This window comes from Strongylocentrotus purpuratus, unplaced genomic scaffold (assembly GCF_000002235.5).
Source record: "Strongylocentrotus purpuratus isolate Spur 01 unplaced genomic scaffold, Spur_5.0 spur5_scaffold_19, whole genome shotgun sequence".
NCBI classification, from domain to species: domain Eukaryota; kingdom Metazoa; phylum Echinodermata; class Echinoidea; order Camarodonta; family Strongylocentrotidae; genus Strongylocentrotus; species Strongylocentrotus purpuratus.
The window spans coordinates 19,659,267-19,947,624 of NW_022145604.1; the positions used below are offsets into that span (position 1 = coordinate 19,659,267).

Below are 288,358 nucleotides of genomic sequence, written 5' to 3' on the forward strand. Positions count from 1 at the left end.
ATCTTTAAAAATTTTCTCGCTCGCTTCGCTCGCTCGTAAATGCATATTCAGACATCACACCCAACTGTAAAGTTTGATGCTTAAGCGATATCTTGTATGATGTATGAAGAGAAACAAATATTGAAATCATCCCTGATAATGTAATCACAATGTAGGGGTATATACCAATGTCTAAAAATTGTATATTTTCGCTTTGAGATTTCCCACTGTAGGTGCCCTTTTTTCCAGAAAGTGCCCTTTTTTGTTGGTGCCCCCCCCCCCCCACTTTGAAAGCCGCCCCTGTTCCTCGAAAACCAAGGGGAAATCGTCTCATCGTTTTCCAGACCAACACAATCGCAATAAAATATTCAAGCTATAGGTAGCAGCTCTGAAGGTGGAGAAATTTCTGGACAAAAAGTACAAGTACGACAGGAAAAACGATGTGATCTGCAGTGATTATTTTACAGTTTACAGCAGGGAAACATACGTACGCAATAGCGGTCGAATCCATGTGATGCGTCACAGAACGGGCCGTGCGCAAACACAATGGCGACGTACTGAAAATTATCAGAACCGCGAAAGACAAAGGATTCTGAAAAAGAGTTACGTCCTCCATTTTGTCAAATGTATGATGTTTTTATATTTTTCAGATAATGTTTTAAATGACCTACAAACTAAAATTAACATGTAGTTTGAGGTAATTCCCCTTTAAGTATTAACTAAAGAAAGCAAAATTGTCTCAAATTGTTTTCAACAAATAGTTTCCAATAAAGTTAGAATAAATGTTCTTACTTCTTTTCATGAAATGATTGTAAAATTGTGATTTCTTGATAGATATATATTCTATTCTTAGAACTGAATTAATCAATACAGATTTATCGATAAATTTCTGAGAAGATATAAACTTTTTATGAAAAGAGATTTTTTTTCAAGTCGTTCCAATTTTATAGGCAACATTGTTTATAGGCATAATGGCATAATGACGTTGCTTGTCGTAATATAAACTTCACCGTCTCACCGTTGTGATCGAGCAAGGCGAGTAAGTAACAGTTTTGTCACTTCATTACAGTGAAATTGTTAGTTCATCATGGTAATATGAATACAAATCAAAAACTGCTAAATGCAGCCCCCCCCCCCCCCCCACCCCAGTCCCCAACGTATCCCAATGTATCTTTCCACCTACAATGATTCCTGGATCACAGTTTTGTCCTGCCGTTGTACAGCACGTCGCAAAATATTTTGTGTGGATGTTTTAGCTTAAAATTAAAATAAAAAATAAGAACAAACAAACCAAATTTAAATAAAAAACAACAACAACACAATACAAAACAAATCAAAACATCAACAACAACAAATAACAAAAATAACTAATATGATAACAACAGCATCAATAGTCCCCAATTTTCCAAATTGATGACGAAGCATTAACATCTCTAAATGTTACATAAATACAAGTTTCGACGTGGGTGGGGGTTGTTAACCCTACCGTCCCCCTAAAGCGCCGCCCCTACCCTTGTCCTATTGCCCTCCAACTAAACCTCCTATTCGGATCTTCACTCCCAATAATTACCGCTGACAGGTCAGTCTTTTCGACTTCTTTCAATTCCGTTAGAAGTGCAGCTACACCATTAATGAGTTGTATGACGTAATCCATGTATGACGTAATGGCTTGTGGAATCAGCTCGTTTGCTGTAGGTATGTTTCACCCGATTGTTTCACGTATAATCTTCTCTTGCCATTTCTTTAAAAAGTTGTCTTGTAGTTTTAAAAAAAAAGATCGCAATCTTGGCGGAAAATACTTTATCACAAAATGAAACGAAAGTGTAATAGAGGTTTCATTCCCGGCCAATTTCGCAACTTTTAAATCTATTTGATTTAAAAGATGGTGATTTTTGTATTTTTTATGACGTTTCATATATATTGGTTCCGATAGCATCTCGTGACACTCAATCCAACATTAACAGAATTTCTTTGAAATCTCTACAATCATATCTTTTATCTATATTGAAAGATATAAGACGTTGCTAATATTTGTGAAAACATTTTGATCACAAGCTCGGGCGCAAAAAGGGGAAAGTATATCAAATTTATGAAATCTGGAAGGAGGTCAGCACCCCATCAGCTGATCAACAATAGCACATGAATGTCATGTTGTATGAATGTTTACGAATCGGAGATAGAACACTGCCGTTTTGAACCCATTTTTGTGTCAAGAAAATAGCCTTTTCTATCGGCTTAGTTTTACTAGCTTACAGTGGTTTAGTGGAATTTTATACAAAATTACATGAATACATGTTTATTGAAACACACGTTAGAAACAAGATTATAGGAATGTGATACCACAAACAATGAAGGTTGCTCGATTTAATGATATTCCGATAAAAACCTTCGCCAATCAAATGGCGACAAAATTAAAAATGATTTAAAAGAGAGAGAGAGAGAGAGAGAAAGAAAGAATGATAGAAAGAGATAAATTTGACCTCTTCCAGTTTTCGGTGTACTTGTTAGTGTGCATTTCATCCACAAAGTAACAAGTGAGAGCGGTGCCCCCATGCCTGGTCCTACGCCACGTCATTGACTCTACCTGATTGACTCAGTGGCCCAAGAGAAAAAAAAACACCTACAAAATAATGCGCCCGAAATGATTTGAGGACTCTATATTTATTTGATGAATTCCGGGCGGGTATATGGGAGCCGTGAGCCGTGATGGGCGTGGCAGCAGCCTTTGTCAAACAGAGCACACACGACAGTAGCAACAACAAACAACATTATTCAAGACTTTCACGAAAATAAAAAGTGCATGTCTAAGAAAGAAAAACAGAAATGTGTGCCTAAAAGATCACGAAAATCACTGCCTTGAATTAATACAATTAAATTCACCCTATAAATCTGGAGTTACACCGATGTGAGTGAATATATATGTTTTAGATTAGAGTAAAAAGCTATATAAATTTACTGCAGAATAACGTTGACGTTAGTGATAAGGGACAGTTGTGTATAGGCATAGGTGTAGAATATAGCCCTAAATGTAAAGATCTCCGTATGCAAATACTGTTGGATGATGGGTGTAATAGTATAATCTAGAATTAGTGAGATTTATTTGTTTGTCTGTGCTTGTAATCATGGAAACCGAAGTTAATCTGATGTTAATGACTTGATGTTTCTCAATCCCAAATAAGGCATACAACAAGAGGCGTACGACAAGAAAGTTCATCTCTCTTACTTCTCAAATTATTGAAAGACTGCACATAGCGTTCGCGGTTCGAGGCCCAGCCGCGGCACCGATGTCCGGTGACAAGGAATTGATCTTTATTTGGCACTCTCAATCCAGGTGTAGTAAATGGATACCTGGTAGGAAATAAAGTAGTCCCTTGATATCTTTCAGCCCCATAGGGCAGCTAGGTTAAGGCCAAGGAAACAGTAGTACCCTGGCTTAAACATCCTCTTGGGAGTGTTTGTAATTAATGTATCTCGTTTCTTTGTTTCAATCAATTTTATTTTATTATTTGGTCTCATTTACCCAGGGCAGGCAGCCTAATCAGTACCACTATTTTTCTTCCTGCGGGCCCTTGTTTCGATCCCAGCAAGTACTTATTTACTGCACCTGGGCCAAGAAGGACAAAACTATGAAGGCAAAACACCTTGTCCAAAGATGTGAGCACCAAGAAAAGATTGAAGCCGGGGTCTCTGTCACATAAGATACTAGAGCCATACCACAATGCTCATAAAGACATAACACAAGAATCTGACAGTTATTTCCTTTGATGATAAGAAATATTTGTTATTTCTTTGTGTCATTCTTGTAGATAACATCGCAATAAGCCTACATTTCTGTCATTTTATCATAAACAACGATGGTATTGTGCCATTAGGTGGTGTCTGTAGAACAATCACGTCTTTCTGATTATCTCATGAGAATGTACAGGTCGAGTACGTTGAATAAATATTAGGTTGATAAAATCAGAAGGGGAACTGGGGCACGCTCTAAGAGCTGCCAAAGGATCCCATTAAAGACATGGATCATTTTTCAATAGCATTTACAATATGCAATGTATAAGGTGATAATGGCAGAAATTCCACACAGTAATGAAAAGTATATTGATATATATACAGGTATATAGAAAGGTATGCTTTATAATCCCTTAAATATAACATGTATTGTATTGTATTTATAAAACTTCATTGATGTACATTAATAATCTGTTTATAAACATATAAATCATATAAATCAAAATGCAATGTAACAAATCAACATTCTGTTTGTCAAAAACCAAAGGAAAATTATATACAGCAGGAAAAAAAAACGAAATAGATTTGATAATGACGATTGCTTTTTGGTCTATTTATAAAATGATTATTTTTCGTAATAAGTATGGGTATGATAATAGACATTTGAATTTGATTTATTTATTTAAGAGAGAAATGACTAACAGAATAAAAATAAACGAACATTTGAAAGTACAAAATACGAAATTTCCTGCGAATTTGCTTAGTTATATTTGAACAAATAATTTGTGTATTACTGATGTTCCATTATTTTGCTAAATTGTAGGCAAAATTATGTTATTGTTTGAATATTGATTAAACACCTCTAAGAGGCAAAGAGAAAGAAAAAAAATCTGTTTGTAAAACCAAAGGAAAATTATATACAGCAAGAAAAAAAAGTTTTCTTTTTGTATTAACATGACACATAATACATAAAGTAAATAATAAAATGTACAATAATACATCCGAAGATTTAACTGTGTTCACATCTATGCAAAGACAAAATCGACATATAGCGAAGAAACAAACAGTCATTGAAGCCGACAAGTTACACGGGGAGAGGTCAAAATCGAAACATGTCGTAGAAATCTTAAAAGGTTGTGAGGTATTTCGTTTCCAGCCTGGTACGAGATATCTTACACATTGATGAAGAAATTGATTTTTGTTTAATATGTGCTGGATTTCATTCAAGATCTTTGAAACGTTTCAAGATTACGACGCTTACTAGCGACACAAATATATTACAGGAGTGACTTCAAACAGTGGTTACGTCACCGTATATATATATATATATATATATGTATATATAGAGAGGGAGAGATTTTGCTCATTGTGCCACATTGCACCTCATGACAATGCAGAATTTCGGGGATAGTTACAACGAGTTCGCAAAAACTATCGAAAAACGACCTCAGAACAATTACAGTACCCTTTTGTTTGCAAATTTCTTAGGAATCATTTTCGGGTGACGTAATGTGCCATGGCAACATGTAATGGGCATGACTATTGGAATAACCTTATATGAATGGAAAAGAAAAGATAAGAAAAGAAAAGGGAAACAAATAAGAAAAAATAGTTCTTTGGAGTTGAATCCACTGCAAATTGTAGTGGAATTCACTCCAAACTAGTAGATGAATGACTATTTTGAGATTGGATACCACGACTTTTCTTTTAAATATATATTTCCAATGCAAACGGAGTGATCCATAAAATTAATCCCCCAAAATGCTTTCCTCGTCTCCTATACATTTAAAAAGTAGAAATAATCATTTTCACACATCATACGTTTCGAATTTTGTTAACCAATCCTACCATTAGGTAGGATTTCTCTTATTTACCGATGGAGAAATCACAAGTCATAGACGTTCTCGAACTTATAATTATGGTGATGAAAGATGTCCTTAAATAATGTTTCTGTCTCGAAGCTTATTTCGACGAGGAAAGCAAATAGATGGAAGGTGGCGTCTCCTGGTATTTGGTAAATATTGTGATGGACACCTGCATTTATTCTGACGCACCTCATAGTATGTTGATCGCACCTGCATGTGACGAAAACACACCATTTCACAATTGCACTTTATTACTTTGTATGTGTTTTGGGGATAAGATGTGGTAAAACCTTCCTCAAATAATGAGTTTGATATAAACATTTTAAATGTTTGCTGTTGGAAATGAATGAATTGTAAATTCAACATTGGAGTGGCAATTGTACTTTCTACATTCCACAGACCAGTCATTTTGGTATTAATCTTATTCGTCCATGGAGGTTACATTTAACAAACATGATGTCATGATTCTTTGAAAAGCTTTCCAAGAATGAACAAATGCGTGATGTGCTTCATGTGCTGCTGACTTGACGACCAAACACACAACAATCATGCAGGAGCAATATGTGTGATGTTAGCTACATGAATGTTGAGACTATGTAAAAGAGGGGAAAGGAATTTTTTAAAGATCTCAATCAATAGTCACGTTGTGTCGATTTTATAAAAATTTTCGGCATCCACTTATTTTTCAAATCATTATTAGCAAACCAAGAATCTTGTTATGAATTAAATTGAAGTAAATTGAATTAATCAAAAACCATTGAAACAAACCGGCATCAGTATTTTGTTTTAACGACACATTTGATATAACTAAGTAGGCCTATGTAAAATTACTATTTAAATAACAGTATTCCATTTGTCGATGTAGCACATTATATGATATAACTCATTCCAGAAGTCTCCCCTGAATGGTATAATTTCTCTTTTAACATTATTGTTTGAAAACAAACTCTTGTTTAGAACTAAATTGAGAAGAACTGATTTACCAAACATCATGGACATTCAATATTTGGTTTTAACAACAAAGAAAAAGAAATTAAGATTTAAAAAATCAAAGATTTTCTTAAAACATAATTATGTAAAATTACCCATAAATAGCAATATTTCATTCGTCATTGTCGATATATTTATATATTGATATAATATAACTTAATTCTCCCCTTAATGAACTGTGATTTATTTCATATTTGCAATGAGAAGTATGACACATCCGTAATCTAAGTCCATTATGACCATGATTAATATAAACTTTTCATCTGCACTGCCCCAAAAAAGCAAAATTAGGGTATTCCATTGATAAAGCTTCAAATGTTTTTCTTGTTCATTTTTTGAAATTGGGACGTTGCAGTACGTCGCCGAGCTCTCCGTCAGGACAGCCAGTACATATTCTAAGATAAATTTTCGTTTTCTCAGAGGCGAAGGCGTAATCAGCTCATGCAGTGATGAACGCCATCGAAATGGGAAATATGTCTCTAAAGTGTTTACCTGCTATAAACTTCACACCTGTGTGTGGAAAATTGCACCAAATTGATTCCTATCAAACAAATTGAGGAGTTATTGACCCTTGACCGGTGTGTATTCAAAAACCAGACAGGAGACAAATTAGGTTTTGAGCCCCGCTCACACACGGCTTTGTAAACCACCTTATAACAACCTATGCAGCGAAATAAAACCATTAATAACGTATCAATGGCCCGGTTCAGAGTACCAAGATTTATCGCTTATACGACAAAGGTATAGCTTTATTATAAGTACTCCATTTTGTTACGCTAGTCTGAACGTCGTGTAACGAAAAGCCGATCAGAATCAGGGTTCATAATTGTGAACATCGTATCGTGCGAAAACTGGCTGATAATTAATCAGCTGTCATGTCAACTGACCTCTTTTTGTTTAATAGTTTACTATGTTTCTTTACACACTACTTCTTTCGCGTAACCACGTTCCCTACGATATAGGATGATGCATTTAGATATTGTTCGTACAAGTTTCCTGTAGTTTGAACAGACTATAATGTCAAACGGAGGTGAAAACAAAAAAGCTGCGCGAAACAGAAATCCTTACCCACACTCACTTTAAAGGTACTATGTCCCATTTTCAGGCCAAAAAATGAAAAGGTTAAATTCCAACGACATTTGAATGATAATACTAATTTAGAACTTCCCTAAAAAAAAGGGGGGCTTGAAAATGTCTATAAGTGGGAAAATAACGACTATTAGTTGTCGAATCGACTTAAGAGCTGTAGAACCAGTAAGTAATAGTCTGATTTTCAGACCATTGTACCGAATGGTCGTACGTTATGCTGCGCAAAGATGCAATCAGTTTAATTTTGGCCATTACAAGAACAAATGTTCACGAACCCTTTACAGCTCATTTTATGTATGGTATTACCAAAGAAGAAAAATGCCATGCAGTCACTCAATAATGTCTGACAGTGAAGTCTATCAAGAAAACGGGTTTCCTTGCATAATTTGAATATTAGGACACTGCTAACGTTGAAATTTCACAGATAGGACATACATGACATATTCATAATTCCTGCAAAGTTCTACAGAATTTGATGTTGGCTGCAAAAGGGACATAGTATCTTCAATGTGAGTAACAAGATACAGAAATGAGAAGCGCACTATACTTAGACCATATTATTTTGCCGCAGTAGGTTTTGAGACGGTTTACTGGGCTATGTGTGAACGATCTTATATGGGATCCTAATGCAGTTGAGCAACGCAGAAATCGAATCAAGCCAGCCCACATGTCAATCAAATCAAAAATAATCTTTAGAAGAGGTTATTGACCAGGAACTATTTAGAAGTACAGAACGCATCCCCTTTTTATGTCCATTACTTCTGGTTATGTAAGTTAGATGTTTTTTTTTCTTGTTATTATTGAATTTAGTTATTTAGCTGTTTTCGGTATTATTCAATGTTCTTCCTTGGGGTGGGGCGTGAGCATGGAGAAGTGGGGCAAATCATTTGGGGTCACACGAAAGATTTCTGTCATGCAACCAGTGAAGACTAAGGGTTACGGAACAAATAACTATGTACCAATCACTTTTGGCTCTAAAATATTTACAAGTACGTTTGGTTTGATATACAGAGCATCAACATGAATACATGACATTATTAATGGGCTCATTAAAATCAAATCACTAAACAATAAAGATTAAAAACATGATTCTTTGTTACCTTTATTAACTTTTTATACATTTCTTTAAAAGACAACGGGTTGCCTTATATTAATCATGTAGAACAAAACAAAATAAAAAGGCTAAATATAAGCCTAAGTTAATACAAATAAATGTCACAGTTCGGCCAACATTTCAGGTATTCAGAAATATTCCGCTAAAAAAATACCATAAGGAAGTTAAACATAATTAGTTTGTTGCTAAATGTTAGTCACGTGGGCCCTACGATTCAATGCTGAACCGCAGCAGCTTGAGAAAGATTGACAATATAATATATATATTCACTGCATAATTGTTATTAATAAGCTATATGGATAATGGGTACATGTAAAAAAAATTGGAAGCCTAAAATGAATCATTGAGCAATACCAGACAATGTTACATTGTCAACAGACGTGGAGCTGAGCCTTAATGTCAGGTATGCGAACATCCTCCGTCTGACGTCATGCTCAATGTTATATAGTGATTTTCGTATGGCTGAAAAAAGTTGCTGTTCACATTCTCTTGATGTAAGTTTACCTTCTTTATATTCATAATAGTTTGTTTAAGTTCAATTTTGAATTTATCTATTACTCATCCTTGTACTAATATATTGAAAATTGCTATCACAATGAAAAGTGGAGTCCGGATGGGATCAAAATTAATTTCACTGATCGGGAGTTCCTCTTCAAAAACTGAGAGGTTGCTTGATGATGGATGGATCTCGGTAGGAGGAAGGTGTAGGTATAACTTAGCATCTCTGCCGAATCCTTGAGATCATGTCATGTAAAAGAAAATGAGAAAAGGATATTGTCTTCTGGCAGCGGGTATGATCGGAGAAGAAGTATTATTGGCTATCTCAAGGCTATCTAGTTTCTTGCGTATTCAGTGAAGACATCAAACAGCTGGAATTTGATTGAGCTACTAGAAAAGGTGATTGAATGTTTGCTACGGGGAAAAGTCCAGCCCAGACTCTCGACAAAAATCTAAAGATGTCTTTTGTGTTCTTGGTACGGATGAGACTGATGAACCATGGGGACACACTGTGTGAGCCTTTAAGGCCTCATCATGCACCGTAACAAAATAATAGTCGAAATAACTCAATAAAATTGAGGAAAAGAATTGCCTTATTTTTATTAAGTAAATATTACCTACGGCATCTTAAGTAGAATTTACTTATTTTGCTGAATAAATTTTTACTCAGTTAACTCGAGTTACATTAACGTAAATAATTTAAGTATTGTAATCATTTTAGATAATTAAAAAAAAGCTATGATAGGATTACATATTGCACGATTTGGTACCCATCTAATCTAACAAGTAACATCCACTAATCATTCACTACTTCTATTTAAGATTTAACCGTATATATATATATATATATCTACCACCATCACAAACTATTACATACGCTTCAATTCGACACATATTGAAAGGCTCCAAATTTTATATATACTTGATCGTAGCATCTTAAAAGGAAATTGGTTGACAATTTCCTGAAATATCAAGTTTTTGATTTGTTTTGAACTGGGTAACAATTAAAAATTGTCGTCTTTGCTTAGCCATGTTAAATGAATTAGTAAATGTTTTTAAGTCCTTAAATTTTCATTCAACCACAAAAAAGAATTGTTTTATTTAAAAAAGAGTTTAATTTGGTCTTAATGAATATTCATAAATTATGTAAATATTTCTATTACGCACTGCATCGGTCCTTACTTTAAAAAGATAAGAATAATCAACATAAATTGTTTGAGTAATACATATAATTTCTGATTTTGAGTTAAAATTACTAAATTAATACAAGTTGAAATTACTTAAAGTTCTTATGTATTTGATTTTACTTAAATATTCCACGTATGTTCTACTAAATTGAAAGTTTGAGTTAGCAAGACATAAATTTAGTGCGTAAGTGGCAAAACTAATGTTTTCAAGTAAATTCTACATGGAAAAAATACGTAAAAATTACCAATGAACAAGTTATTTTTTACAGTGTGAGCGTGCTTTTTAATTACATTTTTGATATGCTCAACTTGCGTTGATTTAACCATGATAAGGCGGTTGATTCGAACTGGCTGTTTGTAGTAGGTATTATGATATACATAATGCCCCATTCGTAAAGGTAAACTTATCGATTTCCATTTTATCTCCACCTGAGATGACGAGAAAAATCCTCTCCTTTATTTTCCAATTCCATTATTTTTCTCTTTTTTTATGGTTGGGGGGGATTTCAAACATGATGATAAATATTTAATTCCTTATTCAGTACGCGAATATGTTGAGAGCCTTCTTGGAAGATATCCAGTGATTTACATTATCATCTGGGGTTATTCTTGATCATGGGCCTCTGTAAAAGTGCCGACTTGTAAATAAAGTACATTCTCTTCATCGATCGTTACACCAATGACCTCATGTGAATGTAGGCCAGTTCAGAGACTTGCACTTCTCCATCATTACTCAATCCAACGGTGTTTTAGAAATCTGAAATTGACAGGTTACTATCATGATTTGCCTGATTATCGAGAAATACTGTAATAGTGCTCACTTCAAATATCTCATTTCCTTTGTTTGTTTTCCCCTCTTTTGATGGGGGGGGGGGGACTTCACTTGTTTGATAACAGAAACATCATCATGCTCATGGAAATTTGGGTAATCACACTACAGTTTCCCATTGATGTAAACGGTAGGTGATGTGTTAATAGGTTGCCCAGCTCTTGAAAGAACTTGACAAAGATCGCAGCGCGTTGACATGAACGCTCCTGCTTTGGCTTTTGATAATGTTCCTTTGTTGTTGCAGTCTTTCATTTTCTAAATTATTTCTCAATAAATCTGTACATATGTCTATATATTTAAGTTTAAGAATTGAAAATACACAAACTTCTCATTTGATCGACGAATCGGAGAACTAACCTCAGTTGGTTGTACGACACATGTTCCTGTGACAATTGCTCCGCGGAAATTACCTTCATTCCTAACTTCAACCCTGGACACAGTATCCCTAACCCTGTGAGGGACTTAACCCAAACCCCAATCTTACCATAACCCTACACTTTTGACGAAAAGAAACCAGCAGCAAAGAAAGAAAAACAATAAAATAAAAATGAGTTTGAAAAAACAAATGTTCCAAATGTCAGATGACTTCCTCTACACTGTGTTTTGAGGTGTACCCTAGTTTGTCCTCTGACATCAGAATTTTGTCAGAAGTTACACCGCCTGACATACCAAACCAAAAGTTTCTTATAAAACAAGAATCGGAAGATGTAACTGTTGAAATCTAGGATCATTTCGTTCACAGAGTCTTTAAACAGATGTTGCTTGCAGCGTGATACAATTATCCCTGCAAACATCACCTGGGAAATAGTTCACTTCAAATCATCACGTGTTGCAGTGGAATGAAAGAAAAGATGAAATGTACTATCTAATAGGGGGATCCTTCTACGTGCCTGTTCGATGCCATGTTTTTAACAATACTCGTCAAAGATCACACGTTGAAATATTTTGACATTTATGACTCCCTCGCTGGCTCCGAGCGGAACCTCCATGTCATACTTCATCAGATGTGACATTTCTAAATGGATTCGAAGTTTTATCTCACATTTGTATCCTTATGGATATCAAAAGTCGATAGCATTGCATGACATACGGAGTTGATATCTTTTGTTTAGAGAAATGTTAGTAATATGTCGTTTTTCCAGAGGTTCGGTATTTTTCGAAGGTTCCGAAAGTTCATAATTCCGAAAATGAAAAAGGGTTCATCATTCTAAAAAGTAAAACAGTGTTTGAAATTACGAAAATCAAATATGATTGATTATTTCGAAGATTCGTAATTCCAAAAACGGTTGAAGGTGCATATTTGGAACCACGGAACTTCCGGAATTGCAAACCCAATTTCACTTTCGAAACTACAACTATGGACCTTAATTCCATTTGAAATGACAAACCTTTAGAAAATAAAGTTGTTGGATGTGACGCGATAAACAAATGTCCGAATAATATGAATTTGGTGTAAAAGATGCGCTAGACGAAAAAAAGGTCATGAAGCACGAGGATACCACCCCCCCCAACCATAATGATGATATAACATTTTATATTACCCATATATCCGTTCGAGGGGATTCTCAAGGCGGCTTCAAAGGAATGATCTTACCATGGGGGTTAGCCTAGTTCTCGAGGGTGCTGAAACCATTCAAGAATAAATTCCTACCAGGTACCCATTTACGATACCTGGCCCTGTCTTACAAAGAGGGTATATCAATCGCAACTATGTACATGACAGAAGGGAGACTGCAAACTTACGATTGATTGAAGGACTTGCGATTGATTGGAGGACTTGCGATTGATTTGTATCCATCGCAACTCTTTGTAAGACGACAGGGCCCTGGATAGATAGAATGCAAAGTAAAGACATCAGTGCCACGAACCATGTGATCCAAAGTCTGGATACGTATAACAATATAAATCATCTGGTGGATATTTCATAACAAACCAGATAGCAATCACTTTCGAAAAAATCAAGTAAAGGGCAAATTAAGCTCTTAAAACTTCTTGCTTTTAGCATTTCCAATAGAAACCCTGTTGGGATGACGTAATAAGTCAATGTACTGTTCCCTCATTTCAATGGTTGATGAACGGGCTATTGAAATTGCCTTGCGTTGATTTCCCTAACGTCTTGGCACTCAAGTTAACAAGGAATGGATGGGAGGGGGAACTATAAATACAATCATCACTAAATGGGATATATTTGCTCTTAAAGTACGTCCTTTGAGTTTGTACATTGAGGAACATCAGGGAAATTTCCGATCAAATACCAAAAGCTTCTTCTTTATGAAAAATGGGTATTAACCATTTGTGTAATTTGGGCTCCTGTAGCGCATTTCTATTCATAGTTGTTTGTCATATAAAGTATACCCTGTGCGACCTTTTCATAACCAGTGGAATATATCACCCCCTCTCACTCTCTTTCTACGATTAATTTTCCATCTCCTCCGCCCCCTTATGACCCCCCTCCTTAATCATTTATTTCCCAATTTGACGATGTTTTTTTCATTCCAAAGAGGTGAAGACTGTCTGACAAAGTCTCTTTCTGATTAGTAAAATCTCTTCGCCTCGTCCGAAAAGGCCCTTGTCTAATATCTTTCTCACTTCTTGAACATTTTCCCTTAACGATTTGACCTTTCCATTTAAGAGAGCCCTTTAAGAGAGATACACGTCATGGCATATTGCAATAGCACTTAAGATTTATGAGACCAAACTTCACGTATATGCATGTTATCGATCTTGAATTGAAGCCCGATCAATGCTTTCGTCTTTGGGCTTCTGATCAGAATATCAATTGGAAACCAGTGGGCGTAAAGGCCAGTCCGAGGGGGAAACTTGATCAAAATAGTCTATGAAAAATGAAGAATTATGTGAAGCAAACGAAGATGTGAAGAGAAGTAAAGAATGATAAATACCTTGACAACTTTGTTAGAACGAGAGAACCTGAAGTGTTTATTAAAAATAACATACATTGAGTCAGGTCACGGATTGCGTAATTATTGGTACAGGGGCGTTGCAAGAGGGTTAGGTACAATGTGTATAGGTTTGGGGTACCCTTCCCTCTAGCTCGGGCATTTTTTTTCGGGGAGGGGGTTATGAAGAAATATCCATCTTAAGTCAGGATTTATTTTTTAGAAAATATGTATAAACAAAACACCTGACAAAACTCAATAATAAGACAAAAGAAAGAAATCAAACAAACTAAAAAAAGGTAAAACTTTCGTGGAAATAAATACATCTGTGCAAAGTGTCAGGAACTGAAAGAATACTATACTTGCGCACTGGCCGGTCGCCATGGTCTTGTGGTTAAGGCATCGGCATTTCAATCCAGAGACCAGAGTTCGATTCCCTTTTAAATATTTCCAGGCATCCGGGAATATTCCTGGTGTTAAAAAAAGATCATAACTATCATTAAATACTAGTAGATAAGTTGTGCAGCTAAACGTAATAACTTTGAATCAACATCAAGAATATCGGTATTACTACAGGATAACAGATTTAATAGTAATTTCAGTACATCGTCAGATCTCATTTGCGTGAAAGTAAATTTATTCCAACACCGTGGATGATTCCGCCCATAGTGTTCATAAATATCATCGATTTTGTAAAACCCACACAATTACCCCCCCCCCCCCCTGCAAAAAAAAAAAAATCTTATTATAGTCAATGTCGGCATAGACGTCATCATTACTTTTACCTGTTCTAGTTACCTAGTCTAGATTTTTCCGCTCGTATCGAAAGTTATCCTTTTGGGGGGAGTGGACGCGACCTTTTGTAGATTTTCCGTAGGGTTTTCACAAAGTGTTGAGTAAATGGGACCAGACCAATAGGGGTTTATGTCACAAACATTACCATCGACATTTCGTGAATACGGGGCACGTTTTCACATAATGTTCGGTAACGCGACCACCCGACCCGATGATTCGAAGTAAGCCGATGCAGACACCACCACCAGGCACATATATCATGTCTCACTAAGCCACAGGCGCGTACGCAGGATTTTTTCAAGGGGGGGGTTTTAACATTTATAAATCGGTCCGAAAATTTCGCAACGACTCAGCCAGCCGCTGAATAAGCGGGGGGGGGGGGGGGGGGGGGGGGGGGGGGGGGGGGGGGGGGGGGGGGGTAAGAGGACACATTTTTTTTTTTTTTTTGGTCCAAAAAAATCGCAACGACTCAGCCGACCGCTGAATAAGCGGGGGGGGGGGGGGGGGGGGGGGGGGGGGGGGGGTAAGAGGACACTTTTTTTTTTTTTTTTGGTCTCGAAATTTGGAAATTTGACATTTTGCTCCGTTGGGGGGGGGGGGTAAGGTCACCTTTTTTAGGTCGGCCATGGGAATAATTTTTTTTTTTTTTTTTTTTTTTTAATAATTAAAAAAAAAAAAAAAAAAAAAAAAAAAAAAAATCCAAAAGGGGGGGGTTTTAGATTTTTTTAGGGGGGTTTACACACAAAAAATTTCTAAAGGGGGGGGTTTAACCCCCCAAACCCCCCCCCCCCCCCCCCCCCCCCCCCTGCGTACGCGCCTGCTAAGCCATATCTATCGATTCTAACAGCATCATCTTTTACCAAACTGTTAAACCATGTTTAAGATACAGAGTGTATCACGTCCAAGTTTGTTTAAGAGAAAGGTTATTTCGTCAGCTCTATTAAGTATACTGTGGACATCTCAATGTGCAATCTTAAGACCAACATGATTCCGAAGAATGCCTGCATACATTTTTATAATTACTATAATCAGGATTATAATCGATAGTAGTAGAATTTATTATCATAATATAATAAGGTAATATTGGTCACATGTGTTGCTGTAGGAAAGATGTGATTCTGTTAATGTTTTCAGATTCGGTATGGAATCGCAAAATGAAGTACTGGAGTTATACCATGCGCTTCAGAAGAGATTCATCAAAGCTTTCATGAGAGTAATTATCATTTCTATTCGGGTTTGTTCCGTTTTCATCAACAAAGTCATCATCTGATGTCACATATGTTGCGTGTTAGTGTGTTCAGATGAATTGTAATTTATCATAGCTGAGTGCATTGGTGACTAGTACCGCCTTAGGTCGGCACTCTCTTCCTGGCCGAGATTGTAATATTGAAACGTGGTTGGAATTTATGTCTATTACACATACTTTGATGACATTTGATCATGGTGTTGAATCTCTAACTAAATCTGCTGTGATTCATCTCACCGCAGTTGAAACGGCAAGAATATTCAAAAGTTGATGACTCCGAGGCATATTGGGGAGAGTACACTGGTGCCCAAGTGCCGTTCCTTACTCCTACGTCGAAGAGATGGCGCCCCCTTGTGGTGGGCTCTACGCTGAGATGGTTGAAACGTTTGGCGAAACGTCGAACTCCAGCTTCAAGTGCATGCCGTCTTGGCGGCTCGACAGACATAGATGTTGGCTTTATCAATGACTGCCCATCCATGTTTAGCCCGCATGGATTGCATCAAAGTATTGACTGCATCAACTTGCTTTAGACAGGATTTCTTTTGAATGATAGAGTTCCAGATGATCCGCTTTACTGACGGGCAAGACTTTGAGAGATACAAGCCATCGATTCCACCATCGCGACAAGTTCATGCTGCTCATGTGTATGTTATGGTTCCCAACATGAATGATTATTTCATTTCGTTTGAGATCATTGGGTAGGGGAGCAGAGGCTCCAAATATCTGCTCAACTTTAGCCCCCGGGAGCGTGTACAAACACATACATATTGTATTTCGAGTTTGAAAGTTTCTTGGGTTTTTTATTTTCCACAGCATCGAATCGCCCATTACAAGTACATCGGTCAGTTGGTTTGACGTTTGGACGATATTGACGTAGTTGAGATTGCATCAGGTATCGTCCTGTTGTTGTGACTGGCAGGTTTGGCATGTTAAGTGTTAAGTGTTTGTACTAATTCCTTTGTCTGAACGATAGAGGTTTTGATCGGGCCACTAGCATGTACATGTTCTGCGCGAGTGGAGTCCCCTTTGTGAGTCAGTTATAAATGACTTCAGCTTAAAGGTAATACAAAGTTTTGGTATGGGGTCATGAACTTGGTTCAAATGAACATATTGGAAGCATATGCGATCCTACAATATTCAGCGGTTGAAATGGAGTCTAAAGTTATAAAATTGTAAATGATAAACTCTTTATGTTGTATAGCTACCTCTCAGAGTCAAGATATTAATTAAGCTATAAAACAATGGTTCTTGACTAAAATCGACCGAATAGCTATTCCCGTTTGGAAATTATATATCAAAACTACATAGCCACAGCTTCCATTGTTCGGCCGTAGGCGCTATTTGACATTTATCAACATTTACCGGGAGCACCGGTAAATTTTTATATTCAATTTGTCTCGAAAGCAGAAGTATTTTAGGGGCTAAATTTTCTAGTGCTTATAAAACATCCACAGGGGCATCCAAATATTCAAAATTGTAAAGAATCACTATCCACCCAATTTTCAAAAATTTCCCAAAACTTTGTTTTACCTTTAAGTTCCAGAGCTAATAGATCTGTCTGGAATTGCTATATAACTTTCAAATAAAGGCTTGTATTAATCACTATCCGTGGGCGAGCCAACTGGATATAGTGTGCGCGCGCGCGCGCGCGTGTGTGTTTGTATGTGTATTCTGCTATGGTAAAACCCAACACTTCATAGTAAAAATGAAAATTGAGTTATTGGTATTACTTGAAAGAGTGAGGAATTACATTTTATATGATACCTCATTCAAGGGAATTGGTTGGAATTTGACGAAGTTATTGCTATTTGTTTGTGATTTTAATCACCAAAGTTTATTTCTTTATATCAGAGGGTTTTTTTCTTTGTATATTTCATTATAGCAAAACATGAGAATCATATGTTTACAAGATTCGATAAAATGAAAACAGATACAAAATACAAAATACAAAAAATATATATTAGAGTTTAAATTTGAGCAATCGGTTCCTTTCTCAAACCAAAAATAAACACATATTCACTCAATATTTACTTAGTACCACCCATTTGAAATATTCATGATTTTCTCTTTCTTCCGGTATCAAATGTGTCAGGGATCAGCACATATTAATCAGGAGGGGAAACTACAACCGATACTCTAAGAAAATGTAATACTTTTGAACTCATAATTTCAACTAATCTCGCGCGATAAGGGGTGCATTTAGAATTACGAGGGGGAAAAAGGATAAAATTATTTTAAAATCATATTTTGACTTCATTTATTCCCCCAAACAACTTTAAACACATTAATGTATCTGAAGATTAAAACATCTTTTGTTGTCCCTAAAGTCAAAATTCCGTGTACCTAAGCTCCGAAAACACAGTTCTATGGATTTACTTCTACTTATTCTTCTTCTTTTTTGTTTTCTTTCTCTTCATCAGTTTATTCTACTGCCTCCTAAATAAATATAGCAGTAGGACACCGCTGGCAGAAGAAAATATGAGCTATGGGAAAGTCTCGAAGAGATAGAAGGTATAGCTTGGAATGCACTCGCGAACGATAGAGAGAGAGAGAGGGGGGGGGGGGGAGAGGGGGATACGAATATAATAACCGGCTCCAGCTGGTGATCAGCTGATCGCTGCCCGGGGTCCCATTGAAGCAGAGAGAGAGAGAGAGAGAGAGAAGTTTCGCTCTATGATTCACTACCTGACATCGACGAGGGGTAGCACACACTCGCCAATGATACACGAATGGCATTGAATCGTTAAATTCACATTGAATTACAAAGTGATCTTGAATATAATTTCTTTATCTCTTTTCATGTATGTTCTTCTGTCAGCCGAGTGAGGAGCTCGTGTGGGACTTGTACACAGTTTGTGTGAGATGGGAGGTGCCGTGGTGGAAAGAAGGGGGAGTGTGCTAAGCTTTTGTTATGGGCTCATCTGCCTGTTGCTAAGGAGTCGTGGACCATGCGCACGCTTGTTCTGTCGATTGGTCGATACGTTCTCCTTGCCAAGCCTGGTCAGCCAATGGGCGTTGAGTACGGCCAGTGGCCCCGGCACTGACCTGGGCAAAAAGACAAGAAATCTTCGATCAGCTGTTCACTGCTACTCGGCGAAGCAGCCATTGATGCACACACACGCACACACACGCACACACGCGCACACACACGCACACTTACAAAGCTACGCACACCCCACCCTCTTTTTGATCTCCACGCCACCGGTAGGAATAAATACGCGGGGATTACACCCACAAGTTCACTCGGACCGGGTCACACATTGGAAGAGGAACACATCACAACCCCCTGCACTAAAACAAAAAATGGCCCAGCTCAATCATTACGTCTACTTGGCGCTAGTCATCGTCGAGTTCGTCTGCCTAACGATAGCGAGTCATCCCCCGTCATGGAGGCGACGCGCTGGCATCATCCCCATGTCCGCCCATCAACAGCCCGATGAAATCCTCGCCGAAAACACCTCATCAGACGTCCACGCTGATGACGGTAGCCCAGACCCCGATCTGACCAGCGCGTCAAACGGGAGCGAAGACGCAATGACCCCTCCACCGGAATTATCCACCTGTCCACCGTGCTGGTTACGGGAACAGCAGAAACAATTCCGCATTGAAAGTATCAAAAGACGCATCCTGGAGAAACTACAGATGACGCATGTTCCGAATATCACAGGACCTCCGCCCAAGAACCCAGCCATTAAAAACTTGCTACAAAATTATCCACAGTACCAGAACAATCCTTCGGTCCAGTCAGATTCACCACAGACCGAGTACATCGACCCTGCCCCAGCACAACTTGAAAGGATCCTCATATTTGCCAAAAGACGTGAGTAAATAATTTTGTTAACATTCACATTATTATTTGCCAAAGACGATGGTTTTACCATCCTTTCAACAGTTCAAACAGATAGTTACACCAATCATGCTTATTGGAAGGGAGTCTCGAGATTTATTAGTGTAACATTTAAGAATAAACTTCTTTTTCGAGTCTTAGCACCGGGATCTCAACGAACAAGTTGCTCACTATATGGCTTAATTTTTAATATATTATTGTCTGTAAATAAATCATATTAATGAGAATAATGATAATAAGAAGAACAATCATTAGAGCAAAACTGATAAAAGATGATGATAATAGGTCTAATACAAAACAGTACTATTGATTTTAAAAGCGCAAAGTAGACTAGGAAGTCTATGTATGTCCTTAACAAAACAAAAGAAAATGTCATGCTTACACATTGAAAATAGTGGAAGTAAGGGTGTTGATTAAAGAGGCATGGGTGAGGCGGAGGGGGTACCCCCAAAATAATTTTAACCTGAACTACCCCCTCGGAGCGTATTCTTTAATTAACATGTGCTTGCCCGAGGCACCATCATGATAAACTGATCGACGTCCCTGCGTTTAAAGTAGCATAGAAAACAACATGATTACAGTTTCCTCACGTTTAAGGTAACAGTGAATTTTTATATCGCTAGAAATTTAAAACCACAAATCATTTTGGTAACTTTCATATGTAACACATAAGAAGTGCTATTTGGATAAAATTTGTGAATAAGAGGAGGGGCAACTGTATACGCCTAGCATACTCAAATAGGTACGAGCGTGGGCAAGGATAAAGCTTGACGGAGCCATTGATTTTTTTTTCAAATATTACTTATTTGCATTTGAACATTCATATCATTGCAAATATTGAATAATTTTAATTATGAAATACTATTTCTTGGAAATTGCCGTATGATTTTCCATCAACATGATTACTGTCATTTAAAAGCAAATAGCCTTTTTTGGTTACATTTGCTCGTATATCTGAAAGTTTCGATCCGGGATCATGACCTTCTTGCATGAGACGCTTGCAATTTATGTGATGAATTCAGTGGAAAGTCACTATTTAAGATAAGAGTAGGGTGCGCACTGCGCACGTCGATTATTAGAAAGGAGATTGATGTGCACAAGGGTTCCCCTATGTATGGTCGAAATTTTGTTTTTAGGTACTCTATCATTTCAAATCAGAGGACCTCTTCTGAAAAGAAATATTGATTCATTTTGGTAAACCCGTGGACTAACCTATAGGAAACCCATGGGCAACCTGAAGCTTGCGTGAGCAATTTTCTTTCTACAAGCACCATGCCCACACGATCGAAAGTGTTCTAGGGCACCTATACATTGTTTAATGTTTATACCATAATGATTGTATAGTCAAGTAATTCAAAATATCAATTTTGGTTAGTTGTGTGCGTGCCTAAGAGGGTGTGTATGTGTGGGTGGGGGACCCAAGTGCTCCAGCACACTGTGCACTCACCGCTCTTGCTAGGTTGACAAAATCAGAGGAATATTTTAAACGGATGGGGGGGGGTCTAAATTATAAGGAAAGAGCTTGTCTGACGTTCATATAATAATCATTATGTTAGATTTGTGTAGCGCGTAATAATCATAATTCTCTACGCTCTTTATAATATGAAATTGGTTAACACAAACATTAGAGATAAGTACAACACTACTGCAAGAAGAGATAGATCTTCAGTGTTTTCTTAAACATGTTAAATATTCTTACCCTTTATTACTCCTAGATCTTACCAGGTATTCTACAAAACTATATGTTCCAAACTGATAGGGACTGACCTGGTAGTAGAGGGTGGGATAAAGTGCGAAGAAAAAAAATGAATGTCTTATTCTAGATAAACTACCCCTACAAAAATCTTCTTAATTTAAAGATACTATTTCCCTTACGCAGTCAATATCAAATTGTGTAGAACTTTGCAGAAATTATGAATATGTCATGTTTGTCCTATCTGTGAAATTTAAACATTAGCAGTGTCCTAGTATTCAAATTATGCAAGGAAATCCGTTTACCTTCTAGACTCTATTGAGTGACTGACTGACAATTTTTTTCTTTGGTAATAATATACATGAGCTGTAACAGGTAAATGAGCATTTGTCTACATCAATAACCCAATACTTGTATTGACCAAAATTAAACTGATTGAATCTTTGTGCAGCACAAAACGTACAACCATTTGGTTAAAGGGTCTGAAATCAGACTATTACTTATGTGATTGCAATCACTTAAGTCGATTCTACAACTAATGGTTATTTTCCCACTAAAAGCCATGTCAAGCCCTTTCGTTTTGAGGGAAGTTCTAAATTAGAATTGTCTTTCAAATGCCGTTGGAAATTAAACTTTTCTTTTGTTTGGCCTGCAAACGGGACAAAGTACCTTTAAAGTGACTCGGTAACATTGCCTCAGGTTCTGAAACAAAATCCTGGACTTAGCTCATGCTGCAATCATAATTATAAACCTTTAGGTCAGTCAGGAATCCTATGACTCTTACAAGCCGTTTGCCTGTCTGATTATCAAGATATTTATGATTGGAAATCGAAATTTCATTTTTCGTTTTCCTAATGGTTTATATAATACTATTGGGGAAATGAGTATGGTAAAACCGTTCACTCAAATATTTTTACTTTTTTGAGGCACTTCATGATCATTTTGAAGCGCATTTTTTTAGGGCATTAATATTACACCATATCACAGACACTGATAGCACATAGGACCATGCATCTCAGATTTAACATTGTTAAACGATGCCTTTAATGTGTCCACAAATTATCTTTCAAATGTTAACAATATGATTTGAAGTAAATGTCACAAAACTTATGTTAATCTGCAATTGTGAATTTTAGAGTTACAAATTTTTAAAATATATTATAATAGATCAAACGCTTTATACGTAGACCTACCCAGTATGTTATCAAGGGATAAAAGGTTAACCTTCTCAATAGAACATCACCGATAACCAATTAAACATTGGTTTCACTGAATGACTCATATACGTGGCAACGCAATACAAATAAATTCTGGCCTAAATTGAAGGTTATTATGCCTTTCCCTTTCCTAGGTATCTTCCCATTCTAAGCGGGGAAACATACTACATTTCTTTTAATGCTAAACATTCCAGTTTTAACAAAGGAATAACGATTTTATATAGAATGATAATTGTGATAATTTGGGGACATCTCAATGTGATGTGAGTTGGTCTAGCGGTACATTCATTTGGTCAGCTCTCTGTATTCGCCTACATACTGCTCAGGGGGATCTGGTTCGAAACTGAGTCCAACTTTCGAGTGGTGGGGGGTCAAAGGTCGGTCCCTAGACGTAACAAAAATCACATCTGATTGATGCACTTCTGAATACAAAATATATTAAACATAACAATTAACACACACACACACACACACACACGCGCGCGCGCGCGCGCGCGCACCGTGAGTAGTTAAGAGAGGGAAGGGTTTAGGTTAATTTAAAATGGCGATTGGAGTAATGTGACGGAAAGTGTTGATAGTCCAATTCACTGTTCGACTGAGAATGAGGGAGTAGGCGTACACATAATGTTATGACTATCTTAACTTCCCATGAACACAAGGGCCTCCCTTTGTGATGTCAATGCCGGTCTTACTCGAGAAATAAGATGCGAATTACCAAGGCCAGCGAAGGGTGCGGAAAGGTGTCCTACTATCTCTGCCCTTCCCCCTTTCTCTTTCATCTTCTCTGCTTTTCTTTAGTTTCTCTCTTGTTTTCGTATTTTCGCTTGGGTGGGGGGGGGCATGTGCCCATGTAACTATGCCACTGACGTGTTCTCAAATGAAGACACTATCATTTGTCTAACGGTGCAGGAAGTTTATACTTCACACGCTTCTGTAGCTTCAGGTGAACCGCGAGCGGGACCCATCTATTGGCTTGGCATGACTTTAATGGAACCAACTACCGTTGTGGATGAAGTATTTAATACATATTTAACTGTGACAATTTTCTGTCAGATCCATTTAGTTAGTGCACTAAAACAAAGAAATACAATAGACACAAATTTCTCTTTTCATACACTCGAGAAAATAATTTTTCTTTTAAGCAAGCTGTAAGTAATTTTTAATATATCTATAGTGAAGTACGCTGATCAACCAATTTCCATCACCCAAAAGAATAAGCGGAGATATTTCGAAAATGAGATGTATTCATGCCCTCTGATGTACAATATTCCTTACGAAAATGTACAAGAGATTCTTGGCATGATGTGATGCCTTCTAGCATGACATGGGCGCAATTATTTTCTCGAAAATGTGACGTACCATTTGAAGTTGTTCATGTATAATGCACCAAGCTTTAGTCGGAAAGACTTTTTAAATCATTAATGAAACCTTTACTTTTCAATAAGGAAAAATCATAGCTGGGAAAATATATATCAGGGGAACAAGTGTAACTTAAACGTTTTAAAATACTGAAATATAGCAGCTGACAAATCGATTTTATATATGAGAAACCTTCACCCCGTTTATGCAATTTGCGTTCTGGTAATTGTAGTACAACGGATAATAGCAGGTGAATAAAAGGCTTCATCACCACACACACCTGGGAAAGAAGCATCCCATCAATTTAAATACATTTACTGGATAAATGACTTCACATAAAAGACGTCATGTTATCAAGAAAATGATTTGGTGAATCTTGTTGATTTTGGGCAAGAATATGAATCTTTCAGAATAATTTAAGTTATTTTGGGGGGTTAGGTTTCTTTTTAACCATTGGTTGAATTATTTTAAGAATGCGTACATTCTTATATATTTTATTGAGTGGCACCTGTAAGAGTTTTAAAGCTGCAGAAGTAGAAAGTTTGAAAGGAAATTCGCTAATTAAACGTTGATAAGAATGTTAGTTGAAAGAAACATGAATGAAGGATTATTGTTTTATGGACAGAAACTTATTCTTCTCGAATCAGTCTTGCCTTTGTATTCTCCATTAGATTCAATCTCGACTAGAAGGCATGTTGTCATGAGGAAGAAATGGTCAGAGCGAATACATGAGCATTCGTGTTCCGCGGGTAAAGTTTTCCTTTAACTCTAAAAAGTTAATCGTAGCTTTAAGTACGATTAGATTAGTAAAAAATTAATAAGTACAAAAATTACATAAAGAGAAGATAGCATTGGGGAGAAGAGAAACGTGATTAAATTCTCAAAAGATATGGGTGGAATGCATTCCTTCCTTTCGCACAATATGTGCTTGATATGACAGAAAACTTGTCCTCCATGTTTTTGCATTAATTATCTGTAACCAGCGGGTAAATTGTTTAACGCGTGCCATGGGAATGATCTCCCGGTCTGGACTCAAGTGTTGCCAATATCGATCGAGACCTTCGCAAGAAGGTTTTCAAAAGCACCCCGTCTATTGAAAGCCATGTTTAAGGGTTGTTGTAAGATATGACGTCACCCGGCCGATTCATCAATAAACTGAATTCGATCGTGACAGAGAGAGAGAAAGAGAGAGAGAAGGTCTACCGCATCGTGCGGTATGTGGCACGCAAGATATGAAGGCAGGGAAGAACTGTGAGTCATAATTGGAGATTTTTGAATATCTAGGAATAGATATGCGTACGAGTGAGACAGATGAGTGTTAGATCCTTTCTTCGATTTTGTTTGTTTGTTTAAACACGTTACAACACAGTTGGTATTCCTTTTGATGACAGCCCAAATGTCGATAATTATATCATCAGCAATAAATGCTGGAACGTCACGATTACAGGAAACAGATTCTCGGTTTCACCTCGTCGCATCATTTTGTATATATTGGGCGTGTCAGATAACTCATTTACGTCTTAGAATAACATGCAACATCATTAGCAGGCCAAAGTATGAGACTAAAATTTGGGTTTTCAGTTGAAAGCGGTAAAAGTCTTATAAATGTTATATCTAACAAAAACTCATTATTTTCCAAATATCATATTTGGAGACGCGAATTTTTTTGTAACTTTAAGAAATTTGCCCATTATTACGAAGTACTAAGTCTTGTGCAAAAAAATATGTTACATATCTATTCATTAAAGGTACTATGTCCCATTTGCAGGCCAAAAAATGAAAAAGTTAAATTCCAACTGCATTTGAAAGATAATACTAATTTAGAACTTCCCTAAAAAAGGTGGGGCTTGAAAACGTCTTCAAGTGGGAAAATAACGACTATTAGTTGTCAAATCGACTTTAGGGCTATAGAGCCCAAAAGTAATAGTCTTGATTGTCAGACAATTGTACCGAATGGTCATAAGTTTTATGCTGCGCAAAGATTCAATCAGTTTAATCTTGGCCATCACAAGAAGTGGGTTATTGATGTAGACAAATATTCATGTACCCTTTACAACTCTTTTCATGTATGTTATTACCAAAGAAGAAAAAAGCCAGTCAGTCACTCAATAGTGTCTGACAGTGAACTCTAGCAAGTAAACGGGTTTCCTTGCATAATTTGAATATGAGGACACTGCTAACGTTTAAATTTCACAGATAGGACATATACATGACATATTCATAATTCCTGCAAAGTTCTACAGCATTTGAGGTTGGCTGCAAAAGGGACATACTACCTTTAAGAAGTTATAGCAACACAAAGTTCTTGACTTGAATTCAACATTTGAGAGTCAACTTTGTTAGTATGATCGGGTGTCAAATTTAGAAAGAAAGAACGGTTAAGTTGTTTACATAATTTCATCCTTTCTGCATAATGCGAACAGGACTGCATGTCTCTTACAATGGGCTGGATCAGATCATTACCCACCCTGAAATATTCTTTTTGACATTTGATTTTGATTAATCGGGGGAACAATCCTGAAATCTACTGCTTTCGGTATAGATACTAAATCTAATAGTCCTGAATCTATGACCTTGTCCCTCCTAATATGACAGGGCAGCTACTGTAAAGTGCAATCAGTCGAATTAATAACAATGTTACTTAGCCTCACAATAATAGCAACACCATTTATATGATTTCATCTTGATTATTTCCTACACGTTTGTGTGTCTCGATTATGAGAGTGAGACTGAATGGACGTGGGGACCCCGTATCGGTGCGGAGTGGAATAATAATTTGCCATTCAATTTTTACTCATTTTATTTTATTTTTTTAAAACTTGACATTCTTTATATCAAGTACCGTAATAAATCCTGTTTATTACCACTTAGACCCAATATGAACAGTTGATTCATAAAATAATATAGAATAATATTTTTTTTCTTCTAATCAAAATGTCGATTTGCTCTGTATGGTATCCAAGTGATTGCAAAAATACACTCTCACAAAATACAAATGATAACAGATTTTCTCTTGGCGTTTTCTGGGCACTTGACATCCTTGAACACGTGGATACTGAATTTTGTGTTCTAGCCAAGTGGCCGAGGCGCCGCGTTTCTCTTGCTTTGTCATGGCTGTTTACCAAATCTTGCCATTTGCTTTCAGAAACAAATAATCTGTTTATAACGGTACAAGTACAACAAAAGATCTGCCTAGAGTTTGAAAAGCGCATCCATTTTGTTGGGCTGGCTTGCGATCAAAAAGTACTTATTGATAACATCACGAAGTACGCCTTAGAGTTGCCCCTGTGTAAAGAGCCTACTTAACATGACAGTCAGACAATAGACATTGTCCTTCTCACACCTGCACAAGATTGACAAGTATTCTTCACGATCTGTCACTCTTGCTTCCTATTCGAGTCGTATTTATACGCTCCATGTCAATATAACAAACTAAATACTTTGGCCATCGAAAGATGTAACGAAAGGATTACTGACGCATGTTTTTCCCTTTAGCATCTTGCTACCAAGGTAGACTCTTGAAGAAACAGTTTTCTCCCTTTACCAGGGTTTTTTTTCATAAAGCTGTTCGTAAAGTTACGCATGACTTTACAAATGGCTTAAATATGAAAAGCCAAATGGGGTGCTCAAATATTTTTTAACAGCATGGACTAAAGTTGCACTGTGCAGATATATATTCTTATTATAATAAACATTTTAACGCAAAGTGTATTTTTTGCCATAATTTAATTGAGGTTATTGGCAATATAGTCACACTTTGTTAAAACATCAGGAAAAACTTCGGGCATCCTATCTGGCACTTCGTATTCAAGTCGTTCGTAAAGTAATGCGTAACTTTACGAACAGCTTTATGAAACACCCCCAGATCTGTTTTCATCTCTACTGTAAAGAATCATGCAGGTGTTTGTAACCAGTTTATTAGTGTGCTCAAACTAATAGCACACGATAGGCTACTTATTATAGGACGAACAAGATGTTTAAGTGATGTGCTAAATGTCAAAAAGAGAAGATAATAACAGATCATAGATGATTTTTGGTTTATACACAATAACATCTAAAAGTAAAGAGGATAACCATTTCTTTCTTCTTCTTTTTTTCCGAGGAGAGGACGAAGTTATTCTTAACGTTTTCGGCGTGCGAAAATTCTAATTACCTTTTCTTTTTAGACAACTAAACACAAATTGAAAATCATACGAGAATGAAGTTTGCTTGATTGAAAACAAGATATCCGCAACTGTTCGATAACTTGCTGCAACACCATCATCATTAAACTGCTAAAAAATAGTCGGGCAACACCGCTGTGACAACAAAGACCATACTCCTGTTTCTTTTCCCAATTTGTCCAAAAGTCATTGAATATATCCTCAGGTGGACAACATTGTCGAAGTATTGGACCTTTTAGAGGGGTGACGAAACGCCCTCCAGATTACTTTCACTGTTGGAATATCTCGGGTTTATGAGGCAATAGGAGGATACGACCCTTCTAGAGATGGATCGGCGCTCAGTTTGTCATTTCTTTTTTTATGTTACTAGCTTTCCTCGAATGATCATGACGCGTTATCTATTTCATTTATTCCACAGCGCTCCAGACGCATGGAACCGACGCCCCGTCCTGTTGCTACTTCAACGTTGCCGAGAAAATAGTGGGATACCACGTGTCAAGTGCCAAGCTTTACTTTTACGTGTCCCCCGCCAAAGTAGTCCAGAACACACTCCACCAAATGACAATCAAAATGATCACGGCTCGACTGCACCCTCCAGGACAGACCAAGCTTCGTCTAGTTGCAAACATCAAGGTGCAGCTAAGTTTAAGAGTCGGGGCGTGGAGGAGCGTTGACTTCACCAACGTTGTGCAAGGCTGGGCGGCCGAACCTGAGACCAACCTTGGCATCGTGCTGGAACTCGAAGACGATGCAGGCAATTCTGTGCTCATAACTGAGACTTCGACAGAAGAACCAAGAGTGAGTAATGCTCCATGTAATCGCTCTGACCATTCCTTCTTCCTGACATGCCTAATAGTCGAGATTGAATTTTTTTAATGGAGAATACAACGGCAAGACTGATTCGAGAAGAAAAAATATCTGTCCATTAAACAATAATCTTTCGTTCATGTGTCATTCAACTTACATTTGCATAAACGTTAGCGAATTTCCTTTCAAGCGTTCTAGTTCTGCAGCTTCAAAACTGTTATAGATGCCACTTAGTAAAATATATAAGAATGTAAACGGAAACCTCACTCTAGAAAAATATCTTAAAATTAGTCTGAGAGATTTAGTATATTCTTGCACATTAATGTACAAGATTCCCTATCAAAGTGTATGAAAGAGGCATTACGCAAGAATAATGCAGTTTCTCAGCAAGACATGGGCATCGCCATTTTCTTGATAATGGCCCGGTCACACATAGACGACGCACGGCCCGCGCATTGAAAATCGGAAAAAGTCGTGAGTCCGACTTTTGTCAGGATTTGGGAGAAGCTAGCGAGCTGACACCGAATGCATAGCGTGTTGCTAGCGCGCTACGCGTTTACAAGGCGTGTGCTCCGCGTATGTATGGCGTAGGTCTAGCGCGCTCCGCGCATGTCTGGCGTCCTTTTGGCATGTACATTCATGTGTCGAGCTTTGCGCACACTTTTGAGCATGCTCAAAAAATCCCGACGCACATAGCGAATGACGACGAATGCATAGCGTTGGTCCAGCGCGCTCGACGAACGAGTAACGAATGACGACACACACCTAACGCACCTGGCCAGCGCATTGCACATTTCCAATGCGCTGGCCGTGCGTCCCGTAAATCCAGTAAATGTACTTAAATTGATGGGATGCTTCTTTCCCAGACGTGTGTGGTGATGAAGCCTTTTATTCACCTGCTATTATTCGGTGTACTACAGTTACCAGAACGCAAATTGCATAAATGGGGTGAAGGTTTCTCATATATAAAATCGATTTGTCAACTGCTATATTTCAGTATTTTTAATGTTTTAGTTACAATTGTTCCCCTGTTATATATGTTTCACCAATATAATTTCTACCTTCTCAGCTATGAATTTCCCCAATTGAAATTTAAAGAAAGGTTTTGTTATTGAATTAAAAAGTCTTTCCAACTAAAGCTTGGTGCATGAAACTTGTACAAGTGCGCCTTGTTAGTCACATTTTCAAGAAAATGGCTGCGCCCATGTCATGCTAAAAGGCATCACATCATGCTAACAATATCTTTATTTTGTATATCTCTTCATTCTCTCGTACATTTTCTTAAGCAATATTAAATATCACAATCTGAGCGGTCTCATTTCCACATATGTTCTGAAAATTTGCAGCTGCAGTTACAACTTTAGCATTTTACTCTTACTATCGTCTATATCATTCTCTCGTTATATCAGAGGCCCTTTCTGCAACTGCGGCTAGACGATACCAGAAGAGTACGGATGAAACGTCAGAGTGAACAGATGTGTGCTGAGGATCGGCTAGAACGCGAGTGTTGTAAGTACCCCCTCGTTGTGGACTTTCAACAATTTGGGTGGGACTGGATCATCGCTCCCAGGACGTACGATGCCAACTACTGCTCAGGAAGTTGCCCTGACCACTATTTTTACCGCTACCCTCACACCCAGCTAATAAGTCAGATGGATCGCTTGGCGGTGGCAGGACCGTGTTGCTCACCAAGCAAAATGACCTCGGTAAGTCTTCTCATTTTCGACGAAGATGGTGACATCAGAAATGCAGAACTCCAGGACATGGCTGTTGAAAAATGCGACTGCGCCTAGAGGGGAAATCGCCTCGAACCAGTAAAACCTACTCATCATGCCCAAAGCCATCGTCCCGAGTCCAGACCAATTAAAGATGTTTACTTTCGTCTAAAAGACTTGTTACCAAACGTCGGGGGTTTCCAAGCTATGGACGATAATCAACTGAGCAAATGAGAATGAGGTATTAAGCGGTGATTTATGGAAAATATATTTAGTAAGCAAATGACGATATGTCTTGGTGTATTAACCGGTCACTTGAAGGTACTATGTCCCATTTGCAGCCAACATCAAAATTAGTAAAATTTTGCAGGAATTATGAATATGTCACATATGTCCTATCAGTGAAATTTAAAAGTTAGCAGTGTCCTGATATTCAAATTATGCAAGGAAACCCGTTTACTTTCTAGACTTCACTGTCAGACACTATTGAGTGACTGACTGACTTTTTTTTTCTTCTTTGGTAATAACATACATAAAATGAGCATTATTGATGTAGATCAATAACCCACTTCTTGTAATGGCCAAAATTAAACTGATTGAATCTTTGCGCAGCACAAAACGTACGACCATTCTGTACAAGGGTCTGAAAATCAGACTATTAATAACAGGATTGCAATCACTTAACTCGATTCGACAACTATTGGTTATTTTCCAACTAAAAGAATTTTCAAGCCCTTTCGTTTTGAGTGAAGTTCTAAATTAGTATTATCTTTTAAGTGCCGTTGGAATTTAGCCTTTTCATTTTGTTAGCATGCAAATGGGACATATTATAACCTTTAATGGAATCTATTTTTAAAAAAACCCTCACCTTTAGATCTTCCTTCCATCGCATAATGGACTGTGTGAAATAATGCAATCGTTATCTATAATACTCTAGTTTTGGTGCACATCAACTTTGCAATTGCTTTACGTACCCATGCACTGATGGTATTAAATGGCTACTTTTGACAAAGTATGGGCTGGTATAAAGAAAGAAAGATAAAACTATATACCACTCACTACGCCATATGTTACATCCAGTACGGAAAGTCATGACAAAATGCAGAAAGAGCGAGGCTACAAACATGCATGTATTCTTGAAGAATATACTTGAATCATAATGCTTTCAAAACAATGCTGTGTGAAAGAGACTTGTTTATCGATGTGTGTTTTATGGTCAATGATGTCTTACTTTCCAGGATTTCTGCAAGAAAAGACAATATATTAATATATACATATTTGCAGAAAGATAAACTTTAATATTGTAGTTCTCGTTCTGAACAGGGCGAGGTGAAACTATTTCATATTTACTTTTCTGAGTGAGACACTGATGAAACAAACATGTGATATCAATATTGACATAACCCATTGTAATGTTTCGTAATTGCGTACGTTATTGCAAAACAAGATTGCAGTCAAAGCATAAAGTGAATCACCCATTATATAGATTTCAGATTGAACATGATGAAAATTCCATTCATTATAAACGATTTAGGATCACAATAAGTGCGTTTTCATGGGGAATTTGAAGCCATTCGGGTGTTTTCCCAATAACATGTGTTGTCAATAATCAAGAGTGTACTTCTACGACCGACCGGTCTTGTGTAATGCACTGTGCCCTGAACTTACTGCAATAATACATTCTCACTATAATAACGATTCCCTCACCCTCGAGATATGAAGGCAAGCTGGAGTATTTTCAGGAGGGACCATGGGTTCCCTGCCTTAGAGACATGTGTACACATTAATTCGTAACTCAAACAAATCTTGAGTCAGCGAATAATGATGCAATACGCATGGACATTGACTACTGTGCGGCTTGAAGAAACTTGACAACAAAATGAGAACCAAAAATAAAATGAACGCAGCAAAATTAATTTTCTTCTGAATAATCATGTTAAATACAAATCCACTTACTTCACCACCTAAGAAAAAGAAATTTATCACTGGATTACGGTGGGAAATTGATGGGTGGTAACGATATTTGGATGGTGAGAAATAATAGATGTAGCGTTACTAATTATAAGACTCATGGAAACTCAAGCTGTTACGCAAAATAATTTGAAACTTTAATTTAGAACTAATATTAAATGATTTCTGTGAGGGTCATAATTAATATAGTTTCAACCTGGTCTTAACTGATCTTTGATTGTGATTTCGATTCACCAAAATCTTGGTCCCCCATGGTTCTTAAGAATTGTTTAAACATTTCAAAGTGTTGCATTAAAGCCGGGCTAATATTATTGTGTTAATAAGTGATATCACATGTTTTTCTATGTGGGCGCCTGAGAGTGCGTGTTTGTGCATGTGTGTACGTGTCAGCGGTATTTTCGTGTGTGTAAACGAGGTTTTACCCTTCGACAACATGGTTTTAAAAGCCCATGTCAATCTATTTCGATTCATTTTTGTTCTGTATTTCTCTATAAAAATTACGCTAAGGACTCAAGGTGTCTGGGAAAGAGAAGGCATAGTAAATGTGCAATGTTCTTTATCTTTTTGTAACGAAGGATTTAAACTTATGTAAATAAAATATGCCACCTTCGTTTGCCAATCCAGTGATCATGATTTTTAACATGTCGACGACTGTACTTATTTGGACATCTGTTTTCTGTATTCTACGTTTAGAAATAAGTTTTTGTATCAGCCTTGAAATTCATTTACCATAATCAGTAATTGAGAGATTTTCACCCGAGTATGTAGCCATATTTTAGCATATTAATTTGAGTTATAAAGATGGATGTCTATGTTTCGTACTTCGAAATTCATTTGTCCTAGAATGCTATACATAATAACGTATACATTCAGCATAAAGAAAATTAATACTACATTGTATTAAATATAAAATACAAAATCTACGGAGAAAATCAACAACCTCAATTCAAATGTAAGACGCCCAATGTAATGTATTTTAAGAACAAAAGGCCTTTATTTATGTAAGACGTTCAATGTAATGTATTTTAAGAACAAAAGGCCTTTATTTATGTCCTTTATTTATCTTCTTATATTTCACTAGTATCTAAGATTCAAATAGATTTTTTTTTAAATGTATACTGAAATGAGACCTATAACTAGTGAGACGATAGTTTAAAGAAAAGGTAATACAATCATACATATTCTGTAAGATACAGAAAAAATGTACTCAAACATAATTTTCATGTTATATCACTTCTAATATAACAATACATGTTTGGATATTGTTTTGGTGATTCATATTATCAAACGAAAAATAAATGATGTACATGTGTATTTTTTGTTTTGAACAAATTTTATTTCTTCTACATGCCTTTTTAAGAAAACATGAAACTGTTTTTCATATCATGCTGACTCAATGTGTGTGTGTGAACATAGCATTCCCTGCCTTATGTATTTTTGTGAAATGCCATTCGAAAAGTATGTATTCTAGTCATTTGTGCATTAGAGACCGTCCTTTTGAAGGATTTATTTGAATGTTTATAAATTAAAAATGTGTAATTTGTCTATAAGAATTGTGTTGGAGAACAATGCGTTTTAAGCCCATCGCAAACGAAACGATTTGATCTGAATATAAATGATTTGTGAAGAATTTGCATTAGCATTCTATATGTAAACCCAAATAAATTATCTAAAATCATAATGAACGAGATTCTGAGTAGTCATATGAAATAAATTAAAATTTCTGGTTTTGCAAGTCTTGTGATTGGAAACGGTAAATCGGCTCAGGATCGTAGAGACGTCAGACAAGTCGTGCGATTGTTTACGACGTGTAGCCAATTTGGTCTCAACTACGAATAGAAAGTTAACAGTGTACCCAAAATTTGATTTCAGAATTTCATATCATTATTCAGAACCTCAATCAGGAAAATTACATTTCTTTAAAATGTAATATCTAATGTAACTGTGAAATCTCCCCAAATCGAAACGCAGTCGGATCGCAGTGGAATCGTACATCGTGCGGCGGACTTAATTCATACGGCATTGTGCTTGTTATCTGCCAGTTATACAACGCTTCTTCCAACGAACTTTGACGATTGTATGTTTATGAATCAAATTATTTGATGGTATATTTCAATGTTATTCAGTCATGTGACTCTGTAAACACAGTACAAAAAATATATTTACGAAAATGCAAATGCAATTGCTTAATAAATCCAAAGAAATAATATGCATCTATATGTTTTATGTTTGTTTTTATATTATATGTGATCTGTTTATGGACATAGCTTGCAATTCACGGGTGCAAAACATTCATGATTTCTATTACTTTTCTTGACATCGGGTTTGTAATATCTCAAAATACAGAACGATTGCAAACATCTCATAGGAACCGTTTATATTTGCCCCAAAACATGGAAAATCATCAACACAACACAAGTAATAAATACAATATTTCCATCACAAATACTCAATCTATCTTTCTTATGTATAAGTTCCCTTTGATTTATGTTTTCCCAACATTTCCCTCATTTTTCTTTTCGTTATCATAAGTAGGATATATACTATGTGTACCGGAGATATGTTGCTACACGGCATGCGTACTTACAGTCTAGACCTTTTCTGTTAAATGCCTGCCATTTTCCAATGATTTTATCTTTTTGTACTTTCATTTTATTATATCCATTGCTTGTTATATGTATTTTGTATTCAATTTTTAATACTTAAAAACATGTAATAGGAAATAAAATCGAACTGAAAATATTAATCGATATATCATATAAATGTATATTCCAAACAGTTAAACCACACACCTATTTTAAATTACAATTTCTTAAAAATATAACCTTAAGTTGCGACACCAATAATAAGTATATTCTTTTGATAGTAATAACGTTTAAACCTGTACCTGAACAAGAGAATACGCCCTAAAACATCATATTCTTTTCCCAAGCTGTATCTTTGTTGGGTGTTTTTTTTTAAAGTGTTTTAGAATACAGAATATTTTCAAGGAATCTGTTTGATTCATTCACTTGGATACAAGAGAAAGAAACAAAGAAAAAGAAAGTAAAGGGGAAGAGGAGAAAAGGAAAAGAGAAGAGAAAAAGAGAAAAGAGAAGAAAAGAGAAGAGAAGAGAAGAGAAGAGAAGAAAAGAATAGAGAAGAAAAGAAAAGAAAAGAAAAGAAAAGAAAGGAAAAGAAAAGAAAAGAAAAGAAAAGAAAAGAAAAGAAAAGAAAAGAAAAGAAAAGAAAGGAAAAGAAAGGAAAAGAAAAGAAAGGAAAGGCCCTCTAGACATAGCAATACGGAATCCATGAAAATGCCATTATGCGTGGGATTAGTGTGTGAAAATACATCGATACAAGCAACAATATTGTTTGCCCAAGTGTTTTCAGAACTGATTACAATCGACAATATATCCATCTTCGTGATACCTGAACAGAAGAGGATTTGTAGTACCTAAAAACAAGGCATACGATAAGTTTTCAAAAACACATCAATCAATTACTGAACTTTTACCTGCCAAAACAATTCACGTATAGAGCTTCGACAGATACAAAAAGTCCTAATGAAAAAGTAAATGGGCAGGATGAGATTGAATCCCTGTTATTTTCTGTAGCTTATACGGAAGGACAAATACTTAGTGCACTAGGCAAAATAAAGGACTTGTTTACGAAATCGTAGCTCCCTGTCTTTTGTTACAAGAAACGGTTAGCTTGGGGCAGTTTTAAACGTGAATATGCATTCCCCCTTTTGGGTATCTTTTTTTTCTTCATATATTCAAACACTGTAACTGACTGATATTTATCAAACGTTACATCACCAAAAGATTTTAATATAGTCTGCAAAAATAAATTATATTACAATATTTAATTATTAAGGTAGTTTTCAGTTATGTTCATGTATTCAACACGAACTTGATGAGTCAATATGCAAACCTGATCAACGAATCAAAATTCCATCCGCAAAATTATGTCTCAAAGATTTACGCCCCCGCACAAAAAATTATACTTAATACTACTAGGAAGAAATGATGCAAACATTTTTAAAAGATTACCTTTCAAGTCCTGTAGACTGAGTAATAGGACAGCGCACGAGAAAAAAGAATCGGTTCCTGTGAAGCTTTTACAAACACATCTCATAGCTTAAAGTAAAACATTGGCTTCATACTTTTTTTCTCGAAACCTAATGCAACAAGCGCTTCTCAAGACGGATAAATGTCTTCGTTCATCCTTATCAATTTCATTTATTTTTAAGGCTATCATTCCAATACAAAAGGGAAATGTAAATGTATTACGATCTTGATATTTCGCAACTATCACACTTCGTAGGCTATACCAAAATATGATACCATAAAAAGGTTTATGAAAGTTTGTGTCGTAGGTATCAAACAGCGTAAATCCATCACTATTGAATGATGTGGTCTCGAGGACTTTTTTCTTCGCACTAGACCAACTAAATGTGTGCAAGAAATATAGCTTTCATAAATACATTTAGAAAGAATGGTACCATGATTACGACACATTGACTAACATAATCTATGTGATGTTAAGCAAACGCAGTCTTTTTCCACTTGCTTGTTGATCTTTTCTTTTTATCAGGAGATCTGTTTTCGAAACCCCGAACTTTTTGAGTGAAATCGTTTAATCGATTGTTCTGTTGGGAAATATAAAATGTTTAAAAAAAAGAGGGACCATCCTATTGAAGTACACTTGTATGGAAGGGTTTTCAATCCGACAGAGTTGGCTATTTATTGATGGCACGCTGAGGCTTATAATGTAATAGCATCGTCCCTTGGAGTTAATTGCCAAGCTTTGAAATGATGATCTTGTTACAACCAAACATGACAAACAACAGACAATGGACACAACCCCTCCTAACAAAGCAGGCTATTGATTGTGAAGGCAATCGTTTTAACAAGATAGCAAGGCAATATAATGATTTACAAATAGTATATGTAATCGACCGTGCCTATAGTACAGCCCCTGATCAGAATCAGGGAAGCCCTGGGAGAGACTGAAAGGCAGCGATGGAAAGCCAACATGGTTAGGACCAAAGAAATAGAAGAGCCTTCTAGAGCTTCTTCAGATTGAATGTAATGGACCGTGAAAAGAAGAATCCTTCGAAAGCGAAATAAATAGACATGTCAGGAGCTACAGGGAAAGAAAGAGAGAGAAAAACAAATATAGTGGAATGACAAAGAGATTAAGGAAAATAAAAGCTGAGATATTGATAGGTGCCTTTTTCATGATTTAGTGTTGCCGCAGGGTATGTTGAATTTTCCCCCCTGACGGTTTGCGGTAAACACCCATTGTTCAGACTCAAAAGCGACAGCTGATCGCGAAAAAGACCTAATTCATTTGTGTGCCATTTCAAATTGGTGTCACCCCTCACGAACGTGACGCGTCAGCCCATGTCATGTCGTACAAGGCTTTGAGACGAGTTTAAAGGGAGTACCCACGGTATTGCCCACAATTCTTAAAACTTGAAACAATTTATTCATTGACTAGCAACGGGCATTCTAGAGGGAGTATGATGGAAAGTTTTTAAAAAACACGTTGCCGAATTGGAAAATAACGATGCAATGAAACACCAGTCTGGGTTTTACTACAGAAAAACCAGACCTCTGTAAATATAAATGATTTTAGATTCTCATTTAAATGATGCACTTTACATTTCAATGTCATTAATAGATTAAAGTATTCTTCATAGCCATCGACACATTGCTTATGACGCCTTTTTAAAGGCCAAATACTCGATTGCTTATAAAACGTCACCATTAACATGATCGTCAGAGTAGCGTTTTTAAACATATTTTGAACTCGTACACACACACACACACACACACCTTATCATATGTGCGATACAGCACTTTCTCTACATGCTTTATTTGAAATAGTGTTACTTTTGTCCATATTATAAAGATATTATATTCAGAACAATCGTCTTCTCTCTTTCAACTTCGCTTTTCTACTGCTCATGAGAGGCCGAATCCTCGATTGTCTGAATGTCCCACTAAACTGATGAACACAGGAGCCCTTTTAACTAGAGATATTGAACACACACACACACACACACACACATATATTCTCTCTCTCTCTCTCTCTCTCTCACACACACCCACAGAAACACACACATTTAATTCATCGTTCAGATACAAAAGACAAATTGAAAAAACAGTGTTTACACAACCTTTTCTGCAGTTTATTTCATTAAATCCATCTCTGCTTATGTTACTGATTGGAAGACCTCCCTTGTACCCCTTCCAACAATGATGTCAAATAACACTAATAAATAGCAAATAAGGGCGTAGCGTGGGATCAGTCATCTCGTTGCCGGAAATCATCCCAATTTATCAATTTTGCGAGAAGTGAAGCGAGCGGGGGGAAAAGACACTTTGGTGTAGCATAAAATTTAATTTCGGTAACAAAAATACAATAAGGTTATAATGCCATATGCTGCCCGAATCATGTCGATATTCGGGCAGCGAGTTGCCCGGATATCTTTTTATTACAATGTAATATATGGGGATATTCATGAACCTCGCTGTCTGAACTATCCTGTTTCTGAATCCTGCGAGCGAGAGAAGCGAGCGAGGAATAATACACTTTACTATCTCTGAAATGTTACTCCTTCATAAAAATACCCGAAGTGAGATATATATTTGGGCACTTAGCGGTTTCTGATACTTTGTATCCATGAAGTTGACGTTATTTCAAAACATTCTCGCAGCACCCGGTTGAAAACTCTGTACTAGACTAGAGGACAACATTTGAGTTGTCATAATGTCTAGGCCGGGAGTGAAACGGACACACATTCATACTCTCTCTGTCTCTTTTCCCGAATGTCTTCTATCTTTTACTCTTATCTCCATTTCCTTTTTCTTCTCTGATGTACGCTACATCAAGGACACAGATAGGATCGCCCCCAAAGAAATTTTCGATAATCGTTCCATGCACCTTTTACAACAGTTCTCTCCACGTTACTAATTTACATAATACTACAATCTTTGAAGAGCGTTTTCGAGCAATCTATCTTCTTACATGTATATTTTGTCATTCTTTTTTCCTTTTCCTTAATCTCTCCCATCACTCTTATCTCTCCTTTTTTGACATTCGATTGGGGGGGGGGGGGCGTAGCTACGCCATTGAATCCCGACAATAATTATCTCTGTTATTCATATTCGGGGTTGTCTCTCCTTACGTTGCACTTTAGTAAAGTGATGGTGATACCAATGATCCTTAACGGCTGAAGTGGGACCCGTAAATGGACAGACAATACAATTTGACACATTAAATAAAGAGGGGTCATCCAAAAATACATCAAGAGATAACATTTGGCAGATGTTCATGTGTTATCACGATACAGGAATGTGGAAGGGCAGACAGCAGAGCACGTCTGAAGAAAATCAGACATTTCTTCCAGAGTAGAAAACGAAATAGGGAAAATATTTACAAGGCAAGCGAATCGTTTTAAGAGATTTTTCAAAGAACAGTACTATTTGGTCTCGAATGACTGTTTATAAGCTCTTTAGCACACAAGTAATATCAATTTTATGTTAAACAGTATGTCTAAATTTTACATAATACGCATTATATTTGGCATATGATGATAGATATTTATGATGAAAATTATAAAATATGGTATGTTGCAGAGTTGGTACCTTTAAAACTACGATGCTGCAGCCCCCTTAGCATTCTTAAAATTCCGATATTCGGGCATCAACCACCTCATCTTCATATTTGCGCCGCGAGGTGTCCGAATATTCAATTTATTCTGTTTCAACTACAAGAGAGTGTCAACATTGGGAAACTGGAGAGTTGATATTCGCGCAAAAAGTGTCATCCCTCTCGTGAAAATGTGCCAGTACGCCTATGATCGTCTCAATCCTTAAACTTCGTGGGAAACCAATAAGACCTCGTAACATCCGGGCAGCCAGCCGGCATCAAGTTGGAGGATCGTTCCCCGCATGTTTGCCTCCTTCTAACGTGAGCGTCTCGGGACGGTCTAACTCATTGGCCCTCGATGAAAGAACTTCGCCATACTCATCTTCAGAAATCAGCCGCTGGAATTGCGAATCGTAGTCGGAGAGTCGAACGAGGATAATGGCCACATAGCCCTCCGTGTTAGGCTACCGAATTGAATAATAAATTAAATTGTATTAATGATCACCATTTATGCTGAATTCAATACATGTTAATTCGAATTTGATTCTTCTGCAAATCCATGTAAAAACAAAGACAGTCTGTGAAACCTATTTCGAGTACATTTCCCATCCTATAATTGTAATTAGATATCCTTAAAGCTGATGACTAGTTTTGAATATTGTTTCCTTTAAGAAAACGTTAAGTTCTGATACACAGTTCTTATTCATAATTCAAAGAATATAGAATGAATTTCATACGTAAGAATCGTTCTTAAAAAGCCCTGATTTAAAAAATTGACTAAAATAGGATAGAATTTGGACCAAATTAGAGTACCGAAATGTGACGTGATATGGCGAAGTTGTCAAAACAATGGTGTGGTTATTACACCAGCCCCAAACACTGAATTTGCCCTGCTCAAGTCCGTTGCTTGAAATATTTCGCGGTGCACCTTATGTGCAGCCTCTGTGGTTATAGGGCCTGTAACCTGGACGACGAGCGAACGTGACGTTAGCACTTCGCTAATTTATACCGCATGTATATGTGGTCCCGAATACTTATATCTCTGTGCAAGGCCTTCAACTGTATGTAGCTTTTAATCAGATTGAGTCCATTCCTTTTATCAAGACTGAGTCCATTTGATCGTCCCAAAACAAAAAAGTGAAATCTTCTTCTCATGTCCCAAATAACCACCCCTTCAAATAACTTCCTGACATTTCTTTTGTCAGGCAATCGGTTTGCATTCAGTTTTATCTTTCATGAAAATGTCAAGAATTCACAATTATTCATAATGTAGCATATTATAACCTCTTGACAATTTCTTTCATAAGGCGATCGTATTGCACTCAACTTTATCTTTCATTTGAATTATCAAAGAAGTAGGTCAAAGCTCGCTGTTAGATGCTGCATGTAAGTATCGGCTTGCTGTTGTCGTAAAGAGAGGCAGATTGGGGAATCATCCCTTCCCAATAAATGACTCATCACATCAATATATCTCTCTATTATCCATTTACATTTGTATTACTTTAATCGATCGCTGTCTAACAAACTACAAGCATTGTCCAACCATCACTTCATCGCTTCTGGCGACAGTTCGTCTACTCATGTAAAGCTATAAGACTTGATATTCCGACAATCGTTCCTCTTACCGTCATAGAATGGCAGTAACGTGGTCTTTGTATTGTTTGTTTCTTTTTTCTCTTCTTCAATATGTTTTGTTGTTCTCATGTCCAAATCAAATCAAAACGCCATAAATTACTACTTTGAAAGTTGCCAAATGTTTAGAAACTCAATGTGTGGTATTCTCGCCAGAGATGCTAGTCATTAGTACTTCCACGATTCTACACACCATATGGAATATAGATACAAATTCGAATTAATAGTTTGGATAAACTTAAGAACTCATTTCCCAAATATGACTGATGACAATTGTAATAAAACATAATGAAGGACCTTAATGTAATCCTCATATCTAGAATAACGCAGTGAATACATTCAAACACTCGATTGGAGCTGTCAAATAAATAAGAAAAAACAACGAATTCGACCTACTTTCAGTCAGTATTATGCTCTTCTGATGTCTGATCAAGCAATATTCGGTTATCAATAAAATCATAATTCGAAATAGAAGTATAAACCTATATTATCACCTTTTGTGATTATTGCATATACTGTCATGAATACAGCCCACACAACGGCTACTAATACATTCGAAACGCCAAGTTATAGAACACCATCCATTCCAAACCAGTGTACTTTTACGCTCTCTGCCCATGTGATGAATGTGCAAAAGGACATTATTCACAAAAGCCATAAGATAAATGCATGTGTACTTGTTTTCGAGATTTGAAAACAGCTTGCATATATATATATATATATATATATATATATATATCTGATATATCGTGAAATAAATCGGATCTTCGCACGATCAAATGCTCAGTTAGACCGCTATGACAAAATAATAATAAATAAATAAATTGTAATGTCACCTTTGGATTGGTTGTCTATACGGCCTGAACTATGCAATTTTTCTCATTTAAATTGACGTGCAGAAGTGATGGTTTTTTTTCTTCTTCACTTTTTGTCAACCTGTTAGGATGCATACGACTCAAATTTGTTTAATTAAAAAAAAATATTAATTAACGATATCTAGAAATATCAGTATTAATATTGATTGGGGAAGGGGTAAAATTTGTCAAAAACATTAAAACAATTGCTTAATTAGGATCATACAATAAATATTCAAAGATTACATGCATGTTTTCAGGTTGTGCATAGGCTCATAACAACATTTGAACGGAAGCGAAATTCAGGGCCTTTTTTTTCCACGGCGAAAAAATAACAACTTTGAAGGAAATTTGAATGGACTTAATTATGGACCACAAAAGAGTGATAAAAACAAAACAAAGAAAAGAACAGGAACATATTTACGCAGCCCTGTTTAAATATAAGATAAAGCAAAACATATGCAATTTGGTGATTACGTACCTTTTCTACGAGTAATTGTGGATGCGAGAATAAAATTTCATTCACTTCCACCAGCTTGCCTTTGATGCAGGAGTAAATGGTGTAAGATTTTCCGCCACTGCAGTGGACCTTACACAGGATGGACTCACTCTGAAGGTTCTGTGCCCCCTGAGGAAAACAATTAGTCCGCAGATGGAAAAATTAGAAATTGAAAGCAAACATTAAAGAAAAAATGTTAAAAAGCAGAGAGGTAGGGGGGAAGAGGAGAAGAGTGAAAGAGAGAGAGAAGGAGAGAAGGAGGGACGGACGGAGAGAGAGAGAGAGAGAGAGAGGGGGGGAGGGAGAGAGAGAGCAGTGGGAGCAAACCATCAGTAATTCGCAACGCAAAATAACGAACTGTATAATTTGACGCAATTCCAAGTACATGTATGGGTTTGACCCTTCAATATATTGCATTTGTCTCGGTAGTTTTCGCTCTTTCTTAGAAAAAGTTATACTCTGGTACTTTATTTATCATGTTCAATCTAAATGGAAAAATGATATTGTTTGCGGTGCATCTATTTGATTTTAGGCTGAATCAATAATTACTCTCCATTGATAAGATTGTCAAAAGAATTCAAAATGTGAAAGAATCGGATAATTAAAGAACAACATCAATTAATCTCGATTATAAAATCATGTCAGATCATTTCATGTCAGATCGTTCTTGTATTCAAAACGTGTATGTGGTTTTAAATCTATTGTGACCGGATCGGGTTCATATTGCAAGGCATGGGTGACGTCATGTCAAATGACATCACGTTGAGCGACTTCAAGCACGTCATGGAATGAAATAGTAGAACACACATCCCTTTATAGAGAGCTTTCTTTTGTTCTTTTTGTACTTAAAAAGGTGAAATAGCTCCTTGCAGAAAGTTGGTCAGGGTAGAAACAGTATTATTAGAGCAATAAATACGATGTCTGCGAAAAATCGAAGAAATGAAAAGTAGTTATGAATGTTAAAAGGGATGAAATCGCTAGTACACTTGATAATATTAAGATCCCCCGTCGGCAATAACCAAATTTCCCATTTCATTAGTAAAAATAGAACAGAAAAAAGCCCATCGATGACGGGCAATTTAAAGGGCAAGTCCACCCTGATATTAGGTTGGTTGTAATAAGAACAACAAATGAGGAGTAGGTCACTGAAAGTTTTAGGAAAATCTGATCAGAAATAAGAAAGTAGTCATTTGTGATAAATCTAACACAAATTCATGCAAGGTCCCCTCCAATTTGCTCTGTAGTAATTAAAAATAAAACAAAACAACTATTAACAAATCTAAAAATAACCAAGGATATATATTTCCCCCTAAGAAAATTTTGAATTATACATTCAACCTAAATATAATGACTACAAATATGTTTCTATACAACCCTTGTATAAAAAAAATAAAAAAAACTTATATGCGATCAGTTACATGAAAACTTATGAAATTTTCTGTACAAATTGCAGAGGACCTCGCAAGATAGGTCAATGTTGCCAATTTGTGTTTCCCTAATGACAACTTCAAAATGTAATAACTTTGCTTTTTTTAATCGGATTTTGCTCAAAATTTCACGATTGTTTTTCTTCTCTTTTTCTGCTCTGACTCATACCAGATAATTATTAGTCTTCCCCTATAACATCATCGAGTCTAATGAAATCTACTTATCACTGACCGGGGAGGGGGCTCTTTTACTATACCCATAGCGTACTGAGAGAAATATTTGTGACACGCGCCCATCTCTCTCTCAATACGCTATAAGTTTTAAAGACCGTCAATACCACTGGACCAGAAGGGATTAGACCACACAGCGAGGTCACTGACAGGTAGCTATCTCATTAACTCAGCTCTCAACTAACATAAGAAAAAGAGGATCATGGGGGACCAACAGGCACTGATAGGGGAAGTTTTCTATATAGAGGGAGCAAGTAGCTACAGGTAGGACAGTGGGGCTTTAATAGCGTGCATGAGTCTGCTTTCCGGACAACAGTGCCCTCGGCCTACTATCCCTTTAAAGGGGGAGTCTACCATCATAATCATGTTGTTGTTGTTGATTACAATTTTTTGAAAGAATATTGTAAAAATGGGACATTATTTTTAAATGCATCCTTCGCACAGTCATTACATTGTTTGTTTTACACAACTCCGTTACAAAATAGATCTATTCCTTCATCAACGACCATCAAAGTGAAACTGGGAGAGAAGCTTAAAAGGTGAGATGTCAATTTGCGATTGATCGATTACAACTCTCAAATGTAATAACTTTTCGTTATTTTCATGACTTTTCCTCATATTATACTTTCACAGATTTTTACTGCTTTCGTTATTAACAGAGTGGACTTACTATTTAAGAAAATCAGGGAGCTATTCCACAGGATTGGAACGTTCAGAACACTTGTGTTTTTAAACGCGTTTTAAATTGCCCTTTTGTGTATGTGTGCGCGCGCGTGTGTGTGTGTGTGTTATTATTTGTTTGCCGAATTACTTGGTTTTGCATGGATCGTACTGTTGCTTATGCCTAGGTCACATATAAACCGGGCCCCGTACGATTTTCCCTACCCGGCGGCTTGCCGTGGATTTAGAGACCGTACGGGAACCGTCCGATTTTCATTTCTACGGCATGTGTGGTCACATATTCTGCGGCGCCCGGGAGGTGCCCTGAGAAAATTGGTCGAGTAAAATGCAAGGCGCCCGTAAGGGTGCCGGCAGGGTGCTGGCCTAATGCCGACCGGTAACCTTGCGGGCTCCGTCCGATGAGCAGGTGTACCGATGGCTCCCGGAAGGTGCCCTGTCGGGGGCCGGCCGGGGTCCTCAAGGCGCCCGACCGGGTGCCGTGCGGTGCACTGAACTACAGAGCGAGTCAGAAAAAATGTCCCACTTTTTAAAAGTTGTAATGTTTGAAGTATGAATATTTAATCATGGGTTTCATGATATATCTTGATAAAGTTTTCCTCCTTATACATTTAGGTACCATTTTCATTTGAATCTCTGCATACATCACTGAATAAAATATCCAAAAATGGACAATAAATACTAAATTGAAATTGAATTGAAATTGAATATCAGACAATCTTTACAAGACTGCCAGATCTCACTTGCGCCAAGTTACTGGGTGAGGAATAAAACAGTGCATTGAACAAACGCAGTCAGACACGCGCACACACACCCACACACCACCATACACAAAAAACACACACACACATACACACACACACATATGCAAAGGCACACGCACATAAATGAGCATTCCATTCCGACAAGGCCTACCCAAACTGTTACTTTTTGTCGGGAATTCTTGTTATCGTACGAAAAGTTGAGTGGCCGCTGTCCTCTTGGTGCGTATTGGCGGATGTTGTGCTTCATGATGATGATGATGATGATGATGTTAATGATGATGATGATGATGATGATCAAGATTAAGATGATGACAATGATGATGATGATGACATGATCATAGGCGCCGGAAGTGGGGGGGCAGGGGGGGCAGTTGCCCCCCCAGTCAAAAAAGTGGGGGGGCAAAACGCATTTTTGCCCCCCCAAAACGCCCCCCCCCCCCCCTCCAAAAAAAAAAAAAAAAAAAGCAGTAAAGGAATAAACATGGTTTGTATTTTTAACCCAAAAGAACATAACAATAATAAAAACCTGAATTAAAGCACATATACCATTCCATTCAAAGAAAAGGAAAGTTCACAGGCTGGAATTAAATTTTATAAACATTGCGCATGCTACCTATACGGTTTATAATAGCGATACGCGCATATCGTGGACATATTGTGCGAGAATGGGAAAACGTGTCTGTTTTTTTGGTTTTGTTATAGGGGTGAGAAGACATGAGCCCCTGAACGCTGGCGTACTGATGGGGGGGGGGGGTATATCTATACGATACCAGTGATTTACAAATGTTGCTGTTATGACATGATTTTCCGGTATTTTTTCTCCATTTTTTTTAAAGTCATACCTTTTTATGCGTTTGTTGGAAAATAAGAAATTCCCAAATTACAGTCGGGCGAAAAATACGCTTATTTAGAAGCCTTTATGTCATGGTCTGCAAAGTGGCTGGGCTCGAGCCCCTCCCCCCTCACTTTTTGAAAAAGTATGTTGGCTCAGTCGGTAAAGCGTCTGCCTGTCGAACCAAAGATCCCGGGTTCGACTCCCACCCAGGCGGATGACTGAAGCCTGCGTTGTGTGTTAACGTGCCCCTTCCCTTGTTCATAGATGCAGGTTATGTCAAGTGGAAAACACTTCGTCCCTCGGATAGGACGTTAAATGGAGGCCCCGTGTACAGGAGAGTCACCACCCTTGCACGTTAAGAACCCATTGCACTATTCGTATAAGAGTAGGGGGAAACCCCGGTGTAATGGTCCACCTGCATACCCCAACCAGGCCGAGTATACGGCATCTGCAAGAATCTTCAGTATTGAAGGAGGCAGATTATCTTGAAGAAGAAGAAGAAGAAGAGAAAAAGAAAGAAAGACGGAGAGAAAAAATAAGTGACCTGCCAATGTCACAAATAAGATATAAAAAATGCTCATCTGAACGTAATTAAATGCCTAAAACCCCAGAGCTTACGGGTGCTCCGCCCCCGGACCCCACCAAGGGCCCTAAGGCGGGCCCCTGGATGCTCATCTGACCGTAATTAAATACCTAAAACCCCTGAGCTTCCGGGGGCTCTGCCCCCTGGACCCCACCAAGGGCTCTAAGGGGGCCCCTGGATGCTCATCTGACCGTAATTAAATACCTAAAACCCCTGAGCTTCCGGGGGCTCTGCCCCCTGGACCCCACCAAGGGCCCTATAAGGCGGGCCCCTGGATGCTCATCTGACCATTATTAAATACCTAAAACCCCTGAGCTTCCGGGGGCCCTGCCCCCTGGACCCCACCAAGGGCCCTAGGGCGGCCCCTGGTTGCTCATCTGACCGTAGTTAAATATTAAAACCTCTGAGCTTCTGGGGGCTCCCCCCCCCCCCCCTCTGGAACACGTCAATGGCCTTAAAGAGGCCCCTGGATGCTCATCTAACCGTAATTAAATACCTAAAATCCCTGAGCTTCCGGGGCTCAGCCCCTTGACACCCTGCCGAGGCTGGACCCCACGCCAATTTACGCTCTACCTGATCGTTAATACTTCACTTTGAAAAACGTTCCGCGGGACCTGCATGTAACGTGTAAGACTGGTGGTGATGCAGATTTTTCGTCTGCCCCCCCCCCCCTTCCGAACGTTTTTTCTCATTACGTCACTGCCCTCGGAAGGTGAGCCCCCTGGAATGTTTGCCCCCCCAATCCCAAACTGCTTCCGGCGCGCCTGGACATGATGGTGGTAGTGAATGTGTACAAAAGGGAAAGATTTTTAGGGTTATGCCACTTAAACATTCAGCAATCTTGATAAAAATCAATGCTCAATCAGAAAAGGGCTAATTTTGAAACAATGGTCACCATGTGTGTTTCGTGTGCGTGTGTGTATGTGTGTGTGTGCGTGTGTGTGTATTTGTGTTTTTTGTCTGTCTGGATAATTGGATAATTGAAAAAAAATTGCTGTCTTTGTTCAAAACAATATTTTATTTCTCACCTAGCAACTTGGCGCAAGTGAGATCTGGCAGTCTAGTAAAGATTGTCTGATGTTCAGTCATGCATGCAGAGATTCAAATGAAAATGGTACTTAAATGCACTGGGAGGATAACTCTATCAAGACATATCATGAAACTCACGATTAAATATTCATACTTCAAACAATACAGCTTTTAAAAAGTGGCACATTTTTTCTGACTCACTCTGTAGGTGTCCTCTGGTATCCGCATCTCCTGTATTTAAAACTGCGTTGTACATTTCGAGATGCCGCCGTGAGGGACCCGCACGGGCAATATTCATTTTAAATGGCCCCCGGACGGCAGACGCCTATATTGTTGTGCATATCACCCGGGGCTCTTGAGGGGCCCGTGAGGGCGCCGTAGGGTACACGTACGGAACCCTTGAGCACCGCAAGGCGCCCGTAAAGATTTTTCATGAGAATTGACCCCCGAAATCGTGAGGGGCCCGTCCGGGCACCGTCCGGAGCCCGCACGGGACCCGTAAGATGCCCTACGGGCTCTTTACGGGCTTTCTACGGCCTAACGGTCAGATAAAAACGCCGGGAATATTGGGAGCAGCCAACTCAGCACCACGGTGCCCGTACGGCTTAAAAAACTGTCCCGGCGCCCGTAGGAACTTTACGGCAGCCGGCCGGACACCGGCCGAAAATTCCCAAAATGTCTGTTTTTACTCGCCGTACGGGCCCCGGAGTGTATATGTGAAAGCCCCATTACTAAAATAGCAGTGGAGTAAACTCTGTCTCCACCCAGCCTCTCTCCGCTTAGGCATTCTGAAAATTTATCTGAGGGTTCTAGCGATCGAAAGTACATATAATGTGGCCCAAGAGTTGGTCTCAGTTTTCCTATAGGATTTTTCACTAAACGAATATCGTGAATATGTTGGACCGTTGGTCTGCTGGAATGTTCCTGTTTAAGTCTTGAAACCTTATACATGAGCATTGTTGAATTATACACATGCTGTAGTTTAGGCAATAAACATGTATGCCTGCCCAATGTGTCAACACACTGACAGAGTAAGCTTTCACACATATGTTTTTTTACCATGTCCAGAAACGAATTCTGCAATGTGAATATATTAAAAAACATTTCAATTTCATTACAATTCGGCATAACATCTAATCCAAACATAGATTATGACATACAAAGCCCATTATGAGTGTCTTACTCAGTGGGGTATATATAAGGGGTGGCAGAGGGGTTACGTGCCCAGAACGACACTTAAAGGGCCGCAACAAACATAAGGAAAACAAGAAAGAGAAAGGAGAGGAAAGTGAGAACAAAATATTGATCTTAAGTTCATGAATGGATCATGGTTTGAGAAAGAAGTCAATAGAAAACTACATGTACTTAACCCTCATAATAATGTAGACGAAATGATGAAACAATCTGCTGTTCGACTACAACCAAGGATTATTAAAGTTCCAATATTGGGGCAGCGAGATTGAATTAAGTTGAAGTTACATTTTGGCCAAAATGAACATTGTTTATACATGTGTATATATACATTTTGATTTTGTTTTACTCGCTTCGCTCGCTTATGACATTCATAAACAAGACGCTTGATACTCAGCCACCAGGTCTACCCCCCCCCCCCCACATAATTGTTTTTATTTTTTGCACACTCACTTCACTCACTCGTGAAATATATAAACAGGATGGTTTGCATTCAGCCACCAGCCCTCAGCCCCCGCCCTTCCTCTCATATGAAGCTCATATTTTGAATACAGTTTATATAGCGACATGGAACCCGTAACATAGATCAAGAGCAAAACAAGTTTTGGTGATTGATACACTTTAATAAGCGAGTTCGTAAATAGCTCGGGACCGCATGACCCGAAAATATCCACAGATCTTTTACACGATGGATACTTCCCACGTGTGCATTTTATAATAATCACTGCCGAAGTGATGGAGGTGCTTCACGAATACCTTTTGTTTGCCTCTTGAGAAGAATACTTCCACCTGTGTATCAGATATATTGGTGCATAAATGAATACTGATTACATAACTTTCATGAGCACGATCCGAGTATTCGTCTCAATGGTTTTACAATTTGGGTACGAATGACCTTGATCTGCCCATGCGCAAATCATAATTACGAACTCGCTTATTCAAGTCCACTCAATTACAGGCGTGAACGGTGAAGGTACGTTCATATGCGCTCTCTCGAACTCTTGAGACAATGAGTATGCCCTTCACTACATACTTCAAGGACCATTTGAATAAACAATTGACGCATCGACATACATTAATTCATACGACCTAGTTACACTTCCAATAACAAGAGATGTATGAGTACAAACAGAATATCGCATGCTTAAAGAGAAGTTTGATTAAATATGTCATTAAAAAAGGTAATTTGTGAATTTTTTTTTTCTTCTCTATTCTTCTCATGTTATTGTTGAAGAATATCACAAACATAATCTCCTGAAAAGTATAGCTCGTTAAAATTAATGCACTCATATTCGAAATATGACAGGAAATAGCTGAAAGTGTTTCAACCAAACTGTCATGCCACCTGTTTGTGTAGTTCCATATACTGATTTCTAAGTTCAGTGTATGTGACTTTCCACAAGACTGACTTGGTAAATTTCTTATTGATGATTAAAAAACCTCACATTATACGTCAATGCTTACCAGCTTATGTAATCGACGTTTTCAAACCACTTCCACATAGTTTCTTTCACAATGTAATGGAATGACCAGAACTCAATGCTATGTTTAAAGAAGATTTGAGTACCCATGCAATTTAATGGTGAAAGAGAGTGTCTAGTAGTTATTCCGAATCGTGCCGTCAAAACGAACAATTAACACGTATCGAGTATTTTGGGATCATCAAAAGTCTAAACTTTGCTGAAAGCGACATAGGGTACGTGAGACTATTAACATGTGGCAGCAGCCTATCGCATTTGGGTCCAAAAGTGTGAATCATTTAATACTTGATATTATGGGAGTTCTTTAAAGCCCCACTGTACTACTTGTGGCTACTTGCTCCCTCTATATAGAAAACTTCCCAAATCAGTGCCTGTTGGTCCCCCATGATCCTCTTTTTCTTGTGTTAATTGAGAGCTGAGTTGATGAGATAGCCACCTGTCAGTGACCTCGCTGGGTGGTATAATCCCTTCTGGCCGAACTAGTACAGACGACCTTTAAGAGCAACCCTTTCCATGGAACAATGAATATGCTGAAAGCATTTGATTTTGTTCCTCATGAGCAAAGGACGAAAGGTAAATCTCAGGAATTACCTCCCATTATCAAGAGAAGTCAACCTTCTCTTAAAGATGAAGTTGTTCTGGATATGCATGCGATTGCATTGTAAAAGAAACTGTCTTTAAAGCGATTGAAAAAGGTTGATCACGTAGCACATAAGTATTGGTGTATAATGTGAGGTTTTGGAATCATCAAAATCATAACGAAAACTGGCCCAGTCTCACTGGGCCAGTCACAAGCACTCTACACGGAAATGTATATTATGGGACTACACAAACATGTGACATGAAAGTGCAGTCCACAACCTTTAGCTGCTACTTGTTACACATACAGGTTTATTTCGGATAAGAGGGCATTTGAAAAGCTATCCTTTTAAAGGACATTTTTGTATATGATATACTCTTTCACACTAACATAAACAAAGAGTTGAAAATCCCACAAACTATTTTTCAGCTTTTTCCAGAACTCAACCTTCTCTTTAAAGGGGCCGACTTCGAATGATAAGGGTCATCGTGTCCGCTAGGGTGGTCGCGTTACACGACCTTTCATGAACCGAAAGCGGAATATCACGCGACCTTTCGTAGATTTGCCGTGGGATCACAAAGTGTCGGTCAAATTAGACCGAACCATTTGTAGATGAGAGGGATTTATTTCACAAATATTACCCCCGAAATTTCGTGAATAAAGGGGGCATGTTTTCACAAAAGGTCGGGGTACGAGACAACCCGACCCGACCCGATGACCCGATGACCCGAAGATTCGAAGTAAGCCCTTGAACATTTACACTCTCTTGAATGACTCATTTAATAAACACGTGACAAGAGAGTCACTTTCACTCGCAATCACGTGATTTCTACACCACTTGATAAACACGTATTTCAATACAATTAATCAATGACAGAGTTGGTAGGATGAGAACTCAAGAGAAAGTTGTATGTCGGTTTCAATAAATATGTTCAGTTTATCCGATTCATAGTGGTCACTGAAGGTCTTCTTGGCTAAGACTTCGGTTAGCACATTCCAATAGATGTCCAAGATCTACTCTTCCTTTTATCTACCATTCTGTCGATTCAAGATAAATAGCAGCTGATGACGGCAATAATATCATTAGTCATTATTAGCAAACACCGTACATAACAAATAGTCCCCAAGTACACATCCTTCAATCTGTTATAATGCTTTACAGATGCATCAAACAAATGAGGACAATCAACAAGTTTTAGACATTTTTTATATTTTGTTGTTGATTACCTCTATAACATTACAATTGCATATCTAATGGATAAATCATCCGATAAGTTCTTTCTTTAAAAGAAATGTTGGATGGGATGGCGTGGGTGTGCTTGCGAGTGATAACACACATCAGTTGCAACCTCTGAATGATTAAAAGCATATATATATATTGTATCTCTAAAAGTCACAGTTTTCGTGAAAAAGTGAACATGATGAAAAATAAATAAAAAATGATGGGCACAAATTTATACATTGAAGACTGTGAAGGAGACAAATGCAATCATAACGGATTAATGGCGAGTCTGGTCGGTGAAATATATAGGGATGGGATAAATCAACAGATCCATACACTTTCCAAAATTCTAGATTTACAAGGTTATGATGATGATTAGCTGTCAAGAAATACGATAATGATTACAGTATCACGCCCAAAATAAATCATTTCAGATGCGCTATGGAAGGGTCTCATGCACAATAGAATGCTGCTTCGACATTTACGCTAGCTTCAATTACTCCGAGTATTACTTCGTCAAAGATAATTATACATGTAAGTTTAGGATTAGGGTTGCAATCGGGTTTCAGATTAGGTTTAGGGTTAGGGAAATAGATGTATTATTCGGTCCATGGTAGGACCAAACAAAATTCTTCGCATACTCAAGTAAAGGCTATAATTAATGACATTCACATATGAAGAGTTTCATTCCAAAAGGAGCTAAATCCACTTTGGGTACTTCTGAGTAAATCACCTTTTTTTATTTCTCCACTTTCCCTTCAGCCATGTACCTTCATGTTGTTATATATGTTAAAGGTGTCAACCTGGACCAATACTATATGATTTTGAAAAATCTAGAAGTTATTTCTGATTTGTCATTAATTTTTAGATTTTTATTTTTCGTGGATTTAGCTCCTTTTGGAATGAAACATGATATCGTACCTAAAATTTGTGAAATTTTAGAATATTTTCTCAATAAAGTCACTGAAATTTATTTAAATTTAGTAGCAAACCTTTCCTTTTAAATACTAACAGTGAAATCACATCTAAAAATACCTTTTGAAAAGAAAGTAAACAACATATCACAGTTTCATTCCAAAAGGAGCTAAATCCGTTTCATTCCAAAAGGAGCTAAATCCAAATTTTAATAATTTAGTAAAAATCACAAATAACTGGTAGATTTTTTTTTCTTATCATATAGTATTGGTCCAGGGCGACACCTTTAACATAAATAACAACATGAAGGTACATGGCTGAAGAAAAAGTGGAGAAACAAAAAAGTTGATTTACCCAAAGTGGATTTAGCTCCTTTTGGAATGAAACCAATTTGGATTTAGCTCCTTTTGGAATGAAACATGATATTGTAACTAAAAAATTTCATACTTCCTGGTGAAATTTTAGAATGTGATGTAGTGTATTTTGTTACCATGTAGGAAACCATTATTTTAAGACAAAAAACTCAGTTTTGATAAAATATGGATTTAGCTCCTTTTGGAATCAAGCTCTTCATATAACGACCTTTACCTTTTTGTTCTTGCCTATGACCTTGTTGTCCATTCTATTTGTATTAGCGGTCACTTGAAAATCGACCTTTTCAACTTTCATCTTGTCGCGAACTATAGGGTGCCCTCCAGCGACTGTTATCACGCATATTCTGAGTGAGAGAAGAAAAAACAAAGGGAAATCCTTCAGTCTCGTTCAGTGGTTCTTTGCAATCAAGAAGGGTGTCTTGGCCACTGTAATATTGCAGTTTTTAAGGGGGCAGATGGATTGTTAAAATACAACATTGCGGAAAGTCTAATGCGTATTATTTCACCGATTATCTTTTGCAAATAAAAACAAAATCAGAGCAGGTAGTTTTTATTTAATGAAAAAAAAAAATCGAAAATGATAGGAAATACTTTTGAAAGATCAACCCATCAAGGTACTTTCATCAGCCTTGTCCATCACATTTTGAAATGATTGTGAGAACGTTACATTGATGCATTACGTAATGCCAACATAATGTATTTGGGATGTACAAAAGGCAGGGTAGGCTATTTTGAAGGTGCCCTAGGTTGGTTTCTCGAAAGTATTTGTGATCGAGTATAAGACAACTTAATAAGAAAGTCATGAGTTTCTTGATATAGTGGCGGAATGATTTTTTTTCTTAATTCCAAATATTTAATCTGTTTATAAAAACAAAATATACCCTTTTTCGGGGGGGGGGGTGCTGATGTTCTCCTTAAATTTCATTCATTAACAAAATATATAAACAAATCGGCAAACGTATGCCTAATATGGAAGACCGTAGTCGAAATCCAATTCAATACACAACTTCAAAGTAAACAGTGAGAGCTCTCATAAAATTTACGAAAGGAAGCGTCTACATGAAATTCAAATAAGGCTTCCCGCGAACAAGATAATCAAATATAATTGAAAAAGGACATTTGCTTAAACGTCCGGAAAATGACGTCACTCCTACAGAGCACATTACACATCTCCCACGTGAGCAAGCATTCACTGATTAATGACGTCACGTTTATCCATTCATGATTTGCTTTCATTCGTCATTATTGACATTAAGCAGAAATAGACGGCTTACGAAGACCAGCAGCGCGTCGATGAGCGTATGATGTCATCGGCTTCCCGCCGTCTAGTCTAGCTTGTTGCTTGGGGAAACAGCATCAGTTGCTAAAGCAATTCGTCAGTCGCATGAAAAATGTCAGACTAGGGTTTAAAAGGGAAATCCAACCAAGTTGAATTGTGTGAAAACAGAGAAATCGAATACATTTAGTCTGAAGCCCGTGAAAGGATATAAGAAAATTATATAGCATTAGCCGCTTTTATATTATCTTACTAGATAAAAGTAGCCAGACAAACCACTTGCAGTTAATTAGAACCCCGGTCAGGTGATTCAATCAAGATTCTACAAATTACGGTGCACATTATCCATCAATCTCAATGAGGTTAGCATCCTACAGGGCATGTATCTAACACATGGGTGGAGAGAAGCAATGCAGATAAAATGCCAAGATCAAGTGCAGAGCCGGAGCTCGAACCAACGACCTGTGCAAACCTAGTCACCTTTGCAAGTTACCGCCTGTACGACACTTCTTCAAAGTTATAAATTCTTAAAATGTTACGATCAAATACAAAATAAGGAACTCCATGATTACGATTTGGCGTGAAACATATCTCTCTCTCTCTCTCTCTCTCTCTCTCACTCTCTCTCTCTCTCTCTCCTGTCATTAACCTGAAAAGTATCAAAGAATTAAAATCCCTCGTCTAGCCTAGGTTGTACATATAATTTATAAGGTAAACTGCCATTTTATACAAGAAAGGTAGGAGAATTCGTCATTCTGTTTGCTCTTACATGTAAGTCCTACCTATAAAATGGAATCGGTACATCTTCTTTACTGATAAGAAAAAAGAACTTTACCCCCCCCCCCCAACCAACCACAAACAAAAAGGAAAAAAAAATCTTCAAGATAAAAACTTGAAGAAGAAAAAAAAACTTGAAGAAAAAAAATAAGAAAAGAAAGTGGGAAAATAAGGGTGATAAAATATGCAAGTGAACGTAACAAGATTTTTGGAAGAATCTTTCTTTCTTTGATATGTAGCTTTCTTGGTGGGCGCCCCGCGAACTAATTATTCGAACTGATGGCTCAAAGCCTCAAAGGATTAAGGTGTCAGTCTCATTACCGCCGTGGCTTCGAAAATTTTGATTGGAATTGGTGACCTTCGTGATCGAATGTTCATAAAACGCCACGGTTTCCTCGAAAACGACTTCCGAGATCTTACATTAGTTTAAGAGATGAGTGACCAACGGGTGTACGTGATAGCGGTTTCGTTTAGGGATGTAATCATGGTAATTGCGAGTTCGGTGATAGAGTACATGCAGAGGATGTTAGACCGACATGATCATTTTGGGCGAGGGTCACACTAGTTACCCTACTTCTCACACCCCACTGGTGGTCGTAAACATGCTCTGCCAACTTTAGCTCAGTGCTATATATCGTTAAAGATGTAGGGTTTTGGGTTGCAATCGAGTTTTAGGTAATGTTTAGATTTTAGGGTTCAGGTAGGATTAGTGTAGAAATGACCCCGGAGCAATTTTGGCCGGAGCATGTATCCTAGAACCATCGCATTCCCTCTTTCCTTCTCTTTCTATTTCGTCATCTCCCTCCCCAGCTCTCCCTTTCGACCTTTCCTCTACTCTCAATCATGTTTCTCCTCCCCTCTCTCGTCTCCCTTCCCTCACTCTTATTCTCATTTCCCCTGTCTGCTTCCTTTTACCCTTCTCTATTTTCCCTTTCCCTTCTATTTCTTCAATCTTTTTCTAATATCTCCTAATCCACATTGTACTTTTCTTTTCTCTTCTTTCTTTCTATCCTGTTATAGACATATATTTCTAAAAGCATTTAGCACAGAGGCCTGTGCATTGCAAAAATGTTGTTCATTTCTGTACCTGTAAGATTCTATACAATTATCCTCCGGCAGTAGAGATGGGAACAAACTAATTTACCATAACACACAATATGCAAAAACAAACACTGCATGTCACGAAGGGCGCGTTCATGCTTGATTTTGAAGGCAGAATGAGCGATTTGTAACGCTCATCGTAAACGCTCATCGTAATCGCAGTTCCAAGGTGCACTGTTCATGCTCACTTCTCCAGGCAATTCTCCTTGGGTGGCCTTCAGCTGGATTCGCAAACCTGTGTGCGCATGCTACGTAGACCCACTAGAGGTCAGTGCGTTGACCCCATTTAAACGCGTTTACAAATTGTAAACGCATCTTTTTGTGAGTTTACGATCGGCGATCGTGATCGCCGTTTTTCGGTGATTCTACAAAAGTGAGCATGAACGCAAGCGTGTTTTAAACTAAACGCGTAACAGATGCCTGATTCTGGCCGTCAAAGGGCGCGTTCATGCTTGATTTTGACGGCCAGAATCAGGCATCTGTTAAGCATGAACGCAGCCTAAATCAAGCATGAACGCGCCCATTAAGAGGGTATGCTGGTGGAAGACAGAGGGCGCGTTCATGCTTGATTTTGACGGCCAGAATCAGGCATCTGTTACGCGTTTAGTTTAAAACACGGTTGCGTCTTAGCTCACTTTTGTAGAATCACCGAAAAACGGCGATCACGATCGCCGATCGTAAACTCACAAAAAGATGCGTTTACAATTTGTAAACGCGTTTAAATGGGGTCAACGCACTGACCTCTAGTGGGTCTACGTAAGAAGTAAGCATGAACACTACATCGTGGAACTGCGATCACGATGAGCGTTTACGATGAGCGTTTCAGATCGCTCATTCTGCCTTCAAAATTTAAGCATGAACGCAGCCAGAGACTCGTCACAGCAGAAATAAGAGATAAACCTACAACGATTAACACTGAAAGAGATACATAGGCATATGACAAAATAAATGAAAGAGATGAAATTGGCAACTTATAAAGATAAACACACAAATAAGGCGATTTTTTTTTATAATCGTGTTTTTGAGGCCGCCCGCTTTTTAAAAAAATGAAAAAACACCAAAAACATACTGCTAAAGTTACATTTTTCGGGAAAAATAAAATAGAATATAAAAACTGGCGGCCGCCTGGCGATAATCTTGAAAAAATAGCCCGGTCGGACGGACGTCTTAGAAAATGAGCTGAGCGGCCATTTTTTTTAAAAAGGGCCTCCTCCTATCATTTTTTCAAAAAGGAAGCACGCTAAACATGTTTTTTTTAAAATTATTTAGCCTATACAATTACTGCAAAGTCCTTGACTCTTTATGAGCACAAAAAAGTAACAAGTCGTTAGATTTGTTGTAAGTAAACTTTTCGTGTGAGAGATATATTGCAACGCGTGACATCACTCTACGAAAGCAATGTTTTTTGTATGGTGTGCCTTTTAAAATTTAAAAACATATAGTTACTTACTTGTTGGAATGTTGGAGAATGCAAAAGTCTTCAGCTGTTTTCCCATTCGTGTCTGTACAATAGAGGTATACAAGATCGTAAATGTAAACATGCAAAGTGAAATACACAAATGAACTACAAATAAACATCTCTCCTTCACTACAAATACATACCTTCCAGATGTTTTCTTTCATAAATTCATAATTATATTGTAACTGTTTTTCACCAAATTTGGTCCATCTGATAAGTTTGTCGGTTTGGCTTAGGTAAAACGCTGACTTGGGAGAATATAGCATCGAGCGATATTTCGTGTCACATTGTCGTTCACAGGTGCCATTTTCATTAATGACAATTTGCTTTAAATTGAATCAATACCACGCGGCTGTTGTTTTCGTGTTGTGACATTCACATGCAGGCTTTTATACAAAAACACGTATGCTATTTACAGGCGCGGATCCAGGATTTCTTAGGGGAGGGGGCCCAACTTTTTTTTTTTTTGCTCCCGAAAATTTGAAAATCGCGCCGGCCGAAAAGTCGCTCAGTGGGGGGGGGGGGGGGGGGGGGGGGGGGGGTACAGAGCACAATTTTTTTTTTTTGCTCCCGAAAATTTGAAAACGCGCCGGCCAAAAATTCGCTCCCCAAGTGGGGGGGGGGGGGGGGGGGGGGGGGTAATGAGCACATTTTTTTTTTTTTTTTGATCCTCAAAAAAAAATTTCAATTTGCACCCCCCCCCCCTTGAGCGCCAGGGGGGGGGGGGCCCAACCCCCAAAAAAGGTAAAAATCACGCCCGGGCCCCCCCCCCCCCCTGGATCCGCCACTGGCTATTTATGCATTACTGTATAACCGATATCTTGAATTTTGAAATGAATAGGATACAGAAATGCGACAAATATTGATCAAATTTAAAAAAAGTTTTCGACAAGGATGAAGGGTGAATATATTTTGTGAGTTTTTTTCCCCATCAAAATAGGATGTTGTCGACGGTAAAAAAAAAACGTTCCGTAAGTATCGCTCGGTGGCAATGAAACTAGAGTATCAAATACGCATATTTATTTATTGAAACAAATGTACAAGCACATCTGGCTCTTCATGCATCAACACTGAATACACTGATTTTCATCTGATATAACAAAGAATACAAATACATCCACACATGTACAATGGTAAATAAAAGTCATAACATCGACGACGATGAAAACAACAACAACAATACAAAAAATAATACAGTAATAATAATAATAATGTTAATTATTATAATTATAACAACATTAGTTCGATTGCCAGTGAATAAAAGAAGGCTGAATATTAATCACTCTAATTTCAACAAGCTCGCTCGAGCATTCAAGAACTTTCTTTCAACCAGAATACCAGATGACATTTAATTTACATCGGTCGAGAGTGGCACATGTATCACGAATACAAAAATGTTATTTTAATTTCAATTACATCTTACTAACTAGCCTACTCCTCTAGAAATCAAGATATTTACTTAATTCAATTCAGGTTGTGTTCCAAAATACCAATACATAGGCCTATTGTTAGACGATCGTATTTTAGAATCACCATTTGTAGAGTATAAGGGGATTAATATTATAGGATTTAATCAAAGAGAACAATATGGGCAAAAAACTTTCAATTCAGGAAATATATCATGATCCATTTCCACTCTCTATTTCATATTCAAGTCCTAGGTATGTCCTATACGTTACCAAATATTCATTAGTTGTATTATGGAATTGTGAATATAAAATGACATAGAAATATAATTTGATATTTGATTTTGCCTAAGTCAAGCTTTAGTAGGGCTATCAAATTGATAAAGAAAGTCATCAGTCTTATAGTTTGGGGTTGGTATCTAGTAACACATGGGACAAAGAGCTTTGACTCGGTCTCATATAAAAGTAAAGACTAAAAACAAAATATCACAAAAACTAGTTAATCAAACATGAAAACAAAATAATAAAAAATTGTCATCGTTAAAAGCAGACTTGTAATTGTTATATAAAAAACGTCTATAAGACTATATGAGATGAGAGAAAATCTCTATCTGAGTCACCTCTCTAGTCTCTAGGTCGGGCCATACTGTACACAAAATATATGATAGTAATGTATGGATTTAATTTCACAACGCCCATTTGCAACTCTTTAAAATGAAATAACCAGGAAATAACCAAAAATGAGACTTAGAGAGTGAATCAATTCTCACTAGATTGGAGAAGTGTTATAACTTAACACTGTCTCGCCCTAATGAAATTAACCAGACATGATTAGTATGGCTAATATCCATATGATTTGTCCAGGAATTTTTTCTGTCGTTTCAGCTACATGTATCTCACAACACATTTTTTTCAACCACTTCACAGCCCTCACTACACTTGTGAAATCATCTTGTGTCATTATCAACTTGGAAACCTGAAAGTCATGGCCGAATGATAGATGAAGAGTCCCTGAATCAGGTAAACTAGCTACTGTAATGTAAGTAAAGTAAAATTGGCCCTCATCGATTTCAAAATGTGTTCATTTTCAAGTAGATCTAGCGCAGAACACTCCAGCAAAGCATAGAGTCAATGCTAATGCGTATTGACCTCTAGTGCTGTATACTTGCTGAGAGGCAGCAATTGCACACAATGCACACATTTGCACACTAATGCACAAAATGAATACGTAGTTGCTGATCGGCAAGTTTGACAGTAGACATACGATTTGAATTTTCAAAGTATTTTTTTCAAACATCTGTAAGTTGAAAAGATTGTATTTTACTGCTATTTTATCGGTGTCATCATTGTCATTAAAGTACCGATTTTTGAGTGAAATCAGTTGAGTTGTGTACAGTGGTGTTTGAAATGTTGAGAATCAATTGAGGTCGTCTAAAAAAAAAAATTAATACACAGCCAGGATAATAATGCGGCTATGTGTGGTGCAGAGATGAATTCTTGACAAAGTCCCACAATCCCCACATGATTGTGTTTGGTCCATTGAGGGCAAAAGTATATGGGCTTTTTGCCACTGCATTAAACTTAATACAGCAGCCGCAACATAAATAACATACAGAACAACAAACAGGAGGCCTGTACTTCGAAAGAATAATATATATTAAATGACGAGAACAAAATAACAATGAGAAATTAATGATGATTAGAATCTAGATTCTAGTCTGGGTCTAAATTTAAGGGAAAAGGAAGACGGAAAAGGAAAAGAAGAAAAAAGGATGGAAATGAAAAGAAGGAGAGGAAGAGGAGGAGAAGAAGGAATAGGAAGAGAAGAATGAGAAGAAGGAGAACAAGAACTAGAAGAGGAGGAGGCGCAGGAGGAGGAGGAGGAGGAGGCGCAGGAGGAGCTGGGACTTAGGAGCATTATTACAAGTACAGCAATAGGTGGGGTAGACCGAAAGCTTCAGTCTCTATACCGTCGGTTGTTCCACTGAGACTACGTCTGGCTCCACTAGACCTCCGGTTATAGAGACTGAACGATCGCCTATGCCAGCCTATGTTGAAGATATCACGGCTAGATTTTAGCCGTTAGGCCCCTCCCACAAACATGAACAAACTTGCCACGGCCGTATTGTTATGCCCCAAAATCCCCCAAAATGTCATTTTACCTCGTGCATATCCAATTTTACATTAGGCCTAGGCTATAATACATCGGTTCCACTTACTAACTTGATTGAAATAATCCGTTTAATGGTCCCTTTTAAGGAAATTATGGGTCAAAATCGACATCCATGTTGAAAATCTTGCAAGCCGTGTTTAACTCTCGCTGCCGTCAATCTCATCCCTTCTAGTCTACGCCGAAGGCAAAAATGATTATGAAGGAAAAAACTGTGATAACGCCATTACGAACGTGTAGATGGCGCACAGTTCATGTTTGTGGGAGGGGCCTAACGGCTAAAATCTAGCCGTGATGGCATAGGCGATCGTTCTGTCTCTATAACCGGAGGTCTAGCTAGTGGAGCCAGACGTAGTCTCAGTGGAACAACCGACGGTATAGAGACTGAAGCTTTCGGTCTATAGGTGGGGCTACACTGACAGCATATATCATCGCCTCACATGTAGCCGATCGAATTTAGTGTGCTTAACAATAAATACCAGTAATCTATCACCAACAAATAATAACACAATGTAATATCTTACCGATCTGATATTTTGCAGTGAAATATCTTTCGAGAAAAGAGGGGAAAACCTCATGTTTGATGGTCTTGTCTTTTGTCACACTTTGCACCATGGAAGCTGCCATTTTGAATGACTTGTATTTGTCTGCAGAGGGCGACATCAGGCTTTTGATCGAGACAAGTTATTGATCATGCTCGAAATGTTAAATTATGTCCCTTTTTTCTTCTTTCTCGTCTTCGTTTATGATCTCAGGGTCTTCTTCTTCTTCTGCTGCCTCTAAATCTCATCCTCCTCATCACCTTCTTATTTTTCTTTTGTTTTCTTTCTTCTTCTCATTATTTCTTCTTGCTTTTGTTCTTCCTTTTCTTGTTGCTGTTAGTGTCCTCGTTGTTGTTCTTCTTGTTGTTCTTCTTCTTTTTCTTGTTCTCCTTCTCCTTCTTCCGAAACTTCTTCCTTCTCCCAAACTCCTCTTCTCTTCTTTTCTTTTTTTTTTCTTGTAGTTTTCCCTTGTATGATTTTAGTAATTTTTTCATCTGGTAAAATGAAGAAAAACAAAATGAGAGGGGGTTTTTTTACGTTAAATTTTTAAGCCGATGGGCATAGTGAAATTATCGAGACCAATAATTCTACCTTTATTTGTCTAATCATAAGTTTGTTTATCGGAAATTGAATATTTTGACAACAATTCTCGCACAGGTAAAATAACAAAGGGGTGAAAAACACAACTTAAAACTATTCTTTTATACTGGCTGCGGTGTGTAAGCGTTTTCAGACAAAATGAATCACTAACAGTTAAATATTATCAAAGGAAAATTTACATTTTAATTTTGAAAGGTATTATTTTGGAGGTATATTGTTGTTGTTTTCTTTGTTTTCTCACAGTTTTCTCACAGTCCTGCTTGTTTGTTTTTCGTTCAAAGTAACATAGTTTACAGACGAAAAGAGCTTCTTTGTTAGCCTGAGGCTAGGTATCCCAAAATATCCACAGAATATATTTTATACATACAAATTGAATAACAAAAACAAATCAGATGTCCTTCTTGTCTAAATATAAAAAGGTGGTATTCGTGTGTGAATGAAAGTATTTCCCCGATGTTACCTTTAACTAAAAAATGTGTGTACATTAATTTTGTTTTGATGGGATGATAAACTGGTGTCAGTTGTCTCTTCAATTGCAAAGTACAGCTGAAAGAATGGAGTTTCCCTCATTGTTAAGGTTAATGGAGATTCAAATACACTCAGCAAAACAGAAATTGGGCACTCATTATTGTTCAACGTTCATAAATCCGTCAATAAAAATAATATTCTACCAACATCAATTAAAATAAAGTTTTGCACTTTCACGCTTGGATGGCACATTCATTTAAACTGATATAGAAATTATTAAATTACAAATCTGAAAAAAAAACCTATTGACATAGAAACAATAATTATTATAGAAAAAAAAAATTGATCGAGAGAAAGAAAAAAAAAATCGAAACTGAACGAAAAAAAAAAAAATCTTATAGATCCTCGATCGCTTTGCACTTTCATATCCTGCAATCAATCAAACTTAAATAGTCTCAATGGTCGCGTGTTGTAATATTCACAATGATTTGTACAACAGACGATATATTTTATTCTCGTATCTAAAGGACAGAAGTTTCGTCGTTTCGCACCGCCGACTCCTTTCTGTTGGCTATTCATATTCTCACATCCTTTGCTTCCCATACATCACAATAGTAGAATCACGTGACCCCTTGGGTTGCGCTGGGTTAGGGGTTTAATCAAGCCCGAGGGCAACTTCACCGTCTCTTGGGACTTTAATGCCTTGTTTAGGCATAATGCCTAGAATGAATATTAAGGCTTTCTTATATCATTCATGGATACATGTACACGCATAGAGCAGGAAATTGAGGCATGATTTCTTGTCATGACAGGAGGGAGGTCAAAAGTATTTAAAAAAATGTGTTGATAGGACATACGACAAAATGAATTAAATTAACAGACATCCTACATCTTCAAAAAAGAAGAGTTTGCATTTGTTGTATACTGTTGCAGTTGCAGAAGTAGACAAAATAAAGCAACGACAAAAAAGTGGGGTTAATGAAATTAATCAAAACGACACCTCTTTATATATTTTTTAAAAAAATTGCGAGAGAACAGAAAGAGATTTGAAAATAGTATCCTAAATTTTCAATCTCGGTCAGGCAATTTTTGTCTGCATTTTGTCTTTCTTCATTATTGAACATTTCCCATAAAGGGTGTACCCTTATCCCTTGGTCCCAACCTAGGCTTTAGCCGATGCCATAGTTTGTCGTACGCCCCATTGAAAGTTTGTATATTCTAGCACTTTTAAACACAATGAATAATCAAATATGAAATACCAATCGATATCATACATTATGGAAGAGAATTGAACAGTATTCAAAGGACACTAAAATAATGTACAATATTATGTGTAATTATCATGCGAGTGAGCTTAGCGACCGCGAGGAACATTGTCCTGTTTTAAGACTCCCTTAATTTGTTATCAGTTGATGTTATTCCATGCCATACATAGGCTGATACAAAAATGGGTTTTTAATACAAAAGTGGATTAGGCCTACTTGTTATGCATTTTCAATTGTGCATCGGAAATTGAATAAAACGGATTCTACAACATTCAGTATGATTCATTAATCCAGAGAGCTCTCTATACTTAAAGTCTAAATCATAAATGTTCATCTTTTAAGAAAATTCTGGGCGAGGGAGACTACGTAGTCAAAAGGAAGTGTCCCTCCCCTCTCCTGATTTCTTAAACAAAATTATTTGGTTTTCAGAACCGGGGGTGGGGGAGGGGGTAAGAACAAATAGTTAAAATGCCGCAAGCCTTTCCATGCATGCTATTTATGTTCTGGGTGTCCGGGGTGATGGAGCTATTAACATTCGTTCTCTTATTTTTGTATTTATTTATTTATTTGTAGTTTTTCTTTTTGTACAGGGTAGGCTTATACCATTGACGGTTATCGATTTTGAAAAAGCTTGTTTTTTGCGAGAGGGGGACGTCCCCTTTGTAGCCTACTGGATCCGCCAAAAGGTTTGTATTTATTCTGCGAACAATATCGTGCCATATTGTCTTATCACAATTTAATATTGACCTTAGTTTAGAGAAAAACAACGGTCTGATTGAAAAGACTATAATATTCCAGCGATGTCTGAGGATATAATGAGCGGCAGGATGGAACGACGCGTCCCTGGAAATCATTTAATATTCATATCACGCAAAGGAAGAAGAAAAAAAATCGAAGAGCAGATAAGAGCGGAAAGATAAGGGTCACAAGTATGGCAAGCCAATACTCAAATGAAGCGAAACAACTCTGTTTATCGCCAAAAATGTAAGTAATATCGGAGCTAAACAGAGTTTTTCGAGAGTAACTGTGCTTATCGAGAGAAACTGTGCTTATCGAACGATACATTTAATTTCTCTAGGAAAAACTCTGTTTATCATCGAAAAAAACTTAGTTTGTCATTTTAATGCGCATTTTGCTTACCACGTACAGGAGCTCCTCTCTGTTTATGAGGGGAAAGGGGGAAAGAAACATAGGAATAAAGCAGACGGGCAGACAGTGTGATCGTCTTGGTATGGTTTCAACGGCGGGCTCGTGGGAGAGGCGCGGGGAAGTGCAGGGTGGAAACGAGAAGAACGCATTACTCTCCTGCTGCCTGCTCCAGCTTTACAAATGCATGTTTGCATTCAGTCCCTGTACATACAGAAAAGTAATTTAATTTCGAATGTCGCATTAAAGGCTTGATGTATTTAACGGCAATGAATGATTTATTTGGGAAAGACCACTGTAGCGAATAAACAGGCCTGTATTGTGAAATTGACATTTATGTTCTATACAAATTCAATATCCAAGAATGCATCCGAAAACGTACCAGTGCTGAAGGGCGTAATAAGCAAACATTGTAATATCGAATATGATGTTTTTTAGATATATTTTATAAACAATAATTTACATAAATATCCGTCTACAAATACCGTTCGGCTTTTCCAGTGACTTCCGCATCAGCATAATCACCATCACTATTACCAATATCATCATCATCATCATCATCATCATCATCATCCCAACAACAGTGTCATTTGAGTGGAAAAAAAGGAGATATTAAAAACGGACAAAATAATATAGAGAAAAGGTACAAATGTTTGTTTAGAATATATTCTATTCTCGATTAATGAGGGAAAAGATTACATGTATATGTTTTCTAGTTTCTAGAAAATGGGAATACAAGATAGACCAACTCGGATTGTTTTCTTGTTTTGCGTTTTTTTTTTTTTTTTTTTTTTGTTGCTTTCCTCTGTTTCATTTGTGTTCTTGATTTGCTTTCCTCTGTTTTATTTGTGTTTTTTGTTTGCTTTCTCCTGTTTTTGTTTTTGTTTAAGATTTGCTTTCTTTCATTTCGTTTTTGTCCTCCATTTGTGCTCCATCTTAAAAGAAATAGAAATACGCTCAATGTGTCACACCGCCACACCGCCATACCGACCCCAAAAGGGCCCTAACCGACCATAAACCGAAAAAATATGTGCACGCAGACGTCGGCAGGGTTCAGTTTGCTGTCAGCTTTAGATCGGTCTGTTATTGGAGTTGTCGGCCTGTAGACAGTTTATTGTCAGGTTCAAGAAATTCTTTGGCTATGATCTTTCAAGCATGCTCGAAAGATCCATCATAACGAAATTTGAAAAATGTTGATCGGTCTGTTGTCGGTCTTTTCGATGTTACTGCAGTAATAAATGTAGATACTTATATGTTTTTTAAATATCGTCTGGCATTTGTATTTCTCTATGATAAAGAACGATAACCATTCTGTAACGGAAACCATATTCTTTTTTTAAGATTATCACCACAAACTTTCATGATTTTATATCAGGTTTTGTATTTTTTGTTTATTTAGGTCTAACATCCCTGTTGGATGTAATCACGATATGGTTTAATTTCTGTATTCATCGTCTTTCTGTCGTGATACCTATTGATTCTCTGTTTTGCAATGCTACATGAAAAGAAACAGAAAAAATATTTATTTGTTTATCCTAGCCTACAACACAATCTGATTCTATCGAGGAAAATTGTACATCAATCGGTATCAGAAAATGACAAAATATTATAACACAAAATCAATGGTTAAAACGTTGCGTGTGTGTGGGTGTATTTTTAACATCAGAAATTCGCGTTTAAAAGAAGCCGAACAATAAGTTAAGAGTTATAGAAGTTATAAAAATGGACGGCATTTGCACAATTCTTTTGGACTGTCGATCACAAGGTCCGTGGTTCGAGTCCCGCCGCCACACTAATGTCATTTGGCAAGACATTGATCTACATTTGCCACACTCCACCCAGGTGAAGTAAATGGGTACCTTGTAGGAATTTATTCCTTGAAATACTAAAGCGCCGTATGGCAGCCGTGCCGTGCCAGGGTAATAATCGGGAGCGCCAGAAGGGTCAAATCTGACTGACATGAGCGCTATACAAGAACCCACTATTATTATTATTATTATTATTATTATTATATTCCATTATTCCTCTAAAATAAACAGTGAACTGGTATCATATTGAGGTTCAATATTTGAATGTTTTCATTTAGATAATACCAACACATAATGCTATTTGATTAATTATCTTCATAATTCTGGTCTATAATTCAACGTATTTGTTCAAATGGTCTTTTGGGCTGTAAGAATCCCGTCGTATTCCGAAGTTTGCAAAACGGTATTGTAAATGACCAACCTTGGTCCATCATAAAGCGAACGGCTTGTTAGACGAACATCTCAAAATGTAAATGTTGTAATTTGAATAATACGAATTCATTTTTTTAAGGATGGTTTGAATCAATTATAAATCTAGTAAATGTGATATTAATAGAAAGATTATTTAAAAATAAATTGTACATGTATTTTAGGTACAACTGAAGAAAGAAAATTGCTTATATAGAACAGTCCTGGTCATGGTAGTAGCAAAGAAACACAACTTTGTTTGGGTTGACCTTATCAAAATTAATTAGGGTACAATGAATCAAAACAAATGAGTACTACTTTTGTGTAAAAATAAGATAACGAAAATGTTAAAAACGATGATATACCAAAAACTGCTTGCTTGTCCTCGGTTTTCCCATTAATGGAATAAATGAGGGAAATTCAAACAATGATACTATTCAGGGTTGCAGAATTCTAAACATATTTTGCTTATTCTCGTTAATATGATACTAGACACAAATAGTTATGTACGGTTTCAGTATCAACAAAATAATTTAAAATGGTTATATCGAGTTGTAATCTGCGATAGGCGTTATACAAATCTAGATTCATTATCATCATATTAAAAATAAGACATATTGATCGTTGCCAATAACCCTAAAATTATGAAGAAGTTAATTTCATTCCGATCATGATAAAGAAGAGCAATGTCGATGTTTATCATAATCATAATTTGCACCACATGTTTGTCAAAAGTTACAAAGCACCTTTAGCCTCACAGAATTTTTTTTGATTTGGTTGTTTTTTTCCTTTTCAGCGTAACACAGTTATCATGACCCTATAATCATCAGATAATCAATCATCCAACTGAGTGTATTTACATAATATTCTTGATACCAGGACATACAAATAACTATGAACGACAATGACTTCGCCCAAGCTCCAGTGACAAACCAATTATATCTTAACTGTTCAATCCTTCTCCGCATGCACACCTACCTGCGTTGCTATAGTTACACGATGACGTCATATCGCAGGAGGTAGATATTTTCAGTTGGCGTCTCCATATGGCTACGTCACTGCGACGCTTACAACTGTTTTACAGGCTGTATAGTAGTACATTAATATAACGAATTATCTATGTCTGATCTCTGCATTTTAATTTCTTCACATGTTGAAAAAGATGTTTAAAAGATGAAACCAAAAGCAGAGATGAAGCATGATTCGTGTAGTGACAAATTAATGTACATTTCTCTTCTTTTAATGCAACTTATTGGTAGCAGATTTTTAAATGATTGAACGTAATCTTACTGCATGCAGTTGTAATGACATTGCATTTTGTTCGTCAGTCAGTTTACCCAAGATGTTTGCAACATGTTCTAAGCGCATTTCAAATACCATTGATTTTCACGAATTAAATTCATTAAATTCTACCTATGATATGTATTTTTAGCGAGTTATTCTTACTGATGTATCAATATCATTATAATCAACATTAATCTGTCCCTCTTGGAACTTAACGATTATCATTTCCGTATAAACTAAATCATAATCTAAGTCGAGTTTTAACTTTAAAAACTCAATTTTACGATCCTCATCGTGTAGCCCACTTTGTTTTTCTCTTTCTTACCCCTTTTATTTTGCTGAACGGAGGATCCCTGGTCTATCCGCGGGATAGGCATTATCATGATTGGTCGGTTTGTTTATTTTACCTGACTGCTAAGAAAGCATGTGCTAGGGGACCGACGGACTTTAAGTCCACTCCAAGTGACTTGGTAATGAGGATTAATGCTTTACAAAAGGGTACTAGCTCATCGAGTTGGTTACGAACCCGGACCCTCCATGTTACGAGACCACTGCTCTAACAATGAGCCATCAGGTCTTTGTGAGGATGAGTGGATCCGAGGAATGGGTGCATGCAGGGGCGTCTCCAAAGGGAGTGTGGGGGTGCGACACCCCCACCTGTTAGGATATTGTCGGTAAAATTGCGCTGCCGTCGGGAAAAAAGAGAAAAGGGGGAGGGGGAAAAGAGAGGGAAGGGAAAGAGAAGAAAAAAGTAAAATGAAAAGAAAGGAAATAAAGGGGGAAAAGGGAAGAAAGGAAAAGAAAGGAAAGAAAAGAGAATAAAGAAAGAGAAAAAAAAGAAAAAGAGGGAGGAGAGGAAAGAAAGAAAAGAAAGAAAATGAAAAAAATAAAGAAAAGGGTACAAAAGAAACGGGGGTGAAAGAGAGGAGAGAGGGGGAGGTAAGAGCCTGAGAGAGGAGTAGTGGAAGTAAAAGAGAGAAGGGAGTTGTTGGGTGGAGCTGTCTCGTCGAGGGAGTAAGAAAGACACGCATAAATATGTTGCTGTGTTGGGTCAGCTGTGTTGGTATTCTTGCTCGATCCTCGTGTACTATATCAATGCAGAAGTTTGAAGTCGGTGAGATGTATAATGTCGGTCGGCCGACAAGTTTTTTCCCTACAAACTGTGACTTTTTATTCGCTGTGACGATTTCGAGAGTGACTACAATTACGATACTTGTACTTTCTCGAAGTTTAACTTTCCTATAATATCAGCTAAAGAAATCAGAGGCTTACAATTCTCGGGAAAACTAACTTCAAACAAGGATTAAGAGTCAACAACGGTACAACGAATCGTCTTCCTTTCTCTAATATTTTGATGAAACGTCAAAGATTCCGCGCTTTGCGCAGGAAGGGGGGGGGGGGCAAGGGGGGCTCTATTCAGACAAAGATTAAGAGTCGAGTACGTTATAACGAGCCGTCTTCTTTCATTAATAATTTAATGAAACGTCTAAGCTCTAATGGGGAAACTGAATTCAGACAAGGATTAAGAGTCGAGAACGGTACAACAAATCGTCTTATTTTCCTAATAATTCATTGAAACGTCTAAACTTCCGCGCTTCGCGCGGGAGGCCTTTCACCCACCCCCTTTAAGTGATTCGCTTTCTCCCTACCACCCCTCCCTAGAATAAGATCCTAGCTACGCGCCTGCATTAAAATATATAGCTATGATGCTGACTAAGTTGACGAAGAAATCCGTATTTTATGTCGTCGAGGAAAATGACCATTAATTTTTGCGCATAATTATGCAAGTACTATAGATAGTTCATAGGAAAAACAGTTAAGCCTTCGGCCCCGGGTTTATAGAGTTAAAGTTGAAGATATTGGGACATTTAATTTTGTCGATAATTGGTGGCCTCTACTCCTCCCACTGAATAAGGTCTAGCGACGCCCCTGGGTGCGTGGCAACACCTTAATTGAAACGGTAAAAAATAGTTCCCTTTTCACAATCAGGGGGGGGGGTGGACTACTTGTTTTTAATAACCTTCTGCTTGCTTTGATTCATGCTTCTTCGGACCTTCGTTGTAAAGATGAAGAAATTTAGATCACAGCTGGCGAAAATTTACCCAAACAGGTATTATTTGAATGGTTGTTTTAAAAATGAACTATATCTCAACGTTATATTACCAATCAGGGGAACCTTGTCAGTAAACTTAATGGTAAAAGCATAGTAACGTACATTAATTTGATTTAATAAATTCATCCACTCATTCATCTTCATGCATTCATTCCTTCATTTCATTTATTTATTTGTTATTTCATTAATTCATTAATTCCATATTTCATTCATTCACCTATTCATTTGTTATTCTATGACATGATTACTTCCCTTTAAACAACATCATGTTACATTATGTAGGTGAGTACATTTCAGATGAAGAATACGTGTTTCATGATGCGAAGCGATTTTTGATTTTTAAACGGCGAGACAAGCTGAAAAGCAAACCTTGTATATTAAAATCACGTCCCTGAAATGAACGAAATGTTTTATTTGTAATTTGAAAATACAGTTGTAAAAGAATATCAGTTACGTTAATAGACAAGCTTTATATATATATATATATATATATATATATATATATATACATATATATATATATATACATATATATAAATATATATATATATATATATATATATATATATATATATATATATATATATATATATATACACTATCGTTCATAAAGGTGGAATATTTTTTTTAATTCCATATTAAAAAAAAAAAAAAAAATCCACCTTTATGAGCGACAGTGTATATATAAAGAACAAGTAGAAGAAGAAGAAGAAGAAGAAGAAGAAGAAGAAGAAGAAGAAGAAGAAGAAGAAGAAGAAGAAAAAGATCGTGATGAAATAAAAGGGATGAAATTATACCACTGTTTCATACTCATGATGATAGCATACCTCAGAAATTTGTTGGTTTTAAACCAACTATCGTTCGATGTTGATTAAAATGGAGTGTGAGAGAGGATATAATTCTTTCCTTCCGGCCATCTATTATTAACTGTGAAAGGACAATATATACAGACGTTTTGATTCATTTATTCATTTCGTAATTAGTGAAAAATGCGACATTCCATTACAGAACTTATACCAGTGAAAACAAACTTTCTAAAGAACAAATAATACTTTATTTCAATTTCAATTTCTATTTCAGAATTTTGTTTCGTTTGATTTGTGAACTATGATTCCATAACATAATTCTATAACATGTATTGCTTTCTTTTTAGCCTTTCTATTCACTCTCAATATGATTGTTTAAAAACAATATACCTTGATATGGGTTTTCTTTGTCTTTTAATATATATTCCCAATGATAACTTTGTTTTTATTTTGGAAAAAAATAAAAAATAAAAAAAATTAGATGTACAACTATTCCTCTGCATACTAATATTTTGTCATTCTAATTTGCTTTATTTTATAAAAACGGCTTTTAAATGGCTTCATTTTTTTTAGACTATTCGAAAGCACTGTTTATCGGGATCATAATAAAAATAATCTAAGAAAATCCAGGGGCCTTAGCATTTTTGAAACTCGATAAGCTATATAATCTCAGTATATCTCTTCAACTATTATACAAAATGCCATATTTATGTACATTACTATTTTGCATTGTCAATAGACCGATTAACTAACATATTAAAATTGTACGCAGACTTTTTAAACAAAGGTTACTCTTGACAAACTAAAGCTTGCCCGACATAACATGTCATCATGTATGCATACTGGATTTCAAGTAAGTTTTACCGGTCTATCCAAAGTTCAAAACATACCTTTGGTAAAACCATTCCTTAAAAAACCAGGTGCCTTGATTTTAAAAATTTCTATGTAAAATCACCTCCAAACATTAAGAACATTTAGACAATTTATGTACATAGTTGAATTGGCATTGTAACACAAAAATCATTATTATCGACTTAAAGGTATTACAAAGTTTAGGTATGGGGTCATGAATTTGGTTCAAAAGAACATATTGGAAGCATATGCGGATCCTACTAGATTCAATGATCGTTGTCGCGGTTGAAATCAAGTAAAAAGTTATGAAATTGTAAATAATAAACTATTTGTGTTGTATAGCTCCCTCTCAAGGTCAAGATATTGATTAAGCTATACAAAAATGTTTTCTTGACTAAAATCGAACGATTAGCTATAACGTTCGGAAATTATATATCACAACTACATATTCTGATATTTTCATGGTCGCAGCTACCATTGTATGGCTGTAGGCGTTATTTGAAATTTATCAAAATTTACCGGGAGCACCAGTACATTTTTAATATATTAAATTCTTCTCGAAAGCAGAAGTGTTTTAGGGGCTAAATTTCCTAGTGCTTATAATACATCCACAGGGACATCCAAATATATCAAAATTGTGAAGAATCATTATACACCCAATTTTCAAAATTTCCCGAAACTTTGTATTACCTTTAAAGTAAAACTTGATGTTTTTTAACTACTGTTCAATCGCATATCATGATGAATCTCTCTTAAAAGTAATCCAATTACTTTGATTTCTCTTAAAGCGCAATGATACTCTTAACTCTCGTACAGAGAACACTTCTATAGATACGTTCATTATACAACACCATCCCGATGAATCCTCTCGCATAGACCACACATTTCAGAGCTTTCTTATTTGCCATCATATTGTATTACTATTACCATGATTGTGTATCTAGTATATCCATGCTATTATAATACAACATGCCATATGTGCATAACGAATGAGAACCGCATATAGCCCGGATTTTGATTTCATTATATTATCGTTTGTAATACCAATAGAGCTTTGGCTATCTGCCAGCGGAATTGACAATATGATGCTATACCAATGATCATGTTATTCGATATTGTTTGCGGATCACTGACCTATGACTTCGACTATAATAGTCGACGGCTTGCAAAGATTCAATGAAGCAAAGAGGCTCGTGGTATATACACTGTTTCCCATAAGGGTTGAATATATTTTCTTACCGGTTTTCATGAAGTGATAGTGGGAATATGTTTTTTTCTTGATAAATAAAGTTTATAGGGCCATCTCGCCCTGGTGGTGGTTAAGCTGTATTGGATAAGAGATGGAATACAAGACGATGTTGAAGCATGATCTGCAACATTATCAATCGATCCTTCGATTATTCGGAATGGAGCATCTGGGCGACTCTTTTCGCATGTGTTTAGCAGTTGTCTATAGGCCACCATACTCTACAATTCAAAAAGTCTTATACATATTTCTTGACTAAAATCGGCCGATTTGCTATCCCCATTTGGAAATTGTATATCACAACTGCATATTCTGAGATTTTCATGGTCGCAGCTATCATTGTATGGCCGTAGGCGCTATTTGAAATTTATCAAAATCTGCCGGGAGCACCGGTAAATTTTGATATTCATTATATCTCGAAATCAGAAGTGTTTTACGGGCTAATTTTTTTAGTGCTTATAATACATCCGTAGGGGAAGACAAATATATCAAAATTGTAAGGAATCAATATCCAGCCAATTTTCAAAAATTACCAAAACTTTGTATAACCTTTAACAAAGATAATCTCAAAGAGATCTTGTTCAATCGATATGAAGATGGCTAAAAGGTTAAAGAGACGAGCAGAGTGTAAATGGAGACGCACATGTTCTGACATTGATCTCCAAATAATGTGACGATTGATGCTTGACATGAATTCTAGACATCACTCATCGACAAGCACAAGACCCCGGCCCCCCCCCCCCCCCACTCAGTGTTATTTAGGGTACGCATATGCTCGTACCCTCTTTTTGAAAGCACCCCCTATCTGAGGACTGCCAACATTTCCAAACCCCCCTTTCGCGGGCTTTTCACAGGCTTTTCCTGCCTTGGAGACCCCCCTAAATCAGGAAAAATGTTCAATGTACCCCCCAAAATTCGGAATATTTTCTCAGGAGTCCAAAGAGATGAGAGAAAAAAAGAAAAACACCCCCTTTTTAAAGAAATCTCAGGGTGGAAAGTCAAATACACCCCTTTTTTTACAATTCTCGGGCCGGACTTTGTCGCACGAAAAATACCCCTTTACCGGACATTTTGGCAACACGCATGCGGTCATTCCGACCTCTGAGTGGGGGGCCGGGCACAAGACAGTCTAATCCACGGCGACTGTTCCATTGCACAAGCAAGCTGCTTGGACATGACATGATGACTGAGATGCTCCTCTTCGATCCTCATAATCCAGACACGGTGGCACTTTATCAAATGACTTTGGGACGTTCTTCATGCGAACAATATTATTGAATGGTTTGACTGAAAATGTGTGTGTCTCCAACCATCTCCAGCACCAAGCACCATAGATCACGCCGCCCATAAGTCGTCTGTAAACCAAGTTAGGTCACTCTCTCCAAAATGTGCACCGGAATGGTTTCGATCGTACCTGCCTGCTTGGTAGGAGTCAGCGTATAATTGTCAGTGGATCCCAGTCTGAGAGGTTCAATCTGAAGTGCGGCATTCCCCTCAGACCTGTTCTCTATCTACACTTCCGATCTGTTCGATGTCCATGAGAAACATATTGCACTTGCCACTGCTACGCCGATGACACGCAGCTTTACTATTCATTTAAGCCTAATGATGGTGCAAGAGAAAGGAAAAAAAAAGATATTGTAGTGATTGAGTCTTGTCTCAGTGACATTCGATCTTGGATGGTATAGAATAGGTTGCTGATCAATGATGATAAGAAAGAGATCCTCATCATTGGCGCACGTCAGCAACTGCAAAAGATCCACACCCCCATATTAGAATCGGCAATGCTTATCTTCCCTGCATCTCATGTCAGTAAATAGGTTTGCATGTTTAATTCGAACATGCATGACCATGGATCGAATGTTCTGATGACATGAAAGGCAGCCTTCCTCCATCTACACAATATCCGTCGAATTCGCAAATATCTGTACGATCGGTCAATACTCACCTTTATCCATGCCGTCATCATCAGTCGCCTTGAGTACTGTATTGAGAAAGTACAGCGAATTAAAAACGCTGCCACCAGACTTGCCACAGGTTCACCCAGGTTCTGTCATATATTCTTCGTCAACTAAACTGGCTATACCCATCAGGTCCCGGATTCATTGCAAAATACTTCTTCTCACCTTCATCCACGGTCTCTCTCCTCCCTACCTATTTGAACTCATAATTATCAGGCTGCCATCCCGCTTCTCCCGTCGCTCCTCTCAAGGCATCACGCTGAACCATCCGCCTCCCAAGACGCTTCCTACACTATTATTACTTGGTGACAGAGCATTCACAAATGCTGCTCCCAAACTGAGGAATAACCTACCCAGATTTCTCAATACCTGCAAAAATATCCCAAACCTCAATTCTTCTGTTAAAGGTACTATGTCCCTTTTGCAGCCAACCTCAAATGCTGTAGAACTTTGCAGGAATTATGAATATGTCATGTATATGTCCTATCTGTGAAATTTAAACGTTAGTAGTGTCCTCATATTCAAATTATGCAAGGAAACCCGTTTACTTGCTAGACTTCACTGTCAGACACTATTGAGTGACTGACTGGCTTTTTTCTTCTTTGGTAATAACATACATGAAAAGAGTTGTAAAGGGTACATGAGCATTTGTCTACATCAAAAACCCACTTCTTGTGATGGCCAAGATTAAACTGATTGAATCTTTGCGCAGCATAAAACGTATGACCATTCGGTACAATTGTCTGAAAATCAAGACTATTACTTTTGGGCTCTATAGCCCTAAAGTCGATTTGACAACTAATAGTCGTTATTTTCCCACTTGAAGACGTTTTCAAGCCCCATCTCTTTTAGGGAAGTTCTAAATCAGTATTATCTTTCAAATGCAGTTGGAATTTAACTTTTTCATTTTTTTGGCCTGCAAATGGGACATAGTACCTTTAAAGGGAAATCCAACCCAAATAGAAATCTACTCTAAACGAATGCAGAAAAATCAGAGGAGCAGACTGATGAAAGTTTCAATTAAATCTGACTAAACATAAGAAAGTTATGCATTTTTTAAAGTTGTAATCACTATATGCATGGATTCTTCAAATTGGCTTAAGCGGTATTGGCAATGTGATGTAGTGCCGGACTACTTTCCCATCTGTATGACTAAAAATTATTAAAACAAATTAAAAAACAATGGCTCAGAAGGATATTTTATTTTGATAGGACCTGTATTAATATGCTATTTATAATATATTTTGGGTAGTGCCCCAAGGGAGAAGAAACTTACGGGGAAAAACTGAAATTTATGATATTTAATCCACGTCCTAAGTCACAATCCACTGACCAAACTACCAATTTGAGATTCGCATAGCCGTAGTGATCTGCTATTTCAAATATTCATCACTTCCTTGATATTGGTCCGATTCATTGTAAACTTTTGCCATTCTGTTTTCGTTTCTTTTCTACTTTCATACAAATCAACTTCTACAAGGGTTGGATAGCCCTTTGATAGCATAACTGTAAAGTGCAGTCGAACATAATATATGGCAATTGCTATTTGTTAAATTTAGGGATCCATTATCGTCATCGTCATCATCATCGTCGTCATCATAATCATCATCATCATCGTCACCATCATCATCATCTGCATTGTCAATATCACCATCATCACAATTTGTATTTTCAATTACCTATCCGTTTCTGCTTAATAAATGTGTTAATCTATTTCATGAGTTTTGTCTGGGGCTGTCGTAATCAAGCAATATGCTTATACAATCACAGTACATTTTACGCAAATAATTGTATAATGTTTTATAATGTTTGAGGGAAATTAGTATTTATGATCGTTTATCATTTCGTTTTTGAAAATAACAATTTATATATATATGTATTTGCTTATTTTTGATTCATTGTCAGAAAAATACTTATAAAAATAATTATAATAATATTAAATTTGTTTATATAGCGCTTAACACAAATGCCTCTTATTGTACTTTATATTATTATTGTTATAAAAAAACTGTGTACTTACATGAATGCAGAATAAAATAAAATAAAATCAAATTAAAGAGTGAGTTGTCAGTACTATCCAATTGTCTAATATTAGCATATGAATTGATATAATCATTAATGATATTGATTATAAAGTTGTGTAACTTTTATTCATCACTCTTTAACTGCATCCTAAATAAGCCAACACTGTTTAATATGTTTAAACACAGTGTTTGCTTTAATATTTAGGGACCAATTAAAGACTGATGAATAAAGGTTAATAAAAGCATGGAGCCCTTTCTAAAGTATGTGTACACAGGAGTGGACTGTTCGAACCATTCCACAAATCTATTAAGTGCTCCATAATTATAGAGTGAGCTATTAAGCTGTCAGCACTATTCAACTGTCATTGACTTTCATGAGTTGATATAATTCTTGATGATATTGATTATTAATTCTGTGTTACATTTAATCATCACTCTTTAATTGGTCCCTATATAAGCCGCCCCCTGTGTACAAGTTAATGGGAAGAGCTCCATATCTTTGTACTCAGGGGTGGCTACATCCACGAACAACAGTATATGGACTATTATCTTGCCCGCACTACCTGTTATTAATTTTAGACAATTGAACAAGAATTAGCCTATGATAGATTTTAAGGCCGTTTCAAGAATTATAGGTAACTGTCTGAAAGTGGCAGAGCAGTCTTGAATAGGAGAGGAATGCGGGTTAGTAGTGTAGTACACACTGTCTTGTGTATAACAAGAAAGATAATACTAATGATGATGATAGTATTTATTTCCATAGAAAAGCATATACAATGTAACAATATAACAATACAAAATAAGATAACAAGGAATCTTTCCTTCACATAGTGAATAGACATATTATAAAGACGTGAAAATCGTGGCCCAGGACGTTGACATTACTCAGGCAGGGCCTAACATGTAAACATATACATACAAACATATATACTTGTTCTAAGATCGTTAGCAGTCAGAAGTATCAGTTATAATATGAAAAATTAATTATGGGGTTCGTTCAATCTAAAAATATAATAATATTTATGTAATGTAGAACGTAATGGTAAAGTTTAGCGGAGAAGGAGGATGAAGTGGGAAAAGGGAGGAAGAGAGACATAGCGAAGGAGAGAGACGGAGAGAATGAATTTACAACAGATTTCTTGATTGCATCTCACGGAGAATAGGCTGTATCGTATTATACACACATTTGTTATAAAAGTTGACTTATCATTATTTAAAGAGTTACAATTGCTTATAATACAGATATTTCGAAATCAATCCGCGATTACATTAAATCGACGCATGCGCATACTCTTTTGGCTACATGAGTGATACAACCATTCAACAATATAATTTTAACTACTTTGCAAGCGATATCTGTCAGTGATACCAGGATCTTCCTGGTGATACCTAGACCGTATTGGCATACAGTCGCAGAAATACCGCATTATCAATTCCCATTTCATAAACACCTGGCAAACTTTGTTGAAGAAGATGAAAATTAAAATTCCACATTTACCTTCATGATTCATGGATTAGCAGTTAGAAAGGATGATCAAACAGAGGTCTATTTCGTAACGCATGCAAAAATAATCGAAATAATAGTTCTTGACAACCTGAAAACTTGGTCGAGGCTTGCCCGACATAGCAACAAGTAAAGCCTCGGTCACAAATGCCATTACGAACTGCTACGAATGCCGTACGAACGATTTTCAGACAATGGAAATTCGGGAAGACAATGGAAAAACAGGGAGATTAGTACGAAATTATCGTTCGTACGAACTTTTGTGACCGTAGCATAATATATGCAAACTGGATTCCAAGTATTGTAGTTCATTCGTTAAAACAGGATAATAAATGACTCGTTACTAGGTCCCCAGGAAAGAAAAATATCTATCAATTTCAATAGGTTAGTTAACTGGTCTATCGTCACATTACAGAATAAATCAATACCATTGAGTTGAGATTTATTCAGTCATACATGCCGGACTATAGGAGGCTTGACGGAAAATAAGTGAGCAGCAAGAGCCATCAGTTGATGTCTGGTAGTCCATGACTTTATTACGTTATGATGAACTCGTCCATACACTTGACGAAATGAAGCGTATTTTATCAATGTTCAAGCATTAGTGTATCATGTCTTTAAATTTCATTTAATTTGCCTATAATGATATTGGAAGCACATTCACGTACCTGTTTCGACCTTCATTAATTTTAATCATTGAGCTATCGGTGACAGGCATGCACAGTGAGTATACTGAAGGAGCTTAGAGACGATTCGAAATAAACCGAACGATCAAGAAATATCCCCCCCCCCCCCCCCTCTAAGTTGGTTTTAAAATCTCACTTCATGACTGACATGCCACGTTACTTTATTTCGACATGGTGCACATCACCTAGTCAGAATATGACGATTTAAAAGGGACGGTTGAATTGTTTACGACCGCATATGCCTTCAAAGTGAATGGTTATTGCTCTTATTCTTATTTATGACATATTAAGTACCTTTTTAGGACCTAAAATTGTTATGAAGGTAGTTTTAGACCCCAAAATGTGTGAAATTTAGATTAGTTATCGAATATATACCAATTTAGCTCCACTAAAGAAAGAAAAAAAAAACGATGACCGTTAATTTAATAATTTAATAATAATAACAATACACGGACCGGATGGCTGTGCGTATTATAACCAGCACGATAAAGTCAACATTGACATTGGCTGGAATAAAACGTATAATGCGCTATTTCGTTTTTTCAACGGCTGGTTCGAAGTTTTCGAATATTTTGTGGGTCCTCAAAAAATATTAGAAATGGTTATATTCATGGATATTTCAGCCGTCTTTGAACCGATTTTGATCTAACAATGATGATTTTGTCATTAAAATTGTATGCTCTTCAAATTTGACACTCATTTTTTCGTTATTTATATTTTTAAAAAATTGTCCAGCGCCTTCTATACGAAAACTCAACTATCCCTTTAAGCTATATGCCCTGAATTGGCTGACAGATTTTGAGATTTATTTCGTCAAGCCAAATGGTCGCTGCCTAAGTTATCCCCGAGCAGCTATCGAATCACGGAAAGAAGTATACCAAGTCGAGACTTCGGCATAGCTTATCATTAGCGGGAAATGCATATCTCTTAATAATAATACCACTGTAACTATGGACTCACTATGGACTCACTATGTCCATACCATCATTGGTAGTATAGGGACTTTTAGATTTGCACATCGACATAATGGACTTCACACGCATGTCATGCGGAAGACCGGTGTTCGATTCGATTTTTACAAAATTCAAAGACACACCACTTTCAGACCTGGGGGGTGTTTCATAAAGCTGTTCGTAAAGTTACGCATGACTTTGCGAACGACTTGAATATGAAGTGCCAGATAGGATGCACAAAGTTTTTCCTGATGTTTTCACAAAGTGTGACTATATTTCTAAATTATGGCAAAAAATATACTTTGCATTAAAAATGTTTGTTATAATAAGAATGTTAATCTACACAGTTCAACTTTCGTTGATGCAGTTGAAAAATTATTGAGCATCCCATTTGGCTTTTCATAATAATATATGAGTTGTTCGTAAAGTCATGCGTAACTTTACGAACGGCTTTATGAAACACCCCCCTGTTTATTAATTTTTAGACATAATTTTTAAAGAAAGGTTTCCCTTGGCAACTCTAAAGCTTGCCAGCCGCTTACCAAACATAACAACTTGTAATATATGCAAAGTGGATTCCATCTATGTAGAGATGTAGAGACCAAGGATCTGGGGAGAAATTTCAATATCAAATTGATGTAAAATAGTGAAGAGATCTATTAAAATATTTAAAGATTATCAATTCTCATATTTGTTATAATTTTAAAATTCGCTCGGAACATAACGTGTAAAGCCAAGTGAAAAGGGGAGTTGTCTCCCATATAATATATTTTTAGAACTTTGACATCATGCATTAATATCGGAGATTACCAAAGTATATCTCAGTTCAATTATTCCAATTCAATCATTTCAATTATTGTATTAAAAATAAATTCATCGCAGTCATTGGCTGAATTTGATATTTTACATTGTACAGCAATAAACATTGCATCATATAATAAAACAGTTGAAATAAATATTTATTCATGATACATAAATCATGAATAGAAAGAAAGTTTGTGAAGACCAAATTTTTTCCACATTAATCGTCTTTTGGGGGGTTATTTATTCTGAAATTCTACTGATTTGAATTTTGTGCGCGCGCGTGTATGTGTGTGTGTGTGTGTGTGTGTGTGTGTGTGACTTTGTTTCCGCAAAAAGCAAATGCAATGCATCTCATTTATTCATTCTCTCACTTTGATACTTTTGCGCTAGTCGACTTTTGCACTCTTGCAAACAATGCCTCCAGTTCATCCAAGCGTGAGCACAAACCACACAACAATGATACGAAACGATTTGGGAGATAACACTTTTTCAAAACATGTATCATAACCTTTCGTTCATAGCTGACTTTTAAAATAAATGACGATTCTCACACGGTATATAAACGTCGAGATTGGGCAGAATTCATGTGAAATTTACTGTAGATCACCTTGGAAATGTTGGTCTCTGTAGACTTGAACGAAAGTCTTTAAAACGTCTTTAGATCGGACTAAGGAGTTTTAGGAGCTGGAGTCCCAACTGGCAACAAATTTATTATTCCAAGCAGCTGCCATTTAGATATCCGAGCTTCAAAACCGCCAATATAATTGGAAAGCTTGAGTAGTAATTTTTTTCACAAAGAAATATCGTTAATATTTCACTTTGTATATGAACTAACAAGGGAAAATCGAACAGATGATAAAATATGAAAACAAAAGCCTAATTGTGTCAAGATATTTGCATACATTGTATGTGAAAAGTAGTAAAATATTACAATCCTAAAACCTGCAATTTGACACTTTTCCGATTACTTGCGGCCAGGGCCCTGGGAACGATTTTTTCACCGGGGCTGCTGACATAGATATATATTTCGAAATATTCGCAATGACTCAGCCAGCCGTTGAATAAGCGGGGGGGGGGGGGGGGGGGGGGGGGGGGGGGTAAGAGGACATATTTTTTGTTTGTGTTTCATAATTTGAAAATTTGGTCGATCGGTATGGGGGGGGGGTTAAGGTCTGTCATTTTGGGTCACCAATTACCACATTTTCTTTTTTTTCTTTTTTTGTTATTATATAAAAAAAAATGAAAAGAAAGAAAGAAAGAAACGTTATAATTTTGTACTTTCTAATCTTCATTTGTGGCTGTCGGCTGTGTGACAACTTTGTAAGCGAAGCATATAATGATATACAGTAAATATATCATACCAACAAAATGTGCAGGGGGTGCTGTGCCCCCCTCCCCCCCTTGGAAAAATTCCGGGGGTGCTGCAGCACCCCCAGCACCTCCGCTTCCCAGGGCCATGCTTGCGGCTCACGAAAATAAAAAGTGAATTTGTTCTTGTACAGTTCTTGATGATGTTATAAGTCAGTTTAGTGCCCACACATGCCCAGTCGAGTAATTCTGATTAATATTTCAGGAAATGTTGTTCCATTTCCTTTCGCTTAAAGGTAAGCACTGTGTACTGCTCGTATTATCAGACGAGTGGTAGCGAAAAGTAATTATCATTACAAAAACATATTTCCCTTTGAAAGTTCCCGTTAGTTTGCAGCTAGGCAGGAATCTTTTGTCTATACGTTTTAACAAGAAAGATCATTGTTAAGCAGATGCCTGGCATATTTTCTCCTGGCGGCATCGAATATGGTACAAAGGGAATGAGCTAGATATGACTCCATCTCTTAAAACTCCTTGATCAGACTGCGATCGTGTGACCTACAACATAAAAATCATCATCAGGCTTTTTGCTGAAACTGTATAGCTCAACCTATGAGCTCAACACTTTGCGCGAGTTCGGAACAAGCAAAATAGCACTTTCCCCTCTCTCCGTTTTTGTATTCCATGGTCGGGCTTTTCATCCAAAGTGATCATTGTACAGTCGCGGTGTGTTTGCACAATGCCGTCTATTACACAAACAAAGGCCGCGAAAACACCGATCGATTGAGCGAGGGCGAATATTACGTGCACGGGCGCAGCGCAACGACGACGAGCGTGACGGTCTGTATTTTTAATACGAATATATGAATGTGAATGGAACAAGCAACCTCATGTCCGTGGTACAAGAAACACAATCGAGAAGACTTTCAAGGAATCATATCAAGGCAGTCGAGTGCAAGGTTAACAGCCTCTTGCATTGCCCATAGAGATCATAATCGAATCACGTGCATATTATGTCAATTAATGTTCCCACATTTCAAAAGGTGACGGATAAAGATATTGATGCTGCCTTAGGTTGATTTTCGAAAGTATTTGCGAACGAAAACTTCCACAAGAGAATGGATTGTTTGTTGAATTAAGGGGGAACTAACCCCAAAGAATAAGTGTAGATATTCTGTAAAACGAAATCTTGCCTTTTGTGTACAATAAATCTTACGAACGTGTAAAAGAGATATATATGATGCCAAGATTTCTTGGCATGATGTATGCCTTTTTAGCATGACATGGGCGAAGCCATTTTCTTGAAAAAGTGATGTACCAGTTAGAGTTGTATTATGGCACCAAACTTTAATTGGAAAGACTTTTTAATTGAATAACACAACTTTTTACTTTTCAATGAGGGAAAATCGTAGCCGAGAAGGTAAAAATTACATTGGGTGAAAAACCAAAATATATATAGAATAGGGAAACAATAATATTGTAACTCATTTATTTAAAAATAGTAAAATATAGCGGTTGAAAAATCTATTTCATTTATGCAAAACCTTCACCCCAGAACAGCACCAACTTATTCATGCAATACTAAGGATAATAACAGATGAATGAAATGCTTCAACACCACAAACACCTGGGAAGGAAGCATCCAAAAATTTGAATTCATTTAGTTGATAAACGACTCCGCATAGTACGTCATGCAATCAAGAAAATGGCGATGCCCATGTCCTGCTGAAAAACTTTACTTTTTTCTTGCTTTATGCCTTTCTCATACACATTGGAAGGAAATCTTGTAGATTGATGAGCAAGAACGCATTAAATCTCTCAGAACGGCCAAAGTTACTGTGGACTTAGTTCTCCTTTAATGATTTAAATGCTGTGTTCCAGCCCTATTAATTCCAGGTCATATCATCTTTCGTTTATTAGTAAGCCATCTATAAAACATGCAATTTTCGACACAGTTTTGTATTTTTTTTAAGACAACGTTAATAATTTGATAGTCTATTTTTTCATTACGAATTTGTTTTTTAATGGAGTCGGGTATAAACAAGGAGGATGAAAATTATTTAAATATCTAGTTTTAATCAAAATAGATAATTCTTTTCCTTCAGGTTTGTACCCTTTTTCAGTTGCGCAGTGCCCCTTTTTTATAAAAATAAACAGCCTCTTGAATGTTGCCTCAATTTAAAAAATGAACACCTCCTCTTCGCTGTGAGTCCAGCTTATATCTAAATTTACTGCTGCACTGTCTTTTAACAAATATCAGTGCGATAAAAAAACTTATCCTATGTAATATGAAATCTGTATTCTCTATACTGATGCATTGATAATAAGGTGTATTTGAAGCATGACTTACGATTGTGTTATGGTTTGAAAACGGAAATATGAACCTTGAACCCGGGTCTTGAACTTTCTGGGGTGGACCACTGGTTTCATCTTCTGGTTGAGTCATTTCCTTTAGACAAGTGAATAAAACTCAATTTTTATTTAGCTAAGGTGCAATTGGCAATTCCAGTTGTCTGAAAATCGTCGATTAATTTGATAATTTTTTTTTTCTTCATATAAATTCAGTAAACCAACGTAATTTGAAATTTTCTCTTTGAAATAAAAATGTTAAATATTGAATATATTATGATGATCTCCGAATGTTCAGATATCCCATTATTATATATCGCAATAGTTATTCTTTCCTCATTAATGCTGTAATCAATAATTCATATCCAACTATTAATCCGTGTTGCAATCTATGGGTATTCATTATTATTATATGCTGCGATAAATAATTCTTTCCTCATTAATGATGTAATCAATAATGTTCATAATACAACCATTAATCCATGTTGCATTCAATGGGCATTCTCGTATTATTCTATGCTACGCCATGATGAACAGGACAAGAAAACTTCTATTTAAGTTTACAGTCATTCATGTTTTTTTTTACATCATTTAATACCCAAGATAGCTCAGTATTCGATAATTTCATTATATATATATGCATTTTGATGTTGCACTCAATCGATATTACATTCATAATCTATTTAACATTAACCGCCCTAGAAAAGGTGCTTTCATTTTACTGAGGTTGGTATTGCATCATCATTCTATGTTCGAGTGATTTTTATTTTCTTGATGGTTACTCATGCTGCAATCAAATCTTATGCCATCAATATTCAAAATTTTCAATCAGTCATTATCTCCCCACTATTCAAGGCTACAATCAAATAATATTCATTTATCTTTAATGCAATCAACCAATATTCCATCCATATTCCACGCGGTAATTGATAAAAATGAGTATATTTCAAGGTTCAATAAAATGATATCGAAGGTAGTCATTTTCACGATTGTTAAAATTTGACATTATGTATTTAAACCACAAGCATTGATCTATTAGTTTTGCAAGCAACTTCCCGTTTAATGCAAATATCAATATGAACACGTTGCCTCCATTATAAGATAATTGTTGAAAGATTGCTAATCATAATAGTATAGTCATCGACTTATAACTAGGAGAGTCGCTAACAGGGATGTAACAATTCTTCCTAAATGTCTTCCCGTCAGATTACATTGTTGTGGATTACTTTCGTTTATTTTCTGCGCAAAATGGTGCAGGGAGAAATGTCATTTTTTACTGTCGGGGAAATTTCGGATAATTAAGTCTGTAGATTTGAAAATTCGAAAGGCTTCACTGTTTTCACTTGCCCGGCAGATTACAGAGATTTTCATTTTAATATTTGGTGACAGTCACATTGGTCCTTTTCCCCCGAATCAAAGTGGTCTAGTTTTACAAGTCTCTGCACTTTTTTTTCAGATTAAAAAGAAAATATCAAGGTATTAACACTGCGAACCAACATAATAATAATAATAATGATAATAATCATGAGACAGTTTTTATTTACTCAAATCTGACGCTCATATAATTTTCTTGGCGACATTAATTATCATATGATTCATACAAACTTAAGTCATACCTATATTTATTTTGATTATAATGGTTGTGTTTAAAGATAATATTACAATACAGCAACGTGAGGATGAAAGGGCAATCGAGCAGTTAAAAAGTCAACATAATGGCGTGGCAATATTTGTTTACATAATTTTTTTCTAACATGCTTGTGTGCCAGTTGACGTATGCCTAACAGTATACCCAATATTTTAAACGTGGAAATAACAATCAACTCAATATCGTATTCGTAGCCTCCATACTTACAGCTCGAACAAAATAAAGAGTTTCGTGAACAGTATCGGGTAGTATCCAATGATGGCTATGTTTTGCTCTTTCTCATTTATTGCTCTTGTGTTGTAAAAAAACACACAAAAAGAAAAATAACCCTTTAAAAAGCATTTCACACCGTGTTTGTTTATCAGTTAACCTGATTAAACTTGTCTTTAGGTAACACATACATTTGAAAGATACCTTCGTCTTGATATACCTCTGTCCTACATTTCTAGTGCTTCAAAATTATTATTTTACCGAGATAATTCAGCCTACGGTTAAAGTTGTTGGGAGCTCCAAAAATTTGATGGCAAAATTTCACTTGAATTGTATAATGATGTGAAAGAGGATGTCATTAGTTTTAAGACAAACTTCTGCAAGGATTTTCAAAACAAATGTGTTTGAAGACGAATATTGATGAAAGAAATATAGATATATTATATATATATATATAGAGAGAGAGAGAGAAAATTGTTTGATACAATTGCATGCAAAAATTGTATCTTTGTTTTATTTATGCTTACTCTCAATCTAACAAATTAGTTAATTTTGAATAATATGTCACAATTTATACATGATATTAGTGTGAAATTGAAAACAGTATGAAACCAATAACTTAAAGTCAAATTACTTAGAGAAATTAACGTTGTGTGCATCGATAAGAGTGAATAGGTGCAGTTTGTCGTGTCAAGTGCGAAATAAAAGCGGAGTTTGATGATTTTCACAATAATACAGAGGGAAATTCACGATTAGATAGAACGACCCATTTATCAAATTGACTGACAAACAATGGGTAAAGAGACTTCAGGGGCGATGCTACTATCGTTTTCTTCAAAACTGGTTCAAATTTAACACGATTGCAACTACTTTCGTAAAATCAAATTAAGGTAATATCGATAGTCCGTCCATCACATTTATAATAATAATAATAATTACAGTGCTTATATAGCGCCTAACACTTACTTTGTCAGAAGTCTCTAAGCGCTCTACAATAATGCAGCATAATTACCCTGGCTTTAGCAGTGCAGCTGTTACGCGCGCTGCGTTTCAAGGAATAAATTCCTATCAGGTACCCATTTACTTCACCTGGGTGGAGTGTGGCAAATGTAGATCAATATCTTGCCAAAGAACATTAGTGCAGCGGCGGGACTCGAACCGCGGACCTTGTGATCGACAGTCCGGCGACGTATCCACTCGACCACAACACCTTTATAAACGCGCAAACATCACAATGACGTATTACATAATCCAAACCTGATTTCTACAGGATGTACAATATAGGGTATTAAAATTGCCCTTGTGCTGATCGTGTTATTTTTAAAAAATTATATGAAAGTTCAAATTTCTCTTATATTCATGTAAAGAACTGAAGAAAATAACACATTTTGAAGCTCTCCATTGCCACTCTATGATAAGCTTCAACAGTATTCATTAATTTAGAAAATACAAACCATGTAGGCCTATTTTAAAACTCAGAATTATCCCCCAAAATGTCTCATTTTATTTGTGTTTCCTTCTGATTATGGAAAGGAGTAAACAAAATGACTATACAAAGAAGCTTTTCTTTTTTATGTTTGATATTTCCCAACCTACTAAATATAAAAATATACATAATTCATTTCATAAATATATATTTTTGTTAAATACATTTTTTAAAGTCTGTATTAAATCTGATTAACTGAAAAAAAAACAGAATACGTTTGTTAAGTTCGGAATCAACAAATTAAAATGAGAAAAGGGTGCAAGTAACGCCTAAGGATCTTCGTATGCAATCACTGGCAATATACGCATATTAATGATGAATATGCCTTGCCGTTAAAATAAAAAATCTAAATCACCCTTTAAACATCGACGAGTCTATACAACTAATAACACTGTAATCAGAAGTAACTAGTAGTATTTGATTTTTATTACAACAAATAAGGGACCTTTCAATTTTTTTTTCTTCTTCTCTTTACCTCTTCAGAGGGACTTTATTATTACATTTCAAAATACAAAACAAGTAAAATGAAATATATGGATTATATACAAGATCAACATAATTTCTTAAAATGATCCTTATAACATTTCTATTACTTTCTTAACTTTTTCATTATCAAAGTATCTTAAATTATTTTGCTTTGTATTTCAAATAAGATTTCAATGATGAAATAAAATTATGTATTAACCTCTTTGGCTTGGTTGGTACTTCCCCAAGGTTTCGCTTAACGTAATCTTTGTATATTACCAGTTGTGCATAATTTATCAAGAAATTAAGTCAAATTAATTTTCTGTTATTATTTCATATCCAATCAATAACATTTTCATATGAATTTCAATTTCTATTTTAAAGATTAAATATATAATTCTTGAGATAATTTTCCAGAAAACTCATAACTTTTTGCAACGAAATATGAAATGCGTTTGTTTTTCACGACAAATTTCCCATTCGTTAGACTGTACGATTTTCCATGTAAAGAGATTATCTATGAATTAATCAAATAATCAAATATTTCAAATATATGAATAATTTATTGAACCGGCATGAGCAACTGATATGTGTTTCTAGCTATAACCTTGTACGTAAATTAGAGAAGATAAAGATAATTCATTAAGACGATGTTCTCATGATGTTTATGATTGTTTAATTTCAACAAAGGTTTAATGGCCTTAACATAAAACAAAACGTGACAAATAAATTATTGTAACACAACGAATATTGATAATCACTTTCAAAAATAATATCAATAGGCATTGTTTTCTTATCAGTCGTGCCAAAATATGAACTAAGATCCTGTTCTCATTTTAAAAGATAACTGACTAGAAAGAACTTCCTATTCCTATAATAATAAAACAATCGCTGTGAATGAGACTTTTAATGTTTCATCATTTTATTTCCAGTCCTTACATATCTGACTTCGAAATCATATACATAGAAACGAAACAAAATAAGAACAGGCCTATTTTGTTTACAATAATATCGGGGCAGGAACTAATACAAACGAAATACATCATCATGATATTAACTCGTTATACTAAATACACTATATTAAATAGGAAATATCATTGATATAATTGTGCACCTCTTCGTTTCACTTTCAGGTCATATACCATTTCAAGAGAGCGGTAATGAGTAATTTGCTATTTCATGTTTCCAATATGATGGGTTCAACCGAAAGTGGATGACGTTTGAAATCTATTCAAGATATTAATGAGATTATGGATTGATAAACTACTTATAAATATTTGTAGTTGATAAACATCGCAAAAGCTATTTATTGCTCAACAAGGTATAGGCCTATATTACGTGTCATTTTGATATCGTACTTATGAAACGTTAAATTTGCCTGTTATTTCAGTACTAAAAATGACAGTTTTTACATTCGGTTAAAATGTTATATGTTAATGCTATTCTCTTGACTGTGTAATTATCTATTTTTGTTGTTTTGAGTAAGTGGAGAAAATGAAAGAAAACGCATCAAGTTGTTCATTTAGTGAAAATAATATTGACGATCTGTTTGACTGATTAAATCCGGACGATGCAAAGGCCTATTAATGATATTTTGTTAGTACTTTTGTTTTAAATCTTAATTTTTGGTTGGCATGAAAAAAAAATGATGATTGCGAAAATTGTCATATGCATTTGATGAAATTGATCGTGACATTATTCTTGTCTATAACTATATAAAAATATTATATATAAACCATACTGTCTTAATCACCTTGAAAATAACAACCCCCTACCATTGCAGAAATTCTGACTGGAAATAAAAATGAGACGTCTCAGTAAATCGAGTTAAATCGAAACAGCGAATCGATTTCAGTAGAACCAGAAAGACAACCTTCAATCTGTCGCTTCTCTCTGTGTTATTATGAAATCCTATTGTCATAAAAAAGAAAAGAAGTCTTATCACACTATGCCAACGCACTATCCTACACACTCTAATACGCCCGCGATCCGTTTGCGAAAATGATATCAGTATACAAAGTGCAAAAAATGGCTCTGCGTTCGTGCAGATAGTGCGAAGTCTCTCCATTTTTTCCCGCGTTCGGCAAGGCTCTACCTTTGCCATAAATTTTCCCCAGTCACTGTCAGAGCGCAACGAGGTACTCCGAAACAACGGCATACTTGGCTGCTTTTGGAAGGGCCCTAGACAATATCTGTACGAATATGTAGGTACCCTGCTGCCTGTTCAACTCTTCTATGTATTCTGTACGTGTTAGCCGTCAATTGGAATTTAGTCACGTGACTTTATCCGCCATTCATCACCGCACACACATTCATACACAAGTCTTTTATACTGCGTGTCTTTTCCGTATAGGCCGCTGTTGTTACACAAGCTGCTAGATCGAAAATCGACCTGCAAAGCCTCCAAGTTTGGCTAATATATTTCGTTTCCGGAACACTGCCGTCTGGGAAACATGTGAGTCGTTTTCTCTATATTATAAAGATGTATATTTCGTAAGATGGTAATGTGAATCTTAATAGTTGCGCTGCACCGAGTGATTTTTCACGTGAAATTCGATTGTAAATTTTCGTCAATATTGTGGAATCCAAAATGGTGGATTTAGTGCCGTGTGCGGAGCTGAGTGCGTGTTCGGAGGGCTGTTCTCTCTCTCTGTTTTCATGCACTCGTTTACAGCTGTCCTCAGAATTGCTAGCTTTATTCGCTCTCTCCATACACCCTACTGATTAAAATTCTTGTCCTTCGTGGCAGCTTAGAATTTCTTCTAACGAATATCGTCATGCTTTTCTGTTTGGGAGAACATAACCTTTTTTTTGTAGTGTAATGCGCGGATTGTTCAGAGTTGTTAAGGTCTCGACCGTCATGTACGTGTAAATTCATTTCATGTTTCATTCCGGTTTCTCCTAAAATTCGTGTTTTTAAGTGGTAGTTCAACGAAGAATTGCTTAACATTTGTTTATGATTGCCTGCAAACATCAACGAAGGCTTCCTGTTTCATCTTTAATAAAATTTGCAACATTTTCCGTGGGAATTGCCCACCAAATCATCCTGTTTATAAACGTCAATCGAAATTACCCTTGTAGCTGGATATCTCCCTTTATTAAAACCTCGCTATATTTAATTTTCAGGCCGTATTCGATTTTTCATCCATATAGACGGTGAATAAAAAGTACAATAGATAATAGAGAGAAACATTGACGACATACGTGTGAAATTATTGTGCTTTTCGAACTTAATTTGTATGTTAGTCAAAAATGCGCTCTCTGAAAAAAATGCACCGGTGTCCGAGGTTGGCCCGTCTTAGTATAGACCGTTCTACATAGTGTGTAGAATAGCTGCCGTAAAGCTTATTATGTGCATGAATAATCGTTTGTGTATGAATTTGGCCTGTATGAGCTCTTATTAGCTTAGAATCACATTTGACGTTTTAGTACTATCATGTACTTTAATCATAATTATACCTTAATTTTCACATTGTTTGTTTTTGTTTGTTTGTTTGTTCGTTGTTGTTGATAATTTGGCAAAAGGTAACAATTCCCGGCCAGTAAATTCCCACTATTAATCAAAATAATGTTGGGCTAGGCTATTTTTGTCGTTTTGTAGTGAATTTATAGCTAATTTTTAGTTAACCATTAACGGAGGTTTAATAGTCTGATATTTCATTTCACGTGTTTGTACAGTTCAGAATTTTGCTTTCGAGATAATTTTTTTCTTCTCGCAATCCATGACTTAATGCAAACAATTTTGTAATGTTCCCCCTATATTTTTTTTATTGTATCTTACCACTTACAATAATCGCGAGTATTAGTCCTATAAAGGGATGAAAAAAGTATTCACAAAATGTTATGTATACTTTTAATCTTACAGTTTTCAGTGGTATTTTATTTTGGTGTACACAATCATGACTGTATAGGCTAGCGCTAAAACCTTCATGAAACATTTTTATAGAGGAGAAGAAGGAGAATAAGAATACGAGAAGAGGGGGAAATATAGTATAAAATATGGTAAAATCTCATTTCAGTGATGTATTTCAAAAAGGAAAATTTCGCAAGGTTTTCCGGACATTATCTTACCGTGCTGCGTGCCTTAACATTGCATATCAATTTGTAAAGGAAACAAAGAAGAAAGAGACAAAGAACAAGAAGAAAAGGAGGAGAAAGAAGAGCATGATAAGGAAGAAGACAAAGAAGAAGACTTAGACTAAGAGGAGAGAGAGGTATATTGAGGAGTATAGGAGGATAAGAAAAAAGGAGAAGAAGAAGAAGAAGAAGTAGTAGTAGTAGTAGTAGTAGTATAGTAGTAATAGTTAAGTTGTAGAAACAGAAGATGAGTATAGCGGAAGAAAAAGAAAGGGAAAGAAGACAAAACAATATACCTCAATGGGTTTGATGGACTTTTTTTTTTAAATGAGCATTTTTTTTTTGTAATAGAACTTTATCCGTGTCTCCCATTATTTTTAAAGTATTCGGAGACCCAAATCAATTAGAGTAGACGGGGAAAAGTGGGGAAAAGAAGACAATCTCCGAGTGAGTATATTCCTTTATCTTAGATGGAATAACATTTAGTCGTGTCCATTATGTAAACTTGCGTTTGGCTTTATCGGAGTTGAAACACGGAACTTAAAAGACGATCACAACTACTTTCGAGAAAGAAATAACGTTTAATAAGGCAATTCCAGTAACGTGCGAACATTCAATGCCGTATTACGTAACCCGAACATGATTTCTGTGGGAAATTTATTACAATGGGTACCAGAATCGCCCTTGAGTTGATTTTTCGAAAGCATTCCCGATCGTGTTAAAAGAAAAATCATAAAAATAATTACAGAACGATACGAATCAAAACAAACAAGTAAAACAAAAATGCAACAACAACAACAAAGAACCAGGCAAACATTCTCTATATTTTCATGAACATAACAGACCCGTTCTGTTTAGTACGTTTTCACGAATTTTAGGTTCCTTTATCAATAGCGTTAACGCTTTCATTTTTGTTTATTCACAACGCAATAATGTAATAAATCCAAAAAAGATAAGGATATTATTTATCATTTTCACTTCTGCAGTTTTTTTTTTTTTTTTGGGGGGGGGGGGAGGGGTTGGGCTTTCATGAAATATCCATTTAGGGTCATCAAGAGGGATCGTCAATAATCAAAATTAAATTTTAAAAAAGGTTAGATATATCTTTCTCAATCCAAAATGAACTCAAGTGTTGGGGAATATTCATTAGGCACTCAAGTGTGAATAAGACCCCAAACATGCACTCTAAGAAAAAAAGGGTGCAAAAAAGGGTGCAAAATAAGAGTTTGCACCCTTTACATAAAAATGAACCCTATTGAAGGAAAGGGGGTTCAAAAAAGGGTGCAATATAAGATTTTGCACCTTTCCCACAAAAATGAACCCTAACAAGCCCAAAAGGTGCAAAATAAAAGTTTGCATATTGCATGCATATTGCATGCATATTCATGATTATTTTCCACGTGTTCACATGAAAATACATTTATCATATGATTTGTTAAGCAAATTATGACAATGCACATCAATTTTGTGATTTGTATTTTCCTTCGGCAATCATTAACCAATAGATTTTTTTTTTTATCATGTTACAAATACATTCACGTTTTAGCAATATATATATTGATTATGATTACTAACCAAGAAATATCATGCATGTTTAATATGTATATGTGTACGAGCAAATGTCACGAGTATTCCTTGATGATGGGTGCAAGATTGCACCTTTTAAAGGGTGCAGGATTGAACCCCTTAAGGTGCTGCTATTGCATCGGTTTGCACCCCTAAAGGAGCAGGATTGAACCATTAAGGGTACTAACATGTCTCCTAAAAGGTGCATTCTGGCACCCTCCTAAAGGGTGCAGGATTTAAACCCTAAAGGTGCTGCTATTGTTGCATCGGTTTGCACCCCTAAAGGTGCAGGATTGAACCATAAAGGGTACTAACATTTTCCCCAAAAGGTTCAATCTAGCATCCTTTTAAAGGGTGCAGGATTGCACCTTTAAAAAGGGTGCAGGATTTAACCCCTTAAGGTGCTGCTATTGTTGCATCGGTTTGAACCCCTAAAGGTGTATAGTTGCACCATTTTTTCTTAGTGTGTGGAGAGAGAATCAAAATAGAGTCATCGTTGTTTTTGTTTGTTTCCCCCTCTTCACTATTTGCCAGGAATCGGCTATATTTTTCAGACACAATTCTTAACTTTCAATTTCACTACCTAACATGGTAGTGGTTCATTAATATAAATTTAGATTGTATCTTGATGATTTTACATGAATTTTAAGCTATAAGATTAATGACTGAACAAATCCGATGATTTTACTAAATTATCATATCAAACCTGTGCCGTAGCTCTGACATTGATTTATTATTCCATGCTAGGATACTGTTTTCAAGAAAATTTTAAACACACATTCACCATATAAAAACTCAACCACAACAGAAAAAAGGATATGAGGTTGCTATTTTTGATCATCGTGTGTTTCTTGTCTGCATGTTATTGATTTCTACTCACAGAAAGTTTAAAAAACACAAAATATATATTTAAAAGTTAAATTTTATATTTTAGACCAAGATGCAAAGTAAGCTTTTAGTCCATTATACTTCGATATTTTATCATCAATAACCCTCCTCCCACACACACCCACAAACTTAAACAGACAAAGAAAAACGCAAGCACCGAATGAATCATTTCCCCTAAAAATTACAATTTAAATGCAAATACATTGTGTTTTTTCTTCAATGTTTAAAGCCCTACTGCACTACTTGCTCCCATATAGAAAACAATGCCTAAGCGGTGCCTGTTGGTGCCCCATGATCCTCTTTTTCTTATAATAGAGAGCTGAGTTGATGAGATAACCACCTGTCAGTGACCATGCTGGGAGGTCTAATCCCTCCTGGCCAAACTAGTGCAGGCGAGCTTTAAGCTGAGGTGAACATGATTGAATTAAACTTTTACGTAGCCCACTTTAATCGGTTCGAAAAATCTTACTGAAAAGTTTAAGACCAAAGTATTCTTATCGTTTAGACTTTGAGTATTAAAATAAAATGTTTTCTGAATGCGTATAAGGGGAGGGGATGGATGGAACGCTATAGAGTCTAGTATGGGCTGTTAATGGATATGAAGGCACGTAGCTCCCAAATTGTAAAATATCATAATTGCATGATATATAGTACATGTACATTTCGATCGTTTGTCTTAAAACTTCCAAAGGTCTTCCAAGTTATCAAATATTACTACATGACTTTAATTATATCAGCTCCTCCCGTCCTAGTTTTGTCTCATTTTAGAGGTATTAATGGTATTATCATTGTGTTTATTGTATTCTATAATACTAATGTACGTGTATTAAAATAAATAGCAAATGTTAACATGGTTTAGGTTCTGCACTGCGAGTACAAATACTACAAATCACGCACATCAGAATGTGAGATCGTCATTTAATATTCTGGGAGAGGTGATATTGAAACTGACTCAAATTGCCCATTAATTCATTTCCTGGAATGGTGGAATAACACTTTAAAGATAGAGTCGAGTACTATTCATGTGATCACATTATGAAAGAAACTGTCTGAAAATAATTGGGAAAAAGGCTTATTATGTAGTATAGAAGAAGAATTTTAATGGCTTTGTAATGAAAAACGAAACGAAATTGACCCAATCTTGCTGGAATTCACATGCACCCCACACACTTTTTGGACTACACACAGTCATGTTTGGTCCAAACCTTTAGGCTATTTCTTGTCATATTTCTAATATCATGAATATGAGGGCACTTGAAGAGCCATCCTTTTCAAGCGAAATTTATCTCGTGATTTTCTTCCAAAGTTGTTTTAAACGGAAACTAAAAAGAAAGAAAAAGCTCACCATCACAAATTGTTTTTCATCTTTAGCAAAACACAACCTTCTCTTTGACGTGTGTATGCGAGCCCGTCAGCCACGCTGCTTCTTGCGTAACGGTGCATGGATAAAAGTAGATAATATTTTACCCTTCATTTCTTTGAAAAATATACAGCATAATGACCATTATAACGGATACGGACTCTATGGAAATATGTTTAAGTAGAACACATACTATTGTAATGTGGTAGGAGGGGCGACATTTTTGTATCTTGCCTCGTGCAACCTTGATTCCCTTAATTGCTCTCTGCAGTCTTACTAGTTGACTGGATGTAAATCATTTTGTTTAACACTACTGACGCTGATAGCGTCATGTTCAAGATGCCAAACAGCCAATATGAATTAAATATAATGGACAGAGTCGACAATATTAGAAACAAAGGCTTAACAACCCTGTTGGAATACCTGTATATTATCTCCTATACTGACCGGAAGCGTATCTCAGACAATGACATCGTGTTAATTTTACGCTGTCCATATTGATTATACATGGCATCACCAGACTCGTCACGATTAAGTCCTAATGAGGACTTTTCCACGAATAATATGTTAAATATTTAGAAATACCCGCCCTACATGTAGAGCAAAATCAGAAAATTATGACAATTTCCAAAGGGTTGTAACGCAATACAAATACATGTACTTAAAAATTTATGTTTAGAAAATTTAGTGGGAAAGTTTGATATGATTTAATTTTGTTTAAAGTAACACATATTTATGCGTTGTACCGTGTTCTAATGCCAACAAATAATACTTCTTATTGTGGTGTGCAGTAAGCTTTGCAGTATGCCTGTGTACTTTTGTTTAATTGTCATTTATATTTTTTTTTATTTGTACCTGTATTTTTGTGCGCAATCATTTGTTCTTACTGCAATTTATAGCGATTTATCTTCGCAAATAGGCAGAGTTTCTTAGTACGACCACTTTAGGTGATCATGATTGTTGATAAACGCAGACGGCTTGGGAAATATTTATAAGGAATTTAAAATAGTATTTTTCATTAGCTCATACAAACTAAAGTTAAAGTTATCGTAAAAAGGAATGCACGAAATGGCATGGAGTTTATTGGTTGGTGTATTACATAATTTTCAAAATGACCTTTATTCGTTAAAAACAATTATAAGAGTAAAGCAAAGGGAAGTACAATTGCAAAGTGAGGCTAGGTTTACCTTTTCAATGTTTAGGACTATATAGAATAAACAATGAAAAGATCTTTAACAAGACATACTACAATAAGACAGAAATTAACGTTTTTTAATTTTATTATTTAAAAAAAAACAAATTAGAATTTAATTTAATTAGAAATTCAGTAACCCCTTGTAGTAATGGATGCTACCATGTGCTATTTACTTGAAATAACAATGAAATAATATTATTACATGACTCCTAGTAAATTCATAAAAGCCACATGTTGCGTACCCCAAAACATGCCATGCCTGCAAAATGCATGGTTGAGGACAATTTCCGTTACACCATTTTACAACTTCAGCCAAGGTTATGAATTGTAGGGTTTTAAGCTGATGCGATTTTTTTTTTCATGGAAAGTTTGAAATACGGATGGAGGTTATAACAACAGCTGGTACAGGGCAGCAGTCAACGAGTTAAGTATAATGTCTGAGGTATGCTGTTGAAATACTAATAAGAGAGAGAGAGAGAGATGGGGGTGGGGGGTGGGGGCGGAACAATGGAGAAACCTTGATCCTAAATCTGGAAAAATTATATTTAAAAAAAACCGAATCAGACTGAAAATGAAAATGCCGTTATATACTTATGAAATTTAGAACAATATTGGATAAAACCAAATTAAATTATTAATAATTGTAAATATGTCCAATTGTGACTATAAGTTGATAAAACTGCTATATATTTTGTTATATCTGAAAATGAAATTAGGATGTGATCGTCAAGACTTTCAAGAAATCAACTCCTGTGTAATTGCAATACCCTATTTTATTGCTTGAAGAAATCATATTCGGATTACGAAACATGTCATGTTTGCACATTTCAGTAGGTGATGAAAAATTAAGGCTATTGAATTTGCCTAACGTTTATTTTGAAAGTGTCTTGCGATCGTGTTTCAGGCAAAACATCACAATAAAAGATACACGTAGGTCACGTGACATTAAAAAGTACGTAAAGCTATGAAAGGTTGTATTAAAACTTTTTTTATAAGTACGTCTCACATTTGAAAGCAGTATAGAGAGTATGAAAAGAAACTCCCAAAGATAATGTACCATTCATTTATTTGAATGTTAGTGATTGCAATCAGCCTAGAAATACATGGTATAGAGAGATGGGCAATGTCATGGACATTCTTTTAAAGAGAAAGTCCACCCTGATATTAAATTGGTTTTTAATAAAACCAGAAAAATGAGAGAAACAAATTATTTAAAATTTGAGCGTATCCGATTTAAAATAGGGAACTTGGGATTTGTTAAAGTTGTTATCAGTGAAACACAAATTGGCAACACTGTGACGTATCTTGCGAGGTCCTCTTAAATTTGCTCTGTACAGAAAATGTCTTAAACTTTCATTTTCTTAGTTATTGATGACGGAACAGATTTGTTTCGTATAGGGGTTGTATAAAAACTTATTTGGATAATGTCGGGTGAATATTATGATGAAAATTGTCTTAAGGGACATTGTAAACGTTGATGTTTGTTTTACTTTAGTACAGCAGGGCAGTGTTGGGAGGGGACCTCCCAAGAAACGCCACAGAGTTGCCAATTTGTGTTTGATTGATCGCACCTTCAAACATTTATAACTTTCTGATTATTAAATTTTTTTCCCAAAACTTTCACTAACCTGTTTCTCTGATTGTTCTGCTTCTATTAAATCCAACTAAATATCAGGGTGGAGTTCTCGTTGAAGATTGTTTGCAGTCATTTTTTCACTCTAAGTAGTCTCATAGCATATACACTGTAAGAAATCTACCCAACACTTTACACAATATAAGGTAAGTTTTACCCAACGTATTTTAGATTGTACAATCTGAGTAGAATTACCTTTGGAATTCAACTTTATGGCTCCTATTCCATAGCAAACTTTGATTTTTTGATAAATATACATGACTCTTGTTTAACTTTCACTTTTTAACGATTATGTCAAAATGTTTTTGTAAACATCTTTAAGCAGAGATAGATATTGAGGATGAATTCACCTTTGTGTATTATGGTTTATACACACTTGTGATGATTCACCTTCAATGTGTACGACAAGTTTCAGGTTCGTTTCTCCCTCTTTCCGATTTGGAAATCAAACGGTTTCCTTTAAGTTAATAGGCAACTTACAACCGATCTTGTTTATTTTATCAAGGCAGAACTGATATTAAATGCAGTCCTGTGGCAGTTATCTTGTTCGACTACGTGGTGCCTTTAAAAGGCTATAGTTCATTTTGAAAATGACTTTCGTATTTTCTTTTTTGGAGAAAAAAATAAAGAACCTAATCAAAATGAGTCAGTTGTGAAATCCCGAGCTGGATCAATACTTTTAGGCCCTGTAGGAATATATGTAAATAAGGGAGCATTCTACACATTTCAAAAAGGGAAGTGGATGTGAAAATATAAAGGAGGAACAATATGACATGACCACTATGTATGGTATTTTTTCCCGATTCTATAATTTGTTTATATTTGTACCATCAGATTTGTATCGCATGGAAATGAGTGATTCAGTAATGTGATAATACCGCATTTCCATAAATATTCGTTCGTCTACATCCTCTTTATGCACACACTTCTACAAGTTATCTCAACGTACAAAATAATGTAGGGCCTTTGCTAGACAAGTCAGACGCCCACTGTAATGCATTTAATTTCAGTGGTGTTGGGATACCGACTGGCTCCTCCACCCAAAACCGAATCCTTTGTTCCGAGGAAAAGCAGGAGAGATGGAGCGAGGAGGAACCGAAGTAGATTTAGCTGGAAGCTGCAAGGCATCCCAAAATGGGGGAGTTGTTGGCGGAAAGGCATCCTCTTATCCTCCGGGGGGAACCCGGGCATGCTACGCCTCCGTCCCGTAACACTCGCACATCCCCCGTGCACTGCGGCTGTGCAATACCAAATCGTTATTCCTCATGCTGTAAGGAATTAGTGTATAAAGGTGAATGAATTGCAGAACGCGCGCAAGTGCTGGGTGCTTTCCTGGCGATGGAAAAAAAAACTCGCGCTTTTATGTGCTAGCGGATTCTTACATGTCACAATACATGGCATTGGGTATGTTTAAATAAGATATGCTTGGTTTCCATGATGAAAGAATGCTTTTGATTAGAATTCGTTTCGCTACGTAAGCTTTCTGTAAGTGATTCATATAGAAATGTGGAGCCCCGGTATATGCTCGCTTATTACGCTAATGCCTTAGTAGACCCCCTACATAATATATTTCTTTGTAATTTTGTTTTGTTTATATTACTTTGTTTGAATACATTCTATGTTTATGATATCATTGTTAACATCTTTTTAAATGTTGTATCATTCTAGTTTTAATATGTCCCGGCCTTTAGCATGTGCTGCTCGTTAGTTTTTATACACCAATAACACGCTAACTATTTTTTAAAAATGCGATATAGGCCTAAGTTGGCATATATTAGGGGATTCCACTGTTGTTAATCTATGTTGGCATCCTGGCATATAATAATACGATAACATTTTCGCATGGAAAAGACTAAAAAAAACAAATTGAGGTCATTTTTAACGAGCAATGTGCATAGTTCCTTAGTTATTTTCTGTCAAAAGTTCCACGCTGCCGCGCTATTTTTTGGCTAAATAATCATTCAATAAATATTCATATTTTATTTCCACATTTTGTTTGATACACGTCTTGTTTGAAGTTTACATAAGGGATCAATAAAGAACGGATCACTTTAATCCCATTTTCTTTGGTACAATAACATGCTCGCCGTCCGTTTATGCATGCACATGATGTATCTTTTCAAAAGTATGTGTATAGATACTGACTCATCGTAAAGTAAATTATTGATTGTAAAATGAATAACCACTCCATTGCATTAGACTTCACTACATAGACAACCACCGAAAACCAAAGGAAACAAATAGAATAATAAATAGATAAAAAAAATATATAAAGTGATGATATTAATGATAATAATAATAATAATACAAAAATAAAACAACTCCATACACAACTCCCCCCCCCCCCCACACAAAAAAAGAAGAAAATGTAGCAGCTATCTTAATCTCTCAAAATATGCATATTTATGAGTATTCATGAATGTACATGTCGATGTCTTATTCCAAAAACATTAATACCAAATGGAGAATGTTTAGTAAAGACCATTTGACTGACAAAGCTTGCCATCGTTAGTGGTTTTATACGGTGTTATTATACTGATGTTATTTTTAGCTACATTTTCAAAGAAATTATATCATTACCGGGTTTTAAATTGGAAACGTCATTTCCTCGTTATACGTACGCTTTTAATGTTATTTTGCACTGCATTCTTTCATTCATTCAGATTTCATTTGGGATAATTATTGTTTGCATAATTATACAAAAAATGATATTGTTCCCCATGAACTTTTAACATCGATTTTTGTTCTCGCGATCAATGTTTTGTAAAACAAAATATGTGCCATGTGAATGAAGTTTCCTGATAAAAATACAAATATACGTTCTCAGAAACTTCAACCTTGATGATTTGTTTTATTCTTGTATACGGAGATCATGCCCTAATACAAGAACGGATTTGAATGAAAAGTTAATGATTCAAACTGATTCGTTTGGATTTGTACTAAACATGAAAGAGTAGTGTTTTGACAGAACTTGTGTATAGTTTAGGATTAATTCAACATCTTTGCAAGAGAAAATGGCCTATATACTAGTTAAAGTCGCCCCCATAGCATGAACCCCAAGTCATGTGAGCCTATCTTCTCCAAGCTAAAGTAAATTTCCTCTACTGGATTCTATAATCGTTTTACTGGATCAATAGCTGCAGACATTCATGTGTTCATCTAAGAGGTTGCGGTTTGGGTTTTTTTTTTTAATTCGAAGCGTGAAAACAAAAAAAAACGAAGCAAAATACTTTCATTAGTCAGGTTTAAGTATTGAGTTGAGAATCGACCTGAATGTGTCGGGGCTTTGCCCAATACCTCTTTAGTCAACTCAAGGAGTTATACATTTTATAATAAATCCTTGGCCATACCTCCTAATCGACTGCAAACGACTCAAAACCGACCGTACCAATGGGCACGTTTTTAAAAAAATATTTAAACAAATATTATGGACTTTCGTTTTGGAATGCGCTTGTGAATCAATTTTTATACAGTATTGGGTGACTCGATCTGCTCTTTATTTTGATTGACCAAAATGATATTTAATTTAATTGTATACGTATCCATTATCCATTCCCCAACCGTCCCCCCCCCCCCCCCCAATAGCAAATCAAGTTCAAGACTAAAAAGTTTCATGACACAATTAAACATAGATTGCATAGTAAATAAAAATGTAATTCATATAGAGATAGGCTACGTAATTATAAAGAAGAGAATTAAACAATGGTCACAACCATGAGCATAATCCCTCTTGTTTAAAAAGAGATAAAGAGCAAAAGGAAATGAAACGTGATCAATTTTATTTCCTCTCATTGAAACACGAATAGTTTATCTAAAAAATGTTGTTCTAAAAATAACGATTGGCTCATGCGTTTTTTTAACGGTTTCCACTGCATGCATGCACACACCAATAGGTCAACATCAGCGCCTACTCTCACCCAATATAAATACATTGTATCACAGTCGATTACAAAAAAAAATCCGTGAAAGGAAATGGATCATCTAAGCTGCATAGCCCCGACATAAGGGAAAAAGTCGAGTTAATCCCTAATTCGTCTGCCAAACGTGAATAACTTTAAAAAGGTTATCCTACGTACTCCCTTTGAAGACCTGAAAAAGAAGAAGAAAAACAGACATTATTATTGAGAAATATTAAAATAATTTTGTGTAAGACTAGACGGCTATAGACCGAAAGCTTTAGTCTCTGATATCGACGGTTGTTACGCCGAGACTATCTCTGGCTCCACTTTACTGACGTACATCGTGGATTGGGCATGGAGTTGGGATTGGAGGGACATGAACTAGGATATATCGGCTTGTTCATCCCCCCCCCCCCCCTTCTGCGTGCGACGGACGGTTATTTCTGTCTCGGCTAGACCTAGCTTCGATGGCAACGGCGGACGGCAAGTCACAGGCAAAATCAAAGCAGTCATGCCCCTGCTCGAAGATTATTAATGCCTATTTTGTTTTGTTTGTATTGCTATGTTTATGATGTATTCTTGCGTTAAATTGAAATGATCATAATACTGATCCAGTTTGAAGAGGTTGATACACTCGATGTGTAATATGAGGTTTTACAATGAAAAGGATAAGAAATGGACACGGGCTTGCTGAAAGCCACATGCACTGTGGACAGAAATTGTAATATATGGGAATACACACAAACAAATGGCTTGACAATTTTGTCCAAGAATTTCATCTTTTTCGTGTCACGTTTCGAATACGCGGGCATAAAATGAGCTATCCTTTTAAAGAATATTTTAGTCATGCAAGCGTTTCTGATCAACAAAATAATACACACATTAACACGATCGCAACTAAGTATTTTCGACAAATCAACTCAATTGGATTTGTCAATAGAAACTCAATACCCTATTGTCGATTGTATGTCCCCACATGAATCATGTTCGCATCACGTAACACGTCATTGTCATGTTCACACAATTCAATAGGTGACGCACAATGCTTTTGAAATTGCGTTGATTGTTCAAAAGTAGTTGCAAATAAAACGTGTTCATTATTTATTCCCTCAATTTGTCTTCATCAGCTCGAGTTGGCCAAATAGCCCGCCATTTTGTGATTCGGGAAATTAGCCCGAAGTTCTTCAGCTCGAAACTCGAGCGCGAGTAATTTGCTCGGTGTTCGCGCATAGTGCGAGTCTTCGGGCTGCATGGTGAGGACGGACCACAAAATAGCGGGCTATTTGGCAAACTCGAGCTGATGAGTACAAGCCTCTAAGCCATTATTCAGATATTTTTTTTTTTAAGGATTAATTAAATGGAAACTCTTTAAACCTTAATATTCAGAAAACTTGTGATCACCCACCCACTATAATTACATCCACATAGTTTGTTTATTGAGTCACTTTCGTTGTTGTTTCTCTATTTAACCTTAAACTGCATGTGAAATTAAATTCCCCCTCCCACCCCCCCCCCCCCCACCCCCGTTGGAAGACAGACTGTGCGTTGTTCAAACCGTACCAATAGTTTTATGACAAAACTTCGAGTTAGTAGGTCCATGATATAACCTGCCATCAGTCTGATATAACGGAGCTTCCCCGTCTCGGATAAGGGGAACCCCCATAATGGACATAGCCATCACGTGACTCGTATTCGGAAGGGCAGTAGTGTTAGAGGGGGATCCCCGTTTTCCTCTCTGCTCTTTATGTGTACTGGTTAATAGTGCGGTTGTCGTGGTAATGCAAGCAGGGAATTGTTACATTTCCCTTGTGCAACTTTAATTTTCTGAACAAAACATGTATACATTGTCGTAAATAGGAGCGCCTTGAGCAATGTGCGTGATTAATACGAGCTCTGTCGAAGTATCCATTATTATCATTATAATCGTTATAAGTAGTAATATTACTATTATTAGAAGTAGCAGTAGTAGTAGTAGTAGTAGTAGTAGTAGTATAGTAGTAGTTCATTTTAATTTCATCCAGTAGTAGACCTATTAATTTTATTATGATAATTATTATTGCTGTTATTATTATTATCATTATTTTTTATTTTATTTATGTATTATCATTATTGTTATTATCATCATCATCATTGATCATCATCATCATTGTATGTAGATTATACTACATGTAGATTACACCGAGCCTGCCATAATATGTATATTTTCTCGGACGTATTATTATATTATCCATCCAAGTAAATTGTTAATATGAGCGCTATAAAAATGTCCTTTGCTGTTATTAGTATAGTTATTATTATTATTATTATTGATATCATTGTGATACATGTAAATTACACTGAGCCTGGCCATAATGTATACTCTACCGGGCGCTATAGTATTATCTCTCAAAGTAAATTTTGAATATACATGTTTGTATATGTTGTCGGTTCTGCACAATTCAGTAATTGTGTACACACGCATGTGCACTACACGAAATGTGTCTAGCGAACCGTAATTCAACAGTCAATAATATAATACGGATGTTCTCTTGTTTGTTGTCTGTTCGTACCAGCCCGCAAAACTAACAGGGTAAATACATAATGCATAGTTCATGAAACAGCGCTGGACGCATAGAATATACCGAAGTGTGACATCATACTGGCCTAGTTGTCAAGGTTGCTGGGGCCCGTTTCTCGAAACCGTCATAAGACTAACTTCTTGACTAAATCAGCGCTTGTAAGCTATACTTGTCCGTTATACACGTTTCAACTTCGCAAATAATTTAATAAAGGACAACACCCTGATTAAGGAGTTATGACGCCTCTGCGACCCTGTCATAATCTCTGTCATAACTCTGATGTTTAGAACCAGTCCTCTACGACGAGCGAATATGACGTTAGCAATTTAGCATCTCGGTACTATACAGGGTTAATACCAAAGGGTGAGTTTCTCTCTATAAATGTTCGAATGAATTATAAAGAGAGAATATAAAAAGGTTCGTAATTCCGGACACTCAAATTGCCCATATCAAAGGCCTACAAGATGGGCCTACATGAAAAACTATAATCTTGATGCATTTGTTATTATATGTTCCTTTTGTTATTCGAAGAACCCTATCATCAAGTAACTTCGGAGTCATGGGTTAAATTAATCTTAACAGGGACGTTCCGGGGGGGGGGGACCAAACCCATAAGAAGCTTTTGTCTGCAAAGTAAGAATTAGTTGCCAAGACTTGGCTGTCAATGATTCGAATATTGACGCCATTTTTGTTCTATAGCAGGACATAATCCGACTTGTCGGATCCAATTCATTAGGTCGCTCTAATACCTTCCGGTCTTTAATTTCGACACGACTAGTGTCGACTTCCTCAGAGCCGAACGTAACAGATAACGGTGTTCTATTGATCATATGCCAATATATTATGGGGAATATGTGTACACGTCATTTAAGGAATATCTAGGTTTGTGCAGTTGAACATGATGGTCCAATCATGGAACTATTCGTTTAAGCTCTATACTAACAGGGGTGTGGTGAGCACAACTCCGGAAAAAAAATCTCTGACTAGCTGGAAAAATAAATATAATCAAATTTCCAGGTCCGCTTTTTTTTTAACGCTCCCCCCCGCTTCTTTGTATATGATTCGATATGAGAGGGGGGCACTTGTCCCCTGACCCCCATCACTATGCTAGTGTATAGTGTCACAATGTATACGACATGTTTGCGGCATAAAATGAAAGCTGGAACTGAAGCTGTCGACGATTTTGACGATTTTGACTATGCAGAAGACTTACTCGAAAAAGCAATAAGGTTCAAAATCCGATTCAAATTAGAAACGTATCAACAAAGAGCAGGTGAAAGATTTAGGAAATCACCATATAACACTTTAGGGAAGAAAAAGTCGATAAAATTTAAATCCACTTGTGTCTGTGCAAGAGTAAAGCTAATATTATGTGTGGTTATCAGCAATTGCTCGCGTGGGTCTAGACATTGAGGTGCACTGTCATCATGGGGGCGGGGTCATCGGTCTTAAAGATAAAGTTGAGTTCTGGTGATGTGATTGCATTGTGAAGGAAACGGTGTGATCAGAAAAGTTGATAATGTAACATAAATATAGGTGTGTACTGCAAGGTTCTGGAATCATCAGAATGATAGAAGTTTTGCCCAGTCTTGGTAAAGTAACAAACACTGTTCACTGAAAGATGTATATGGGACTACACAAACATGTGGCATAAAAATGTGGGCCTCATCTTTAAGCTTGTCATATTTAGGCAATATGAGGGCATTTGAGTAGCCATGCTTTTCAGGGAACATTTTGTTCTCAGATGTTCTTCCACACTTAGATAATTATGATAACGTCACCTCTCACCTGAACTCAACTTTGAGACAGTTACCGATTAGGGCAGGTGATGGGAGGGGGTCCTATCCTATGTTTCTCCTGTTCAGTCTTCCCCTTTTTCAATTTATTTCCGTGTCACTCAATTAGGGGGATGCCCCCGTCTCGTGGCACCTCATCTATTCCACTGGTTTTCGGACAAGATTTAAAGAACTTTGCGTGATGATATAGCCCTGGGGAAAAGTTGGTGTAGATCAATGTAGTCGCGGGCAGTAATAATGTTTATATTCGATATACGATTGAGCAAATTGCAGTTAAAACAGAGATTTCAAACACGAGCCAATACTATTTTTGGCTGTATACTAGATCAAATTCATGAAAATAAATGGCTTTTAACGTCTTTGCGTCATAGCTAGGCGAAAGCGTACACAAGTCATATACATGTACCTTCAAAGCTTGTTATTAGTCACAATTGAGAAATACTATTTTTGTTTAAACTACATGTACACATTTTACATGCATGATATCGGCGAGAGTACATCATTCTAGTTTATTTAATTGGACATACATGTAATGAAGGTTAGAAATTAAAAAATTACTGTTTGAACTTCACTTATAATTAAACCCTATCCTGTTAAACGCCTTAGTATGAAAATAGTACCTTGTCGCTTCTGGTTGTGGATATATAGAGACCTACTTTGATTATGCATTTACAAAAACAATATTAATAGAATGACCCATAAGCCTTTGTACCCATATTCAAAACAGTGGTATTTTGTTACATTGGTATTTATTTAAAATGATATCTCAGTGTCAAGTGCCATTTGCCATTTCGCAGTTTAACAAAAACGAACATTATGTGAGTGATAATGTTTTCAACATTTCGAAAGCTATTTTGAAGCGCAGTTGAAGGTTATCAAATCTAATGTGCGTTCTAAAACTCTCTAATTCCATTCCTCTTTATTAATAGTGGAGAGGGAATTAATCTGTTACTATTAACATTATAGTTCTATTTTCTATCTTTGTTTAATTGGTATTCTATTTGCTTTCGTCGTATTTATAGAGTCATCATGCATCGCAAAACGCGGCTGAAGATAACGGATCTTAATAAACACCTGACATGTTCACTGTGCAAAGGATATATCGTGGATGCTACAAGCATCATCGAATGTTTACATTCATGTGAGTATATAGTTCTCGTCTCTCTGGATTTGAATAATCCCCCAAATCGATAAAAAAAAAAAAAAAATAATGGAAACAAACGAAATAAACCAACGAATCAACGAACTAGCTAACTATATATCTAACTAAGTAACTAAGTAACTAACTTCAATACCTCTTTCTTGGTCTTAGTTATAACGCATCGTTTCTTTTCTTTTCGACTTTTTCTCCCTATGTTAATTTTTCTTCGTATGTTAATTTTTCTTCGGCAAATCTTTACACCCCCTTTCTCTCTCTCTCTCTCTCTCTCTCTCCCCCCCCCCCCCCTCTCTCTCTCTCTCTCTCTCTCTCTCTCTCCCTCCCTCACGTTCCCCTTTCTTTTGATCTCTATGTCACTTTCATTCTAATCTCTCTATAATTTTCTTTCTTTTTTAATACATAAAGCTCTCTCTGTCTCTCTACAGAGAGAGTGTGAAGAGTCTAATTTTCATGCCCCAAATAAAACGTAGGCTACATCGTACTAAATTTAAATAGTGAGATTACAATGTAAATAATGTGATTCAATATTGGCTATTAAAGGGCGTCGGCTTATCTTCATATTTTTCTTTTGTTTTGAATGCAGTTTGTCGGAGTTGCATCGTTCGATATCTGCACACCAGTAAGCAATGCCCGGTATGCGACACACAGGTTCACAAGACTAGACCTCTACTAAATATCAGGTAACACAATGTTTGTGTTTTCATATTCTGCTAGCACCATGCAGTTGATCGTTATCCGAAGAATAACCCAAAGAAAGAAAGAACCATAAAGATAATTTATGTGGTGGATCCGAGAGGGTCGGATCTGAGAGGGTGCATGGGGGCGCGTGTCTCCTTTCAAACCCAAATTTGTCATACTTTTGTGTTCTTTTATCTCAGCCAAAAATGGGATTAAAACGAACCTGAAAAGGAAGAATCCTTCCTCTCCTTGCCTGAATTTTCTTTAATGTAATTGTCCTTGAGAATCCCGATCTACCGCAGTATATGGTATACTCGGAATGAATACAATGATTGATCAAGTTGCTTGTTCCTATGACACTTCAGTTAAGGATAGTTATCATTGATTTTATTTTTATTTTTAGTGAGTCATGCAAAATTATATTTCATTATTTTGTTTGTCAACGCATCAATGTTGGCCACTTTCGACACAGCGTATATGTTCAATCAAGAGCAGAAATTTTTCATGTGGGGGCTTAAAATAACTGCATGAAGATTTGTATTTGTATACTATTATTGATTGGATTCTATAATTCTCCCCAAAGAAAGATTTACCATTTTCACTGAAATTTGTATAGATTTTGACATTTTTTTTGGTCATGAGACTCGAGTTAAAGTTCTTTAGAACATCCGCAATAATTATGCTGACATTCGATATTTACTTATCTTTTCTTTGTTTTCGTACTCCTTATTTTGGTTTTCTTTCTTCCCTCGTTTCTTTCTGTTTCATAGTAAAGTACCTTTAGTTACTTTCTTCGAGATGAATTTTATTTGCAGTATTTAAACTTACTTATTTATATATTTTGTTTTGTTATACTAACAGATCTGACAAAACTTTGCAGAATCTAGTGTACAAACTGGTTCCAAGCATGTTTAAAGGTAAATGAAAACATTTTTTTGTTGAAAGTAATAGTATATACATGTATATACAGCTCGTATAGAGTGCCCACGGAATTATGGAGAAAAAATATGAAATAGTCCATTTGGTTTCAAATCAGCTTTTGTCAGAGTCGGTTAAAAGGTGGAGATAGAGCTAACCACAATGCCACCTCATGTAGGTTTTATCCAATTCGCATACGATTTAGGGAAGCAGCACATTCTAAATTACTTACTGCCCCAAAAGATATTTATGAAAATAATCTCTTCTTGGAACCAAACTAAACGCTCTCGAAATTTAGTAGGCCATGTTCTGAAAAATTCAGATTGGAATGAAATCCCAGCGTGCGAGATTTGTATGCACTTATCAAATCCACTGTATCCGATATAAGCGAACCGAAACGCATTGTAGACAGTTATGCCCCTTGCACGCAAAGCGTCATTTTGGTGACGTAGGAATGCGTCACTGACTAGCGTGATCTGTTACTATTATGTGACATTGCATTTGTAAACAAAGTGAATGCAAAATACAAATTTATGTGAATTACTACAAGATTACTGGCTTCACAGACATGATTTACACACTAATAGCGCAATCAAAACAACGCCTTGTGCCTCGTGTATGACGGTCATTATATCCCCCGTTGCACATGCATCGTCATTTCCACTTCATCATTACTCATGCTAGGCAAACCAATAAAGGCAATTTAGGTAATCCTTAAAGATGCAATATAGTAAGTGCTCAGTTCGTTTTATATGAACTTAGTGTATGATAGCCCTCTCATGGTGTGTCTAAGACCTTGGTAGTCCCTGACGTAGTTGTACGACAGAAGCGGCATTCCTCTTTGACATTCTATTTGTAAAATGTAATATAGACAATTTAGGTGTTAAACCTTAAATTTTCATCAGATAACACAACAGTAGAAAATATGAATGTTTTTCTTGCTTTATATTTTCCTTCTTTCTATCTACAGGAGAAATGAAAAGGAGAAGAGAGTTTTACAAGTCACATCCACAAGCCAGTAAGTTAATCATTCGACCCTTTCTTTCTTACATGACATTTTTCCTCCGAAGTTCGACGGAATAAGTAACCAGAAATTGTAAGTAAAGTAACAATGGACAGTAAACAGCCGATTGAGAAGTGCATGAATAGGCAAGTCCAAGGTACTTTATCCGGTACGTTACCAAAAAATGTAGTTTATCTGATGATTGTATTAAGTTCAGAGACATACCATTAGCTTTGATCAAATACATAATAGTGATACATTCGATGTTAATTTGGTTCCATTAAAATTGGTAACGTATGGTGTAACAAATGGCCATATACATTTCACTCGCCCATTACTAAGGCGGTACCTGATTGAAAGTTTGAAGAGTTAACATTTTTGTTGACAACCAAACTGAACGAACTTGTGTTTTGCAGTCATCTTTGCAATGAATAACATAATTAAATGAGACAGAAAGCTTAGTTGTGATTCTTATGAGCAACATTATCATTTTCACCATGTATATTTGACTTTAGGTACTAGCCTCGCACAGACCGTATCCAGAGAAGAACGCGGAGAGATGGACGAACAAGAGCTCATTATTTACACCGACGATGAACACCTTAGCCTCTCGCTCGAGTACTATCAGCAGAGCATTCACATACCCAAACCTAAACCAGCCGCCGCCGCCATAACGCGTCTCGTCGGTAACGGGGACAACGCGTCAACCAGCAGTAGCAGCGGTAACAGTAGCTGCAGCGATACGAGCAGTGAGAGCGGCGGGAGTAATGTAGACGTCGCTACTGGTAGTGCCGCTGATGGGAGCACCGCTACTGGCAGCGCTGCTGGTGTGAGCACCGCTGTTGGGAGCGCACCCGGTAGCAGTGGAGGAAATACCGTAGCGGCACCGCCGATCGGAGATACACGAGCCGTGGTGAGCGCGGCGGTCACGGCGGCACTGAAAGCTGCGGTTAGTGGTGCGAAGCAGGGTGGGAACGCTAAGGCACCGGAAGAGAAGCGGGGAGTTCAAACAGATGCAGCTGAAATGTTGGCACAGGAGCGATTAAAAGGAAAGCCGAACGGAGCGACGACGTTGAAAAGTAGCTGCGGTCCGATAAATGGCAAGACGAAAGCGAACGGTGACGCTAACGGTCTCTCTGATGAGGTAAGCCATAAAAGTCCTTCACAACATCGAACTTTTAATACTTTAAGGTTGAAGGCTGAATGGAAAGGATATAGGGCCTAAAAAGACAAGATGTTGTATTGCCCTTTAGGTGCCAAAACATCGGTAGGCCGGTCGGAAATCTTTTTTTTGGGGGGGGGGGGAGGTCTCTCTTTTAGCTGATATTTCTCAGTTTTAAATGCTTTAATGCATATTTTTTGGGGGTAAAACGTTAACAAAAACAAAAAACTTTAAAAACTGACCTTAGATATCAAGATTTTTGGGTCTGTCGTAAAGGGCAATACAACATCTTTTTTTTTAAGGCATAGTAGGTAGCGTCAGATATGAACATTTCAAAAGATCAAATTCTTAAAGCCCCAGTCAAATAATACAGGGTCACGCTACTGATCACTACTGAGGAGGTGTTAACGGTGTTGTCATGCTCGATTCGGATACATCCGTTCTTCCATCCGTTTAGATCCGGGCTCCTCTAAGGACGTCCATAGCATTCCAGCAAACCGCCTTGGATGTTTTTGATTGTTCAAAAAACCTCTTTAGTACAAAATAATTATAATAACTGAAGAAGAATTAAAATGCACTGTGCCACATGTCATGGTATTGCCGTATTGATAAGATTAATCGTCCCTTCGTTGGATATTGATTACATATTGTTTCGAGTATAAAAAATTGCTTTTGTTTCCGTATCACTAAATGAAATATAAACTGAAAATACAATTGTTCATATTTTTTATCACAGATTGTTGATAAACGGTATTTGAGATGTCCTGCAGCTGTTTCCATTGGTCACATCAAAAAGTTTATCCGACACAAGTTTGGATTATCACTAGCCTACCAGGTTTGTCCGCCCTCTTTGTCATTTCGACATTTCCATTCTGTTCTCGTCTATATGTACTTCATTGTTCATCTCCTCTTTGCAGGGATATACTCTGCTGCTGTCTTTGGTCGGTTCCATACCGTTGTAAAATATTACCCTTTTTTTTTTACTCTGGGAAAATGTCCCCTTGGGCTATCACCCCAGAAAAAACAGCGATTGGAAAACTACCTACTGTACAACGACAATTGCACGTGGAGTGCTACTGCAGAAAATTTCACCTAATTTGTAGGGGTTGTTTTAATACCGAGATATTTGTTCTTCCGGTAGTTGTCCGGGGATTTTGTACTTTTTGTTGTTGTACAGGCGTTGTTCTGGATGTTAGTCCGGGATAGTCTCCCTGATAAGGATTTTCTTTTTGGAAAATCACACAATATATGAAATTAAACGTTAGACTAATTATGTCATGAACATGTTGTTCACAGTGATAACAGAGATTATTTTTGTCAAAGGAATCGATCTAACCAGTTTAGAATTTTGAAGGAAAAACAAAGATCTAAGGAGCACACGATGTTATAATAATCTTGATTCTGGAGTATATTCTAATTGCGTTTTTTTTCATAAGGCATTCGTTCTATACTTCACACTTTCCCGTCATGTATGCTCATAATCTAGATATAGTTGATGAGAGATAAATTCACGTGCATCAGTGAATACTTCATTCAATCCACCAACCTTCTCCGAAATGACATTTGACTCTTCACGTTCCACGCGCAACATATCGAGTTACACAAACGGAAATTTAGTATCAAGTTCATTCACATCCCTTTCATGAAATATAATAAGGTCGGGGAGCTATACATTACTTCGTACCCCAGACACAACGAGGAGATTGACACCAGTCCGGTCCTTTTAGGATGATTCAAAAGCTTATCCAGTACCCCCTTCTTATAACAGCCACAAATGAGTAAAAAAATCTGTACCAAAGAAATAGGAGGTTGTAAGTTTGCAAACATGCGAGTCGGATCCGGATCAATCGCAACCCTTTCATAAGACATGGCTCCGGAATGCTTGAAAATAGCAAAAATCTACTGTTCTTTCAAAATACAAAGAGGATGTAACTGTACGTAGTTAAAAAGGCGGCGGCCTATTTTTCTCCCTTCTGGTAATCCTGCCATGATATATAATTGGCTATTTATTGACGATGTGATGAAGTTTGTTTAAGTTTTATTTATTCCAACTTGATTTCCAGATTGAAGTGATGTACAGAGGTAGTGAGGATGAACTTCTACCAGACGACTACACATTAATGGATGTAGCTTACATTTATACATGGGGTCGGGTAAGTGTCGTGTCAAGTTCTAATGCAATAGACATACTGTTCAATGATGTTCAGAGCGTATTGTTAATCAGGTGTCTGTTACCTTTTTGGTCCTAACACCCAACCTGATGACATTTCTTTGTACAGTTACCTCCAAAATACAAGTCTTGGTCAATGTCATTACAATTACCCCTTGTACCCAACCGGATATGGATCAAAATGGGGCTGTTTATTACCTCCCATACAATAATGCTTCAATTTAAAGAACGACACAGTTACCACCATTGGGTCTCACTCGGTTCAGAACAATTTACTTAAACAAAGGAGCTAAAGCTTGAAATATACAATGTTATATTCATAGATGGCTGTACTGAAATTTGCAGTTGAAATACCATGTGGATAACTTATAGTCACTTTACACAGGTTATTTGCTACCATTACAACTTCTGGCAAAATTATTTATTTATAAGACTAAAAGTCATTCCTTCTGAATAGTTTACATTCAAAAGTTACAGGAGTATTATGTAGTTTCCGCCTTATCGTTCGCGAGGCTTTTTAGACGTTGACATCCTTGTTAAAATTGAAATCTACAGAACAGCTTTGTTTTGTCTGGCATCGACTCGCATGTTTGGGTTTAGAAAGTAATTTATCCGTGTTTGTTGGCACAATTCCTAAATCAGACCTTACTTTCTGAAAAAGAAAAAAAGGTGTCGAATGCGGGAGAGAGAGTTCGAGAGTTTAGAAAACATACCCCACATACCAACCTTGCACCCAGCAAAGCACATTACTTGGAAGTAGACTTTTTGTCGAGATAAAAACTATCTATACCGAATACAACATTCTAGTTCGGCCATTTAATTTCGACACATAGACATAAAAATGATCGGATGGGAAAGGTATAATGGAAACAGTTCTTAAGTAAACATTATCAAGAGTCTTTTGAAATCATAAGTTTCGATGTTAAGATATTATTGTTGCATACTGGAGGTCATTGACGATGTAAGCTCTCTCTGGGTATTTTCGTAAAGTAACACCAATCACTCTTAAATATTAGTTGTAAAAACTTGCCCAACATGAGGGCGACTATGTGTTCAACAAAATTTAGAAAAACTTTATGTCCGACTTGGGAATTGTTTTAGCCAATCACGATCATTGTTCAGCATAAATTGAGGAAACACATCTCTGGGTTGGCCATGATAGTACTCAAAGATCCGTCGTACACAAAATTACCCTCAGTTTTTCCAGTGAATAAATACTTTAATACACTACTACTACATTGTTCAACCGGAACAGATTTTAACATTGTCACATCTGCAGTAACGAAAGTTTTAAAGGGAAGCCACATCCTGAATCTGTGGTTGTAGTCCAAAACGTCATTTGGTTTGGACAGCAACTCGTATCACGGATCATCAATATAATCAGACCATGTGAAAACTTAAAAAAACAGGACCTCCAAAAAGCTTATTTGGATCCAGTCATCGAGGAAGTAGTGGATTGTTGTAACTCCTTTTTTATGTCGGGTTGTCCATACATACGTCCCGTTCTCGTGATCGCGTTTTCTTAAGAACCTATTGATGGATTCCTGCCAAACTTATATCATGTATGTATCTTGCAGAGCCGATGAACTGATTAGATTTTGGGGTCATGTGTAAAGCGCCATGAGCGTCAGAACCTGGCGGATACCGGCGCTATATAAATAACCATATTATTATTTTTTTTTTATAAGGTCAAAGGTCACAGAGCTCATTATGTATGCAAAAATAGCTTATGATCGCATTGTCATTAGAACAGATTGATGGATTCCTGCCAAATTTAGGTCATGTATGTACCTTGCAGAGCCAATGAACTGAGTAGATTCTGGTGTCATGAGGTCAAAGGTCATGGGGCGCATTATGTATTCAAGAATAGCTTGCGAATGCATTCTTATTAGAACTGACAGATTGATTACTATCAAATTCAGGACATATATGTATCTTGCAGAGCCAATGAACTGATTAGGTGTTTAGGGTCATGAGGTCAAAGATCAAAGGGTCATACATGTATATGAAACAAAGCTTGTAATCACGATATTCTTAGAACCTGTTAATGGTTTATAATCGAAGTTGAATTTTAAAAATTGCTTCTGTTTTGGTTGGTAAAATCGCTTTATGGCGGAGGCATCATAATGGACTGCGCGCAGTCGAAGGTTCATCTAGTTTTTATTTACAGAAAGAGTCTTTTACTTAGACGTCCGTTTTTTGTTGTTGATTTATAAAAAAAAAAACAGAATGGCGCTCAAAGTCTTTTTATTTAGAACACACAGGTAATCACTGTAAATTAATATGAATGTTGTGAAAGAGTAGGAACAAAATGGCGTTTAAATATCTAGTTTTAACTCGTCTATAAAGGGCCTTTAGGGGAGGGGATACCGGACTTACCAGTCTGATGAATGACGAGAGAGGGGAGAGCAAAGCAATCCAGTGAGTGGAGGATAGGGTAGAGTTGGTATCAACTTCTTTCACACCCCCCCCCCCCCTCTACCTTCTTTTTTTTATATCTTCCTTCTCTCCTTTTTTCACAATTGAAAAGGGGCACATACCCTCCCCCTGTAGCTACGCCATTGCCTCCAATAAAATAATATATTTTTCTCTCATGATTTCCATCCAAACAGGTCGGACCTTTGCCACTTGTTTATCGAGTCTACCAGCCGCTTTCCAGACCACTGAAAAGAACTCTCACGGACAAAAACACATCGGTCGTCCCGGAGAAAATACCAAAGAAAACGGACTCTTCTCCACACCAGCAGAAACTACCGCCAGCAGCTGGAGCGAAACCGAAAGACGCTTCGCTGAACCAGGGATCGCAGGAGAACACATCACCCGCAATGACGCCGGTTGTGCCGCCGGTGTGCAGCAAAGTCGAATATTGCGTTGAGCATACCTACAATGCCCGTGTCTGTTGTTACATTGAACAGGTCATAGCAAAGAATTCTATCATCTCCCACACCTCTGGTCATTGGTACACGTCCGACAGCTGTGTGATCTCCCAGTCGCATTACCAAGGAGTTCTCACTGCGATCAACGTTACAAGAACGCCATCAGTAAAATTCGCACGGTGTTCTCTCGGAGACTGTATGCGAGTATTTTGTGCATGTTCTCAAAAGGATGTAAAATAAAGACTATTAAGTTCATCCGGTGACCCGACTGCGGCGTCGATTGCGTTTCGTTTTGACCACCTTCTGAGGTCGCCGAATAGACTTCATGCCATTACACTCATAAACAAGAGGGTATTTGGTTACCGATCACGCGTAGAACATTATTGTGATCTAAGATTTATTTAAAATTTGAAGAGACGGTTGCGACTTTTGTTTGATGTCTAGCTTGTCTCAACTTGTTTCTCACCAGGCTTGGACATGCTTCTTCCAGGATGCAAGTATCCACTTCGGAATGCAGCGTTTCATTGCTGGGTAAACCCCGGTCACACCGACGAGACCGACATCAGATGGCACCAGATCGAACTAAATGGTACATCACCTTGAATGGTCAAGAATCGGTTAGAGAACGGTTTGGAGTCGGTTTTTTGCGGTGTGACCGAGGTATTATGATCTGAGCATAGTTTCAAGCAAACCGAACTTCGAGCCGTTTCGAAAGATCATCTTTGACCTGAGCAGTATGGAGTGATTTATAGATTGACCTGTATATCTGGACTATTTCGGTACAACAAGAAGACAGTAAGCTATTGCTTGTTAGCTGATGAGGAAGGGTGGAGGATGGACCCATGGTTTCTGTACAAAATAATTTTCTGTCGGGTCCTAAGACCTCCATTAAGTGCAGTAAAGACAGGATCACAATCGAACTGTTCCAACGAGGAACTGTTCCAATGTCTTGAAAGTGTGTGTTTTGTGTTTTTGTGAGTGTGTAATATCCAGGACCGTCTAAAGGAAAAGACTTTGTTTGTTCTTTGTTTTTCACTCATGGGGAGTGGTTTTTAACACTGGATGTCATTTTGGTTCAGCTTTTGGTCATGATATCTTAACCCTATTCTGACTGGGCTTTCTAAAGGCAAGTTTTAAAATCTTTGCCACGGAATATCCAATCGAATCGAAGCGACTTTTGCACGGATATTGACACGCATATAAAGAGTACCGCTCACATGATCCTCCCCCCCCCCCCCCCCACCAAGTCAGAATAGGGTAGAAATGATGTCCATGGTGACGATATAGACATTGCATTGCATATTACATCGTATCTTTATCGGATAAATTTTGATCTCTTTTTTTATTCCATTCCATTTTAGCGAGTCGTAATATTTATGACCGGATTTTGTTCTCTGTACTTGTTTTCCCGCATTTCAGCGCCTGCTCATTCACCAGACGTACTCACTTTTGAGTATCTTTATCAAATGTCTTTTTTTTGTAATCGAGATATTCATAAAAACGATGCCCCTTTCCCCGGTATTATGGATCCCTCACTGTTACAGAGTGGAAGCAATGGAAGAGAATTTAAAGGCAACAAGTTGATGTCGCACTAAAATATATGTTCTCCTTTGAATTTTGATGGAATACGAGTGCATCGGAAATGTTGATTTCTGACTTGAGGGATTATCCATCTTCTAATAAAAATAACCGTTATCATATTACAGATAAAGCACAGCGGTTATAAAGAATGATTACTTATTAAAAACCTGTTCAAAATGATAACGGATTATTTTCGTTTACCCCTAAATTTCTATGATATATGATCAATGATCTATTAATAAAAAATGTTGATTGACTTAATGCAATCTAATATGAAGGAAAAAATAATATTTTTCATCCCTCTGTATTTCCTCAAGCATAGAGCACAGTGCTTCTGAAGTATTCTGAGAGATTATAACAGATCGTTTCAAAATAAATGAAATGTCTTTTCAAAATAAATAAAATATCCTTATTTCATGAAATTAGTAATTTGAATTGATATAGCTGTTATCGTGTTAATTCATTCGTATCATCGCTTTTTTAAATCCCAGCATATGGGTTGATCTTCGAGATTTAAGTCTTTTCAAAATGTTTTAATCAAGTATCGTTTCCTCTTTAATTTCTATAAAATTTGAGTTAAGTTTGGAGAAAAAAAAATCTTTATCTCTGTTAAATCCAAGAAGAAATACAATGGACGTAAAGTATTGTTTAAGAAAAATGTGTTAACGAAATGGTTAAAGACTATTGTCGTGTCTGTTTTCAATATTTTATCGATGAATGGACATTTTATCTGAATTTATAGATTTAAAAAGCGGTTGTTTTAATGCATATTATCTCTCTCTTTTTTTACTCGAACACTAACCACAGTGGTGATGAGGTATTTTTTGAGAATAATATTAAAATGTGTTTAAAATTGTTAAAGAATATAGTTTTGTCCTCTTGATTTCTCGATGAAGTGAGAAGTGATCAGAAATGTTAAATTTTTAACTTGATCCAATAGTTCCTGTAAATTCATACCTTTCCTCTGTTTTAATCAATATGAAGCACAGTGGTAATTTAGACGTTTCTTTTTAGAATGAGTATAGATGTGTCCTCGGAAGTTTTCTATGAAAGGTGAAATTAGAAATATTGAATCTTTTTGTAATGCAGGATTGAAAAAGCGTTATCCTTAGTTCTATTAAAGTTATTATTCCATGTTTTAATCATCATGAACCATTGCCACAGTCGTTTGTGAAAATATGAAATATTCTTTGAGAATAAAAACCTGTTCAAAATTGTTACAGAGTATGTTGTGTTATAAATGCATTTTGTACGTTGAGGCGTGCGTATAGTTAAGATTAAAACAGACATGGTACTTCGGATACTCTTCACAAGATTGCAAAGCATTTTGAAAAATAATTCGCAGTTGGGTGAGATGGTCTAAAAATTCATATGCGAGCGAGCGAAGAGAAAATGTACATGTTATGAAAGGGGGAGGAGAAACAATCCTGATGGGGTCATAAGCACATTCTCGTAACGGAAGACTAAACGACCTTTGATAAATAATAACATTATATAATATATAAATGCGAGCGAGCGTAAATTGCTCTCAATCGCTTGAAATAAGGGGCGCGTTTAATGATGAGAGGGAAAAGGGACACTTTTCGAAAGAGTTAAAAACACTTATCAGAAAAAGGGGCACGTGTCAAAGTACAAAGGGTAATTATCAGAGGTGAAAATTGGTCACCTCTTACATCTTCAAAAAGAGGCACTCACCACGGGATGAAAAAAGGTGAATGGGAAATGGACATTTGCCGACGGAAAAGGGGCACTCATCATATTTTGATAGGGGCATTTATGAAAATGGGTTAGGTCCCGTATTAGAAAAGAAAAGGGGCACTTATATATATATATATATATATATCTTACGTATTTTTACAATTTGTGACCAAAACAAATTTCCATGTATTCTTGTGAATTTGGATGAATAAAAAGAATTGAATTGAATTGAGTTGAATTATTAAAAGAGAAATTATCAGAGGTGTAAATGGGCACTTATGAAAATGAATAAGGGGCACTTATAACAAAGGAAAATGTGCTTTAGTTGAAAGAAAGGCGTACCAACTAGATTTTAATAGGGGCATTTATCGGAGGTAAAAGAGGGCTTTTATGAAAAGGGAGAAGTGGCTCTTATCAAAAAGAATAAAGGGGGCACATGTTAAAATAAACGGGGCACTTATAAGAAATGAAAACTTAGGGGTAATTATGAAAGGGGGAATGGACACTTATAAGAATTAGGAAAAAGAGCATTTATTAGATAGGAAAAAGGGCACATGTCAAAATAAAAGGAGCAGTTATTAGAAGTGAAAAGGGATACACATCAGAGATGAAGAGAGCACTTTTCAGGAGGGGGAGGTAAAGTTAAACGATGTCTCTGATGTGAATAAGAGCAATTATCGGAGCTGAAGGGGGCACCTATCTAAAGTGAAAAGGCATAACTTCTCGTATCTGAAATAAATTATTTACCAAAGATGAAAAGAGGCATTTGTGAGAAGTAGAAGGGGCTCTCTTTATGGGGGCACGTATCATTAGGACAAGGGGTACTTGTTAGAAAGGAGAAAGGGCACATGTGAAAATGTAAGGTGCGCTTATCCGAGTTAAAAAAGGGTAGGCCTGGTTATTAAAAGGGGAAGGGGCACTTTTTACAAAGAAAAAGGGGCACTGTCTTGTCAAAGTATAAGGGACACCTCTCTGATTTGAATAGGGCAATTATCAGAGGTGATGGGGGCACTTGTCAAAAATGACAAGGGGCACTTCTCGTACCTGAAAAGGGCCACTTACTAGAGATTAAAAAGGGCACTTATGAGAATGAAAAATGGACAATTACTGCAAAGGAAAGTGGAAACTTGTTGAAGGGAAAGGGGCACGTGTCAAAATTAAAGAGCACTTCTTACAAAGTTAAAGAGGCACTTTTCGTATGTAAAAAGGGGCACCTTTTGGGTACTTGAAACAGTGGGGGCACTGTGTCCCCCTGTCCCCGTCTCTGGATAATGAATTAATCATATTTGTATGATGCTTAATACTACATGTATGTTTCTAAGCGCTTTACATTGTAATTATCGTTACTCCGGTCATTGGGTACACTCATCGGCACATGATAGTGTACATGTCCCGCTCCACGGGGAGTATTCCGACCATGGAGAAGCGAAGGGGAAAGGGGAGTAGCTGGTGATGATGATAAGGGATAGATTGATTAGGTGGGTGGTGAGTATCATTGTGATGATGAGGAGGAGGAGGATAATCAAAAGCGGTCCTGGAGGTTCGGGGGAGGGGGAGGGGGGGGGGGGGGGGGGGGAGGGGGGAGGGGGGGGGGAGGGCTCAAGCCACCTGTTCCAAACAAATTTGAGAGGCACATGTAAAAAAAAAAAAATGAACCCACCTCACCCTCTCCCCTCCCCCCTTTGATGCCTGATGGTGATGTTGATTTTATGGAGGAGGAGGAGAAAAAAAGGAAACCAAAGATTGTGAGGAAATTTTGTGAAATTGTGCCTCTTAAAACGATTGAATTATTAATCAATCAGTTCCTAGTAAACAATATCAAAAGGGTAAGATGTCAAAAAATAGGAGATGATGGTGGTGGTTTAGTGTGCCTACACGGATACAGTAGTATACATGTACAATAGGATGGAGCCGGCGTACCTCTTCTCTATCCCTGCCCCCCCCCCCCCCCCCCCCAGCTAGGCCCCTCCCTCACTTTGAAAATCATTCCGCGGGGCCTGCATGTAGCATGTCAGAGTGGTGGCTATGCCAATTTTTTTTTCTACTCCAAGAAACGTTTTTGCTTATTACTCTACTCATTACACACATCAAAAATCACTCAAGCATATTTTTTTCTCACATAACTCACTGAATACAACTACACTATCTACTGTTTCAAAGACACCATACTTTTTTTCTCCAAAGATTTGTCTCCAACTTCAATTATCAGAGTAGGCGTTTTTTTGCAGTTCAAGCTCTAAAATGGAAATTTCTGCAGAGATTCAAGAAGGTTTGCAGTTGGCTGGGAGCTCTGCTAGAGTACAAGATAAAGCCTTTGAGCCATTATTGCAGAAAATATTCTCAGACGTGTCGGAACCTGGTAGTAATGAAGATGGTGGTGAGTCTAGGTCATTATTTTGATATACAATTACAAGTCCCATACGTTGAAATCTATGCTGGATAACGATGACGTAAGAAGAATCATGAACACGACGCGATGCGCGATGCAATGTGGATAAAATTAAAAATGATGAATGATGAAAAAAATATAATAAGAAGATGATAATGGTGATGATAGTAATGATGAACATGAGGAGGAGGAGGTCTAACATTAAGGAGGTAAGAATAGATGAAAAGAGTGGGCAGAAATAAATGGAGAGGTGAAGAAATAAAGTTTATTAAAGTCAAGAGAAAAAGCACTCTAGCAAAGCAGTAGTCAATGCTAACACGTATTGACCTCTAGCGCTGTATACGTGCTGAGAGGCATCAATTTTGTACACACTTGAACAAAACAAATGGGAGAAAATGGAAATTATTGTTGTACTGTAGTAGGGTCTACTTACTTTTGTAGTTTTGAATGCGATGCTCCAAATTAAAAATGATGATTTTGTATGGTCAACACCATTGCGCTCCTTGCATAACCATAAGTGAGCCCTCTCTAACTTGAAGTCAAAACCGCTCGAGCAAATCAGCCAATCATTAGCTCAAAGTACAGCGCTCAGTACGTAAATTTCTACGTGCTTGTGTTACTCCTCATCCTCCTCTTATTAATATTAATGAGATCCTATGCTTTTAGTAATTTTAACATTATCATCATCATTATCGTTATTACCATAACATCATCTGTTTTGCTCTTGTGCAATTTAATACTTAGGCTCTGATTGAGAAGTTTTTCACATTTCTTACTAGTTTTTATTTGTATTTAAAACGATATTATCGGTAATGTACATGTATTTACCACTCCATCCAAGTCCAATACAGTGTAAATTGTACCTAGACAAAATTATTCCTTGAATGCTCCAAGTTAAAGCACATTATGGCAGCTGGACTAAAGACAAGGTAATGATAGTACTTAGTAATGCACCTTGAGCATCCCCTGGGATGAATACCGTATGTGCTTAATGTAGTAGTACGCTCATTTGGGCTAAAGGGGGCACTAGAGCCATATAAGAGCCGAGCTGGGTTGATTAATTGTATTCACCTAAAAGTTAAAGAACATTAATTATGTTTCCAATAGTATGCCGGGAACGGGTAAACAACCCCTGGGTTTGAATTCTTGCATTAGATTAAAGTGTTCATTTCGAAAAACACGTTGGGAATGAATTCCTGCGTCAAGATGTACAGGTGTTCATTTCCAATAACAAGTTAGACAATAGACTGTTTTGCCGGGGACGCGACATTCTCGCGAAGAGATAGACTCCTCCCATTTCTGTCGGTGACTAGATCAGATAACACTCATCTATTATGCTTTGTCATTGGTTATAATTAATTAAAGATATAACTCCTCAATTAATTGGTCGGATGACCTAAAGGGTAATTGGATATATCCCGTTTTGCAATTGGTTGGCTTCGTAAGAGCCCTCCTGGTTGGCTGGCAATATCATGTAATATCTAAGCCTCATCGGGTGCCGCGGTATTTAAATGCGAGGTGCGGGATTTTGAAGGGAGTTTTTTAGTTGATATTATTTGAAAGTAGATATTATTTGAGAGTTTATTTCATTCCGTTATCATGTTTAGGATGTGCTGCTAATTTCAATCAATAGGGCCGCCCAGCCTCTGAGAGAAGCAGTTTATTTACCATGTTCAAATAATAATAATACTCGTCGTTTGCAACGATTGAAGCTTCGGCTGATATATATATTTAATAAAGTGGACTTCAACTGTAATTCCGAGCTTCCTGTGTTTCATTTATGTTTGAACTTGTCATCTTCAACTCATTTACTGGCCCACCACATTTGGTAGTACGGATGGGGTAATGCAACTTTCTTTAGTTAACGGCGAAGTTTGCCGTTGGCTTGCTAGCGGTTACCGCTGGTTCGTCGTGCCGACCCACCACTCGAACTCGATATCATTTGCTCGGAACACAGAAGTATTTTAGTTGCTGCTGCTGAACTGTTTCTCACCGGTGGAGTTAGCGACAGATTATCGTGGCGTTTATTGAAGGCATGTTTTTTTTGTGGCTCAGCGGAGTAGTCCAGTACGAAAAGGGCCAACGGGCAATTGGAGGCCTTCTTGGAACACATTGCACATTCTTCCCGGTGAATGTGATTAGGATCACCACGGAGAGAGAAGTTTCCCGAGACCCCCCTCTTACCTGTTACCAACACGTCCGCGACGGGAGAAAATGCCGCGAAATTGAACGTTTGGTATGTGCTAACGAAAAATTGTTTAGTCGACTGCCCCTCGTGGAAATTTTTGCACACCATATCTACTTGGGCGATCTGAATCGTATTACCTTTAGGAGGTTCCCCGTACAGGAGTTACTCAAGGTCTGGCTGAATTCTCCGGAGCTGGTTTGTCAGCTGGCCTGGCACCCGAAGAACGCGTATCGGGAAGCTCTCGGGGGAGGAAAGTAACGCCGATGCCTCGTCACGATACTCAACCCTGCTAGTAGCGTGGACGCAATTGAAGGAGGTTCCTTATGTTTATGATTCTTCGATTGTCAGCTGAACTTGGGTTTTTTGGTCTGCAACGCCAAGTTCGTAGGGAGCAACCTTCGGCGGGAGACAAGTTGAGATAAGGAGACAAGCTGAGCTAATTAAGGAGACATTAAGCTGAGCTGAGGTATGTTTTGAAAGTCGAGAATTGGACAGTGAGAACTGAACTAAACTGAACTGATAAATTGAAACGTCCGTTGAATTTTGGATATTTTTGGATTTTTGTCCTAGATTCTTTAAAGATATTGTAGTAATGTTTAAGTGTTCGACTATTGTGTGTTGGTGAAATTATTTGTACCCGTTTGCTCTTCAAATTTTGGCTAGCATTAATGTAAGCATAGGATAGATTATTTAAACTTAAACCTACGTTTAATCTAAATTAGTATAATATAAGCACTTAATATTGATCAGTATCATAATGAGTGAAATGGAAAAACAAAAACAAATTTTAGAGCAAATGTTGCGTCTGAATATATTCACTCCCCGATCTCCATCTAATCATCCTCAGGATAACACATCTCAAGTAATTAGGAGTCCTTGCTGGTGTTGTGGTATTTTTGGTCATTTCGTTAGATTCTGTCCATTAAGAATACAGGAAAGAGGTTACAAGTGGCAGGGAAACGGTCGTCCTCCACTACAATTATTGCGTCAGAGTTCCTCCACTTCCCGATCTCCACCCAATTACGTTTCAAATAACACATCTCAATCTCAATCAAGCAAGGGTGCTTGCTGGCGTTGTGGGGGGTTTGGTCATTTTGTTAGATCCTGTTCAGCAAAAGTAGAGGAAAGAGGTTACCGATGGAAGGGAAAGGGTGGTTCTCCACTACCAGGGGTCAGGTAAAGGGGGAATAATTTGGAAGAAAATGAAGTAGATATTTTAAGTAAATTGATAAAGAAAAGTGAAGTCCCAAGGCTACTGTTTTGTTAGCCAATACTCCTTGTGAGTGCATTTCGAACTCCTTAGGATAGGAAGGGAGTTGTTTAGGTCATATTGGAGGAAAAGTTTGGTATTTTAATTATCGTTTGCGATTATAAAGACATTGATTATTCTGTGATAAAGTATAATTGTTTTAAAAATGTTTGCTAACATTCAAATTCATAGAGGCTGGGCGCTTCTTGGGATTATATGTATATATTAAAGATGTTTTGTTTATCAATTTGCTAAGTTAGCTGCACCGTTGATTCAGTTCAACTAATTCTCCATTTAGTAAAACGAAAGAAAAAAAAGGAAAACTATTTAAGCTTGAGTGGATTATTCTAACGAATGATTCATTTAATTTGCTCAAAGAAGTTGATTCAGGCACCAGTTATCCAGATTATTCAAATAATTTTGTTTTTAGTAATTGATACAATTCCCTAAAAGGTTTAGGGCCTTGCCTATCACAAGTAGGGGAGGATGGAAGGCCTCATCATTTAACATATGCTAATAGACCATTGCAAAATACAGAAGAAAAAAAACCAGATTTGGGTTCATGTTAATGAGAGTTAAATGATTGTTAAAATGGACAGTAATGGATAATTTAGAGATCACTTATTTGGAGCCCCGTTTGTTATATTTACTGATAACGATTCGTTAGCTTATTTATAAAATGCTTAACTAGGAGTTAGGATGAATTCAGGGTTGAATGTTTTGGAGAGGGGCGTTATCCTCTGATATGATACGATCCTGTCTCATAATGTTGGTATATAGTGGGCATGATATCTTGGTATGATATTTTGCTGAATTCTGCATTATTTCAATGTATCAAAATTTACAAAATGCTAAACTAGCGGTTAGGGTGAATTGAGGGTTGATTGTTTTGGGGAGGGCGTTTGATATGATACGATCCCGTATCATAATGTTGGTATAGTGGGAATGATATCTGGGTATGATGTTTTGCTGAATTCTGCATTATTTCAATGTATCGAAATTTATGAATGCAAATATTTTGGTGCTTTAACTTGTTATAGGTTTCTTTACACGCATTTTATATTGTAAAGATGGAAGGTGACATCATACGGAGTACGTTGTGGAGGTCTGGGATATCCAGCTCCATTAGTTGTCCTGTATGATGTTTTTTTCCTGATATTATTCATATATTTGCGAGGTACAAAATTATTGTTATAACAGGTGATTTAATGTTTTTTTAAAGAAGCCATCCTGTACCAAGTTGGTACTTAATAATGTTTGTTTGGTAACTGTATATAAACAAAAAGATAAAATTAAACAGTTGGAGTCTACAAATTTTAGTAGAAATTAACTAATACATATGTGACAAAATAGATTTGTCTGAGTTTTATAATGTTAGTTAGAAGTAGATTCCATGAGATAATTATAGACCGTTGGTTGTTGCTGAGACTGGGAATGTTGAGATTATTATGATACATAATTATACAGGTTTATGAGAAAGGGTGTTAATTGTATGTATATAATAAGGCATGTTTAGTCTTGCTTCCAGTGAGATGTTTGGTTCTCATGGTGAAGATGTTGATTGCTCAGTTGAAATTTTTCTCTTTCTCATGGGGGTTTAAGGAAAGAATGGAATTAAGGAATATATGCATGTAAGTTGTTTGTAATGTGGTTTATTTAACAGGTTGTGTATATTTATTATTACAATACCAGTTGACTTTGCAGGATGTCATTGTGTTGTCATTTTAGTGGTTATACCCTTCCATGTTTGGGAGCAGTTAAAATCAAGGGATGATGTTTATGCCTGGCTTTGATTTGGGGGTCTAGGGTTATCCAGCTCCAAAGAAGAGGAAGGGCATGACGTCATCCTGACATTATATTCTGTTGGTTGGTTATACATGGTGGGCAGGACATTGCATTCGTGGGTCTTTCTGGTTAATTGGTTGTAAAATAAATAAATTTAGATATTGTTGTATAATGTGATTATGCCTGGGTAATGAGTGTTTGACATTGCAAGGAGAATGTTAACTGTAATTTGTTAAAGTACATTCGTAAGTCAAAGTGTTGGTTAATGCAGCCCAAATATGCTGTATTGATAGTATATTGACAAAATTATGCTTTAAAGCAACACAAATATGTATTGCTTGATTAAATGATTCCCAGTTGGTAATCTAATATTTTTTCTTAATTTTGTACGATCTGCAGGTGCAAGATCGTTTTAGTAGGGGAGATTTGTAGTAGTACGCTCATTTGAGCTAAAGGGGGCACTAGAGCCATATAAGAGCCGAGCTGGGTTGATTAATTGTATTCACCTAAAAGTTAAAGAACATTAATTATGTTTCCAATAGTATGCCGGGAACGGGTAAACAACCCCTGGGTTTGAATTCTTGCATTAGATTAAAGTGTTCATTTCGAAAAACACGTTGGGAATGAATTCCTGCGTCAAGATGTACAGGTGTTCATTTCCAATAACAAGTTAGACAATAGACTGTTTTGCCGGGGACGCGACATTCTCGCGAAGAGATAGACTCCTCCCATTTCTGTCGGTGACTAGATCAGATAACACTCATCTATTATGCTTTGTCATTGGTTATAATTAATTAAAGATATAACTCCTCAATTAATTGGTCGGATGACCTAAAGGGTAATTGGATATATCCCGTTTTGCAATTGGTTGGCTTCGTAAGAGCCCTCCTGGTTGGCTGGCAATATCATGTAATATCTAAGCCTCATCGGGTGCCGCGGTATTTAAATGCGAGGTGCGGGATTTTGAAGGGAGTTTTTTAGTTGATATTATTTGAAAGTAGATATTATTTGAGAGTTTATTTCATTCCGTTATCATGTTTAGGATGTGCTGCTAATTTCAATCAATAGGGCCGCCCAGCCTCTGAGAGAAGCAGTTTATTTACCATGTTCAAATAATAATAATACTCGTCGTTTGCAACGATTGAAGCTTCGGCTGATATATATATTTAATAAAGTGGACTTCAACTGTAATTCCGAGCTTCCTGTGTTTCATTTATGTTTGAACTTGTCATCTTCAACTCATTTACTGGCCCACCACATTAATATTAATATAGTTACAAAAAACATGTCTCATTATTTTTTTTTAATTATCAGAATAGCAAATTGTCATTCATTTTAGATGGAGCAGTGTCAGCTATCGAACCAGCAGTCTTGAAGGAAAGCTATGCCTCCCTGTATACACTGGTGTTAGAAGCAGCTAAACATGATGCAGACAACAGTTCCATCAGGTGGGTAAAAATGATTGCAGGTGTACTATTCGTCTATTCAGTGAAAGTTATTATTCCCCTCCCCCCCCCCTTTTTTTTTGGGGGGGGGGGGGAGAGTGCACAAGTCTCATCACAGTGATCAAGTTGATGAAATGCAAGGAAGCAAAGTGACTGAGAGGAGTGGGGAGGAGGCTCTTTCCCTTTCTTTCACTCCCTCCTCCCTTCGCCAAACCAACATCATTCAAGGGTGTCAAACTATCTTTAGAAGTATTAACTCCACAGTTTTCTCTTATTGAAGGTGTCATGGCATATTTCTTCTTTGAATTATTATGTACACATGTAGAATCAGATGTTTGTTACAGTTATTATAAATTGTGCTTATACAGAAAATAACAGAATCGAAATTAGAAATCATAAATAGTGCACTTTTTGCACAATTGAAGTTTATCAAATTGTATTCTAGTCTCAGGGTTCCTGATGCTCACTTTTCTCAAGATTTACATGTAACTCGAAATCCCATTTCCCCAAAGTGTAGACATTCCTGGTGTTCATAGACTTACATGTGTACTTTATGGGACTTTACTCTAGATCTCCAGGAAAGAATGGTATTGCAATTTTATATTATCAAATACTTTCGAATAGGACCTACATGTACAAATGCAATGGAACCAGGCGGTTGTACTTGCACTCATATGTATCAATACAGTTCTCAATAAAATATATTTTTATGCCTCCGCCACCGAAGGTGGTGCCGGAGGCATCATGTTTTCAGGTTGTCCGTCCGTACGTCCGTCCGTACGTCCGTCCCGTTTGACCGTTATCACAATATCTCAAGAACCATTTAAGATTTAAACTTAAGACTCGGGAATAGCATTTATCACCATAGGAAGACGATCTGATTAGATTTTGGAGTACGTAGGTCAAAGGTCACAGGTCACAGAGGTCAACTTATGAAATTCCTTGTATTGAGTTTGTTAGCGCGATATCTCAAGAACCATTTGAGATTTAAACTTCAAACTTAAGGATAGTATGTATCACCATAGGAAGACGATCTGATTAGATTTTGGAGCACGTATGTCAAAGGTCAAGGGTCACAGAGGTCAACTTATGAAATTCCATACATTGAGATTGTTATCATGATATCTCAAGAACCACTGGAGATTTAAACTTCAAACTTAGTGATAGTGTGTATCACTATAGGAAAACAATCTGATTACATTTTGGTGCACGTAGGTCAAAGGTCAAGGGTCATAGAGGTCAACTTATGAAATTCCATGCATTGAGATTGTTATCATGATATCTCAAGAACCACTGGAGATGTAAAAACTTCAAACTTTAGGATAGTATGTATCACGATAGGAAGACGATCTGATTAGATTTTGGAGCACGTAGGTCAAAGGTCAAGGGTCACAGAGGTCAACTTATGAAATTCCATACATTGAGATTGTTATCATAATATCTCAAGAACCACTGGAGATTTAAACTTCAAACTTAATGATAGTGTGTATCACCATAGGAAGACAATCTGATTAGATTTTGGAGCACGTAGGTCAAAGGTCAAGGGTCACAGAGGTCAACTTATGAAATTCCATACATTGAGATTGTTATCATGATATCTCAAGAACCACTGGAGATTTAAACTCCAAACTTGTTTAAATTGCTCTATGGCGGAGGCATCATTTTCGACTGCGCGCAGTTAAAATTCCATCTAGTTTAAACCTCATTTTCCACATTGAATTGTTAGCTCCATCTTAGAAGACAATAAGTTCAGTCAGGATAGGATCGATGCCTTCCTCAAGCATTTCCAGGAGAAGAAGCAAGAGATAAGATCCATGCTGAGCAACATCGGTCACACTCCTCCTCATATCGTTGATGTGGATTGGCGGTTAGACTTCTATCTAAAGGTATGTACAGTATTGGATGCTCTAACGCTTTCTCCAGTGACAATAGATTTGAGTTTTGTTTTGTTTAAGATATAATGCTGGGTTTGGGGTAATGTAAACAAAATGCATTATTCAAGGACATGGGCTAGTTTTGTGTCGTGAATTAGGCCCATGACCTTTGCATCCCAAGTCAAATGATCCAGCCATTCAACTTTGACTCCTATCAAGAGCACAACTCAAAGAGAGAATTGTGAATGAATCGTTCTCACTTTTCTCACGACAGCAAGTATTATAAATGCCATTATTGACCATCTGTGTGCATTCACAGAGCTGTGAGCTAGTGTCAGCCTAGTTTCATCTTGCTAGCTTCCATATGTATACCGTAGCCTGTCCAGTTACCTCTCCACTGAGCCAAGTGGCTTATTAGACACAAGGGCTGTCTTCCATCACCCAAGTTTCTCTGGTGCGCAATGAAGGCGTGCAACTATCTTGCCTATGACAGCATACACACTGCAAGGAACATGTGCATAAAATATGGTACACTAGCTGTCGATCGTGCAATGAACAGAGATACACATAGGATGTCACTATGCAGCAGTGAGCATTGTGCTTATTTAGGTGTGCATCATTATTTAAAAATCATTAAGTTCCTATTCAGAACAGTCAGAAAGAATTACCTGAGCAAATTTCTTGCGGAAATTAATATTTATGAAAAAGTTATCGATGCTTGAACTTAGCCATGTAGCCCTACCATTATCAAAACAATAAACAACAAGTTGCATGATTTTTCAAAGGCAGTAACTGGATATGTTCCCCTACAGATGATAAGTTTAGCATGACAAAATTGATCAAGATCTTTCTTGAGTTTCATAACTGCATGTGAGTGAAGTTAGGGCGGAAAAGAGCAGGAAAAATGCATGATCTGATTTCTGGGAAAAACTTTCAATTATTTGAAATTTCTGAGTAGAAATGTAAGGGGTTAAATTATTTGTATCTCAAAGTGCTCAAGATTTCATATTAGATCGTACAGGCAAAATGTTTTTCATTATATGATAGGAGTATTGCACTCAAAAGCATTTACTAATCGATTATATTTCTGTTCTCCATAATAATTTGGATAACGAAGCACATGCACTCCAAAAGATTTCTTAGAATTTGATAATTAATTCTATCTTTGAATCATGTTGATTATCACAAATTGCTGTCACTCAATCATCAAGTAGGCAGTTTTTATGTAGTAAGAAAAGAAGATTGTTACTGTCCTTTCTTGGGTCTTATTCTCAGAACAAGCACATCGATAAGATCAATCAGCCGACCTATCTGATAAACCTCAAGACAGAGCAGGGTCATCGAGGTGCCAAAGATATACAGTTTAGCTGTTCGCTTGAACAGTTACAGGTGAGTTGAGTTTTGTTTCAACTGATGATGATGGTGGTGGTGTTGGTGGTGGTGGTGACACTGATGATGATTATGATGATAATTTAAAAAAGGAGGAGGAGGAGGAGGGTGGTGGTGATGATGATGATGATGATGATGATGATGATGATGATGATGATGATGATGGTGATGATGATGAAAATGCAAGTGATGATGAGGATGGTAATGATGATCATGATTATGATGATGAGGTTAATGATAATGTTGGTTTTGGTGGTGATGGTGGTGGAAATGATGATGATGATGATAGTGATGAAGGTGATTTTGTTGATGATGATAAAGGTTATGATGATTAAAGTGATGATGATGATGAACGTGATGATGATAATTATGAATGAGTAATGATGGTTAATGATGGTAGTGCATGAGGATGGTAATGATGATGCTGATAGTGGTGTTGGTGAAGATGATTAGGATAATGATTATGGTGATGATAATATCACAAATAGCAGTTTACCTAGTATTTAAATGTATTTAGGACTTAAAGCAGGACTGCACTACTCATAGCCACTTGCGCCCTCTTTATAGCAAACAATGGTAACGGCTGGTCCCCCTTGGTCCCCTTGTTCTTATGTTAATTGAGAGCTGATTTGATGAGATATTAACCACCTGTCAGTGACCATGCAGGGAGGTCTAATCTCTCCTGGCCACACTAGTACAGATTGGCTTTAACAGAACCTCAGACTGGAACAATGGTCTAAATAACAATTGCAGTAATATTGTAGTCTTGACTAAATGAACAGGCATGAATTTATACAAGAATACATTTTTCAAATTATTGTTCATATTAATGAAACTCATTGTTCTCCTTTTCATGTAAATGAATTTATGAAATTCATATTTATGGCATACATAAATTACATGTAGAATAAATTTTTCAAAATATCTCTTCAGTAGCCAAAAAACCTAGACAAGAAAATCCTTATCTGCTATTCAGTCAATTTTGCCAAATTAGATTGTAATTAATAAAACAAATGATTGTGTTTTTATCTTGCAGGACCTAGTTGGAAAACTGAAGGATGCAACAAAAAGCCTAGAAAAAGCAGCTCAAGGCTCATAGCAGTACAACCTTTTAGATGTAAATATACAGAGAGTAGTTTTATACGGGCGATAGCTGAGGATAGTAGAACAATATCTTATAATATTACACGCAACTTATGATAATTCATTCCAAGGTTTCTCAAACCATTAGCATTTAAAGATGTTTTTCAAGAAAGCTAAGATTCAAACTGTCAACATTTGAGAAACGACAAACAATGGTCAACAGTGAAAATATAATATAGTTACAATTTCATCCTCCAGAAATAGGGATGTTTGGTCTCTTCAAAGGCATGGTGCATGTAAGTTAAATTATAGATCTTTGTGTCTCTTTTAAATTAAGGTGATGTTGAGTTCTGGTCACTTGTTTACATTGTGAGGTTCTGGAATTGTAAAAACTATAAGAAATTGGCCCAGTCTTGATAAAATTCACATGCCCTGTACATAGAAATGTGTATATATGACTACACAAACAGGTGGCATGAAAGTGTGGTCGACAACATTTACCTATTACTTGTCGTTTGTTGAACTTGAGGTTAATTGAAGAGCCATCTGTTTCAGTGGACATTTTTCTTATCTTACTCTTCATCTCTGATATAAAAAGAATAGAAAAGATCTGACAATTATTTTTCAACTTCTCCAAAAGTCAAACATTCTCTATAACGCCAGATGCAGGCAAGTTTGTGATTTTTATGTGCTCTTTCCTTTGTACTAGAAGTATCAGGTAGCTTCTGTATGAAATCCAATAAAATACGCAAAATATGTTTTGACATGTGTTACTAAGTGACGTTTAAGTGACTAGTAGTGTATCGAAACAGATGTAGAAATTTGACTAAGCTTGAAATATGTAAATTAAGTTTTGATAGTGACAGTCACTATGAACATGACTGACAAAAAAAAGCGGACAAAATATACAGTTCCTCAGGTAGACAAAGGAACATCCCTTCACTGCTATTATGTAAAAATGTGTAGAACAGGTGTCACATGCATATTCACCTTTTTACATAATAGCAGTGAAGGGATGTTCCTTTGTCTACCTGAGGAACTGTATATTTTGTCCGCTTTCTTTGTGGTCATGTTCATAGTGAGTTTTGACTTTCTGTATCAATGCGGTTCTTTAAAAGGACACAATTTGTATTGTGTCTTCAGATTTAAAAAAAAAATCTTAGATATCTGTCAATTTCACAGCTCATTCATGTATAAGTATTTGCAAAAATTTATCTTTGTGGAGTACCGGTACTTAAAGTAGTATTTCAAAAATGGTCATGGTTATGAAAGTAGGTGAAATAGTTTTAGTCATTTGTTATTGAATATGGCAAAAATGATCCCTGACTGAAAGATTATCAACTTTAGTAGTGTATTAAAGCCAATGGTAATTTTTTAAAGGAATAATCATATATGAACTCTATTTTGTACAAATATATCTAATATACAATGTAGATATAATGTATAGAGGGGAACTTTCATAGTATATGCATTACATTATCCCCATCCACATGCCGCTTCTCTTTAATTCTTTGCATTGATTTTAAACACTTATTTACTCGAAATCAAGTTTTTTTGGTACTTTTCATATTGAATACAGTCGATGGACCGTTGAAATGACTTAAGTCCCTTTAAGTAGTTGTAATTACCACCGTTAATTTCATCTAATGCTTTATCGCTGTTCATAAACAAGCATAACTACAGGTAGCTTCTCTTTCTTTCTTTTTTTACTGAAATAAAATAATTTTCTGTTTAAGTGGAACTTTGAGAGAAAATTTGTAGATCACTCAAGCAGATTTACATTTTCTTTAGTCTGTTGTAATTTAGGATTGTAAACTCAAAATGCAGAGACGTTGACGAGCTATACATGTACATAAAGTACAATTATTTTGTATATACATTTATTCTAATAAAGACTATTATCAATAATGATTGAAGTTATTTATTTATTTTATTTTATTTATTATTATTATTTTTTTTTTTTTTTTTATTTTTTTTATTATTATTATTATTTTTTTTTTTTGGGGGGGGGGGGCCATTCCGCCCAAGCCCCCCTATAATTTATGACCCAACCCACTCCATTCCGTGTTTGGCCGCCCCTATTCACTGATTCATAATTATTCTAAACCTAACAGAAAGTTGTCATAGTTAACCTTTGAATGTCATATCAAATGTCATAAAGATAAAGAAAGATCTATCACATCCCTTTTACGGCACACAGAAAAAAGGAAGAATGAAAGAAGAAAGAGAAGAAGAAGGAGAGGAGAACGACTTTTGCTTCATGGATAACATCGCGTTCAACAGAGAAAGGAATGACTGGAAAGAATGAAAATAGAGAGGGAGAGAGAGAGAGAGATAGGAGAGGGAGAGAGAGATAGGGGGATAGGAAAGGGAGAGATAAAGGGCAAAGAGATTTAAAGAGAGGAAGAGGGACATAGGGGAGAGGGAGGGGGTAGGGAGAGAGAAAGGGGGAAAATGAGGAGGTGGGGATAGCAAAAGAACGAAATAGAATTAATGACGAAAGGGACATGTTAAATATGAATTAAAGGTGATCATAAGTAAGAATATTTTGCTGCTGCTGCTGCCGTTGTTTTTTTTTTTTTTTATTGTTTGAAGAGGTCAATTGCAGATGAGTCTATATCCTAAAATTGATAAAAAATAAAATATTAGTAATAGGCATATACTCCCTTCTCGCTTCTGATAAGTCACCGGACATAATGGAGTCTTTATTTAATATTTTCAAGTTAAACTCTTTCATCAAAACGCAATAGAACGTGATAAATTATGAAGGGACTCGCTGCTTAATTAAAGCATCGTTGCTGTCAAATGAGAAGGTGAATGATTAAAGTTACAAATTGAAAGTGAAACTAGATTTACGATGGGTCCACTTAAGGGGAAGTCCAGAAGCGCTCTCATGATACGTCTCAGTGTTGCCAATTTTTGTTTCATTGAAGAAAACAGTTTGTAACTTTTGTAATTTTCCTCAAAATTTCACTAATTTGTTTCTCTAGTTTTCTGCTTTTATTAAAACGTACTTGATATCAGGGTGGGCTTCCCCTTTAAGAAAGAATTGACAGTTCTAGCTTCACATTAGCTCAGTAGAACTACATGAACATGGTTATAACTACACTGTGATAAAGAATTGTGTTGGAAATTTTGAACTGTACATTTAAAAGTTTATCATTTCTTGTGTTATTTGCTGTCGTAAGGAGGGGGAGGCAAGCAAAATCTCTTACAAATGGAAACAAGAAAACCACTCCAAACGCATTGTTTTTATAAATAAGTTATTATTTATAAATTCATAACGTAAAAATTCATGTTTACTATGTCTAGGTGTTTTGATTTTATTTGTGAGAACAAAATTATCTTGCAAATAGAAAGAAATTTACACTAAAAATGACTTATTTCTCAATAATTTATTTATCAATTCATATTCCGAAAACAAAATTTATTCAAGTTGAATGACATGAATATGAATTTTCTGGAAACACAGAAACACTATAATGTCTATTTCATTTTCCGAAAACAAAACTTATTCAAGTAGTATGAACATGATGATGTCTGTTCGGGAAACACAGTATGTCGCTATAATGTCTTTTTAAAGGTAAAGACCAGTTATGGTCATGCGATTGCATTGTGAAAGAAACGTTGTGGAATCGATCAGAAAAGGTCGATCATCTAACATCTAGCATCAGCAAGGTTCTGGAATCATCAAAATGATAAGAAATTTGGCCCATTCTTCGTAAAGTTACAAGCACTATACACAGAAAGATGTATATGGGACTACCCTATATCTCTCACAGACCATGAGAGAAACAAATTTACCAAATATATGAATTAGTAGGCGGTTTCCCGGCAAATTTTTTGTCATCATGTATTAGTCAAAACATATTCTTTCACATGAGTGGTAATGAGAGCTTCCATTTCATTTTTTGAAATTGGGGCGTTTCCAATACTGGTCTTTACCTTTAATAGGAAAATTCTCAGATATGTCAAAAGCCATTTTGAACCAAAAAAAAAATCAAAAAATCATGGAACACACTAGTCATCACGAAATCATGCTTATTCAACCAATGGTCCATAAACAAATGTCTTCCTGTATGTAGGAACTTACGCAAATTGGTAACACCCCCCCCCCCCCCCCCAACCGAAAATGTATGTTCGTGGTGAGAAAGTACTTATCGATCAAAAATAAGATTATTTGGGGAAAAGAATAGGATTTTTGTTCAGTTGGCGTTGGCAGCTCTGTATGCATGCATCTGTGAATTATCAAAAGTTGGTTTATAGTATCCAAAAATCACACGTGGATGAATATTATGTACTTATAATCACAATTGAACAATCGATCATAATCATTACAGCGATTTTCTAAAGTTGCAATTTTGAGAAGTAGCATGGTTCCAGCCATTTTTTAGGGGTCGGAGGGGTCGTATCATTCTTCTGTTCACGTTCTCTCTCTCTCCCTCTCTCTCTCTCTCTCTCTCCCTCTCTCTTTCTCTCTCAAGCGCTCTCTCTCTCTCTCTCCTTCCTTTTCTCTCTCTTTCTCTCTCAAGCGCTCTCTCTCTTTCTCTCTCTCTCTCTCCTTCCCTTTCTCACTCTCTCTCCTCAACTCTCTCCCTGCGGTCTGCGGTTAATCGAAAATACCTGACAAGAAGAATCAGCTTAAACAAGTCATGTAAACGTCGATTTGTCAAGAAGTTTATTTTCTCATTCAATGCTAAAGAGATTATTAATCATAATTAATGGTGACGCCTTCTCACGTAAGACCTTCTGAAATATCCTATCTGTTAGAGTTGCTGATTAACAGATTTTCAACACTATTTATGGTCTGCAATGTTTACAATGTTAGCAATTTACAACTCGAATGTAGCCATCATAGTGCTGTGTATAGATTAATTATTTCATTACAAACTGTTTAATAATTAAACAATAATTTACTACTGTGTCTGTTTTTAAAGGGATAGTTGAGTTCTCTTTTTAGACCGCAATTGCCTTCAAAGTGCATGGTTATTGCTCTTATTCTTATCTATGACATTTCTAGTGCCCTTTGAGGACCTAAAATTGCTATGAAGATAATTTTAGACCCCAAAATGTGTGAAATTTAGCCAATGCAATCATACCAATTCAGCTCCACTTTCCAAAAAATACGGTGACCGTTTATTAATTAATTAATTAATAACAATATATGGGCGGCTGGTTGGGCTTAAAAAAGTCAACATCGGTATTGGCTGAAATACAACGTAAAAGGCGCAATCCGTTTTTTCAACGGCATTTGCAAATTATCGAATATTAATTTTGTGGTGGTACACAAATATTAGAAATCGTTATATTTATGGATATTTCAGCCGTCTCTGAACCGATTTTGATGAACAAAGATGATTTTGACATTTAAATTGTATATGTTCTTTCAAATTTGGCACTCAGTTTTTCATAATCTCACAAAAAATTATTTTGTGTAGCGCCCTCTGCAACAGAACTCAACTATCCCTTTAATATTAATGTGAAAGCTATCAAATTTGGTGAATGTGAACTTCCTGTTTGACTGATTTACGAGCAATTACTTTTAATATGTCGTTCGTTGGTATCGCATGACTTTTTAACATTCCAGTTTCAATGAATAAATAATCATCCTTCACGAAAAACGTGTTTGTCGTTTACTCATTGCATTGGTTAAAAACTTATCAGGAATGAAATATAGGTATCACAAATGTTAGACCTGAATGCCTCTACTGTGATTATGTTTCCGTAAAATCTCGTTATTAAAATAAAAATGAAATAGAAACAAATGTAAACATGATTGAATTAAACCAAGCGTTTCTTTGTTTCCTGTATATGTTTTCCTGTATGAATTTGGATTTTTCAACAACTTGAGAAAGTTAAGATGGAAAAGAGACGACGGGACAGTGAAGCAAAAACAATAATTCTGAAGTCGGAAAGCCTGTATATAGCCTTTCCCTCCATCAAACGAGTTCACAAAATCTGGCTTTGAGAACTAGGCCTATAATACGACTCCATGCAAGATCATACCTCAGTAACTTTGGCGAGTCTGAAACGAAAATATTGGCATAAGTAGCCTACTCACGAGACCGAAAACAGGTCGACAACAGACAGAACTAACAGCAAACAATGGCAAAGATTCTGTCGGTTTTTAGTCGTTCTGGAGTCACTGTTTGTGACCGAGGTATCAACATGTTTAACAGTATTACCAGCGTTTTCACCGGGGGGCGAAACCAATATGTGTGTATAAATCTAATAGTACATAGGTTTATGGCTCAAATAAAGATTTACAGCTGTGTAACAATATCATCAAACTGATGTGCCGGCCGGCCCGGCCCTCCCATATTAGTAAAAATGTCAAAACCCTTCTTCAAATCTGACACGTCTCTCCGAAACGATGGACCGCACTGAACCGGCGTCTCGGGAAGGCATTGAAGCACCTCTCCGCTGGTAGCGATGGTCTTGCGGAGGAGGCGTCTCTCTTGCTGTCTCCTGCTGAGGTATCGGCGGAAGGGGTCGGGATCCCATATCAGGGACAATAGTTCCCCTATCGGGATTGTCCTCTTGTTGAAGACCTGGTGAAAGTGAGCTTGTAGGAACCCCCTCTTTTGTGTTCACTGTGCTTAGAGGGGTTTCAATCTCTTCCCCCTCTTGACTTACGTCGAGGTTTATAGGAAGATGTCTCTGTGGCTCTTCCCGTCGCTCGCGGGACAGATTCTTCTCCGTGGGCCACTCCCGAGGTTTGCCATCATCCGATTTGCAAGGAAAACTGTAGGTGTTAGAGATTGCGGAGCTTTCATGATGTGGACTGGTCATGTCTTCATAGTTCTGGTTCGAGACCTGAGGAGCGGGTTGTTTCGATAAAGATGGTGAAGAGCGACACAGTGGATTGTTCCATAGATTGTTGCTTCCCATCGGGTATCGGCCTGAATACCTTGGATCATAATGCCTTTGACTTTGGCTTCCCCGCGTCTTCTTGAGATTGATACGAATATCCTCTTCTGAGAGATGACAGTCAATCCAGAATCCTCCATCGGTTTCTTTGCAGATTGTCTCCAAAGACCTGGACAGCCTACGATCTTTGAAGCTGTGATTGAACGTTTGTCCACATCCGTCATTTTCCCCCAAGACTTTTGGCCTGCTGGTGTTTTCTTTCATCAGATCAGGCGTGATCGCCGACATCGCAACCGCTAGTGGATTACGAAGCGACGGACGTCGTTCATTGTCCATCATGAGCGTTCTCTCCTTGTCCGAGCGCATCGACATTGTATCGAGGTGGTCATCGACATGATGGATGAATATCATGGACGATGAGTGGTTGCGACGGTGACGGTTACGACGAGAGTAGCACATGTAGATGATCACCAAACTAGAGACCAAAAACAGTGTCCCGAGAGTGATTATTGTGGTCTTTGCCCCTGATCCGACCGATGGAGACACTGTGGATTGGTGAGGTTTAGAGACATTAATGACGGAAACTGTCGGTAACAAGTGAATTTCTAAAGGATTCTGAGAAGCCGTGGTTTCAACGTGTGTACCCATTCTCCTTGCCAGCCTGCTGTGGAACGAAGATGATTCTGTCCTTACGACTTTACGACTTTACTGCCAGTGGATGGATTTTACTCCAATTGCGTTACTTTCCTTTTAATATCATCAGTTGTTTCTTCAGTGATTATTGTCACTTCTGTTGTAGTTTCTGATGTAAAAGTCGATATCAATGTCAGGTGTCAGTGCAGCATCCGTACCTTTAAATCCAGTTGCCAACAGCAACGATCATCCAAGAAATTTGCGTTCGGAAAAAAGATGAAACCCCCAGATAACATGTAAAAGTTTCATGAAAGGAACTTTCCGTTTCCCTCTTACTTAGTAAATCGTATTTTCTTGATCGTTTATCCCCGGTAGAAATGTAGTTTGAAAATGTTCATGACATACAAAATTAGCAGTGCATAGCAATATAATTTCCGTGCGAAAAGGAAGTAGTACCGTATTTAATATGTGAATAGTTTTTAGCATCACCGTCTTTAGTTCTACACAATGAGGATATATTTTATTTTCTTTCGTTTTGATTGAATTCAGAACATTATCATCAATTAACCATGTCGTATACAAAGAAGCATCACAACTAAACCTTCGTTAATGGACTCTTGTACTTTCAGTTTTTATCTGACCCATTTGGCAGGTCGATAAATTGAATCATAAACGGTGGGGTATAGGCAATGGGGACAAGGTGGCACGACAACGGAGAGAGAGAGAAAGAGAGAGAGAGAGAGAGAGAGAGAGAATGAGGAGGAGAAAAAGAGAGTGGGAGAGTAAGAGGAAGAGAGAAAAAAGGGGAAAGTGAAGAGAGAGAGAGAGAGAGAGAGAGAGAATGAAAGAGAGAGAGAGAGAGAGAGAGAGAGAGAGAATTCGGACAGAGAAAGGAAAAATGATTACAAAGTAGCGGGCTTTTCGCCTACCCCTTTTCTTCTTCTTGATTGCCGATTGGAGTGTTCTATTGAATATAATTATGTTTCTTCCATTTTCTTACTCCAGAGACTGAATTGCAATAGTCACAATGTAGTTTACATAATCAAATCACACCAAAACACAACAACAACACACAAAGAAAGAAAGAAACAAACACACAATGACACAGACTTTAAATAGTTCAATCAATGCAAATACAAGAAAATAAGAATAAAAAAAGACAAATACATATCAATTTCGTTTTAAGTAATACTAGGGTATTTATGAAAACAAATTAATAACTTGCACTATACATACAGCAATAGTTTTGTGAGTTGATTATCCATATTTTGTACGTAGAGGGAGAATAGAATATGGATCGAAAATAGTATAGACCATACCATCGTTTCAGCACCAACATTTTTCTTCTTCTTCTTCTTCTTCTTCTTCTTCTTCTTCTTCTTCTTCTTCTTCTTCGTCTTCTCCTCCTCCTCCTCTCACTCCTTCGCCATCGTCGTCGTCTTCTTCTTCTTCTTCTTCTTCTTCTTCTTCTTCTTATATTCTTCTATTTCGTCTTCTTTTCGTCTTTCTTCTTCTTCTCCTCCTTCTCTCACTCCTTCGCCATCGTCGTCGTCTTCTTCTTCTTCTTCTTCTTCTTCTTCTTCTTCTCCTCCTCCTCTCACTCCTTCGCCATTGTCGTCTTCTTCTTCTTCTTCTTCTTCTTCTTCTTCTTCTTCTTATATTCTTCTATTTCGTCTTCTTTTCGTCTTTCTTCTTCTTCTCCTCCTTCTCTCACTCCTTCGCCATCGTCGTCTTCTTCTTCTTCTTTAAGTTCTTCTTCTTCTTCTTCTTCTTCTTCTTCGTCTTCTCCTCCTCCTCCTCTCACTCCTTCGCCATCGTCGTCGTCTTCTTCTTCTTCTTCTTCTTCTTCTTCTTCTTATATTCTTCTATTTCGTCTTCTTTTCGTCTTTCTTCTTCTTCTCCTCCTCCTCCTCTCACTCCTTTGCTATCGTCGTCGTCTTCTTCTTCTTCTTCTTCTCCTTTTCCTCCTACTCTTTTCTTCTTCTTCTTCTTCTTCTTCTTCTTCTTCTTCTTCTTCTTCTTCTTCTTTTTTTCTTTTTCTTTTTCTTCTTCTTCTTCTTCTTCTTCTTCTTCTTCTTCTTCTTCTTCTTCTTCTTCTTCTTATCATTATTATTATTATTATATTTCTTCGTGTGCCATAAGATACATGCATGAAGTGATTGATGTCCTATTTATGACGATGATACTATATAAACATATATTTGTTGTTGTTTTGTTGTCAACTTTTTTCCCCAATAAATGTGTGGTGGAAGTTTAGCCGCTCCCTGCATTTACTGATTTTGTTTGAAGCCGAGTTGATGTGGTCAATACATAGAGATCTCTATGGGTCAATACTATTTTTGATCCATTTTATGATATCCCTCTACGTGCAAAACCGGACAATATACAATCGACACACAAAACCTCTCTGTGAGTTCTGAAATCGCTAGTAGAGTAGACTTCTATGATGAGTCAATCGAGATGCTAAATTCTGCTGACGTACGTACGGCCAAAGACGAAAGGAGAATATCCTAGCAAGGAAATAAAATTGTAAGCCATTTATTTATTTTGTACAATTTATGTAACCATTAATGCCATTATTATTTTGGCTAACTGTGATAACCCTTACCAATCTGTTGTAAGAAACAGAGAGAGAGAAGATGTTTGTGTGTTGCTTGCATTGTGACTCTCGGGGAATGCTTCTTCGGTGAGCCGCTGAAATCTTCCCCAAGGTTCGGGCACGTTGAGGACAACACAGCTGCATGCATCATTGAATATTGTATGCATGAGCGTACTCTCGAATTCAATACATGACCTAGATCTAGACAGCAATAACCGTCTGGTATGGTATGGGTCATTCTTTAATAAACTGACATTTGTCAACATTCCCATTGATCCCAAATCAGATCAACAGGATCTTGCTGATGCAAAACGTACAGGAATGTATGGCGGTGTGAACATAGTCATAGATCGATCTAACTGTTACTAGTCATAGACATAGGCCTAGACAGTTTGCGCGCATGACGGCTAAGTTCGCCATCTCAAAAAATTGGTAAGATTTCAAAAATCTGATATCACCAATGGAAAGAGGAACATAAAATTACCTATAGAGGGAATTTTCTCTGGAATCAGGTGTGAAATATTGACAAAAGTTTGGCAAATTTTGCGGTCATTTGCGTCCGTTCCAAAAAAATTACTAACTGACCGATAAGGGTCTGGAAATCTTCATTTTGAGAGCAGATATCCTCAAAATTTTAAGTAATAAGTGGTACAGACTAATTGTATGATATCTTGCCTTGTAAATTATGAAATTACTTTATTTTTGATGGATTGTATTTTTGTATAAATCAGCTGTGAACCCCCGTACGTGAAGTTAGGTCTCGTTTTTTAGATGCAGCGCGCACGCACGATCGGACATCAAATTTTTAGATAAGATTGCGATATCTCCGAAATCCTTCAACGATAAATTTTCTAGTTGAAGCATTTGTAGTAAAAAAAAAACTTTGCCGTCTATTTGGTAATAATTGAATTAAATAAATTTGAGTAGAATATGAGAAATCATAGATCCAATATCACATTTTGTAATATATTCTAAAATGTCCGCGAACTTTGGTCACCCTTCATATAGACTGTAGGGCAAGTCACTGTATTGTGTTGTTTCGTAGTCCCATCAGTGGCAGTCGACCAAACCAGTATGAAAATATAAAGAAAATTATTACAAACATATTTACCGTTTGTTCTCCTCATTTTCTTTACGGTTTTTCGTGAAAACTAATTAAAGATAATAATTATGTTTCCTCCTAATAATCGTGGGTAATATCCCGGGAAATCGGAGGTGTGTCCAATTCAACCAATCACGAGGCGGGATTTTCCCTACGTCATTGTCCTCGTTCGCTACTTAAAAACATCTAACAACCATAATGGAGAATGACACCGATGAAGTTTCGTCACCGATACAGAGATAAAGAGGTGTTTTATTCACTTCCCGACTGTGGATGATGTCGTTTTGAAAGAATTTACAGACACAAAATGGTCCAAAGCTTTTGCTTCTGCTGAGATTTTGAAAAATACGGACGGAGAAAAGAGCAAAATTGCGACGGATTTCCTTGCCAATGTCGCCCGTATTGAACTGTATACAGCGACAGTGGCAGTGGTGCATTGCAAATGACAATGTTGTAATTTGCGCTGCACTGGTACTGTCGCTGTATGTATACGGTTCAATACCGGCGACATTGGCAAGGAAATCCGTCGCAATTTTGCACTTTTCTCCGTAAAATACCTCGAGATTCTAACAAGACTGAATTTGAAGGTGAGTTTCAATTTCTTTGTTTGCAATAACCATGATAACCCAGCAAAAATTAAGGCCCTGCCTTTGACTTTGATCTAGATCTAGCCTCATTAAAAAAAAAACAATTAGAGAATAGAGTCTAGAATCTAGACCCTCTAGGCTCTAGGCTCTAGGCTCTAGGCCTAGATTTAGGCCCTTCATTCATGCATGATGGAGCTTGAATGATGAAGTTTGTCAGTTGATTGAATAGTTTACAATGCCTCTGTGAGTTGACATCAACGGTCATTGATGTAATCATGTACGTACATGTAGACCCTCCTTCCTTAGCTGTAAATTATAATAGGCCTAATGGAAAACAAAAAAAATGTCGAACAAGTTGGACGCATTGAGCCAGGCTTTACTTAACTTTAGACATGCCTTCCTAGTTAGTTTAACTTATTGTCCTGGTCAAAACAGCATTATTTTAAACTAGACTAGTTTATATTTTAATGTTGGGATGTGGTGTGTTGTTTACATTTTTTGTAATCAGTGCATGACGCCATTATAGTTCCACACTAGGGGTCAAAATACAAAGCCTATTTAGACAAGGGGCACTTTTTCTAACATGAAGATAGACATGGCGGCTGTCAAGCTATCAGTATCAACAATTTTAATTTTAAAATAGAAAAGACGGCGAAGCTATTGCCAATTTTCGAAATGACTTATAGACTAATATGAATTTTTGTTTTTGAAACATTTAAAGAATTTTCAAAAGACGCCAAAGCTATCTGAAATTTTTGAAATGACAGCGAAGCTATCGCCAATTTTTGATATTAGCTTTGTTTTTGACCTAGTGTTTTATATTCTTTTTCCCCCAGATCCATCTGATATCCCTTCACAACCTAAGAAGCTGTGTAGGAGTCTACAATCTCGGCGCTCATCTGCCAGCTTTGATTTGTTGGACCTATTTGAGACCATCAGCATAAAATTTACGCGTTCATATTGAGCACTAAATGTATGCAATATTTTTTGCTGTTTATCAGCAGATTTTTCAACATTAACTGGTTCTATTGATAACAACAAATATATATGACAAAATTAAAATGAACAAAGGCAAGATCATTGTGAAACTTTTTCTCTGATATTTCTTATTCAATTTGGGGATTAAAAAAAAAGATTTTTATATCCCTATGGTTCCTTTGTAAATTATGTACAAAATAACCAACCTTTCATGAATAGACATATACAAATGTATGGGTCGACTGGGGTGTTTTACATATACATTATGTGCACCTGTAATATAAGAATATACTAAATATATGTACAGATATAATTTCAGAGCTGGAAAAATGTTTTTTTTAGATGCCAAAATTAATCTCCCAAGGTTTGATTGTTACAAACTGTTCCAATTTATATTTCATTAAGAGGCAAACATTTTCCTTCAAATGTCAAGGAAACGATGTCCTACAGTTCCCTATTTATTCCAGACCTGATAATTATATTGATTAATTGATAAGAATTGTATCAAGGAAAGCAAAATGAATTATTTTGCTAACAGTAATATTACAAGTAATCACAGTAATGTACTATTGTACTTGCATTGCATGCTCATTTGTTTCATAATAATAATAATAATAATATGGACATTTATTATTTATTATGCATACATGTATTTTGCCATGTTGAAGCTTTGCCAAGATTTATAGTCAAATATAAAACTTTATTACGTTCAAATATATGGGTCGTTTCAAACTTTCCATCACACTCTTTGGACACTTGTGGTAATCGAAATATGTAAAATTTATGAATTCCTCAGCAGTAACAGCTTTTTGGCAATTTTTCTATCAACATATTTTAGGACATTTTCTTTGAACCAAAAAAAAAGACAACAAATGACTAGACACATCTTATCAATGTTTCATAATTTATTTCAATTCCATCAATATTTATGTAAAAACTGTTAACAATCTTTGCAGTTCAAGTTAAATTGTATTTGTAAATTACAACATACATGTACCATAGTTCTGATTTCACTGGCAGTGGCAAGTACCGGTATTAGAAAAAGTACCCGGTAATAAGCTACTTGTAGATAAATGTCATTGACAAAATGGTAGTACGGTAATACATTTTACGTAATGAATGAAATCAAATTAAACAGAGAAGAATATAATTTATTTGGCAGTTTTGGTATGAATTTGTTGTTAGGTTTCTCTTTGAAATTTGTATTGTTCTAAACTGATGCTATATGCAGACCATGAGCAGTGTTGCTAGTACTACCTAGTATTAGTATTAACAAAGTTTTGAACAGCAATATATTTTTCGGGGAAGTGGAAAATAAACTAAAAGCAACAATATTGATGATTTGATTGGAAGGAGTTTGCACAGTTGATGAAACTCAATAAGACATGTTGAATATAATAAGGTAAAATATGATGAAGGAGAGTGGAAGAGTAAGGAGAAAACAACAGGGGAAGAAAAAGAGATTTTTAAGAGGAGACATGAGAACAAAAAACGTGTGTGATGAGAGAGAGAGAGAGAGATAGACAGATAATAGAGAGAGAGAGAGAGAGAAATAGAGAAAAAAAAGGTAGAGTTAAATGAGTGACATGAATATACAACCAGATGGTAACTTAAACAAGATGCAAGAAATTACATAACTTGGGCTTAACAAAACTCGTCTTGATGACGTGCTGAAAAAAAATAATAAAAACACATGGAAAATTGCAATTAGTGTTTTCAAGTTCACCAACAGCATAAATATAAATTAATTGCGCAGAAAAATCACACCCGAACAGTCTCATAGAGGTCCCAAATAAATTTTTTGCAAAAAATAATCAAGAAATAGCAAATTTGAATGCCTTTTGAATCAGCAAAATGGCTGGCGCTAGTCTTTTTCAAGGAAATCTTGTTAAAATCCAATAAAACTAATTAGCGAATTAAATTAATTGCGCAGAAAAATCACACCTGAACAGTCTCATAGAGGTCTGAAATAAACATTTTGAAAAAAAGAATCAAGAAATAGCAACTTTGAATCAGCAAAATGGACTATTTACCATAGTTGGTGCTAGTCTTTTTCAAGGAAATCTTGTTAAAATCCAATTAAACTAATTAGCATATTATCTCATCAACGGGTGTACGAAATTTGGAGAACAAAGGTGTTTTCTCATCAGCAACTTCATCACAATCATTTGGTATAGTTAGTTTTCTCTGCCAAAGATGGGACTACGAAACTTTTTTTTTAGATGGTTAACTGGCCCTTGCCCCACAGTCTAATACTATTACTAACCACAATACTAACAGTAACAAAATGCAAAAAGGAATTACATGTACTATTGCAATTTGCTACATAATAGTAGTAGTACAAAGGATGCAAAGACATTTTATCAATGAATTTTTAGCTGGAAAAAACAGATCACCAAGATGTTCTGAGGTGGATAAACATATCAAGCAGGTTCATGGAGAAAATATGCAACTTACATGTACATACGGTATTGTTAATGAATACAATGACTTTTTGTAAATATAATACATGTACATTACTAGGTAAACTATTTAATAATGGCATTCATGGGTTATCACTTGAAAGGTTTACTAAATGTATTATGTACAATGTACATGTACATGTAGGTACTTTCTTACACTATGAATATGACTGACAAAGAAAGCGGACAAAATATACAGTTCCTCAGGTAGATAAAGGAACATCCCTTCACTGCTATTATGTAAAAATGTGCTCACAGGTGTCACATGCATATTCACCTTTTTACATAATAGCAGTGAAGGGATGTTCCTTTGTCTACCTGGGGAACTGTATATTGTCCGCTTTCTTTGTCAGTCATGTTCATAGTGTTAGTAACTGATTTTAAATGTGGTCAACCCCATCAAAAAGGAAGACGTGGTATTCCACAAATATCAGTATTAGGGCCAACTCTGTCTTTTATCTATGAATGATCTGCTATAAGTTACTGATTATTGTAGCTTTCTGCTGCTTGCTGATGATTTCCAACCTATTCTATACTTTTCCAGGTATATAAGTATGAATGGTAAACTGGAAATCACTGGAGAGGAAATTAAAGAGGTTGATGTTACCACTTTTGTTGGGTTTAGCATTGATCTGTCTTGGAATAGTCATATCTGTTTTGTAAATCAGTGTATTAGAAAGAAGTTGAAGTTAGATTGCATCATTTTTTTTCCTAGGCGTATTTTGATATTTTATATAAATCATTTTACAAAACTACACATTTCTTACAGAATAGAGTTGTGGGGAAGCACTTGTAAGGCTACATGTACATGTAGCCTAAGGCTAATCACAGAAAATGGAAGTTCGTGCTATATAGCATTCAGTGAATGGAGAACTCATAAAACTCCACTATTTAAAAGATTGTTAATCCTAAATGTGTATGGCATGGTCTAGAAATTTCTACTTTCATGTTTGATCTAGTTAATAAAAAAAATTCTCATACGAAATAGAGTAGGCCTACTGTGACATTATAATAGAGCATAGTTATTCCACAAGACAAAAAGGAGGTTTACAATTCCGTCTTCCAAAGTTTGAACGACATGAGTTCAATGTTTGTGGTCTTTTGTGGGCAGTGAATTTTGGAATAGATAAGCTTTTAATGTCAGATTAACAAGGTCTAGAAATAGGTTTTGGAATTATGTCACTAGACATTTGCTGGAAATTAAAAAAAAAAAAATCATAAATGATAAAATCCATGCAAAATTTCATATTATCAGTTCATATACACCTGTACATGTATATTGTAAGACACTGTTAAAGTGACTCAGTAACATTGTTGAAAGTTGATGCAAAAACTGCTTAATTTTTGTATGAAATGTTACTTATTATATTCCTTCTACTGTACTAACCCCCTAACATGCATAAAATCCTGACAAAAATCTTAAACCACAAAGATATTTGTGGTTTTCTTTGAAGGCGACACCCTCTAAACAGTAAATTCTCCAAACCATTTTTTAGTTCAGCTGTAAGGTATTGGGCTTGACTAGCACTTGTGCTATTATCCTGCCCCTTTTTCCAACCAATAGTTTCTCTTCTTGTATAAATTTAAATATCATTGTATGAAATTTATTACTGTATTGCTGTTGGTAAATATTAAATAAAATCAATTTAAAAAACGAGGGCATTTAAAGAGCAGACCTTTGTCAGAGACATTTCTTGAATTTTCTTCTATGATTTTCTTTAACACAAACTGACATTTAAATAGAATGAGACAGCACACAAATTATCTGTTCCAGAACTTTACCTTCTCTTTAATTCATATTAAACTTCTGTTACTGAATCATGGAGATTAGTACAGCTGTCATGGTTTTATACCACAGAAGAACTAGTATCCTCCTATGTGAACATATAATATGCATTCATTATTATTATTGTTCTTTCTTTTCTTTTCTTTCTGTCAAGCAAAGGGAAACTTGGGATAACAATTGAGACGACATCATCAAATGTTTGGTTTATTTTTCAAATTTGAAAGGTCATTACATTATTTAGTGATCTATGGTGGACTAGTATTTTGGAGCTCTTTCCTAGTCATCCCAGATGATATGTGGCAGGCCTTAAATTTCGTCATTTTTAGGGCAAGGCCAGTTTGGCCTCGAGTACCTCATATTTTTAAGGGCACCAAGGCCAAAATATTTTTACAAAAAGGGCATCGAGGCCAAAATATTTTACAAAAAGGGCATCGAGTATGAGGCCAAAAAAATTGATTCTATTTTGTAATAGATGTCATGTGTATTTTATGAAACTTGTGCGGGATCAATTTCCCATGACTTTTAGCACCAGCTTCTTCACAGAATGTATAGAATCTAGAGGTCTACGGTACATACAAACAAGGCGGCGGCCCGTAAGCCTTAGATTTAGCAGCCAGGAGCACGGGCAATTTTTTTTGAAAGTTGCCCCTTGCCCACGGGAATTTACCAGAGCAATGGGCAATTTTCCAAAAACAGAGAGGCCCCTTATCTAATCATAAGTTCAAAGAGAGTCTAGATCTACAATGTTAATTTCATAATGTGAATAGATCAAACGATCAATTTAATAACTTTTTAATCTTAACAATGTGAACAGGAAAGATTGATTAAGAACATCAAACTTGCACATTAAACAGTATTTTAAAGTAACTAAAAATATTGATGAGCAAATGAATAAATAAATTGTCAATTTCACAAACATCGAAAGTCAGAAGGACTTGGCAAGTTTACCGGGCCGGGCCGGGTATCCCAAATCGAAATCGCACCTCACACACAAACCTTCCGCCACACTCTCGGTAGTAGGAGCAAATTTGAAGAAATTATCTTTTTAACTGTTGTATAGAAAGGTCTAGATAGGCCTAACTAATGAAATAAGATGTAAAAATGTCATTAGACATTCGACAGCTGAAAGTGACACGCTCAGCTCAGTTGCGTTCACGAAACCAAAATCATACCTCGCACACACACTCTCGCCACTTTTGGTGGGAAGCTGTCGGGCTGGAAGTTTGCCAGCGAAACCGATGCACCCTCGGAGATAATTTACCGGGACGCGAAACGTTCGTCTTGGGAAGCTGGCGGGGTAGCTTTTTGAAGCTAGGTCGGCTGGTGGCAAAATGAGAGTAACTACGATCGACAACATCGTAGGTGTTCTTAACTTATTAATAAGATAATTCTAAATTCTATTTGAGATAAAATAATAAACTAGACCTACAAACAAACCTCGACAGATCTCTAATGACTATTTGAATGCTTGTTTATTTCTCCATTTGACGATTTGTTTTCTTGATCCTGGCCTTCGATTTGTACGTAAATTCTACGTACGTGCGTGCGTCAACAGCATGCACCATATTTTATCAAGCGATCGCATGAACGTACGTACGTGCGCTAGCGCATTGCCTATATAATAACAAAGGGCGCATTTGCACGGCACTTGCGCCTTATTAAAGCACTAAATACGAAGCTAGAAGAGAGCTCGTGGGCGGCAAACTGTTCGTGATTCGTGTATTTTTACTGTTCTAATAATTTATGGGCGCATTTTCACGGAAAACACTTGCGCCTTGCCGTCTAGTTTTAGATGATTATGGGCGCAATTGGTGGTTTTATGAGCGCAAATTTAAAAAAAAGGGCACGTCCAGTTGGAAAAAAAGGCACGACGGCCAGTTTGAAAAAAAGGGCACGGCCTTTTTGGCCGTGAATTTATCTTTTTTTGGGAGGGCACCACGGCCAGTCATAGGGGCATCGACAGCCTGGCCGTCGATGGCCGTCGATTGATTTAAGGCCTGATGTGGTCATGTGATTTGTGCAGCTGTTATGGTTTTATACCACAGAAGCACTACATACATTATCCTCCAATATTTACCACAGTAAACATATGATATTTATTCTTTATTTAACTGTTCTTTCCTTTGTTTTCTGAAACTTGGGATTACAATTGCGATGACATCATCAAAATTTTGGTTTATTTGCACATAAAAGAGGATTTTTCAAATTTGAAAGGTCATTACATGCTCTATGGGGGACAAGTAGTTTGGAGCTCTTTCCCAGTCATCCCAGATGATATTTAATTTATGCAGCTGTTATGGTTTTGTATCACAGAAAAACTAGTTTCCTTTAATAAACAGTGAACATATGATATGTATTCATTATTAAACTGTTCTTTCTTTTCTTTCTGTAATTAGGCAGGCTAAGGAAACTTGGGATTACAATTGAGATGACAAAAGAATTAAGAGGATGTTTCAAATTTGTCATTACATTTTTTGGTGCTCTATGCGGGACAAGTATTTTGGAGCTCTTTCCCAGTCATCCCAGATGATATGTGATTTATTTGTATGTACATGTACATGTACATGTATGAATCGTCTTTGTTTGGAGCCAGAAGGACATTTAATATTGTACCCAGAGTTAGGGCATCTGGCTCTAAGGTATCTGAAAAGCTGAATAGCATTTCAGAACAAGAGGGAGTTTACAATGAACTTGTGTGATCCATATGTACAGTGTGTGTGTATGTAGACCTGCATGGGACCATGGATTCTTGCTGCTTGTACATGTATATTGTAGATGTACATGTATACATGTATGTTTTCAACTTCGTTCAGTTTCAATTCAATTAGATGTTATTAGATCTGAAAGCATATAAGATGAACACAGTGCAATGAAATTAATAAATCTTGTTTCAAAACTCTAAAAGTAATCACGACCATGCAATAACACTTTCAATAACATTTTCAATAATATATTCTGCTCACCAAGATGCAATACTCCAAGGAAGGTACAAGTGTCATTGTATTTGTAAGCCCTGTTTGTTACATTTATACATGTACATGTATCTCTCTTTTCTTCTCCCTCTTTCATTAGTTAATCCATTCTGTATGCAACTGAATTCACACAGTGTATCATAACATCTAATTTTATCAATATTTTCAGAGTCAATAGTCCCATTTCATAATGAAATTGAATGCATACATGTAAATCTTGATTGTATATGTACATGTAAGTGCCTCATTACAAATTATTTCATTCATCTGTTACGAATAATTGTATTTCGATAGTCAAAATGTGAATAGCATCCATTAATCGTTGCTAGGTAGGGCAAGCATCAATTAATGTATGCTATTCGCATTCTGACTATCGAAATACAATTATTCGTAAGAGGTGCATGAAATAATTTGTAATGAGGCACTTATCAAAGATTTGTGCATTAGATTTAAATACATTTCAAAAAGGTTCTATTCCATGCAGTGGTGTACATTTTTGTGTGGGCATCTGTGCGAGTGTACATACAGTACAGTATGTGATACTGTGTGAACTGAGTATGCAAAGTCTGAAGTGCATTGTGTTCCAACATTACATCGTTTTTCTGACATTTCCTAAATTTGTCCATATGGTGCCTATATCCTGTAACCTTACAATGCACTGTTCTCCATTGACTGGTCAAGTTTGCTACAGTACATGAATCTCTTTTATGAGAAGGGATACATGTAGCTACTCTCAGACTATGAACAATTTAGAATTAAAAAAAAAATCAAAATACTTCTGTGATTCTGTGCAATATGTACCATATGACATACATTTTGACCCCCAACCTATTTCATAAAAAATGAAGAACCGCCTGATTTGATAATTGAGTAATGATGCTTTCTGGTATCATTACCATTATAGACATAGTCATATCAAGAGACTTTTCATTTATGGATGAAATAAATGAGATAAATGTCATGTCCTATACATGTTCGACTCAAAAACTTTTTAGAAGTACATGTACATAAAGAAATGTACCTACTGTATACAGTACATGATCCTGTTATTGTAATGATAATAATGATAATAATCACATTTGTAAAGCGCTTAATAGTACTATTCTTACTGCCTTAAATTTTATTGGGTCCACAATTACTATAAAATATTTTCCTTTCATGAAAGAGCAGAAACTATCGTCAATAATCTTGCAAGGAAAATGTGCTTTAAAGGGATCCGGTAACTTTGTCTCAGATTCTGAAATAAAATTCTGGATTTAGCTCATGATGCAATGATAATTATAAACCTTTGGGTCAGCCAGGAACCCCATGACTTTTACAAGCCGATCGCCTGTCTGATTATCAAGATATTTATGATTGAAATTACAAATTTTGAAAACCGTTCGCCTGACGGTTTTCATAACACTACAGTCTATTGGGGAAAACGAGTATGGTAAAACCGGTCACTCAAATTTTTTTTATTTTTTGAGGCACTTCTTGATCGTTTTGAAGCGCAATTTTTTTAGGGCTTCAATATTACACCATATCACATACACTGATAACACGTAGTGTCGTGTATCTCAGATTTAACATCGTTAAACGATCCCTTTAAACTTAATATTAGAAACTCCTAATTTCTTTCTTTCTTTCTTTTAGGTCTGACACTTGTTACAGGATGTACAGATCATGACTGAACTAGTGGTGCCACAATGCAACTTATAAGAATCGCTGCCTTTGAACTTGGACCTGGCTGAACCAGTCAAAGCACTCCGACCCACCCTCCTTGGTTAGGGTCAACACACCTTTTACAGACACTAGGAAGGTCAAAGGCCATCATGTGGCTGAGAATGCTGAGGTCCCGTCCTGTCCACATGGCCGTGGTTTCTGGGATCAGTGTCTATGTCCTATTGACTGTCATAGGGATGTTGGTGCACAGCAATGGGGAACAAGCAAGCGCCCGTGCAAAGCAGCGGTACATTGAGATGGCAAGGCGCGTCCAACGCGGCGACAAGGGCATCATCCTCATGAACAACCCTGACACCTCCGCCGCCAAACATCAAGTCGTTGACGGACAGAAGAGAGAGGCGCTCGTGGCCGCACCGGGGGACGATAATTTCATCTACCTTGGGAAGCAGGGGGCCGACTCGCCTGTGGAGTCAGGCAAACTGAACCACATTGCCAATCTCCTGCAGAACATTGAGGCCAAGCTGGAGGATTCAAAGAAAGACGGAGGCAATGTGAATGAAGACTTGAAAGATGTTAAGATTGCCATCAAGGAGATGATGGGGGGAAAAGAAACGGGAGAAAAGGAACCCAAAGAGGAGAAGAAAATTGGACTTGTTTTAGAACAGCCTGCTGAGCCGGAACCAATAGAAGCTGTAGACATCGATGCTTTACCATTTGTCATTGACCCATCTCAGTCTGCATCGGTAAGTACAACACTTTTATTGACCCCTACTGTACTGTATGGTGGCCCTGAAGGGACATCGCGAATAGACTAAATCGTGAAAAATATGCGATAAAATTCACGATATCGTCAATTTTATCGCATATTTTTCACGAAGAAATTCACGAAATTGACGATATCGTGAACTTTATCGTGAACTTTTCACGATGAAATTGACGATATCGTGAATTTTATCGTGAAAAGTTCACGATATAAAGTTCACGATATCGTCAATTTTATTGTGTACTCTATCGTGTACTCTATCGTGTACTCTCCTGACGGGCGCTTCGTAAACAAAACCAGCCCTAGCTGGGGAAGACAGAGAGAAGGAAAAAAGGGAAAGGGAAAGAGAAGATAAAAGGAAAGAAAGAATAATAATAAGAAAAGAGGGAAACGGGGGGGGGGGGGGGGGGGGGGGGGCGAAGGGCTTTTGCCTCCTCCCGGCCTCCTCCTCACTCCCCCCCCCCCTCCCCGCCAAAAAATAAATCAGAGAGAGAGAGAGAAGGGAAAGGGAAAGGTAAAGAGAAGATAAAAGGAAAGAAAGAAGAGGAAGAAGAAGAAAAGAGGAAAACGGGGGAAGGGCGAAGGACTCTTGCCCCCCCTCCCCCCGCCAAAAAATAAATCAGAGAGAGAGAGAGAGAAGGGAAAGGGAAAGGGAAAGAGAAGATAAAAGGAAAGAAAGAAGAGGAAGAAGAAGAAAAGAGGGAAACGGGGGCAAAGGGCTTTTGCCTCGTCTCCCCGCCCCCCGCCAAAAAATAAATAAGAGAGAGAGAGAGAAGGAAAGGGAAAGAGAAGAAAGAAAGAGAAAAACGAAAAAGAGGGAGAATAGGAAAGAAAGGAAAAGAAAGAAAAGAAAGGAGGCAAGAGCCCTTCGCCCCTGTTTCCCTCTTTTCTTATTCTTTTTCCTCTTCTTTCTTTCCTTTTATATTTTCTTTCCCTCTTCTTTCTCTTTCCCTTTATGGCGGGAGGGGGGAGGGGGAGGTAAGAGCCTTTCGACCTTCCCCCGTTTCCCTCTTTCCATCTTCTTCTTCTTTCTTTCCTTTTATATTTTCTTTCCCTTTCCCTTTCCCTTCTCTCTATCTCTCTCTCTCTCTCCTATTTATTTGTTGGCGCGGGAGGGGGGGAGGAGGCAAGAGCCCCTCTTTTCTTCTTATTCTTCTTCCTTTCCTTTTTTATTCTCTTTCCCTTTCCCTTCTCTCTCTCTCTCTCTTATTTATTTTTTGGGCGGGGGGATGCAAGAGCCCTTCGCCCCCGTTCACTCTTTTCTTCTTCTTCTTCCTCTTCTTTCTTTCCTTTTATCTTCTCTTTCCCTTTCCCTTTCCCTTCTCTCTCTCTATCTCTTATTTATTTTTTTGGCGGGGGGTGGGGAGGGAGGAGGAAAGAGCCCTTCGCCCTTCCCCCGTTTCCCTCTTTCCTTCTTATTCCTCTTCTTTCTTTCCTTTTATATTTTCTTTCCCTTTCCCTTCTCTCTCTTATTTATTTTTGGCGGGGGGGGGGGGGAAGGAGGCAAGAGCCCTTCGCCCTTCCCCTGTTTCCCTCTTATTCCTCTTCTTTCTTTCCCTTTCCCTTCTCTCTCTCTCTCTCTCTTATTTATTTTTTTGGCGGGGGGTGGGGAGGGAGGAGGCAAGAGCCCTTCGCCCTTCCCCCGTTTCCCTCTTTCCTTCTTATTCCTCTTCTTTCTTTCCTTTTATATTTTCTTTCCCTTTCCCTTCTCTCTCTTATTTATTTTTGGCGGGGGAGGGGGGGGGGGAGGAGGCAAGAGCCCTTCGCCCTTCCCCTGTTTCCCTCTTATTCCTCTTCTTTCTTTCCCTTTCCCTTCTCTCTCTCTCTCTCTCTCTTATTTATTTTTTTGGCGGGGGGGGGGGGGGGGAGGTAAGAGCCTTTCGCCCTTCCCCCGTTTCCCTCTTTCCTTCTTCCTCTTCTTTCTTTCCTTTTATATTTTCTTTCCCTTTCCCTTTCCCTTCTCTCTCTCCTTATTTATTTTTTGGCGGGGGGGGGGGGGGGGAGTGAGGAGGAGGCAAGAGCCCTTCGCCCCCCCCCCCCCCCGTTTCCCTCTTTTCTTCTTATTATTCTTTCTTTCCTTTTATCTTCTCTTTCCCTTTCCCTTTTTTCCTTCTCTCTGTCTCCCCCAGCTAGGGCTGGTTTTGTTTACGAAGCGCCCGTCAGGAGAGTACACGATAGAGTACACGATAAAATTGACGATATCGTGAACTTTATATCGTGAACTTTTCACGATAAAATTCACGATATCGTCAATTTCATCGTGAAAAGTTCACGATAAAGTTCACGATATCGTCAATTTCGTGAATTTCTTCGTGAAAAATATGCGATAAAATTGACGATATCGTGAATTTTATCGCATATTTTTCATGATTTAGTCTATTCGCGATGTCCCTTCAGGGCCACCATAGTACTGGGCTATTTTGAGCCCCTCATGACTGGGGGGGGGGGGGGCCTGAGAGGCCCCCCCCCCATGATCTTGGCTGTCGAAAGTCCGATGAACACGAAAATTTGCATGTTTGTAGATATTTATGTAAGGAACAAAAAAATATAATTAGTTTTTTCCTAATATGCAAATTTTGTCGTTATAGCCTAATTAATTATGCAAAATGCTAAGTTTATGCATTTTAGTTTTTTAGTTTAGCTTTAGTGACCACCTGTATAAAAAGGCCAGCTGTCTAGATAAAGACCACAATTTTTGTGTCCCTTGAACTGCATTTCTCATTGAAACATGTATTATAGAACCTGTACAAAAAGTCCACATGCTCATAAAGACTGCATATTAGTTGTCTCCCCTGAGTTGGTTTTACTATACTGTATTGTACATGTATACAGTCAAACCTGCCTAAGTGGCCACCTCTCTATAAAGGTCACCTGTCTATAGTGGCCAAGCATTTTGTCTCCCTTGAGAAAGAAATGTGTGTTGTAGAACCTGTGTAGAAAGACCACCTGCTGACAGTTACTACTTTTTTGTTTCTTGTGGGTGGCCTTTAATAATAGACAGGTTGACAGTTTGGAGAATTAAGGGAAAAGTAGTAAAGCTGCCCCCAGAAAACAAAATTCACAATTGTTGGTTATGTTTTTTATCTAAAGGTGCGACTATAAGGACCCCCCCCCCCCATAAAAGAAATTAAAAGTGTAAAGTGTCATTAATATACATGTACTGCTCCAATTCAAGGTTATTTTTTATTTGCTGGTACAGGGTGTCCCTAAAAAGGAAACCACTATGGTTTACTTCAGCACCGCATTATTGAAACTAACCTTTATCATTTCCCATGGCCTTTTCCTCAGAATTAAACTCTGGACTTGTGGGCACAAAGACTAAAATATCAGCATTGACCTTAATCTTGGCCTTGGTTTTTTTTAACACCATGGCTGCAACCATAAATGGTGTGCAACTGTGCATTGATCGATGCGTAAAAGAAGGATATTAATATCAACAAATTTACAAAAAGGGGTTGGATGTTTGATCTTATTGTTTGGTTAGTAGGGACGAGCAAAAATTTGCCATGGTAGAGAACTATTTGGTGCCCACACCCAGTAGTGCAAATACATGTACAGCTGGTATTGAACTTCAACTTGTGATCATGTATAGACCTACATTTGTACAATGTACGTGTACTTAATTTGCTCTAACTGTATGTGGGATGTCATGAGCGAGAATCTCTGGTTAGTCAGATGGAAAGACAATTACATACAGACGACCAGATTGAAGTAAAGGGACTTTGTAACATTGTTCAGATGAGAGATAGTGGTGCTAAGGTAGTGACTTCAATGCTAGATGTACAATTAAAGATAATCTGAAAATTTGAGCGAAAACGGACCATTATTCATGGTGGTACAAATTGGGAGAAACTGATCCGATCGATTCCTTAATTCTCCCAACTATATTATTACAATTTAATTACATTTTAGGTGAATGGAAATCTCACAAAGCAATAAAATGGCTCTACATTCCATTCCAGACATTTAAGTGTTGACAGATTTTTTTATAGCCTGTTTTTATGTCTTTTTTTTCATGGAAAAACGGTTGGGAAAATTCAAAAATGGTTGGGAGAATTTAGATTCAGAAGCGCCGCACATCGACGCCCGTTCGAAAACCCGTTGAACTTTGTTAAAAATCTTCATATTGCGGGAATTAATTTGGGGCATCGTAGTTGGATAATCCATACATACAAACATAATTTTACGTCTTTTGCATCCTGATTTAACAGATTTGTGATATCAGCCATCACAATGTTACTAAGTACTTTTAAACAATGGAAGGCCATTCTTGTAACTTTCAAGAAAATAACGAACTAAACTTTAGAATACCCCCACTAAAACGCAGTATGTCCATTGGTCATCCAACAAGCCATTTTGATTGAGAAAAAACCCCAATGATTTTGTACCTCTCCGCATGTTTCCAATTTATAGATTTTAAATTTTATTTCTCCTTTTCAAAATCCCTGGCATCAATAAGATCACGCAACATAAATGGACACATTGTGCAGAAATGTTTGCCCTTTCTACTCATGTCATGCATCTGATATAAATTGTAGATTATTCATGTAGGGCTCTGAATTTAAAGAATAATATTGAGCCAAACCGATACACACCTTTTTGTAAATCTGCGATCGCCGAAATGAGAAAGGACGCAACCGTGTTTTGAACTATACACTGAACAAGAGCCTAATTCTGACCTGAAAAAAATGGGCATAAACACACCCTAAGAAGGCTGGACGTTGAATGCGGTTTATATTGACCAATTTTTTGCCTAGAATCAGGTTTCTCAAACTTCTTTCAGGAAAATTTTTAAGTTGATAAACGCAAAGCCTTTTTCAAACGTCTTTAGATATGAGCATATTGTAACGCCAAAAAATTGAGTTTTGAATGTGACATACAGTACAGCCAGAATCACGTTTCCGAGACCTGATAAACGCAAAGCTGTTTTGAACCCCACATACAAATCGGACCATTCCAGGTTAATTTCCGGTTCGGAGGCTAGCGCTCGCCATGTGTTGTGTCATGTTGTTGTACAAGCATGTGTGTGTAGTTGACCTCTGAGAAACTGTCTGCTTCCTGGGTCAAATGGCGCAAAGCAGCTGCGTAGAAACAAGGCCTTTATTTTGAATCGTGAAGAGACGATAAACGCGACATCACGCAAATCACGTTTGTTTAGTGGGGTTCGATATACATGTATACATATCTAGTGGCAAGACATGATAAACGCACCCTTAGTCTGGACTTAAAGGAAACCTCACCCCAGAAAATAACTTTACTTTTTCTGAGAGATTTCTTGCCCATTAATCTACAAGATTCCCCACCAAGGTGTACATCTATAAGAGAGGCATAAAGCAAGAATAATGAACGGTTTCTCAGCATGACGTAGGCATCGCCATTTATTGATAATTATGTAACGTACAGGTACTACACTGTACATATTAAATGTGAGGTTGTTTGTCAAGTAAATGTATTCAAATTTATGGATGCTTCCTCCCTAGGTGTGTGTGGTGATGAAGCATTTCATTCACCTGCCATAACTGTTGTACTACATGTACATGTACAATTGCCAGAACGCAAATTGCATATTTGGTGCTCTTCTGGGGTGAAGGCGTCTCATAAATGAAATAGATTGGTCAACTGTTATATTTAAGTATTTTAAAATGAAAAAGATACAATTGTTACCCTGTTATATATTTTCCACCAAATATAATTTCTATCTTCTCAGCTATGATTTTTTTCTCATTGAAAAGTGAAGGTTTTGTTATTGATTTCAAAAGTCTTTCCAACCAGAGCTTGGTGCATGATAGCCTTTAAACAAGGCCACATGCCTGATAGACGCCGAGCGACTAAAAAGAGACTAAGCGCGAAAACCTGAATGAACGCCAGTGCGAATTGTCCAGACCTGTGGCCTTTATCAATCTGGTTTGGATTTCTTATGTTAACCTTTGTTTCCGACTGGAACTCGCTTCAGAAAACGTAGAAAACGTATCCTAGCACGACGTCAGCGCAGCATATAGTATCCATCACACACACACACACACACACACACAGAGTAAACTCTACGTAGTGCGAACATGGACCTACATGCCTACTATACGTACGTGCTAAGACCACTGACCACTGACCTCTACATGGAACGAATCACGAACGAAGCCAACTAGGATATCGCCGTTCTGATTGGTCAATGAATCCAAAGTAGGCGTATTGGCCTACATTCTATGAATAATTCATGCGGAGCAGTGAAACCCACCTTCCAAAAGGCCTCATGACATTCGTCATTCGGTCGCGCGTTCACTCCGGGTATCTAGACTCATCTCAGCCGCTTAGCCAAAGTCAACGAGGCCTTGTCAAAAGGCTAGGTGCATGATACAACTTAAACTGGTACGTCACACTTTCAAGCAAATGACTGCGCCCAAAAGGCATCATATCATGCCAAAAATGTCTTCATTTATATATATCTTGTACATCTTTCTTAAGGAATATTGTACATCAAAGGGTAGGAATACATCTCATTTTTCAAAATACCTACACTAATTCTTTGGGGGTGAGGTTTCCTTTAATCCTCTTCTACCCTAGTCATAGGAAAAAGGTTTTAGAAGATCATGAATGGTCTCCTGTGGTTGTTTATCCAACCCAGATATTTTTAATTGTTACTGAACAAAAGACACAGATTTGTTAAATTGGCCATTTTGTACATGTACACATCAATGTTGGTGTTTTGTGTTCATTAATGGGGTGATGACCTTGTGTAGCAATGCATGCAGGCCATTAAACTTGACAAGCATTGAAGCAATTAGGAGTATTATTGGGTAATAATTGGCAGATTGCCTCATCAGTCAAACTAGAAAGATCTAGGATATGGCTTATTATCTGTCTTGACTGCTAAAATTATACAGTATATGATGTCTGATGGTTGGTAGAGTCTCTCTCTCTCTCTCTCTCTCTCTCTCTCCCTCCCTTTCTCTCCCTCCCTTTCTCTCCCTGTCTCTGTCTGTCCCTCCTTCTTGCTCTCTCTTTCTTTATTACTCTATCCTACTCTTACCCCCTCTGTCTTTCTTTCTGTCATGACTTTATCATTTGTACTACATATAAATGTACATTATAAAGTGTTATTGTTTGAATGTTACATGATAATATGCCAGTAAATGCACTTTTAAACAATTATCTAAAACTAAATTTAATTACTACATGTACATGTACATGTACATGAACACATTTAGATGATGATGATGATGATGATGATGATGATGATGATAATGATGATGACATTAATAATAATTATGAATACTATCATTATCATTATTATTATTATTATTATTGTTATTGTTGTTGTTGTTGTTGTTATTATCATTAATTGTTATTGTTGGTATTATCGTCATTATTATTATTATTATTATTATTAATGTTATTATTTTTATTATCATCGTCGTCATTGTCATCTTCATCTTCATTATTTTATTATTACTTTATTACTTGGTGTACAGTACGTTGTTGTTGAATTAATATTAATTACTGATATAATAAAGCCCATTGACTGAGAAGTGTCTGTGTATTTGAATTGAGTAAGGCTGCTTGTACATGTACATGTAGTCACAGACATTTGACTGTACTTCCAGTGTAATAAATATTAATGCTGATTGCATATTTTTTTGTGTGTGTACAATGTAACGGATGGTCTCATTGCAACCCCTAGAAAATGTACACACACACAGTCCACTTTTTATCGTAGCTACTAGCTATCGTGCTATAACTTATTAGTAAGGACTAGGTTACCATTATTATTGCCTTCATTGGCTGTTGCTATGTCAGTCAATGACTTTTGTTTGTCACATTCAATTTCTCCTGTAAATCCATTGACTTCAAATTGTCTATGGCAGCTATTTTTATGACAAGAAACTTCATGAACGGCAACAACTTTATAGTGTTAAGTAATTACACATGTTGATCACACAATATGAGTAATAAATTTGTATAATTCAACTTCTGCAAATAAGTCACAAAATCCACAATTCAATGTTTTGATCACCCTGGTTTTACATTAGCTCATTATGTCAATACATTGATACCATTGAAGTCTTGTTTTTCAATAATAACAATGAGCTCTCTCTGTCTCTCTCTCTTTCCTTCTGCAGCAATGTCCAAAGACAGTTCAGACCCTTGCCAAATATTCAAAATGGTTTCGTACACGTTATGAGCATGGGATCAAGCTCTTTTCCAACTTGGAAGACATTCAATCTTACCCAATCTACCATAAACTGGAGCATTACACACCACCGTTTGGCTTCAAGAGAACAAAAAGAGATCGTAAGTACTCTTTCATACTCAAAGATTTGGCTGTAGGATTAATCATTATTCACTTTGAAAATGACTGGCAATACTGATATTGAATGGCAGTGATTGTAACATGATTTACATGATTGACAATACTGCAGCATTTTTATAATAATGATCATATTAAAAGTAACTACAGGTGTAACTCTTCTTATCAAGCGATTTACCATTTACAACATTGCAGACCATGGTATTGAAGCCTAATATGAGATCAGTTTGCTTGAAGATATTGAATCTTAATCCCACAGAATTGTTCTGTAGTTTTAAACCTGCTTCATCATACTTTTTTGAGGAAGGAAGGTATCTGTTTTTAAATAATCAATAAAAAAAACAGAAGACATGTACCCTTGTTGACAATTCGGTTAAGAAATTACTGTGCACATTTTCTTGATCCAGATGTACATGTTCATACAGTGTATGTAGTACATGTACATGTAAACGGTATTTATACATTACCATTTCCAAACTGTGAGTCTGTGACACACAGTTGCTACACTTCCATTTGGCATTTATTTTATTTTTTTAAATCTGTGTTTCATCATGGACCTTATTCGACATTCGACAAGATTCTTTCTTTGATCCAACAAGATCGGCTGCCTTCTGATTATGTGCATCTTTATAATGAGAACATTCAATAACGACTGGTAAGCATTTTTGGTCATTGACAAAGGAGCAGTTTCCCTCTCTTTGGTTTCGTTTGGATGGTGTGCTTAAAGAGTGTGTCTTAATTTTAAAAAAACATTACCAATGGGGAGCAGCAAAGTTTAAATGCAGACGATTTGGCGATGATATGAAATTTATTATTACTGATTCGCACACTTTCGCACGCACCAATGACCTTATAAAACAATTAGGAGGCCATGATCTCTATAAGCCCTGTGCATTGTCTCTGAAATGTTATGAGGAAACAGGAATTTAAGTCACAAACAATCCAAATAGAAACTCTATCTGGTATTAAAATATCAACATGTTTTTCAAAATAAAGACAGTAAACGGAACAAAAATTTACGATTATAAACCAGAACTGCGCACCGATTTCCCATGATGTAAGCGATTTATTATCTTCTGCGCATGTAGATTAACATGTGTAAAAATCTTGATTCTGTCCTGGCTTATCGGCGGCAGACCTCATGAGATCAAAGTGAAGAAACATGTACGGAATGTTATTGAGACAACATTGAAGGAAACAATCACAATGAATTTGTTAACAAAACGACGAATGTCCATCCGTAATAGGTCCATGGTTTCATGCTTGGTCTCTTAAATTAGTTACCATGTTTGCCTGTAATGAAGACACACTCATCCAGTGATGCTTGTGGAAAAGGAGGGGGTACAACGTACACAGTTAACTTTTATGATCGCCATACATGTAGAGCTGTAGAGGATCTTGTCCACATTTTTTAGCTTGGTTTACAGGCCGTTAGCTTGTGGTTTTAAACTTAATTGTCTTCCAATTATATTTCCTTTACGAATGGATACAGCTTCTTTTGTCACATTCTATAATCGATTGAGCTTGTTTCTATTTTCTTGTATTTCTGTGCAATAATATCTTCTCTTCAAAAATTCTGCCATATTATTGACTTTGTATCTTGCTGGCTTTCTTCCAGTCATTTGTAGTCCTGTTGAGATAGTCCCTCTGCCTTCAAAGTTCAAGCATTTCCTTTGACACCCATACACTGTATGTACACATACAAATAGAGCAAAATGGAGTATGAACATTAAAATGTCATGGAATGATCTTTTCCATGCCGTCCTATATCTTCACACTTGAGCTCCCTATACCAGGGGTTTTGGAACATACATGTATCACATACAAAAGGCCAAATAAAAAAAAAACACATGTTCAATAGCGCCCTGTTTTTTTGAAAAATAGGAAGGAGGCCCTTTTTTTTTTTTTTTTTTTTTTCAAAATGGCCGCTCAAAATGGCCCCTCAGTACATTTTCCCTGACAGTCGGGCTATTTTTCAAGAAAAAAAAAAATCGAAACAAAATTTCAAAAAAAAAAAAAAATCAAAAATCAAAAATTTCAACAACAAAAAAAATAAAAATAGGAGGCGGCCCCCTAAAAGGAAGCGGGCGGGGACGCTAAACATGTATATTTTTTTTAATGGCCTAATTGCATTTTCAAAGTGTTTATAAATTCAGACTTTTACCTCTTTAGATGCATTACCCATGTGCATTTAATTTTTTTGTTCACAAATCCCATTACCTTAAGTTATCACTCAGACTGACTGGGACATATCAATATGTTCAGAATGAGAAGCTAATACAAGATCAATACAGGTACTTGTTTTTTCTGTCACTCTGGTAGGCATACTGACCAATTGTGACAGGTGATATCCACATCAGAGATCATCTATTTTTACTCTTTCATTTGCACAAAAAATGTTTTAGTTAAAATCGCCTGCAATAAAATAATTCTTGGTTATTCATGTCTATATTAGAAAGAACCTTTTTTTTAACTGACATGAAATTGGTTTCTTTTCTTTGGAAAATATATAACATTATACAAAATTTGCTCTCTTTCTGTGAAATTTATACCTACAGTGTAGTACATGTATGATTAAAATACAATATTCTCATCTGCTGCAAGATCCAGAGGTATGAAATTTACTTTTTGAGATATAAAGCAGTACCTTTGTGGCTGTCCCTACATGTATACTACCACTTTCTGTTGATAAAGTAATTCAGGAAAATCTCTACCACCGTCTGAACTCTGAAACGTATTGGAAATATTTTTCTGATACAGGAACTCTCTCTCTCTCTCTCTCTCTCTCCCTATCTTTCTTTCCCTCTTTCTCTTTACCTCTTTCTCTTTAACTCCATCCTTTGAAAAGAAAGTAGAAATCAACTCTTTATAATTATTCAAACCGAATCACCACAAAAAGTAACAAATGTTTTGGCTGAAACAATTTTACCCCTGATGCTGAAGTAAAATATAACGGAATAACAGTAATACATGAATGTTGAAAGTGAAATATAAAGGGAGTTGTTTGGCTTACATGTGTATCAAATCACTGTAGTGTACATTCATGTTGTGTCTATTTCATCAGGTTTAATTTTAGGAATGGAACATACATGTACATGTACGTGTAGTAATTTGTTCATACATTAGATTAGATACCCTGTTGCTCATTTGTTGAGCAGAGGAGAGAGATAGACAGGGTTTCAACCGTCATGAAAATGTTGGGCCTGCAGTGTCTTAATCATCAGCCAAGGTTGAATTAGGAACAGAAACTACTCAGGAGGGGCATTTACACTTGAAGAAAAAAACGATGGGTTTTTCTCACTTTCCAGAGTTTTGTCAAAGGTTGCAAGGCAACTAAACCGTAATCACAATGTAAAACCTGAATCCTCAAATCCTCAAACCCACCTGTGGAGTGTGGTCTTTGAACACTCACACCAATACTCAACCTGTTTATGCAGCATAAATTCAGTTTCACAAAACACTGTTAAATCATCCAGGTTTTGCTCATGATCTTCGAGCTATTTCATGAAGAGCAGCGATAAGTCCCACATGTGTACTACTCACCACCCCTCCCCCCCCCCCCCTTCGAACAAAAAAAAAAAGGTTGGGTGACAAAGAAAACAATTATCAAAACACCAACTGTTTTATACAGGGTTTTCCAGTAATGTAAATGTTACTTTAAGAAAGTTGTGTTGTTTTTTCTTTGTGCAGTGTAGATGGACTCTGATCTACAAATGCAGCGATTGTATGGTCATATATGTACATGACATTTTGAACATGGAATGGGGTTGCTTGATTTAATTAAATACCACACAACACTCATTGCCTGATCAAGGGTTCTCTGGAAAGAGGGAGGGGGAGCACAAGTTCTATAATTCTCTGACTGGATGCATGTGCCTCCACTCGATCCCACCCCTCCTCGATCTACCACTGAATATATCATGTAATGTTTGTACAGTGCAGCATATACATTAAATGTAGGGTCTATAAATTGCTCCATGTAGACCTACAATTACAATCAGCACAGAAGAAATACAGGAATGGGAATTTTGTTCAGAATTAGCCAAATGTAACATTTTCTTGTTTTGAAAGAAACAGCAACATGAACAAACAAAAGCAATCTAAATAATGTATGACATATTTTTCGATATTTGTAATAAAGGGAACTACGGTTACACTGCACATGTATACACAATACACTTTAGCTTTGAGATATTCCAATAATTGAAAAATATTAACAAATAAAAGCGCTGTAAAATAGATTTTGAACAGATTCTGGTCACTCTCAGTTTCACTCAAAAAGTAGAAAATATAGCAGAAGATAATGTAAACAGGATAAATTTATAGCCTATTTGCTATTTTTTCCATTTTGTTCTAAATTCTGTTAAAATCACTTCAGTAGAAACTGATACTGATAGATGCTTTTGTGGCTATATACATGTACATGTACATGTACCATATAGCCATGCATTTATAACCATATTAAAGCAAGTTATACATGTACATGTTGGCCTAGATTTAGTCTGCAGATGCAGACTCTAATTTGACAATTTACCACAATTCCTAAAGCCTTGAGTGTAGCCTAGCTCTGTCAGTCTCTAGGTGTGTCTGGAGTAGCTGAAGTACAGAGCCTATGCAGTATAGCTTTGGCTTAGTCTCAAAATGCAGACGTTGTTGAGAAGTATGACTGACAAGAGTTTGTGCCTGCAAACTAGCCTACATGTACTGTACATGTACATGCATCCATCAAGTTAAACCTCTAAAGATCATTGCTGAATATTTTAAAAGTAGCATCAATCACTTGCAGACATTGAGAAAGCCTCATGATTCTCAATCTCAATCCTTTAATTAGCATCGCCACATTTGACTCAAATTTAAAGCAAATATGGTAAGTTTATAGCTAAAAGCAAACTGTCCAAAAAGATTTTAGTACATAGCTGAACCCTTCCTGTACAATTTGATAAATATTTTAATACTTTAGCCCATGATGCACACTTTGCAAGTTGTGTTAAAATAATTGAACTTTTTCTGTACACTTACAGACATATTGTCTGCAGCATGAAAAGCCATTTTAAATATTAGATTAATATTTTAAAGAATTAATGATTGGAAGCTGGTAGATACATCACAAATTGCACACCCACAGTAGCAGACTGTATAAAATGTTTTTGAAATGTCGAATGTGAAATCTGCAAGAAAAGAAGGAATGATATCCCATCTGTCACGTTTTAACAATTACATGTACAGCAAAAAATATGAATGGGACTACATAAAAATTGCTCATCCTATTATGATGCATACAGTTATGATGCATACAGTTTAGATGACCATAAAAGAACAAAAGAATGATTTATTTAAAGGGACTATGTCCCATTTGCAGGCCAAAAAAATGAAAAAGTTAAAATTCCAACTGCATTTGAAAGATAATATTAATTTAGAACTTCCCTAAAAAAGGTGGGGCTTGAAAATGTCTTCAAGTGGGAAAATAACGACTATTAGTTGTCAAATCGACTTTAGGGCTATAGAGCCCAAAAGTAATAGTCTTGATTTTCAGACAATTGTACCGAATGGTCATACGTTTTATGCTGCGCAAAGATTCAATCAGTTTAATCTTGGCCATCACAAGAAGTGGGTAATTGATGTAGACAAATGCTCATGTACCCTTTACAACTCTTTTCATATGTTATTACCAAAGAAGAAAAAAGCCAGTCAGTCACTCAATAGTGTCTGACAGTGAAGTGTAGCAAGTAAACGGTTTTCCTTGCATAATTTGAATATTAGGACACTGCTAACATTTAAATTTCACAGATAGGACATACATGACATATTCATAATTCCTGCAAAGTTCTACAGCATTTGAGGTTGGCTGCAAAAGGGACATAGGGCAATTCCACGGTAACGGAAGGACACTCAGACAAGATTTTTGAACTTCAGGTTCATACTAAAAGAACTGTTTTATTAGTATAAGATGTGAAACAGTACAGATATAATACCTATATAAGTGCCTTTAATTCTCCCCCAAAAAATTGTCATTATAGTTAAGTAGTTTAAGAATGTGCATATTAATTATCTCGGTAACGGAAGGACATAAAAATGGACATGGTTTTTCCAGTTAATTAGTGTTTATCCAAACTTTGTGAAGTTGATGAAGCTTTCCACTTGACTGAAACACATTTTGTTCCCCATAGTTTAATACATACTAATAAAACATTTCTTTTAGTATGAACCTGAAGTTCAAAAATCTTGTCCGAGTGTCCTTCCGTTACCGTGGAATTGCCCCATAGTACCTTTAATGCTTAAAATGTTGTTTCTTTAAAAATTGTAATTTGTTTACAATCTCAATGTGTCCTGTCTGTCAGGTTGTTTTATGTCCCGTCTGTTACACTCATTTTCATGGAATTTAATATTTAAATGTACACTAGCAGCTACTACATGTAGGTTACAGGAAGGCACTTAGAAGTAATCATGTCAAAATACACACTTTGTTCTAAGATTATCCAGTGAGGAGAGTTAATTCAAAAGACATCAAAGTAAATTCATGTCCCGTCTGTCTCGCTGAACTGCTACATATAGCAGTTCAGAGGATTTGGTTGAATAAGTTACGAGGATTTGAATACTCAACTTCGGTTCTGTTAGGCCATGTGTGAGTTACAAGGAAAAGGAATTACATACCTTATGTTACAAGGTTTTGTCAGTGCAGCTTCAAAGGGGGTTAAAATTACGAGGTTTAGTTTAAGGGTGTTTGTGTGGAATTTGTGAAAAACCGAGAAGGAGGCGTTCCATGGATTTATCAGGTGGTGTCGTAGGCCATTAGGTACAAAATTATGCAAAAAAAAATCAAAATCTCAAAAAATTGAGATACAAGGTTTTGTCACCCCACCGACGATATGCATCATTATTCCATTAATTACCAAATACTAGGTACAGTTGTGACATCACAATGAGAGGGTTGGGTATCCCATCTGTAACACTGGAATTGCCCCATGTTTTTTCTCAACATGCCCCAGAGAGAGCCTCCCTTAAACGTAAAGATCAGCTCTGGTCATGCGATTGCATTTTGAAGAAAAAAAAACGTTCAGAATCGATCAGAAAAGGTTGACCATCTAGCATATAAATGTTGGTGTGTACTGCAAGGTTCTGGAATCATCAAAATGATGAGAAATTCGGCCCAGTCTTGGTAAAGTTACAAACGCTGTATACAGAAAGATATATATTGGACTTTGTGACATGTGCACGAAATCTATCCGGTCCAGATAGATGTAATAATAATTTACCAAATATCAATTAGTAGGCGGTTTCCTGGCAAAATTTGCATAATCATTAGTCAAAACATATTCTTTCACATGATTGGTAATAAGATTAGAGCTTCCATTTCATTTTTTGAGAGTGGGACGTTTCTAAAACTGGTCTCTACCTTTAACATTTTCCCTTAAAAGCAGCAGATACAACATGTAGAAGCCGATAAGCGATGCAAAGAGAAGCAATGCGAAACCACCAGTTGAATGATGGCAGATACATTAACACTGATCGCTCCAATGAACACCCAAGAAGTATCACCTTTCTCCTGCTTATATCTATAAATATTTAATGTTGTAAAGGAAGAGATGCTGCTGAAAGAAAGATTCCATCGTGTTTATACAGGGGATGTACAGTACATGTAATGATCTACAATGTAGTAGCCTACACTCAAGAGTCACTGCTTGTAGATCAAGCATGATTTCCAACTTTTTTTTCTCAGTTTTCTCATCAGTTAGATTATTACATGTATGCATGTAATAATAGTGATAAAAAGAAGAACATTCCTTTGGAATAATGTACACAATACTTACATGTATGTAGAGCACAAATCTATCTTGCAAGGCTCTCAAGGCATCCAACATTAATGTACATGTACATGTAGGTAGGCTACTGATTTTGATGCTCAATGTATTCAAGGAATTCCCTCTTACCGGTACCCATTTATATCCTGGGTGGATAGTGGCAAATGCTGATTTACGTCTTTAATATCAAAGATCCGGGTGCGGCCACTCAAGATCCTTGCCCCACTCCGGGGCTCGTATCAAAATTGCTTTTGATGATTAACTTACATGTACTCTGTTCACATATGTATATTTCATATGTATTGTAATTTGTAGGTTTATTTGCATTTTCTTTTTGTTTTGTTTAATATGTAATTGTTTATCATTGTATTTTGTTTGATATAGCCCTTAGAGACTTCGGTGATAAGCGCTTTATAAGCACTGTGTACATTTGTTTAAACCGCTTTTACTATGACACCTCAATGCTTATTGATCTGTTTATGTGAGCTTTCTGGTCTCGATCATCACTTTACCTACCGGTAGGCTTACCCCCTGTCCACACACAACATTTTCCGTGATTAGCTATACCGTTTCGCGATAGTGATACCGTTTCGCGATAGTTTTACGATGAAATTGTGTGTGTGGACGCTCACTAACGATACGTCGTATAACGAAACTAGTCTAACGAAACGCAGGTTTGGGCATCGTTTCGAACTGAAACTCAATAAAGAATCACGCCTAATCACGAAAATGTTGTGTGTGGACAGGGGGAGTGTAACTAGTGTAACTAACTGGGCGGGGCTTAACGTGACCTCGAGCGAAAGGAGACCAGACTGTAGAGTTTCAGGATTACTTTCTTCTGTTTATGGACATCCTTGAATTTATGCGATGATTATTTATATGACGTTTCTTGTGTGTGGACACTTAAAATTTATACTATGATTCTTTATACGACGTTTCGTTATAGAGTTTCGGGATAAATTGTTTTGTGTGTGGACACGCTGTTAAACACTAACAAGCGCCTGGGAAACATGGGCACCTAAAATCTGAGTCCAGACCCCCTAAATGTTGAACATAGAGCCCATGCATATACAGTGTTGTAAAAAGCTCAATCTGGACCCCCTTCCCAAAAAGTTGGTGTGGATCCCTGTGTTACCAAAATTTCTACAATCTGTATTAAATGTCAGATGATGTCTATTAAAAGTAATATTCGAAGCTCATATTTTGAATACAGTATAGCCACATGTAGAATTACTTATATCAAGAGCAAAACATATTTTGGTGATTGCTACAGTTTGATACACCATGTAGTTCTATAACTTGTATTTTTGTCAAGTTATTAGTATTCTTAGTGATTGATAATAACTCAGAGCAGTTAGGTTTACTCTTGTAAGCAATAATCCAAAGTCTGCTTTCTTTGATTGTTCTTTATAATGACGATGAATTATATTGTACTTGACATGTACCCTTTATTGATATACAGTGAGAGGGGGAGGGGTCGTGCAAGAAAGAAATATGAAAATATATGTGCATGTATGTTGTGCTTGTGGTGTACTTTCAAAAAATGGTAAAGAACACTTGTGTAAATATCATAGGACAATTCGAAAGGAAATTGTTTAGTCCAGCTGTGCACTGACTGTTTGTGCACTGATGTGCTTTCAAAATATGATGAATTATAACTTCAACATTGTGATTAACTGTAATTTCTACATTTCTTTTGTCAATGTCATGAGGGATGAAACAAAAGAAATACCCAGTAGGTTTTTTTTCTTCAGATATATGCAACTTTGGAACAACTTGCCCACTCAAATAATGAATCACACACAGCCCTGGGAAAACATTGGAAGAACAAGAAAACAAGAAAGGAAAAGGGCACGAAAAGAGAAAACACTTAAATTTGGATTATACGGGTGAATGTAAAATTAATTGATTTTTTATATTTTGGGCATCGTTTCGAACTGAAACTCAATAAAGAATCACGCCTAATCTGGGAAAACATTGGAAGAACAAGAGAACAAGAAAGGAAAAGGGCACGAAAAGAGAAAACACTTAAATTTGGATTATACGGGTGAATGTAAAATTAATTGATTTTTTATATTAAATCTCCATGTCTTCACTGCACTTTATTAGTTTTCATAGGTGGCGAGAGAGGAAATAGCATCATTTAGTATAGATACTATTCACAATTCACTCGCTTTGCTTCTTTCATGCAATCTCTTTGAATAGACTGTAACATTTCTCTGACTATATATATAGCATTTTATACATGTACATGCATATTGTAGGCCATTAAGGCCAACATTACAATTTAAATTCATTTGTTTCTTAGAATAGAATTCTTACATCAAAGGATTAAGATGAAATACAAATGAATGAGGAAATGATGTAAATCAAAATGACTTTTGGAGTGCAGATTTCACAAGTCATTCAATTCATCCCCACTCTACATTATTATTCTGCCTAGTTTGCTTGCAGAAATGTATGCTACTGTTGGGCATGAGCACCCATATTTCTTTAACCCCCTCCCTCTCATCCTCTCCCTTCTTCCTTCATTCTACCTGTTAGAGTTGGAGCATCTGTACAGGTATATATACAGTCTATCTACTATTGATGGTGGGAGAAAAGCAAGCCCAGATTCGGCATGATTACCCGCTTTCTTAACATTGTTTTTTATAACACTACAGTCTATTGGGGAAAATGAGGTATGGTAAAATCGGTCACCCAAAGGTTTTTACTATTTTGAAGCACTTCAGGATCATTTTGAAGCGCGATTTTCTTCAATATTACACCATATCACAGACAAACACATACATGTACATGTAGGGCCATTCATCTTAGATTTGTAAAACTGGAAATATTGTTAAACAGTTTCCTTTAATTCTCCATTGTTGCGTTGGAGAAAGCAAGCTCAGATTGGGCATGAGCACCTGTAATATTTCATTATTTAAGGATTTAGGCAGCTTCTCGATACTCTTTGGTGATTGTCAGTTCAGTCCGGTTATAGACGCTCCATATAGATGTTAGGTGTGATACCTGCCACTTCTCAGCCCCCCTTGGAAGAGGCAGTCAATGCACAGGAGTATCAAGATTCTTAGAGTGTACTTGGTGTTTTTTCTGAGAGATGGCTGAGAGATGGGCGAGGGATGCATGATAGTTCAAAGGCACACTTCTCAGCCACCTTTCAATGTGGGAGTCAATGCATCGGAGTATCAGGCGCGTAGCCAGGGGGGGGGGGGCGGTGGGGGCGGTCGCCCCCCCAAAAAACGCCGGCCAAAAAAAAAAAAAAGAGAGAGAGAAAAAGAAGAAAGGAAGAGGACGTAGGAAGAAAAAGGATTAAGAGTCGAGAACGGTACAACGAATCGTCTTCTTTCTCTAATAATTTAATGAAACGTCTAAGCTTCCGCGCTTCGCGCGGGAGGGGAGGGGGGGGGGAACTGAATTCAGATAAGGATTAAGAGTCGAGAACGGTACAACAAATCGTCTTCTTTCTCTAATAATTTATGAAACGTCAAAGCTTCCGCGGGAGGGGAGGGGGGGGGGAACTGAATTCAGACGAGGATTAAGAGTCGATCGAGAATGGTACAACGAATCTTCTTCTTTCTTTAATAATCTAATAAAACTTCAGAGCTTCCGCGCTACAGCTTCCGCGGAGGAAGGGGAACTTGATACAAGAAAAGGAATAAGAGTCGAGGACGGTACAACGAATCGTCTTCTTTCTCTAATGAAACGTCAAAAGAAACTGAATTTAGATAAGGATTAAGAGTCGAGAATGGTACAACGAATCGTCTTCTTTCTTTAATAATCTAATAAAACTTCAGAGCTTCCGCGCTACGCGCGGAGGCAGGGGAACTTGATTCAAACAAAGATTAAGAGTCGAGGACGGTACAGCGAATCGTCTTCTTTCTCTAATGAAACGTCAACAGAAACTGAATTTAGATAAGGATTAAGAGTCGAGAACGGTCCAACGAATCGTCTTCTTTCTCTTATAATTTGATGAAACCTCAAAGCTTTCGCGCTTCGCAATGGGAGGGGGGAAACTCCCCCCCTCCCTGCACCCTCCCCCCTAGGGAGCGCGCTACGCGCGCTCTGTAAGTGATTCGCACGCTTCGCGTGCTCACTACCGCCCCCCCTAAAATGAAATCCTGGCTACGCGCTTGCGGAGTATCCAAAGTATCCAAAGTGTGTAGATAAGTTTTTTTTTTTTGGGGGGGGGGGGGGGGTGGGGAGATAATACCTCAGAAAGCAATAATCCAAAGGAAGTCTGCTTTCTTTGATTATTCTTTATAATGATGATGAATTACATCGTACGTGACATGTTCCCTTTATTAATATACAGCGGGAGGGGGAGGGGTCGTGTAAGAAAGAAATTTAAAAATCTATGAATATATGTATATTGTGCTTGTAGATGTACATGTACAGTGTATGTACTTTCAAACGATGGTAAATAACACTTGTGTAAATATCATAGGACAATTTGAAAGGAAATTGTTTAGTCCAGCTGTGCACTGAATGTTTGATGATGTACAGTACTTTCAAAATGTGATGAATTATAATTTGAACATTATGATCAATTGTAATTTCTACATTATGATTAATTGTATTTCTTTTGTCAATGTCATGAGGGATGAAACAAAACAAATAGGATTTTTTTCTTCTGATATATATGCAACTTTGGAACAACATGCCTGTTCAAATAATGAATCACACATAGCCCTGGGAAAACACTGGAAGAACAAGAGAACAAGAAAGGAAAAAGGCACAAAAAGATTACATGTAAAATTGATTGATTTTAAATCTCCATGTTACACTATGATGGATATTCCAGAGGAAATAGCATGATTCAGTCTAGATAATATTCACAATTCATTGGCTCTTCTTCTGTCATGTACATTAATCTCTTTGAATAGACTGTCTGTAGCATTTCTCTGACTATATAGCACTTTCATACATGCATTTTGTAGGCCAACATTACAATTTGAATTAATTTGTTTCTTATACAACTAGACAACTTCTCTAGTCCTCTATACTAATCACACAGACTGAATTATATTGCTGTGTATGTCAGTAGTTCCATTACTTCTGAAAACAAAAAACCTTCCAAGTTTGAATACAATCAAAGTAATAAAAACAGACTAGGGGGTACATAGACTAGTTGACGCACCTGTACATGTACATGCTCGCATAAAAGAGATCTTGCAGAGAACCCAAGTCCAACTTGGGTTCTGCAATTTCCGTGTGTTTGCAGCTTTATATTACCGGTATTCTTTATTTTTGTTATACTCTAATACATTAGCCTATATAAAATACAGGGTGAAGTGTTGTTTTTAGGTTGATTTTATACATTCTAGTTGTACCCAAATGAATGTTTGGTTGGTTGGTACATGTATACTTTTAAAGTTATTATATTAATCCTCTCTGCAATGATATGAGGTACATTTAATGCCTTTCTGGCCCCAAACAGACAATATTGTAATATTACTAAGTATTGCTCTGATAGAAAAAATATTCCATAACTTCAGTATTGAATTTTACAAATATATGAAGTACTGGTGGTGTCTTTGACTATTTTTTTTTCTCACCATAATTCTGCCTTCCCATGCACTTCCTTTCATAATGCATTCATGAATCTCACCTTCCTTTTTCTAAAAGATTCAGGAGTCAACCTCGCTAATGAAATCATGTGGGAGTGTGTGCGTCATGCTTCATCTCGTATTTTTATTTGAGGTGAAAGTCCATCTTATGCTTGTCTTGTTCATATTCTTTATTTATAATTTTTCTGTTGACCTCATTATGTACATGTGATTGTAACTCACAGATGATTTCAATCTTAAGTAAATTGACTAATTCTTTTCATCAGATTAGCCAGAGCTACACGTTCATGTAGAACAAACATTGCACTTATCGACAAATTTTGTCTGCCACCCCACCATAAAAAAAGACTAACAATGCATAGATCTATACATCATGTTTGCATGGAAAGCCTCGCATTATATTGGATTCTGCCGTTTGTTTTATTATCTTCATGCTGTTGCCATGATAGCAAGATGCTTAAAGCATTTTCTTTCCAACTTTGAGAGAATGACATTTCAGATTGCTTTATTAGAGTAAGTGGTTCTTTATCTGGTATATATTCACCTATTTTGTCACCATAACATTTTATTTCATAAGAGGAATTTGTGTAAAGTACATGACACAAACAACAGCAAGCAGCTTGTCCAAAATTAACAGATAAACTAAAATAGGTTGTGAGAGGGAAAGAAAAAGCAGATCAGACAAACAAACAAATAAAAAAGAAATAAGTTGTTTGAAAGAAGACTTATCACTCCATTTGGTTCTATGGTTATTTTGTTTGTCTTTGGACCCCTGTATTTTTATATCCAAAGATATTTATATATTTACATGATAATTAACACCTTGCTTTTATAGCTCGAAGACCCTGTCAGAAATGAAAAATGAAATGGATTAATTTTGCTTCAAATGAAAAGCTTATAGGCCATAGATTACATTAATATCAATTATATGCTATCAGTGTCTTTCAGAGGAGTATATAACAGCTCTCTGAAAACTTGAAATCTAAACCTTTGAAAAAAGCAGGCCTGATAATTACCCGATTTAAATAGGTTTCCCAATTTGTTTTTCCCCATTTTTTTCCCCCGATCCCCCCCCCCCCCCCCAATTTTACCCGGTTTTCCTTGGTTTATTCCCAATTTATTCCCAATATCCTTACTCAAAGGGGGGGGGGGCATGTTGTTAGATGCCATTTTTGTTTCCCCTATGGGGGGGGGGGTGGTTGAGGGAAGAAAAACAAATTTAGTATAGTATTAATGACTGCTTTGAGAGAAATAGTTGTTTTTATACGCTCAAGGAAAGGTTACAATTGTGCTATTGCCCGAGGCGTGCCGAGGGCAATAGCCCAATTGTAATCTTCCTGAGAGCATATAAAAACAACTATTTCTCGAATAATAAAGCAGTCATTAATACTTTTATATGCCAAAAAAAAAAGTCAACTTATGACACCACCTTGGCCTTTCTCTAGTTTATCTGCACAGTTTTTTTTTTATGAGTGTATCTTTGAGAGTATAGACTAGATCTAGATTCTAGATTCGGCACGCCTCGGGCAATAGCACAATTGTAATCTTCCCGAGAGTGTATAAAAACAATTATATACCTCACTTAAGAAATCCAGCCATCTGATTGGTCGAATTGCATTCATAAACTTCAACTGTTCCTGTAAAATTCCCGGTAACCATGCATAAAACATTTCAATATTTTTAATAACCATGGTTATTAAAAAAATAAGTCAGTCTCCATGGTTACCCCATAGGTTTACATGTTAAAAAATGGTTTGAGCGATGGAGGATACCATACGTGTGCGAAAAATTGGTCGACAATTTCAATACAATTGAATCTCGATCGATCTTACCGACAATTTTATCTTGCATTGTTGACATGAAGACGAAAATTAACTCTCAAAAACAAAAAAACAACATCTGCCGATAGATCTTGATCTAAGTTCGTGCCAATATGCATTGCAAAAGTAAAAGAAGGGTCCGTTTCATGGAGCTTTTGCGAAGCATCCCTCACGCGGAGCCGTTTTCAATCCATTTTAATGTATATATTGGAGAAAACTGCCAAGCATGTTAACGGCGCGCGATAGCCGAGTGGTCTAAGCGTTGGTTTTCGATACACCTCTTGTTGTACGCAAGAGTTCGAATCCCGTCTTAGACAAAAATGTAAATTATTTTTTTATTTTTTATTTTTTAGTCTATTTTTTTTCGGCATATAAAAGTATTAATGACTGCTTTAATATTCGAGAAATAGTTGTTTTCATACGCTCTCGGGATGGTTACAATTGGGCTATTCCCCTCGGCAAGCCTCAGGGAATAGCACAATTCTAACCTTCCCTTGAGCGTAATAAAACAACTATTTCTCTCAAAGCAGTCATTAATACTATACTATTTCTCGAATAATAAAGCAGTCATTAATACTTTTATATGCCAAAAAAAAAGGTCAACTTATGACACCACCTTGGCCTTTCTCTAGTTTATCTGCACGGTTGTTTTTTATGAGTGTATCTTTGAGAGTATAGACTAGATCTAGATTCTAGTCTAAGCAAGATATTTTTACAATTTTGGGGGTGGGCCGACACTGTGGGGAATATGGAGAAAAACCTGCGCTTTCATATGACACCTCACTTATTGAGTATCACCCTCAGGATCACAACAGATAAAGGTTTGAATCTCGAATTGAAAGAAAAAAACTTGACTTTTTTTGCATGGTCGCGCAATGCACGTAGACTGCATAGAGACTGCATTGCGTGCAATCTCTATGGGAAGAATTAGCACACAACATCGGGTGCGCGATCAGACACCCTGACTACTACTAGATCTAAGCATTTTCAGCAATTAAACAAACATGTTTATGGATAATTTCATGTACCCTTTTTGTTGTTCTTGCTGTCAGCGAGTCTTGCATTTGATAAGTTGAAATCTTGGGAGAGTTTCTTTAGCCATTTTTGTCTTGTTTGGAATTGTCTTGTCTTGTATGAAAATACCAACCAATTCTTCGCACACGTACGGTATGCTCGATCGCTCAAACCATTTAACCAAGACTGAACTATTTTTCTGGTAACCATGGTAACTGGGATTTTAGAACTATTTTAGAACTATTTTCCCGGTAACCATGGTTACTGGGACTTTAGAACTATTTTTTAAAACTATTACATGGGTTTGGAATTTTATCGGGAATTTTACAGGAATAGTTAGAGTTTATGAATGCAATTTCGACCAATCAGATGGCTGGATTTCTTAAGTGAGGTATAATGCTCACTATCATCCCTGAAAAAAAAAGTTGTCAACATAAACTTGATGATAACAGGAGAAATAAGTAATAATAGTTCCTGCAAGAGACACAACGTATATATGGCTTCAGGTAAAGTACAGACTTCTTCAATTTTAAAGATAAACTCCAGTTCTGGTAAAAAAAAAAAAATAATTCTCACAGAATCAAACGAAACTTACACTGAATGTTCAAGATTACAAATAAATGACATGTGCCAAACAATTTTGGAAGAAAATGTATACTGGCTGAGTAATGAGTATAGAAAGACAAGGAAATCAAGGTAGTACTAGCCCCGACACCATGTGTGTTGTCCCATATATAGCTTTCTGTGTACAGTGGTTGTTACTTTATCAAGACTCGGTCAAATTTATTATGATTTTGATGACTCCAGAACAGATATAGACAGGAGAACATGATAAATGTTTTTCAGACACAGACTATTAAAATTTAGTATAGGATCTGGGCAAAAGTGAGACAGGGGCATCAATATTGTGATTTAAAAATGGTGTTAGTCTTGGCCGCGTTGCACAAAACGCCTCCAAAAATGTGAGTTATTGGTGCAGATCAATGAAAAATATGAATTCAAAATTTCATCTACCTCTCCCTGAGAAATTTGTTTATGAATTGCAATGGATGAAATCACTCAGCACATGCAACTCTGAGAAGAATGCCCTTTCTTTCCCCAAAATGGTTGCCAAACACATTTTGAAGAGTCCAACTGCTGGGATATTTTTTTTGACAATGGCTCCCCATTGGACCCATTAAAATTTGACTGAAATATGGGGCCAAAAACGATGCTACTTTTCAAAATTATCATTGAATTTTTATGTTGTGCTTATGTGCCACGACACACATCACAGATATTCTGCTGCTCCGACTAATGCACTGACGACGATTGCTCCAGGCTTTATGTGGGCAACGATATAGAGTTGGGCTTTCAATATTGGGCTGCGATTGGGATACAAAATGATAAATTATAATTATATAAAAAAGTAAATACGACAGTTCGATTTTCATCAATAAAATACGATTTAAAAAAAAAAAAACAATTTTTTTTTTTTTTTTTTTTTTTTTAAATATTTTTTTTAAATATTTTTTTTGTGTGTGCCATTTTCAATGGCAAAATGCCCATTCTGTCCTGTCAAGTATCCCACAAGCATCTCCCATCGCCAATTTGGGGATATTCATTGGTTCATCGAACACAACAGTGGTGACAAATTCATGCACATTCAACCAATGATCCAAAAACCAAACCAAAAAAATTCTTCCTGTATGTAGGAACTGTAAGAGGCATTGATCCACGTAACAGTTCGTGTTTATTTTTAAGAATACACCTTTTGTCAGTAAAATACAACTTTTGGGATTAAAGAATACAGTTTTTGAATTCCAGAGGTTGGCAGGTCTGGATAGGCCTTTGGTTAGCTTTAGGGAATGTGTAGGGTTTGAAGTTTAAAAAAAATAATTAATGTAAGATATAAACCATGGTGCAATAGTCACCCGACTCGCCAGAGCATGTGACATACAACCATTCTAAAATTTGTATTCTTTTATTTTCTGAACAGGGTAGCCCATTCAGTTGGTCTCCGACATGTATGGGACCCTTTGAGTTAAACCAATCATGCGATCAAATGTTCTGAATGGTATGCTCTATAAAATCACAACGTGAACGTGACATAACGTTCCCTTGCCTGAATAGGTATTAATTAATAATGACAAATGTTCTGAATGGGATGTTCTATAAAATCACAATGTGACATATAATTCCCTTGCCCGAATAGGTATTAATAAATACTACAGGATATCGATCAAATGCTCTGTAGCATTCATTTATTTTTCTTAACAGGGTAGCCCATTCAACATCAGTTGGTCTCCCACATGTATGGGACCCTTTGAGTTAAACCAATCATGCGATCAAATGAATCCCAATGACAAATGTTCTGAATGTTATGCTCTATAAAATCACAATGTGACATATCGTCGCTGTTTTCACGAAGTGATGGTAGTGAAAAAAAATTGCATTCACTTTGCGTTACGATTTTCCTCACTACCGTCACTTCGTGAAAACAAGGAAGATATCATTCACTTGCCTGAATAGGTATTGATAAATAATGACAAATGTTTTGAATGTTATGCTCTATAAGATCACAACATGACATATTATTCACTTGCCTGAATACATGTACTGTAGGTATTGATAAATAATGACAAATGTTTTGAATGTTATGCTCTATAAGATCACAACATGACATATTATTCACTTGCCTGAATAGGTGTTAATAAATAATGACAAATGTTCTGAATAGTATCTAGCTCTATAAAATCACATCGTGACATATAATTCCCTTGCCTAAATAGATATTAATAAATACTACAGGATATCGATCAAGTGCTCGGTAGCATGCAGTCAGAAAACAGGAAACAAATTCAGGAACAAGGTACATTTTGTGTCCTTAAAGTCAGGAGTTAATTCATGTACTTTAAAGGTACCACATGTATGTCCCATTTGCAGGCTAAAAAAATGAAAATGTTACATTCCATAGGCATTTGGAAGATAATCCTGATTTAGTTCTTCCCTCGAAACAAAAGGGCTTGAAAATGTCTACCGGTATTTGTTAGTTAGGGATTGCAATTGTTTTAGTAAATAGTCTGATTTTCAGACCCTTGTACCTAATGGTGTACGTTTTGTGCTGCACAAAGATTCAATCAGTTTAATTTTGGCAATTACAAGAAATGAGTTATTGATGTAGACAAATGCTCATATACCCTTTACAGCTCATGTTATTACCAAAGAAGAAAAAGATGTCAGTCAGTCACCCACTAGTGTCTAGAAAGTCACCTCTTTTTTCACCTTTTCCCAGAACTCAACCTTCTCTTTAATGTTGGCTGCAACTGGGACACTAGTACCTTTAACTAACACTGAGTTTAATGCCCTTTTGGCTCCTCAACACATGAGATAGCAGACATATACATGTACAGTACATGTACATGTGTAGCAGTAATATTATAAACTGTAAAGTTTATTGTTAAGTGGGGTTATTATTGACGTGTAAACATTTAATCTCTTTTTTCCATTAAAAACCTACATGTAGCTAAGGAGCTCCTATTCCTAGCTACTAGTATGATATATTTGCTGAAGAATCCAGTCTAATATCATGTATAAGCCTACATAAATTTGGCTGTTGATATTTCAAACAATAAATACCTGTATCTTCATTGTATAATCATTTTAAAGTAGTCTTGACAAAAGCTCAGTTTCGCCATACTGGTATGGTTTGCTTGAAGCTAAAAGGTCATTAATTCTTATACTTTTAATAACAAGGAGATAATGCCCTTTTGGATCTGATCAGATGAATAACATGCATTTTACTGTACAGTTGTATGTGTATACACTATTTAAAAGTGATTCTCTGTGAAATATGTTACCAAGGATAATTTATATTTCCCAATAATATGAAATTACATTTGAAGGTATAAACATCGTTACTTTTTTAGTGCGGATTACCAGATGAAGTAGGAGACCAAAAAAAAAAAATCGAAAATGACAAAGTCTTCCAAATTTTCTAATTCATTTTTTCCAAGCTTTTAAAGATAGACTTTTTTTGCACAATTACTATTGCCACTCTCAAATGTAGTACCATAACTCCATGTGTGTAACAAAACTCTTCAGGAAGTACATGTATTATGAGAAAATCAGATTCACCTTTCTTTAATACACATCCTGGTTGAGTCTTCATTTGTGGTAATGTAGATCTTAAGATAAAGACTTGTCTGGTTTCCAAGATTGAAGTATTCCAAATTGTCTAATTAATTTTTTCAAAGCTTTTAAAGATACCAGTAGACTTTTTGTACAATTACTATTGCCACTCTCAAATTTATAGTACCATAAATCCATGTGTACAAAAAAACAAAAAAGTCTGCATGAAGTATTATGAGGAAATTATATTCGCCTTCCGTACATATCCTGGTTGAGTCTACATTTGTGGTACGGTAATGTAGATCAAAGATATGGGTTTAAAGATGTGTGTGGTTTCCAAGAAATGTAGTTTACAAAAAAGCTCAAATTCCAGTAAACACTTGATCAATGGCTGTGTTCTCACTCAAAAGAGAATTATTGTTTTAAAAAGCTTGTAAATTTGCAGAAAAGTCATATGGCCAATGTAGTTTGTGGATTTGTATGTACACATGTGTAACAGGTCAGAATTGAACTGTTTTATAGTGAAACATATATATTTATTTCTAATCAATATCTCCTCAGGAGGAAAGTAAGAAGTTTATATGTTAACAAACTTTGTACTTCAAAGAAGTATGACTCACACATATTCTGAGTAGAAGCTATCAATTTGGCCAAAACATGACATTCCACAGCTATGAGAGAGTTAATGATGTATGGTCACTTGGTCAAAGGTTGGTAACTCGACCCCCCCCCCCCCCTCCCTTCCAGAACACTTGTAATAACTTAGCCGAATGTAAACATTAGATAAGAACCACCAAACTTCCAAAACAAAAGACTTCCTGTCTCCCTCCCAATAACAAGACCCTTTACCAGAACAGGTTATGTGTGGTAGCTATACCACCGTGAGAGTATAGCTGTTATAAAAGAAGGCAGAGGTATTTGTGAGATTCACTCCTGTACTGCACCCCATCCATGGGGCAGGCAGGGAGGTCGACTCTGCAAGCTTTTGGTGTTACATGTCATTAGGTAAGAAGATTATTCTTTTGTTAAGTTGGATAATTATTGAGATAATTAGTACTTTTGTAGATGTATTTTGATGTTAGTTAATAACCTTGGTATTGTTTTTAACGATATAGTTTGTGCTGAATTAATATGCGAGTAAGGTATGGCATATTATTTGTTTAATCATCAGTATAGGTTGATTTCGTTAGTGAGTTGAGCACTAGATTAAGATTTGGTTATAGTAATTTGAGATGATTTGAATATTACTATGTTATATGTTATCTTACTTGTAATCTTTAGAAGTTTTAGTTATATAATGTGTTGTTGAGTTTAACTCTGGATAATCGTATTTTGCAAGACAGTTGTAATTTAAAGTAATGTTTTAAGAGTTAACAGTTAGCGGATATAATCTGAACCTTCTTCAGTTTGGTGTTTTAGAGTCAAATTTACAATGATTTGTATGAATTATTATTCCTTCAGGTGTTGACAAATTACAATCAACATGTAAGAAGTGGGAACGAGAAGAAACGGTCCTCTAGGCCAGATTGCCAGGGTGAGTGGGTTATCATATTCAATGTATAAACCACTAATTCAATGTAGTTTTAATTGGGAGTTATGTATGATTGTTTGACAAAGTTCACTTGATGGTTGTATTCATTTATTTGTTGGGAAAGTTATCCATAAAGATGGAAGAACTTTATTTGTGATTAGATACTTGTTATTTTCATGCAATATTGATTAAGTTTTAATGAATGGAATATAAACAACCTGTTTATCATTTATTATCATGAGTCGGCTTGACGTCATATTGTTGGAATTCGTATCTTAGAGTCATTAACAAATATTATATTTATCGCTATTATGTGTGTTTTTCAAACATGTCCACATTTTTATTTAATTGTTTTAACTTTGTTTATTTGTCCAGGTTTTAGCTTACTTTAGCTTTGTTCACTTTGCACCTGAAATAAAAAGAACCGCAACACAACGAATGGTGTGATCGAGTATTTTCTACCAGTTTCTGCGTGTGATCGGCGTGTTACAAATGGCGTAATCGGCAGGATTTCATCACTGCAAGTGCAAGCCCTGGCTTTCTGTGGAGCTTCTATCACGACAACGTGATCGGACATGGACGTCTGGAAACCTGTAAATATGGACGTAGATTTAAGTTGTAGCGATTGTGTGTATTGTATGAATGTTTGTTGCTAAGCTAGTGTGAAGTTTAGTAAGGAGCTACGTTCTGTCTGTTTAGGGTAATTTTATTAAAATTATCTTGTAATGGAATACTTTAATGTATTCAGTTTAAATTGTTTTGGGGAAATTAAGGAGTAATACTATTCATATGTTGTTGAGACTGTCATGATAATACTGTGTTTGGAACAATCCATACCCCCTTTCGTATTTAATTTCGGCTGGTTGGATGGAGCCTCAAATTAAGGGATGGCATACAAAGACACCGGTATTTTATATATTGATAGGAGGGATAACAGTACATGTAGGTGTAGAGCAGGTATGAAGCTCTAGCTTTATCACTTATGAATAGTTGGAATATTCCTTTATTTGAACTTGTAAATTGTTGAGATTTGAAGTTGGGCATGATATTAAAGTTTCGGTAACTTAAGGATAAGTTAGGTTTAGGTTGTAGTGTATGTATATCACATTTATTGAATTGATATGCATGATGTATATTTGTTAGTTTTAGAGACTGCTTTTGAAAAAGCAGGGGAGCCCATGAACGTGAAATGTTGTTTCAGTTTGGGTCAGCAATTGTTCGGAGTAACTATGTGCGTGTGTTGTGTAATGGATATTGTATTGTTTTATACCGAGATTTCTGGAATGTAACTGGGATTTGGCTGGAATTACTGTTGGACTTAGCCTGGATAGTGTATTTAATGTTTATTCCGAAAACCTCGACATGAGACCGGAATCATGCATGGAAGAAATACTGGGGCGACTTCTAGGAACAGTAGGGTTTATCTCTCTATCTTTGTTTTTCTGTTAACCTCATAGAGAGGCCGGAAAGGGCACATTGGTAGCGGAGAGGATTAGCCAAAAGTTATAAGATTTCTTTGTATATTGCATTGTCGAATTTTTGTATCTTAGGAGTTTATTAAGATATGCGAAAGGAATATCTGTAGGGCAAGGTCGTTACGAAATATAGTTGACAGTTTTACTGCTGTATTTGCTAGAGTGTGTACATGTACTATAAGGACGATTATTGTTTTTGTGTGTTTAAAATGATACTGAGTAGATTAATTGGGTATACCGTGAAAATCATCTGGCTTGTTGGAGATGCCTGTAATATTAAGATTTGTGTTGATAACTAAGGTTTGGCAGTAGAGACTCTGGAACTGTTAGGATCGGTTGGGTAGCACTAATGTTAATGCTAGGAGCCTCGACATGAGACCAGCATTACATAATAAGGAGTGCTAGAATGACTGAAACAGTTGAGTTTTTGCACTAGATATGTTTTCTGTGATTCTCATCATGAGACCAGAAAGTTTGTATAAGTGGTGCGGGTTGGCCAATAATGTGTTATGATTTCAATTTTTATATTCTGTATTATGCAAAAATATTTTTAATCACATGGTTAATTTTGATTTGCATATTGGTAGGCATCGGTATTAGGATCAGGAAACAGCCATGATGGGCAGAAGGTATAGAGGGAATTAAATATAATTTTTGTTGTAGTCTGAGTGTCGGGACGACACTCAATTAAGCAGGGGAGTGTGTAACAGGTCAGAATTGAACTGTTTTATAGTGAAACATATATATTTATTTCTAATCAATATCTCCTCAGGAGGAAAGTAAGAAGTTTATATGTTAACAAACTTTGTACTTCAAAGAAGTATGACTCACACATATTCTGAGTAGAAGCTATCAATTTGGCCAAAACATGACATTCCACAGCTATGAGAGAGTTAATGATGTATGGTCACTTGGTCAAAGGTTGGTAACTCGACCCCCCCCCCCCCCCCTCCCTTCCAGAACACTTGTAATAACTTAGCCGAATGTAAACATTAGATAAGAACCACCAAACTTCCAAAACAAAAGACTTCCTGTCTCCCTCCCAATAACAAGACCCTTTACCAGAACAGGTTATGTGTGGTAGCTATACCACCGTGAGAGTATAGCTGTTATAAAAGAAGGCAGAGGTATTTGTGAGATTCACTCCTGTACTGCACCCCATCCATGGGGCAGGCAGGGAGGTCGACTCTGCAAGCTTTTGGTGTTACATGTCATTAGGTAAGAAGATTATTCTTTTGTTAAGTTGGATAATTATTGAGATAATTAGTACTTTTGTAGATGTATTTTGATGTTAGTTAATAACCTTGGTATTGTTTTTAACGATATAGTTTGTGCTGAATTAATATGCGAGTAAGGTATGGCATATTATTTGTTTAATCATCAGTATAGGTTGATTTCGTTAGTGAGTTGAGCACTAGATTAAGATTTGGTTATAGTAATTTGAGATGATTTGAATATTACTATGTTATATGTTATCTTACTTGTAATCTTTAGAAGTTTTAGTTATATAATGTGTTGTTGAGTTTAACTCTGGATAATCGTATTTTGCAAGACAGTTGTAATTTAAAGTAATGTTTTAAGAGTTAACAGTTAGCGGATATAATCTGAACCTTCTTCAGTTTGGTGTTTTAGAGTCAAATTTACAATGATTTGTATGAATTATTATTCCTTCAGGTGTTGACAAATTACAATCAACATGTAAGAAGTGGGAACGAGAAGAAACGGTCCTCTAGGCCAGATTGCCAGGGTGAGTGGGTTATCATATTCAATGTATAAACCACTAATTCAATGTAGTTTTAATTGGGAGTTATGTATGATTGTTTGACAAAGTTCACTTGATGGTTGTATTCATTTATTTGTTGGGAAAGTTATCCATAAAGATGGAAGAACTTTATTTGTGATTAGATACTTGTTATTTTCATGCAATATTGATTAAGTTTTAATGAATGGAATATAAACAACCTGTTTATCATTTATTATCATGAGTCGGCTTGACGTCATATTGTTGGAATTCGTATCTTAGAGTCATTAACAAATATTATATTTATCGCTATTATGTGTGTTTTTCAAACATGTCCACATTTTTATTTAATTGTTTTAACTTTGTTTATTTGTCCAGGTTTTAGCTTACTTTAGCTTTGTTCACTTTGCACCTGAAATAAAAAGAACCGCAACACAACGAATGGTGTGATCGAGTATTTTCTACCAGTTTCTGCGTGTGATCGGCGTGTTACACATGGAAGTCATGGATTTGCATTATCTGTAAAAAAAAAAAATCAATTATTATATATGTGTACCAGTAGTCGTAATTCATTCAAAAGTTTTATTACAATTGCACTTAAACAATTAATAAGTCCAGACACTTACATGCTATAAAAGATCTTACATCAGTATTCTCTTTGACAAAACCCAGCGTTTTCTGAATTTGTGTAAAACTGCTGATCAATAGGTACGCCTACATAGTAAATATAATATTCCATTTTACACAGTAGTCATGTTTGCCAGGGAGCCTATCTTTCTTCATAGCAAACTGCTGTATTAAAAAGTAATGAGCAACAAATATGCTGTCATATTAAACAGTGGAAATAAAAGTATGATTGATAGTTTTTGGGCCTATATGAAGGAGGAAGGCATTTGGTGGCACCAAAGTGTGTATCTGAATAAATATGGATTTGATGAAAAAGTCAACAGCCTAGCTTCTTTGGTTGAGCTCTCTCCAAAGTCCTAGCGCAAGATGAAATTGGTTGTAGTAATGTCGTTTGCACAATTGGACAAAATGGGATGAAAATTAACTCGATATTGGATGCACAGATGAAAACGGCTTTCCTACAAAGTTACATCATGGACCTACTATAGTACGTCTAGTAGGTCCATGGTTACATTGAGTTGATGGCTGCAACATGTACTTGCGTATTGTTTATAACGTATGATATCCTTGTCATATGTATAGGCCTTTACCTTTTATCAGAGGTTTTGTTTAAATGCTATACCGGGTATGTAGATCTATATCTGTACTCTTTTCCTTTGATTTTGAAGTGAAACAATCATCAAAAAATATAATGCTTTAATTTATTAGCAGTTCGATGTCATAATATCTGTGTGTTGGTTTACGTTTTTCTTTAGTTTCTTCATTCTCTCAATCCGTAATCCTATAGAAAGCCAGATGAATTTTTTGAGGCTGATATTTATACATTCTACAGTACACAATTACCTTTTTAGGCAATTGGTGCACTTTAAATGAAATATGTTCTTTACTGTGGTTTTTTGTTGTACTCCCATCCTCTCCTTAAATCTCATTAAATATACCCCATCTGCTGGCTAACATTTCTTTTTCTCTCGTCACTCCATTTTCTTCTGCAATCTTTTTTTTTCTTCTTCTGCAATCCTCTCTATCCATCCCTCCCACCTGCCTCTCTAAATCTCCTTTCCTTGCTCCCCTCCACTCTTTCTCTTCTCTCATCCTTCCTATATCTGCCAAAATTTGTTCTTTCTCATTCTCCTCCCTCAATCCTCCCTGAAATCATCACTCTCCTCTCCCTCTTCTCCCTTCCTCCCTCCTCCTCCCCTCTCTCCCTTCCCACCTCCTATCTTTTTGTCTCCTCTCCATCTTTCTTCTACCTCCTCTCTCACCTCTCCTCCCTCAACCCTTCTATGTTCCCCTCTTCAATCCTCATTTTTTTTCTTGTCCGTTCTGCAATATATCCCCTGCCCCCCGCTCCACATTCCTCCTCCATGCTCCTCCCTTCTCTAGTCTCCCTCCTCCCAGTCCTCCACCGTCCTTCTTCCATGTCTCCCCTCCCTCAACCCTCCTACATCTCACCTCCTCCCAATTCTCCATCCCTTTCCATTTTTTCTTTTCTTTTCCATACTCTTTTACCCCTCTTCTTTCCTTGTCGATACTGTGCCCTTTCCCTTTCTTCTTTAGCCCCTTCTCCATCCCCCTTCCTTCTCCTTCATTTTTTAAAAAATCCCGTCTCCTCTCTCATCTCCCCCTTCTCCTTTCTACATGGCCAAGGTATAAAAGGCATGTATTTACATTCAAATACTATCTGAAATTCAAATGTTTCCATCCCCCTTTCAGCATACAAATAAATTCAAAATTGCAAAATCTCCTGAAACATATCTGTTTGGAGCCAGAAGGAAACACTTAAATAATTTTCTTACTTCAAACAGACATTTTTATGTGAAGATCTAAAAGTATGTGAGTACTCATGCATTTTTCATCAATACATTTGAGGTGACGAACCTCACGAAAGTGCTGTGCATTATGATAGGCCTAATCCATGAAAACTATTTATCTACGAGCAGACTTCAAGTAGGGTCTTCCTTGAGGAATAATCAATCTTTTTTCAAATTCAAAGGCTCTGTGGTGCTGCCTGGTAAAACTAGGCTATGCGCACAGTCTATACTGATTGAAATTTATACTGTACATCTCCCGGGGGCTATACGCATAATGTTTCTTTGTGAGAGGCACACATGTACTGTATGTACGTTTTCTAGTTTTGTGGCTCTTTGTCTTCTTGCTGTTGCATGCTTCAAAAGCGAAGAAATAAGAACAAGAAAAAAAATCAATGAATGTATCTAATTTCATCAGCGAGAACACTTATAAATGATTCTGTTTTTAATATTTACAATTTTTTAAATGATTTTAAATCAATGAATTTGAAAATGAGAATAAATTACTCCCTCTTTTAACCTGGTGATAATACTTGTTCTTTAAGCTTTCATTTATTCTATTAAAGCTCTACCTTTCAACCTTTCAAATACCCTCACACTCATGCCAAATTGCCAATAATATTAAATAGTTTAGAATTAACGTATCAAAGTCCCATATAATTGGCTTTGAAAACCCATTTTAACTGGCTTAGCTAGAATAGCAACCTTGGGTCGAAAAGTGGCTTAGAAAACTGACTTTATATTATACACTGGCTTTGAGATCAGTATATCAAAACCTTGGCTGAAGGTCTTGATTACCATCTGTGCCAGCTCAAAATGAAAAATATGATCAGTAAAATTGCTATCCTCTGTCATTTAAACTGTAGATATGTGATGATAATTGAAAGTTGTGAAAAGGAGAAGGGCATTGTGGGATGGGGTTGATGAATGGAATGTGGGTACCTATCTAAATGAGATAGCTTTTGTTGTCATACCATGATACCCTCTTTGTAAACTAAGGCAGATGGGCCGGCTTGAGCATAATTTTTGCCCTACTTTTGCCCTCAATTTTCTTTGCCTTTGTAATGAAAGGATGTAAAAGAAATAATGATGATGGTGATGATGATGATGATGATGGTGATGATGATGATGATGATGATGATGATGATGATGATGATGATGATGATCCTGATGATCATGACAGCAATGGCATCATCAACAATTACAGTAATCTAAAATGGAATGGTGATGATGATTATAACAATAATAAAACAGTAATGATATTATGTTCATGAAAATGTATGATGAAAAAAGAAAGAAAAAGATGCAGAAACCAATAAATCAAATCAAATCAAATCAAAACACTGTAACAACAACAAAGGCAGCAATGGCTGTGGCTGTGATAAGGCAGATCGATGTGAATAAAAAAGAGTTGAAAAAAATAAACAGAAGTACATGTAGAGTCTACATGCAGGCCTCGTTGAAAAGATGAGCATTCCTTCTGAACATAGCCACCATATAGAAGATAGGCAGGTACATATCAGAGCCGACTTGGTTGCCCTTTTCTCCAATTTGTGAGCAATATATTCCTGTGCGCCTCTTTCCTAGAGTAGGACACATCTTGGTGCAAAGCCCGTCAATTTATGCAGCATGATTGGGTATTGATTGTTGTGAGGCGACCGATTATCGTCGTCCTGGTGAGGGGATGCCACTGAATTTAGATTTGGAAATAGAGTTGAGATTGAAAAAAAATTCATATAATGTCAGCTTAGAGCCGGGTAGAAGGGTTTGAAGCCAACATTCACATGTATGCAATATACAATGTATTGTCTTTCTAAAGCCAGAAGGGCACTAACCCATGTAATACTACTATATTACAAACACATGTAGTTAGATAACGCCCTTCTGGCTCTCAGCAGATGATGAATACACATTCAACAGCGGGTGTAATGATCATTACCATCTAAACTATTGCAAAATAGAACAGAGCTCTAGGTTTTAAGATTCAAGATTTTATTGTCCATAATATAATACAGAAATTTGTTTTCAACTCATGTGAGTTCGCATTGTGTTTAAATGCCTTTCTGGCTTTCATTCTGGGTAATGCTGATGAGGATTTAAAGGCTGGATAAACAAAATTATAATTATGAATAAGTTGTGTCAGAGGATTTTAAAATTTTGCATACTTTTACAAGTGTGCACTGTCTAAAGCAGTTTCAGTTTCGGACATTATTGAATTGAATTGAATTGACATATGTTTCCATCATCCTGACTATATATATATATGTATATATATATATATATATGTATATATATATATATATATGTATATATATATATATATATATATGTATATATATATATATATACAAAGATAAAAATATGGAATATCATAACAGATAGCAGTATCAAAATTCAAAATTGCATATTAATTGACGTATTAGCATTCAAAATACAAAGAAAATATATACACGTACATGTAAGTATAAACCACAGTACAAATTGAAAATGGTGCATTCGTAAAAGCCAAAAGGCTTGAAAAGTTGACAACTAATGCACCAGGCACAGAAGTAATAATAACATATAACATGTACATGTATGCTAGAGGTGAAAGCTTTTTTTTTTTTACCTTGCTAAATCTCCACTTTGAATGCATTGCTTGTACTTTATACTTTACAAATTACAATTTCACTAGTCCCTAGATTATCTACATTAACGCAGTATCATGTACATGTAGATTGGTTTTTTGATAGATGTGCAATTTGTTCCCTTGGCCATTTCTTTGAAGAAGTGTTGATCGTTCTCATTCCTTTTCAGTATTCTAGCTCCATGTTCAGGCTACAAGAAACCACTGTATAATTATCAGAGAGTCGTTTAGATATTTTGGTAGGTAATTACCTTTCCCCCAATCTGAACATCGTTAATGAAACATTGTTCAGTGTATAACAAAATGTCATATCGGAAGCGTTTTTTTTAGCGTTGTGTCGAACAAAAACTCAATAAAGAATCAGGGTCTCGTTCTAGTCTGAACATTGTATCAGACGCATATCCTATAAATGGACGGGGCTGATTGTGAGCCTGCACTGATGATTGGCCAGCTGTAAATCCTATAAATGGGCGGGGCTGATTGTGAGCCTGCACTGATGATTGGCCAGCTGTCACTTCTTCAAAACTAGTTTCTGCAGACGTTTCCTTACAATGTTCTTCTAGACTGTAGGCCTATGCCCCTTTCACTATATGAGATGATTCTTTATACATGTATTTATGAGTTTCATCAAAATTTCTCTAGTCTAAACAGGCTTTCTGTCTGTCCGCGCTACCATTCTTGAAAGTTGACATTTGAATGCAGAGTGGAAATCCAATTATTATTCTATAGAGAGGTCAGCTAGCTAGCGCTGGCTGGATGGCTGGTGAGAGAGAGGAAGACATATGTATTAGGGAAGAGAGTGATGATGCAACAGTGGGAGCTAGAGGGAGGATGGAGCAGAGATAAAGAGTGGAAATGAATAGTTCAGATCATTTCTCTTGGAAGTTGAACTGGAAAACAAACCTCAAGTAAAACATGAGGTATTGCAGCAATGTGACTCATTAATTCTTCCCATATGTTGAGAAGGAGTCATCTTTTATTCAATGTGCTAGTCTAGCAGTCAGGACTCTGGAGTATAGAGTAGTGATTTCTAAGGTTTCTAATGATGCCTACTGTAAAACCAGACACTATCACCTACATGTATATGAAAAAGTGTTATGGAATTTTTCAGATTAACAACATTTTCATGCCAACCAAATAATTGAATCACAATTTACACAAGAAAGTTTTGCAATTCATAAACATTTCTTGTCACAAAAATATCCCATTTTCTTGCTCTTAGTTTTCTTTTCTTTCTACCCTCCCCCTCCCCCTCCCACCCCCCCCTCTCTCTCTCTCTCTCTCTCTCTACCTTTTTTCCTGTTAAATGCATTTAACACGTATTCAATCCTTTGAATCCTTCGTCTCATTTTTGGGGCTGGAATGTGCACAATTTGCTACCCATTGCCTAGCTTTTATGAGGAATGAAGTAATTGAAAATTGATATTTGATATTAAACCAACAATTACATCAATCATTAATAAATGAGCGTGAACACTGATGGAACATCACATGTATTATGCATAAAAGATTTTCCTTTTAAAATTATCATCTCTTTGGCTTGGAGCCTGCATGAAGGGCTTATTTTTTTGTAAAGTGACACAAGTTACATGTATGTCCTTTTGGCTCCAAATAGACCTAATCTTACCAAAAATACAGTGGATGTACAATGTATGACAATATTAACAAGACATACATATACATTGTATTAGAATTCAAGCCATGTTGTAAACCTGTAGTTTCCAGTATGACATTAAGAAATATAAGTAAAATAATTGAAGATTTTTCAACGCACTATTTTTAGTTTGCTTTATTGTAAATATCGGATTATTCATGTACTAATATTGTGGCAGTGTTTTCAAACATGTCAGGGATGTTGTTGTTGCTTTGCAACTAAATGCAGTGAGTTGTTGTGACTGGAAGAAACTGTAATTTTACCCTTTATTAAATCTTAGTGTAATCCCTTAATAATATGCTTCATTGATATTAATTACAAATAATACACACAAATGAAAATTAATCTGTTATTTTACACCTGGGAACTTTAGATTTATCCTTTAATCATCCAAACACTTTGTTTGAAAGGGTAGCAGACCTGCCAACCACGTACGATTTTTAGAAGCAAATACGACAGTACGATTTTCTTCAATAAAATACGATTTTCAATTATTATTTATTTATTTATTTTTTTTTTAATTTAAATTTGTTCATTTATTAATTAATTTTCAATGGCAAAATGCCCATTCTGTCCTGTAAAGTATCCTTCAAGCATCTCACATAGGCAATTTGGGGATGTTTATTGGTTCATCGAATACACCAGTCGCGACAAAATCATGCATATTCAACCAATGATCCATTTAAAAAAAATCTTCCTGTATGTAGGAACTGCAAGAGGCATTGATCCACGTAACAGTCCGTGTTTATTTTTTAAGAATACAACTTTTGTCAGTAAAATACAACTTTTGGGATTAATGAATACAGTTTTTGATCTCCAGAGGTTGGCAGGTTGGGGGTAACTGCGTGCTTTCAAATTAATTGAAGTTATCTTATAGTAATTGCTTTCAATATAAATTTGTACTCAGAGTACATGTATATTGTGTGTGTGTGTGTGCATGTACCTTGAACATTGTAATTACAAAATATTAATCATACATTTTGCTGTATTTATGTCAATCATGAGTGATTGATATTAATCAGTAATGAAATTATCCCCAGATCATCCTGAAAGGCAATTAATGTTTGATCATCCACCTGTGAATATTAGGTTTGAAGAGCTACCCATCATTCTCAAACCAATTCATCCATGTTCATTTGTTGCCTTGGCATTCAATGAGGACCTTCCCATTGAGCAGTCGAGTTTGCTATCATAGGACCATTCAAATTGCGGATAAAACAATGTGATAAACCATCATTTTTTTTTTAATTACCCTTTTCACTAATGGAAAAAACACTGGTGTTTGATCATTCTAGGTATCTTTTTGTTTTTGTGGGGGGGGGGGGAGGGGGGAGTTGTGCGGGTTTGTGACTACAAACTATGCCCCTCCCTCCTCATTGTCAAGTGGTCTGAAAAGCTAATTACATCTAGCGGCTCAACTGTAGTTAGTATTCATGATGAATTGATAGCTTTGGGCTGATGTCTGTCGGGGCATTGTGGGTCTGCTGAAGTGTTTACTCTCATCTGCTCTCATCATTCGATGGAAGACCGAGACAGAAAATTTGCACCCACCTTTAAACAAGCTTTGTATACAATGGTTTGTTCAATTTCCTCTTTTCTGTGTCATTCACATGTCTTCTCTCCAATTTTGTCCAATTAGAGAGGGCCTTTCTATTTTTAGGAACCAAAATTAATGGTAACTAGTCTTTAATTTGTCACTTTGACAAATTAGGTGATACGTATGCTCATGATTTACATAATGAAGAATGCATTTTCACGACGTCATATTGTTATATCAAATGCTTCTCCCATTATGATCTATCCATATGTCAAGTTTCTACTGTTTAGCCTTGATCATTATGGATGTATGGAAGATATATTGAGACAATTTGACCATTGACCCTAATTAACATAATGAGGCCTACACATACACATTACATATTCCGTGGAAAGAATGAAGCGAGGGAAATGAAGGCAGTGACAAACGAGTGAGAGAGAGAATATGGCCAGGTTCAAATTAAGTGTTCTTTAAATTATTAGACCCAGTACTGAGGATCTTTTTATCTGCCATGTTTTTGTTATTGGATGGCTTTTGAAGCTACATAGAAATGCCGTCTTTTGTCACCAAATATTGTTCAAATAGCATTGTAGAGACGATGAACAACTACCACTATGAACATGACAGACAATGAAAGCGGACAAAATATACAGTTCCTCAGGTAAATAAAGGGACATCCCTTCACTGCTATTATGTAAAAGTGTGTAGAACAGGTGTCACATGCATATTCACCTGTTCTACACATTTTTACATAATAGCAGTGAAGGGATGTTCCTTTGTCTACCTGAGGAACTGTATATTTTGTCCGCTTTCATTGTCTGTCATGTTCATAGTGTACTAACCAAAGTCGTAAGCCATGACAAGGTCAATTTCTATCTCGTTCTGCTAAATAACCTGAACAATATAATCAACCAAGTGGAATCAACTGTTAAACGAATTTATCATGAGTTCTGAAATTTCAATTTGGTACTGCACGTCATAATAGTATTAAAGAGCAGCAATGGTGAACGATTGTCGCTAAAATTCAGAAATCGTTGCTTAGATTGCTTAAATTACCATGAGACATCAAGCTTCATAGAACTATGATCGACACACATGATATTGTTTGGAAAACAGTCTGAAAAATTGGAGGTAGAATGAATAAGAGATAATGTGGTCATGTAAACAAGTGCATTATGTCCATGTTAATCCCCTAGTTCCAAAATCATGATTGTATTCTTTATTTATTTCTCCTATATAATTTATTTCAATTGAAAATAGAAATTCTAATGTTCCTTCTTTTGGCTTGATAATATTTCAGCAACGAATTGACATTTTTGGTAGACATCTTGGATGTATCATAGCAATAAATTCTTGGCACATGACGTATTGTGTATACGATAATAATGATAAGAAGAAGAAGCATACAAATAACTATAAGAATAATAACAATAACACATACTTACTATAATAATGATAATAATTACGATATTTACTATAATAATAAATAAAACAATGATAATAATAATTATTATTATGATACTGCTGCTATTACTACTACTACAACTACAACTACTAAGGAGAAGTAAATGAAGAAAAAGGGGTAGGAGAAGAATCATTTCAGCAATATTAGTCAGTATATTCTCAATGATTGAGGCATACACGTGCATACACATTACATATTCCGTGGTAAGAATGAAGAAAGCGAGGGAAAATGAAGGCAATGACAAACGAGAGCGACAGAGAGAGACAGAATATGGCCGGGTTCAAATTAAGTTTCCTTTAAATCTCACCCAGTACTGAGGATCTTTTTGAGTGCCATGTTTCCGTTATTTGACTGCTTTTGACCCTACATAGAAATGCCGTCTTTTGTCACCAAATATTGTTCAAATAGCATTGTAGAGACGATGAATAACTACTAACACAAAGTCGTTAGCCATGAGAATATCAATTTCTATCTCGTTCTGCTAAATAACCCAAACAATAGAAACAACCAAGTGGAATCAACTGTTAAAGATGAAGTTGAGTTCCAGTCATGCGATTGCATTGTGAAAGAAAGGGTGTGGAACCAACCAGAAAAGGTTGATCATCTAGCATATTAGAATTTGTGTGTATTGCAAGGTTCTGGAATCATCAAAATGATAAGAAATGTGGCCAAGTCTTGGTAAAGTTACAAACACTTGCACAGAAAGATGTATATGGGACTACACGAACACGTGGCGTAAAAAGCCAGCCCCCCGATTTTTACGATGTTACATGCATATTTAGAATATGAAGGCATTTGAAGAGCCATACTTTTCAGGGAACATGTCTTAACTGATTTTCTTCCACACTTGCATAATATTATGAGTAATGCTCACAAATTATTTTTCACTTCTTCCCAGAACTCAACCTTTTCTTTAAACGAATTTATCATGAGTTCTGAAATTTCAATTTGTTACTGCACATCATAATAGTATTAAAGAGCAGCAATGGCGAACGATTGTCGCTAAAATTCAGAAATTGTTGCTTAGATTGCTTAAATTACCATGAGACAAGCTTCATAGAACTATGATCGACACACATGATATTGTTTTGAAAACAGTCTGAAAAATTGGAGGTAGAATGAATAAGAGATAATGTGGTCATGTAAACAAGTGCATTATGTCCATGTTAATCCCCTAGTTCCAAAATCATGATTGTATTCTCTATTTATTTCTCCTATATAATTTATTTCAATTGAAAATAGAAATTCTAATGTTCCTTCTTTTTGCTTGATAATATTTCAGCAACGAATTGACAGTTTTGGTAGACATCTTGGATGTATCATAGCAATAAATTCTTGGCACATGACGTATTGTGTATACGATAATAATGATAAGAAGAAGAAGCATACAAATAACTATAAGAATAATAACAATAACACATACTTACTATAATAATGATTATAATTACGATATTTACTGTAATAATAAATAAAACAATGATAATAATAATTATTATTATGATACTGCTGCTATTACTACTACTACAACTACAACTACTAATAAGAAGTAAATGAAGAAAAAGGGGTAGGAGAAGAATCATTTCAGCGATATTAGTGAGTATATTCTCAATGATTGAGGCATACATGTGCATACACATTACATATTCCGTGGTAAGAATGAAGAAAGCGAGGGAAAATGAAGGAAATGACAAACGAGAGCAACAGAGAGAGAGAGAGACAGAATATGGCCGGGTTCAAATTAAGTTTCCTTTAAATCAGACCCAGTAATGAGGATCTTTTTATGTGCCATGTTTTTTCGTTATTTGACGGCTTTTGACGCTACATAGAAATGCTGTCTTTTGTCACCAAATATTGTTCAAATAGCATTGTAGAGATGATGAACAACTACTAACGCAAAAAACGTTAGCCTTGAGAATGTCAATTTCTATCTCGTTCTGCTAAATAACCCGAACAATAGAATCAACCAAGTGGAATCAACTGTTAAACGGATTTATCATGAGTTCTGAAATTTCAATTTGTTATTGCACGTCATTATAGTATTAAAGAGCAGCAAAGGCGAACGATTGCCGCAAAAATTCAGAAATTGTTGCTTGTTGCTTAGATTGCTTAAATTACCATGAGACATCGAGCTTCATAGAACTATGATCGACACACATGATATTGTTTTGAAAACAGTCTGAAAAGTTGGAGGTAGAATGAATAAGAGATAATGTGGTCATGTTAACAAGTGCATTATGTCCATGTTAATCCCCTAGTTCCAAAATCAGACAAAAAGCAGACGATGTCCCATGACATCTCACACATTTTCAGTGCCTGTGTTTTCATCTTCTCTTGAGTTCTTTCTCTTACTTCAATCCCGTCAGGCTAAATGTATAATCTATTGCCTCACTCTAAACCCCGCGCATGGTTTATTTTGATGACAAATGCAGCGATACAAAAATAAAGGAATCTGTCGCTTGTAAGCAAAATAAGACGCCATTGTATATTCAGCTGCACACTACGCGGTATGTTCGGCGTTTCAAGAGGGAACAAATGCCGTCCTTAAGATCATTCCGGGGGTTTTTCAATTTGAAAGCCTGGTTTCTGAAACGTATAGAAAATAACTTAGTTTGGGGTTTTAAGCACTTTAAATTTTTGAAATGGAAGGCGCATGTGCGTGGGCTAAAATTCTGACGCATGACCTGAGCATGATTATATGCCAAATTTGTATTGAAATTGATATTGCATGGCTGAGGTACGACCATTAATGACATTTCACATACTGACGTCATGATGACATCATGATGACCTGGCGTCACTGTAAAGTCAGGCAGTTCTAAGTTGGACTAAGATCTATCTTCAGGCCAAGTTTCATGACAATGGCTTGTTCCATTATTGAGATATCCTACGAACAAGTTTATGGAAGAATGATAATAAATTCTTCCATACAGACACAAAATAAATACTAGACTTTAATTCGTCACTTTGACGAATTAGGTGATACGTATGCTCATGTGTAACATAATGAAGAACGCATTTTCACGATTTCATCTTTCGTTTACTACTCCCATTATGGTCTATCCATGAGTCAAGTTTCAACTGTAGGGCAGAGGGAGACAGACCAAGAGAATAAGAGGGAGGCAAGGCAAGGCAAGAGAGAGAGAGAGAGAGGGAGAGGGTGAGGGTGAAAGAGAAGAGAGATAGATAGATGCAGATACAGACCAAAAAAGGAGAGGGGCAGAACATGAGAGGAGGAGGGAAAAGAGGAAGAGAGAGGAGAGAGAGAGAGAGATAGATGCAATTCAACAATGCCTTCCAGATGACCATGATTAAAAGTGGTATAGCGCCCCCTTCAGGTATTCGATTGAGGATTGTTATATATAATAATTGACATGTCACCTATGTTTGAATTTTTGAATATGATAACGTCATGATAATGTTAGATAGTCTACATAAATATTGTGGAAACTTGTCTCAGCTACAACATACTCAAAAATCAACAAAATCCAAGCAGAAATACCAGCGATATTGCTCAAAACACAGGAATGTAGAATCCAGATTTGAAAAAAGTCATCTCCCATAGGGATTAAACGCAAAAAGTAATGGATTTAGTGAAAATAGGGTAATAATAAAGTAAATAGAGTTGTGTATTACATTATTTGCGACTCTACGTGTTTTAATAATCAAAGGAGATGGTACAGTGAAAGGTCAAAAAAAAAAAAGTGAAGACAACTATTGTTGGAGACACCCGGACTCGAACCATGGATCTCGAGAATTGAAGTCAAGTGCGTTACCGATATACCCAAACATTTCCCATAGCGATTACACGTAAACGGGAAATGGAATTCTCAAATCCTACTTTGCAAGTGAAATATGAGCATGATCCCGGCATATGATCGATATTGCTCGCAAAAGACGGAAATGTAGAATTCAGTTTTGAGAAATAGTCATGTCCTATAGACAATACACGCAAAATGTGAAAAATTGACATGCCTCCTTTAATCGCAAAAATACGCCATGATACCTTTGTCAAACTGGAAAATTATGGACACTGCATTTGTAGAAAATTATCTCAGCTAGAACATATCAAAAAATAAATTTGAAAGAAAAACATTCAATATTTACAGAGATACAATCAATTTTCCAAAAATATGCAAACGTCATAATATGCAAATTTAAATTTTAAGTTCGGAGGCCATTATGATGACATTATGAGTTAATTGAGGGTCAAATGAGACATGAAATCATATCTCCAACTCATAATCTACCCAAGTATGAAAAAAATATTGGAGTTCCCATCTTTTCTGAAGAGTTACAATGATTTTTGTATAGGCATGATTTTGTCCATGTATTGTGGATAAAGAAAACGCAGATCCGCGCGTGCTGCCAACTTTGACGGACGCTCATTGCGTTATTAAAAGCTGAACAAGTTATCAAAATGCTTAGAAAAATATGCCAAATATGATGACAGAGAAAATTCAGCGATTCTATGTTGCAAAATGGTAGTACGCGCGGAAACGCGCACGCATGTGCGTGTGCGCAATTTTTTTTCAAAATTCTTTAAATGGCCTGAAACGTATGCAAAAAAAATTTAAGACGATTTAGAGCATTTTAAATTTTTGCGCACGAACGCGTATGCGCACGTTTATTGACTTAAAATTGAGCGGACAGATATTGATCTTAATCGTGATAAATATGAATGAAGAATTACTTTCCGTTATGAAGATATGATCATTAGTTGATTTTCACAAAATGGCGCTTGGATGACGTCACGATGTCTTTGAGTCCTTGAAAAGTCACGCAGTTCTAAGTTAGACTAAGATCTATCATCATTGAAAGATTCATGATAATGGGTGGTATTCTCATAAGTTAAGCCGGGACTAAGTCCAGACTAAACAAGAATTTTAGTTCACACTTCTATGGAATGCTAGGTTTCATCTTCCTCCTTCAATATTCATGACAAAGATAATCTACCAAAGACTTTGTTGAAATTCAGTTCATACTCATATTATCTTTTTCTTCCCATTTCATTGCAAAATTAATTTTTTGGACACTTTTCATTGAAGGTTTAAAATAATCTGTACAGGATAAATGAGTTGGCAACTGGCACTCCATAAAAGTGTGGACTAACTTAGTATGCGCTAACTTAGTACGCGCTACCGGAATACCACCCAATGGCTTTATTCAGTCTTGAGATATCCTGCGAACAAATTCGAGGAAGAATAATAATAAATAAATAATAAATAAATAATAAAAATCTTGACGAAATCAAAAGGTGATACGTCTACGTACGTATCACCTAATAATAAAAATCTTGACGAAATCAATAGGTGATACGTAGACTTTGTACGTATCACCTAAAAATGCAAGTGGATAAAGGGTTGTGTGAAGATTTTTAACTTCCGTAGCTGTGCTCACATTTCAGCTGACTAATATGTCATATTAAGGATTGGAGTAAATAACTTTTGAAAGTGTGAATGGAATAGCATAATCAACTTATTGACAAAATATTCAGCATCAATGCAAAATATTCTCAGACAACATGCTCTAATATTTCAAAGAATAGATTTCATACAGCCTGCAAGCCTGGCATAATTACAAACAAATGCATATAGGAAGTTTAATGCATTATGGGATTTAGAGCATCCAAATATCAAACCTCCCTTTGCTCACACATACAGTGCCTGCCAAAAAACTACATGTTAATGTGTGGCTAGAAGAGCTTTGTTGGTACTTTATTAGGAAGAAGATAAAGCTCATCAATGTTATATACATGTTCATCCATATTGGTCTAATAATGACATGCAATTGAAAGTAATATCCTAACCCAATCTAGATTGCGATCTACAAAATTAGATTTTTATGTAATTTTCTCCCCAAATTTTGATGGATTGTCAAGATAAAATATAGATTTTAAAACCATTGAAGTTTCCTGCTTCATCAGATTTGTTGCAAAATCTATGTCTGCTAAAATACTTGAATGTGAACTATTATTAAAACGCTATGCATGCATTGATGCCTGTGTTTCTATGCGGCAGATGAAAGCGCATCTCCTGGACAATCTAGACCAATTTGTTATAAGTCTGTAGCATCTAGCAAAGTGGAGATGGGACCGGAAAAGGAAAGATATGAAAACGAATCTGATATGTAAAAAATGGTGCCTGGAAAGTCATGCATGAGTGATTTGGGAAAATGAAAAGTTCAGTAAGCACATACATGTGTAGGTGTCATGGTCTAGTGGATACGTCACTAGACTGTGGATCATATGGTTTGCGGTTCGAGTCCCACTGCAGCACCAATGTCTTTAAGCAAGGCATCAATCTCCATTTGCCACACCTGACCCAGGTGAGGTACATGGGTACGTGGCCCGAATTAATTCTTTGAAATGCTAAAGAGCCCCATAATGCCGGCAGCCATGCTATATCCTGTGTAATAACTGTGGAGTGCACAGAGTGTCAGGTTTGACAGTCATGAGGGCTGTACAAGAACCTAATATTATTATTTTTGTCGCTCTGAACAGACAAATTTATCTTGACAGGAGACTTGTCTCCCTGCTGTGCCACTATTTGAGATGGTTTTTACAACAAAAATATCTAGGTTAATGTGTGCCACCTCTCTCTGTTTTCCTCTCTACCTCACGTTTCCTCCCATTTTTTTCTTTCACTACCCCCCCCCCCTATTAATTTTTTCTCTTTCTCTTTCTCTCTCTCTCTCTCTCTCTCTCTCTCCCTTCTCTCTCTCTCTCTCCCTTCTCTGATCTGTCATCTTGCACATAAATATGTTCCCAGCAGAATCGAGTGCATGTTATTCAAGTATAACTATAGATGCCTCTGCCCTTAAGTTCTTCCCTGTAAATAACTTTAATTTTAAAATGCAATCTGATTTTTGTTTTGCTCCTCGTAGAAGAATTGTTAAGAGTAAGAAGGGCATTGTTCCTCTGTCAGGCTCTCTGTTATGTTGACAGGTTAACACCCTTCTTGCTGTCAGTGGGTGGCATGGTGATTTGATGTACTGTATGAGCCAGCTATTTCATTCTCTCTCTCTCTCTCTCTTTCTCTCTCTTTTTCTCTCTTTCTAGAATGATCCTAATCCAGATCCATTTTTCCCTTCACCTTCTGTTGCTCTGTCTTCATCATATAGATAATTATCCTTCTCTTTTTAATATCTCTCATTTTCTGCCTCATGCTCTCCCATACTCCCTCTTTCTCTTTCTCTTTTTCAGTTCCTTTTTATTAGATTGGCCTTTGATCCCTCATTCATCCTCCATCTTCCCTTACTACCTGTCTCCTGCAATCACTCTAGAATGCTGACAAGAATCATGAGATTGCCTTCTCCTTCTACATGTATATCCCCCCCTTCCTGCTCTCCTTCCCCTTGTTCCTCCCTCTTTCCCCTGTTCCTCCCTCTTTCCCTTGTTCCCCCTCTCCCCCTTGTTCCTCCTTCTTCCCCATTCTCTTGCTCCTTCTCTCTCTTCTCTCTCTCTCTTTTATACCTCTCCATCCCCCCCCCCCCTCTTTCTCTCTCCATCCGCCCTCCCCTCTTTCTAACTCTCTCGTCTCTCTCTACCTTTTACCCTTTAAAGGTACTATGTCCCTTTTGCAGCCAACCTCAAATGCTGTAGAACTTTGCAGGAATTATGAATATGTCATGTATGTCCTATCTGTGAAATTTAAACGTTAGCAGTGTCCTCATATTCAAATTATGCAAGGAAAACTGTTTACTTGCTAGACTTCACTGTCAGACACTATTGAGTGACTGACTGGCTTTTTTTCTTCTTTGGTAATAACATAGACCCTACATGAAAAGAGTTGTAAAGGGTACATGAGCATTTGTCTACATCAATAACCCACTTCTTGTGATGGCCAAGATTAAACTGATTGAATCTTTGTGCAGCATAAAACGTATACTGTGCCCTGTTGATTCTGCACAGTGCTGAATACAGTGCGTCCCAGAAAAAACAAAACCGAGAATTATTGATGTTTTATCATAGCTTAATCACAATTATAATTAATAAATGACACATATTTGTAAAGCTTAGATCCTCCTCTTTCATTTGACGAAACTCATATCATGCATATTTTATGCATGGGTGATTAAAAACAATTTGAAGAGAGGATACCCAAAAGTTATTTGGCGGACGGTATCTAGATAATAGAAATATATAGAGAAAATCACATTTCTAGAAAGTTCATTTTCTGCCCTTTTATATGACACCTCAATAAAAAAAAAATGAATCAGGAAAAAGTTCTGTTTGTTTAAAGTAATGCTTTCATTTTCCATAATTTGATAAAACAAATTCGTTTTCACTGGCTGCATGCCGTAGCAACAAACAAAGTTGACAAAAGACTTAACTCCATTTTGTTGATGATCAGCCATGCACAAAGAAGACAAAAGACTAGGTTGACCAATGTAGCATTGTTTCAAAGGATAGGTCAACTGATGAAGAATACATTTTGTTGACTTCAGTATTATTTTTATCCACTTTAATAGAGCAAGAAGGGCATCAACTCTATCCAAATTGATGCGAGTTATGCCCTTCTGGCTCTCAGCTAACAATTCTATCTCATTATGTCATCTCACTCCTATCTTTTTTTTATTCTCATCTTCTTCAAACAGAGCTTGGAAGAATTATGAGTCATCCAAACTTCACCAACTCAGCTCTGTTTGGAGATAAAGAGCGGCCTAAGTGTCTGCGCTGTGCAGTGGTTGGTTGTGGGGGCATCTTGAATGGATCCAACGCCGGCCCAGAAATCGATAGCCATGATCTTGTGTTCAGGTAAAGATAGAAAAATGCTTTTTAAAATGATTTGTGTGATAATGTCGATTTTGCATAGTACATTTTAACCAAATTTCAAGCTACCAGTACACTATTGATTTTTATGACCATATGTTACAAATTAATATAGATTTATCAATATTTATCCATATATACAAATAATGAACCAACAAAAAATCTCATTTACTCTGGATGTCAAAAAATTCCTTTCAAAATTTAAATTTTACCGCTACTTTACGATACATAACTTAAATGGGAAAGTCAATGAAGTACATGAAGCGTAATCATTAACTGGATACATTTTTGTGTGAAAAACCACATACGTCACATGACACAAGCTGTTATTGATTCATTAAAGATCAATATCACAATCACATGTCATTTTTTTATTGATTGTGATTAAGTTTGGCTTTTTTTCTTCCATTGCCCGTGGGAGAGTGATTGTGTGGATGCAACTTTACTTTATAATCAAGATCAAAATGCACTACAGCTGTGTTCATACAACATGCTTTTAGCTCAGAATCACAGTTCTGAAACTGTTAGATCAAGGACGCAACTCTGCATTCATTGCTCTCGAACCATAATTTGACATTGAATGCAAATAGCATTGCATGCACCCTTAGGTTTTTTTCATAATATTTTGTATTTAGTTTACCGGATATTGCATATTATTTACCAATGATGGAATTAAAACTTATATTTCAAAAATTTATATATAACCTGTTGAATGCTACAAGTGCAATGGTAGGTAACAAGAAAAAGTATTGTATTGGCAGATGTTCCAAAATGAAGTATAAAATTGAACACTATTATCATCCTACAGTACATGTGTATTCAAAATGCTTAACGTCCTCATAACCTTTAAAGCCCAAATCCATTTCAAAAATAAATTGCTTTTAAAAAGATGTAGAAAAACACGAGAAACAGAGCAAAAAAGATTTGAGTATAAACTAATATGGGAGTTATGATATTGTTTTAAAGTATGAAAAACTATGGAATAATAGAAATCACTACACAAATTGCCAATTTGGTTATCAGTTTGTGATGTCATTGCCTCACTATTTATTTATTTATTTATTTCTGATCTTTTGACAGGGTAGCCCATTCACCAGCAAGTAGTGGTCTTCCATGGGGCCCTGAATGAACATATTTACATCGTTTATAACATTTATACAGAACAGTTACAAAAATAATACTCGTTTGCAAAATAAACGTATATCATAAACCTAGTAAACAGTAATGTCAATAGGAAAATATTAATTAAGTCGCAATTATGTGAATAAGTCATGTAAATATTACAGAACATGCACGTAGTGTATATACGGCTGAGCCATTCACAAATTACAACTTTGTTTAAACAATCTCTTAAATGAATTGACAGAGGAAGCCATTCTCAATGAATTATCTAGCTTATTCCATTCAAATATGGAAGAAACAATTGGGCTACACTTATAACAATCAGTGTGAAATCTAGGCACACGTAAACATCCACTGTCTATTTGCCTTGTATGATGCTCATGTACATCATTAGGATTGATTAAGCCTACCTGAAGGTAAGAAGGTGCTAAGTTATAAGTTAAGGTGCTAAGTTATTGTTTATCAATTGCTTTATATATTTTATCCCATTAATTTCCCTTTTTTCCCCAAAAAAACTTGATTTCCCCATGCCTTTGCCCAGGTTATATGATTTATATCATATTGCGTGCATAGAATTTATACTATTTTCTGAATGTTGTATATTCATAATTTTTTTAATGAATGTAAAAAGTTAATAAAAACTCACATTTTTCATTAAACTTTTTCATGTCATTAACAATTCATAACTTTCTTATTGGTTTTTTTAAACTGGTTTGTCTGATATTTTTGTTTTTTGTTTCTAGTTTAGAAGACGTTTAAAGGTTTTTAAAGACATTTTGGTTGAAGTTATGGGTTATGAGGATGAAACCACAAACCATGTTTGATTTACTGTTATATCAAAAGATGTATTTATTTGATTTTTTTGACTTGCTTATATTCAAGCAGGATTCTTTATTATAAGATAGCAAATTACCAAATATTTGCCTAAGCCTCTTTGGCATCAGTACGTTGTGTAGTCCAAGTCCAGCAAACATTTGTATAATTTATTATGAAGTTAGCAAGCAGAACCATACTTGGGTGGATTTTGACCTCATCTCAGTCATATTCTAAATGTCATGTATAACTCATTAAAATCTCCCTTCTTTCTCTCTTTCCTCTCTCTCTCTCTCTCTCTCTCTCTCTCTCTCCCCCCTCTCTTTCTCTCTCTCTCTCTCTCTCTCTCCTCTCTCTCTCTCTCTCTCTCTCTCTCTCTCTCTCTCTCTCCCTCTCTCTCTCTCTCTCTCTCTTCCTTTCTCTCTTTCTCTCTCACTTTCTTCTCTTTCTCTCTCTCTGTCTCTTTCTTCTCTGTCTCTTTCTTCTCTGTCTCTCTCTCTCTTTCTTCTCTGTCTCTTTCTTCTCTTTCTCTCTCTCTTTCTTCTCTGTCTCTTTCTTCTCTTTCTCCCTCTCTCTCTCTCTTTCTTCTCTGTCTCTTTCTTCTCTGTCTCTTTCTCCCCTCTCTCTTCCTCTCTCTTCCTCTCTCTTCCTCTCTTCCTCTTTCTCTCCCTTGATCGATTGATCGATCGATCAATTGATCTTTTCTGTCTTTCTCTTTCTTTCCCTTCCTATCTTTTCTCCCAAATCATTTTTATTTCAATTACCTAGAACTCTTGGAAATGATCATTTGTTAATTAATGAAGTAAATTGTGGGTTAGGTATTAAATGATGTCTTTACACATCAATTATACATCCACTTGACGACTCAGACTAGAGAACCCTTTTGATGAGCAGCGATGCGTTTGATTGCATGAATATGTTGTTTAGAGCCTGCTCAAAGCATGAACTGAAATGATGCAGCCTGGGAAAGCCAAGTCACTCTTGATTAGCTCTAGCTTTGAGCGTAGCCTCCAGCCAAGGGCTTGGATGAGATATTTTTGTGATTGAAGTGTAAGAAGATATCAATGTATGAGATATGAGGGAAGAAATGGAAAAAAGAGAGAGGGGGTATGATCGAGTGAGAGAGGCAGAGAAAGAAAGATGAACAGAGACAGAGAGACAGAGAGCAGGCACAAACACACACACATACTCACCTTCACACACATCAGAAGAGAGTTGGAGAAATTTCTACTCATCAAAAAGATGCTTTGGTTTAATTGATATTAAAGTCATACTGTGCATAACACTGTCTGCGCTTCAATGAGAACATTGTTAATTGTATTCACATTATCCACTGTATAAATGGTAAACTTTTTTTCTTTCTTTTTTATACTTTTTTCATATTTCTTTCAGATTGAACAGAGCCTTGTCGTCAGGTCGTTTTGCCCAGGATGTTGGTGTGAAGACGAGTCTTTATACCTTCTTTCCAGAGTCCATGCATGCACAAGATGTCGTTGATGACGTAAGTCTAACAGGATCATTGCCATCATTGAATGGATATCCGATATGGATTTAATTTTAATTTTTACAAAATGTATCAAAGGTACTTTTTTCATAGAGGTTTTGAAATCAATTGCTTTAAAAATGTGACCCGAAGATATAAAGGTCATAGGGTCAATCACCCCAGCGCAGCACGGCATGTCTTGGAGCAAGGCATCTTATCTATGTGTACATGAATATTGCTTTTCTCCATTTAAATGGGTACCCTGTAAGATACGAAAGTTGTTGTAGTTTGCTCAGCATTGTGAGCAACTGTAAAGGGGCATGTGGCTGGAATGCTCTCCAAGGAGTGGAGAATGTGCATACATTGTGTGCGATCTAGCCTGAATCTGGTAATCAGGTAATAATGCATCTGTAGAGTGCTTTAGAGACATGGTAGTTGCTTGTAGTTGTTTGTATTGAGATCAAAAGTTTAACTTTGAAACATACTCTAAGGTTGTATCCAGCAATGGGTAGTTGAGATTTGGTATAGAGGGTTTCCCAAATATTTTTTTGTGAGATAATGAAAAATTGAGTGTCAATTTTGAAAGACCATACACTTTAAATGACAAAATCATCTTTGTTTGATCAAAATCGGTTCAGAGACGGCTGAAATATCCATATTTCTAATATTTGTGGCCCCACAAATATTTTATAATTTTGAACCAGCCAATGCCAATGTTGACTTTTTGTTGGCTTTTTGTGTTGGTTGTAATAAGCACAACCAGCCGGGCCCATGTATTGTTATTATTATTAAGATATTGAATTAACGGTCACCTTGTGGCGTTGAATTAGTATGATCAAATTTAATCTAAATTTCACACATTTTAGGGTCTAAAATTACCTTCATAGCAATTTCAGGTTCTAAAAGGGCACTGCAAATGTCATAAATGAGAATAAAAGCAATAAATATGCACGTTGAAGGCATTTGCTAACTTAAAGGGCAAGCCCATTCCCCCAAAAATACTTTCAATAGAAGCAGGAAATCAGACAAACCAATCAAAATAAGTTTGAGCAAAATCAGATAACTAATAAGAAAGTTATGAATTTTTAATGACAGGGAAAACTTTGAAAATCACAGGACAAATTGGCAACTCACTCATGAGTCTGTGACATCATTGCCTCACTATCCACTAACTGTTTTCTTTATATTGATAATATAAATTTCCCGTTTCCCCCCTAAGAATCTTATTTCTTCACACCAGCATCCAAGTTATATTGATAGTATGTTTTTGTGTGGGTGCACAAATAAAGAGTATTTTTTTTCTAGTTAAATCTTGAAACATGTGAATTTTGATAAACTATTTGTATACAAAATCAATAATTATGAATATAAAACATTCAGAACATAGTATAAATTCTTCAAATCTTATAAATGATTTTGCGAAATGTTATGCAAGCAATATGATACAAATCATATAACCTGGGTAAAGGCATGGGGAAATCAAGTTTTTTGGGATAAAAAGGGAATTTAATGGGATTAAAATAAAGCAATTGATAAATAGTGAGGACTTGACGTCACAAAGTGATAACCAAATTGGTAATTTGTGTAGTGATCTCCATTGTTCCATACTTTTTCATACTTTTTTAAATATTCATAACTTCCTTATTAGTTATCTGATTTACTCAAAATTGTTTTTGCTCTGTTTCTCTGCATCTATTAAAAGCAAATTATTTTTGAAGTGGACTTACATGTAGTCTTTAAACAAGAACTCAACTGTCCCTCTAACAGTGTTTGAAATCTACCACTTGAACAGTTTTAAAAAAAAAGTAACCATAAACCGGGAGGTTATATTACTTGGCTCACTGCATGAAATTTCCCCCCTCATTAAAATCAATATTTGCAGGAACAATAACAAAAATTGAAACCAAATAGTTGTTCTCAAGTCATGAGTCAGAGCAGGAAACTATTCATGTGAATGTGAGCTACAATGTACAGGGAATAATTTTTAGCAAAAAAATTGCATAGCAAAACTGCTATACAAAATAATTTTTGCATAGCAGTTGGATAAATTTGTATCGCAATTTTTTTCTCATATAGCAAAGCGCACATTTTCAGCCCACTACAATAAGATGAATGTACATGTAAACATGGTGGGTGTACTCACATTTCTAGTCCTCAAATGGATATGGCCACTTGCTGCAGTGACAGTAAACAAACAACTCCCAGGTACGATCATCGCGCACATGCGATGCATGTAATTAGATCCCACGTGCATTGTCATTGCATTGTGCAATGATCGCGCGAACCATGCCTCAAAACAACAATCGCGGTTAGAAGGTGATCGTAGCATGCCATGTGCTTGCGCGACAATGGGTGTATGTGTATAAGCTTCACGGTTAGAGAGTGACTGCAGTATACTTCACGCACAGTAGTTACGCTGTAAATGCAAACATACAAGTGCGAGTAAGTAGCCAATTTCGCGATCGCCGGCCCTGTATTCTGATTGCAGGGCCGGTGATCGCGAAACGGGCTACTCACTCGCACTTGTACTGAGGTGTGATGAGCTAGCCTAGTAATTCAGATTATTCAGATCGCGAAACGGGCTTCTCACTCGCACTTGTACTTGTACGGAGGTGTGATGAGCCGCCCTTAAACATGTATGTTTGCATTTGCATCGCAGCAATTGCGATTCATAAAAAAAAGATGTGTAGCAAATGGCTGAAAATGCGTCGCAAATTGCGATGCGATACCGGGAAAATTATTCCCTGATGTATGTTGTAAGACAATCAAAATGGGGACAAGAGAATGTGTTTAGCTGAAATATGAATATTGACATGATAAAAAAAGGACACTGTAATTAAGATCCATCCTCAATGATATATTAGATGTTCATGAAGATAATTGAAGGAGACAATTGAGTGTACTGTGTATGCTGTGTACATGTATGCTTGTAGCTTGTTCATTGCAACTTCAATCTGAATCAGAATATAGGATGGGAATATTTTATGGAACATTCAGACATGGTTATATGTAGATAGGAAAACATTTATGAAAATGTTTAAGGAGAATATCAGCGCTTGATGTAGTAAGGGCGCGTTCATGCTTGATTTTGACGGCCAGAATCAGGCATCTGTTACGCGTTTAGTTTAAAACACGGTTGCGTCTTAGCTCACTTTCGTAGAATCACCGAAAAACGGCGATCACGATCGCCGATCGTAAACTCACAAAAAGATGCGTTTACAATTTGTAAACGCGTTTAAATGGGGTCAACGCACTGACCTCTAGTGGGTCTACGTAGCATGCACAGTGAAGGTTTGCGAATCCAGCTGGAAGACCAATTAAGGCCACACACGGAGAATTGCCTGGGGAGCCAGAGAAGTAAGCATGAACACTACATCGTGGAACTGCGATCACGATGAGCGTTTACGATGAGCGTTTCAGATCGCTCATTCTGCCTTCAAAATTAAAGCATGAACGCAGCCAAAGAGTGACAAGAATGAAAAAGAATTGTATTTGTAATGTTGAACAAATAACAATAGAATCATAGATATTATCATAACTTTTTTTTCTTCACATACCGCACCTCAACCAAATGCCCTATTAGGTGTTGATCACTACTTCAATAGAAAACTTCAATAGTGAAACGTTACTTAATAATGATAAGAATACTAACAAATGGAATTTTTGTGTATTTGAATTCTAAACCTCCTAGTCAAAGCCGTATCGGCTTCAATCTAGCGTTCCCTCCCAAGGAAGCGTGAAATCCATTGAAACTTAAATAATATACCTCAAGATATATAATCTAGTCCATCAAATAACGTTTTTAAAAGGAGATATAAATCATTTTTAATCAAACATAATAAATAAAGATTGATTCTGTACATGGTCTGGTTTTTGTTTTTGTCCCCCCCCCCCCCCCCCCCCTCTATTTAGGCTTTTTTTTTTAATTACCTTCTCAAACAACAATATAATACTTTATCATACTTTATAACTGTTTTGGTGGCAGCACAATAAAGCCCTTGACTTTCCTAGCTGTCTCCACATTCATATATATTTTTGGTTCCATGACACATGCTCCGCCGACGATTGCTCCGCGACAGTTGCTCCGCCGACAGTTGCTCCGCCGACATTTGCTCCGCCGACAATTGCTCCGCCGACAATTGCTCCGCCGACATTTGCTCCGCCGACAATTGCTCCGCCGACAATTGCTCCGCCGACATTTGCTCCGCAAAACGCGACAATTGCTCCGGTGACATTTGCTCTGCCGACAATTGCTCCGGTGACATTTGCTCTGCCGACAATTGCTCTGCCGACATTTGTTCCACGTGAAGCGACACTTGCTCCGGTGACACCGACAATTGCTCCGCCGACATTTGCTCTGCTAAAAAAGTGCCCCGTAAAATACAAAGGCTACTACGACAATAATTGTTGCTCCTCCCCAAAAGTACTCCGCAAAAGACAATGCTCCACCGACAATTAAATTGCTCTCTGATCCAAAAGTGCGGCCTCGTGGAAGACATGAATGCTCCTCTGGCAATTAGTGCAATAAATGCTCAGCCGTTTTTTGCTATTCCCCATGATGTTTAATTTAAAAAACATCAAGTTTTAGCTCCTTATGCAAGTTCTCCGGCGAAAGATAATTACTCCACTCAAAATCTGTTTCATTTATTACTCATTAGCCGATCAAAAGCTCAAGGCTATCTCTCTCTCTCTCTCTCTTGCTCTTCCTTTTCCTTTTTACACCCTTTTCTTGTCTTCTTAGCTCTTTTCATTCCTCTCATGCTATTAGTCTTCTTTCATTTTCATCACTTCTTCTTTTCTTCCCCTCTCGAGTTCTATTTCTCTCGTGAAATTGTAACGTAATGTAGTACATGTAGTACATTCTTGTTTAGAATAGTATTTTCAATAATATCCAGTCCGTTTTCTATAGGTTTCTTTCCTTCAGTTAAGTGTATGTAGCTGTACTATATATATATTAGTGTGTAAAATCTTTTGAGCTAGTGCTATTCGGTGTGGCGTACACATGGCAATCACATGGTAGATAAAATTATGATCAGCAGTACTGGGTCAAATAAATTAAAGAGAACTGAATTTGAACCCGGGCCATAGGCTACCCCCTCTCGTTCTCTCTCCCTCTTCGTCGCCTTACTTTTCCCTCTCTTACCTCCCTGTGCATTTGTATGCCTCGATAATACAAAAAATAAACAATAAGATTCTTCCTCTTCCCCTCCTTCCTAGTACATGTAGTAGGAGTAGTATTAGAAGCAGTATCACAATAATAATGACAACAATGATTATTATGGTTGGTGGTGTTACTAATGATATTTTTGTAATTATTATGTTTGTTATTGTGATTATTATCCTTATCATGATTATTATCGTTAAGATAAGTTATTATTGTAATTATTATAATCATTATTATTGTTATTATTATGATGAATATGAACATGATGATTTTGATGACAATTAGTATAAGTATATAGTATTATTATAATTGTTATCATATCATTATTATCATCTGTATTATCAGCATAATCTACAATAGCACTAGTGTAGTATAGTACATGTAGAATTAGGCCTTATAGTAGAGGTATCATTCTGATCATTATTATTCTGATTATCTTTTGCAATACGTCTAGACGATAAACTCATGACAATTGACAATTGTCATGAATCATTGTCTTTAAGTTTACCATTAAATGCATCTGGTTCGAATTTTGCTCAGGTATTTGGTACTGGATGATTTAAATGGTAGAAATTAACTTGTGTCCTATTCATTCTAGTCTTATTCATTTGCATTATGTTTTATTCATTCAAGTTCTAATGTTTCTGACTGTTTTCAAGACAATATCTTTTGTGTCGATCATAGTTCTATGTAGCTTGATATCTCACGGTAATTTTGAGAGAAAAGCAATGCAAGCAATGATTTCTGAATTGTAGCGACTTTCGCATTCGCCTTTGCTGTTCTTCAATAATATTTGACAAGAAGTATTAATTAATTTTTCAAGGACTCATTTTAAAAATCGTTTAACAGTTGATTACCCTCGGTTGATTCTTTTGTTCAGATTATTTGGCGGGGAAAATAGAAGTGAATGTATTATTATTCTTATTTGTTCGTCGTCTCTACGATGCTCTTTGAATCAAAAACACCTTTTAGTGTTAGGCTTCCTGAAAGAAATTTCAATTGTTAAGAAATTTTTGGTTGCACTCTGTAGATTATGGTGATGTGTTTGATCTTTTTTTCAATACAAGATCAAACACATGATGAAAATCTACCGGCTGCATGCCAATAAGTTCTTAAAAACAATAACAAAATGTGAGCTAGTGCTATTCGGTGTGGCGTACACATGGCAATCACATGGTAGATAAAATTATGATCATCAGTACTGGGTCAAATAAATTAAAGGAACCCAAAACCTTCATACTAAGTTACTTTTATTGTAAAGTTTAAGATATTTGAAAAATATCAGTGAAAATTTGAACAAAATCGGGCAAGGAATAAGGAAGTAAGAGCTTTTTGAAATGACTAGTCACTAGAGGGCGGTATTCAATTTGATGACATCATCTGTGAACAACTCTCCATGCCTTTTGTACATCAAATTTCATGTTTTTCCTTCGTTTTTGTGATTTAGATAATGTACTCCCCCGAAAGCAAGATATAGCATGCAAAATGATATTCTACTTCACATGTTATGAAGTCAGATCAAGAAAACAAATAAATACGAAGAAAACAAAAAAATTGTGAAATTTTATGTTTAAAAGGCATGGAGAGTTGTTCACAGATGATGTCATCAAATTGAATACCGCCCTCTAGTGACTAGTCATTTCAAAAAGCTCTTACTTCCTTATTCCTTGCCTGATTTTGTTCAAATTTTCACTGATTTTATTCAAATCTTTTAAACTTCACAATAAAAGTAGCTTAGTATGAAGGTTTTGGTTTCCTTTAAAGAGAACTGAATTTGAACCCGGGCCATAGGCTACCCCCTCTCGTTCTCTCTCCCTCTCTCTCCCTCTTTGTCGCCTTACTTTTCCCTCTTTTACCTCCCTGTGCATTTGTATGCCTCGATAATACAAAAAATAAACAATAAGATTCTTCCTCTTCCCCTCCTTCCTAGTACATGTAGTAGGAGTAGTATTAGAAGCAGTATCACAATAATAAAGACAACAATGATTATTATGGTTGGTGGTGTTACTAATGATATTTTTGTAATTATTATGTTTGTTATTGTGATTATTATCCTTATCATGATTATTATCGTTTAGATAAGTTATTATTGTAATTATTATAATCATTATTATTGTTATTATTATGATGAATATGAACATGATGATTTTGATGATAATTAGTATAAGTATATAGTATTATTATAATTGTTATCATATCATTATTATCATCTGTATTATCAGCATAATCTACAATGGCACTAGTGTAGTATAGTACATGTAGAATTAGGCCTTATAGTAGAGGTATCATTCTGATCATTATTATTCTGATTATCTTTTGCAATACGTCTAGACGATAAACTCATGACAATTGACAATTGTCATGAATCATTGTCTTTAAGTTTACCATTAAATGCATCTGGTTCGAATTTTGCTCAGGTATTTGGTACTGGATGATTTAAATGGTAGAAATTAACTTGTGTCCTATTCATTCTAGTCTTATTCATTTGCATTATGTTTTATTCATTCAAGTTCTAATGTTTCTGACTGTTTTCAAGACAATATCTTTTGTGTCGATCATAGTTCTATGTAGCTTGATATCTCACGGTAATTTTGAGAGAAAAGCAATGCAAGCAATGATTTCTGAATTGTAGCGACTTTCGCATTCGCCTTTGCTGTTCTTCAATAATATTTGACAAGAAGTATTAATTAATTTTTCAAGGACTCATTTTAAAAATCGTTTAACAGTTGATTACCCTCGGTTGATTCTTTTGTTCAGATTATTTGGCGGGGAAATAGAAGTGAATGTATTATTATTCTTATTTGTTCGTCGTCTCTACGATGCTCTTTGAATCAAAAACACCTTTTAGTGTTAGGCTTCCTGAAAGAAATTTCAATTGTTAAGAAATATTTGGTTGCACTCTGTAGATTATGGTGATGTGTTTGATCTTTTTTTCAATACAAGATCAAACACATGATGAAAATCTACCGGCTGCATGCCAATAAGTTCTTAAAAACAATAACAAAATGTGAGCTAGTGCTATTCGGTGTGGCGTACACATGGCAATCACATGGTAGATAAAATTATGATCATCAGTACTGGGTCAAATAAATTAAAGGAAACCAAAACCTTCATACTAAGTTACTTTTATTGTAAAGTTTAAGATACTTGAAAAATATCAGTGAAAATTTGAACAAAATCGGGCAAGGAATAAGGAAGTAAGAGCTTTTTGAAATGACTAGTCACTAGAGGGCGGTATTCAATTTGATGACATCATCTGTGAACAACTCTCCATGCCTTTTGTACATCAAATTTCATGTTTTTCCTTCGTTCTTGTGATTTAGATAATGACAACAATGAATATTATGGTTGGTGGTGTTACTAATGTTATTTTTGTAATTATCAGGTGGGCTGTATATCGTACAGACCATCTTATAATTTCGTTAGAATTGCATTTGTTTATTTATTCATTTATTATCAGGTGGGCTGTATATCGTACAGACCACCTTATAATTTCGTTAGAATTACCTTTATTCATTTATCAGGTGGGCTGTATATCGTACAGACCACCTTATAATTTCGTTAAAATTGCCTTTATTTATTTATCAGATGGGCTGGATCTAATACAGACCACCTTATAATTTTGTTAAAATTGCCTTTATTATTAGGTGGGCTGTATCTAATACAGGCCACCTTATAATTTTGTTAAAATTGCCTTTATTATCAGGTGGGCTGTAAAGCGTACAGAACACCTTATAATTTCGTTAGAATTGCCTTTATTATTTATTTTACTTTTTTCAAACCACTTTTTTTGTAAGCACGATTACTTGAAAATGGCTCAAATTTGGCACACATATATGTATAGGCATATGTACAAAACACAATAACGTTTTCAACTATGACCTTCACTGATGACGTCATCTAGGCGCCATTTTGTAAATTTTTCTGAAAATCAACTCATGATCATATATCTTCATAACCAAAAGCCATTTTTGATTCATATTTATCATGATTAAGGTCAATATTCGTCCGGTCAATTTCAGGTCAAAAAACGCGTGCGTGCGCGTACGTCCGCGCGTCAGTGCGCGCGCAAAATATTAAAATGCTCAAAATAGTCTCAAAATAATTTTACATACGTTTTAGGCCATTTTAAGCATTTTATAAAAAATCTCGCGTGTTTTCGCGCGTTCTGGCATTTTGCAACAAAGAATTGCCAATTTTTCTTTGTCATCATATTTGGCACATTTTCCCAAGCATTTTGATACCTTGTTAACATATTTCTGACCATTAATAACGGAGTGAGCGTCCGTTTAAGATACACGTCCGTGCGTGCGAGCTCTTGTAATACATAGCATATATGGGCAAAAACATGCCTATACAAAATCTATTGTAGCTCTTTAGGATGTGAGGTGACTCCAAATTTTGTTTTATATTTTGTAGAGTATGAATTGGAAATATGATTTCTTGTCTCATTTGACCCTCAATTAACTCATGACGTCATCATAATGGCCTCCGAACTAAAATTCCAATTTGCATATTATGACATCAGCATATTTTTGGAAAATTGATTGTATCTCTGTAAATATTGATTGATTTTCTTCCAACTTTCGATATGTTCTAGCTGAGATAATTCACTACAAATGCAATTGACATGATTTTTCATTTCGACAAAGGAATCATGACGTATTTTTGCGATTAAAGGAGGCATGTCAATTTATCTCTTTTTGCGTGTATTCTCTATGGTTCATGACTTTTTCTCAAAACTGGATTCTGCATTCCCGTCTTTCGCGAGCAATATCTCCGTCGTTTTAGCTTCGTTTACGCTGAACTTCGAGTATGTTGTAGCTGAGACAATAAGCTATCTTAAATTTTCCCTTTATTTTGTCTCAAATTTTAGTTAGACCAGCCCACCTATACTTGTTCAAAACAAGTATTACAAATCTAGTTATTATTATTATCATCAACATTGTCACCGGAGCAAGTGTCGCTTCAGGCGGAGCAAATGTCGGCGAAGCAACTGTTGGCGGAGCAATTGTCGGCGGAGCAAATGTCACCGGAGCAATTGTCGGTGGAGCAATTGTCGGCGGAGCAAATGTCGGCGGAGCAACTGTCGTTCGAGGAGCATTTGTCACCGGAGCAATTGTCGGCGGAGCAATTGTCGGCAGAGCAAATGTCGGCGGAGCAACTGTCGTTCGAGGAGCATTTGTCACCGGAGCAATTGTCGGCGGAGCAATTGTCGGCGGAGCAATTGTCGGCGGAGCAAATGTCGGCGGAGCAAATGTCGGCGGAGCATATGTCGGCGGAGCAAATGTCGGCGGAGCAATTGTCGGCGAAGCAAATGTCGTGGAGCAAATGTCGCGGAGCAATAGTCGCGTTTTGCGGAGTAAATGTCGCGGAGCAATCGTCGACGGAGCTTGTGTCGGGTTACCATATTTTTTGTTGTTGATTTATATTGTAAATGTTTCTCTTTAACTTGTAAGCTTTGTTTTGTATTTTATATGTTTGTTGTGATGTTTTAATGATGAATGAAATAAAGTTCAATTCAATTCAATTGTATTAATCATATGACTATTCAGATCCTTGATCATTGAGATTTTAGAGCTTTGAATGTTCACATCAAATGAAATTGCAAATTCTTCAACAAACAGATTTTAGTCAGAAAGTGTTAAAAGTTTGTGGTGGGCTTTAAATTTCTTGGGGAAATCACCTCTTCCTGATGCATTTATAAAAATCTTACAATTATTGTTGGTCAATGTAAGACACAAACATATTCATGAAGTGACCTAGCATGGGTTCAGCAGGGGAAGCTGGCAATGGGCTTGGATTTTTTCTCCCCCCCCCCCTTTATTTTTGGTTACAGTATTGCACAAAACGAAAAAGCTCATGAATTTCATAATTTTTTTTGCTTTAAGCTCCTGTAGTGTACATAGAACATTTACAAATAATATGTGCACTCTAAGAAAGAGAAATATGGGCAGATATCTTCGAGCAAGCTATTTTATTTCATTTTTTATGTTTATAAAAAATATTTAAAAAATTACATGTACCCCTTTATATGTATAACAGTAGCTTCCTTTGATAGGGCAAAAGGAGATACTTTTCTGGAATTTGAAATGTTTGAAAATGTGATTCATTTGAGATGATTTGAAAGGTCAATGTGTGTTATTTTCAAGTGTTACTGTGATTCTCTACTTCTGTATAGTGTATGCCTTTTATTCGATTTCCACTGTTTAATGTACATGTGTATTTCAATCTGACACAAATGAAAATGATGGCTTTAATACTCATGTTCATATACTCACTTTGTTCTTTATTTCTTAATATTTTTAATATGGTCTACAATTTGAGTGTTCAGAGCCAGAAAGGTGTTATTTGAGTTTAACTGTACATGTGTATGACACGTAACTTCCTTCTTGCATCTAGTAGACGATTTGTTGAATTATGTTCCTAAAGCTACTGTCACAAAGGTTTGTACTATCGATGCGTTCATACGAATCTCCCTGTTTTTCCATTGTCTGAAAATCATTCGTAGGGCGTATGTAGCAGTTCGTAATGGCATTTGTGACCGAGGCTTTACTTCATGACTATTCATATCTCCTTTTTTTCAACAAAGTGCAATGTGCATTCATTAAAATTCATAAATATATCTATGTCATGTTCAAATATTGATTTTGTTGAGATTACATTTCATATATTTCTTACATTCATCTCCCATTTAGAACAAGATTCACTGTATGTGTACAGTAAAAATATAAAATCTGTATTTTTTACTTTATTCTTCTCTCATTTTACCTCCCTTTTACAGAGAGCAATGTATGTGTACACAATGTTCAAACAGTATGACGTAGACTACATGGAGAGTATTGTCAACAACAGCCAGTCGCCACCCATCTACATTCAAAAAGGAAAAAAATTGTAAGTGTAACTCTATGCTTTAATAGGATACCAGGAATGCCAGCACAGCTGTACATGCATGTAATGTGATATCAGAAAGGGGATAGGATGACCATATTGGCCCACTATTTTTAGCACCTCTGCCTTATTCTAATGATTTTTGGATGCTTTGCCTTTGTTCCATAGCAGTCCATAGATTTCTATTTTTCCTTCAAAGCTTGAAATAAATGAACCAGTGCGAAAGGAAATTGCTAAATTTGACTAAAAAGTTGCCAGTTTTTACACGATTTTATAGTTTCAATTAAGCCGCTCTTATTCAAGATTTGCACAATTTACTGCATTGGAAACAGACCTAAAATCTTTGAGTTTTGCTTTTTCTTCACATGTATATGTATAATGTGTTATTCCTAGCATTCTGGATCAAAAGATAATGTAAAAACATCACTATCAAAAAGGAGACAATGTAGCCTATGCTCCGATGGAGGAAAGGAAACAATGCTCTAAATATGAAGGGTTCTTTGCCGGTATTCTATGTTCAAATGTCAGCTTCATATATTACTTCTTAAACAAATAAATGTATCTCTGGTGCATGTTGGCCTCAAGCCCTGCCATGGTCATGGGTTAACTCAACTTGTACGACCGTTGGTACATGTATGTACATTTCACCTGAGCCTTCTTTTTTGTTTTATTCCTTCTAAATAAACAATACACATACTTTTCCAGTGATTGTTGTACTTTCTTTTACCCTTAAAATTGGACCTTTGCCAAAGAAAGACACCCCACCCCCCCCCCCCCTACTCTCTTGGTTGTGGGCAAAAGAAATTCATACAATATGAGAGATGACATTAAATATGCCCTAGAGTTGCTATCATCATGATCGCAAAGACTTTCAAGAAATATCATTCAGAGTGATTTCTTAGTTTAGTTATAGCGCAGTGTGTTGCCTCCGAAATTGTCAGATCCTGTCCTTTCAATAACCTCTTTTATTGAGTATGTAATTTAAAACAATATATAAGAAAGCACCACTGCTATCATTATCATGTTGCATTTAAACAGTGTATCAACTCTTTTCAGATAAGCTAGTTGTGTAATATATTTTTCTGTTGACAACACTAATTTTGTATTTTGTCTTCTGTTTTATCTGTCTCTCCTTTGCTTTCTCCTTTCTCTCTTTCTCTCTCTTTCTCTTTTATCTGGCCCTTATTCTTTCTTTTATCTCTCCCCCGTTTCTTCAAGCATTCTCTTTCTCTCCTCATTTCCTCTATTTTCCCCTCTCTCTTCTCATCTTCTTTTCTCTTCTTTCTTTGCCTGCTTTCTCATCTCTCTGTACTGACTTCTTACCCTTCTACAGTAAACTGAAGAAACCACCCATACCACCAGCCAGGCTCAAGCTCTTGCATCCAGATTTCTCTCGCTATGTCTTTACAAGATACTTAGATGGCAAATCACATAGACCTACCACAGGTATGTGACTCTATGTACATGTACTTCTATGTGTTATAATGATAACAGATGCAGAAACTTTTTTAATTATGATAAAAACAGAGGATTTTTAGCAAGAAAATGGCAAGTCTTGTTATCTTTGAAAAGACATGGAATGCCATAGTATTCGAAAAGAGCAAGAAAATAGCTAGAAAATGGAGAGAAAATAGTGAGTGGATAGAACAGTTGAAATCTGATTTCAGCACGCTAGCTGTGATACATGCCTGGCACTTTTGAGGATTTCTCAGTAGTCAAGATGCATGCGAGTTTTATACTGTAAGCATGAGAGAATTACAACACATCATGTTTGCAGGCTGTTGTGAACTCTCCCTTGCATACAGTAAGCCACTGCAGAGATACTATCTATCTGCTCATGGTGCAAAACTGTAAAACCCATCAAGATGACTGCTGGTTAATTTTCATGAAAGTTGTGTAATCATCATTCATTTACGCATCGGTGATACATTCTTTGATACATAGGTGGAAGTATTTTTTTTAAGAGGGCAAACAAGACCTCCATCACTTTGGCAGTGATGATTCTAAAATGCATAAAAGTGGGTCCTCTCCCTCATGTAAACATCAGGATATTCATAGGTCACTTGTGCTATGTCAGCTAGAAGTGGCTAATCCTTATGCTGTATTCAATAATTGGAAGAGGATACTATACTAGTGCAAACTTCAGACTTTTATAATGGACAACACATCCGCCCAAAGAGGGTTAGCAAGGCACTGTAATAAGCATAATAATCACAGAGTACAATTGAATGTGTTTACAATAAACATATTCATGACAAATTCCTTGTTATTACAAGTACAGTTGGGTCTGAAAATGTACATACACCTAGAAGAAAACATTTTACTCACATTTTCACAACTGCACTCATTGCGATCAGGAGTCACATGAATGTCTCAGAGTGATTAGTGATGTACCGTATATATTATACATTAAACAGACTTCTATCTTCCTGGAGTGACAAAGTGGCAGGATTGAGTGAAGTTGTGATAATGTATACCTTTGTATTGCTTTTCTACCAGGTGTATGTAATCTTACCGACCCAACTGTAGGTGTATATAAGTTTGATCTTATCTCATATACCGGTATCTACATGTAGTATGAAAACAGACTGTAAATGGCACTTGTTTAGTGATGCCCATCTACATGTACATGTATGTTGTAAAGAGCATGCTATAAAATGAATTATTCAGCGAAGAGGCTTGTGTTGCATCCAAATGTCAACCAATAAGACGCTTCAGCAGGTGCCTTGTATTAAACAGTGTAGATGTGTGATAGCAATGTACTTCATACACCTTCAAGTAGATTGAATACCATATATTAACGCTCCAATGGATCTTTCTCTGCACAATTTCCCACGTTTTGCTTTCACTTCGTATATAATATGATTCACATTTACCATGCTAAATCGTGTGTCATCCTTTAATACCTTTGATATGTTGGTATAGTATTGCTATATATGCATTTTCCTTTTTATTTCTTAAAAAAATATATGATTTAGCCAAGGCTGCGAGACAGATTTAGCGTAAATGTACCATTCAATAATCTGTAGAAGAGGAATATATTAGAATTCTTTTCTAGATGTTCCGTGTATACAAAGACTTTTAGAACAGGCGACATACTCTACTCTATACTCTACCTTCAGTTGTCTTTCAATTTCGTTTTTAAAAGTTAAAAATATACTGGTATGGTTTAATGGTGGCCGGTCCTGTCTAGCGGATAAAGCTCGATTCGGTTAAGGCTTGTTCATATATGAATATGATGCAGGGGAAAAAAGGAAAAAGAACTGTGTGCAATAATGGTCCTGGACGCATTCACTGAGCTCTGCGTTATAAAGCAGAGAAATGTGAAGAGTATTAAATACACATTACCTCATTTTAAATATGCTGCAATTTACCACCTCCTATCTCAATAATTTCATTCCTTTTTGCCAATATATTGTTTTTCTTCGCATTTTAAGCTGATCAAATTTCAAGAAATTGTAAGATATTCTTTGATCAGTGCATGAAATGTTAGCAAATATGCAAGCTTCTCCAAATTAATATTAATTAAAAAATCTTCTTCAAAAAAGTCATCTCATGTTTTTTAATATTTTGTTCATTTGTGTATTTTTGTATAATCAGGTGCCTTAGTGGTAATGCTCGCTGTCCATGTATGCGATGAAGTAACCATCTACGGGTTCGGTTACGACCAGCGCTTCACGCTGCACTACTACGACAAGGCCTTCGTCAGCCACACCGACAAATCCACCGCTCTTCACGATATAGACAACGAGAGGGGACTCTGGAACAAACTGCACGAAGAAGGCGTTATTCGCTTCTTCAAAAGGGACTTATGACGGGAATAATGACTATAGCCTAGGCGCTCGCCCTTGAACAACTCATGACTATTTTGCCTCGTTTTATTGACACACTTGAATATGTTTTCATTTGGATATATATATATGTACGATCAGCACATACAAATTGTTATTCACTGTGTTGACTTATTTTTGTTTTCCTAGAGTTTTATTTAAACCATCTCCTTTTGAGATTATTCTATTGTTGATATCATGTATGTTATGATATGAATTGGTAGTTACATGGTGGAAAAGAATTTCCACATAAACTGTTCTGAAGTTGACTTCAATTATATAAATGTTGATATTTTGTGCAACTTATGTCTCCATTACAAAGATCAAAACACAATCTGTCAAATTACTTGAACAATGAATTGTTCAAATTACCAACAACAAAAATTGTGTTTTTTGTTCTGTTTTACTACAGGTGATAACACAGTATAAAACTTCTTTGATGGACGATATCTTTGAAACCCTGTATCATGATATTGTTAATAGTTAACAATATCTTTGTTAATCTAATATCACCTTGACGTACACTGAAGTAGCATGTACGTCAACATTAAAAATCAAGTAACTCATTAACACACAGCATAGATAGACATTATTTTTTATTATCTGAAAATGAATACAGTAGCACACACAACCCCAAATTAAATGATTGTCAAGGCAACATATAAAGTATCCTTTGTAGCTCATATTGCCACATCAAGCAGTAGAATTACATTTATCAAATTGTATTAATTTAATAGAATACAATATTTTGTGCCATATATAGTACTATACGTACCATTTTTAATCTGTACACACATTCCAATATAAAAGTTATGTACATATCTGTTGAAATTACATTGTTGGAATCTACATGCTGCTATATCTAGATCAGGTAGTTAAAGGGAAATCCAACCCAAATAGACATCTACTCTAAACGAATGCACTGAGACAAATCAGAGAAGCAAACTAAATCTAAGAAAGTTATGAATTTTTGAAAATTGTAATCACAATACGTAAGGGCACTTCAAATTGGCTGAAGCGATAATGTCAATGTGATGTAGTGCCAGACTACTTTCCCATCTGTTCCAACATATAAAATGACTAAACTCTACATTTTTCAAACAGTCATGGCTCTGAAGGGTCTTTTATTTTTAGAGGACCTATAATAATATGCTATTTATCTTATATTTTTAGTAGTGCCCCAAGGAAGAAGGAACTTACGAGAAAAACAGAAATTAGTGATATTTTTTTACACGGGAAATGGGAGAGTTATCCACGTCCTACGTGTATGTCACAATCCACTAACCAAATACCAATTCGAGATTCGCATAGAATTGACCTAGTAATCTCATATTCCAAACATTCATAACTTTTTTTAATTGGTCAGATTTATTTCAAACTTTTGCCATTCTGTTTCAATTAGTTTTCTGCTTTCATACAAATCTACTTAATATTGCAGGGGTTGGATTTCCCTTTAAGGAAATATAATTGCACATATGAAGACCTGTCCAGAACACAAAATGTAGAATTGTTATTATAATTCAAGGTGCTCCAACATAGATAACGATAACATTCTGGGCCCCGTAACGCAAAGGTTTGCAATCTATTGCAAATCTGAAATAACAATCTTGATTGGTTAATGGTCAGCCTTTTGAATAATTTGTGCATGCAACAATGATATTGATTGGCCATTGCCATTTTGTGATTGATTGCAAGTTTCTTGCTACGGGGCCCAGAAAGTGTTCTGGATGCATCATCACCTGCCACTACATTTCATTAAACTATATATTCTTTATAACCCGATATAGTTGAAATATCTTTTGTGGAATTCCTTAGTCTATCTGTCATCAAATTCATGTCTCACTGTCAGGTTTGACCAAAGCATCTACCGTTCCACTGGTGTGCATTCGTGTATTTGTTTATGCACTAGTCACAGTGGTATTAAAAGATGAGGCATTTTATGTGAATCTGGCAGATTTGTTTTTAACTTGACAAACCTGATAGGAATCATATGGAATATGAGAAGCAGTCTAGAATGATTAGAATAGCTTCAGATCATTTTAATAATGTAAAATTGGTGCAAATTAGTTTAAATTTAGTTAAAGCATGATATGTGTAGCTATTATTAATGAGAAGAAATGATAGCTCATTTGTCATAAAATTTGACCCACTTTGTGATTTGTTTTTGCAAAAGATACTTGGTGCAAAATAAAAAAAGTTATAAGCAAAGTTTGTTTGGCTTGATATAATCCACCTAAACAAGGTGCATAGCTTAATGCTATTATTGCAACTTAATCTAGTCTTCATTTTTATGTTTTTTACACCAAATAATGCATTTGAAAGTATGTTTAGCAAACCAAAGTTAATGTGTGACATTATATAGGAGGAAATATATGAGTTATTGATTACCAAAGTTTACAAATTTCTTTAGTAAAATCTAATCCAGCTATTTTTTTGTTACATCTTTGCAAAATTCTCTCTCTGTCTCTCTCTCTTTTAAAGTGTACAAATTTCCAAAACATGTTTTGCTCCTGATGTAAGGGGTTCCATGTCGCATTACTGTGGTCGAACTATGAGCTTCAAATATTTCTTTTACAAAGAGATATTGCAGTTTAAATACACTCCCAGTGAGCTGCAATAGAATAGAGTGTGCACCAAATCCAGGCCTGACTTGGGTTCTGTGCGCGCCCCCTTTATTCAGGAGTTATGTAATCCTTTACTTGCTTCATAGTCCTTTATTGTTAATTTATAGAATGCCAGGTAGAGTTTGATGAGGTTGATTCTATGCATTCTACCTACCGTTGATACACAACTTATTTTTTGGATTGATTGTTACACTTAAACTCTTTATTTGTGTTGCCAGCCAGGCAACCTACATGTAGATGATAGACTGGCAATCAATTTCTCTCAATTTGTTAAATAAAATTCTCTTTCAACATGTTTAATTATCATCAAATTTGGGGGAATGATATAAATATATTTGTAAATAGTCTTCAAGATATATGGAGAATTTAGTTAACCACTAAATATTATATTTTTTGCAATTTTCATGATTCATTACTTTTGCAACTTTTTTGAAAAAGCAAGCTTGTGCAAACAAATCACAGATTTTTGTTAATTCGGTTTTTGTCTGTGTAATAGTGTACATCATTTGCAAATGTATTTTTTATAAAACTTAATGTTGCTTTGTCTTATGTAATAATTGATTAGCAATAATGCAAAGTGTTGTAGATGATTTTGATTTTAGATAAAAGCATATTACTCCCAAGTTATTGAGATTATATGTTTAGACTGCAGTACTGGAGAAACATGTAATGCTGTTACTGTATATTCCATGCAATAAGATTTGCTTTTCTTATTCCACATTCTCAATATCATATGTTGTCTGTTTTATAGAATCACACATTATTGAATAGGATGTACATGTAGCATTTTTTTTTTTTTTTTTGGGGGGGGGGGCATAATTTGTTCCTAAAAATGTTGGCCCTTTTTTTTCTTATTATGTTGTAAGGCATGCACTACAGAGCATACATGTATTTCTCTTTTTCACTAGTTCCATTCTTAAGGCTTGTACTCGGCTGTTATATGATTAAGGGCCACCGCCTACCAGCTGGGTATTATTTACCTTCTCTAACCATCATGGCCATCAGAAAATTATCCCTTTTGCTTAAGATTTCCAGATAACGGATCCTTAAGAAACATATCCACTTCACAGGTAATTTGCAACAACGGAAAAATCCCTTAGCTGGGACTTAAGACAAGTGATCCATAGAAACATATCCACTGCTGTCTTGAAGAAATCCAAGTCTGGAGTTATGCCAGAAAGCCAATTCTTGGACAGAGTTTTATAGTCGCTTGCTCGCTCTCTCTATGTATGAATTGCTGTTGAGAGCCAGAAGGGCATTAACTATACATAAACTAATACGAGCCAACTCCCTTCTTGCACCAAACAGACGATATCATGTCTTTGGAGCCAGGAGGGCATTTCCATGTAACTCGTTCATCTTATAACAGGGTTGACGGCCATCTGGCTCTGAACAGACATTATTTGGGTGATATCATCCTTATCAAGTTGACTTTTCAATGGCTCTAAACGTCTGTCTGTCTGAGAATGCTGTCTAACTATCTTTCTTACAGCTGAGAGGTATGTCACCCTGATAGAGTTTCCCCAATCCAATATGATAAGAGAAGTTAAAGGAACTTTTATATTCATTGGCAGATTCAGGGGAAAGGGGGCATGGGGGCACTGTCCCTCCCCTGGAAAACCCAGTATGTTATACAGTAAATTACACATTAACTAAAGCATGAAAGGGACCCCTAGGTGTCCCTCTCCCCTTCTTTGCAGAAATACAGATCCCAAAAGGTATATAAAATGTGCCTTTAATTTCACTATTTTCATTTTCTATTTTAGCTTTTCAGATAATTTTTTAGTTAAAAAGGAATCTAGAAGCATGGTGTCACTTTGTGCCCACAGCCACAGAACGTTATCTGAAAAAAATACTCCACACTTGATATAGAGTCAATTTAGTCAATATCGATGCCCCAAGGAAGGATGAAAGGTGAATAGTTATGTAATGATAACATACCATATTGTTTCAAAAGGTATGAGAAATAATGCCTTCCTTAGCAAATTTTTGTTAATTGACATAAACTGTTAGCACCATGTTCTACTAAAATTCAAATGTGACTGTGGTTTGAAGCTCAGCCTTAAAGGCCCTATCCGATGAAAATACAACTTATCTATGGAAAACTAAATGAATATATATGTAGAATATAAATGTATAAAGGAATAAAAAATTAATTCACTGTCAGTTTTGCACAAAATCAAATTGATATCACATTTTCCGCACATCTCCAAATTATGGGTTTAATAACAGTGGTCACATTTGCTCTAGTTATGGAGACAACATAACATGTGGACCTGATTTGCTCGCCTATATAACTGAGGCAATAAGCCACCTTAATTAATGCAAAGACATTGTGAATAATTATGTGTAATCCACATAAGATGATGTCATCAAATTGATAGCAAGTTTTTAGGTCGACAACTTCTGATATTCAAAGCTTTTGATTTCGAATTTTTAGAGGGCTATTACTCCCTTGACAAACACTAAAATAGCATGTTACGGATATTATTGTAATTTTTGGCTCATAAGCTTTCCATTGATGCATAATTTATCTAATTTGTTTTTCACTTCCGACAGGGTCTTTAATTTCAGTTTATCTAAGGAAGTTACATCCAGGTCTAATCTAGGCTTTTTTTTTTTCTTCCTTTGTTTAAAGAGAAGGTTGAGTTCTGGGAAGAGGTGAAAAATAATTTTTGAGCGTTATCATTCTTATTATGCAAGTGTGGAAGAACATCAGATTAGACATGTTTCCTGAAAAGCATGGCTCTTAAATGCCTTCATATTCCAAATATGTCATGTAACATCGTAAAACTCGGGGGTAGGATTTTTGTGCCACGTGTTCGTGTAGTCCCATATACATCTTTTTGTGTACAGTGTTTGTAACTGTACCAAGACTTGGCCAAATTTCTTATCATTTTGATGATTCCAGAACCTTGCAATACACACAAATGATCAACCTTTTCTGGTCGATTCCACACCGTTTCTTTCACAATGCAATCGCATGACTAGAACTCAACTTCATCTTTAACCTGACTTAAATTGCAATACGCATGTGGGTTTTTACTTAATGAGTAATATACAGGTCTTGTTCTTTTGCTTGCTGTTTGTTTTGAGTGTAGTATTGCCATAGATTGGCGGAAGAAAATTAGCTTTAATGAATTTTATCTTGCTCCTGCATTTTCTGTTTCTTGAGTCAAAGAATACTCAGATATTTCTTACTAGTCATTGTATTTGAAATATGTACATAGTGTATTTCCATTTTTTCAGAATGTGAGGATAAAATATTCAAGTTTTTGCTCTATAATGAATAGCCTATTATCTGCCGCAAATATTTTGTTGATAGCTCCCATTGTGTACACTATTTTCTTCTATTGTTTTAAAACTTATGATTAATATTTTGTTAAATCAATTTTTGCATAAAGGGAGTGTGCACATTCAAAAATTAAAAACTAAAGTTTTAATATTTAAAACTGAGTCTCCCAATAGTGATGGGAAAGAGAGTAATAGTTTAGAATCACAAAATATTCTTAGTGTCTTGTTTTCCTTTGAAACTGAATCAGTAAACGTGAGCTCTATTATCTGTTATTAAATGTTACTAAACATTTGAGTGTATTTCAGACTACATTCACAATGATATTTAGAACATAATGATCAGAATATGATGTTGCAAATTTACCATATAGTGCACTATTGCCCAAATCATAAAAATAAAAGTATCAAATTAACATTATTTTTTCCCCCTTAATTTTATTTGGTTATATCTGAATTCTTCCTTTCCCCCAGTATGTGTTGTTAATCACATGTTATTATTCATGTCCATTCAGATTTTATATATTTCATTCATAGCAATATCAAAGACAAGAATTCCTTTGAAACTGACAGTGATCTTGGTATATCGCATGTGAAATGCCCAATTAGCTTAAGCCTGATCACAAAAGCTTTCAAATACCATCATACACGAATTTCACTAGCTTGGCTAACACCTATTGTAATGTGTGAATAGTACAATATATATATGTAGTACATGATAGGAACACAATTTCTATATGCAATACAGTAGGGTAATGAAATGGTCTTAAGGTTTTTATTTTTGATTTTGTTTGTTTTGTTTTCTTGATCTTCTACGTATTAATGTATAATGTAATGATGTTGTATTCTTTGTGCATTTAGGTAATCATCACAGGTTCCACAGTGTTATAAAAAGTCAAACGGTTCCCACAAATTATATATTTGATTAATTTTGTCTAATTGTTTTTATGCAACTCAAATCAAATCATATCCCAAAACTTTGCTTTAGAACTTATACTTAGATAAGTCTTGTATTTGATTGGAATATTGTGTGCGTTTGGATGGAGAAGGGCATTAACTCAATCATATTCTTTAACACAGATAGAATGCCCTTCTGGTTCTGAACAGATGATTTATTCACTAAATACCACATTGAAATCAGGATTTTTAATCCTTGACCGTTCGACCCGCCCGTAGAGTATAAAATACACTTGCTTACATTAGATTTTATCACCTGACGAAGTGTTGCAGCGGCACACGAAACCTCGTGATCTTTTAGATCCCTTGTTGTTGCGGACCATACATTGTGAGACAAATGAATATCACTAGCGATATTATTTTCGATATTACATCCGCAATGAATAATATATTTAGCAACTTCCATATAGTTGCGCAATAGGGAGAAATTATGAAATTAGATTAATTTTAGATAATGTGAAAAGTACTTTCTGTAGACATTCCATGTCTAGTACTTTCTTTTATACAGAAGTGTTGTAATATGTATAAAATGTTATTGAAGTTGTGAACAAAATATAGAATATTGTGATTTAGGCAATTTTCAAATGAAATGCACATCACTGCTTCTATTGCCATATATTATGTGACATTTGTAATTTGAATTTTCTTATTCTTTTGTTGGGCAATGTTGTCCTTACTTCATGTTTCAAATGTTTCAACAGCCCTTACTTATTCTTATTGCTTTCTGTTAGCTGCTTCTTGTCAATAATTGTTTCTATGGTTAATATCTGAAGAGCCATTTTTCATCTTCAACATTTTATAAATTACCGCTCTTTTATGTTTCAATCATTTTATATTCAATGATTCTTTTTCTTTAAATTGCTGTGTCAAGCAAGCCAAAAACACCTTTTTTTTCTGAAACTTGTTAAATTCAGTTAAATTTGTTTGTTTGTGTACCGGGTATTACCGGTATTTCTACAATGTATGCCACATTCTTAGGTTGGGTAAATACTGTGTAACTAATATTATTTTAAAGGCTAATTGCCAGAAATTCTGAGTTATCTTTAATTATAAAAACACGGTCTTTGCGTGCACAATCTGAGAACTATAATATGTGTGTAGCAAGTGCTGTACAAATGAATACTGAAATGTACCTATAGCTTTATGTGTTTTAATTGTGACATACATTTTTGTAAAATTGTTGATTGTTGTACACAAAAAATTATGTGCATTTATAATTATTTTTGCGAAAACATTATCTCTACACCATTGCTAATAAAGCATTTCCAAACACAATTCCAGAATTTCTTCTTGTGATTTGTCCATTTGTGTAGGCATGTCCTTTATCATGCATTTGTTGTAGATGTGCTTTTTCATTTTTAAAAGATTTTGTTCAACAAAATAAAACAAAATAAAGGTAAGGTGCAAGTTGTTGACAGGTTTAAATTTTAAGGGAACAATATATATTTGATCAAATGTTGATTTAAAAAAATCATAGTGCTTAATTCGTTTTCCTACACCACTCTTTGAAAAATCGTTGTCTTCTTTCTTTTTCAAATCAAGAAGTGCAAGACTTACAGAGAAGAGGATAACAACAATATAAATATTATTCCCATTTCGCTGTGATTCTCTTTTAAAATTTGATATGTTTCAAAAAGTGTTAGAAAATCATTACTACTTAGAATCTTCATTGATCAATCTCTATGACTCTTTAAATTGATCAACAAAGATGCTGAATCCCTATGACTCTTTTGATTGGTCAATAAAGATGCTAAATCTCCATGACTTTTACAATTGGTCAATAAAGATGCTGAATCTCCATGACTCTTATGATTGGTCAATAAAGATACTGAATCTCCATGACTCTTATGATTGGTCAATAAAGATGCTGAATCTCCATGATTCTTATGATTGGTCAATAAAGATACTGAATCTCCATGACTCTTTTGATTGGTCAATAAAGATGCTGAATCTCTATGACTCTTTTGATTGGTCAATAAAGATGCTGAATCTCCATGACTCTTATGATTGGTCAATAAAGATGCTGAATCTCCATGACTCTTACGATTGGTCAATAAAGATGCTGAATCTCCATGATTCTTATGATTGGTCAATAAAGATACTGAATCTCCATGACTCTTATGATTGGCCAATAAAGATGCTGAATCTCCATGACTCTTACGATTGGTCAATAAAGATGCTGAATCTCCATGACTCTTATGATTGGTCAATAAAGATGCTGAATCTCCATGACTCTTATGATTGGTCAATAAAGATGCTGAATCTCTATGACTCTTTTGATTGGTCAATAAAGATGCTGAATCTCCATGACTCTTTTGATTGGTCAATAAAGATGCTGAACCTATACGACTCTTTGATTGGTCAATACAGATTCTGAAAAGATATAAACTTTATCTATCTAGAGTAAATCATTATTGTAACAATCATTTCATGAAAAGAAGTGGGAAGAAAAAAATTGCATAATTTTTCAGCAACGGTAATAAAAGGCCCTTAAAAATTTGAGCAGTGTTCCGGTCTAAATTGGACTCGGTCCAAAGGCAAAGCTACAATACAGCACCCAATCATGAAACAAAACGAGATACGAATAGCGACATCTAGCGACGTATTAGAGAGTAATGAAGCTCCGTCACAGGTTGACACATGCACAGTCATGTGTAAGCCCCACTGCACTACTTATAACTACTTGCGCCCTCTATATAGCAAACGATGCCTAATCGATGACCATTGGTCCCCCATGGACCCCTTTTTCTTATGTTAATTTAGAGCTGATATGATGAGATATCCACCCGTTTAATATGACTCTATGATTCTTATGATTGGTTAATAAAGATGCTGAATCTCCATGACTCTTTCGATTGATCAATAAAGATGCTGAATCTCCATGACTCTTTTGATTTATCAATAAAGATGCTGAATCCCGTGCTGAATCTACATGAATTCTTTTGATTGGTCAATAAAGATGCTGATGACTCTTTTGATTGGTCAATACAGATGCTGAATCTCCATGACTCTTTTGATTGGTCAATAAAGATGCTAAATCTCCATGACACCTTAATATGATTGGTCAATAAAGATGCTGAATCTCCATGGCTATTTTGATTGGTCAATAAAGATGCTAAATCTCCATGACTCTTACAGTTGGTCAATAAGATGCTGATGACTCTTTTGATTGATCAATAAAGATGATGAATCTCTATGAACTCTTTTGATTGGTCAATACAGATGATGAATCTCTATGAACTATTTTGATTGATCAATAAAGATGCTGAATTTCCATGACTCTTAATATGATTGATCAATAAAGATGCTGAATCTCCATGACTCTTAATATGATTGGTCAATAAAGATGCTGAATCTATACGACTCTTTTGATTGGTCAATACAGATTCTGAAAAGATATAAACTTTATCTGTCAAGAGTAAATCATTATTGTAACAATCATCTCATGAAAAGAAGTGTGAGAATAAATATCCCATCATTTTTCAGCAACGGTAATAAAAGGCCCTTGAAAATTTGAGCAGTGTTCCGGTCTAAATTGGACTCGGTTCAAAGGCAAAGCTACAATACAGCATCCAATCATGAAACAAAACGAGATACGAATAGCGACATCTAGCGACGTATTGCAGAGTAATGAAACTCCGTCACAGGTTGACACATGTACAGTCATGTGTGTAATTCCCACTGCACTACTCATAGCTACTTGCGCCCTCTATATAGCAAACAATGCCTAATCGGTGACCGTTGGTCCCCCATGTACCCCTTTTCTCTTTTGTTAATTTAGAGCTGATATGATGAGATATCCACCTGTCAGTGACCATGCAGGGAGGTCTAATCCCTGTTCAAACACAAACGCAAAGACATTCATGTTGTTGTTGTTGTTGGTAAATGTTTAATGGCGTTCATTTAGTAATGAATATATACGCCATAAATATCTTCAATTTTATAAGAAAATCAGTTATAGTCTTCATAAGAAAACTGAGAATAAAGATTTGTAATGAAATAATTAATTAATAAGTAACGCAATTTATTCAGAGTCTCTGGATGGTTTGCAACTTCGTGTTTCTGCTTTTCATGATATAAGCTCAGAGGCAATTTCAATATTTTATTATTTGCATTAGCTTGATATTTCGAAAGTCTTGTCGATCGTGTTTTCAGTTTAGTACGTATTCACAACATCAAGCTGGGTAGGGGTAATCAAGCATTTCACCGGGTTCAATTTTGTCTTATAAAAAAAAAAAGGATAAATGATGTGATTGGAATCTAATAGATAGGTTTAGTATTAGGGTATAGGGCTATAATGGGTTCGGATACAAGTCAGGGTGAAAGTTAGAAAGGCTTAGTGTTTGGTTCAGGGTTGGTTCATCTAGGGGCGGTTGTTGTCAAAAAGCAAAATTGTGTGATGGTTATTTTACCTGACTGCTAAGAAAGCATAAATGCTTGTAAGTAAGCAACCATGCAGACGGCCGACGGCTTTAGGTCCTCTCCGAGGGACCTGGTAGTGAGGATTAATGCCTTACCAAAGGGCACTATGGCGCATCGCCTTGGTTTCGAACCCGGGTCACCGGATTACGAGACCACTGCTCTCTACCGACTGAGCTATCGTAGTCGACAGAAATATCCTGGAACGAAATAGACTGATATTTAAGTCTAGTGTCGTTGAACCTATAATTTGGTTTGGGATGGGGTAGAAATGTTAATGCTCCGTACAGTACAGGCACATGAATGTGATAAATTATGATGCAACTCTTTACTTGTATGTACGCTCTTATCATGAAGTTGAAATACATTTTCTTACCTCGTTTAACGAAATGATTAGGGCGGTTCTTGTTCTCAATAGATAAAGAGTATGGGTGGTATTCTCATAAGTTAACCCGGGACTAACTTACTAAACAAGAATTTTAGTTTCAACAAAATAATCAAAGTTTATGGGCAACAGTTTACTTCGCTTGAGGCAGCACGCTAAAAACCTTTAAAGATACTATGTCCCTTTTGAAGCCAACATCAAATTCTGTAGAACTTTGCAGAAATTACGAAAATGTCATGTATGTCCTATTTGTGATAGGTAAACATTAGCAGTGTCCGAGTATTGAAATTATGCAAGGGAACCCGTTTACCTTAGACTTCACTATCAGAGACTATCGAGTGACTGACCGACATCTTTTTTCTTTGGTAAATGTACATAAAATGAGCTGTAACAGGCAGGTACATGAGAATTTGTCTACATCAATAACCCACTACTTGCAATGGCCAAAAATTATACTGATTGAATCTTAATGCAGTACAAAACGTACGACCATACGGTAAAAGGATCTGAAAATCAGACTATAAATGAGGTGATTGCAATCACTTAAGTCGATTCCACAACTAATAGTCGTTATTTTCCCACTGAAAGCCATTTTCAAGCCCTTTCGTTTTGAGGGAAGTTCTAAATTAGTATTGTCTTTCAATTGCCATAGGAATATAACCTTTTCATTTTTTGGGGCCTGCAAATGGGACATGATACCTTTAATAGATTTTTGTTTTTAATGCAATGTTTTGTGAGTTTTATCAATAGTTTAGATAATATGCTGGTTAAGCACATTATGTTCTGATAATTGAAAATTTGTATTCAATATCGCTGTTTTCAAGTCATAACAATCCATGATTAAGCTACCTAAATAAGGAATGCAATCTCAATAAGGCGATGAAATATTGCTTCCTTGGATCTTCCTCGAAACATCCATCATATAAATTGACTTATGAACACTCAATAATCCATGTCGAGGATATTCTATGGCTATAAATAATATTGTTTTAACTGGTTCTTGTGTCTTGACGTAATAAACGATGAAGTTCGATATGATTATATCTACGTCCTTTTTGAAATATTAAAATTTCATGACGTAATTCGTGAACTACCGCAGTGGCATACATTCAAAGGCGTATAAGGTAAAAACTTCCGGGGATGGGTGACGCCTTTGCCTTTTGCGAGAAATGAACTTTTTTTTGCTTTGAAATTTTGCGAGCGAGCGAAGGGAATGAAGAAATATATTTACACTGTTGTATATACGGACATATATACATGTATATTTAAAAATCCATGAAGACAGCCTCCTTGTGTGAATAACCATGACGTTGACGGTGATCGAAAACCATGTTACCATTGTTCGAATAGTGCTCATTTAAAAAACTTTGGGGGGGGGTTCAACAACCCCCCCCCCCCCGTTAAGTTTTGCAAACAAGTTCGGAAGATCTATGTGAAAATCGACAACAGGACTGTTTACATGTATGTCTTATCTAGATGGTGGGGGGGGGGGCAGAGCCCTCTCCATAGAGATATCGATGACTCTTGTTGGAGTGGATCCATATGATATTGTGAAAGGGGCACTCGGCCTCTGCTGAATAATGTCTGACCAAAAAGCAATAGAAAAAACCCATTTCACACTTTTTCAGATGCATTTGGCTTTAATCACTGGTGGGCATTTTCCTAAGTTTACTTAAGGTGTGGATAGTTTTTGGTCTGAATGGGGCACGGGTGGGATGTATCACACGCCCCCCCCCCCCCCCCCATCCCCCATTATTCCGTCAAGGGATGATTTCCAGAAGCGATAACAAGTAACAAAGCAGACAGAATATATATATATATATATATATATATATATATATATATATATATATATATATATAGCGCCTCTACTGTCCATACTGCGAGAGAGACTCTAGATGTACCTCAGTTAGGAAATCCTCGATCTCTGTAAAACACAATCACCCGGAACGTCCTGCGGTGAGAGCCAACACTATAGATTTTGCACCTTTCCAGCCGGTCATCAGAAAATATCGCCGGCCACTTGAGGTCAATATCATGTTTCGGAAAAATCATCGCAGTTTCTGACTTTGAACTTTTCGCGTTTGGTTGAAATCGCATTAGGTTCAATTCCACATTTTGTTTTTCATTTGTAACCTGGTTGATTGGTGAGTTCGTTTAAAGCGATGTTGAGCGTGGATTGAAAAACCTATTGGAATTCAGGATTTTACATGAACCAGATTCTTGTGAAACGGGTAAGACTCGTGGCTAAATTTTGAAACGTTGATATTTTGCAAATGACTCGGAAATATAGAAACTGTTTTTGTTTATTTGTTTACTGTTACTGTTGTTTTACTGTTTTTGTTTATAGTTTATTTGTTTAAGTTATGTGCTATCATGATTACAGGCTTTATAGAAATTTTCATGGGAAGAGCGAAATATATATATTAGCTAATATACGATATAATTAAATAATAGGCCTATTAATATTTCTGGTGAGTTTATATTTAAATGGTACAGACCTACTGAAAGAGTTGCCAGACTTTCGCTCATTCAATCAAAACTTTCAGATGAAAATATCAGTTGTTGACATTTAACGCATGATATTTGCATAATTATTGTTGTTGATACAAAATTGTATGTAAAGTGATAATCATCCTTTAATGTGTACATTTAATTTGCCTCAAGTGACTAATAGTATTTGCTTTAAATGTAAAGAAAATAATTTGACGTATAACCTCTTTAGTTATACATCAGATTGTTTCGGGTTCTATTTTCTCTGTTATTCTTCCAATATTTGAGTTGGTTTAGAATCTTTGAAAAATATATGAGATATGGCATAGATAGGTATTTCATACAGAACATGTTGTTTTAATGCTTTATGCTATATGACGGATTCACTTTTATTTTTAGTCGAATGTACTTTTTTAACGATATTAGCCCAATCCCAAAGTCCCATACGATCGCACCTTGATCATTTTTTTTTCTTTTTATCGATAAATTCCACCCCTTGAAATGCAATTTTAACGATTGTGATACCGATGCTCTCTCAAAAGTCAACTGCCGGAAGAAAAATAAATCCTATTCTCGCTCCAATCATATTTTTGACCACGATGTTCATTCTTCCATCACGAAATAGTGGTAGTATTTCGTTCGTTATCCCAGGCTGGCTTAGAAATAACACCCTTATCCCCGGTCACCCAACACAGCCCAACATCTGCAAATAATAAATTCACTTTTCTGGCGGGTTGATTGACTTTGATATCTACCATAAGCGATGTTCACACGGTGTTTTACATTTTGAGTTTGTGAAACCTCGAAGTTGAAAAGTAACAACGACCATAGCTCACACGGGACCGAAAACAACGAATATGCAAAGTTTTAAACGGCAAGTTGTACAAGCAGTCCATCATTTAACTACCAAGAAGCGGGGGTCCGACTGGCACGTAACTTCGAGTGAAGACGCCCCCCCCCCCTCCACTTGTGGTTTATAAATTTGAGCGCAGGGACTTGTAAATTTGATTTGAGTACACTGTTTCGTAGCCAATGAGTTTGTCCCCACATCAAGATAATCTTGAAGTTTAAAACCACGAACTTCAAGTTAACGGACTGTCATGTGAACCTCACTATATTCTAAAACCAATTTATGAGAAAAGTGTTTTCTTCCATCTTTCCACAGGAGATAATTTCAGACTGTGTATGGATTTGGGATATAAACTATCGTGATAATAGACATATCTTGAATGTTAATAGAGCGTAGGGGCGTAGGGGCCGTCTTTCCAATTTGTGCACCGGTGTAATTATTTTAAAGTGGAGCTCATGATTGGTATTAAAACGCTCAATTGCCCCTTCTCTCATCACTTCACGCCTATCTTTGACCCATCTGATATTTTTTCAAATCGTAGTTCTGCGGGTTCATGATTTCATGCAGTAGTGGACATTTAGAGTTAGGAATTTGGTTGGCGGGGATAGCATTTTATTTGTTGACAGCTTATTGCAGTTTATTAAACTGGCGTTTCCAAGTAGGACAAGAGGCATCCCACCTTTTTTTTGAGGGGGGGGGGGGGTGTTGGGCAGTTTTACAGTCAAGCAAATGGAAAGTGTGAAAATAAGGTACTATTCTTGTTTAGTTGGTATAATGGATAAAGTAACATCCCCCTTATGAAAGAGCTGGCTACGCCAGTGATTCACTGATCACACATTATAGAATCAAATCAATTTATTAATGTAAAGTCCACAATTTTGGATTATCGTTAGAGCAAATAGATTTATAAATATAAATAGATAATCGTAACATGATGTCAACAAAAAAACATAATAGCATGGAAGTATAGTTGTATATATTATGGGAAAATTAAAGCATTCATAAAGGCCTCCTGCCGAACTATCCCTACTCTTTAGGCCAAGCGTTTTTTGTGTTCAGCTGTGGCTTATACTGAAGAAGAAAAGGGCATAAAAGATGAATATAGAGATAACTATATAAAAAAATGAATGAATCAATAAATATATACCCATTTATTAAATAAATGCGAATAAGAATAAATATTTAGATAAATAAATAGATAAATAATTGTATGAATAAATAAATGAATAAATAAATAAAATCAAAAAAAATAATAATTACATATCCGATTATTATTTGCTTGCTCTGGCCTTCAGTTTGATATGTTTCAAACAGGCCTAAAATTGAATGCATGACTGAATCTATTTATCCCTTTAATTTTTTGTTTTGTTTTGTTTTTGTTTTTGTGTTTTTTTTTTTTTTTGGGGGGGGAGGGGGGGGGGGGTACGCCTTTCACCGCTCATTAGATCGTGGGAAGTAATTCTTGGACCTCTAACCTAATGGGATTCTGCATTGAGGTTCATTGGCAAGAGTTTTTCCCCCTTCTTTTTTTTTCCTACAAACTCTCAGATACAATCCAGCAGGATCTAATTTTCATCAATTACCAACCACCGATTCTCTGATCAAATAGACCGTTCCAAAAATATTATTATAGGCCTAGCCTAACCAGTGGCGTAGCCGTTACGTGAGGGCATAATAGAGGCAATTAAGTGCCCCCCCCCCCCCACCCCACTCACCGCCCGACATAAAAACAAAGGAGGATATCGAAAGAAAGCGAAAGAAAAAGAGGAAAACGGAAAGAAAAAGAAACAAAGGGAAATAACGGACATATATGATTTGAGCCCGACCCCTTCCTCGGTCGCTTTGCTCCATCGCATAAAGGCCGATGACCTCCCCCTCCAGTCGTCCAGAAAATAAATGGTAATGGTGTTTTTATAAACAAATTTAGATTTCATTTTAACGTAACTCCTTTTTCTCAATATTTAGCCAATATTGGTTAAAACTTGTATTTGGATTATACCTCATATTATTAGCTTTGATAATAATACTCCCCGCGCTCACCGTTTCAATCCCAGCGTGATTTCTCATTAGTTGGACTACGTGTAACGAGAGTTGTTCAGATTGATTATGAATCAAACTGCAATGCCATAGCCCCTACCGAGACTCATTTTTTTCAATTGGCTCTCCTTGTTCTGTCTTAGTTGGCAAATATATTTGTAACTTTCTAACGTTTAGTTTCATGATAGCCTATTCAGGTTGGCTTGGCTCTATGATGAGTCTACCCTTGCTATCCTCCGAAAAGTCAACTTTGTCTGGGCTTTCCACACAATCCAATAATCACGTACTCTATCTAGTACTCTAAGCACCATCCTCGACATTATAATAATCATCATCATTTTCATCATCATCATCATCATCATCATCACCGCAACCACCATTACCATCATCATCATAATCATCATCATCACAACCAAGGTCATACCCCAAAAACATATTTAATCATTTCATTATCCTTATCATCACCAGCATCATCTTTACCACCACCACCATTATGCAACCATCATAATGGAGCATCATCGGCATTTTCAACATCATAATCGTCATCATCATTATTATTACCATTATCATCATCTCCACCACCACCATCATCATCATCACCATCACCATAACCAACGCCATCCCGATCATAACCAGCATTAATAACATCACCACTATCACCAATACCATCGCAATACGGACCATAAACGGTAAAGGAATGCTCCTGGCGACAGTGTCCGAGGATAATGATAGTGACGAGCTAATTTTAGGCCGTCGAAAGATTGCAAAAGTGGGCTCTAATTTGCTGGCTCCTTGCTGTTTCCATCTTTAATCACGGAAGATGGACTGAAATGATAATAACGATGGAGAGGCCTATGGCGATCACGAATAGAGGGCTGTGAGCCCACCGGAGAGGACGTCAAATTCTGCGAGTCTAATGAGAATTCGTGCTGTGATGATCAGAAAAGATCTAGCAAAGAGGTAGCCATGGGTGGAAGGGAAGAGAATATTAAAATATCCATAAATGGTAATGATGTATGAAAGCTTTATGTAGGAGGAAGTAGAAGGGGGAAGTCAATAGATAGTGCCCCTCAAGACAGTATGCCGTCACTCTCATGATCACCTCCGAGCATTGATGTTGTCCTTGGAGTAGGCCAGGGTGTTCATTTTCAATTCGAGTTACAGCAAAGACTTACTACGATTACAGCGTGTAACACAATCAAGATATCAATTCTACGATAGGAATGTATTTTCAAGATATTGCAAATTATTTGATGATTACACTGTATACGCTGAAATGACAAGTCTCAACTTATTTTGCAGAGATCAGATAGCTGTTAAAAACTTTAGTCTTGTTGATTTAATATATTCATACAAAGTACTTGTTTAACAATGAGCACATTCACAATACATGCCTGTATAATACAGCAACAACAACACATTGTTTCAATTACAGATTTTTGACTTAAGCAAACAAACACTTAAATGTACATGATTTTGACTATGATTATGGAGTAAAATTCATCTAACAGAGATAGAAAATGATATGCTATCACTTTTAAATGACGTAAAACAACGCCCCCCCCCCCAAAAAAAAAACAACAACAAACAAACAAACAAACAAACAAAAGAGAGGCTAAGAGTAGAATGAAGGTCAACTTGATCTGTTAATTTGCATTTTCATGTTGTAGAAGACTGACATTTCATTGGTGCTTGGTACTTTGCGCTTAATTAGATAAGTGTTTTGTGTTTATTTAAGAGCATTCAATTCAAATTTGAAACTAGTCAATCAATCCGCTAGATTGAAATTGTATCTTGTTGCTGTTGCAGAATTTAAAGAAGCATCTATTCGACTGAATTAGGGGTTGGATTATTTTTGATAGGCCTATAGTTCTTTATCCCATACTGAAAAAAGGAGACGCAATACGTGAAGATGTGTGGACCAGTTACCTCAATATCTCCTATACCGTTTTGCTTATGTTTATGGAAAATGTCCGAAATCCGAAATATTTTATAACGGCTTTTTTAATACAGCACAGCCGTTTTTACATTTTTCTGCCATGGAGGCGAGACAGTCGATAACGTGTCCCCTATTGTCACCTGCTTATATTTGTAATCTTCAATCGGTCATCGGATCTGTTTTGAAATTATGATGTAATTATGAGAGAAGCTGTTATATTTGACGTTATCGGTGTTTTATGTTACCCGACTGCTAAAATAGCATACGCTTAATGGACATAATGGTACCTACATACAGCCAGTGGCGTAGGGTGGATTCGGTCATACATAGGGCATTGTCATTAAGGGAGAGGGGCTGAGCACCGTTGCTCCTCGGTGATGAAAATGCATATTTAATTGGCAAGACCATGATTATGGGAAGGATAATGGGTAGGGGCTCCATAGCTGCCTATCATCTTACATAAAGCTGCCCTTTCCGTCTCCATTTTATTCCCTCCATTCCTTCCTTTTCTCCTCCCCCTCCCCCCCTCTCTCTCTCTCTCCCCCTCTATATTCTTGATCGTTTTCGCCATTCAATTGGGTACACGTGCCCCTGTGATCCCCTCTACCCCCATAGCAACGCTACCGTTTACTTCTATTATGCTTCTGTCGTGTTTCAATTGTTTTAAAGGTCTGCACTAAACAGACAATGAGCAAAACGCCCCGTCATGTTGCCCCCTACCCTTCTCCCTATCTATGTAACCAAACAGACATTAGTCATGCATAAATATCCATATATAAATATATATATATATATACATAATCACTACACTCCTTTTTATTCGATTGACTTGCATAGAATGACCTCATTTTTCCTTCCTGTGGCCCAGAAGTCAGAAAGAGAGTTTAAAAGGAAAGCCGCAACTTTCTGTAATCCGAAAAACACAAGACCGTTCATATTATGTGTTTGTACACTGATGACGGTGAGCAGCCAAATAATTATGTAGGCAAGCTAAAAACATTACTGTGCTCATTATTGGAGTGCCTTGATCGCCTGGCGCGGTGGATTATGTTATAAGTGATGTACAAGAAGTCGATATCATTATTATTAACATCCCATCTCAACTCACAAACGCACTGCATCTCAACGAAAATGTCGACGTCTTTGTTTAATATAGTTTGGATCCAGTGCAGCATTTCTCATTAAAAAAAGAGAGTTATTCATTTGCTTGACTATCATGCACAAGCATAATTCAATTCAATTCAATTCACTTAAATAGACCTGTATTTCCGTCACAAAAATTAAAACGAATAAATCATGAAATATATACAATGAAGGAATAGTGTGGTACGGTATGTCACTGAAACAGCTCCCGTAGGACTTTTGTGCCAAAATTGATTTTTTGGCATTTTTGGATTGATTGGGGTCCAAGCTATCAGAAATTGATGGGGTTCAAATTTTCCCGACCCTCAACCCCTCTCTGGGGGGGGGGGGGGGGTAGTTTCCTATCATGAGACCCCCTAAAATTGGGTGTGTCATTCATCTAATGACTGGTTTCACAAAACTTGAGTTGTTTTCTAGAACTGTGATTATCCCTCAACAGCGAGAAAGGTAATTTGAAGACTTTTAGTTGAATAAACCCTCTAACCAACCCATCCCCATCCCTACCCCACCCCCGTCAGCCCAAATTGCGTACCTTTGTCATTGTTCGGCCAGCTGTTTTAAGGTGTAGTATTTTATTACCATTATCATAATATTTACTAGCCCATTTTCAAACACAAAGAGACAGAAACAAACATACAGACAACCTTCATGTATACACATCTACCCCCCCCCCCCCACACACACACACATACGCACACACACACACGTTCATGCACACGCACACACACCCTTCCTCCCAACGCACATACTCACAGTACTCACACCCAAACATTTACAGGCAAGTGCGCTCGCGCGCACACAGCGCGCACACATTCCTACATAATTATGCTGCTCTGTGATCATTGTTTCCAGCTCTTCTGTGGTAAAAGTTGTTTTGTTCATTGGTCTTCGCAAGTTTGACAGAATAAAGACCCCTATTTTGCAGTAAATTGCCTGATTTTCCAAGGTAAGCATAAACATATAGCTTTTGCAAATCTAGATTTTAAAATTTGTGATGTGGGTCTTCATTATCGGTTAGAGAAGAAGAAAATAAATTGAAAAAAAGAGAGATCTTTATTACTCTTGATCAATCAATGAATTTAGATGGTTAAATTGACAAATTGGGAAACATTGTATGCATTGATATTATATAAGATCATGGACCTATTACGGAAGGACATTCAACGTTATTCTGTATTTGATCCAATGAGATCCACCGCCTTCTGATTATGTGCATCTTAATGAGAACATTCAGCTGTTTTAACAATACGACTGTTTAAGCATTTTCGGTCATTAACAAAGGAGCAGTATCCCTCTCTTGGGTTTTGTGTGGATGGTGTGCTCTGTAAGAGTGTGTATTAAATAAAAAGAATTACCAATGGGGAGCAGCAAAGTTGAAAAGCAGACGATTTTGGTGATATAAAATTTATTATTACTGATTCCTACACTTTCGCACGCACCAATGACCTTAGAAGGCCATGATCTTTATAAGCCATGTGCGTTGTAATTCTGCAATATTATGAGGAAATTGGGGAAAACGTAATTTTAAATAAAAAACAATCCAAATATAACCCATCTGGTAATATCAACATGTTATTCAAAAATAAAACACAGTTACACGGAACAACAATTTCCGATTATTAATGACAATTGCACATCGATTTCTCATGATTTAAGCGATTTATTATCTTCTGTGCTTATTAACACGTTTAATATCACTATCTTGATTCTGTCCCGGCTTATTGGCGGTGGACTTCATGAGATCAAAGTGAAGAAACATGTAGGGAATGTTATTGAGACGACATTGACGGAGACAATCACAATGAATTTGTTAACAAAACGACGAATGTCCATTCGGAATAGGTCCATGATAAGATTAACATATCAGAGTACACATTTGTTTCCCCCGTTTGAGAAACTTTGAGAAACTTTGACAAACTTTGAGAAAAGAAAATGACAGAATTTTAGAGAAATTCATGGTTGATTTAGGTGGAAATAAATCAAAACTGGTTCGGCGGAGTCTCTTTTGTATCTTTGTGTTTTTAGGATGAGATGAACAGTTCTAGCAACCATGTCAGATGAAAACAAGGTATGTGTGATCTGTAAAGGGGCTTCCACCCCAGGTAAGCGACTGGTAAACAATCCAGCCATGATTGATGAACTTTTACGGTCGTGCAGGGAGAGAGTGTCTTTAGGAGAAAGTAATCTGCAGCCGCTTATAGACCACCTGTCTGGCCTAAGTGATCTGGAACTAAAATTGGTTCATTATCATAGTGAGTGTCGGAAGCGTGTTGTGAACAAGTCTATGATCGAGCGTCTCAAGGGAAAGAGATCCCTGCCTGATTCTCCTGGCTGTTCAAGAGGAGGACCCGGGCGACCTCCCAGTACAACAGGACCTGCCAGACCCAAACGATCAAAGACTGTTCCAAAGGAAAAGGTGTGTTTATTCTCACAATGCGACTTCTGCTCAAAGGCTGGTTCAGAACCTCTTCATCGTGTTTGTTCTGATGCAATGGGACAAAAACTTCTTGAGATAAAGCAGGAGACCCAGGATGACCAAGTAAGAATTTGCGTAGCAGACCTAGAAGACGTTGGTGATGCTTCAGCTTTTGAAAAGTATTATCACAGGAACTGTCTTCGTGCTGCAAAACGTACATTGACATCAAACGTAGACCATGAAAAGGCGTCACTTACTCGCACATTATGTGACGAGCAACTCATCCTCGCCATTGAAAACACCCTCACTGATGATGTTACACTAAACATGGCTCAGGTTAATGATGCTTACTTGTCAATCCTGAAAAGATATCACACAGAAATTGATGAGACTAAAAACTATCGCAAATATTTGAAAAAGCTTATCGGTGAACGTCTTCCAGAAGCCCATTTTGTCAGCTCATTGCGACGCAACGAACCAGAAAAGCTTGTCAAATCGAATACAGTCAGCAAAGCTATTGATCTCAGTCTTTCATTGATGGATGATGGTGAGATAATTGGTACCTTGAGGAAAGTGGCTGGCCTTCTCCGACACCAAATTATGCAAATGCATGGCTGGTCATTTACAGGTACCTTTGATGACTTCAAGAATCCATCATTACTCCAATTCTTCCTAAGCCACCTCCTCTTTGGTAGTCATGTTGTTAAAGTGTCTGGAATGCGGGACCAAGAAGTAGACAAAACTGTCGATGTAGCTTGTCAATTTCTCGTCCAAAACACTCATACTGATCGTCAAGTAAAATATCAACCAAAGAGAGATCACAGTTTTCGTCAAAACATCCTATCACCCTTGTCAATTGGACTGCCTCTTGCTATCCACTCTCGAGTTCGTGACAAGAACCTTGTTCAAAACCTTTCAGAAGTCTACATTGGAAGTGACTATCACAAGATACTTGATCTAGAAAAGAGAGTTGAGCAGTCAGTTCTTCAACGAATGAAGGATGCTGGGGGGTTTTGTCTTCCTGATTTTGTCAAGAAGGGTGTGAACATCTGGTTTGCCATTGACAACATTGATCTCTTGGAAGACACACCCACAGGGCAAGGAACCTTTCACGGGACAGTGGTTGTAATCAACCAACAGGCTGTAGATGGAGAGCCAGTGAATCAACCACTTGTCATACCCGAGAAACTTTCTTCGCAAGACCTTCTAGCATTTGAGATGAATGTGCTTCCAGAGCCAGTCATCAGAACCAGCCCACTGAGATTTCAGGCCTACAAGAAGAGGAAACAAAATCTCATTTCTCAAGAATTCACTCATACCTGGGCTCTTGTGAACTACCTTACAACAGATGACAACGGAGAAATGATCCAAACTGAACCTCAGCTGCACGATGAAGAAGCACAGCGCAGTGAAGAGATGCCAAGTGATGCAGAGTCTACAAATGATGAGGAAACTGAGCCTTCTAGCAACAAGGGGGAAGCTGGGTCTTCAAAGGACAGAGAGGAAACAGACTCTGTCGTGATCATCAAAAAGCAGGTGAAGAAATCAGATAAACTCGCAAAGAATGATGTTCTTCCAACATGGGCTGCAACTAGGTCCTTATTGTTGTCTCAATCCTCTCACGCTAGCACGCCTACAAACACAGCGGTGGTTGCCCCATTATTCAAGACATCGCCAACTGATTATGGGACCCTTTATACTGTTCTTCGGTTATCCCAGGGAATATCTGCGACTGTTGTTGGCCCTCACAGAAAGACATTGATAACGCTAGATCTCGATCTTTACTCCCGAGCGTTGAAGATTCAGCAGTCGGTGGGAAACGCCAACTGGATCTTAAGAGCTGGAGTTCTCCACATTGCTTTCGCTGCCTTACATGCTCTTGGCAAAACCATCGATGGTAGCGGTCTTGACACGTGTGCTATTGAATGTGGTGCGTACACCTCAGCATCTCTTCGCAGGATCTTTGGTGGTAAAGCTTATAAGCGTGGCCTTGAATTCCACATTACTGCAAGCCTTGCAATCATGATGTTGCGTTTTGATGCCATACTATCGGATCTTCCCAAGGGTCCAATTCGCATCCAGTGCAATTCTCTCAAAGAAAAACTTCATGGACGTGACCCAGAGATGGTGGAGATCTATGAAGAAATCCAATCCTGGTACTCAAGCAATGTCAAACCGCTTGAAGAAGCTGAAGACCTTGGCGAGTTTGCCCAGTTCTTGACTCAGTATCTTAACCAGGTGGAGAGTCTTCTACATCTCATTAGTTCATGTCGATCAGGGGACTGGGAGGGCTACTTGTCATCACTAGAAGACCTCACCAAGTACTTCTTTGCTCGTGATCTCCTGAACTATGCTCGCCTGATGCCAGTCCATCTCGCTCAAATGAATGCCCTAGAAGAGGATGATCCAGAAACATGGAATGCCCTCAAGTCAGGAGACTTTGTGGTGGCAAAGTCAGAGATACCCTTTTCTCTTCTCTTCACTGATCAGGCTCTAGAGCAAGAAATCAAGAAACTAAAGGGGAATGGTGGGATGGTTGGACTCACAAGAAATGAAGCCGCTCTGGACCGACTAGTCACTACCACACCTCACCTTGCTGCTCTGGTAAATCTTTACCTCAATGACTTCCCAAAAGCTACTGGATCTTCGGCGAGGAAGGAGCATCATCAGCTCTCAGGAGACATTGCAGTGAGGTCGAAGAAGAATGCTCTGAAACTACGCCACCTAATCGAGCTGCACTGCGGAGTCAATCCTTTCAAGGAGAAGACACAATTGAAGAGTCTGGTTTCATCGGCACTTGTGTCAAATGAGGCGAAAAGTGACATTCTCCACTTTGCAGAAAAGGGCCAGAAGCGCTTTGAGGAGTTTGTATCTGATCGTTTGCTTTCATCATCAACCCTCTCGGTGTGGGACAAAATGAAGAAACTGAAGCTGAAATCATTTTCGAACTGGATGGAGAAAAGGAAAGTGCGTGTTGGAGACAAGGTCATCAAGTTGCGGGAGGAACGTGAATTGCTGGGAAGATTCCTTATCATCCAAGGCAGCCGCCCAAGCTTAGTTCCTAAACTTGAGGAAACAATAGGTGAATATGAAATGTCAGTGGTTCCCCGTTCCCTATGTGCTGTCGATGGTTCTTTGTACATCCCAACAGACAAAGCAAGTCTGATGCATGCAGTTGAAGATGCAAAGGCAGAACCTCCCGATGCTGTAAAACAGCCTGACGTCGTGGAGGATAATCATTCAACTTCCCCACAGGTTGAAATGATGCAGGAAGAGATTCCGGTTACCGTAGAACATGAGATAACGCAGGTTCCTTCTGGAGCGGCCCAACAACCTAACCTCTTGCATGATCTTCCTGTCAAGGTGCTGATAATTGACGTCATGGGTGTACTTCAAGGCATGAAAAAGACACCTGCCATGCAAAAGATGTCAGACCTGCAGACTGCATTCAACAGGCGCATCGAAGGGATGATGGCTAGCTATGATGAAGGTCGAGTTGTGTTTGATCGATATATGGAAGAGTCATTAAAGAACAAGACTCGACAAAAGAGAGCAACTACATCAGTAGAATACGAGATACACCCAGAAATGAAGCTCACAATGTCCATCAAGGAGCTTCTATCTTCATCGTCAACCAAGAAAAAGCTGACGTGCCTGTTAGGTCAGGGGCTGCTTGATTACTTTTCACAGAACACGGACAGCCCTTTCAAGCTAGTGGTTGTGTATGATACCTTCATCAAGGGACATGATTTTGAGGAGGCGCACACACATGAAGAGGCTGATACCCTGATTCCTAATCAAGTCCTTGCCTCTACTGCTAGTGGTGCCTTGCAAGAAATTACTGTCTGGTCCCCTGACACTGATGTCCTCCTTCTCTTAATTCATCTAGCATCTTGTGGAAACAATGCAGTGCCCACTTCTTTACAATTTTCTACTGGCAAGGGTACAAAGAAACGAGAAATAGATGTGCTGGAGCGGGTTCAAGTCATTGGACATCAAAAATGTCAAGGCCTCCTTGGACTTCATAATTTTTCTGGTGCTGACTGGGGAGGAAAGTTTGTTGGCATATCCAAGAAGACATGGATCAATTCCTACTTAAAGCTTGATGATGATGATCCTGTCATTATCTGCTTCAAAGAACTAGGTGAGGGTTCCATTCCAACTGAGCTTAGCAATGGAGAGCTTCCAACACAGGTGAAGGCACTAGAGCATTTCATATGTCGTGTTTACTGTTCATCAGGTCCAACAACCCTACCATCGCTCAGATGGGAACTGTTCCGATCAAAGAACCTAGAAGGTGAGATGTTACCTCCAACTCGTGCCGCATTACTACCTCACATCCTCCGTGCCAATTACATCACGATGAGAGATAAATCATACAAGACTAACTCCCCAGTGCTTCCTCCTATCGAAGAGAATGGATGGTATTCAGATAATCGAGGATGTCTTCCAGTCAAGTGTCTTGCGCTCCCTGCACCACGGGCAGTACTTGAACTCATCAAATGTGGCTGCAAATCAGGATGCAAGGGTCGGTGTAGCTGCTCCAACAACGATTTGCCCTGCACTCCTCTCTGTAAATGCTATAGTGGAGACTGTGAAAACCGGACAAGGGAGGATGCTCCAGATAGTGACAGCGATTGACTTTTACTGGAAGTCTGATGAACTTTCCTGTTGTCATGGTAACCACGAAGTAGGTGGTTACCCCCTTTCCCGATTTTATTTTATGTTTTGTTTATAACTGGAAAATGTTTCCAAATAATTCTTTGATTTAGATCAAGATTGTGCCATATGTACAAGTATTTCGGAACAAAATAGCTCAACTTGTTTCTGTTTTTTTTTCCTCCAGGGCGGGGGGGGGGGGGGGGGGAACCATATCAACAAAACAAAATGCACATTTTCGTATTATTTTGCATTTGAAAAAAATATTACATATATAATTTGTCAACTTTCTGATTGACTGATGCAATTACAGTGCCTAGAAGTTGATATTTGAGAATTTTGTTATATTATCATCTGAAGGTGTTTGGCACCATCTGGTGTTTAAGTAAGTTATTCATTTGATAGAGTACTAAAATAGGGTTGATTTTTATATTAACAGCCTAAAATAACAGTGTTAATGACATGTGATAGGTTTCACAAGTATTCCACTGTATAATAACACACAACACACAATAATGCCATCTCCACTTATTATTTCAAAATTCTAGCCCAAAAGAAAGAAGAAGGGCACATTTTTTAGGAAATATTTCCCATTTTTTCACAATTTTTCGCAAATTGCGCCCCCATAAGGTCAAAGTGAAAAAGTTTTATGACGCAATATCATTAAAAATGAATCCGTATATACCTCAGACAACTTCACTGTGAAATTGGCGAAAAAATATATGAATTAGGGTGGAAGACACCAAATTTCCCTATTGCGCTTTATATATGCAATTTTGGCGCCCAAAATGGACCCCCCAGGAAGTGAAGGAGGGGTCTCAAAATTTGAACCCCATCATTTTTGGCCAATTGGGACCCTTTTGAAGCCAAAACAGCCAAAAAATCAATTTTGGCAAAAAAATCCTACGGGATTACATACCATACCGCACTAGAAGGAGGCGAAAGCGCAAGGCTTGTGGTTAAGTCGCCATAGCAAAACATACATTATGAAACATTATAAAGTACATTATCTACAGTAAATACCTATGAAAATAAAAAGATAGAGGAGAAGAAAAAAATCAAACAAACAATACTGAAAAAATTAAAATCAACTACAATAATATGTGCTAAGAATTTAGTTTCTTAAAATGAATGAACTCCCTTACTTGTTCTATTATGTGATACCTGTGTGTAAATGGCTGGGGTAAAAGCATTACTCTTTCTACCCGTACAAATGAATATGTTAACGAATTGCAGTCTCCCTCCATCAAAGGTATTTCAAAGGTACCCCCTACCCATCGCCTATTTTTTTTAAATTCATCTTATATTTCGATTTGTCAATGGCAGCCAATTGCCATGATGGCTGAATTGCTCACACGTTGCTTTCTCGAAAGATAAAATATAAAAAATACAACAACCAAACAAACCAAAATGAAAGCACTTCATCGCCAACACGATTCTTTGCGCGCCGTGCTGAGTTCGTGAGAATGACCCTCTTCATGTTTGAAGCTTAATCGACAAATTCGAGTTGGATTTAAAGAATTTGAATTTGATGATATTTGGCTTTGACGTATTAAGCCCATCGCACACTATACGATCTGACTACAATCCGAGTTTCAAAGAATTTGAAATAATGATTTGATGTGTAAATTCGGATTGCTAATTTCTTAAGATAGATGAGTGAATAATGATACATGTTTAATCAATGAACTCCATATATTAATGGATTTCACGCTCCTTTGGAGAAGGAATAGCTAAATGGGCTCAGAATCGTAGCGACGTTATACCAGTAGTGCGATTGCCTACCATTTGAAGCCAATTCGGCTTTTTTTCTGACTAGAAAGCTTTTAATGCACTAAAATTCCGGGTTTCTTTTAGGGGGCAGTCTTATCAATATTCAAAACCTACATCAGGAAGATGATTGTTGTTTACATTTCTGTTTCTAACATAATGAAAGTTGAATCGCAGGAAGATCGTGTAGTTTGCGATTGACTTGCAGTCAGGAGTTAATTCATATTAAATTACATTTTGCATGCAAGCGCATTGCATGTCATTTTAGAAAGTGCTTTTTCTGATTGCGTTTGGTTAAAGTGTTATTACAAGTAAATGAATTATTAATTGGCTGAAAGTTAATCATGCACAGACACGTAACTGAAATCTCTAAATGCAAAGGTCATGCACGAGGCATTATAAAATGGCTCACTATTGAAGAACGCACTGCATTTCATCATGCGTATCCAGTGTACATGACATCTTTTAAATAGAAAGTTATTCATTTGCTAGACGACCGTGCACAAGCATACTATCTCACACAAAAAATAATTACGAATTCAAATTCTACCTTGGATCGGAGTCGAAGCCTCGTTACTAGGGCGCGTTCACATTACAGTTATAAGTTCACACATCGCGATTTCCCGACAAAAAACAATATCGCAATGTGTGGACGCAGCATATACGGCGTCTTTTGAATGACGCATGCAGGACTGCGCCAAAGACGTTGCGTCATTGGTACGCTATGTTAGAATTGTGTCCCATGAATAGTAAAGGTTGATATACTGGCATATGCTGGCCACTTGATTTTTTCTTCATCGTGAGGAGTGATTAGCGCATGTATTGACGCAACCAAACTGACATCTCATGTGCAATAGATATTACGGGTAAGATGCTTACGAGTTACCAACATTCGGAATAAAAAACCTTCGGATGAAGGAACATTTGGAATGCTCGGATAAGCAAGCCTTCTGAAAGACAATATGCACCCGTTGTCATGATAATAATTATGACTAATGATATTAATACTATTAATACTACTTTTATACTCATAACGATGATAATAATGATTATAATTATTATTATGATGATGAAAATTGTAGTAATAATAATAATATAAATAATCATGATAATAATTGTAATAATGATAATAATAATAATGAAACAAATAATGGGTTCTTCTTGTAGAGCGCTAATGTCTGTTGTATATCGCTAAATACTTCATTATTATTTCACTGGCTTCAACGTGGCTGATATCATCATGCTCACAGTCAGCTAACATACCCCCGTTCATTTACCTCGAAATAAAAGGAAGATATCACAACTATCACACCTGATATTTATATCTAGCGGATTAGTGGGTTTGGAAAGTTCATCAGCATAGCTTCCATCCGGGTACCGGATAAGGGGTATTATACCACAAATCCGATAAAATAGTGAAAGGAGTTTCATTGTGATAAGCAGGTCAGCTAGGTCAGTTGGGTTGACAGTGATAACTGTCATCCATGACATTTCGATAGGTTATTTTCTTATTGTAATCAAATATAATGAAGACGTCGTTTTGAAGTGCTTCGATCGTATACGAATCCTTTAATTCTCATTCAATCTAGAAGGTGTTTTTGCTTGGGGGCGGTAGCTTGGTAAATCTTGAGTTTGAAAAATCTTGAAGTAATTTTCTACAAATTCAGATTCAAATTATGATTGCTTATAACACCAAAGATGTAGGATCATTCTCGAATCAATTTGCAGTATCACAAAGATTAAAAAGTGCGAATTCCATAATGACTATACAGAAATTGCGCCTTTCTTATTTGCATGTATAATCAAGATTTTGCTTCTACTGGGGGGGGGGGGGCTCTTGCATCGCTTCTAATTCTAATAGTCAGGATACAAAGTGCTTAAATTATTTGTTATAAGGTAGGGCAGGGCATAATGCTTTTCCGACTGAGCAGCAGCTTATGTGTGCCATTTGCATTCTGACTTAGTATTGCAGATACAATAACATGTACAAGAATATAATAGCTAGTTGCTAGGTAAACTTGTGTAGATTTGAATACATTTTCATTGACTCGTTGAATATTTGATTCATTTTCTCAATGTGCCTCGCTTAAATTCATTCGCAATGTTTATTTTGTATTGGGGGGGGGGGGTCGAAGGTTTTTCGTGTGGCAGGATTGAGCTCCTAAGCCCCTCTAGAACCGCTATTAGAAAAATATGATTTACAGCTTAATACTGAAATAATAATAATTATTTATACATATTCTTCTTTTTGCTTTAAGGTTTGATTCTTCTTTTCAAACCACGTGACATCGTATGTTGGTATTGTGTAGACCGACAGGATCATTGATCAAAGACAGGAAATAGGTTGCTACCGATAGATATAAAACACAGTCAAAGGTTCAAATTAGATAACACATGAGAACATCATGGTGATTACAGGGTGGGTCTAGGCAGTGGCGTACGCAGGATTTTTTTCAAGGGGGGGGGGGGGGGGGTTTCCAAAAAAACATACATAAAACATACACATAAAAAAACTCGAGGGGGGGTTTAACCCCGAAACCACCCCCCCCCCCCCCCCCCCCCCCTGCGTACGAGCCTGGGTCTAGGATTTTGTAAATTCAACAAAAAGGGGTCGAATTCTCAACAAATTCAAACTAGCAAGTAAGCAAGCAAACAAACATGAACAATCGGGGAGTTCATTTAGAGGCTGTCAGTTTTTTTTTACGGGAAAAGGGAGGGAGGTGGAGGGGAGGGGGGGGGGGTGGGTGGTCGGATTTCGTTAACCCCTGGATCCGCCTGTGATTACCTCTTAGGGTAGTCATGAAATTTGAAGATTTTTCAAGTCAATGTGCGCTACTGAGTCACAGAAGTAACATTCATAAATTTAGATAAAAAGGGTGTCCATGAATTCATTCTCAATTCATTAATAATGAGGTCTATACAGTATTAAATAGATGTACTGTGAAGCATGAAAGAGGTTCACCGATGAAATAGGGAAACCGGCCTTAGCACCCTCCACCTCCTTCCCCATTATAACCCAATTTACATTCCCAGGAGCTTCTTATTAAGCCCCACTTTCAAATTTTAGACCCCAAAGGAATCTGAAAAAATATACCCCTTTGGTCGAATGTTTTTCGCTCCTGAAAAATTTCATGAGAGGTTTTCAACGGGGAGCACTCTATTTTTTAATGAAAAGTTCTTAATCTCTTAGTTAAAGGGACTTGGTAACATTGTTCAGATGAGAGAAAATGGTGCTAAGGTAGTGACTTCAATGTTATATGTACAATTAAAAATAATCTGAAAATTTGAGTAAAAACAGACCATAGTTAATGATACAAATCTGGAAAAACTGATCTGATCGATTCAATATTTCTCCCAACTATATCATTATATATCATTATGTATTATTTCATTGAAAAACGGTTGGGAAAATTCAAATATAGTTGGGAGATTTTACTGGTAGTGACGCCTTTAAAGAATACCATAAAAATCTTTGTGGTTTGAGAATGTTATCAGTTATCAGTCAGAGGGTTAGTACAGTAAAAGGAAAATAATAAATAAAATTTCATACAAAAATTACGCAGTTTTTTTCATCAACCTTCAACCATGTTACCGAGTTACTTTAAAGGTATAGACCAGTTCTGGTCATGCGATTACATTGTTAAAGAAACGTTGTGGAATCGATCAGAAAAGGTTGATCATCTAGTATATAAGTATTGGTGTGTACTGCAAGGTTTTGGAATCATCAAAATGATAAGAAATTTTGCCCAGTCTTGGTAAAGTTACAAGCACTGTACACAGAAATATGTATATGGGACTACGCGACACGTGCGCGATATCTATCAGGTCCAAATAGATATAATAATTTACCAAATTTATCGATTAGTAGGCGGTTTCCCGGCAAAATTTGTATCATCACCTATTAGTCAAAACATATTCTTTCACATAATTGGTAATCAGAGCTTCCATTTCCGAAACTGGTCTTTACCTTTAATCTTAAATCACATTTGGATATTTGTATTCTGGAAAATGGTAAATCATTCGGATATTATCATTTCAAAATGTGATGTACCGGGCACTTGGAATCGCCTTACTATATAGGCTGATTCTTCGTAAGTGGTTGCGATCGTCTTCCCAAAAGGACCCTGAAAAATATGACACTCTTTAGTCGGATATTTTCCGCTCCTGAAACGTGTCATCAAAAGATTTCAGCAATTTTTTTTGTTTGGATAACAATTTCTTAATGCCTTATTTTATTCATTTATTTATCATTATATTTGGTTGTTTGTTTGTTTGTTTTTCAGTCTCGCAAGTCCCTCAGAAACGGTTTAATCAATAATTTTATGTACTTTTTTGTGATTTGCTTCAATCTTTCACTCTTCTTTCCAGGTTACTTTGCAGACAAGGACAATTTGGGATTAGCTGAACCTGAACAAGATTATAATCATGGAAGAGGGTATGAATAAATTACCGGATGAGATTATTCCTCCAACTGAGGAATACTACCAAATGTCTACAGTTCACACCGTTATTTCCTTGAGAACGTTCAAATTCGACGACTACACCCAGCGCATCGTTCTCTCCGTTTTCTTCATCATCATAGCTACATTGGGAATCTTCGGCAACAGCCTGGTCGTCTTGGGCGTCATTCTGTGTCGGAAACTTCGAACGGTGACGAACATTTTCGTCGTCAACCTCGCCGTTGCCGATTTACTGACCGCCATGACGATTCCTTGGAACGCGGTGGCGCTGCTCAGCCGGGGCGGCTGGCCTTTACCGGAGTGGGTGTGCGTGGTTGTCGCGCTGGTGAGTTTTACTTGCGTGGGATGCAGTCTCTTCACATTGGCAACCATCGCTATCAACCGATGGCTTGTCATCACGCAGAGTTTGAATACTTTTCGTAGAGTTTACACCACGGTCAATCTAACCTTCATGATCCTGGCCATCTGGTCTGTTCCATTCCTGGTCGCGCTGCTGCCACCAATGATCGGGCTCGGAGAGCTTGGGTACGCCGACAAATACAGCACATGCTCACACAAGACCACGCACCCACTATCGGACTACTACAGCGTTCTGCAAACCCTGATCTTCTACCCAGTCCCACTCGTAATAATTATTGTTTGCTACGTGAAAGTGTACCTCCACGTCAGACGTCACATGAAGGCAATGACCGAGCAAGCAGAGGGATCCTCTTCGTCAATGCATGCCAGCTTGAAACGACAATCCAGCCAGCAACAACTTCGTTTGAGCAAACGACAGGTCGAGATTACCAAGAACTTATTTTACGTAGTCCTCGCCTTCTTGATCTGCATAACACCTCATGGAGTAGCGCTCATGATCCCGCCCAGCGACCCGGCTATACCGTGGACGGCGGCCATCTTGCTTTGTAATAGCTGCATAAACCCTATAATCTACGCGACGAAGCATCCAAACTTCAAACTTGTCTTTAGATATATGCTGAGCTGTAAATGCAACAAAATTCCAGAGCAGTCAGAATTTCTTCGATCTGTGCGCTATTTGAATGCTCGCCGACAATCACGTTAACGGAAGCCTTTTGACTGGAGTCCTTAGCACGCGATGCGTCTTATGCCTAACGTAGGACTACGTCAACGACCGGTGTGATCTTTGACGCGCTTTGTGAGAGAAACATCGTTCAAGGAGGTGTTGCAAAATGAAAACTGTTACAATTTTTAAAAAGTACTGTCCTGTGGGCAATTTGCCTTCAGAGGCTGAATTCAACGTAATGGAAATGAAGTCTCGTTTCAATGGGCGTTAACAGTTACAAAAGTGGAGTTATGTTATATTATAGGAACAATGACGAGAAAACAGAAGATATATAGTTCTTCTGAAACCCATGATCGTAAAAGGGGGAATATTTGCCATATTTTGTCTATTAAGATATTAAAACAGATCAAATCTTGTTATCGCATGCATTGAAATCATGGATGCATAATGACAGTCACAAGTCACATCATGTGACTTGATAAGATGTATTAGATTGAAGATATAGTTTTCAGATGGTTCCATTGGTTCTATTAATATGTCGGTCGATTGACAAATATTGTGAAGTGTCCAGAAGCACCATGTTTAAAGCTGGTCGCCTGGAAATGTGATTATCTCCTGTATAGAAACTGATGATAAATGTGACTGTTTCACCAGGCCGCGTAACCTCGCCCATAATATTATGCAAATGGCATGAATGATTTTATTTGTGATTAAACATATATTTCCTGAAGCGAACATATAATCCACAAGCGTCATCTAGGGTAGATAGTAACGTATTCCGTGTCATTGACCGGTATTCATAAAGGCGTACTTTCATCAATTTCACAGACAGCAATTAAAAAGAACAACCATTACACCTGGTCAAAAGGCTATAGCTTTAGAGCTCATGATGTACTTCATCTTGTAGTCATGGTAACATTACGACAGAGGTTTAGTGCCATTACTCGTTTAGGCAATATATACAGGGAGTGAAGAACAATATTTTGTCAGCGAGAAAACAGATACCCTATTTCTGTTCGGCCATAACCACGAGGTATTTGCAGATACACGATGAAGATTAGATTAATAGTCTTCATTTCTTCTCAAAATTCTTATCCGGCACGCTTTTAGCCAGTTTACGTTACCCGTGCATGCATACTATAATGCGTAACCCCCGGCGCTTATGTCCATTTGTATGAATTAGCTCATCCTCACGTGACGCAAATGTATTTGAAAATTCAGTTGTACTTTTAAACTGGAAAAATATTTTGTATTTGCTTGTATTGTTTGGTCTTCCTTGGCTTGCCTAATGGATTAATAAAGATGTCGCCTAATGGATACTGCACTGTGTTAGCAGGATTGTTTTTGTTTCTTTGTGAGGTGGGTGTAAAACCCTACGATGCATTTTGCCTTAAATGGCAAACATCCGAAACTTCATAGGATGTCACTGACTTGAACTGTGTTAGATTTGCTAGCAAATCTATAGTCCTTTCCTACAAATTACGCTGGGGTTGTCGTTCCCTGAAGCGAGGTATCCCCCCCCCCCCACCCCCCCCCCCAAAAAAAAATAGAGGATGTCCATTGGACGAAAACACAAACACGTAAGGATGTGGAATTCCTCATTTAACACACTGAATTATACACATTTTACTACAATTTTGTTAAGCATTTCATTACTAATTATGTATATTTGATACATCTAAACCTATTATTACTTTTGGCGGTTAACCGCCCGGAAGACAAAAGAAATCGTGTTTCACTTTTTGTTTATAATTATTAATATTATAAAGGTCCTATACGCGTATTTTCCGAGCTCTGTGTTATAAGTTATCTTTTAACATGTAAAGGGTACTACACATACGCCACTATAAAAATAATCAGCTGCGGCTTAACAATATTATTCATGTCTTGACGAGCCTATAACAACATTGCAGCGCGTTGAAATACATGAAGGACAGCGGGTCGTTCAGTTAGGTGTCTTGATTTGTTTAATCAGCGATATTGAAATGATGGTATCTCACATAATCTAATGGTGTTATGGCCCTATATCACAATCCATATGCAATATTGCACCAATCATCTCGAAAGCGGGGTAATGATTATCGTTTAAAATTATTTATAAAAAAAATAAAAAATTGAAGAAACCATTAAAACATTATAGTCGTTACAAAATAGTAGCACAAATAGTGGATCTAGTTTTACGTTATCGTTGTCTTTCAAATTTGCAAAATCAATTTGTTTATGGGTTGTTCTAGGACAGGCACTGTTTTTTTTCTTCAACTTGTGAAAATAAAATTACAGGACAACGATGGCTACTAAATAACACTGCTGGTGCTTCGGTCAATCCACCCTGTCCAATGAAGGAGAGAGAGAGAGAGAGAGAGAGAGAGAGAGAGTGAGAGAAGGAAGAAACGGATATAATTATAGACATGATGATAGACAAAAGGAATGAAAGCTTGAAGAGGGAGAAAGAGAGAGAGAGATACGGAAAGATAGAGAGGGCTGGGAGAGACAGACAGACAGACAGAAAGAGAGAGAGAGAGAGAGAGAAAGAGGAGTAGGCAATGTGTAAGTATAGGTACGATACAGTACAGATATATGTCATACAGGAAAGGCATATCCGACTCATTGTGATATACCACAAGGCCTCAGGGCTATAATTTTTATGCTGTCAGTTTATGTCCTCTTCCAAATCGTGGTAAATTCCATAATAATATAATAATATAATATAATTATTATATATAATTGTTTTTTAAAACAGGGAAGCCTCGTCAGCCTAGATACTTTTCTTTCTGACGACCCTGCTATTAATTATTATCCCATCGATCGCCATGTACACCTGGCTTGAGAGTGGCAAATGTCGGATGCAGCAATAATGATAAATCAAAATCGATTTTAGCAACTGTCCACCCAAAAAAGAATAATTGCTTGACATACACGTTTCGCTGCATCTTTTGCCAAATGACGTAAGTGCCGGGCAAAGGTTTTCGTATTGTGTAGATTGTTAAGCCACTTCTCAGTCAAATTTCCCTTTTCAGACCAATCTGAAACCTTGTGCCTGTGCGTTAGGCCATCGTAGCCTTCTTCAAGGAGATGTGAGTTGGTCTAGCGGCACATTCACTTGGTCAGCTCTCTGTCTTCGCCTACAAACTGGCTCAGGCGATCCCGGTTGGAAACTGAGTCACGCCTTTCGGATGGTGACGTTAAAGCCCGTTAAAGGTCGGTCCCCAGACGTAAATAATCATATCTGTTTATCAATTCAATTCATTTTGTTTTCCATTAAAATTCAAAGTAAACAATACATAACAAATGAACAGCAAAATCGGAAGGACCCCAGGATAATCAAAGCTTGTGAGAATAGGCCCTGTACAAAAATAGACAAACAAGCAAATCATAATAACAAATATTGTTAAACTTATCAAAACAAACATACACCCATGCACCCTCATTCTTTCACATGCACACGGATACAGAAAACGTCTGTAATAACCCAATTACACGCACACACAGGTTAGTTTTCAGTCACAAACCCTTGTTACTCATAAAGCATAAAGGTAAGTCTGAGCTAGAATACTATACATAGACTGTGGTACGTCCTGTACTGTAACTGCTCCTGACACAGCCAGAGATAGACAGAGTTGGGCTCAACTCGAGACTTTATGCAATTGTGTTCAAGTGTCCAATTAGAGTTTTTGTGCCTGCAGACTAGTTTCAGGTAGTTGCGTCTGTTACCTGTTGATTGCGTCTGGAGCTTTTATGTGCATTTATGGTTGAGTATCCTTGAATCGCGCATTGAAGTAACACCTAGTGTGCACATGGCTTTAAACGCCAATTTGTTACATTGGACGCAAGTCAATGTCCGTTGCACGCGGTGCGTCATTTCAATTGCGCTATCCTAATCAATGCGCTAGTAATTAAAGATAAAGACCAGTTTGGGTCATGTGAAAGAAACGTTGAGGAATCGATCAGAAAAGGTTGATCATCTAGCATATAAGTATTGGTGTGTATACTGCAAGGTTCTGGAATCATCAAAATGATAAGAAATTTGGCCCAGTCTTGGTAAAGTTACAAGCACTGTACACAGAAAGGTGTATATGGGACTACGCGACACGTGCGCGATATCTTTCCGGTCCGGATGATAATTTACCAAACATATCAATTAGTAGGCGGTTTCTCGGCAAAATTTGTATCATCACGTATTAGTCAAAACATATTCTTTCACTGATTGGTTCCATTTCATTTTTTGAGAGGGGGGCGTTTCCAAAACTGGTCTATACCTTTTAAGCACAGTGGTTTCACTGTTATGTTGTGATTTCACTGTTTGCACCAGTTCGTACGATATCAGTCTCACATGACACGTCAAAAGTCGATGACGCAATCTTGCGTCAGTTAGTAAATGACGCTTCGTGTGCAACAGGCATCAGATAAAAGGATGTGCAAGTTTAATTCATGACTATGCCTGTACAGATAGTTTAATTGAAACAGGGAGATGCACTTCGGCAATCTTCAGCAGTCGTACACCAAATCATAACTATAAGCTTTAATGTCATTAAGCAATACCTGAGGATTATTCAATTTCAAAGCGCTCATTTTGAACGATATCTTTTAAAAATATTATGTTGTGATCACATAAATGCTTGAAACTCCGATAAAGTGAGTAAGTCACAGAGGGTGGATTTAACTATGATCAAAAATCAATATAAAACCATGATGACAGCTTGCCAGTGAATTTGGAAAATATTATATAAATTCTATCACTAATTATTTCATAAACATACCCTCGATTATTTAGGAGCGCTAAAAACAAAAGCAAGTACCATAGCGCTTACACAATCATAGAATCAACTAACAAGTCCCTGGTAATACATAGACTCACAAAAAGGTACATCACATTATATTACTAAGGGGAGAAGTATTATTCTAGGGATATTTTTCTGTCACTTTCTTTTCCATTGTTACCATTAATGCATGAATAATGCTGTCATGTCGCAAAGAGGAAGAAAGAGGTGGAAGTATGGAGCCATACGAGATTTCAGGACTGGTAATCTATGTCTCGAGTAAGCACAGTGTAGGTGACAGCGGAGGTCGTGCAGTGGTTATCACGACTCATCCAATGTCCATGAATATACTCCCACATACACGTAATGCTCTCAATTCAATTATAATTATAGCACAAAACTTTAGTGTATTCTCTGTGGTTAACAGACAGAGGTCAATCTTTATTTACTTAAAATTGTAAAAGTACGCTCCCTGATAAAACAATGTGTTACTTTTGATTAAATACGTGAAACAAACCACAACCAACCATGAGGTTTGTCTCTATGTCAGATCATAAAAGAGTGGAGGCAAATAACTCAGCTCAAGTTGGGGCTTTGGATGACCGACATTTACCCACAATATCTCCATACTTCGCTAGATCCATTGACAGTTATAACCAATGAATGTATTGTCTGATAATAATACTTTAAAACAAGGACATTTCTTTTTTGTTTCCGTTTTGAGTCAAATCTAGCTACCCACGAAGGAGCAGGGCGGAAGTCAGTGACTAGCTAGGGCTACTGAGTTTATTTCCGAACTAAGGTATTTCCCACGACACAAATAAATAAAGAGAAGATAACTTTGATAGGTTGAACATCGTGGTATTTAAATGACTTCCGAGAGCAGAGTTTAAGGCTGTTTAATCTAAAAGTCAAGTGCATTTAATGCAATTAATATATATACAAATTGCTCGATATTCGCTCTTGATCTGAAACATCATAATGAAGCATCCACCAATGTTTAGAGGAGGTGTATGAAGAGGAGACCCCCCCCCCCCCCTCTCCCCTAAGTCAGTGGAAACAAGCTTTCGTAACCGACATTAAATACTTGGGGGCGGGGGCGCTCGACCTTATAATCATGGCTTATTCGAAATGTCGCAGTATTGTTCACCATGTGCAAAGACATTTAAGTCTCATTTTTTTCACCACATAAAACTTAGACACGTTTGGTAAAATGAGAACACACTTTCAAACCTGCCGTAAAATATCCCCAAACAGCAGTTTCATTCTTTGTTTCAAGAAATTTTTAAACATTTGCTATTTGTTTTCTTGATTATCTTTCAGAGTATAGTTGAAGAAACCAAAAGGTCTGTAACCTCTTCAAACCGACGTGGTCAGGGGCGACGCTTCCTGTGAGGGGGCGGCTGGAAAGGTGCTCCCAGATTTCCGAGGACCCCAAAAGTACCCTTTTTACTCTGAAAAGTACCCATTGTCCTTCTTAATAAGTGCCCCTTTCCCTTATAAGAAATGCTTCTTTCATCTCTCATGAGTGCACTTTTTAGGTATAGTAAATACCCCCTTTTCAGCTCTGATAAGTGCCCCTTTTACTTTGACAGGTGCCCCTTTTCCTTTCTGATGAGCGTCCTTTACCCTCTAGATAAATTACCGTTTTTCCTTTATTATAAGAGCTCCTTCTCTTTCTTGTGACCCTTTCAAATAAGTTTCCATATACTTTTGATGTGATTCTCCTTTGAAAAGTGCCAATTTTTACATATATTTCCCCCTATTGCTTACAAATTTACAGTCATCTAAAGCTAAAGATACCTATCTAGCTTCGAAGAATCGGAGCAGCTTTGTGTAGAAACAGGAACCCTTTTTTCTACCACCACAATGACAGGCAGTGGAGCCAATGGGTGCGCAATGCCCTAAATTTCATGAGAACGAATTGTGCTCCTTTAAACAATATAATTATAATCGTGCGCATTTTCAATGCTATCAAATGTCCCTAATATAGATCATTATAAGAAAAGTGCATTTACATTACCAAATGACATTCATGTTAAATAACGTGAGACATAATTACCACACGTGCTATGACAAGCAGGTGTTACTACCTCTCATCTCCCAAAAGTAACAGATTTCTCATAGTCGCAGCTTTTTTAAATATTTATGTGCCCCTAATATTAAGAGACGGAGAGAATGTTTCCTCAAATATACCCCAAAACATATTATTCAGACCACCACACACAACAGCAAAGTATGATGCTAATTAAGCAGTATATTGGACCATATGAAACATCTGGAAGATCATCCCTGATAATGTATTTAAGTAGGGCTTTATATACAATGTCTAAAAATAGTGAAATTTTTTGCTTTGAGGTTACCCTTTGTAGGTGATCAGGGCTTTCCCCCCATAAAGAGCCTCTTTTGCTGGCTCTGCATCATCAGTTATCCGTTTCATAAATTTGGGGAAATCGTAATTTTCTTTGTTTTAATAAAAAGTTCTGACTCACGATATCATGTTTGTGTCAAGCTCCGATGAGTACGTCTATTGATTCACTTTGTCCAAAATAAATAATCCTTCACATTCACGACTACGCTGAAGTTTCACACGCAATCTCTTTTAATTTATTTCTGATCATAATTATTTATCATTCATTCAGTGAGATCCCTGGAGCCCGATAACTTCTCTTTTAATCTCTAGTGGCAGAAACCTCTCCTTCAAACTGCAATTTCGTCTGAAGAATCACACCATCACGCGGCAATTCCACAATTTCGTTTCCAAGTTTGACAGAAATTATTTTAACGACTGTTTTTACTAGATTTTACTATAATATAGAGAATGGCTGTATTAGCAAGAACCCTCACCATGGGTGTATGTTTTTTTGCTGCTCTCGCGGCTTCTTGCTCTGCAGACGACAAAAGCGATCTGGCGTTCACCCCTGAACAGTTCGAGCAGATCATAGCAAACAAGGCTAGTTTCCTAGCAGACTTCGAGCTCGACCATGACTTCGCCTACACCAATAGCAAGCCTATCATCCCCTGGTACACTGCAGAGCAAGAACAGGTGATTCTGGATCGCTTTGGACCATACTTCGGCCAGATCCCAAGCGTGTCTCCACAGTTGACACCCTGGTCTTGGCCTTACGCTGCTAAAGGCCCGTTTTATTTTCGTGTCTGCCCAGCAAGAAGGGTCCGGAAAGTCCTCGTCACTGCAATAACCGTAGGCGATGAACCGTGTGCCGTTGTACAGGTAGTAGTCTCGATAATTTCCAAGAGGCGGGGAGGAAAGGCAAGGAAGGGAGGGACGTGCAAGGAAGGTAGGGGCATATAAATCAGTCGAATGGGGGGGGGGGGACTGAGGTAAAATGTTCTATTCCATCTACCCTCTAATAGCCCATGGATTGGATTATTATCGATTATTGTTTGCATTACTCTATTCTATAGCTCTATCCCCTAATACAAAATAATAAACAGTTTAGGTGTTTCTCAATTAACTTGTGTTTCTGAATCGTTTTGTCTACATTTTTCTCCTCCCCTCCCTCCTCCTCCTCCTCCTCCTTCTTCTTCTTCTTCTTCTTCTTCTTCTTCTTCCTTCCTTTTCTTCTCCTCCTCCTCCTCCTCCTCCTCCTCCTCCTCCTCCTTCTTCTTCTTCTACTTCTTCTTCTCCTTCTTTTTCTTCTCCTCCTTCTTTTTCTTCTCCTTTTTCTTCTCCTCCTCCTCCTCCTCCTCCACCTTCTTCTTCTTCTTCTTCTCCTTCTTTTTCTTCTCCTCCTCCTCCTCCTCCTCTTTCTTCTCCTCCACCTCCTCCTCCTTCTACTCCTTCTACTCCTTTTTCTCTTTCTCGTCCTTCGCATCCTTCCCTTCCTTCTCCTCTTTTTTCCCTCCAGTTCCCCGATGTTAAACAGTGGGTTATATGGGAGGAGTGTAATTTCCCCACGTCTCCCCACGCCCATGGAGTCCGCTGTATGCCCACCGTACGAACCGTTCCTATGGTAGTCGTGTGCCTTGGTCCATCACTATCATATGATGACATCACCGTACAGAATATCAAGATCAAGGCATGCACTGGCCACGTCGTAAGGTCAGGTAAGTGGCCAGATGATCCGAGCGAAGAAGATCAGAGCGGACCAGATCCGATCGGACCAGGTCAGATGCAGGAAGACCAGAGCGGACCAAATTTTCACTAGCTTATAAGAAATACTGTCATTTGTCACTGGTGACAAGTTTTGTGAAATGGGGCCCAGATTCAACTTCATGTTTAGCAAAGAAAGATATAGGCCTCTGACTCTTCCTTTGTTAAACTCGGCTTTGAAGGAGGCTAAAGCAGAGCGTCGAGTTAAAAATGTTAGAGAATACAGCGAATATTGTTTATATATAGTAATCAGAATTTTAAATGTTTTCTGTTTTAATAGTAGAAATTTGTTGGAATTGCTCTCTAAAGATCAACTCAAACCACTACATTGGAGTAGATTCTTCTCTGCTTTTGAGAAGAAATAACTGTTTAACACCACTTAACAAGCAACCCTAACTTGCCTCCTAAAAGAATGGATTTCTAAACTTTGTTGCATTTAGTATAAGAGTATACATTTTTGTTTAGTTGCGTACTTTCATTAATCTTATGTTGCTGTTTGGCTCTCTATCAATAGAAGTGATTTATTGACTAGTTGTATAATCATTTATTATAGTCATAATTATGTGATGTATAAATTAAGAGACTTTATGATTACTTTGTATCACTGGTATAATGGAAATAATGATTAGATAACTAAGATGTTAGGATTAAGTGGTTATTTGACTATTCACTTCATGTCTTGGTAGACTATAGTTGCTATAAACGAATGGCTGTATGCCTTGTTACAATGATAAGTAGCCTATGTGATATATAAACTAAAAGACTTTTTGATTACTTTACGTAATGGTAATGGGAAATAATAATTACATGACTAAGATAATCAGACTAGTAGTTATTTGACTAATCTCGCTAATAGTACTTATAAACGCTCGATAATAGCAACTCTAGTCAAGCATACGCATGCTTGACTAAAGCTGCTATTATCGAAATAAATGCCTTAAAAGGGAAATATATTTGGCCTTTGTAATTCTTCAACTTAAATCATACATGATATCAAAATTATTATGTAAATAAATAAAGTTAGTTACAGTAATTTGTTGTCTACCTATTTATTTTTAAGTGAGCAGAATCATAATGAATTCTGATCTATTTCGCAGAATCTTAAGAGCGTTTCACTAATATTGAGGAATATTTAACTGGCACATAGCAGTTCATTAAATTGTATTGATATACTAGTATCAAACAACTTATCCTTACAATATTTGCCAATTATCATATTATAGCCTTTCGTTCGTAGTCAGCTAGCATCGTTTTTCGATTAAACATGGAGCCCGTCAATGCAAATACTCTTTGTATTTGGCCACAAAATCAGCACACTCTTTCACTAACAATGTATGCATTGTTACCACCTGAATATCGGAAAACTTTGGGGAATATCCTCTCTTTTCTCTGTTTTCACTCTCAATCTCTCTCTCTCTCCCCCCTTTCTCTCTGCCTCTCTCTCCCACTCTCACATACCATTCGCTATGATCTTTAATTCTCTTCTATATATTTACATCTGCCCTGTCCCCTTCTCTCTCTCTCCCTCTCTCTCTCTCCCTCTCTCTCTCTCTCTCTCTCTCTCTTTGTAGAGGTGTCGTGGACGAGTGGATATGTCACCGGACTGTGGATCACAAAGTCCGCGGTTCAAGTCCTACCGCGGCACTAATGTCCTTTGGCAAGATATTGACCTACATTTGCCACTCTCCACCCAGGTGTTAAATAGGTACCCGATAGGATGCGAAAGCTAATGTGCTTAGATTAACAAGTATGCGCTTGTAAAAAATGGCGCCTGGCTGGAATGCTCCCCAGGGAGTGGAGAATGTGCATACATCGTGTGCGGGTAAGCCTGAATCCGATGACCGGGGTAATAATATTTATATATATCTGTAAAGCGCTTTGAGAGGGCTTCGGTCCTGAAAAGCGCTATATAAGAACTAGCTATTATTATTATCATTTTGTCGTTCTCTGTCTCTCTCCCTTCTCTCTCCCTGTCTGTCTCTCTTGCTCTCTCTCTCTCTCTCTCTCTCTACCCCCCCCCCCCCCTCTCTCTCTCTCTCTCTCTCAATTCCCATTTCCCTTTTTGCGTACGTTTCTCAGCGTTTTCATTCATATTATGTTATTCATTTTAGTGAGGAAAAACATACACAAAAAAAGCATCACTCTTCAAATGCACTGTGTCGACCAAACTTGTTACGCCCCATGTTTGTGTAGTCTCATATCGACATTTTCCCATGCACAGTGCACGTGTCCTCTAGCAAATACTAATTTCATTTCTTTTCTCTATGGTGCTTCCGATACATCATAATATACACCAGTTCTTATATGCTATTTATATTTATACAACTCACTCCTAGATCCCAATCAAACGATTGGTCACGCGCGGTAACGTGTGGTTCATTTACTGAGACTATTTTTTTAAAATATAACTATATATCTCTATATATTTATATATAACTATATTAATTCAAATCAGTCAATCAATTGTGTATTACATCTAGCGTTGTGAATTGATTTTTTTTAAATGAAACTTTCACTCTGCATCTCGTCGGACATTGTTCATCGAAGCAGTTTCAATCTATATACAGTGCGTCCCTGAAAAAAATGATCGATGTTTGATCATTACTTAATCACAATTATAATTAATAAATGACACATATTTGTATAGCTTAGATCCTCCTCTTTCATTTGATGCAACATATTTCACGCATGAGTGATTTAAAACAATTTGGAGAAAGAGTACAAAAAGTCATTTTGCGAACGGCATCTGTATTTCAAAGAGAAAATCACATTTCTAGAAAGTTCATTTTTTGCCCTTTCATAGGACACCTGAATCAGGAAAAACGTCTGCGTGTGCGTGTGCGTGTGTGTGGTGATGCGTGTGTTTGTGTTTGTGTGCTTGTGTGTGTGTTTGTGCGTATGTGTGTGTGCGTTTGTGTGTGTGCGTGTCTGTGTGTCTGTGTGTCTGCCTGTCTTTGTTCAATGCACTGTTTTATTCATCACCCATTACAGCGTTGGTCACATCCCACCGTGCGTGTTTTTAGTCCGTACGGTTTTTGGGGAGGCCACGGCCGCCACGTTTTTCTGAAAACGTAGGGAGGGAGTGGCAAAGGCAGGGAGGGAGTACCGGCAACGCGCGTCACACGCACTGTGTAAGTACGTGGCCCGCACGCCACGCCTGGCCGTGAACGGTTGCGTGCATCGTACGTTGCGCACGTGGTAAGTGCGTTGTACGTGCTTACAACGTGCTTACAACGTACGGTCTCCGTGCGGTTGCCACGTGATCGTACGGAGGCCGTACTTACAAGTGCTGCTCACGCACGGTGTCCTTGCTCACTCGCATGTTGTAAGTGTGTGCACGTGCGATGAACTCGGTGTTTATATAGGACGACATTCCGATGTTCTCCAGAAGTCCCAGCTGTTGCTGCCTCAAGATGCCGCCCATTCCACCGAAGAGACTATATACTGCATACATCAGTGCGAACAACGTGCGTTGTAAGTGCTTACTCGGTACGGTCCACGTGAGTTCTGCGTGCTCATTTGATAGCTGAACTGGGGAAGTGGCGAGTAAGCACGGACCACGCACTTACCACGTGCGCCTTTAAAAGACGCACGGAGTCAGTGCGTTGTGCGCTCGTTGGCAGTACCGGACACGCACGTCACACGCACTGGGGTGAATCGGTAGCTCGAACGCAGCCCGAACGCAGCGAAAGTTCCTCGTGCACTAAAAGTGCTACGGTGTGTCTGCGTGCTGCCAAATCCGTACGGAGGCGGTACTCAACACGTACGGATACCCAAATTTTGCCCACGTTTTTGCACGTAGACAGCACGCACTTGCAAGTACGGCGGGATGTGACCACCGCATTATAAGTTGGCGCAAGTGAAATCTGGCATTCTTGTAAAGATTATCTGATGTTCAGTGATGCGTGAACGGATTCAAATGAAAAAGGTACCTAAATGTACTGGGAGGATAACTCTATCAAGACATATCATTAAATCCCTAATTAAATATTCATACTTCAAACAATACAACTTTTAAAAAGTGGGACATTCTTTCTGTCTCACCCTGTACATCCACCAGTCTTGCATTTTTATTATATGTGACATTGATGAATGCATAGTGATTCGGAGGTTTTCGAACGGAGCTCGTCAATTCAGCTGTACAGTTGAATCAAAGCCTCGGTCACAAATACCGTTACGGGCTGCTACGAACGCCGTACGAACGATTTTTAGACCATTTCGTAAGATCTACTTATCTACTTAAGAAGGCCGTATGAAACAAGCGTTCGTAGACCGTTCGTAGACCGTTCGTAAGTTCGAAGATTGGTCGATGGTATTGTCCAAGATTTTGTTCAACCTCGTACGAAACCCTCCCTTCCTAAGGCAGCCGCACGAACGTCGTAATAACATCGTAAGAACTACGCAAGATCTTTGTACATTTCGTAGGGTCGCGAGACCATTCTAGAAGCCTTAAAATTCTTACGATGATCGTAAGAACGTCTTAAGTTGTTCATAGAAGGCTCTTACGGCGTTCGTAATAGCGCCTTACGAACGGAGATTCGTATGGCCTTCGTTCTAACGACTCTTGGCGTTCGTAAGACATTCGTAAGGTGCTCGTAAGGTGTACGTACATAATTTATGCAATATGTACAGCGCTTATTTCCAACACGACAAAATGTCCCCAAAATCGTAACATCTTCTTACGAATGACTTGAGAATGCTGTCAATTATACGTACGACCATCTTGCGAGAACAAAAACTCGTAAGATGGCCGTAAGACTGACGTAAGAAGAACTCTTACGAAAAATTAAAAGGCGTTCGTACGAACTCCTTAAGAAGGACTTGAGACAGACGTAAGAAACTATGCCCCATCTACGAATCTCTATACGAACTTTGGAATTCGTACGAACAGGGAGATTCGTACGAACCTTTGTGACCGTAGCTTTAACACTCTTGATATGACATGATATATTACATTGTTATGTTCACCATCACTCTGACTCTTACATGCATAATTGCACAGCGCGTATCCTTCAGGGCTTCCACCGTCAATTCTGCACGCTTTTTCAGTCGTATTTTTGTCGCTTTCGTGTACATGTTCTGGCACATATATATTTGTTCTTTAAAGCTAGGGGGAGGGTTTTTCATCAAGCCTTAAAATTGATCTTAAAAATCGAAATCAATTTTAGATGATGATTCCCCTCCCCCCCCCCCCTAGAATTCTTCAGTGGATGTTGAGGGGGAGGGGGCATCAGTGGCGGATCCAGTGGGAAATGGGGGGGGGGTGTAAAAACACGTTAATATTACCTTTTTTTGGGGGTGGCAACAAGCACAATGTTATATTGCTTGACAAATATTTTAGACATGCTGATGACCCCTTTGTATAATCTAATGACTCGTTTCTTTTGCAATTGCATTTGTTGTTGCTGTTGTCGTTTTTTCATTTTCCCGACTTATGCGTTGGTCACAACTCATCGTGCGTGTTTTTAGTCCGTACGGTTTTGGGGGAGGCCACGGCCGCCATGTTTTTCTGAAAGCGTAGGGAGGGAGTGGCGAAGACAGGGAGGGAGTACCGGAAACGCACATCACACGCACGTTGTAAGTACGTGGCCCGCACGCCACGCCTGGCCGTGAGCGGTTGCGTGCATTGTACGTTGCGCACGTGGTAAGTGCGTTGAACCTGCTTACAACTTGCTTACAACGTACGGTCTCCGTGCGGTTGCCACGTTATCGTACGGAGACGTGCTGCTCACGTACGGTGTCCTTACTCACTCGCACGTTGTAAGTGTGTGCACGTGCGATGAACTCGGTGAGTTTTTCCGCTCGATGTCGGGGTATATATAGGACGACGTTCCGATGTTCTCCAGAAGTCCCAGCTGTTGCTGCTTCAAGATGCCGCCCATTCCACTGCCGAGACTATATACTGCTTACATCAGTGCGCACAACATGCGTTGTAAGTGCTTACTCGGTACGGTCAACGTGAGTTCCGTGTGTTCATTGGACAGTTGAACTGGGGAAGTGGCGAGTAAGCACGGACCACGCACTTATCACGTGCTAAGTGCTCCTTTAAAAGACGCACGGAGTCAGTGCGTTGTGCGCTCGTTGGTAGTACCGGGCACGCACGTCACACGCACTGGGGGGTGAATCGATAACCCGACCGCAGCCCGAACGCAGCGAAAGTTCCTCGTGCACTAAGAATGCTACGGTGTGTCTGCGTGCTCCCAAATCCGTACGGAGGCGGTACTCACCACGTACGGATACCCAAATTTTGCCCACGTTTATTCACGTAGACAGCACGCACTTGCAAGTACGGCGGGATGTGACCACCGCATAAGTTATCGAATATTACGACGCGCACAGTGCCTCCCCCACCTCCGTAAAAACCATCCTGGATCCGCCAACAAGAATATCACCGTTATGTAACATACCTCTTATCCTCCAGGTCCTCAACGAAAACTGATATCCACAAGACAATTTAAATTTCAAGAAAAAAAAGAGTATTTTATTGGTGTTACACGTCAAATGTAAAATCTACTACAACTCATTAAGACAACCTAAGGATTTAATGCAATCTCGGCTGCATAATACATGAACACTTCTTATCAAATACTTTTGAGTATCAATAATGATCCTTTAAAGGTAATATGTCCCAATTGCAGCCAACATCAAATTCTGTTGGATTTTTGCAGGAATTATGAACATGTCACGAAACTATGTCGTATATGTGAAATTTAAACGTTAGCATTGTCCTAATATTCAAATAAATGCAAGGAAACATTCATAAGAGCGAATTGTGCCCCTTGAAAATACATAATCGTGCTCGTTTCCAATGCTATCAACTTTCACTTAGCTATTAGAAGAAGAGTGCCCTTTTTTTACACTAAAACGTTTGCCCCTTTAAACCACAATAACATATTGTATTCAAGTGCTAAAAGACGCGTCTGCTATTAAACCTATCAACCTTTAAACCCAATGCCATTTTGAACTTCACAGAATGCCAAGGTTATCAATTGACCTTTTTCAAGAATATAAAGGTTTAGACAACGTAGGAGTTTTCAAACTCAAGGCAACTGCATTTACATTACCAAATGACAATTATGTTAACTAAACTGAGACATATTTACCATACGTGCTATGACAATAAGGTGTTATCGCCCCTCATCTGCCCAGAAAAATATATTTATCATAGCCACAGCCTTTTTGATATGTGCCCCAATATAAAAAGACGGAGAGAGTCTGTTCTCAAATATACCCACAAACATATTATCTAGACCACCACACACAACAACAAAGTATGATGCTGATGCAGTATCTTGGACCACGTGACATCTTGAAGATAATCCCTGTTAATTTAGTAATTACAATGTAGGGGTATTTGAACAATGTCTACAAAATTGTAAATTTTCGTGTTGAGGTTACCCTTTGTGCCCCAGACGTGGTCGCGCAACGTTCATGCATCATTAGTTATCTGTTTCATGACATTTTGAGAAAACCGTATTTTCTATATAAAAAAATAATAAAAATTCTTACCCTCACGATATCATAATTATTTGTGTCAAGCTCCGATGATTATGTCAAATTGATTATCATTGTCCAAAATTTATAATCCTTCTCATTCACGACTACTCTGAATTTTTACACGCAATCTCTTTCATTTCATTTCTGATCATATTTACCAATTCATTCAGTGATATCCCTGGAGCCCGATAGCTTCTCTTTCAATATCACTAGTGACAGAAACTTTTTCTTCAAACTGCGTTTGTTTGAAGATCATACCATCACGCGAGCATTCCAACATTTCATTTCAAAGTTCAAATGAAATTATCTTAACGACTAGGCTATTTTACTAGATTTGACTATAATATCGAGAATGGCTGCATTTGCTAAAACCCTCACCATGGGTGTATGTTTTGTTGCTGCTCTCGCGGCTTCTTGCTCTGCAGAGGATGAGTGCATGTACGACAAAAGTGATCTGGCGTTCGCCCCTGAACAGTTCGAGCAGTTTAAAGCAAACGAGGCTAGTTTCCTAGCAGACTTCGAGGCCAACCATGACTTCGCCTATGTTAATAGCATATCTATCATCACCGGGTACACTGCAAAGCAAAAACAGGTGATTCTGTATCGCTTTGGACCATACTTCAAGGAGCCAGGCGCGTCACCACAGTTGACACCCTGGCCTTCGCCTTCCGCTGCTAAAGGCTCGCTACATGTTCGTGTCTGCCCGGCCGTAAGGGTCCGGAAAGTCCTCTACACTGCAATAAACGCAGACGATCAACCGGTCGCCGTTGTACAGGTAGTAGTCTCGATAATTTCCAAGAGGTGGAGGGAGGAGAGGCAAGGGAGGGTGGGGGGGGGGTGTTACAAAGTGAATATAATTAATCGAGCGGGGACTGACGAAGGGGAGTATTGGTAAAATGTTCTATCCCATTTATTCTTATCAGGAGCAAGGGCCTCCAATGCACAATGGGTTTGCTACTGACTCAATTGTTTTCTACCCCTCCTCCTCCTTCTACCCCGCCCCCCCCCCCACTCAGTGTTATTTAGGGAACGCATATGCGTGTTCCCTCCTTTTGAAAACACCCTCTAAGTCTGGTGTGTAAAGTCAATTTTGTGTATGTATGAGACGGACTTTGGTGCGTGGACTTTGGTGCGTGAAAAGTACCCCTTTACCGGACATTTTGGTAACACGCATGCGGTCATTTCGACCACGAAGTGGGGGGGGGGGGGGGGCCTTCTACTCAGTTTATGATGTAATCAAGTTAGAATATGTTGACTGATGTACTATTACCAGTCTCTTTTTTTATGTAACAGATTATATAGTGCTGTGTGTGGTTTTGAATAAAATGAACTTAACTGAGCTGAACTCATTCGCGTTCTTCCCTCCCCTTCTCCTCTTTTCCCCTCCAGTTCGGCGATGTTAACCAGTGGGTTATATGGGAGGAGTGTAGTTTCTTGCAGTCTCCCCACGCCCCTGGAGTCCGCTGTATGCCCACCGTACGAACCGTTCCTATGGTAGTCATTCGGTTACCCTTTTCTTCATTCGATGACATCACCGTACAGAATATCCAGATCAAGGCATGCACTGGCCACGTAAGCTCAGGTGTGCGGCCAGCTGATTCGAGCGAAGAATATTCGAGCGAAGAAGATCCGAGCGAAGAAGATCCGAGCGGACCAGACCAGAGCAAACCATACCAGAGCGGACCAGATCAGAGCGGACCAAATTTTCACTAGCTTATAACCAATACCGTCATTTGTCACTGGTGACAAGTTTTGTGGAATGGGGCCCAGATTCAACATCATGTTTAGCAAAGAAAGATATAGGCCTTTGACTCTTCCTTTGTTAAACCGGCTTTGAAGGAGGCTTAAGCAGAGCGTCGGGTTAAAAATTTAGTAGAATACGGCGAACATGTCTATGTGATTTATAGTAATAAAAACAAAATTGTCTAGTAGAATTTTTTTAGAATTGCTCTCAAAAGATCAGCACAAACCACTTCGTTGGAGAAGATTCTTCTCTGCTTTTGAGAAGGAATAACTGTTCAAAATCACTAACCAAGTAACCCCTAACTTGCCTCCTAAAAGAATTGATTTCTAAACTTTGTTGCGTTTCATTTAGAATACAAAGTTTTGGTAGTTAGGTAGTTTCATTAATTTTATGTTGCTATTTGACTCTCTATCAATAGAAGCGATTTATTGACTAGTTATATAATCATTTATTATAATCATAATTATGGGATGTATAAATTAAGAGACTGTTTGATTACTTTGTATCACTGGTATAATGGGAAATATTAATTAGCTGACTAAGATGTTAGGATAAAGTGGTTATTTGACAAATCTCGCTAATAGTACGTATAACGCTCGATAATAGCACCTCTAGACAAGCATACGCATGCTCGACAACAGCTGCTATTATTGAAATGAATAAATATACTAGGCCTATGTAATTCTTCAACTAAAATCATATAGGATATCAAAAATTATTATCTAAATAAATAAAAATTTGTTACAGTAATTTGTTGTCTGCCTAATTATTTTTAAGTGAGCAGAATCATAATGAGTTCTGATCTATTTCGCAGAATCTTAAGAGCGTTTCACCAATATTGAGAAATATTTAACTGCTACATAGCAGATCATTTGATTTTAGTGATATACTAGTATTAAACAACTTATCCTTACAATATCTGCCCATTATCATGTTATAGCCTTTCGTTCGTAGGCCTAGTCAGCTAGCATCGTTGTTCGATTAAACATGGAGCTCGTCAAAGCAAATACACCTGAATATCAGAAAACTTTGGGGAATACCCTCTCTTTTTCTGTTTTCACACACACACTCTCTCTCTCTCTCTCTCTCTCTATTTCTGTTTCTCTTCCTTCTCAGTCTCTCTCTCTCTCTCTTTGCCTGGCTGTCTCTTTCTCTCTCTCTCTCTCTCTCTCTCTCTACAGTGCGTACCAGAAAAAAACGAAACCAAGAATTATCGATGTCTTATCATAACTTAATCACAATTATAATTAATAAATGACACATATTTGTCAAGCTTAGATCCTCTTCTTTCATTTGATGCAACTCATATAATGCATATTTCACGCATGAGTAATTACAACCAATTTGAAGAGTGGGTAACGAAAAGTCATTCGGTGGACGGTATCGGAATTTCAGAGAGAACAACAAAATCACATTTCTAGAAAGTTTATTTTCTGCCCTATCATATGACACCTCAATCAGGAAAAATGAGACAGGAATAACAAAGTTCTGTTTGTTTAAAGTAATGCTTGCATTTCCGTAATTTGATTAAACGAATTCGTTTCCACTGGCTGCCTGCCGTAGCAACAAACAGAGTTGACAAAAAAACTTAACTCCGTTTCGTTGACGATCAGCCATGCACAAAGAAGACGAAAGATGAAAGAGGAGGATCTAAGCTTTACAAATAATTATGTGTCGTTTATTAATTATAATTGTGATTAAATTATGATAAAACATCGATAATTCTCGGTTTCGTTTTTTCTGGGACGCACTGTATATATATAAAAAAAACTATATCAATTCAAATCAATCAATCAATTGTGTATTCCATCTAGCGTTGTGAATTGATTTTAAATACAATTTTCACTCTGCATCTCGTCGGACATTGTTCATCGGAGCATTTTTAATATATATACAGTGCTTTTCAAAAGAAGTGTGCTCAACTTTGGTAGCTCCTAATTAAACGATCATAACAAATATGACTTTGTAATCTATTTAATGGTGAAGAGTACCTTTTTTTCCGTATAATGATACCCTATTTTAATATTTCTGCCAAGGATGACTGATCACAAGGGCCATTGAAACTTTGTTGTCAAAATCGCCTTGTACCAAGTATGGGCTGATGGGACGTATATGTGGGTCAGGTCATCTGCATGTGTTTAAAATGATGCAATGTATCTAGGCTTTCACAGAACCTTCTTGTTTCAATTCATAGGATAACCTTTAATTATTTTGAACAGCCTATACACTAACTTCTTGTCTCATGATATTTAAGTTCTCTCTGCTCACTTGTCCGCTGTGCCATTTCACACGAAAAGGAGCATATAAGGTGTTCATCTCGAATGGCAAACTCAAATGGTACTAAACCCAAATGCAAAAAAGAACACATAATTATGACATTACATTGTAATACATGAATATTCTTTTTCGGTGTGTGTGATTATGTTATACTTATACTTTATGTTACCATTTCAAATTGTTTATGACTATGTCATTATTTGATGTATCACTCTTAGGCAAGGGTGTCGATTTGTATCCGTGGTTGGGGGGGGGGGGGTGATAGGTGCCAAAATATTTTCGGCAATGGATCAAAGCAACCAAGAGATAGAAGCGTTTGGCAGTTTGCACCCCCTCCCCAAGCGCGTAGCCAGGATTTCATTTTAGGGGAGCGGTAGTGAGCACGCAAAGCGCGTTCCCTATGGGGTTGGGTGCAGGGAGGGGGAGTTTTCCCCCTCCCCCGCGAAGCGCGGAAGTTTGACGTTTTATTAAATTATTAGAGAAAGAAGACGATTCGATGTACCATTCTCGACTCTTAATCCTTGTCTGAATTCAGTTTCCCCGCCCCGCGCGAAGCGCGGAAGCTTTCTCATTGTCTCCTATCTCATCACAAATTCGTCACAGAGTTCATCTACGTTTACACTGTCCAGGATTGTCTGATGTGCATTGCAGATTGCTACTTTTGCGCTCACGCGCTCAACATTTAGCTCGTTGCTTTTTAACGCTGCATCTTTGCATTTGGCGCACTGTTGCTGTTGATTGAACAAATTGAATAAATTCATCAATTCCTGATGAAGCCGTATGAGCGAGAATTTAATTTATTATTGTCTCATATACGGTTGTCTCATTTACTTGGTTGAAAATGAGATAGCAAAATGTGAATATTGATGGTCATCTTGCGAGTAATAACCATTAACTACTCTAATCGGGCTCTCATCATTAACTTTTCTCTTCTTTTTTGTTGTTGTTGATGGTGAATTATTGGGGGGGGGGATGATTCTACAGGCCATCCCCCACCTCAAATATTGGGGGGATATATCCCCCCATCCCCCCCCCCCCCGGGATCGACACCCATGACCTTTTCAGGCCGGCCGTCTGATGACGGGTGTGATTTTTTTAATAAAGAAATAATCTAAACTAAACCAAACTATGATAATAATCATCAAAGAAGTAGATTGTAAATCATTATAACGAAGAGAACATTGTGCTTGTAATGAGCGGGGTTTAGTCCAGTTTGAGTTGATATAAACCCCTTTTCTTTTCACCTGCCTAATAGTCAATGTAAATAAGAGAGCAATTGCTAAAACACGCATAGCGCCATGACTTTTGACCCACATTCATTGCTTCAGCCCCAAAACTCTCAGCCTTTACACCCACAGCTAAAATTCATCGTATCTAGAGATGATTAGTATAAACGTGTTTAACTCAACAGTTTTAAACATGTTTATAGAAAAAATTTCCCTGTGTGAACATCGTTTATACGATGTTGGGATAGATACGAAGTCGCGATTCATACGCCCCTAAAAGCAGGCTGCAGATACGAAGTTCGTATCTAGAGAGCTTGGCATTTTGTGTGTGAAAGGTTATTCGTGTTTAAACGTGGTTCAGACGTGTTTAAAGTGGATAGAGCGTGCGCTTTGATTGATATTATTATGTTCTTATAAAAGACCAGTTGGAGAGCTTTGATTGAACTAATAAGTTGTATAGCTTTATTGAGGCTCTATGTCAGTCAGACATCTTTGTAGGCATCTCATGTACAAGTACTCATTGTTTCATAACATGACCTGGCATGAGTCATGGGTTGCAGGTCATTCTATATTTAGTTATACATGGTAGTCTGTATTTGCAGACTCTGTTAAACTACATGTAGCTATCACTACACCTCCCTTCTTTAAAAGAGGTTTACATATGCATATATAAAACTTCTTAAACTGTATACAGAGTGACAGGGTGGACTACCTGTACACTCGCGACTGTACTAGGGCATTATTCTGTCCCTTAAAGCTGGAGTACTGTCACTTTCAAATATATAACTTATTACGCGACAGTCCATATCTTTCAAGGTTGCGATTCGCGAAACTGGAATTCTCCGTTGAGGTTGAGTGATATCTGTTGATTTTTGTAATCAAAGTGACTGATTAAATCGGTTATATTTTAAATTATAACATGCAAATATATATGTCATGCTCATGCAATCCTGTAGTTATGTTTTAAAGTCCAAGTTGAACTCTGTAACTATAAACTATTTACAAAACGCGAAAGTCTTTCTCTGTAGTTCGCTTTCATTTATTTACAAGTTCAAGCGATCTGGCGGTTTAATAACTCGTCCGCTTCTGGTTCTGGTTGATGACGTAGTTGAGCTTTCTTCAGATGCTGGTTGCTCTGTAGCTTCTGCAGTGTCATCTAGCTCGAAGTCATCCTGTGTTGGTAGTGGAATAGACTCGGCTTGTTGTTGAAGTGGGACTGGCCTGAGGTGACGTCTGTTTCTGCGACGCATCTCTCCTGTTTCTGTCTCGATCTGATATGATCTGTTTCGATCCTGGACAGACCTGACAGTACCACGTTTCGACCAGGTGTTGGTTTTCATGTCTTGGAGTATCACATGATCTCCAGGCTTTAGCTTTGACAAGTCTCGAGCATGTTTGTCGAATCGCTCTTTTTGCTTCACCTTATGATCCTCCTTTCTTCCCTCACTGATCGAGTATTGACCTGTTGGATGTCGAGTAAACTGTCAAGCATGGGAGATTTGATCGAAGTCGACGATTGTAGAGGAGTTCTGCGGAGACTTTCCGCATGATAGTGGTGAACTGCGATAGACTTGGAGAGCTCTGTGGATATCCTGTCCACTGTGCTGTGACTTCAATATGAGTTTTTTACAATCTTCACAGCATTCTCTGCGAGGCCATTGGATTGCGGATAATATGGACTCGATGTAGTATGGTGAAAATCCCATTCTTTTGCAACAATTACTTTAAGCTCAACTATTAACTTTCACTGAGTTATTCTGTATGTTCATGTCCCATATATGTCACGCTTATACTGCCCGTTATATACTGGAACTGGCCCGGCACAAAACTATGCACTCCAATCCATACAACGACAGCGCTAACTATTATGGACATAACTACATTCACTGGACATCAGGCGCGTACGCAGGATTTTTTCAAGGGGGGGGTTTTAACATTTATAAATCGGTCCGAAAATTTCGCAACGACTCAGCCAGCCGCTGAATAAGCGGGGGGGGGGGTCCCAAAAAAATCCCAAAAAATCGCAACGACTCA

At 36.9% G+C, this 288,358-nt stretch overlaps 7 protein-coding genes and 2 long non-coding RNA genes across 10 annotated transcripts; 8 read left to right on the forward strand and 1 right to left on the reverse strand.

The window, feature by feature from the left end:
* The first annotated feature begins 19,466 nt into the window (after nucleotides 1-19,466).
* On the forward strand, nucleotides 19,467-35,203 carry LOC115918786 (growth/differentiation factor 8-like). The gene is made up of 3 exons (XM_030990530.1): nucleotides 19,467-20,038; nucleotides 28,916-29,295; nucleotides 30,714-35,203. Exons 1-3 carry the CDS (start codon nucleotides 19,522-19,524, stop codon nucleotides 31,095-31,097), a joined length of 1,281 nt encoding a protein of 426 aa, XP_030846390.1. The 5' UTR covers nucleotides 19,467-19,521; the 3' UTR covers nucleotides 31,098-35,203.
* A 3,946-nt stretch (nucleotides 35,204-39,149) lies between these two features.
* On the reverse strand, nucleotides 39,150-63,948 carry LOC757335 (protein Abitram). The gene is made up of 5 exons (XM_030990531.1): nucleotides 63,643-63,948; nucleotides 59,534-59,585; nucleotides 55,144-55,273; nucleotides 43,602-43,748; nucleotides 39,150-41,098 (listed from the first exon to the last, which is right to left on the reverse strand). The coding sequence occupies exons 1-5, from the start codon at nucleotides 63,779-63,781 to the stop codon at nucleotides 40,913-40,915; spliced, it is 654 nt and encodes a 217-aa protein (XP_030846391.1). The 5' UTR covers nucleotides 63,782-63,948; the 3' UTR covers nucleotides 39,150-40,912.
* Nucleotides 63,949-93,283: 29,335 nt separating this feature from the next.
* LOC115925836 (polycomb complex protein BMI-1-B-like) lies at nucleotides 93,284-120,595 on the forward strand. Its single transcript, XM_030989830.1, has 10 exons — nucleotides 93,284-93,509; nucleotides 111,049-111,167; nucleotides 111,769-111,865; nucleotides 112,725-112,780; nucleotides 113,752-113,799; nucleotides 114,300-114,928; nucleotides 115,683-115,781; nucleotides 117,010-117,099; nucleotides 119,729-120,188; nucleotides 120,462-120,595. Exons 2-10 carry the CDS (start codon nucleotides 111,056-111,058, stop codon nucleotides 120,593-120,595), a joined length of 1,725 nt encoding a protein of 574 aa, XP_030845690.1. The 5' UTR covers nucleotides 93,284-93,509; nucleotides 111,049-111,055.
* A 4,853-nt stretch (nucleotides 120,596-125,448) lies between these two features.
* LOC583468 (COMM domain-containing protein 3) lies at nucleotides 125,449-137,490 on the forward strand. Its single transcript, XM_030990532.1, has 5 exons — nucleotides 125,449-125,648; nucleotides 132,222-132,330; nucleotides 134,054-134,213; nucleotides 135,477-135,590; nucleotides 136,627-137,490. The coding sequence occupies exons 1-5, from the start codon at nucleotides 125,513-125,515 to the stop codon at nucleotides 136,687-136,689; spliced, it is 582 nt and encodes a 193-aa protein (XP_030846392.1). The 5' UTR covers nucleotides 125,449-125,512; the 3' UTR covers nucleotides 136,690-137,490.
* Nucleotides 137,491-146,627: 9,137 nt separating this feature from the next.
* Nucleotides 146,628-168,125, forward strand: LOC115926096. Of its 2 annotated transcripts, none has more exons than XM_030990533.1 (3): nucleotides 146,628-146,705; nucleotides 158,298-159,070; nucleotides 167,205-168,125. In XM_030990533.1, exons 2-3 carry the CDS (start codon nucleotides 158,477-158,479, stop codon nucleotides 167,451-167,453), a joined length of 843 nt encoding a protein of 280 aa, XP_030846393.1. In that variant the 5' UTR covers nucleotides 146,628-146,705; nucleotides 158,298-158,476; the 3' UTR covers nucleotides 167,454-168,125. The 2 variants fall into 2 exon arrangements, with proteins under 2 accessions (XP_030846393.1, XP_030846394.1); XM_030990534.1 differs by having other exon boundaries at nucleotides 146,642-146,705; nucleotides 158,316-159,070.
* A 3,887-nt stretch (nucleotides 168,126-172,012) lies between these two features.
* LOC115926097 lies at nucleotides 172,013-192,604 on the forward strand. Its single transcript, XR_004064965.1, has 3 exons — nucleotides 172,013-172,025; nucleotides 189,612-191,929; nucleotides 192,386-192,604. It is a non-coding gene; the product is annotated as an uncharacterized LOC115926097 (long non-coding RNA).
* Nucleotides 188,191-189,385, forward strand: LOC115926098. Its single transcript, XR_004064966.1, has 2 exons — nucleotides 188,191-188,710; nucleotides 189,167-189,385. It is a non-coding gene; the product is annotated as an uncharacterized LOC115926098 (long non-coding RNA).
* An 18,160-nt stretch (nucleotides 192,605-210,764) lies between the features above and the next one.
* On the forward strand, nucleotides 210,765-234,956 carry LOC100891292 (CMP-N-acetylneuraminate-beta-galactosamide-alpha-2,3-sialyltransferase 1). Its single transcript, XM_030990536.1, has 5 exons — nucleotides 210,765-210,924; nucleotides 214,267-214,375; nucleotides 226,306-226,415; nucleotides 227,746-227,858; nucleotides 230,013-234,956. The coding sequence occupies exons 1-5, from the start codon at nucleotides 210,779-210,781 to the stop codon at nucleotides 230,225-230,227; spliced, it is 693 nt and encodes a 230-aa protein (XP_030846396.1). The 5' UTR covers nucleotides 210,765-210,778; the 3' UTR covers nucleotides 230,228-234,956.
* Nucleotides 234,957-243,850: 8,894 nt separating this feature from the next.
* Nucleotides 243,851-266,026, forward strand: LOC100889243 (somatostatin receptor type 2). The gene is made up of 2 exons (XM_003727715.3): nucleotides 243,851-244,152; nucleotides 263,594-266,026. The coding sequence occupies exon 2, from the start codon at nucleotides 263,651-263,653 to the stop codon at nucleotides 264,746-264,748; it is 1,098 nt and encodes a 365-aa protein (XP_003727763.1). The 5' UTR covers nucleotides 243,851-244,152; nucleotides 263,594-263,650; the 3' UTR covers nucleotides 264,749-266,026.
* Nucleotides 266,027-288,358: the final 22,332 nt, after the last annotated feature.

Bases quoted from the DNA above. Each gene is read 5' to 3' on its own strand.
- LOC115918786 (XM_030990530.1), top strand. From the start codon at position 19,522: ATGGCCCAGCTCAATCATTACGTCTACTTGGCGCTAGTCATCGTCGAG. The intron at 20,039-28,915 runs GTGAGTAAATAA...TTTATTCCACAG, and splicing joins CCTCATATTTGCCAAAAGAC to CGCTCCAGACGCATGGAACC. The intron at 29,296-30,713 runs GTGAGTAATGCT...TCGTTATATCAG, and splicing joins CTTCGACAGAAGAACCAAGA to AGGCCCTTTCTGCAACTGCG.
- LOC115925836 (XM_030989830.1), top strand. From the start codon at position 111,056: ATGCATCGCAAAACGCGGCTGAAGATAACGGATCTTAATAAACACCTG. The intron at 111,168-111,768 runs GTGAGTATATAG...TTTTGAATGCAG, and splicing joins CATCGAATGTTTACATTCAT to TTTGTCGGAGTTGCATCGTT. The intron at 117,100-119,728 runs GTAAGTGTCGTG...CCATCCAAACAG, and splicing joins ACATTTATACATGGGGTCGG to GTCGGACCTTTGCCACTTGT.
- LOC583468 (XM_030990532.1), top strand. From the start codon at position 125,513: ATGGAAATTTCTGCAGAGATTCAAGAAGGTTTGCAGTTGGCTGGGAGC. The intron at 132,331-134,053 runs GTGGGTAAAAAT...TTGAATTGTTAG, and splicing joins GCAGACAACAGTTCCATCAG to CTCCATCTTAGAAGACAATA. The intron at 134,214-135,476 runs GTATGTACAGTA...TCTTATTCTCAG, and splicing joins GGTTAGACTTCTATCTAAAG to AACAAGCACATCGATAAGAT.
- LOC115926096 (XM_030990533.1), top strand. From the start codon at position 158,477: ATGTGGCTGAGAATGCTGAGGTCCCGTCCTGTCCACATGGCCGTGGTT. The intron at 159,071-167,204 runs GTAAGTACAACA...TTCCTTCTGCAG, and splicing joins ACCCATCTCAGTCTGCATCG to CAATGTCCAAAGACAGTTCA.
- LOC100889243 (XM_003727715.3), top strand. From the start codon at position 263,651: ATGGAAGAGGGTATGAATAAATTACCGGATGAGATTATTCCTCCAACT.
- LOC757335 (XM_030990531.1), bottom strand. From the start codon at position 63,781: ATGTCGCCCTCTGCAGACAAATACAAGTCATTCAAAATGGCAGCTTCC. The intron at 59,586-63,642 runs GTAAGATATTAC...TCTATTGTACAG, and splicing joins CACTGCAAAATATCAGATCG to ACACGAATGGGAAAACAGCT. The intron at 41,099-43,601 runs GTACGTAATCAC...TCAATTCGGTAG, and splicing joins CACAATTACTCGTAGAAAAG to CCTAACACGGAGGGCTATGT.
- LOC100891292 (XM_030990536.1), top strand. From the start codon at position 210,779: ATGAGTCATCCAAACTTCACCAACTCAGCTCTGTTTGGAGATAAAGAG. The intron at 210,925-214,266 runs GTAAAGATAGAA...TATTTCTTTCAG, and splicing joins AGCCATGATCTTGTGTTCAG to ATTGAACAGAGCCTTGTCGT. The intron at 226,416-227,745 runs GTAAGTGTAACT...ACCCTTCTACAG, and splicing joins ATTCAAAAAGGAAAAAAATT to TAAACTGAAGAAACCACCCA.